The sequence below is a fragment of the Mobula birostris genome, chromosome 9, assembly GCF_030028105.1.
Source record: "Mobula birostris isolate sMobBir1 chromosome 9, sMobBir1.hap1, whole genome shotgun sequence".
Taxonomy (NCBI): domain Eukaryota; kingdom Metazoa; phylum Chordata; class Chondrichthyes; order Myliobatiformes; family Myliobatidae; genus Mobula; species Mobula birostris.
In genome coordinates, this window is record NC_092378.1 from 2,667,220 (window position 1) to 2,955,577 (window position 288,358).

General features: G+C 44.6%; 3 protein-coding genes across 3 annotated transcripts in view; 1 reads left to right on the forward strand and 2 right to left on the reverse strand.

Annotated features, from left to right (window-relative positions):
- Positions 1-32,353: 32,353 nt before the first annotated feature.
- On the forward strand, positions 32,354-36,520 carry LOC140203267 (thyrotropin subunit beta-like). Its single transcript, XM_072269282.1, has 2 exons — positions 32,354-32,521; positions 36,203-36,520. The coding sequence occupies exons 1-2, from the start codon at positions 32,354-32,356 to the stop codon at positions 36,518-36,520; spliced, it is 486 nt and encodes a 161-aa protein (XP_072125383.1).
- Positions 36,521-38,223: 1,703 nt separating this feature from the next.
- utp20 (UTP20 small subunit processome component) lies at positions 38,224-221,454 on the reverse strand. Its single transcript, XM_072267366.1, has 62 exons — positions 221,343-221,454; positions 214,628-214,708; positions 211,236-211,302; positions 206,171-206,303; positions 204,663-204,851; positions 201,219-201,300; positions 199,441-199,578; positions 194,626-194,781; positions 190,430-190,573; positions 187,411-187,545; positions 183,252-183,329; positions 182,646-182,833; positions 181,214-181,342; positions 177,912-178,003; positions 174,825-174,930; positions 172,541-172,691; positions 171,214-171,276; positions 168,538-168,693; positions 167,081-167,157; positions 163,580-163,659; positions 160,915-161,158; positions 155,380-155,565; positions 148,505-148,595; positions 148,291-148,376; positions 147,147-147,272; positions 145,461-145,627; positions 143,322-143,530; positions 140,976-141,119; positions 135,443-135,522; positions 131,383-131,609; positions 128,331-128,475; positions 126,855-126,942; positions 122,315-122,458; positions 120,431-120,484; positions 120,186-120,338; positions 117,786-117,941; positions 116,541-116,678; positions 114,205-114,342; positions 111,847-111,986; positions 106,168-106,256; positions 101,387-101,658; positions 99,750-99,889; positions 96,659-96,815; positions 94,931-95,029; positions 90,075-90,242; positions 85,941-86,107; positions 84,428-84,575; positions 83,053-83,169; positions 81,455-81,625; positions 76,577-76,708; positions 75,682-75,792; positions 70,623-70,702; positions 68,065-68,134; positions 62,354-62,536; positions 61,395-61,526; positions 59,929-60,061; positions 54,914-55,110; positions 51,472-51,543; positions 47,783-48,037; positions 46,313-46,439; positions 43,836-43,981; positions 38,224-39,948 (listed from the first exon to the last, which is right to left on the reverse strand). Exons 1-62 carry the CDS (start codon positions 221,397-221,399, stop codon positions 39,793-39,795), a joined length of 8,340 nt encoding a protein of 2,779 aa, XP_072123467.1. The 5' UTR covers positions 221,400-221,454; the 3' UTR covers positions 38,224-39,792.
- Positions 221,455-238,371: 16,917 nt separating this feature from the next.
- LOC140203298 (anoctamin-4-like) overlaps positions 238,372-288,358 on the reverse strand; it is a 138,073-nt gene continuing 88,086 nt past the window's right edge. The window contains exons 17-26 of the mRNA XM_072269312.1: positions 287,168-287,279; positions 285,054-285,111; positions 278,830-278,927; positions 270,976-271,118; positions 270,728-270,880; positions 261,671-261,818; positions 258,377-258,496; positions 256,371-256,476; positions 253,313-253,519; positions 238,372-238,983 (exon numbers count right to left, since the gene is read on the reverse strand). Coding sequence (XP_072125413.1) covers positions 253,328-253,519; positions 256,371-256,476; positions 258,377-258,496; positions 261,671-261,818; positions 270,728-270,880; positions 270,976-271,118; positions 278,830-278,927; positions 285,054-285,111; positions 287,168-287,279 — 1,130 coding nt within the window. The 3' untranslated portion in view covers positions 238,372-238,983; positions 253,313-253,327. The remainder of the gene's footprint in view (positions 238,984-253,312; positions 253,520-256,370; positions 256,477-258,376; positions 258,497-261,670; positions 261,819-270,727; positions 270,881-270,975; positions 271,119-278,829; positions 278,928-285,053; positions 285,112-287,167; positions 287,280-288,358) is intronic.

Here is a 288,358-nt window from a genome sequence, read left to right on the forward strand (position 1 = left end):
AGGATAGATGTATTCCAAAAAAGAAGAAATACTACAACTGCGTAATCAAAGCTAATTAAAAGCAAAAGAGAGGGCATACAACAAAGCTAAAATCAACAGGAGGATTGGGAAACGTTTAAAAACCTACTGAGAACAACTAAAAGAATCATTGGGGGAAAAGCTGAAATAAGAAAGCAAGCTAACAAATAATATCAAAGTGGATAGTAAAAGTTTTTTCAAGTTTGAAAAAAATAAGGCAGATAAGAGTGGATATAGGACTGCTAGAAAATGAGGCAGGAGAAATAATAATGGAGGACGAGGAGATAGCAGATGAAGTAAGTGAGTATTTTGCATCAGTCTTCACTGTGGAAGACACTAGCAATGTGCCGGTTGTTGAAGGGAACAAGGGAAGAGAAGTGGGTGCAGTTACTATTACAAGGGAGAAGGTGCTCAAAAACCTGAAAGGCCTAAGGATACATAAGTCACCAGGACCAGATGAACTGCATCCTAGGGTTCTGAAAGAGGTAGTGGTAGAGATTATGGAAACATTAGTAATGATCTTTCAAAAATCATTGGACTCTGGCATGGTACCAGAGGACTGGAAAATTGCAAATGTCACTTCACTTTTTAAGAAAGGAGGCAGGCAGCAGAAAGGAAATTATAGACCAGTTAGCCTGACCTCAGTGGTTAGGAAGATATGGGAGTCAATTGTCAAGGATAAGGTTATAGAGTATTTGGTGACACAGGACAAGGTAGGACAAAGTCAGCATGGTTTTCTTAAGGGAAAATGTTGCCTGATGAACCTGTTGGAATTTTTTGAGGAGATTACAAATAGGATAGATAAAGGGGATGCAATGGATGTTGTACAAACGTTTGTATAGGTGGACCTTCAGAAGGCCTTTGACAAGGTTCCACACATAAGGCTGCTTACCAAGTTAAGAGCCCATGGTATTACAAGAAGGTTACTGGCATGGTTAGAGCATTGGCTGATTGGTAGGAGGCAGCGAGTGGGAATAAAAGGATCTTTTTCTGGTTGGCTACCAGTGATTAATGGTGTTCCACAGGGGTCAGTGTTGGGGCCACTTTTTATACTGTATACTAATGATTTAGATGGTTTTGTTGCCAAGTTTACAGATGATATGAAGATTGGTGGAGGGGCAGGTAGTGTTGAGGAAACAAGGCAGCTGCAGAAGGACCTAGACAGATTAGGAGAATGGGCAAAAAAGAAGCAAATGAAATACAATGTTGGAAAATGCATGGTCTTGCACTTTGGTAGAAGAAATAAATGTGCAGGCTGTTTTCTAAATGGGGAGAAAATCCAAAAATCTGAGATGCAGAGGGACTTGGGAGTCCTTGTGCAGAACACCCTGAAGGTTAACTTGCAGGTTGAGTCGGTGGTGAGGACAGCAAATGCAATGTTTGCACTCCTTTCAAGAGGTCTAGAATACAAGAGCAGGGATGTGATGCTGAGGCTTTATAAGGCACTGGTGAGGCCTCACCTTGAGAATTGTGAACTGTTTTAGGCTCCGCAGCTAAGAAAAGATGTGCTGGCATTGGAGAGGGTCCAGAGGAGGTTCACAAGGATGATTCCAGGAATAAAAGGGTTATCATATGAAGAACATTTGACGGCTCTGGGTCTGTACTCATTGGAATTTAGAAGGATGAGGGGAGATTTCATTGAAACCTTTCAAATGTTGAAAGGCCTAGACAGAGTGGATGTGGAAAGGATGTTTCCCATGGTGAGAGAGTCTAGGACAAGAGGGAAGAGCCTCAGGATAGAGGAGCACCCTTTCAAAACAGAGATGCAGAGAAATTTCTTTAGCCAGAGGGTGGTGAACTTGTGGAATTTGTTGCCACAAGCAGCTGTGGAGGCCAGGTCATTGGGTGTATTTAAGGCAGAGATTGATAGGTTCTTGTTTGGACATGACATCAAGGGTTAATAGGGAGAAGGCCGGGGAGTGGGGCTGAGGAAGGGGGAAAAAAAGATCAGTCATGATTGAATGGCGGAGCAGACTTGATGGGCCAGATGGCCTAATTCTGCTGTTATGTCTTATGATCTAATGTGCCTACAATGCTCAGGAGAACAACACAGAGCTCAACAAAACAGAGCAAGTAACAAAAGGACAACTAGCCCCCTCTTCCCTCGCACCCACCTTCCCACTCTCACAGTCAGACCAGCTCAGACTCACAGACATCAAGTCACCAAACACCAGTACATGGACGGGACTCACAGATCCTTGATCTCTGGACACGCCAATCCACAGGCTTCGACCTTTGATCTTCAGGTCTTGCCGACTTCAGTCTTCAACCTCAGACTTCATGCCTATTTAAGGTTGACATGGGTGCTTTTCTCTCTCTCTCTCTCTCTCTCTCTCTCTCTCAAGGTCAAATCTTTCGGACTGTTTTCCTCAAAGTGTGAAAAGAGCAGTCTTTGATTATTGTGGGTGAAGAAGGGGTGAAGGGCTCCCCTTGATAGACATTTTATATATACGAGGGGTGATTGATAAGTTCGTAGCCTAAGGTAGAAGGAGTCAATTTTAGAAAACCTAGCACATTTATTTTTCAACATAGTCCCATAGAAACCATAGAAATTACAGCACAGAAACAGCTCTTTTGGCCCTTCTTGGTTGTGCTGAACCATTTTCTGCCTAGTCCCACTGACCTGCACACAGACCATATCCCTCCATACATCTCCCATCCATGTATCTGTCCAATTTATTCTTAAATGTTAAAAAAGAACCCGCATTTACCACCTCGTCTGGCAGCTCATTCCATACTCCCACCACTCTCTGTGTGAAGCCCCCCTTAATGTTCCCTTTAAACTTTTCCCCCCTCACCCTTAACCCATGTCCTCTGGGTTTTTTTCCTCCCCTTGCATCAGTGGAAAAAGCCTGCTTGCATTCACTCTATCTAGACCCATCATAATTTTATATACCTCTATCAAATCTCCCCTCATTCTTCTACGCTCCAGGGAATAAAGTCCTAACCTATTCAACCTTTCTCTGTAACAGAGTTTCTCAAGTCCCGGCAACATCCTTGTAAACCTTCTCTGCACTCTTTCAACCTTATTTATATCCTTCCTGTAATTTGGTGACCAAAACTGAACACAATACTCCAGATTCGGCCTCACCAATGCCTTATACAACCTCATCATAATATTCCAACTCTTATACTCAATACTTTGATTAATAAAGTCCAACGTACCAAAAGCTCTCTTTACGACCCTATCTACCTGTGATGCTACTTTTAGGGAATTTTGTACCTGTATTCCCATATCCCTCTGTTCCACTGCACTCCTCAGTGCCTTACCATTAACCCTGTATGTTCTACCTTGGTTTGTCCTTCCAATGTGCAATTCCTCACACTTGTCTGTATTAAACTCCATCTGCCATTTTTCAGCCCATTTTTCCAGCTGGTCCAAGTCCCTCTGCAGGCTCTGAAAACCTTCCTCACTGTCTACTACACCTCCAATCTTTGTATCATCAGCAGATTTGCTGATCCAATTTACCACATTATCATCCAGATCATTGATATAGATGACAAATAACAATGGACCCAGCACTGATCCCTGTGGCACACCACTAGTCACAGGCCTCCACTCAGAGAAGCAATTCTCTACCACCACTCTCTGGCTTATTCCATTGAGCCAATGTCTAATCCAATTTACCACCTCTCCATGTATACCTAGCGACTGAATTTTCCTAACTAACCTCCCATGTGGGACCTTGTCAAAGGCCTTACTGAAGTCCACGTAGACAATATCCACTGCCTTCCCTTCATCCACTTTCCTGGTAACCTCCTCGAAAAACTCCAATAGATTGGTCAAACATGACCTACCACGCACAAAGCCATGTTGACTCTCTCTAATAAGTCCCAGTCTATCCAAATGCTTGTAGATTCTGTCTCTTAGAACTCCCTCCAATAACTTACCTACTACTGACGTTAAATTTACCGGCCTGTAATTTCCCGGATTACTTTTCGATCCTTTTTCAAACAATGGAACAACATGAGCCACTCTCCAATCCTCCGGCACCTCACCTGTAGACAGCGACATTTTAAATATTTCTGCCAGGGCCCCTGCAATTTCAATAGTCTCCTTCAAGGTCCGAGGGAACACCCTGACAGGTCCCGGGGATTTATCCACTTTAATTTTCCTCAAGACAGCAAGAACTTCCTCCTTTTCGATCTGTACAGTTTCCATGATCTCACTACTTGTTTCCCTTAATTCCATAGACTTCATGCCAGTTTCCTTAGTAAATACAGATGCAAAAAAACCTATTTAAGATCTCCCCCATTTCCTTTGGTTCCGCACATAGGCGACTACTCTGATCTTCAAGGGGACCAATTTTATCCCTTACAATCCTTTTGCTCTTAATATACCTGTAAAAGCTCTTTGGATTATCCTTCACTTTGACTGCCAAGGCAACCTCATGTCCTCTTTTAGCCCTCCTGATTTCTTTCTTAAGTATTTTCTTGCACTTCTTATACTCCTCAAACACCTTATTTACTCCCTGCTTCCTATACATTCCCCTCCTACATTTACACACTTAGTCCAGCGGTTGTGGAGCATACAGATCCCTTCTCTGTAGAAGTCTGCATCTTGGACCTCCAGAAAGCGGTCCACAGCAGGGATGAGTGATAAGTTTGTGGCCTAAGGTAGAAGGAGATGAGTTAGACAGCTCTTGTTACATGCACGTGCAGTTCAACTCTTTGAGTGATTATGCAGAAAGTTTGAAGTTATTAACTCATCTCCTTCTACCTTAGGCCCGGAGTCATCAAACACTCCTCAATCCCAGAATCATTTCTGTGAACCTGCTTTGAATCTTTTCCAATGTCCCCATATCTTTTCTTAAATAAGGGGCCCAGAACTGCTCACAATGCTGAAAGTGAGGCCTCACCAGTTTACAAGTTTAACAAGTGCTGGCTGGTCATATCGAAAACCCTTCCCTCTGGTAAAGTGAGGGCCTCCGTCAGTCAGAGCCGACCATGGATATTGCATCAGAGCTGTCTAGATACGCAAGCCTGGGCAGTACAGCATGAAGAGCAAGCGGTTGCCCATGTAACAAGCTCCCCTCTCCATGATCTGATGAACCCAACGAAACAGCAGAGCCCTAGACAGTTTGGTACAGCAGCAGCACAAGAGTTGCCAGTCAGCACGGAACTCAATATCAGACTGCCTTAGGGACTCCAGCTCCAGATTTTTCCCCTTGGGTTTACTCCTGAAGCCTTCCTCATGAGTGGGTATAGCCACAAGACAGTGGAGTTTTGAGATCAGAGTTTTCCTTCTCCTAGATGAGCTGCCAACCACAGCTGACGAGCCCCATCCGCCTGAAGCGACTGGTTTTAAGACCCCAGTAATCCACCTTTGCCCCTTTTCCTGTCTGTAGAAACCGTTCCGCTGGTCTTAGTAGCTAAGCCACAAGCCTTCTCTCTGACCATCCACATAAAGACACCTGTCTCGCAAGTCTCGCGTTCCAGTCTCACTTTGTCACTTTATTTTCTGAGTGGCTTTTTCTGTTTTGGGGAAGTGGGGAATGGTATTCCAATGCTGGGACAAGGTGTGGAGAGGTTTTGTTCGATGTTAATAAAATAAAAATCAACTGCTGTTGTCTGGTATCCATGGAGTTGACGAGTAGTGTTCTTTAACTAAACGGACAGGTGACAGGGTGGTTAAGAAGGCCTCTGTTGTGTTGGCCTTCATTAGTCGAGGAACTGAGTTGCAGCTCTATAAAACACTGGTTAAACCACACTTGGAAAATTGTGTTCAGTTCTGGTCACCTCATTATAGAAAGGATGTGGAAGCTGTAGAGAGGGTGCAGTGGAAATTTACAAGGGTTATGCCTGGATTAGAGAGCATGTCCTATGAGGAGAGGCTGAGCGAGCCAGGGCTTTCCTCTTTGGAGAGAATAAGGTTGAGAGGCGAGTTGATAGAGGTGTACAAGATGATCAGAGGCACAGATAGAGAGGACAGCCAGAGACATTGTCCCAGGACAGAACTAGCTAATTCAAGGGGGCATCATTTTAGATTAGATTAGATTATGAGGACACTCGGTCCTTGTTTATTGTCATTTAGAAATACATGCATTAAGAAATAATACGATGTTCCTCCAGAATGATATCACAGAAACACAGGACAGACCAAGACTAAAACTGACAAAAACCACATAATTATAACATATAGTTACAACAGTGCAAAGCAATACCGTAATTTGATAAGAGCAGACCATGGGCACGGTAAAAAAAAAAAGCGAAGGAAAATATAGGGGGGGGGGGGATGTCAGAGATTTTTTTTTTTAATATACAGAGTGGTGGAAATGTGGAACACACTCCCGGGGGTGATGGTAGAGGCAGATACATTAGGGACATTTAAGAGACTCTTAGATAGGCACACGGATGACAGAAAAATGGAGAGCTATGTGGGAGGGAAGGGTTAGACTGATCTTGGACTGGGTTAAATGTTGGCACAACATCGTGGACCGAAGGGCCTGTACTGTACTGGTCTATGTTCTGCATGAACACAATGTCACTTCTCATTGTTTATGCTTTGGCTGCAATCCCTTCCCTCCAGATATTTTTACATCTTCCAACAACCATCACTTCACACGGGCTAATTAACCAAATTATCCACCGTAAAACTCATTGGCAAATTATTCAACTGTCAGTCAGCTCTTTCCTGGTGCTACAGACTTGCAGGGTCATGTCAAATAGTGATTCAGATTTATTTATCACATAGAGTCACAGAAACATAGAAAAGTACAGCACAGAAATAGGTCCTTTAGTCCATCTAGTCCATGCCAAGCTATTTAAACTGCCTACTCCCATCGTTCTGCACCCAGACCATGGCCCTCTATACCTCTACTATCCATGTATTTGTCCAAATTCCTTTTAAATGTTGAAATCGAGCTTGCAAGCACCACTTGGCTTGGCAGCTCATTCCACACCCTCATGACCCTCTAAGTGAAGGTTTCTCCTCACGTCCCCCTTGAACTTCTTACCTTTCGCCCTTAACCCATGACCTCTGGATATAGTCCCACCCAACCTGTTTGCATTTCCCTATAATTTTACTCTTCATAATTTTGTATACCTCCATCAAACCCCCTCTCAATCTTCTATGTTCTAAGGAATGAAGTCCTTACCTATTCAACCTTTCCTTATAACTCAGCTCCTCCAGACCTGGCAACATCGTTGTAAATTTTCTCTGTACCCTTTCAACCTTACTTACAGCTTTCCTGTAGGTAGGTGACCAAAACTGCACACAATACTCTAAATATGGCCTCACCAATGTTGTATACAACTTCAACAAAGCATCCCATCTCCTGTACTCAATACTTTGATTTATGAAGGCCTATGTGCCAAAAGCTTTCTTTACGGCCCTATCTACTGGCGATGTTACTTTATCCTCCCTTGGAGGGTCAGACACCCTGAGCCAACAGGCTGGTCCTGGACTTACTTCCTGGCATAATTTACATATTACTATTTAATTATTTATGGTGCAACTGTAACAAAAACCAATTTCCCTCGGGATCAATAAGGTGTGACTATGACTTTCAACGAATTATGGACCCGTATTCTCAGATCCTTTTGTTCAGCCACACTCCTCAGTGCCCTACCTTTCACTGTGTACATTAACAACCAGCACAACACAAGGCTGTGCCGGGGGCAGTCTGCAAGTGTTACCACACATTCCAACTCCAACAGAGCATGCCCACAATGCTCGGCAGAACAACCCTAGCAGCAACAATAACAAAACGAGAATGGCAAAATGGGCCCTTTCATACCTCCCTCTCTAAACATGCTCCTGGCTCTTGCTCTGGTCATCTACAGTCCTCCTGGGCTGTCATTGGAAAACAATCCTCTTTACAGACCCACACCCCTCACCCTGATTTGAATCACCTCAGCTCTTTACCTTCTACTGTCCCATGGAGAGGCTTCCATTTTCCCTGATGTTCCTGTAACTGAACCCTCCCCTCTCCCATGAGACACCCTGCACACTCTCCATGTGCAGATGTGCTCACAAGCCACCACTGACCTGTCTTATCTCTGGCTGACTGTCCTAGGCCAGCACTTGGGGGGTCTAATGGACATACCTGACCTGGTGTCTCTCCATGGCATAAAAATATAGAACATTACAGCACTCAATCCAAGTACAAGTTTAATTGTCATACTGTACAACCATACATGAATACAGCAAAACGAAACCATGTTCTTATGGGGCCAAGGTGCAAAACAGCGAACAGTCACACACAGCACATATAATTATGACAGCAGAAAATATCATTCTCAACTAATGAAGGACAACACAACATAAACCTTTTTAACAACCCTGTCAACTTGCATGGCAACTTTGAGGGATCTATGGACATAGACCCCAGGATCCCTCTGTTCCTCCACATGGCTAAGAATTGTACCATTGACCTTATATTCTGCCTTCAAATTTAACCTTCCAAAGTGAACAATTCACATTTTTCCGGGTTGAAGTCCATCTGCTATGTTTCCACCACTGAAGAAAGACTTACTGGTCCATAATTCACAGGCTTACATTTTATATTCCTTTCTGGAACAAACCAATAGCATTCCTTGCCCTCTAATCATCTGGTACAACTCCTGTGGCCAGTGAGGATGCAAAGATCATTACCAAAGAAACTTGGTGAAGGTTCTCAGTCATCCAGGTCATTGTGTATCAAGTAGTAGTAAATCAAAGCTACTGGACTTGCTGTTTTCTCTAGAAGACATTTTGTCACTCATCCAAGAGGCTTCTTTACATCTGATCCATGGTGGGTAGCTTTCTGGCTTATAAACTCTGTGAGTTGTTTAAAGGTATAGCAATCACATGAGGGTCGTTAAGAGTCGTAGAGGTAATGATAGGGTCATTAGTCTTGTCTTTGCATGAATGGAGGTGTGAGCTGTGTGGAGACACCAGGGTAGAGGTGTTAGGACTGCATTGTAAATAGCTGATAGATGGTGTCGTTCAGGGATGGGTTTTCCAGTTTGACAAAGATGGCTTCTGTAACCCCTCTTTCAAACCACCTGTCCTCCCTGTCCAAAATGTACACATTGTTATCATCAAAGGAGACTCCCTTGTCCTCTAGGTGTAGATGTACAACAAAGTCATTGATCAGGCCCTGTATTATCACCTCTATCCGGGAGAAGCCACCCCATCCTTATATGGACTTCCCAAGATTCACAAGCAAGGAGTCCTTCTCAGGCCTCACGCTATCAAGACAGTAAGAAAACGGCTATGTACCCTGGAGAACAGAACCACACTCAACTTGGATCAGGTATGTACTCTACTTGACCTTTGTCTCATCACCACCTATTTAAAATACAAAGATGTCTTCTCCAGGTAGAAACATGGTTGTGCCATGGGTCACCGGTGTCTCCTACTGTAGCCAACTTGTACATGGAAGAAGTAGAAAGGACAACCTTGACCACCTTCCATGGAACAGCAACCAGTCATTGGTTCAGGTATGTGGATGACACCTGGGTCAAGATCAGAATCCATGTGGTCAAGCCTTCACAGAACACATCAACTCAGTGGAAAATGTCATGAACCCCGTGACGGGAATAAAGAACCAGCAAAGATGGAAAACACTTTGGAGTCCAGTATTGCTATAAACTAATGGTATTTATTAGTAACTACGCAATACAGTAATATAAATGTAGATAAATCAAACATGTTAGCAATGATCATATATATAAGTAAGTATATCAGTAAGTGTGGAAATATATGTATGAAAAACCAAGCTTCTTTAAGTCTAGGGGTAAAAAGATACAGTCTTACGATGATGAGTAAAGTTCAGTTCAGTCAGTTCGTGGTATTGAGTTGAGTAGTGATGGAGAGAGAGAGGGAGAGATTTGAGTCTTCAGGTGAGCTGACGCCGTCGATCTTCTCGTTGTTCTTCGAAATCCTTAAAAGTCACCGACTGTGACTTTAACAAAGGGGACCAGTTTTCTGTGGTGGAGCTATCCCCCAGGTGAGGGTGGACACATGGACAACTCCCCACCAGTCAACCCTTTTCCTCTTTCCACTGCAAGAGCGATGGATCGATCCTCCAAAACCCACTCTTTCTGCGGGCACAACAATGCTCATTCGGTGTCCGAACGTGTGTCTGAGGTCTGTGTCATCTGACCTCCTATTTATCTCACCGTACTCGGTACCACCTGTCATTCAAATAATCCCTCCTTCCTCTCTCTCTGTGAAGAAATGCAAGCAGGCAAAAATCCTTGAAGAAAGTATCAACAACCTGCCGAAAATCATAACATCGAGTGTCCATTAAATAACACCGCCTTCGGTCACCATAGCAACTTACGAGCTGCTCGGTGCTGTCTCCAACTCCAACTCAGTAGAAATCCAAAGTTACTTCCAGTGCCTTAAAGTGACAGTCCAACTGTTGATCTTCATCTCTCTCTCTCTCTCTCTTTTTTACAAACAAGCTATCAATGTTAAATAACACTCTCTCTCTCTCTCTCTTTTCAAAAGCACAGTTCATAGGGGTATTTCAGGATCCCGTCACAATGATAACATCAAATTTACACGAGAGGACATCAAGAATAATAGACTGGCCTTTTTCGATTGTGCAGTACTTATGAGAGAAAATGGAAATCTTGATATTGAATTACAGGAAACCAATCCATACAGGTCGATACCTACAGTTTGACTCTCATCACTCATTTGAACATAAGTTGGGAGTTACCAGAGCACTACATCACCATGTTGAGAATGTGCCCACCAAGACAAGGACAACAAGTATTTGAGAGAAGCCTTGAAAGCTTGCAGCTTCCCTGAATGGGTCCTCATCTAGACAGCAACAAAAACCAAGAGAGACATCAGCTCAACAGTAAGGAGCAAAGCAGATGGACAAACATAGTCATTCCTTACATAGCTGGAATTTCAGAGGAACTCAGAAGGATTTTCAACGAACACCAAATCTCTCTGTTTTTCAAATTTACAAACCCACTCAAGACAGAAACTCATACATGCAAACATAAACAGAGGAATATTGTATTTGCTATCCAATGCAATGAGAACTGCACAGATCTATATATCGGTGAGACAAAACAACCACTTCACAAACGGATGGCCCAACATAGGAGGGCTAACACCTCAGGCCAAGATTCAGCTGTATATCTACACCTAGAGGACAAGGGGCACTCCTTTGATGATAACAATGTGTACATTTTGGACAGGGAGGACAGGTGGTTTGAAAGAGGGGTTGAAGAACCATCTTTGTCAAACTGGAAAACCCACCCCTGAACAGAGGGAGTGTGATATGACATTATCTATCAGCTACTTACAATGCAGTTCTACCATCTCTACCCTGGCACCTCCACAACAGTTCACACCTCCATTCATGGAAAGATAAGACTAATGACCCTCCCATTACCTCTACGACTCTTAACAACCCTCTTGTTATACCTTTAAACAACTCACAGAGTTTATAAGCTGGAAAACTACCCACCACGGATCAAAACTGAAGAAACCTCTCAGAAGAGTGATGAAACATTTTCTAGACAACACAACGGCTTGATACACCAAAGAAACAGCAATCCCTTCCGTCGTTTCCCTTTGGAACCTGGGGTATATCACGTCCTGCCCCGGGGACTTGCCCATCCTAATAGAATATGAAGTATTCTAAAGGCAGGATGAGGCAACCATGGGTGACAAGGGAAGTCAAAAACAAAATAAAAGCAACAGAAAGGACATACAATAGAGCAAATATTAGTGGGAAGTCAGAAGATTGGAGAAGCTTTTAAAAACCAACAGGAGGTAACTAAAAAAGCCATAAGGAGGGAAAAGATGGAATATGAAGGAAAGCTCACCAATAATATCAAAGAGGACACCAAATGTTTTTCAGATCTGTAAAGAATAGAAGAGGTGAGAGAGGATAAAGAGTACAGTATTTTCTAAATGGGTAGAAAATTCAAAAATCCAAAGTGCAAAGAGCTTAGGTATTCTCGTGCAGGATTCCCTAAAGGTTCATTTGCAGGTTGATTTGGTGGTGAGGAAGGCAAATGCAATGTTAGCATTCACTTTGAAAGGACTAGAATATAAAAGTAGGGATGTAATGTTGAGGCTTTATAAGGCACTGGTGAGGCTTCACTTGGAGGACTGTGAGCAGTTTTGGGCCCCTTACCTGAAAAAGGACGTGCTGACATTGGAGAGGTTTCAGAGGAGGTTCGCAACAATGATCCTGGAAATGAAAGGGTTATCATATGAGGAATGCTTGATGGTTCTGGGTCTGTACTCAATGGATTTTAGAAGGGGGGGGACCTCATTGAAACCTATCGAATGGTGAAAGGCCTCGATAGAGTGGATGTGGAGAGGATGTTCCCTGTGGTGGGAGAGTCTAAGACCAGAGGACACAGCCTCAGAATACAGTGTCCTTTTAGAACGGAGATGAGAAGGTATTTCTTGAGCCAAAGGTTGGAATTTGTTGCCAAGGTGGCAGTGGAGACCAGGTCATTGGGTATATTTAAAGCTGAGTTTGATAGGTTTTGATTAGTCAGGGTGTGAAAGGTTACGGGGAGAATGGGTTGGCAGGGATAATAAAGTAGCCACGATGGAACAGCAGAGCAGACTCGGTGGGCTGAATGGCCTATTTCTGCTCCGATGGCAGCCCGCTAGTGTCACCATGCTTCTGGCACCAACATGGCACGTCCACAATTCACTAACCCTGACCCATACATTGATGGAACGTAGGAGGAAACCAGGGCACCCACAGGAAACTCAGGTGGTCACCGAGAAAACGTACAACGTTTTTACAGACAGCAGGAATTGAACCCTGATCTTCTAATCTCTGGTGCTGTAAAGCGTGATCTACCATGATGAATTTTTCAATTATCGGGAGACTCAGAGTGATGGGGAACAGGCAATGGAGGGCAGCTGAGCCATGGTAACACCGAATGGTGGGGCAGGCTCGAAGACCTATAGACCTCCTCCTGCTCCCGTGCTCCTAGCCTCAGTAATGGACTTGCCCATGAGGCACTAGCCTAGCTAGTGTTGCTGATGGAGCAGATGGTCGGGACATGCACTGGTGATGATCTCTGTCACCCTTCAGCACTCAGTCCTGAAGCTGCAGGTGGAGGTCAGGGCTGGAGCAACTCAGTATGACCAAGTTTGCCAGCTCAGTCTCACGGGGGAAGGACACCTCAGTCTCGCGGGGGGGAGGGCCACCTCAGTCTCGTGGGAAGGAACAGCCCACACTGATGGAGACAAATCAACAAGACACTTGTGTTTGGTTTCTCAGAGATTTACTTGGGAACCTTTGAACCTTTTATGAACAGCGGGACAGAAACATGTGAACCCATCCAGCTCGTTGTCAAAACTGCAAGGCTCAACACTTCCCTCTGCACCCAACTCCTTGACCTCCTGACCAATAGCCTGCAATTAGTAAAATCGGTAAGAATAGGCAACAACACCTCCACAATTATTCTGAACACTGGTGCTCCACAAAGTTATGTCCTCAGGTCCCTGCTCTACTCCCTGTACACTCATGACTTCGTGGGCAGTTTCTGCTCTAATTCCATCAAGAAGTTTTCAGATTTTAACATCCAGTAGTGAGCTGTATCTTAAATTAACAATGAGTCAGAGGACAGGAAGGAAATAGAGAATCTAGTGACATGATGTCATGACAACAATATCAACAATGCAAAAGAGCTGATCATTAACCTCAGAAAAGGGGAATGGTGCACTTGCTCCTGTCTACATCAACAGTGCTGAGATCAAGAGGGTTGAGAATGCCAAGTTCCTAGGAGTGAACATTATCAATTGTCTTGGTCACCCAGCCAGGGAAATTCAGAAGCACTTCTACTTCTTCAGGAGGCTAAAGAAGTTTGGTATGTCCCCATGGGCCTTCACCAACTGTTATCAATGCATCACAGAGAGCATCCTATCCAGATGGCAACTGCTCTGCTCGTGACTGCAAGAAACTGCAAAGAGTTGTGGACACGGCTCAGTTCATCACGGAAACCAGCTTCCCCTCCATGGACGCTGTTTACACCTCTCACTGCCTTGGTGGAGTCCATCGAGAGCAAGCTGGTTTCCGTGATGTGCTGAGCCATGTCCACAACTTTCTGCAGTATCTTGTGGTCACGGGCAAAGCAGTTGCCATACCAACCGGCAACACAGGATGCTTTCCACGGTGCATAGATTACAAATTGGTGAGGATTGAGGGAGACATGTCACATTTCTGTCGGCTCCTGAGGAAGCAGATACTTTGGTGAGCTTTCTTGGCTGTGACATCTATGTGGTTGGTTCAGGACAGGCAGCTGGTGACAATTACATCTCAGAATGAAGCTCTCAACCCCCTTGACCTCAGCACCACTGATGTTGACAGGAACATGTACACCCCCCACCCCCCGAAGTTAATGACCAGCTCCTTTGGTTTGCTGATACTGAGGGGAAGATTGTATGCCTGGACTGATGAAAACCAGATTATCAAAAGCCTTCTTCACCACCCTGTCTACCTGTGACTGCACTTTGTGGGAAGCACATACTTGTACTCCCAGCTCTCTCTGTTCGCCAACACAACACAGGGGCCTACCACTAACAGTGGATATTCTGCCCTGGTGAGACTTCCAAAATGCAACTCTTCACACTTATCCAAATTAAAGTCCATTTGCCATTCCTTTGCCTACTTACCCAGCTGATCAAGAATAACCCTGTAAACTTTGACAGCTTCTTCACTGTCTACAGTACTCGCTATGATGCTATTGACATCTGCAAACTCACCGAGAGAGTTCAATCAGTGGGTGGGTGCCACAGTCTCTCATTTCCAGAACACATGGAGGAAAACAATATGGTCACAGGGAGAACATAGAAACTCCTTATAAACAGCAGCAGGAATTAAACCCCAATCTTACACCTGACGTTGCAAAGCAATGTGCTAACCACTACACTACCTTTCCTTGCCTCTCATGGCTTCAGGGCAGTTCTCAGTGAAGCCCTCACCATGCACAACAAAATCTGCCTACCTAAAATCCATGCCTCTAGCAATAAACGGCAGCACCCTGGAGACACAAGGGTCTAGAGTTGCAGGATTCTGGAGTAACAAATCTTGTTGCCTTATTATCTCTGTGCTCCCGTACAAAGTCAAGAGGTTTGAGAAGTTCAAGTTGCCAAGGATCATCAACTTGTCGTGGAGAGGCTCGTGAGTTCCTGAGATCCCGAAAGTGATGCCAAATGGAGGTTAGGACCTGATAGAGTCACCCATGGTGGTAAGGTCAAGGGGGAGATTCCAGACAAAGAGCGATCCAACCAAGACTTGTACGGTGGAGTTGGTGGACGATGATGTCACATCAGAATGGTAGTGAAGGGGGAAGAAGGCTGTAGCAGTGAAGGGTCCCCAGTCATCTTGTATTCTAGGCCACTGGACCCTGACCCCAGTCTGTCAAGGACAGTGTGGTGGCTGCCAAGCATCAGCCTCCCGACATTAGACAAAGTCACACACAGGTATTCTCCATTAAGGGAATAACTTCTAAGGAGAACATCACACTAGACTCAAGTACTCTTGTACAAGGGCACCTGAGCTGGCTGGTGGCGTAGAGGCATCAGTGCCAGACTTCGGAACAAAGGCTCCCAAGTTCAAATCCAGCCGGCTCCCCTGGCTTCCCTGGCACGCTTTCCATCCATGCTGGGTTGAGCGTCAAGCTAGCAACTCGACCTCGTAAAAAAGAAATTGCCTGCTACAGAAACACCAACAGCAAAAGGTCGTTGGCCTATGCTCTCTCGTGAGTTTAAAAGGCAATTTCCTTCCTTCCTTCCTACAAGGGCACCCAAGTATATAAATTCTGCTGAATCGTGTGTAAGTAACAGCCAGTGTAAAGAGCAGGTCATTGACTTCAGGAAGGGGGCAGTGCTGACGTTGAGAACTTCAGGTTCCTCAGAGTGAACATCAACAATACCGTAGCCCAACCACGTCAATGCCACAGCCTAGAAAACTCATGAACACCTCATCCTCCTCAGAAGGCTAAAGAAATTTGCCCCCTACCGATTTGTATCGATGCTCCATGGAAAGCATCTTATCCTGGATGCATCACGGCAACTGCTCTGCCCGTGACCACAAGAAACTACCACAATGTGTTACCGTATTCCTCGGACCCTTTGGGAGGGTAGTGCAGAAAGTGAAGGTAACCTAGCAGAGATATCTAAACTTCCTTAGCCACAGGCGAAGTGCTGGATCATTGGAGCATAGCTAATGCTTTCCCATTCCTTAAGAAAAGCTCTAAGAATAAGCCAGGAAATTAAAGACCATTGAGCCCGACATCAGTAGTGGGAAAGATACTGGATGAAATATATAAGTATTTGGACACACAGTGATCGACACACCTTGACTCTGTCTTATTCCATCCTCACCCCCAGTTCAGTCCCTTCCCACCTACATCCGTGACACCTCACACACTTCTGAACTTTTCAAGGATTTCAAGTTCCCTGGCCCCCATCATTTTATTTTTACTATGGATGTCCGGTCTCTATACACCTCCATTCCCCACCAGGAAGGCTTCAAAGCTCTGATTTTCTTTCTGGACACCAGACCCAACGAGTTCCCCACCACCACCACTCTCCTCTGCCTAGCGGAACTTGTCCTCACTCTAAATCATTTCTCCTCTGGGTCCTCCCACTTCCTTCAAACAATCCGGGTAGCCATGGGCACTCGTGTGGGTCCCAGCTATGCCTGCCTGTTCGTTGGCTATGTGGAACAGCCTATGCTGAAAGCCTACACTGGTGACCTTACCGCACTTTTCCTACGCTACATCGATGACTACATTGGTGCTGCTTCCTGCACCCATGCTGAACTCATCGATTTCATCCACTTTGCCTCCAACTTCCACCCTGCCCTCAAGTTCACCTGGTCCATTTCCGACACCTCCCTTCCCTTTCTCGATCTCACTGTCTCCATCTCTGGAGGCAACTTATCCACCAATGTCTATTATAAACCATCGAAGTCTCACAGCTACCTGGACTGTACCTCGTCCCACCCTGCTACTTGTAAAACTCCATCCCCTTCTCTCAATTCCTCCATCTCCGCCGCATCTGCTCTCAGGATGGGGCTTTTCATTCCCGAACAAAGATGTCCTCCTTTTTCAGAGAAAGGGGCCTTGCTTCCTCTACCATCAACACTGCCCTCAACCGCACCTCTTCCACTTCACGCATGTCTGCTCTTAACCCATCCTCCTGCCATGCTATCAGGGATAGGGTTCCTCTTGTCCTCACCTACCACCCCACCGGCCTCCATGTCCAGCACATAATCTCCGCCACCTCCAACTGGATCCCACCATCAAACACAGCTTTCCCTCCCCCTCCCACCACTTCCTGCTTTCCGCAGGGATCGCTCCCTACACAACCCCCTTGTCCACTCGTCCCTCCCCACTGATCTCCCTCCTGGCACTTGTCCTTACAAGTGGAACAAGTGCTACACTTGCCCCTACACCTCCTCCCTCAGTACCCTCCAGGGCCCCAAACAGTCCTTCCAGGTGAGGCGACACTTCACCTGTGAGTCTGTTGTGATCATATACTGTGTTCAGTGCTCCCGGTGTGGCCTCCTGTGTATCGGTGAGACATAGATTGGGAGACCGCTTCGCCGAGCATCTACGAGCATTGTCCACCAGGACAAGTGGGATCTCCCAGTGGTTATCCATTTTAATTCCACTTCCCATTCCCATTCCAATATGTCCATCCATGGCCTCCTCCACTGTCGAGATAAAGCCACACTTAGGATGGAGGAACAACACCTCATATTCCGTTTGGGTAGCCTCCAACCTGATGGCATGAACATCGTTTTCTCAAACTTCCAGTAATGCCTCCATGCACCCCCCCACCTTCACCATTTCCCATGTCCTTGTCCCTCTCTCATGCTATCTCCTTGCCCGCCCACCACCTCCCTTCGGTGCTCCTTCCTCCCCCCCAACTTTCTTCCATGGCCTTCTGTCTCTTTCACCAATCGATTTCCTAGCTGTTTGCTTCATCCCTCCTCCTCCAAGTTTCACCTGTCGCCTGGCGTTTCTCCCTCCCCTCCCCCACCTTTCAAATCTACTCCTTAGCATCTTTTCTCCAGTCCTGCCGAAGGGTTTCAGCCCAAAACGTTGACTGTACTTTTTTCCACAGATGTTGCCTGGCTGCTGAGTTCCTCCAGCATTTTGTGTGTGTTGCAGGGAGTGAATAGGGATAGTCAGCGTGGCTTTGTGCATGGTAGGTCATGTCTAACCAATCTTTTACAGTTTTTTGAGGAAGTTTCCAGGAAAGTTGATGAAGGCAAGGCGGAGGATGTTGTCTACATGGACTTTAGCAAGGCACTTGTCAAGGTTCCACATGGGAGGCTGGTCCAAAAGATTCAGCCGCTTGGCATTCAGGACGAGGCATCGGCTTTGGGGAAGAAGTCAGAGCGGTAGTAGAGGATTGCCTCTCTGACTGGAGGCCTGTGACTGGTGGAGTGCCACAGGGATCGGTGCCGGTCCATTGGTGTTTGTCATCTGTATCAATGATCTGGATGATACTGTGATTAAATGGATCAGCAAGTTTGTGGATGACACCAAGATTGTGGACGTAGTGGACACTGAGGAAGACTGTCCATGCTTGCAGGTGGGATCTGGACCAGCTGGAAAAATGGGCTTAAAAATGACAGATGAAATTTAATGCAGACAAGTGTTGCACTTTGAGACAACCAACCAGGGTGAGGCCTAATTTGGAGTATTGAGTGCAGTTTCGGGCACCTACCTACAGGAAAGATATAAATAAGATTGAATGAGTGCAGAAGTTACAAGTATGTTGCCGGGACTGTAGGACCTGAGTTATAAGGAAAGGTTGAATGGGTTAGGATTTTATTCCCTAGAACGTAGAAAATTGAGGGGAGAGTTGATAGAGTTATACAGAATTTTGAGGGGTAAATACAAGCAGTGTTTTTCCACTGAGTCTACAAGAAGTAGTCATGGGTTAAGGGTGAAAGATGAAATGTTTCAGGGGAGCATGAAGGTGACCTTCTTCATTCAGAGGGGGGTGAGAGTGTGGAACAAAATGCCAGTGCAAGTGGTGGATGCAGAATTGATTTCAACATTTAGGAGAAATTTGGATAGGTACATGGATGAAAGAGGTATGGAGGGCTATTATCCATCTGCAGATTGATGGGACTAGGCAGAATAATAGAACATAGAACATAGTACACACACAGTGCAGGCCCTTCGGCCCACAATGTTGTGCTGACCCTTAAACCCTGCCTCCCATATAAGCCCCCACCTTAAATTCCTCCATATACCTGTCTAGTAGTCTCTTAAACTTCACTAGTGTATCTGCCTCCACCACTGACTCAGGCAATGCATTCCACACACCAAACACTCTCTGAGTAAAAAACCTTCCTCTAATATCCCCCTTGAACTTCCCACCCCTTACCTTAAAGCCATGTCCTCTTGTATTTAGCAGTGGTGCCCTGGGGAAGAGGCGCTGGCTATCCACTCTATCTATTCCTCTTATTATCTTGTACACCTCTATCATGTCTCCTCTCATCCTCCTTCTCTCCAAAGAGTAAAGCCCTAGCTCCCTTAATCTCTGATCATAATGCACACTTTCTAAACCAGACAGCATCCTGGTAAATCTCCTCTGTACCCTTTCCAATGCTTCCACATCCTTCCTATAGTGAGGTGACCAGAACTGGACACAGTACTCCAAGTGTGGCCTAACCAGAGTTTTATAGAGCTGCATCATTACCTCGCGACTCTTAAACTCTATCCCTCGACTTATGAAAGCTAACACCCCATAAGCTTTCTTAACTACCCTATCCACCTGTAAGGCAACTTTCAGGGATCTGTGGACATGTACCCCCCGATCCCTCTGCTCCTCCACACTACCAAGTATCCTGCCATTTACTTTGTACTCTGCCTTGGAGTTTGTCCTTCCAAAGTGTACCACCTCACACTTCTCCGGGTTGAACTCCATCTGCCACTTCTCAGCCCACTTCTGCATCCTATCAATGTCCCTCTGCAATCTTCGACAATCCTCTACACTATATACAACACCACCAACCTTTGTGTCATCTGCAAACTTGCCAACCCACCCTTCTACCCCCACATCCAGGTCGTTAATAAAAATCACGAAAAGTAGAGGTCCCAGAACAGAGCCTTGTGGGGCACCACTAGTCAGAACCCTCCAATCCGAATGTACTCCCTCCACCACGACCCTCTGCCTTCTACAGGCAAGCCAATTCTGAATCCACCTGGCCAAACTTCCCTGGATCCCATGCCTTCTGACTTTCTGAATAAGCCTACTGTGTGGAACCTTGTCAAATGCCTTATTAAAATCCATGTAGACCACATGCACGGCACTACCCTCATCTATATGCCTGGTCACCTCCTCAAAGAACTCTATCAGGCTTGTTAGACATGATCTGCCCTTCACAAAGCCATGCTGACTGTCCCTGATCAGACCATGATTCTCTAAATGCCCATAGATCCTATCTCTAAGAATCTTTTCCAACAGCTTTCCCACCACAGATGTAAGGTTCACTGGTCTATAATTACCCGGACTATCCCTACTACCTTTTTTGAACAAGGGGACAACATTCACCTCCTTCCAATCTTCCGGTACCATTCCCGTGGACAACGAGGACATAAAGATCCTAGCCAGAGGCTCAGCAATCTCTTCTCTCACCTCGTGGAGCTGCCTGGGGAATATTCCGTCAGGCCCCGGGGACTTACCCGTCCTAATGTATTTTAACAACTCCAACACCTCCTCTCCCTTAATATCAACATGCTCCAGAACATCAACCTCACTCATATTGTCCTCACTGTCAAGTTCCTTCTCATTGGTGAATACCGAAGAGAAGTATTCATTGAGGACCTTGCTCACTTCCACAGCCTCCAGGCACATCTTCCCACCTTTATCTCTAATCGGTCCTACCTTCACTCCTGTCATCCTTTTTTTTCTTCACATAATTGAAGAATGCTTTGGGGTTTTCCTTTACCCTACTCGCCAAGGCCTTCTCATGCCCCGTTCTTGCTCTCCTCAGCCCCTTCTTAAGCTCCTTTCTTGCTACCCTATATTTCTCAATAAACCCATCTGATCCTTGCTTCCTAAACCTCATGTATGCTGTCTTCTTCCACCTGACTAGATTTTCCACCTCACTTGTCACCCATGGTTCCTTCACCCTACCATTCTTTATCTTCCTCACCGGGACAAATTTATCTCTAACATCCTGCAAGAGATCCCTAAACATCGACCACATGTCCATAGTACATTTCCCTGCAAAAACATCATCCTAATTCACACCCGCAAGTTATAGCCTTATAGCCTCATAATTTGCCCTTCCCCAATTAAAAATGTTCCTGTCCTCTCTGATTCTATTCTTTTCCATGATAATGCTAAAGGCCAGGGAGCGGTGGTCACTGTCCCCCAGATGCTCACCCATTGAGAGATCTGTGACCTGGCCTGGTTCGTTACCTAATACTAGATCTAGTATGGCATTTTCCCTAGTCGGCCTGTCAACATACTGTGACAGGAATCCGTCCTGGACACACTTAACAAACTCTGCCTCATCTAAACCATTGGAACTAATCAGGTGCCAATCAATATTAGGGAAGTTAAAGTCACCCATGATAACAACCCTGTTATTTTTGCACCTTTCCAAAATCTGCCTCCCAATCTGCTCCTCGGTATCTCTGCTGCTACCAGGGGGCCTATAGAATACTCCCATTAGAGTAACTGCTCCCTTGCTGTTCCTGACTTCCACCCTTTCACGCCTGTGGTGTCACGATTTCCGAAACTTTGCAGAGCATCAAAGCTTTTTCCAAGTCTAAGTCTTGTTCTCTCAGCAGTCTTTCTCTCAGACCATTATCCAGAATGCCACAAACAATTCATTCTTTAATGAGAAGTCTGTTAGTTCTGCAAACTCGCATGTTTTACTCCGGTGTCTCAACTCAGTAACATATTGATCAATAGTTCCACCAGCTGTCTGCGTTCATGTAAAAAATTTATATCGCTCATACATCAGATTATGCTTCGGTATACAAAATGCTTCAAGTTTGTCCATTATCTATTTTAACTTTAAATTATCTGCATTTTCAAACATAAATTGCGTCGTCACCTATTACGTGGAGTAAAAGCGCAGCTTTCATTTTTTCCAGTTTTCTATCTGCTTCGATTGCCGATAGATATATTTCAAAACATCGTTTAAATCTTCCCCAGTTCTCACCTATGTTCCCAGACAATTGAAATGTTGGTGGAGGCTGCAAACCTTCCATTTGTAAAACGGTTGGCAAACACCAAAACAGTTCCAAACTCTTTTTTATCTTCGATTCTCCCGTGTTAGGAAACGTATTATTCTTCCAGACCGACTTCTGACACCAGGTTGTGTTCTTTATATTAATACGTATTGTGGGTTAATGCTAGGGTTATTAATAAAGAACCATATTCTGGAAGAAATAGAACTTTTATTTCACAACAAGTACCACGATTTACAAAGCCATGTTCTCAATCATTCTATCATTCCTGCGCATGCTTAGAACTCTCTCCAATCACGTTCTTACACATCATATCAGCACAATCACAAACAAGAGAAAATCTGCAGATGTTGGAAATCCAAGCAACGCACACAAAATGCTGGAGGAGCTCAGCATTACTAATCTTCTCCATAGATGCTGCCTGGCCTGCTGAGTTCCTCCAGCATTTTGCGTGTATTGCTTGTTCTACCTCCTCTTGTTCTGGACCTTTCTACCTGTGAGGACATGTTTTGCCCCATTCTTTCTGGGAAGATAATGATGTCAAACACCTTTGCCCTGGGCAACAAGTAGCTTTCACATCAAAAATGTGCCAGACTACTGCCCTTCCCTTCATATTCATTGGCATTGTCATCAATGAGTTCACCACTGTCAGTCACCTGGGGGAGGGTTTAGGTAAAATATTTATGTACAATACAGAAACTGCTGTCACCTGCATGTATTGTGGTGATGCAAAAGTTGCTGGAGGATTTGCAAGTGGGAAGAAGTGGAGTGCTATTTGGAAATATGACTTTTTTGAGCATTATTGGGCAAGCAAATCACACATGGACGGTGTGCAAAAGCTCTGCTGAGCTTCATTACCCGCTACAGGCCTGCTACAGAGGTTGTGTGAGAGTGCAGATGAACTTGATCAAACCCAGAGGAGATCAAAGTTCTTATTGACAGTGATTTGCTAGCTGTTAAAATGAATACCTCTCCATATAAAATTGACTGTGCACATGTTGTCACTGGGTAAAAAAATGCACAGTACAAGTTTTCTGTGCACACTGGTCATTACAAATTAGAGGGGACATTGGTGGGAAGGTGGGGAGACCTCCAGTATCCCTGATGCCCTCACCTACAAGATGTGCATCCAGCTGCAGCTTGTAACCCTGCATTTTAAGGGGTTGGAACTTGAAATGGATGAATTGTGGATCATCCAGCAGTTGGAGGGGATGATAGATATGACATGAAGAGAGGTGAGTTACACCCAAGGTGTGGGACACAGGAAACTGGGTGAGAGTCGGGAAGGGGAATGAGGTTAAATAGCCATCACAGAGTACTCTTGTTGCTATCCCACACAACAACGGGTGGACCACTTTAGAAACTGTTGTGGGGGGGATTACCTGGCAGAGGAAAGCAAAGGGGTGATAGGGGATTCGTTAGTTAGGGGAACAGAACAAGAGGGGACTAATAATCCTAGTGGTAAGGCTTGTTAGTGCCAGTGTGGGGGGAGAGGGTGATATGGTTAAATTAAGTTGGCAGGGGAAGTGGGAGCCAGAATGACAGAACAGATAGTGGAGAGGGTGAATTCAATTGAATTGAACTGACTTTATTACATACATCCTTCATATACATGAGGAGTAGAATTGTATGTATCTAATACAATTGTATCAGTGTGACTTAATCAGTCTTATGGCCTGATAGAAGATGATGTCCCAGAGCCTGTTGGTCCTTTTGCTGTGGTACACCTTCCTGGATGGTAGCAGCAGCAACAGTTTGTGGTTGTGGTGAATTGGGTCCCCAACATCATTTGGGCCCTTTTTTCACACCTGTCTCTGTACCTCTCTATATAAATTTTTTTTGTTCCTCTAAATTGTACAAGTATGTGAAGAGTAAGAGGATAAGACATGAAAGAATAGGACCTATCAAGTGTGACAGTGGGAAAATGTGTATGGACCCGGAGGAAATAGCAGAGGTACTTAATGAATACTTTACTTCAGTATTCATTATGGAAAAGGACCTTGGTGATTGTAGTGATGACTTGCAGCAGACTGAAAAGCTTGAGCATGTAAATACTAAGAAAAAGGATGTGCTGGAAGCTTTTGGAAAGCAGCAAGTTGGATAAGTCATCGGGATCGGACGAGATGTATCCCAGCCTACTGTTGGAGGAGAGGGAGGAGATTGCTGAGCCTCTGGCGATGATCTTTGCATCATCAATGGAGACAGGAGAGGTTCCAGAGGATTGGAGGGTTGTGAATGTTCCCTTGTTCAAGGAAGGGAGTAGAGATATCCCAGGAAATTATAGATCAGTGAGTCTTACTTCAGTGGTTGGTAAGCTGATGGAGAAGATCCTGAGAGGCTGGATTTATGAACATTTGGAGAGGTATAATATGATTAGGAATAGTCAGCATGGCTTTGTCAAGGGCAGGTCGTGCCTTACAAGTCTGATTGAATCTTTTGAGGATGTGACTAAACACATTGATGAAGGAAGAGCAGTAGATGTAGTGTATATGGATTTCAGCAAGGCATTTGATAAGGTACCCCATGCAAGGCTTATTGAGAAAGTAAGGAGGCATGGGATCCAAGGGGACATTGCTTTGTGGATCCAGAACTGGCTTGCCCACAGAAGGTTAAGAGTGGTTGTAGATGGGTCATATTCTGCATGGAGGTCGGTCACCAGTGGAGTGCCTCAGGGATCTGTTCTGGGACCCTTACTCTTCGTGATTTTTAGAAATGACCTGGATGAGGAGGTGGAGGGATGGGTTAGTAAGTTTGCTGATGACACAAAGGTTGGAGGTGCTGTGGATAGTTTGGAGGACTGTCAGGGGTTACAGCCGGACATTCATAAGATGCAAAGCTGGGCTGAGAAGTGGCAGATGGAGTTCAACCTTGAAAAGTGTGCAGTGGTTCATTTTGGTAGGTTAAATATGATGGCAGAATATAGTTTTAATGGTAAATCTCTTGGCAGTGTGGAGGATCAGAGGGATCTTGGGGTCCAATTCCATAGGACGCTCAAAGCAGCTGCGCAGGTTGACTCTGTGGTTAAGAAAGCGTAGGGTGTATTGGCCTTCATCAGTCATGGAATTGAATTTAGGAGCCAAGAGGTAATGTTGCAGCTATATAGGGCCCTGGTCAGACCCAACTTGGAGTACTGTGCTCAGTTCTGGTCATCTCACTACAGAAAGGATGTGGAAACCATAGAAAGGGTGCAGAGGAGATTTACAAGGATGTTGTCTGGATTGGGGAGCATGCCTTATGAGAATAGGTTGAGTGAACTCGGCCTTTTCTCCTTGGAGCAACGGAGGATGAGAAATGACCTGATAGAGGTGTATAAGATGATGAGAGGCATTGATCGTGTGGATAGTCAGAGGCTTTTTCCCAGGGCTGAAATGGTTGCCATAAGAGGACACAGGTTTAAGGTGCTGGGGAATAGGTACAGAGGAGATGTCAGGGGTAACTTTTTTTACTCAGAGTGGTGAGTGCGTGGAATGGGCTGCTGGCAATGGTGGTGGAGGTGGATACAATAGGGTCATTTAAGAGACTTTTGGATAGGTAAATGGACCTTAGAGAAATGGAGGTCTATGGGTAAGCCTAGTAATTTCTAAGGGAGGGAGATGTTCGGCACAACTTTGTGGGCTGAAGGGCCTGTATTGTGCTGTAGGTTTTCTATGTTTCTGTAGCTGTAATTTTATCCCTGACCAGTAATGCCACCCCTCCTCCCCTTCCCCACCTCTCTATTCCTTTTAAAGCACTGAAATCCAGGAATATTGAGAATCCATTCCTGCCCTGCTGCCAAGTCTCTGTAATGGCCACTAGATCATAATTCCACATATGTATCCAAGCTCTCAGTTCATCACCTTGTTCATCACCTTTGTTCCTGTTGCTTCTTGCATTAAAGTACATGCACCTTAGCCCTTCTACCTTACTGTCTTTACACCATTTATTCTGCTTCTCTTTCCTCAAAGCCTCTCTGTATGTTAGATCTGGCTTTACTCCATGCACTTCTTTCACTGCTCTATTGCTCCGGGTCCCATCTCCCTTGCAAGTTAGTTTAAACCCTCCCAAACCATGCTAGCAAACCTACCTGCAAGGATATTGCTTCCCCTCAAGTTCAGATGCAACCCATCCAATCTGTACAGGTCCCACCTTCCCCAGAAGAGATCCCAATGATCTAAAAATCTAAAACCCTGCTCCCTGCACCAACTCCTCAGCCACACATTCAACTGCCATCTCCTCCAATTCTTACCATCACTGTCACGTAGCACTGGCAGCAATCCTGAGAACGCTACCCTTGAGGTCCTGTTCTTCAGCCTTCCGCCTAGTTCCCGAAACTCACACTTCAGGACCTCATCCCTCTTCCTGCCTATATCGTTGGTCCCAACATATATCACGACTCCTGGTTGCTTTCCCTCTCGTACCAGGATGCCGTGCACCCGGTCAGAGACATCCCGGACCCTGGCACCCAGGAGGCAACAAACCATGCAGTTCAGCACATAATGGTTCAGCACAGTCTAGATGGGCCAAATGGACTGTTTCTGTGCTGTAATGTTCTATGACTCTAAACTATGGAGATTTATAGAGACAGCCCGGCACATCATGGAAACCACCTTCCCCTCCATGGACAGTCTGTATTTCTTACTGCCTTCGTAAAGAAGCCAGCATAATCAAAGACCCCACCAACCCTGGGCATTCTCCCTTCTCCCCTCTCTATCTGGCAGAAGATACAAACGCCTGAAAGCATGTACCACCAGGCTTAAGAACAGCTTCTGCCCGACTTGTAAGACTCTTGAAACATTCCCTAGCATGATAAGATGGACACTTGATCTCATGGTCTACCTGGTTATGGCCTTGCACTTTATTGTCTGCCTGCACTACCCGTTCTCTGTAGCCTTTACACCTCATTCTGCATTTGGTTATTGTTTTACCTTGTTCTACCCCAACGCACTGAGTAATGATCTGATCTGTATGAACTGTGTACAAAACAGGACTTTTTCTGCATCTCAGTACATGCGACAATGACAAATGGATTTATCTTGACCACTCCTCATACCTGCACGTCCCAGTGAACCTCTCACCCCCACATTAATGAAAAATTCATCCATCCTGCCTTAACAATATTCACAGACTCCACATCCATTGGGCGGAAGAGTTGTTAACACTCCTCATCCATTGAGAGAAAGAATTTCACCTCGTCTCTCCCACAAATGTGCAACTTCTTATTTTCAGAGCAGTGGATGAAGTGCATATGGATTTCAGTAAGGCATTTGATAAGTTTCCTGATGTCAGGCTCATTCAGAAAGTAAGGAGGCATGGGATCCAAGGAGACCCTGCTTTGTGGATCCAGAAATGGCTTGCCCACAGAAGGCAAAGTGTGGTTGTAGATGGTTCATATTCTGCATGGAGGTCAGTGACCAGTGGTGTTCCACAGGGATCTGTTCTGGGACCCCTCCTCTATGTGATTTTTATAAATGACCTGGATGAGGAAGTAGAAAGGTGGTTTAGTAAGTTTGCTGATGACATAAAGGTTGAGGGTGTTGTGGATAGTGTGGAGGGCTGTCAGAGGTTACAGCTGGAAATCAATAGGATGCAGAACTGGGCTGAGAAGTGGTAGATGGAGTTCAACCCCGATAAGTGTGAATTGGTTCATTTCAGTAGCTCAGATTTGAAGGCAGAATATAATATTAATGGTAAGACTCTTGGCAGTGTGGAGGATCAGTGAGATCTTGAGGTCCGAGTCCATAGGACACTCAAAGCTGCTGTGCACGTTGACAGTGTTGTTAAGAAGGTATATGCTGTGTTGGCCTTCATCAACCGTGGGATTGAGCTCAAGAGCCGGGAGGTAATGTTACAGCTATATAAGACCTTAGTGACCCCACTTGGAGTACTGTGTTCAGTTCTGGTCACCACACTACAGGAAGGATGTGCATACTACAGAGAGAATGCAGAGGGGATTTATAAGGATGTTGCGTGGATTGGAGAGCAGGCCTTATGAGAATAGTTTGAGTGAATTCGGCCTTTTCTCCTTGGAGTGATGGAGGATGAGAGGTGACCTGATTGAGGTGTATAAGATGGTGTAAAGAAATTAACAATCTTATTGAATAGAATATACAGCAGTGGCAAAGTACCAGAAGATCTTTTAAAGACAGTATTCATTGCACTGCCAAAGAAACCAGGTGCAACAGAGTGTGGACAACACAGAACAATTAGCTTAATGAGCCACCTCACAAAAATTCTACTTAGAATCCTCATGCTCAGAATAAGAAACAACATTAAACCAGAGATCAGTGAAGAACAGTGCGGCTTTGTCGAAGGCAAGGGAACATCAAACGCCACATTACTGAAAGGTCAACAGAAGTGCAACAAGGCCTATACTTCTGTTTCATTGACTACACAAAAGCCTTTGACACAGTGAAACACCAACTCATCATGAAAAAGATTAAAGATATTATATCGACAGAAAAGATCTAAGAATAATCAGGAATCTCTACTGGCAACAAAGTGCAGCCATACGGATAGACAACGAGATTGGTGAATATCAGCTAATAAAGCGAGGAGTCGGACAGGGTTGTGTTCTATCACCAGACCCGTTCTCCTTGTACAGTGAAAACAACCTGAGAACCATACAAGACCTACCTGGAATAAGTATAGGAGGATACAATATCAACAACCTCCTCTATGCGGATGATACAGTACTAATAGCAAACAGTGAAGTAAATTTACAGAATCTAGTATCTACCATCAACACAGAGAGCGAAAGACTTGGCCTAACCTTAAACAAAAAGAAAACTGAAGTAATGGTAATATCAAAGAAACCTGACATCCCAAACTGTAGGATCGTATTGGGAAATGAAATCCTGAAACAAGTTCACAACTTCAAGTACCTTGGATCATGGGTAATATCTGATGGCAAATGCGAAAGAGACATAAAAGCAAGAATAGCAGTGGCAAGAACAGCATTTACAGAAATGAGAAACATCCTAACGAACAAGAAAATAGCAATTGACATCCGCCTTAGAACTGTCAGCTGGTACATTCTTCCTATATTGATGTATGGCTGCGAGTCATGGACCATCACAAATGCAATGGGAAAAAGAATCAATACAGCAGAGATGTTCCTCAGAAGAATGCTATGCATATCATATACGGACAGGATAACCAACAAAGTTCTACAGAGAACGAAAACAAAATGTACATTACTTTAAAAAATCAGAAAACAGCAATCAAAATTCTTTGGACACACCATGCGAAGAGAGACATTAGAACATTTAGTTACAACTGGAAAGCTGGAAGGAAAAAGAAGCAGAGGCAGACAGAGAATGAAAATGACAGATGGAATAACATCACGGATAGAAACGGGGAGGCAACAACTACAATTCGGAGGGTCAGGGACCGCGATGGATGGAAAGACATGATCGCCCACGCAGAGCGGCAAGGCACCTGAATGAATGAAGATGATGAGAGGCATTGATCGTGTGGATAGCTAGAGGCTTGTTCCCAGGGCTGAAATGGCTAACACGAGGGACATAGACAATAGACAATAGATGCAGGAGTAGGCCATTCAGCCCTTCGAGCCAGCACTGCCATTCACTGTGATCATGGCTGATCATCCACAATCAGTATCCAGTTCCTGCCTTATCCCCATAACCTTTGATTCCACTATCTTTAAGAGCTCTATCCATCTCTTTCTTGAAAGCATCCAGAGACTTGGCCTCCACAGCCTTCTGGGGCAGAGCATTCCATATATCCACCACTCTCTGGGTGAAAAAGGTTTTCCTCAACTCCGTTCTAAATGGCCTACCCCTTATTCTTAAACTGTGGCCTCTGGTTGTGGACTCACCCATCAGCGGGAACATGCTTCCTGCCTCCAGCTTGTCCAATCCCTTAATAATCTTACATGTTTCAATAAGATCCCCTCTCAACCTTCTAAATTCCAGAGAATACAAGCCCAGTCACTCCAATCTTTCGACATATGACAGTCCTGCCATCCTGGGAATTAACCCAGTGAACCTACACTGCACTCCCTCAATAGCAAGAATGTCCTTCCTCAAATCTGGAGACCAAAACTGCACACGGTACTCCAGGTGTGGTCTCACCAGGGCCCTGTACAGCTGCAGAAGGACCTCTTTGCTCTTATACTCAATTCCCCTTGTTATGAAGGCCAGCATGCCATTAGCTTTCTTCACTGCCTGCTGTACTTGCATGCTTGCTTTCAATGACTGATGCACAAGAACACCTAGATCTCGTTGTGCTTCCCCTTTTCCTAACTTGACTCCGTTTAGATAATAATCTGCCTTCCTGTTCTTACCACCAAAGTGGATAACCTCACATTTATCCACATTAAACTGTATCTGCCATGCATCTGCCCACTCACCCAGCCTGTCCAAGTCACCCTGCATTCTCATAACATCCTCCTTACATTTCACACTGCCACCCAGCTTTGTGTCATCGGCAAACTTGCTAATGTTACTTTCAATTCCCTCATCTAAATCATTAATATATATTAATGTTTTATGGTGCTTGGAAATAGGTACAAGGGGATGTCAGAGGTAAGTTTTTCCACACAGAGATTGGTGGGTGCGTGGAATGCCCTGCCAGTGACGGTGGTGGAAGTGGATACAATAGAGTCTTTTAAGAGAGTCTTAGACAGGTACATGATGTTTAGAAAAATAGAGGGCTATGCGCTAGGGAAATTCTAGACAGTTTCTAGAGTAGGTTACATGGTCGGCACAACATTGTGGGCTGAAGGGCCTGTAATGTGCTGTAGATTATGTCCTATCTTCTAATCAAAGCCCTGGATCTCCCACCACATCTCATGAGGAAAGGTTGAGTGAGCACAGCTTTTCTCATAGGAGCAAAAGAGAAGGAGAGAGGTGTATAAGGTGATAAGAGCTGTGGATAGAGGGGATAGTCAGAGACTGAGGGGGGTGCTTTTTGTCAGGACACCGATAGCTAATACTGGGGACATAATTTTAAGGTAACACTCACAACACGCTGGAGGAACTCAGCAGGTCGGGCAGCATCTGTGGAAAAGATCGGTCGACGTTTCGGCCGGAACCCTTCAAACGTCGACCGACCTTTTCCACGGATGCTGCCCGACCTGCTGAGTTCCTCCAGCGTGTTGTGAGTGTTGCTTTGACCCCAGCATCTGTAGATTATTTTGTGTTTGTGATAATTTTAAGGTAATTGGAGGAAATTATGGGGAGGGGGGAATGTCAGAGATAGGTTTTTTTTACACAGAGAGAGTGGTAGGTGCATGTTTAGGGTGCGCTGCCAAGGGTGTTTGGTAGAAGCAGATTCTTTCGAGGCATTTTAGAAACTTTATCATGGATGATAGAAAAATGGAGGGCTTTGTGGGAGGGAATGGTTAGGTTGGTCTTGAAGGAGGTTAAAAGGTCGGCACAACATTGCGGGCCGAAGGGCCTGTCTTGCTCTATGTTTTGTGTTCTCTGAAACTCCGGGACCAGATGTACACACGCCACCATCTCATCCCTCTTAATTAGTTTGCATTTGCATTGGGTTAGAGTGCGCTCCGGCTAATCTCCGTTTCAATCCCTGGCAGATCCTATTATTAATCTTGTACCTCCAGATAATTACAAATAGTTTAAAGCCCGAGATTAGAGCGGTATGCGGGGCGTTTACCTGCGAACATCCGGAGATTAGTTATGGACCGGTATAAACCGTCAGGAGCATGGACTCGGGACCAGAGCCGGCTGACTTCACTTGCATCACCAGCCGCTAGGTCATCTCGCATCTCTACCTCGCCTGTAAACATCGTTCCGTCTGTGTCCCGGTGAGTGAGTCGGATCCTGGGAATGCATATTTCTGCCTTCCTGCTGGAAACCTCTGTGAGCAAGGAGACGCAGATCTCCCGGGGGTGGGGTGGTCTTTGGACCGACGGCTTGAAACTGGGGAGGTTTTTTCAGCCGATGGTCTAGGAGGGGGAGACATTGCGAGCCCGTGTTTGCTCGGCACTGGGTTGTCCAAAGCCTCCTGCCTTAGTTTGCTGGTAATTACTCAGTTCGGGCAGTCTGGAACTCCACAGCAGCAAACGGAGGCTTCGCGACGCGCAGGTAAAGCGCCGAATGTAGCCTACGCGCTGCGCCCGTAGAGCTTCCACCATGCACTAAGCGGGTCACCTGTTCCAAACAGGGTGCCCCCCAAGTCGGCGACGTGAGGGCTGGTGTCGGCAGCGATGTGTTACAGCGCGCACACTCTACGTTTGCTGTGCCTCCTCCCGTGTCTGGCCCAGGTGGGTGCCCAGTGCTCCCTGACGCGGCATGTGCTGTACGTGGAAAAGGAAGGGTGCGACTTCTGCGTGGCCATCAACACTACCATCTGCGCCGGGTTCTGCATGTCACAGGTAGGATGCGGGACCATGCGCTGGTGTGGGACGGTGAAAGACTCCCGGTCTCTGACACACCCAAACCCCCGCCCCATCTTTAATTAACGTGGCAATAAATAGACTCATACAAGAGAGAACCAGACTCTTCGGCCCTTCACCAGCATTCTGACCAACAACCAACCATCCACAATTATGGTTCTTGAGCTATGGAGAAGTGAAGTATTGGGAGTAGTTTTGGGTCTCATTTCTGAGAAAGGATGTGCTGGCGCAGGCGAGGAAATATTGGAGGATCTCAGGCATTATAGGGTTAATGTATGAGGAGCTCTGGGATTTCAGAAGATTCACGGGAAGTCATTTAAACGTGTAGAACATTGAAAGGCCTAAACAGAGTGGAGGCGGAGACGATGTTTCCTACAGTGGGTGAGTCCGGGACCAGAAAGCACAGCCTCAGAATAGAAAGACGTCCATTTAGAACAGAGATGGGGAGGAATTTCTTTAGCTAGAGGGTGGGGAATCTGTGAAATTCATTGCCACAGACGGTAGTGGAGACCAAGTCATTGGGTATATTTAAAGCGGAGGTTGATAGGTTCTTGATTAGTCAGGGGGTCAAAGGTTACAGAGAGAAGGCAGGAAAATGGGGTTGAGAGGGATAATAAGTTAGCCATGATGGAATGGCAGAGAAGACAATGTAGCTGTAGCCTAATTTGGCTCCTATGATTTATGGTTTTATGGAAGGATTAGATTGAGCATGGAGTAGGTTTATGCAGGTCAGCACAATGTTGTGGGCTGAAGGGCCTGTACTGTTCTGAGTTGGTAATTTCTATCTGTACACTAATCCCTTTTGTCAGCAGATGATTCGTAGCTTTCCCTGTCTTGGAAATTAGGCTGGAGAGGTTGTAGAAAAGATTCACCAAGATGGTATCAGGACTAGGCAGACTGGGACTGTCACAGTCTTTAGCCCAAGGTCTACAACCAAAGGGTAGAGGTTCATGGCCAGAGGGATCTGAGGGGCAAGTTTTCACACAGGGTGGTGAGTGGAATGAGCTGCCAGACGAAGTCATAGTTATAGAAATGTACAGCGTAGAAACTGGCTCTTCGGCCCATCTAGTTTGTGCCGAGCCATTGAAACTGCTGACTCCCATCGACCTGCACCGGGACCATTGTCCTCCATACCTCTTCCATCCATGTATCTAGCTAAACTTCTCTTAAATATCAAAGTGGTAAATTACAATTACCATACTGAAAAAGTCACGGATGGGTACATGGTTCGGAAAGGCTTACAGCAGGCGTACTCAAACTTTTTTTACCATTAACTGAGAGGTCTGTGTACCCCTGGGTTTAGAGGAATATGGGCTAAACAGTCAAAGGAGACAAGCTCAGGGAGGCATCTGGTTGGAAGGGCCTGTTTCTGAGTGTGACTTTTAAGAGCTCATCAAGTTCAGGTTTAAATGTCTTCAGTCATACACACGAATACAGCTGAACAAAACAATGCTTCCTTCGGGGCAAAGGTGCATAACACAATATTGACGGTCATACACAGCACAAGGCACATATAATTATGACAGTCACAAATGTAGCTCAAGTCCCTGAGTGTCATGGCCTGTCGACTGATGGTGCACGGATCTTGTCTAAGAGCCATGTTCCTGCATGAACAAGCATGCAGTAGTTCCTCATCACACATAGTAAGGAAACAAGATTGAAAGAGTTTAGAGAAAATTTACAAGCATGTTGCCAAGATAGGAGGACTGGAGTTAGAGAGAAAGGTTGAACAGGTTTGGACTTTATTCATTGGAGCACAGGAAAATGAGAGATTTGATAGAGGAATACAAAATTATGAGGGGTATTGACAGGGTAAATTCAAGCAGGCAATTTTTCCACTGAGGTTGGGTGAAGGTAGAAGTTGAGGTCATGGGTCAAGGGTGAAAGGTGAAATGTTTAAGGGGAACCTGAGGGGGAACTTCTTCACTCGGTGGTGAGAGTGTGGAACGAGCTGCCAGTGGAAGTGGTGGGTGTGGGATCAATTTCAACACTTAAGATAAGTTTGAGCAGGTATGTAGGTATGTGGATGGGAGAATGGAGGGTTGTGGTCCAGGTGTGGGTTGATGGGTGGTAAGTTTGGCATGGACTAGATGGGCTGAACGGCCTGTTTCTGTGCAGCAGTACTCTATGACTATGAGAGAGCATCAGTTATTGTTTCAGCTTAACAACCTGTTGTTAGAGAGAAAATGCATTAGTGTAAAGTTTCAGGACAAGAGAACTAAATTCTAGAAACATCCAAAATGCTTTTGGTCAAGATGTGCTTTAAGGAGAGCGGGGAAGATTTAAAAAGACTTTAAATATCTTTTCCCAAGGATTGAACTGTTTAGTACCAGAGGACATGCATCTAAGGTGTGAGGGGGTAATTTCAAAGGAGATGTGAGGGGAAAGTTTTTTTTACAGAGTGGTGGGAGTCTGGAGTGTACTGTCCTGGGGAAGTGGTAGGGGCAATTACATTAGGAACTTTTAAGCGACATTTAAATAGGCAAATGATTGTGAGGAAATGGAAGGATATGGACATTGTGTAGACAGAAAGGATTAGTTTAGTTGGCCACACACATCAAATTTGCTGGTGAATGCAGCAGGCCAGGCAGCATCTCTAGGAAGAAGGTACAGTCGTCGACTGTACCTCTTCCTAGAGATGCTGCCTGGCCTGCTGCGTTCACCAGCAAATTTGATGTGTGTTGCTTGAATTTCCAGCATCTGCAGAATTCCTCGTGTTTACGTAGTTTAGTTGGCCATTTGGTTAGTAATTGGTTTGGCACAACACTGTGAGCCGAAGGGCCTGTTCCTGTTCTGTGACTGAGTGGGGCAATTATTTTACACAGAGTGGTAGAGCGTGGAACTCCCTGCTGGGGTTGGTGGTGCAAACAGGGACATTCAGGAGGCTGTTAGATTGGCACATGGACAAATAGTGGTTGGAGGCAGAAGAGATTTAGTTTAATTTGGCATCGTGTTCAGCACGGACATCAGGGTCTGAAGGCCCTGTTCCTGCTCTGTGCTGTTGTACATTCCATGTGATAGTCGTCCGGAACACACTGCAGAAGACATGCCAGAGCTGGGCACAATTACTACACTTAAAAAAAACACTTGAGTAGAAAAGGCTTAGAGGTATACAGACAAATGAGATTCTGCAGGTGGACACCTCAGTTCCTCAGCCTGGGACCCCCTTTAACTCAAGGGTTTTGACAAGGGTTGTTGACTGTCCATCTCCCTCCATAAATGCGCCCTGACCTGTTGAATTCTCCAGCATTTTGTCTGTTGCTTTAATTTCAAGATACAGCATGGTTCCAGCCCAGTGAGAGCCCACATCACCCAATAGCACTCATGTGACTAATTACCTACTAACCTGTACATCTGTGAACTGGGGGAGGAAACTGGAACTGGGAGGAATCCACACGGCCACAGGGAGAAGGTACAAATTCCTTACGGACGGTGGTGGGAATTGGACTCCAGTTGCTGGCACTGCATGACAATGAGCTAACTATTACATTACTGCGCCACACCATGCTGAGATGAGAATCCTGGTCCGCAGGGAGCAGTTGTGCCAAAGGGCCAGTTTCTTTGCTGTGTGACTCTGACTCCACCTAGCTGCATGTTAATGCCGTGTATGGACATGAGAAACCACTTTTCAGCTGTTAAACGAATGGTGTTGTGTTCCAGGATGTCAACATCAAAACCCTTCTGCCAAAGATGGCCCTGACGCAGAGAGTCTGCACCTACCGGGAGATCGAGTACATTTCCATCAGGCTGCCGGGATGTCCAGCCAACGTTGACCCCGTTTTCAGGTTTCCAGTGGTCCTGAGCTGTGTGTGCAGCCAGTGCCTGACTGATACCACAGACTGCACCAGTGGTATCGAAGCACCCCTCTACTGCACCAAACCTCAATGGAACATCCCCTCCTCTCGCTCTCCCATCCTCTCCCTCTCGGGTAACACACAGCAGCGGGAAAGTCTTCCTGTTCTTCCTCCCTTCTATTAGATCTTCATTGATCCTCACATACCTCTTCCTCACAATCAGATTCACTTATCACACGAAATACATCATTCGCGCTCACAACCAAAGTATCATACAGGGGTGCTGGGGGCATCCCACAAGCATCGTCATACATTCTAGCACCAACACAGCATGCCCACCATGTTCAGCAAACCACACAAACAATAGCAGCGAAACAAGCCCCTTTTCCACTGACAAGGACAGTCATCCAACCCCAGGCCTCCAGCGGGCTCACAGACTTGCAGACGCAGGGCTTCAGCCATCGGACCTGGACTTCTGGTCGACCCTAGGATTCACCGGGATCCTATACTCTGCTGACGTGCTTACCTCGGGGCCTCCTGCCTGCAAGGACCTCCAACCTGGGGGTCCACTAGCCATTGTACTTGCTGGGCTTTGCCTAGAAAGCTTAAGGGCCCAAAATGTCCAACAAAGCCCTTTGATGCACATCCTCATCTGTCCCTAAATGTTAAGCTTACACTCTGTCCCTTCCCTGCGCTGTAATCCTTTGTTCAACAGAAATCCATCACAGTCATTCTCTGCTGATTGAATGCATACATGACCCCAGCATCTTTTTTTTAAAAAGAGCTCAAGAATTTAGCCGCCAACCACTTTGTGTAAAAGTGCTTCCAAACACAAGTCTGACTCAGTAATTGGTGTAAAGCTGCAGCTGCAGACAGTGGCCAGCAGCTGGCAGTGTAGGTCTACTTTTCCCCATCGCTCCATAACCTATTGAGGTACACTGGCAAAGATTTATTGGCATGTTGTAAAAGTACAAATCATTGGTGCATAAAATTAAAGAGATGAACAATTATTGTATTTAAATCAAGTCCAACTTTAAAGACACTTTATAGATGTTTAATTAATCTTTGGCATTTAATTTGTTAAGCACCAGATTCACCCTGCAAGATCGGTTAGGTTCCATGAGGACTGAATTGTTTGCCTGCCCAATCTTCCTTTAATGATCCTCTGTTGCAACCTTTGTCTCCTGGACTTGAATCCCAAGTGCTGTCTGAGATATTTCAAAATTCCAAAGTCCTGGTTACACATGCAAGGTTTTCAGAATCTTCCAATAAACGTTTTCAAAAAGCAAACGTTACTGTTACGGTGGGACCCTGATCACAGCCAATGTCATCATGTGCTGATTAATCTTTGCAATATTTAGCCCCTAAAGTAATGGTGCTGGTTTTAGATTTGGGTTAAAAGCCATTCTTTATTATGGAGGACCCACGATGTTCAGCTGGAGATGCAACATTATTTAGCCATTTGCACTGTTTACAGGATGACACTGAGTCAAATTCACCGTCTTCATACGGAGTGTAGCTGCTTCTCAGTCGTCAGGTGTGAGATACATTGAACATTATTGCACAGCACAGGCCTATCGTCTACCATGTTAGACCATAAGAAACAGGAGTAGAATGAGGTCCTTTGGCCCATCGAGTCTGCTCCGTCATTTCATCATGGCTGATTCATTTCCATCTCAGCCCCAATCTCCTGCCTTCTCCCTGCATCCCTTCATGCCCTGACTAGTCTAAAATCTATCAACTGCTGCCTTAAATATACCCAGTGACTCGGCCTGCGGCAACAAATTCCACAGATTCACCACTCTCTGGCTGAAGTAATGTTGTGCTGACCTCTCAACCTATTCCAAGATCAATCTAACACTCCCCCCCCCCCCCCCCACAGCTCTTGCTTGCTGAATCTTTCCTCACAGTACACGGTGTGTTAGCCTTCATTAGTCAGGAAAATGAGCCCAAGAGCCTCGAGGTAATGTTGCAGCTCTGTAGACCACCCTTGGAGTATTGTGTTCAGTTCTGGTTGCGTCATTATAGGAAGGATGTGGAATCTTTAGAAAGGGTTCAGAGGAGATTTACCATGAAACTGCCTGGCTCAGAGACAGGACAGATTGAGGGAGCAGGGCTTTTCTCTTTGGAACAAGATGAGATGAGGGGAGACTTTAGAGAGGGATACAAGATGATAAGAGGCATAGATCAAGTCAACAGCTGGACACTTTTTCATAGGCTGGAAATGGCTAATATGAGGGGATGTAATTTTAAGCTGATTGGAGGAACGTACAGGAGGGATATCAAGAGGCAAGATTTTTCTTTACACACAGATAGAGGTAGGGACATTAAAACACTTGTAGGTAGGCATGTGAAAGAAAGAATAATGGAAAGGAAATTGAGGGCGACATAGGAAGGAAGTGTTACATTGATCTTGGAGTAGATTAAAAGGTTGGTACAAAATTGGGCTAAAGGGCCTGAACTGTGCTGAAATGGTCTATGTGCTATGAATGTAGTGAACATTCAGGAGAAACAAGGTGAATGACATCATACACTAGAGATCCAACAACATGGAGGTACTTCTGTGGTTATTCATTTTTAATAGTGAACGTTCCTTAATTGGTTAAATATTTTGCAAGAGAGGTGATTCTTCGATAATGAATCTTTCTGATGAAGAATTAAGAGGCATCTCATCCCAGGAAAAGGCTCATTGTTGTCCGTGATGTATTCAGGGGGGAAATTCCAAATTGAGGAGCAAGTGTTTTTTACACGGAGAGTGGTGGGTACCTGGAATGCACTGCTTGGGGTGGTGGTAGAGGCAGATGTATTAGGGACTTTTAACAGCTGTTTATATAGATACGTGAATGTGAGGAAAATGCAAGGATATGGACATTGTGTAGGCAGAAGAGATTAGTTGGCCATTTGATTACATAACCCTGTGGGCAGAGGGCCTGTTCCCGTACTGTACTGGTCTATTTTCTATAACAGAAGCTCATGTCATGCATCTTATCTATGAGCGATATCGGACACTGGGTCCAAAACAGACACAATGCAGAGGTAAGATCACTGCCTTGTACTGGTACAGGTTCCCAGGTGGACTGATCTTTGCAACACACACAAAATGCTGGAGGAACTCAGCAGGTCAGGCAGCATCTGTGGAGGGGAATAAACAGTCCATATTTTGTTTTTCGATTCGGTAAACAAATACTTTCTATGCCACTCTATTACTGCATCCTTAACTCAGGAAAAATAGCCCATCCATCTGTATCAACTAGATTTTTCTGTAAAACACCTTTATTGATAGACTTTACTGGATAAACTGTACATTAAACTGTACCTCTTGTTAAATACTCCTGGAGCCCAGTTACAAATACACCATGGAAGGTGACAGAGTAAATTAGAAACCACATTTCAGTTTCTATCACAAAGTCTTGGTCTGGAAATGATTTGCAAAAACCCAGTTTCCCTCCGTCCACTTTACTCCACCATCGCCAAGTCCTTCAAGCTGCCACTCCTGGCTTTCTTTGCCTTGAAATTGGGTCGAAGGAGTTCAATCTTTCTCTTTCTTGCCTGAATTTTGTTTTTGTGCCTTTTCAGTTTCTTCCTCGCGGCGATATCTGGGTTTGCGACAGTCTGCTCGAATCAAAACAGAAAGGGGTTAATACACATCACTCTAACACATACACAGGTTACACTGCGGCAGACTCTACAACGGGTCGTCAAAACTGTCTAACGCATCACTACCACCAGGTTACCCTCCATGAAGTGCAAATATAGAGAAAGGGGACAGAAAAGGGGCCAGTAACATCAGGAAGGATCCCACCCACCCTGCTCATGGACTGTTGGTCCCACTCCCATCAAGGAGAAGGCTATATTGCATCTATGCCAGGACCATCAGACTCAAAAATAGTTACTGTCCCAAAGCAGCACGGCTGATCAACACCTCCAGCCACTAACCCACCCCACCACACCCCCATCCACCACTACTTTATCAATTTCCTGTCAGTCATTTCATGTACAGACACACTGTGCCTAGTGTCACTTTCTGGATATACAATCAATATATATATAAACTATCTTATGTATTTATATTTATTGTGTGCTTTATTATTAGTGTGTCTTTATCTTACTGTGTCTTTGGAGCTGCATCAGATCTGGAGTAACAATTATTTGGTTCTCTTTTACTCTTGCCCACTGGTCATGCCCTCCAGGGGGATCACAACCTTGTCCTGCTTTGCAGGCTTACGTGCCTCAGTGACACAGGGAGCTGTGTTGGCTGGAGTCAGGGCTTGATGCTTTGTCCCTTGGTAGGGTCACCCATGCCAAGAGGTCAAAGGGTAGAGGTCAGACTAAGAGTGGTCCACTGGCCCTCCAGATTCAGCTCAGGGCTAACAACCCTGACTGGTCAAACAAAACTGTTACAAAATGGCAATGAGGAATCCTTCTACATCTGAGTGCGACGGTATTCCTGAGTATCCACCTGGGGCTTGCAGCACGACCGACAGTATGAAAACCAAGAGGCAACTACTGATGTGGAGGACCTTCATCGCTGCCCTTAACCAAGCTGTGTAAAGGGCCGGAAACACAGAACTGACATTAAACAATCTTTACTCTTACCAAGGCCACAACAGAAACCAAACCCAGAGGGACAAGTGTAAGGAAAGAGTTAAATTTGACTCCCCCTTGGTTTATGCCAAAATAAAATGGAAGTTTGTGAGGCAAAATAGCTAAAAGTGGGAATGTTTTGAGAAAGTAAAAGTTGTCAAGTCTACAGCCTCAAGATTAGATCATAATGAATCCATATTTGTCTCGGAAACGTGAGATCATGGGAAAGTTCTAGTGTAAGGGGTTAGGAAAAGTATACAAAGGGGCAATTTCTTTGTGAAAATTGGGAATCTTCTCTGGGTCAGACTTGAGGTAAGAGTTGGAGATGGAGAAAAGGAGAGAGAGATATAAAGGGAGACGGAGGGAGGTGGAGACTGCGTGGAAGTTTGTTGGATTTGCATTCTGTAGATCAGCTCATTAAGCAGATGATGGTATTACTTTATTTTCTGTACTATAATCTCATCAATCATTTCTTTCTATACCATGTGATTTATACAACTCTTAAAAAAAAAGTGATTTCCTGTCGCCTTTAACACATGTGCAGTTCCTCCTTTGTTTGCAAATACCTCATCCTGCTGAATCAGAAAGAACACGGAATGAACTTAAATATGTTCGTAACAATGGGGAAGTTGTGCTAAATGTGGACCCGAAAGAAGGCGGGCCTTTTTGTACTTTCTCTCTTTCGGGCAACATGTGGAGTCTGCGTTTCCAGTTTCATCCTACATCCCAAAAACATGCTAGCTGAGGGGTTAACTGGCCACCGTAAATTGCTGCGTGTGTGTGTGTGTGTGTGGGGGGGGGGGGAGATGGAGGACTGAGGTTTAGTGTGAAGGCAATAAGACATTGGAGCAGAATGAGGCCATTCGGCCCATCGAGTCTGCTCTATCATTTCATCATGGCTGCCCCAATTTACTGCCAGCCCCAAACTCCTGCCTTCTTCTGGTATCCCTTCATGCCCCGACCAATCAAGAATTTATCAACCTCTGCCTTAAATATACATAAAGACTTGACCTTCACAGCTGCCGGTGGCAAAGTATTACACAGGTTCATCACTTTCTGCCTAAAGAAATTTCTCCACAACTCTGTTCTAAAAGGACACCCCTCTATTCTGCAGCCCTGTCCTCTGGTCTTAGACTCTCCCACCATAGGATTGAAGGGCCCCCATTCAGAACAGAGATGTGAAGAAATTTTTTTAGTCAGAGGGTGGTGAATCTATGGAACTTGTTGCCACGGGCGGCAGTGGAGGCCAAGTCATTGGGTGTATTTAAGGCAGAGATTGATAGGTATCTGAGTAGCCAGGGCATCAAAGGTTATGGTGAGAAGGCGGGGGAGTGGGACTAAATGGGAGAATGGATTAGCTCATGATAAAATGGCGGAGCAGACTCGATGGGCCGAATAGCCGACTTCTGCTCATTTGTCTTATGGTTTTATGGTCTTAGGAAAAAATCCTCTCCACATACACTCTATCAAGGCCTTTCACCATTCAATGTCGTTACCCCTCATTCTTCTGAATTCCAGTGAATATAGCCCCAGAGCCATCAAATGTTCTTCAACTACTGCACAGAGTCTTGTCATCTTCAGAAGTTTTCAGATGACTCTGCCATAGTTGGATGCATCAGCAAGGGAGATGAAGCTGAGTACAGGGCTACGGTAGGAAACTTTGTCACATGGTGTGAGCAGAATTATCTGTAGCTTAATGTGAAAAAGACTAAGGAGCTAGTGGTAGACCTGAGGAGAGCTAAGGTACCGGTGACCCCTGTTTCCATCCAGGGGATCAGTGTGGACATGGTGAAGGATTACAAATACCTGGGGGTACGAATTGACAATAAACTGGACTGGTCAAAGAACACTGAGGCTGTCTACCAGACGGGTCAGAGCCATCTCTATTTCCTGAGGAGACTGAGGTCCTTTAACATCTGCCGGACAATGCTGAGGATGTTCTACAAGTCTGTGGTGGCTAGTGCGATCATGTTTGCTGTTGTGTGCTGGGGCAGCAGGCTGAGGGTAGCAGACGCCAACAGAATCAACAAACTCATTCGTAAGGCCAGTGATGTTGTGGGAATGGAACTGGACTCTCTGACGGTGGTGTCTGAAAAGAGGATGCTGTCCAAGTTGCATGCCATCCTGGACAATGTCTCCCATCCACTACATAATGTACTGGTTGGGCACAGGAGTACATTCAGCCAGAGACTCATTCCACCGAGATGCAACACAGAGCGTCATGGGAAGTCATTCCTGCCTGTGGCCATCAAACTTTACAGCTCCTCCCTTGGAGGGTCAGACACCCTGAGCCAATAGGCTGGTCATGGACCTATTTCCTGGCATAATTTACATATTACTATTTAACTATTTATGGTGCAACTGTAACGAAAACCAATTTCCGCCGGGATCAATAAAGAATGACTATGACAAGCTATTCAATCCTGGAATCATTTTTGTGAACTTCCCATGAACCCTCTCCAGTGTCAGCATATCTTTTCTAAGTTAATGGGCCCAAACCTTTTCACAATACTCCAACTGATGCCTCAGCAGTGCTTTACAAAGTTTCAACATTACATCTTTGCTTTTATATTCTAGTCCTCTTGAAGTGAACGTTAACATTGCATTTGCCTTCCTCACCACAGACTCAACCTGAAAATTAGCCTTTTGGGAATCCTAAAATCTCCTTGTGCCTCAGTATTTTGTATTTTCTCTCCATTTAAAAAATACTCAACCCTTTCATTTCTTCTACCAAAGTGCATGACCATACACTTCCTGACACTGTATTCCATCTGCCATTTCTTTGCCCATTCTCTTAATCTGTCTAAGTCCTTCTTGTACCTGCCCCTTCACCTATCTTCATTTCGCCTGCAAACTTTGCAACAAAGCCATCAATTGCATCATCCAAATCAGTAAAGGGGGAGGGATCTCCTCACCTGCACAGCTCTCTGCTGTTTCCTCAGAGCTCGTTTCTGACTGCTCTGTCTCTGCACAGCAGCAAAATTCATGGAGAAGGTTTCCAGACCAACCAGTCTCTTCAGCATCTCAATGATCTCCTGGGAGAGGTTCCTCAGTGTTGGGTCTGAAAGGAAACATACACTCAGTGCCCAGTTTATTAGGTATCCCTGTACACCTGCACATTTAATTGTCATTCAACCATACGTGAACACCCATGAATACAGCCAAGTGAAACAGAGCTCCTCTCGGGACAAGGCACTAACCACGGTACCAACAGTCCACACACAGGCAGCGCAAGGACATCCAGTTGCACAAAAAAAACTAACACAACTTAGTAATCAGCAAACTTAGATATACTACACTCGGCCCCCTCTTCCAGACCGTTAACATATATCGTGTAATACAACATTCACACAAGGACCACCAAAACAGACTCAAAAACAGTTACTTTCCCCCAGCAGTAAGTCTGATCAACACCTCCACCACAATTTTATTATTTCCCATCAGTCACCCTATGTACAGATATTCCCATCACTTTATGGACGTACAATCAATGTATATAAGCTATCTTACGTATTTATATTGTTACGTGTTTTTTATTATCGTTGTGTCTTTATCTTACTGTTTTTTTTGTGCTGCATTCGATCCAAAGAAACAATTATTTCATTCTCCTTCATACTTGTGTACAGGAAATAATATTAAACAATCTTGAATCTTAAACAATCTTCAATATTACGTTTCAGTATATTACGCTGAACTAATTGAATATATACACTCCCCAGGCATTAACGAACACCATAGATAACTTTATTATTATTACCACCATCTTAAAAATGCATTTAAAATGTCTGGAAGAATTTACATACAAGCTTTTGTTTACATCAGGTTAGCTGTAACCTGTGGAGCCCCTGTAGTTGAACACTGGCCAATTGGGTCCAAATCTGGGAGCTTGTTGTTCGGGCATATGGTAGCATAGTGCTTAGAGCAATCGCATTACAAAGCTGCCTCTAAGATTGTCAAGGCAAGTCAAGTCACTTTTTATTGACATCTCGACCATAACTGCTGGTACGGTACACAGTAAAAACGAGACATTTTTCAGGACCATGGTGCTACATGAAACAATACAAAAACTATGCTGAGCTACGTAAAACAACACAAAAACTACACTAGACTACAGACCTACCCAGGACTGCATAAAGTACATGGAACAGTGCAGGAATTACAATAAATAATAAACAAGACAATAGGCACAGCGGAGGGCAGTAGGTTGGTAGTCCGGTGGCCTGGGGGAAAAACTGTTACATAAATAAACAGCTGAATGGCAGCGTCTGGGATTCCGTCCGTTTCTGTACTCCCGCCGAGTATTTTGTTGGAGTCGGATGTAGTTTAATGTCCATTGGAGAGCAGAATGGACGGGAGAGCTGGCTGGCTAGGGCTTGCTTTTTCCCTGGTATGGACTCCTGCCCGCTCGCCTCGCTTCTGCTTCCTCATTCCAGGAATTGGGGTTCAATTCCTGCCACTGCCTGTAAGGATTTGTACATTCTCCACACTCATGACCACACAACGTCCCTCTGGGTGCTCTGGTTTTAACCACGAGTGAGATAGTGTTAGTGAGTTGTGGGCATGAGCATGCGGTTTTGGGTTTTGTAGCATAGTGCCACGTGTTGGCTGCCCAGCACAGTCCTTACTGATTTGAACAGACGTAAATGACACATTTCACTGTCTGCTCGATGTTTCAATGTACATATGACAAATAAAGTTAATCCCTATCCTTCATTAACTCTGCCATGGACAGTCCCGAGCACGGCTGTGGAAGGACGAGGGTTGGGCATGGGGCCAGCAACCCCATTCCATAAAAACCCAGAGATGTCTTCCCTGGGAGAGGAAGGATCTTCAGTCAGAAGCGAAAGACTGGCCCAGGACAGAGGACTCTGGCGCCTATGTCCCAGCAGGGGTAAGTTAGTTATCTTAAATTCTCAAAAAGGAATTAGATTGTAAGGCAGTCGGAGGGAGAGGAGAGATGAGACGGTTTCAGAGGCATCACACAGACAGGGCAGGTGAACATTCAGTGAGCATTTTCCGATTTGCAGGTATCACCAAGGTGATTCCATCTCTCCTCGTACCGACAAACAGGGCAGCAGGGAACTCTGCAAAGCACTGAGCAATCAGAACCAGAACTAGAATCAAGTTTAATATCACTGGTATATGTCGTGAAATTTGTTGTCTTGTGGCAGCGGTACATTGGAATACATAATAAAAATCTATAAATTACAATATGAAATAAATAAATAAACATTGAGTACCTTCAGGCTCCTCTACCCCTTCCCTGATGGTAGCAATGAGAAGAGGACATGTCCTTAAGGATGGATGTCGCCTTTTTGAGGTATCCATCATTTGCAACTGATGTCATTACAGAAAGAACAAAATTCAACTCATAATTAACTGACAAGATTACCTTGTTCTGCGTATGTACTGTTTAATTCCCTGTAAAGTGGTGTGATAATCATCGACAGGAAAGGCTTCACTCGTTCCACTCCTAGATCCATAGCGATCGCCCCAAGGAACTTAAAGATGCAGGTCCGCTGGAGAGAAAACATCGGAAAGAAGACAATTAGAAAGATACTTTAAAGGCAGAGCGTAGTGAGTACAGTCTCTGCCTCTCAGAGCCAGACAATGCGATGGTGCAGTGAGTACAGTCTCTGCCTCTCAGAGCCAGACAATACGATGGTGCAGTGAGTACAGTCTCTGTCTCTCAGAGCCAGACAATACGATGGTGTAGTGAGTACAGTCTCTGCCTCTCAGAGCCAGACAATACGATGGTGCAGTGAGTACAGTCTCTGCCTCTCAGAGCCAGACAATACGATGGTGTAGTGAGTACAGTCTCTGTCTCTCAGAGCCAGACAATACGATGGTGTAGTGAGTACAGTCTCTGCCTCTCAGAGCCAGACAATGCGATGGTGCAGTGAGTACAGTCTCTGCCTCTCAGAGCCAGACAATGCGATGGTGCAGTGAGTACAGTCTCTGCCTCTCAGAGCCAGACAATGCGATGGTGCAGTGAGTACAGTCTCTGCCTCTCAGAGCCAGACAATACGATGGTGTAGTGAGTACAGTCTCTGCCTCTCAGAGCCAGACAATGCGATGGTGCAGTGAGTACAGTCTCTGCCTCTCAGAGCCAGACAATACGATGGTGCAGTGAGTACAGTCTCTGCCTCTCAGAGCCAGACAATACGATGGTGTAGTGAGTACAGTCTCTGCCTCTCAGAGCCAGACAATACGATGGTGCAGTGAGTACAGTCTCTGCCTCTCAGAGCCAGACAATGCGATGGTGCAGTGAGTACAGTCTCTGCCTCTCAGAGCCAGACAATACGATGGTGCAGTGAGTACAGTCTCTGCCTCTCAGAGCCGGAGACCCAGGTTCGATTGTGACCTCAGGTGCTGCCCGTGTGGAATCGCTGAAACCGTGTGGTGTTCTGCCAGGTCCTCCTCTTACCTCCCACATAGCAAAGATGTGTGGGTGGGTAGATTAATTGGTCAACTGTAAATTTCCCTTGGTGTGTAGATGAGGGGTAAAATCTGGGGAGAGCTGATGGGAACAAGGGGAGGGCATTCTGCTGACACTTGAGTGCACGGTAGTGTAGCCGTTAGCATAGCGGTTTACAGAGCCAGTAATAGGGATTCAATTTCCACTGCCTGTAGAGAGTTAGCACATTCTTCCCGTGACCACATGGTTAACGTATCTAAGGGAGGAGTGGATGGATTTCTGATAAACAAGGGATGAAAGGTTAGTAGTAGTGGATATTACACAGATTGGCAGTGACATTATTATGCACCTACATGGTCCTGATGTGCTGCTGCAGTTTTGTGTGTTTAACCAAGGTTCAAGGTTCCTTTGAGAAGGTAAGCTGGTGCTCGTGAAGGAACATACCTTCAGAGGGTGCTTCGGGCTGTTGGCTGCTTCTCTCTTGGCGATGATGCAGAGTTTCCGTATCAGCCACGTCAGGTCTGCCTTCTTGTTTTCAGACATGCCAACACTGTCAACAGTTCCACGTTCAGCCCTCAGTTCCTCACTATCCTCTGCTCCAAGCTCTTTCTCACTTTCCTTCTCCTCATCCGCAGCATCCTGGCCAACTGGGCCCAACAGGTAGATGAGTTTTGTCACGAATAACAAATTCTTTACAACCTGTTTAACAGAAGAACACCCGATTTCATGAAATAAGATCATAAGACCTACAACGTAGGAGCACAATTAGGCCATTCGGCCCAGCGATTCTGCTCTGCCATTCCATCATGACTGATTTAGTATCCGTCTCAAACCCATTCTCCTGCATCTGCACCTGGAGAACTGCAGACAGCTCTGGTCGCCCATTACAGGAAAGATGTCAAAGCTTTGGAGAGCATGCAGAAGATATTTACCAGGATGCTGCCTGGATTAGAGGGCATGTACAATAATGAGAAATTGGACAAACTTGGGTTGTTTTCTCTGCAGTGGCAGGGGCTGAGGGGTTCGTTATATGCCATGTCATACGACATAGGTGATCATGGTCCCATGACCATCATTGCTCTTGGCAAATTTTTCTACAGAAGTGGTTTGCCATCACCTTCTTCTGGTCAGTGTCTTTACAAGACCAGTGACCCCAATCATTATCAATACTCTTCAGAGACTGTCTGCCTGGGGTTAGTGGTCACATAACCAGGACTTGTGATATGCATGAGCTGCTCATACAACCATCCACCACCTGCTCCCATGGCTTCATGTGACCCTGCTCGCAGGCAGAAGCAGGTGCTACACCTTGTCCAAGGGTGACCTGCAGGCTGGCAGCGGGAAGGAGCACTCAACACCTCCTTTTGTAGAGACATATCCCCACCCCGAAGATTATGAGAGACATAGATAGACAGACATACCTTTTTCCCAGGGTTGAAATGTCTAATACCAGAGGGCTTGCATTTAACTTGAGAGGGGGTAATTTCAAAGGAGATTTGAGGGACAAGTTTTCTACACAGAGAGTGGTGGATACGTGGACTGTGCTTTCTGAGGTGGTGGTAGAGGCCGATACATTAATACTTTAAGAGATGAATGTGAGGGAATGGAAGGATATGGACACCGTGTAGGCAGAGGGATTAGTTTAGTTGGCCGTTTGATTACTAATTAAACTGATTTGGTGCAACACTGTGGGCTGAAGGACCTATTCCTGCATTGTAGTGTTCCAGGCTCCTGCCTTCTCACCATAACCTCCGACACACTGACCAATCGAGAAAGCATCAACCTCCAGCACGAACTAATAGTACTTAATCCTTTATGGTGATTTGCAAGCAAGTTAATCCAACACAAACCAACATGTCTAAACTGCCAACACCGTCATCCCGCTGGTGTTCAGGTGGACTGAAGCACTCTCCAGGCACATCAACATCAATGCAGAGGCTTTTTCAAAACTAAAGCCTGGACCAACAGAACATGGGACATTACATCACAGCACAGGCCCATTGGACCACGATGTTGTGCCAACCCTTTAACCGACTCCAAGATCAATCTAACCCTGCCCTCCCCCCGTAGTCCTCCATTTTTCTTTTACCCATGTGCCTAAGATTCTCTTAAATATCCTGAATATACCATTCTGGCAGGGTGTTCCACGTATCCACCACTCTCTGTGTAAAAGTCCTACCTAGTCCCATCGACCTGCACCTGGGCCATAGCCCTCCAAACACCTCCCATCCATGTACTTATCCAAATTTCTCTCAAATGTTGAAATTCAACCCACGTCCAGCACTCCTGCTGGCAGCTCGTTCCACACTCTCACCACCCTCTGAGTGGAGAAGTTCCCCCTCAATATTTCACTTTTCACCCTTAACCAATAACAATACTACATGCTTGTGATGTTGCTGCAAGTTTTGTATGGCACCTGTATAGAATATTGTTGTGCATGTGACAATAAATTCCACTTTGACATGCCTGAGTTAAATTCCATTTTCCATTCCTTTGCCACCTCAAGTTCAAGTTTGTTGTCATCTTACTACACACACACACACACACACTCACACACACACACACACACAGACACACACAGACACACACTCACACACATACACACAGACACTCACACACACACAGACACACACTCACACACACATACACACACACAGACACACACACACACAGACACTCACACACACACTCACACACAGACACACAGACACACACACTCACACACACATACACACACACACTCACACATTCAGACACACACACACACACACACACACACAGACACACACACACACACAGACACACACACACTCACACACACAGACACACACACACTCACACACACACTCACACACACACAGACACACACACACACACACACAGACACACACACACACACACAAACATATATATAACCAAATGAAAAAATTCAAAATGCATGTGGTGCATAGCACAGTTAAACAGTAAACAGCTTGCTGTCCTTGGGATGAGACCTCGGTGGTGGCAGAGTATTCATTAGTCTCACAGCCTGAGGGAAGAAGCTGTTCCCCAGTCTGGCAGACCTAGTCCTGATGCTCTTCAAAGTTAATTTATTATCAAACTACATAAATGTCACCATATACTGTAAAAGCCTGAGATTTATTTTCTTGCGGGTATTCAGAGTAAATGCAGAAACACAATAGAATGAATGACCATACATGACAGAGGTGAACAATCAACCAATGTGCAAAAGACAACAAACTGTGAAAAATGCAAAAAAAGAAAAAAAAACAAAGTAATAATAATAAAAATACAAAATAATAAGTACCTGTACCTCCTTCCCGAAGGTAGTGGGTCAAGGAGATTGTGGGATGGGTGGTAGAGATCCTCAACAGTATTTCTCACCCTGTTTCCCTCTGGAGTGGTGACTACACTTTAGGTAGTAAAGTTTAAGACAAATAATGTTTGAAGATGACTCTGAGCTAATACAATAGGCTCATTTGTCAGTATCTCCTCTGGTGGTCACACAGAGGCCACGTACAGACTGATGGCAGCCGAGCCCCGCTGCTGCTCTGTGTGAGATCAACAACTCAGCTCCCTCTACCACGGGTAGTCAAAACTGCCCAATGCATCACTGGCACCAGCTTACCCACCATCACTGGCACCAGCCTACTCACCATCCAGTCCACACAGTAGATACAGACAGGTTCCGGAAAAGGGCCAGTAACATCATGAAGGATCCCACCCACCCTGCTCATGGACTGTTTGTCCCACTCTCATCAGGGGGGAGCTTACGTAGCATTCACACCAAGACCACCAGACTCAGGAAGAGTTACTTCCCCAAGCAGTAAAAATAATCAACACCTCCAGCCACTAACCCTCCTCTCCACACCCTCAATCACCACTACTTTTATCATTTTCTGTCAGTCACCTCACATATAGACACTCCTGTGCCTAGCGTCACTTTATGGACATACAGTCAATCTATGTATATAAGCTATCTTATGTATTTATATTTATTGTGTTTTTTAAATTATTGTGTTCTTTATCTTATTGTGTTTCTTTTTTGTACAGCATGAAATCTGGAGTAACAATTATTTTGACCCCTTTACACCTGTGTTTTGGAAAAGACATTAAACAAACTTGAATCCTACCTGATCACCCATCTCCTGATCGAGGAACTTCGATTGCAGCTGGTGACAGAAGGCCAAAGCCAAGTCCTTGACCTGCAACATATACGTACGAGGAATCAGAATCAGGTTTAATATCACCATCACATGTCGTGAAATTGGTTAACTTACTGGCAGCAGTACAGCGCAATACATGATAATGTAGAAAAAACGGTAAATCAATTATATTAAGTATTATAGTATGTATATTGAATAGATAAATTAAAATAATGCAAAAACAGAAATTGAAATAATATAAAAGAAAGTGAGGTAGTGTTCATGGGTTCAATGACCATTTAGGAATTGGATGCCAGAGACCATAAGACATAGCAACAGAATTAAGCCTTTCATCCCACTGAGTCTGCTTGCCAGTCTATCATGGCTGATCCCGGATCCCACTCAACCCCATACACCTGCCTTCTCACCATATCCTTTGATGCCCTGACAGATCAGGAAACGATCAACTTCTACCTTAAATATACCCACGGACTTGACCTCCACCGCAGTCTGTGGCAGAAAATTCCAGATTTACTACTCTGCGGCTAAAAAAATTCCTCTTCCTGCAATCGCTTTGCTTCCTCAGCACTACCTACCCCTTCACCTATCTTCGTATCATCTGTAAACTTTGCCACAAAGCCATCAATTCCATGATCTAAGTCCCTGACAAATAATATGAAAAGCAGCGGTCCCAATACTGACCCCTGAGGAACACCTCTAGTCACCGGCAGCCAACCAGAAAAGGCCCCTTTTATTCCATCTCCCTCCTCCTGCTTGTCAGCCATTCCGCTATTCATGCCACACACATCAAAGTTGCTGGTGAACGCAGCAGGCCAGGCAGCATCTCTAGGAAGAGGTACAGTTGACGTTTCAGGCCGAGACCCTTCGTCAGGACGAACTGAAGGAAGAGTTAGTAAGAGATTTGAAAGTAGGAGGGGGAGGGGGAGATCCGAAATGATAGGAAAAGACAGGAGGGGGAGGGATGGAGACAAGAGCTGGACAGGTGATTGGCAAAGGGGATACGAGAGGATCAAGGGACAGGAGGCCCAGAGAGAAAGAAAGGGGGGGAACCCAGAGGATGGGCAAGGGGTATAGTCAGAGGGACAGAGGGAGAAAAAGGAGAGAGAGAGAGAGAAAGAATGTGTGTATATAAATAAATAACAGATGGGGTAAGAGGGGGAGGTGGGGCATTAGCGGAAGTTTGATCCTCTCACATCCCTTTTGCCAATCAATTGTCCACCTCTTGGCTCCATCCCTCCCCCTTCTGTCTTCTCCTATCATTTTGGATCTCCCCCTCCTCCTCCCACTTTCAAATCTCTTACTCTCTCTTCTTTCAGTTAGTCCTGACAAATGTTCTCGGCCCGAAACGTCCACTGTACCTCTTCCTAGAGATGCTGCCTGGCCTGCTGCGTTCACCAGCAACCTTGATGTGTGTTGCTTGAATTTCCAGCATCTGCAGAATTCCTCGTGTTTCCGCTATCATGCCAGTGTCTTTCCTGTAACGCCACAGGATTTTACCCTGTTAAACAGCCTCATGTGTGGCACCTTATCAAATGCCTTCTGAAAATTTAAGTAAATGACATCCACTGCCTCTCCCTTGTCCACTCTGCTTGTTACTTCCTTCCTTGTTACTTCGCCGGCAGCCAACCAGAAAAGAATCCTTTTATTCCCGCTCCCTGCCAGGAATGACCTGTCAGCCATCCCTCCATCCATGCCAGTATCCTTCCAGTAACGCAGTAGCATTTTATTTTGTTGAGCAGCCTCATGTGGCATCTTATCAAACGCCTTCTGTAAATCCAAGTAAATGACATCCACTGCCTCTCCTTTGTCCACCCTGCTTGTTACTTCCTCAAAGAATTCTAACAGATTTGTCAAGCAAAGATTTCTCTTTACAGAAACCATGCTGACTTTGACTTATCTTATCATTAGTCTCCAAGTACCTCGAAACCTCATCCTTAATAATAGACTCCAACACTTTCCCAACTACTGAGGTTAGGTTAACTGGCCTATAATTTCCTTTCTTTTGCCTTCCTCCCTTCTGAAAGAGTGGATTGACATTTGCAATCTTCCAGCTCTCTGGGACCATGCCAGAATCAAGCGATTCTTGAAAGATCATGACCAATACATCAGTTATCTTTTCAGCAACCTCTCTCAGGACTCTGGAATGTAGTCCATCTGGCCCAGGTGAGTTATCCACCTGAAGATCTTTGAGTCTGCCAAGCATTTTTTTCATTTGCAATAACAATGGCACTCACTCCTGCTCTCTGACACTCAGGGACCTCTGGCACACTGAGTGTCTTCCACAGAGGGGGAGAAGCCGTTCCTGAATCACTGAGTGTGTGCCTTCAGGCTTCTGTATCTCCTACCTGACTGTAACAATGAGAAGAGGGCATATCCTGGGTGATGGGGGGGTCAATAATGATGGACACCACTTTTCTGAGGCACTGCTCCTTGAAGATGTCTTGGCTACTATGGAGGTTAGTACCCAAGATGGAGCTGACTAATTTTACAACTTTCCGTAGCTTCTTTTGGTCCTGTGCAGTAGCTCCCCCACCACCATACCGGACAGCGATGCAGCCTGTCAGAAAGCTTTCCACGGTACATCTGCAGAAGTTTGAGTGTTTTAGGTGACAAACCAAACCTCCTCAATCTCCTAATAAAATATAGCAGCTGTCCTTCCTTCTTTATAGCTGCATCGATATGTTGGGACCAGGTTACATCCTCAGAGATCTTTGACACCCAGAAACTTAAAATTGCTCACTCTCTCCACTTCTGATCCCTCTATGAGGATTGGTATGTGTTCCTTCGCCTTACCCTTCCTGAAGTCCACAATCAGCTCTTTCGTCTTACTGACGTTGAGTGTAAGGTTGTTGCTGTGATATCACTCAGCTAGCTGGTATATCTCGTACCTGTATGCCCTCTCATCTTCATCTGAGATTCTACCAACAATGGTTGTATCATCAGCAAATTTATAGATGGCTGAAGAGAATGGCAGAGAGGAGTGTGACAAATGGAGGGTTCAAATTTAAACTCAATCTGCATAGAACTGTGTGAACAACACCCCACACTGCTACATCTCTCTTCTAAAGGGTTGTCTTTCAATTCTGAAGCTGCGCCCTCTGGTCTTAGACTCTCCCACCACTAAAAAGTCCTCTCCGCATCCATTCGATCTATGTATTTCAATATTCAATAGGTTTCAATGGGATCCCCTGTCATTCAAAACCCTCCTCAATGTCCATTCATTCAATACACAAGTGCGATTTTAAGGACCTCTGTCTCACCCTCTCCTTTTCCAGCTCAAGTCACAGCCTGCTACTTTCCCCCTGCTAGTTATGCTGACACTGGTCGTAAAGCCCTCTCCTCTCTGTACAAAGAGCTGATACGTTACACCATTCTGCCAGGCATCAGGTCTTCCTCAGCATTTCATTACCTTGACCTTGAGCTCTTTCCACAAGAACTGTGCTGCTGGTGTCTGCAATATGTTCTTCCCAGTGACTAGGGATTTGCCGGTCTCCCACATGGCTACCAGGTCTTCAGGCTGGACAGCAGCGAAGAGCATTCCAAAGAGTTGGGTTGCAGTGAGCCAGACCCAGGAGTGTGCGTGCCACAGGTGAGCTTCAATGTGACCTGCGGACAGAGTATCAGAACCAGGTTCAAATTCAGTGACAGCTCCACCAATGACCCTTTTCCATCACACAGACAGGCCTCCTCTCTACTGACCCACTTTACTCACATCCTTCCAAAGATGCATATTTGAGGACATCCTAACACACTGCCTCTACTAACTAAATTTGCTGACAATACTACGCTGATTGGCCAAATCTCAAATAATAATGAGGCAGCCTACAGGGAAGAAGTCATTATCCTGACACAGTGCTGTCAAGAAAACAATCTCTCCCTCAATGTCGCAAAAACACAGGAGATGGATGCGGACTACAGGAGGAATGGAGATGGGCTAACCCCTATTGACATCAATGGATCCGGGTTTGAGATGGTGAACAGCTTAAAGTTCCTCGGCATACACAGCACCAAGGATCTCACGTGGTCTGTACGTACCGGCTGTGTGGTGAACAAGGCACAACAGCACCTCTTTCACCTCAGACAGTTGAAGAAGTTTGAAGAGTCCCCAGATCCTAAGGACTTTCTACAGGGGCACAATTGAGAGCATCCTGACTGGCTGCATCACTGCCTGGTATGGGAACTGTACCTCCCTCAATCGCAGGACTCTGCAGAGAGTGGTGCGGACAGCCCAGTGCATCTGTAGATGTGAACTTCCTATATTCAGGATATTTACAAAGACAGGTGTGTAAAAAGGGCCTGAAGGATCATTGGAGACCCCAGTCACCCTAACCACAATCTTTTCCAATTGCTACCATGTGGGAAACGGTCCTGTAGCATAAAAGCTAGGACCAACAGGCTCCGGGACAGCTTCTTCTACCAGGCCATCAGACTGATTCATTTATGCTGATACAATTGTATTTCTATGTTATGACTGTCCTGTTCTATGTACTATTTACTACAAATTACTATAAATTGCACATTGCACATTTAGACAGAGACGTAACATAAAGGTGAAGAGCAAGAGGATAAGACATGAGAGAATAGGACCAATCAAGTGTGACAGTGGAAAAGTGTGTATGGAACCGGAGGAGATAGCAGAGGTACTTAATGAGTACTTTGCTTCAGTATTCACTACGGAAAAGGATCTTGGTGGTTGTAGGGATGAATTACAATGGATTGAAAAGCGTGAGCATATAGACATTAAGAAAGGGGATGTGCTGGAGCTTTTGGAAAGCATCAAGCTGGATAAGTCACCAGGACTGGACAAGATGTACCCCAGGCCACTGTGGGAGGTGAAGGAGGAAATTGCTGAGCCTCTGGCGATGATCTTTGCATCATCAATGGGGAGAGGAGAGGTTCTGGAGGATTGGAAGGTTGTGGATGTTGTTCCCTTATTCAAGAAAGGGAGTAGAGATAGCCCAGGAGATGATAGACCAGTGAGTCTTACTTCAGTGGTTGGTAAGCTGATGGAGAAGATCCTGAGAGGCAGGGTTTATGAACATTTGGAGAGGCATAATATGGTTAGGAATACTCAGCATGGCTTTGACAAAGGCAGGTCGTGCCTTACGAGCCTGATTGAATTTTTTGAGGATGTGACTAAACACATTGATGGAGGTAGAGCAGTAGATGTAATAATAAAAGCATCCATTAGTTTTGCGAGACCATGGATCTGTGCCTGGAAAGTCTTCACTCTCCAGGACGCAGGCCTGGGCAAGGTTGTATGGAAGACCAGCAGATGCCCATGCTGCAAGTCTCCCCTCTCCACGATACTGATGTTTTCCAAGGGAAGGGCATTAGGACCCATACAGCTTGGCACCAATGTCGTCGCAGAGCACTGTGTGATTAAGTGCCTTGCTCAAAGACACAACATGCTACCTCGGCTGGGGCTCGAACTCACGACCTTCAGATCGTTAGTCGAATGTCTTAACCATTTGGGGACGTGCCCACACGTAGTAGATGTAGTGTATATGGATTTTAGCAAGGCACTTGATAAGGTACCCCATGTAAGACTTATTGAGAAAGTACGGAGGCATGGGATCCAAGGGGACATTGCTTTGTGGATCCAGAACTGGCTTGCCCACAGAAGGCAAAGAGTGTTGTAGACGGGTCATATTCTGCATGGAGGTCGGTCACCAGTGGTGTGCCTCAGGGATCTGTTCTGGGACCCCTACTCTTTGTGATTTTTATAAATGACCTGGATGAGGAACTGGAGGGATGGGTTAGTAAATTTGCTGATCACACAAAGGTTGGGGGTGTTGTGGATAGTGTGGAGGGCTGTCAGAGGTTACAGCGAGGCATTGATAGGATGCAAAACTGGGCTGAGAAGTGGCAGATGAAGTACAACCCAGGTAAGTGTGAGGTTGTTCATTTTAGTAGGTCAAGTATGATGGCAGAATATAGCATTAATGGTAACACTCTTGGCAGTGTGGAGGATCAGAGGGATCTTGGGGTCCGAGTCCATAGGACACTCAAAGCTGCTGAGCAGGTTGACTCTGCGGTTAAGAAGGCATACAGTGCATTGGCCTTCATCAATCGTGGGATTGAGTTTAAGAGCCGACAGGTAATGTTGCAGCTGTACAGGACCCTGGTCAGACCCCATTTGGAGTACTGTGCTCAGTTCTGGTTGCCTCACTACAGGAAGGATGTGGAAACCATAGAAAGGGTGCAGAGGAGATTTACAAGGATGTTGCCTGGATTGGGGAGCATGCCTTATGAGAATAGGTTGATGGAACTCGGCCTTTTCTCCTTGGAGTGACGGAGGATGAGAGGTGACCTGATAGAGGTGACCTGATAGAGGTGTATAAGATGATGAGAGGCATTGATCGTGTGGGTAGGCTTTTTCCCAGGGCTGAAATGGCTAGCACAAGAGGGCACAGTTTTAAGGTGCTTAGAGGGGATATCAGGGGTAAGTTTTTTTATGCAGATTGGTGAGTGCGTGGAATGGGCTGCCGGTGATGGTGGTGGAGGCGGATACGATAGGGTCTTTTGAGAGACTCCTAGATAATTATGTGTAGCTTAGAAAAATAGAGGGCTATGGGTAACCCTGGGTAATTTCTAAGTTAAGGACATGTTCGGCACAGCTTTGTGGGCTGAAGTGCCTGTATTGTGCTGTAGGTTTTCTATGTTTCTAAATATTTTTACTCCTTATGTACATGAGGATGTAAGTAATATAGTCAACTGAATTGAATTGAATTCAATTCAATGACTGGTATGGAAACTGCACTGTGGCAGACAGGAAGGCTCTTCAATGGGTAGTCAAAACTGTCAATGTATCACCAGCACTCACCTACCCGCCACCAAGTGCAAATATAGAAAGATGCTGGAAAAGGGCCAATAACATCATGAAGGATCTCACCCACCCTGCTCATGGACTGTTATTCCCACTCCCACCAGGGAGGAGGCTATGTATCATCCACTCCAGGACCACCAGACTCAAAGCAGTGAGGCTGATCAATACCTCCAGCCACTAACCCACCCACCACTACTTTATCATTTCCTGTCCGTCACCTTATGTACAGACACTCCTGTGCCTAGCGTCACTTTATGGACATACAGTCAATCTATATATATAAGCTATCTTATGTATTTATATTTATTGTGTTTTTATTATTATTGTGTTCTTTATCTTACTGAGTTTCTTTTTGTGCTGCATCAGATCCAGAGTAATAATTACTTCATTCTCCTTTACACTTGTGTACTGGAAATGTCATTAAACAATCTTGAAACTTAAATAAGATCACAGCCATGTGCTTACCTCAGGGTCACTTTCCCGTTCTAACACCGTATGCCATGGTATCGAAACATCTATTGCCCTCTGAGTCACAGAGTCGTATAGTACAGAAAAAGGCCATTCGGCCCGACATGTTCGGGAGCTAACCTTCCTCTCCATCGACACTGGTTTCATTTGCCCACATCCTTGCCTATTTAAGTGTCTATGTAAGTGTGTTTTAAACATAGTGGCTGTATCTGATTCCTGCATCTTCTCTGGCAGTAAGCTGCAGATCACAACCTCTCTCTGTAAAAAATGTACACCCCCCGCGCCCCCCCCCGATTTTTAAACTCTTTCCTGTCACATTAAACCTGTGCCCTAGTACAATAAGTTCAACTCTTCCACATCAAGTATATTCAGCCATTCACATGTACAGTTGAACAAAACAATGTTCCTCTGGGGCCATGATGCAAAACACAGCCTGTATAGATATGATCCAGCAAATAGTCTACCCTGTCTTCTACCTGCAAGCCAGTTCTGAATCCAAACAGTCAATTTGCTGTGGACCCCATGCATCCTAACCTTCTAGATTAGTCTCCCATGAGGGACTTTGTCAAATGCCTTACTAAAATCCATGCAGACAACACCCACTGTCCTACCCTCATCAGCCTCTCTCGTCACCTTGTCAAAAATCTCAATAAAGTTGGTAAGACACGACCTGCCCTGCACAACGTCATGCTGGCTCTCCCTAATTAGCTATTCCTAAGAATTTTCTTCAGCAATTTCCCCACGACTGACGTGAGACTCACCAGTCTATAGTTTCTATAGTTTCCAGTGTTTTCCTTTGTTCCCTTCTTAAACAGAGATACAACATTAGCCACTCGCCAGTCCTTAGTGACCTCGACTGTACCAAGAGAGGACACAAAGATACCGGTCAAGGCCCCAGAACTCTTGCCCGGCCCTGGAGATGTATCCATCTTAATACTCATTAGGAGACCCAACACTTCCTCCTCCTTAACTGCTAAACCCCCTAGCACTCAGCACTGATCTCCTGGTCCTCCATGTCTTTTTTCTATAATGAAATAAAGCTGCTGATGTGTGTTCTTGTAATTGCATCAGTATGTTGGCCCCAGGATAGATCCCAGAGATGCTGACACCCAGGAACTTGAACTTACCCCAGATGCTGATGAGCAATGTTCTTGGTTTCTGCAGCTGCACGAAGCTGCATTCCTTAACCATTTTGACCGCCAGCGTCAGGAGGCTAAAGAGCAAATGGTCAGTGGCCTTCTCTTCACTCTCCTCCTGGATCTGAACAGAAGAACAGTCAAAGGAAATCCAAAAGAAGCCACAGTAGTGCAGGACATAACCAGACTCAGGTTTATTATCACAGGGACAGACCCTTCAGCCCACAGTTATACTCTTCTGTCTGCACGACGTCCATATCCTTCTATTTCACACATTCATGTGCCCATCTAAACAACTCTATGTAAAAAAACTTGCTCCTCATATCTCCTTTGATATTACCCCCCTCCCACCTTAAATACATACCCCCTGGTATTGGACAGTTCAACTGTGGGAAAAAGATGCTGTCTGCCTACTCTATATATGTTCTTCGCTGCAGTGCAATAAAGCATTACAGCTTTCGACCAATTAACCTACTAACCTGTACGTATTTGGAATGTGGCAGGGAACCAGAGTACCTGGAGGGAAGCCACGCGATCACGGTGAGAGTGTACAAACTGCTTACAGATAGCGATGGCAATTAAATCCAGGTCACCCAAGGTTAACCTACCAGTCCACTAGTTTGTGGGTGTGAGGGGCAAACAGGGCGCTTAGGAAACATCTATACAGCTACAGGAATAAGGTGCAAACTCTACACAGACAGTGTCAAAGGACAGGATTGAATCCAAGCCACATTTACGTTGAGGCCACTGCTCTATCAGCCATACCACTCAGAGCAACCCTGCCGTAACACTGTCCACTGCAACCTCCAAACAACAGAAGCCCTCAGCCCTCTGGCCTCTCCTGCAATCGCCACCCCTCCGCACGTAGCCTCCGAAGCCTAGCAAGATGGTGCCAGAATGTGGCGACTCTGCGTGCAGCTTTGATGCGAATCATCAAATGTCCCTGTTTGGAACTACTATAGCTGAAATCCACAGTCATGGGAGCTTCAGTAAGCAACATTGTTTTAAGATGTTTAAAAAAATTTATCGATCCTGAAAATCAGCAGACTTCAGGCCACAGAGCACCCAGGTAGCAAATGCAGTCTGGACGTCACCTCAGAAAGGTGGCATCCATCATTAAGGACCCCCACCACCCGGGACATGCCCTCTTCTCACTGCTACCATCAGTGAGGAGGCACAGGAGCCTGAAGACCCACACTCAACATTTCAGTATTTTTCTTTTCTTTTTGCACTACTTCTATTTAATTTTTTAAATACTTCTTATTGTAATTTATAATATGTATAGCATAAAAAATATAGCACTGTACTGCTGCCACAAAGCAACAAATTTCTTGGCATCTCAGTGATATAAACTTGATTCAGAATCCTACCTGAGACTGCACAAAGACGTAACCACACAATCAGACACGGCAATGTCACATAGTGCAGAGAGTAATATAACAGCCCACTGGACTCACATTTTGGAATCTCTCAGGGTTTATCTCAGCTTCAAGAATTGGCAGAATCTTCGCAAAGCGTTTCTCAAAGAAAACCCCTTCTGTTTCGACGAAGAGGCCGCAGGTGTGGGCAGCCAGCCGGCGGTGGGAGACCTGCAGCAGGAACACAATCATCTTTTACTGTCTGTGGCTCACCACAGAGGTACGGAAAACTTTCATCGTTCCTCAACCCCACAGCCTTTCCCCTCCACCTTACTTGTGTCACTTCACCTGTCTGTGATGCTGCTGCAAGCTTTTCTTTTCTTCTGTGCATGTATGGCTTGTGCATCTGGTAATAAACTCACACTATTCTGGGTGGGGTTAATCATAGTCATAGAGCACTACAGCACAGGAACTGGCCCTTCAGCCCATCTAGCCATTGCTGAACTGATCTTTTGCCTAGTCTCATCAACCCTCCGTGGGACTACATCCAAAGTCAAATCGAAGTTCTAAGTGAACTTATTATCAACGTACAGAAATGTCCAAACCCTTCCCACCATGTACTTGTCCAAACTTCACTTGAATGTCACAATTGAACCCGCCTCCACCACTTCCGCTGGCAGCTCATTCCACACTCTCACCACCCTCTTGAGTGAAGAAGTTCACTATCAGATTCGCCTTAAATATTTCAACTTTCACCCCAAAACTATGACCTCCAGCTGTAGTCTCACCCAACCTCAGTGGAAACAGCCTGCTTGCGTTTACCCTATCTATACCCCTCATCATTTTGTATACCTCTATCAAGTCTCCCCTCATTCCCCTACGCCCCAGGGAGTAAAGTCTGAACCTGTTCAACCTTTCCCTCTACCCCAGATCCTCAGCTCCTGGCAACAACCTTGTAAATTTTCCAGAGGCCAAAGTACTCTTTACCCCAATGTCCCTGCAATGCCAGTGTTCACGACCACAGAAAGATACCAGTTGGTACAGGCACTGGGACCCACCTTTTTGCTCTTGAACCATGTCAGGACCAGGGAAAACATCGAGTCCTTGTGCTCGTTGTCCACCTTGCTCAACAGGGACTGGGTCGCCAGTGCTGCCATCTTCTTGCACTTTGGAGAGTCGTCGTTTACGATCATCAGCGTGATGGCGATGAAGAAGAGGGCGCAGTGCTGGTGTAGCAGGTCCTGCAGTGGCAACAGGAGAGGTTCAGAGGCAGGATACGTGCTAAGCATTCTCCCCTGTGAGCTGTGTGCTGCCGTACTGCACGCAGTGTGCTGTTTGCTGTTCGAAGTGTGCAGACAGTGAGAGCTGTGGTTTATACCCACAACAGGTACCCGCACCGGAGTGGAGATCAAGAGGTGATTTAACAAGGCTGAGAGAGAATGCAGAGCACTTATGTGTACAGGTTTACTAGAGCTGTTGGGACTGGTTTCAACTAATATGGCAGGGGAATGGGAACCAGTACGATAGAGCTGAGGATGAGCCAGCAGGTTTACAAGTAGATGATGGGTGTAACATGAATGTAAGGAAGGACAAGCCAATGATTAGTACAAATGCAGACAACACAAAGAGTTAAATTGTACCACAGAGGCAAAATTCAAAAGGGCAAAGACTGCAGGACTGAAGGTGTTGTACTTAAATGCACGTAGCATTCAGAATAAGGTGGGCAAACTTGTGGTACAATTAGAGATTGGTTGGTATGAAGTTGTGGGTATCACTGAGTTGTGGCTGAAAGAAAGCCATAATTGGGAGCTTAACTCAAAGGATATGCTTTGTATCAAGAGGACAGGCAGGAAGGCACAGGTGGTGGAGTGGCTCTGTTGGTAAGAGATGGAAATACATCTTTTAGAAAGTGGTGACACAGGGTCAGAGAATGTTGAATATTTGTGGGTAAAGAGCAAAAAAAAATTTGGGAATCATATATAGGCCTTCAAATAGTAGTGAAGAAGTAGGGTTGAGATTGCAAAGGGAGCTGGAAAAGGCATGTAATAAGGGTAATGGCACAATTGTAATGGGGGACTTCAATATGCAAGGGGATTGGGAAAATCAGGTTGGTGTTGCATCACAAGGGAGAAAATCTGTTGAATGCCTATGAGATGGCTTTTTAGAGCAACTTGTGCTTGAGCCTACTTGGGGAAAGGCTTTCTTAGACTGGGTGTTATGGCATAACCCAGATCTTATTAGGGAGCTTAATGTAGAGGAACCCTAAGGAGGCAGTAATCACAATTGGATTGAATTCATATTGCAATTTGAGAGGGTGAAGCATAAGTCACATGTGCCAGTATCATAATGGAATAAAGGGAATTGCAGAGGCTTGAGAGAGGAACTTGCCCAGGTGGATTGGAGGAGGATACTGGCAGGGAAGATCGCAGAGCAGAGATAGCTCAAGTTTCTGAGAATAGTTCACAAGGCGCAGGATAGATAGAAACATAGTAAATCTACAGCACAATACAGGCCCTTCGGCCCACAGAGCTGTGCCACACATGTCCCTACCTTAGAACTACCTAGGCTTTACCCATAGCCCTCTATTTTTCTAAGCTCCATGTAGCCATCCAGGAGTCTCTTAAAAGACCCTATCGCTTCCACCGCTGGCAGCCCATTTCACGTACTCACCACGCTCTGCATAAAAAACTTACCCGACATCTCCTCTGTACCTACTTCCAAGCACCTTAAAACTATGCCCTCTCGTGCTAGCCATTTCAGCCCTGAGGAAAAGCCTCTGACTATCCACACGATCAATGCCTCTCATTATCTTATACACCTCTCATTATCTTATACACCTCTATCAGGTCACCTCTCGCCTTCCGTTGCTCCAAGGAGAAAAGGCCGAGTTCACTCAACCTATTCTCACAAGGCATGCTTCCCAACCCAGGCAACATCCTCGTAAATCTCCTCTGCACCCTTTCTACTGTTTCCACGTCCTTCCTGTAGTGTAGTGTCCCACCGAAGAAATTGTTTTCAGATGGCAGGGGTAGACAACCGTGGCTGACAAAGGAAGTTAAGGACTGCACGAAAGCCAAGGAAAGGGCATATAAGGTAACAAAAGTGAGTGGGAAGCTGGATGATTGGGAAGATTTTAAAATCCAATAAAAGGCAACCAAAAAGCTATAAGAAGGGAAAAGATGAAATATGAGGGTAAACTAGCCAATAATACAAAGCTGCATACCGAAAGTTTTTTCAGTTATATAAAGTGTAAAAGGGAGGTGAGAGTTGATATTGGACCACTGGAAAATGATGCTGGTGAGGTAGTAATGGGGGACAAAGAAATGGCAGTTGAACTTAATGAGTATTTTGCATCTGCCTTCACTGTAGAAGACACTAGCAGTGTGCCAGGGGTCCGTGAGTGTTAGGGAACAGGACAGTGCCATTGCTAATACAAAGGAAAACGTGCTATGCAAACTCAAATGTCTTAAGGTGGATAAGTCATGTGGACCAGATGGGCTACATCCCAGAGTCCTGAGAGAGGTTGCTGAAGAGATAACGGATGATTTGGTCATGATCTTTCAAGAATCACTTGATTCTGGCATGGTCCTGGAGGACTGGAAGATTTCAAATGTCACTCCATTCTTTAAGAAGGCGGGGGGAGGCAAAAGAAAGGAAATTATAGGCAAGTTAGCCTAACCTCAGTGGTTGGGAAAGTATTGGAGTCTATTATTAAGGATGAGGTTTCGAGGTACTTGGAGACTAATGATAAAATAAGTCAAAGTCAGCATGGTTTCTGTAAAGAGAAATCTTTGCTTGACAAATCTGTTAGAATTCTTTGAGGAAGGAACAAGCAGGGTGGACAAAGGAGAGGCAGTGGATGTCATTTACTTGGATTTACAGAAAGCGTTTGATAAGATGCCACATGAGGCTGCTCAACAAAATAAAATGCTACTGCGTTACTGGAAGGATACTGGCATGGATGGAGGAATGGCTGACAGGTGATTCCTGGCAGGGAGCGGGAATAAAAGGATCCTTTTCTGGTTAACTGCCGGCAATTAGTGGTGTTCCTCAGGGGTCAGTATTGGGACTGCCGCTTTTCACATTGTTTGTCAATGATTTGGATAATTGAGTTGATGGCTTTGTGGCAAAGTTTGCGGATGATAAAAAGTTAGGTGGAGAGGTAGGTAGTGCTGAGGAAGCAAAACAATCGCAGCAGGACTTGGACAAATTGGAAGAACGGGCAAAAAAGTGGCAGATGGAATACATTGTTGGGAAATGTGTGATAACGCATTTTGGTAAAAGGAACAATAGTGTCAATTGTTATCTAAATGGGGAGAAGGTGCAAACATCAGAGGTGCAGAAGTCCTCGTGCAAGACTCCCAGAAGGTTAATTTACAGGTTGAGTCTGTGGTAAAGAAGGCAAATGCAACGTTGGCATTTATTTCAAGGGGAACAGATTATAAAAGCAGAGAGATAAAGCCGGGTCTTTATAAGACACCAGTCATGCTGCACATAACTTCATTGGGCATGTGATTAGGAAAGAGGAGTTAGAATGCATGGTAATTATGGGAAAGATTGAAGGGAAGAAAGCAAGAGGAAGACAAAGACAAATGATGATGGAGACAGCAGCCAGAGAACTGGAAATGAATACCAATGAATTGATCCACTTGACCCAAAACAGGAGTGTGTGGGCCATGGCAGTCAAAGCTCAAACTGGGCACGGCACCCGATGATGATGATGATGATGATGATGACGATGAGTCAGGCTGCACTTGGGAGGATTGTCAACAGTTTTGGGCGCCACATCTCAGAAAGGATGTGTTGTCATTGGACAGAGTCCAGAGGAGATTCATGAGGATGATTCCAGGAATGAAGGGGTGAACATATGAGGAACGTTTGGCAGCTTTGGGATTTAGAAGAATGCGTGGGGATCTCATTGAAACCTACCGAATATTGAAAGGACTAGATAGGGTGGATGTGGAGTGGATGTTTTCTATGGTGGGGGTATCCAGAACTAGAGGGCACAGCCTCAAAATTCAGGGGTGACCTTTTACAACAGAGGTAGGGAGGAATTTTCTTTTAGCCAGAGAGTAGTGAATCTGTGGAATGCTCTGCCACAGACTTCAGTGGAGGCCAAGTCCGTGATCGTTTCCTGGTGGTCAGGGCATCAAAGGATATGGGATCAGCCACAATGGAATGATAGGGCAGACTCAATGGGCTGAATAGCCTAATTCTGCTCATGTGTCTTATGGATTAATGAGGCTGACAGAGAACACAGAGCACAGTCACGAATCTCTGTGTTTCTGCTCCCCCCCCACCCTCCTGCACACTTAACTCCACCAGTATTCCTGGCACTGGGTAGCGGGGTGGTGACACGTCTGTACCAAAGGAGCTGTAAGGCGCTCTTTCCCTCTGCTCGCTTGCAGGTCACCCCCAGGCAAGTTGTAGAACCTGCTTAACCTCCCAATCAGGGTCACTTGAAGCCATGGGAGTAGGTTGTAGATGGTTGTATGAGTAGCTGGTGCATATCACAAGGCCTAGTTATGCGACCACTGACACCAGGCAGGGAGTCTCTGAAGAGTATTGATAATGGCTGGGGTCACCTGTCTTGTAAAGATACTGTCCAGAAGGCAATGTCAAACCACTTCTATCGAAAAATTTGCAATCGTGGTCATGGAAACATCATGATCACTCACATCATACAACATGATACATAATGACGCTGATGATGATCGCAGCAGCTGCCAGTCAGTGTTGAACTCAGTGCAGGACTGCCTTAGAGACTCTTGCTCTGGATTTTTCCTCGGGGTTTACTCCCGAAGCCCTCCCCATGAGTGGGTGTAGCCGCAAGGCAGCAGAGGTCTGAGATTAGTTTTCCTTGGATCACCAATGCTGATAACTCCTGGGGTTAGAAACCTGTCTGTGTGTGAGAGTGGGTGGGAAAGGGGCTTGTCTTGCTGTTGTAGTTTTGTTGTGGTGTTGCTGTTGTTCTGCTGAACATGGCGGGCATGCTAAGTTAGCGCCATAATGTGTGGTGACACAAATCCTTAGGTTATGCTGGGTGTTAACATGAACAATGTATTTCACTGTAGGTCGTGATGTATGTGTGAGAAATAAATGAACCTGAACTTTTCTGAGAGAGTCCAGAGAAGGTTCACAAGAATAATCCCAGGAAGACAAGGTTAATGGATGAGGAATGTTTGACGGCTGTGGGCCTATACTCGCTGGAGTTTAGAAGAATGGGGGGGAATCTCATTGAATCCTATCGGATACTGAAAGGTCTAGACAGAATGGATGTGGAGGGGATATTTCAAAGAGCGGAGGAGTCTAGGACCAGAGGGAACAGCCTCAAAATAGAGGGATGTCTATTTAGAACAGGATGAATTTCTTTAGCCAGAAGGTGGTGAATCTGTGGAATTCATTGCCAGGTGGCTGTAATGGCCAAGTTATTGGGTACATTTAAAGCAGAGGTTGATAGGGTCTTCATTAGACAGGAGGGTCAAAGGTTACGGGGTGAAGAAAGGAGAATGGGTTGAGAGGGACATGACAGAATGTTAAAGCAGACTCAATGGGTCGACCGGCCTAATTCTGCTCCTCTGTCTTATGGTCTTAGACAGCCTTTGGCAATGTACAAAATTGGTCTCAGCACAACAAGAAGCCCCTGAGCTTCTGGCCCTACATTCCAAGGACAGTCACCTTCTGCGTTAGACCACAGAAGGCTTGAGAGCAAGCCACGTCTGAGCAACTAGTCACACAGCAGCAGTTCACCAGACAGAAAGCTACATACCTGTGGAAAGGACTGGAATATATAAGCCAACATTTCCAGGGCAGAATCTCTTCCCACTTCATGTTCATACCTGGACATGGAAGGGAAAACAAAACAAGCATTTAGTTTAGGAATCGGTAAGAGTTCTGCCTGCTCTCACTCCACAGTGTCAAGGGGCTGCTCTGTAAAGAACAAAGTGGTGACCTCATGGTTTTCTGACATTTACAATGCTGACGCTGACTGTTTCCCTACAGGACATGTCTATCCGTGATGGTGCAATGCTGTGGTGCAGTGCTGGCGATTGTGTCCTGCAGACACAAGAGATTCTGCACATCTTGGAAATCCAGAGTCACCCACACAGAATGCTGGAGGAACTCAGCAGTTCAGGCAGCACCTATGTAGAGGAATAAACAGTCGACGTTTCAGGACTGTGTTCTGTGTCCATTTGATGAGAGCCACCACCCCAATGTAAAGAGCATGCACTCTCTACTGCAGCATTCACAAACAGAATTCGCACAACATGGAAACAGGTTAATCAGCCCAACTGGTCCATGCTGACAATCAGCTCATCTGAGCCAGTCTCATATCCCCCCCAAGCCTTTCTTATCCATGTATCTGTCCAAATGTCTTTTAAATACTGTCTCAACCACTTCCTCAGCTCATTCCATATACACACCACCCTGTGTGAAAAGCTGCCCCTCAGTTCCCGTTTAAGTCTCTCCCCTCTCACCCTAACCTCTATGATTTAGGTTACCTTTCCCTGGGAAATAGACCAAGTACATTCATCTATCTCTTCTCCTCACTGTCTTATATACCTCTATAAGTTCATCCCTCAGTCTCCTACACTCCTAGGAATAAGGTTCTAGAAAAGATCTCACCACCAAGCCACCTTTCCCTCCCCCCAACTTTCTGCTTGCCACAGGGAGTGCTCCCTATGCAACTGCCTTGTCCATTTGTTCCTCCCCATTGATCTCCCACGTGGCACCTGCACTTACCCTTGCAAGTGGGACAAGTGCCACACCTGCCCCTATACCTCCTCCCTCACTACCATTCAGGGCCCCAAAGAGTCCTTCCAGGTGAGGTGACACTTCACCTGTGAGACTGTTGGGGTCATTTATTGTGTCCAGTGCACCCAGTGTGGCCTCCCGTATATCGGTGAGACCTGCCATAGACTGGAAGACCACTTCGCCAAGCACCTATGCTCCACCCACCTGAAAAAATGAAATCTCCCAGTAGCCACCCATTTTAATTTCACTTCCCATTCCCATTTTTCTATCCATGGTCTCCTCTATTGTTGCGATGAGGCCACACTCAGGTTGGAGGAACAACACCTTACATTCCGTTTGGGTAGCCTCCAGCCTGATAGTATGAACATCCATTTCTCAGACTTCTGGTAATGCCCCCAACCCCCCTTCACCATTCCCCATCCCCTTTTCCCTCTCTCACCTCATCTCCTTGACCGCCCATCACCTCCTTCTGGTGCTCCTCACCACTCCCCCCCCCCACTTCTTCTTTTTTCCATGGCCTTCTGTCTCTTACCAATTCACTTTCCAGCTCGTTACTTCATCCCCTCCTCCTCCTCCTGGCTTCACCTATCAGCTGGCACTTCTCTCCCACCTTTTAAATCTACTCCTCAGCCTTTCTTTCCCCAGTCCTGCCGAAGGGTTTCGGCCTGAAACGTCAAATGTACTCTTTTCTTAGATGCTGCCTGGCGTGCTGAATTCCTCCAACGTTTTATGTGTGTTGCTCAGAAAAGAAGTTGTCTTTCTGCAATTAACAGAGCACTTTGCATTCATTTCAAACCTGTTAACGCTGAGGAAAGTTTCACAGTGCCTCATCAAAGAGAAAACGGTCTGAAAATAGGAACAGATTTAGATTGTGTTCCAAGACAAATCTCGTTCAAACAGATCTCTCTTCAGATTGTGGCCCCGAGGTCTAGTCTATCTGCCTTAGTGTTTTCAGAACCAGAATCTGGTTTATCATTGATATATGCCATGAAATTTGTTGTTTTGCAGCAGCATCACAGTGCAAAAACATAAAAAATGACTATAGGTTACACAGCTCAGGCCCTTCAGCACACAATGCTGTGCTAACCTTTCAATCTACTCTGAGATTAATCTAGCCCTTCCTTCCAATATATCCCTCCATTTTTCTATCACCCACGCGCCTATCTATGAGTCTCTTAAATAGCCCTAATGAATCTGCCTCTAGCCACCATCCCTGGCAGTGTTCCATGCACCCACCACTCGGTGTAAAAAACTTACCGACACAATAAGTAGGTTACAATAAATAAATAAATAATGCAGTAAGTTCTGTGTTAGATCTCTCGGATGAGGCTTGAACACACAATCCCAGCCCATCTAGCCGCGTCACGATTGGGAGTTGTGGAGCAGCCACAATTAAACGGCAGAATCATTATGTCACAGGACGAGGCAACTCGGCCCACAGATCTATGCCGACTGCCAGCAGTACAATCCAGTTGGGACCTCACCACCCGAGCAATATCCCAAAGGACTCAATTGCTTAAGAAAAAACAAGGATTGAAGTGAGGAACAGTCAGAAATCCAACCGAAACTTACGAAAGCTGTGCCACAATGAAATCGAGGTGAGTCTTCAATTCCTTCCCCAGGGGATAATCAAGAATAAACTTCATATAAACCTATGGTGAGGAAGAACCACAGTTAGAGCAGTTTGTTCTCCCTTGTACTACCTGAGTGTTCTGTTGTAATGAAACGCTCAATGTAGACGGCACGCAAAACAGGGATTATTACTGTACCTGCGATACTAACAAACTCAGGGGTAGGAATGGGGATGAGGAAGGCGAGGTGGGTGGGATTGGGGTGAGGATGGGGGCATGGGTGGGGTTGGGGAATTGGATGGAGTAGGGCTAAGACACTGGGTTCAAGCCTAACGATACTGTCCTCTGAAATCATCTCTCAAAGCCTCTCAGTCCGAGGACAAGGAACACTGATCTGTGCATGATTATTTTCAGAGATAGGAAATAGAAAGTGCAGAGCACACAGAGGGAGCAGGTGACCTGGACCTCTGGTCCCCAGAAATCCTAGCTGGAGGTTTCATTTGTAGGCATCACTGAATCATGGCTGAAAGAAAATTATAGCTGGGAGGTTAATGTCCAAGGATACACATTGCATTGAAAGGTCAGGTAGGGAGGCAGAGGAGGCAGCGTTGATCTATTGGTAAAAAATGAAATCAAACCATTAGAAAGAGGCGACATAGGGTCGGAAGGAGTTGAATCATTGTGGATAGAACTAAGGAACTACAAGGGTAAAAAGACCCTAATGGGAGTTGTATACAAGCAACACACATCAAAGTTGCTGGTGAACGCAGCAGGCCAAGCAGCATCTGTAGGAAGAGGTGCAGTCGACGTTTCAGGCCGAGACCCTTCATCAGGAGTTGTATACAGATCCCCAAACAGTGGTAAGGATGTGGCCTACAAATTACAATGGGAGATAGAAAAAGCATGCCCAAAAAGGCAATGTTACAATAGCCATGGAGGACTTCAGTACCCAGGTAGATTGGGAAAATCATGTTGGTGCTGGATTCCAGAAGGGGGAATTTCTAGTGTGCCTATGAGATGGCTTTTTTAAAAAGCTCGTTGTTGAGCCCACTAGGGGATCAGCTAGTCTGGATTGGGTGCTATGCAATGAACCAAAATTGATAAGAGAGCTTAAGGTAAACAAACTTTTAGGGGAAAGTGATCATAAAATGATTGAATTATTCACCTGAAATATGAGAAGGAGAAGCTGAAGTCAGATGTATCAGTGTTACAGTGGAGCAAAGGGAATCACAAAGGTTATCAGAGAGGAGTTGGCCAGAATTGATTGGAAAAGAACACTGGCAGGAATGACGGCAGAGCGGCAATGGCTGGAATTTCTGGGAGCAACTCGGAAGGCACAGGATATATACATCTCAAAGAGGAAGAAGTGTTCTACCGTGGCTAATTAAAAAAGTCAAAGCCAAAATAAAAGCCAAAGAGAAGGGCACATAATAGAACAAAAATTAGTAAGAAATTAGAGGATTGGGAAGCTTTTAAAAACCACCAGAAGGCAACTAAAAAAATCATTAAGGTAAAGATGAAATATGAAAGTAAACATAGAAACATAGAAAATAGGTGCAGGAGTAGGCCATTCAGCCCTTCGAGCCTGCACCGCCATTCAGTATGATCATGGCTGATCATCCAACTCAGAACCCTGTACCAGCCTTCCCTCCATACCCCCTGATCCCTCTAGCCACAAGGGCCATATCTAACTCCCTCTTAAATATAGCCAATGAACTGGCCTCAACTGTTTCCTGTGGCAGAGAATTCCACAGATTCACCACTCTGTGAAGAAGTTTTTCCTAATCTCGGTCCTAAAAGGCTTCCCCTTTATCCTCAAACTGTGACCCCTCGTTCTGGACTTCCCCAACATCGGGAACAATCTTCCTGCATCTAGCCTGTCCAATCCCTTTAGGATTTTATACGTTTCAATAAGACCTTCCCTCAATCTTCTTGTCAATATTATCAAAGAGGATACCAGAAGTTTCTTCAGATACATAAAGTGAAAGAGAGGTGACAGTGGATATCGGACCGCCGGAAAACAATGCTGGAGAGGTAGTAATGGGGAACAACGAAATGGTGGACCAACTGAATAAGTATTTTGCATCAGTCTTCACCGTGGAAGACACTAGCAGTGTGGTGGAAGTTCCAGGTATCAGGGGTCATGAAGTGTGTGAGGTCACCGAAACTAGAGAGAAGGTTCTTGGGAAACTGAAAGGTCTGAAGGTAGAGAAGTCACCTGCTGTACATGCCAGGGTTCTGAAAGAGATAGCTGAAGAGATTGTGGAGGCATGAATAATGAACTTTCAAGAATCATGACGTACTGGAATGGATCCAGAAGACTAGAAAATTGCAAATGTCACTCCGCTATTCAAGAAGGGAGAGAGGTAGAAGAAAGGAAATTATAGTCCAGTTAGTCTGACCTCAGTGGTTGGGAAGATGTTGGAGTTGATTATTAAGGATGAGGTCTTGGGGAACTTGGAGGCACATGATAAAATAGGACGTAGTCAGCATTATGTCCTCAAGGGAAAATCTTACCTGTCAAATCTGTTGGGAATTCTTTAAAGAAATAACAAGAAGGATAGACAAAAGAGAATTGGGCGATTTTGCGTACTTGGATTTTCAGAAGGCCTTTGACAAGGTGCCACACATGAGGCTGCTAAGCAAGCTATGAGCCCGTGGTATTAGGGTGGCCTACAGGGAAGAAGTCATCTCTCTGACACAGTGGTGTCAAGAAAACAACCTCTCCCTCAATGTCGCAAGAACAAAGGAGCTGTTTGTGGACTACAGGAGGAATGGAGACAGGCTCACCCCTAGTGACATCAATGGATTTGGGGGTGAGAGGGTAAATAGGTTTATAAGTTCCTCGGCATACACATCACCGAGCATCTCACGTGGTCTGTACACACCAGCTGTGTGGTGAAGAAGGCACAACAGCGCCTCTTTCACCTCAGATGGTTGAAGAAGTTTGGTATGGGCTCCCAGATCCTAAGAACTTTCTGTAGGAGTACAATTGAGAGCATCCTGATTGGCTGCATCACTGCCTGGTAAGGGAACTGTACTTTCCTCAATCGCAGGACTCTGCAGAGAGTAGTGCGGACAGCCCAGCACATCTGTAGTTGCGAACTTCCCATTATTCAGGACATTTACAAAGATAGGTGTGAAAAAAGGGCCCGAAGGATCATTGGGGACCCGAGTCACCCCAACCACAATCTATTCTAGCTGCTACCATCTGGGAAACGGTACCACAGCATAAAAGCCAGGACCAACAGGCTCCGGGACAGTTTCTTCCACCAGACCATCAGACTGATAAACTCACGCAGATTTGAGTGTATTTCTATGTTATATTGACTGTTCTATTTATTATAAATTATTATAAATTACTATGGGTTGCATATTGCACATTTAGATGGAGACATAACATAAAGATTTTTACTCATGTTTGTGAAGGATGTAAGAAATAAAGTCAATTCAATTCAATACAGGAAAGACTCTAGCATGGATAAAGCAGTGACTAATTATCAGGAGGCAGAGTGGGAATAAAGGGACCCTTTTCTGGTTGACTACTGGTGACTAGTGGTGTTCCACAGGGGTTGGTGTTGAATCAGATTCTTTTTAAGTTGGGTGATGGAATTGAGGCTTTGTTGCAAAGTTTGTGGATGATATGATAGTGGAAGGGTAGGTAGTTTTGAGGCAATAAAGAGGCTGTAGAAGGACTTAAGACAGATTAGGAGAAGGGGCAAAGATGTGGCAGATGGAATATTGTGTCAAAAAGTGCATAGTCATGCACTTTGGTAGAAGAAATGAAAGGGCTGACTATTTTCTAGATGGAAAGAAAATAAAGAAAAAAAAAACTGAGATGAAAAGGGACTTGGGTGACAGGATTCCCCGAGGGTTACTTTACAGGTTGAGTCTGTGGTGAGGAAGGGAAATGCAATATAAGCATTCATTTGAAGAGGACTAGAATATAAAAACAAAGATGTAATGTTGAAACTTTATAAAGCACTGGTGAGGCCTCACTGGAGTATTGTGAGCAGATCTGGGCACATTGTCTTAACAAGGAGGTGCTGAGCCTTGAATGGGTTCAAAGGAGGTTCACAAAAATGACTCCAGAATTGAATGACTTGTCATATCCAAGAAAGGATGTAGCACACACAAAATGCTGGAGGAACTCAGCAGGCCAGGCAGCATCTATGAAAAAAATACAGTTGACATTTTGAGCCCTGCCGAGGGGTCTCGGGCGGAAATGTCAACTGTACTTTTCTTCCATAGATGCTGCCTGGCCTGCTGGGTTCCTCCAACATTTTGTGTGTGTTGCTTGGATTTCCAACAACTGCAGATTTTCTCTTGTCAAAGAAAGGACATGCTGGCATTGCTGAGGAGGTTTACAAGAATGATCCGGGGAACGTAAGGGTCAGTGTATCAGGAGTGATTCATGGCTCTGGGCCTGTACATGCTGGAGTCTACAAGAATGATGGAGCGGTGGGGTGGACCTCACTGAAATGCACTGCATATTGAAAGACCTGGATAAAGTGGATGTTCCCTATAGGGAAGAGTCTAGAACCAGAAGGCACAACCTCAGAATAGAGAGACGTCCATTTAGAACAGAGATGAGGAGGAATTCCTTCAGCCAGAGCATGGTGAATCTGTGGAATTCATTGCCACAGACGGCTCTGGAGAACAGTCACTGGGTATATTTAAAGTGGAGGCTGATAGGTTCGTGATTAGTAAGGATGTCAATCGTTATAGGGAGAAGGCAGAATGGGGTTGAGAGGGTAAAAGAATGAAGTGGTGGAGCAGACTCGATGGGTTGAATGTCCTAATTCTGCTCCTGCATCTTTTGGTCTTATGGACGGGGACAGACGATGGGATTTCCCCACTGTTGCTGGACTACGAGACACTGAGTGCAATGGGAGGTAAAGCAGAAGATGAGCCGTTACACACACAGCAGCCTCCAAAGACACAGGTAATGAAGCCAACGCGTTACACGTACGCTTGGTTATATACCCACAGGGTGTGTAACACACTTAGCGGAGTTGCCAGAGCTGTGACAGGATGCTGGGCGTGGAGGTGGCACTGACCTGACGACACTGCACACGGACAGGCTCGCTCTGCCCAGTAACAGCCAGCTTGGCCACCTTCTGCATCACTTCACCCATCTCAGGAACCAGCAGCCTCCGGGACAGGATCGCCTGCGGAGATACAACAGGAGCAGTCAGTCATGGATCACTGGGGAACTGGAAGGCGGGGGAGGCAAGGAAAGTGCAAGGGAGGCGAGGTGAGCAAGGAATGGTAGGTGGGTGCAGAATGAGTGTGTGGGTGGGCTTTGGGGCAAGGGAACGGGTTGAGGAGTGGATAGTTGGATGGGATGGATGGGATGGGTGCGATGGTGGGAGTGCAGATGAGTGTATGGGTGGGGTTCAGAATGAGGGGGGGGAGGTGGATGGACGAGAGCTGGGTGGAGTAGGAGTGAGAGGCTGTGCTCAGGGCTAACTGCATCACCCTCTGACATCACCTCTCAAGCCCGTCTGTCTAAGGACAATGTCCCTGCAACACCCACAGTTTGATAAAAACATTTTGGAGATATTTAGATAGACCCGTAAACAGACAGGAAACTGAGGGACACAGGCCAAGTGGGATTAGTTTAGATTAACACCATGGTCAGTACAGATATGATGGGCCAAAGGGCCTATTCCTGTGTTGTACTGTTCTGAGTCTTTAACCTCATCCCAAATAAGAATAAAATCATCTTCATGGCGTAATCTTCACCATCACCCACCCACTAGCCCACCTCCAACCTCCACTTACTTTGCAGTCCAGTTCAATCCTGACAGTTTATCTGACCTGCTGAGTTCCTCCAGTACTTTGTGTGTGTTGCTCTGGATATCCAGCGTCTGCAGAATCTCGTGTTTCGCATTTCTACTGTCCACATTGGGGATGTTACAAGTGCTGCAAGCTGACAGCGACTTCACTCACCTTCAAAAGCCCAAATGCTGTTGCCTGCCGCGAAGAGTCATAGATGTCTTCCTCAGCGTATCCCAGCAGCACCTGCAGTTGCTTGTCTGTCAGTGTGTGCTGCGTCACGTTTTTCACCAGAACGGTTATCGTCTGTGGAGCAAAAAACAGGTCAAGAATCAACCCTGGTTGATCTTCCTGGGGATCTCCAGTAGCAGCTAAGTGTGCTGGTTACACTTCAACACCACGGGCAGTCAATGCAAAGCCACCATTATCTGCCTGAGGACCGCTCAGGTCTACACTCCATTCAACCTTGTGCAGAAGGTTGATTACAGACACACATCCAGCGCCTCACTTTGGGAGAGGAACAAAAAACAAAGTCTCTATTTAACTTACAACTTTTAGAGCAAAGAAAATAGCTGGAAAAATTACTGCTGACTCCACTCACTCTAGCAATCAACTCTTCACCAAATTGCCATCAGGGAGATGCTACAAGTCCGTCACCACCAGGACTACACGTCAGCTTCGAAATTTCTTTCCTGTAGATACCCAGCTTCTCAACAAAACTCACTCCAATGTAATACATAGAACATAGAACATAGAATAATACAGCACAATACAGGCCCTTCGGCCCACAATGTTGTGCCGACCCTCAAACCCTGCCTCCCATATAAGCCCCCACCTTAGATTCCTCCATATACCTGTCTAGTAGTCTCTTAAACTTCACTAGTGTGTCTGCCTCCACCACTGACTCAGGCAGTGCATTCCACGCACCACCACTCTCTGAGTAAAAAACCTTCCTCTAATATCCCCCTTGAACTTCCCACCCCTTACCTTAAAGCCATGTCCTCTTGTATTTAGCAGTGGTACCCTGGGGAAGAGGCACTGGCTATCCACTCTATCTATTCTTCTTATGATCTTGTACACCTCTATCATGTCTCCTCTCATCCTCCTTCTCTCCAAAGAGTAAAGCCCTAGCTCCCTTAATCTCTGATCATAATGCATACTCTCTAAACCAGGCAGCATCCTGGTGAATCTCCTCTGTACCCTTTCCAATGCTTCCACATCCTTACTATAGTGAGGCGACCAGAACTGGACACAATGCTCCAAGTGTGGCCTAACCAGAGTTTTATAGAGCTGCATCATTACATCGCGACTCTTAAACTCTATCCCTCGACTTATGAAAGCTAACACCCCATAAGCTTTTTTAACTACCCTATCCACCTGTAAGGCAACTTTCAGGGATCTGTGGACATGTACCCCGAGATCCCTCTGCTCCTCCACACTACCAAGTATCCTGCCATTTACTTTGTACTCTGCCTTGGAGTTTGTCCTTCCAAAGTGTACCACCTCACACTTCTCCGGGTTGAACTCCATCTGCCACTTCTCAGCCCACTTCTGCATCCTATCAATGTCTCTCTGCAATCTTTGACAATCCTCTACACTATCTATAACACCACCAACCTTTCTGTCATCTGCAAACTTGCCAACCCACCCTTCTACCCCACATCCAGCTCATTAATAAAAATCACGAAAAGTAGAGGTCCCAGAACAGATCCTTGTGGGACACCACCAGTCACAATCTTCCAATCTGAATGTATTCCCTCCACCACCACCCTCTGCCTTCTGCAGGCAAGCCAATTCTGAATCCACCTGGCCAAACTTCCCTGGATCCTATGCCTTCTAACTTTCTGAATAAGCCTACCGTGTGGAACCTTGTCAAATGCCTTACTACAATCCATATAGATCACATCAACTGCACTACCCTCATCTATATGTCTGGTCACCTCCTCAAAGAACTCTATCAGGCTTGTTAGACACGATCTGCCCTTCACAAAGCCATGCTGACTGTCCCTGATCAGACCATGATTCTCTAAATGCCCATAGATCCTATCTCTAAGAATCTTTTCCAACAGCTTTCTCACCACAGACGTAAGGCTCACTGGTCTATAATTACCCGGACTATCCCTACTACCTTTTTTGAACAAGGGAACAACATTCGCCTCCCTCCAATCCTCCGGTACCATTCCCGTGGACAACGAGGACATAAAGATCCTAGCCAGAGGCTCAGCAATCTCTTCTCTCGCCTCGTGGAGCTGCCTGGGGAATATTCCGTCAGGCCCCGGGGACTTATCTGTCCTAATGTATTTTAACAACTCCAACACCTCCTCTCCCTTAATGTCAGCATGCTCCAGAACATCAACCTCACTCATATTGTCCTCACCATCATCAAGTTCCCTCTCATTGGTGAATACCGAAGAGAAGTATTCATTGAGGACCTCGCTCACTTCCACAGCCTCCAGGCACATTTTCCCACCTTTATCTCTAATCGGTCCTACCTTCACTCCTGTCATCCTTTTTTTCTTCACATAATTGAAGAATGCCTTGGGGTTTTCCTTTACCCTACTCGCCAAGGCCTTCTCATGCCCCGTTCTTGCTCTTCTCAGCCCTTTCTTAAGCTCCTTTCTTGCTTCCCTATATTCCTCAATAGACCCATCTGATCCTTGCTTCCTAAACCTCATGTATGCTGCCTTCTTCCACCTGACTAGATTTTCCACCTCACTTGTCACCCATGGTTCCTTCACCCTACCATTCTTTATCTTCCTCACCGGGACAAATTTAACCCTTACATCCCGCAAGAGATCTCTAAACATTGACCACATGTCCATAGTACATTTCCCTGCAAAAACGTCATCCCAATTCACACCCGCAAGTTCTAGCCTTATAGCCTCATAATTTGCCTTTCCCCAATTAAAAATTTTCCTGTCCTCTTTGATTCTATCCTTTTCCATGATAATTATAAAGGCCAGGGAGCGGTGGTCACTGTCCCCCAGATGCTCACCGACAGAGATCTGTGACCTGACCCGGTTCATTACCTAGTACTAGATCTAGTATGGCGTTCCGCCTGGTCGGCCTGTCCACATACTGTGACAGGAATCCATCCTGGACACACTTAACAAATTCTGCCCCATCTAAACCCTTGGAACTAATCAGGTGCCAATCAATATTAGGGAAGTTAAAGTCACCCATGATAACAACACTGTTATTTTTGCACCTTTCCAAAATCTGCCTCCCAATCTGCTCCTCTGTATCTCTGCTGCTACCGGGGGGCCTATAGAATACCCCCAGTAGAGTAACTTCCTGTTCCTGACTTCCACCCATATTGACTCAAAAGAGGATCCTGCTACATTACCCACCATTTCTGTAGCTGTAATAGTATCCCTGACCAGTAATGCCACCCCTCCTCCCCATTTTCCACCCTCTCTACCCCTTTTAAAGCACTGAAATCCAGGAATATTGAGAATCCATTCCTGCCCTGGTGCCAGCCAAGTCTCTGTAATGGCCACTACATCATAATTCCATGTATGTATCCAAGCTCACAAGTATCCAAATGTTCACATTTATTTCAGTTTGATTATCGATGTTTGTGCTAATTGCTGATTGCTCATGGCTGTTTGCGCAGTTGTTGTGCAAATTGTTGGATGCTATTGTGTTGTCTGTTAAGGTATTGTCCTGTGTTTTATGCTTGGCACCAAACCACAATCAATTCTGATATGGTTCATATACGGGCAATAAAGTGATTCAGATTCTTATGTCCTGCACTGCACCGTGCCACAAAATTTCACGACATATGCATAGAATGGTACGGGCCACTTGGCCCACAATGTCTGCACTAGCTATCATACTAAATTAAACTAACCCACCTGTCTGCAAATGATCTATACCTTCTATTCCCTGTCTGCTCATGAGCCTGTCTAAATGCTTCTTAATGTTGTGATTGAGCCTCCTTTATACAGTGCATTTCAGGTACCTACCACCCTCCACACACAAACAAAATCTTAACTTTCCCACTCTCACCTTACATACAGTACAAGGGAGCAAAGGAAGTTGGGAATGGTGAGGGTGGAGTGCTGCGGGAGGGATGTGGGACACGCGGCAGAGAAGGAGTGCCAGGACGGGGGGGTAGGGGGGTGGTTTGGCACAGGTGCAGACACACCCAGCCCAGAGACACAAGGCAAGGTCATTACAAAATACAATTAAGTTAGTCAGTAAAACTATTGAAAATCTTTTCTTTGTACTTCTGTCAGTTAAATAAAGGTTCACGTGAATTAACATATCACAGATTTTTGTTTTTATTGCATTTTGGAAAATATCCCAACTTTTCTGGAAATGGGGTTTGTACAATCATCTTGAATGGTGCAATGAAAATTCAGATTTGGAGGATACAATATTCAAAAGCATTGTATGAATGTAGTCCATTATCTGCACTACTCACAACACGCTGGAGGAACTCAGCAGGTTGGGCAGCATCAGTGGAAAAGATTGGTCGATGTTTCAGGCCGGAACACGACGAAGGGTTCCGGCCCGAAACGTTGACCGATCTTTTCCACGGATGCTGCCCAACCTGCTGAGTCCCTCCAGCATGTTGTGAGTGTTGCTTTGACCCCAGCATCTGCAGATTATTTTGTGTTTACATTATCTGCACTAGATGTCTGCACTGATTTTGTTCATTTACAGTTAAGCAAAAGACCGACTGAATTCCTCTGTCAATAACTATTAGGAAATAATAGTTTTACAGTAGTGTAATAGTATTATTATTTGTTCTGTGTTTCTTTTATAAACATAAATTGTTACTCAGTTAAACAATAGTTTGCCTTTTTTTTAAATACATTTTTAACTATTTCCATGAAACTTCAGCTTACTGGGGCAACTGCTTAATTGGGCCAAAATGTACTGTATCCCAATTTACCAGAATCTATTGAGCATGCAAATTTTTAACTGTGATTTAAAGTTTTTTTTAAATGTATGGAACTGTATTGCTGCTGCAAAACACCAAATTTCATAACATACATCAGTGATATTAAACCAGATTCTGAAGGAATGGGTCTCAGCTCTTACCTTGAAGCAGTTTACAACCAGGTGGAAGTTCTCCCCTCTGCCAGCTCCAGCTTTGGCATAGTCCTTCAGCAATACAAAGAGGTCCTGGGTCAGCTGTCCAGCCAGATTCTCCATTGACATCACGGGGAATTTCAACACCCAAGTGAGACACTGCAAGGCAGTTGTGATCACCTGCAGGCACAAGGAAATGGCACCTCAGCAACTGTAGCCGCACAGGAGTAGCCAAGAGGCCAGAATACCCACAATCCATAAGTTATCAAATTTCATGACATACGCCGGTGATAGTGAATCTGATTCTGATCCCACAGCCAGCACGTTGGACCCAGCTTCCTCATCAGGAGACCACAGTCAATGCGATCAGCAATAGTATCTCCTCCTCCCTGACACTCAACACAGACACACCTCTAGGATGTATGCTTAGCTCACTGCTCCACTCTCTCTACATCCACGACTGTGTAGCTAGGCACAGCGCAAACGCCGGCTATAAATTTGCCAGTGAAACAACTGCAGACAGAATCTCTGATGGTGACAAGGAGGCACACAGGAGTGAGATCAGTTAGCTGCATCTCGACGTCAGTAAGACTAAAGAAGATGGTGGAGTTCCGGAAGGGGAAGTCGAGGGAACACATGGGTCCTCACTGAGGGGTCAGCAGTGGAAAGGATGAACAGCTTCAAGTTCCTGAGTGTCAACATCTCTGAGGATTTACCCTGGGCCCAGCACATTAATGCAATTACAAAGATGGCACACCAGTGACTAGAGTTTGAGGAGAATTGATATGTCACCGAACAGTTAAGCAAACTTCTAGAGGTGTACTGTTGAGAGCACTGTGACTGGTTGTATCATTATCTGATATGGAGGGGCCAGTACCCAGATCAGAAAAAGCTGAAGAAAGTTGCAAACTCAGCCAGCTCCCTCATGGGCACTTTTCTCCCCAGCATCGAGGGCATCTTCAACATGTAATGCTTCAAGACGTACCATCCATCATTAAGGATCCCCATCAGCCAGGGCATGCCATCTTCTCACTACTGCTATCAGGGAGAAGGTACAGGAGCCTGAAGACATATACTGAATGTTTTAGGAACAGTTTCTTCTCCACTATCATTTGATTTCTGAATGGACAATGAACCCATGAACACTACCTCACGATTCTGCTCTCTTTTTTGCATTATTTTTTAATAGATATATTTTTTGGAACTTATCGTAATATTTTATGTCTTGCACCGTACTGCTGCCACAAGAGAACAAAATTCATGGTGTACATCAATGATAGTAAATCTAATTCTGACTCTGGACCCCTGTTTCGTTGCTGGAACCTTATCCACTGGACCATTTACCCATTCCTGAGGGAACGACTGCCACTTGGCCCTTCATTCTGGGCTCCTGTATCTCCTCTGCATCATATTAACTTGTACGGGGAACTTAAGTTAAACCAACTGAAAGATTATTGTATGAGTTTCTAGATTAGAATCAAAATATTCAACAAAATTAAAAAAAAACCCAAATACTTAGGATCCAATCCACCAGAACAACATTCTACATAATGCAGTGGTTTGAGAGCAGCAGTGGGAATGAGGGGGTGACTGTGGGAGGTGCTCACCTTTACATGCATGGACTGAAGACAGTCCATTAACACCTGCACAAACGGATCGATCATTTCCAAAATGTGCTCTTCCGAAGAGTTCACCTTTGATCTCTTTAGGCTCAAATGTAGCAACTGTGGTAAGACAAAAGAACAATTTAACACACGAAGAATGGACATCTCCTGATCAACAAACACAGCACAAAAGCTAACTGCTGGAGGAGTTCAGTAGGTCAGGCAGCATCTGTGGAGGGAAATGGACAGCCACTGTTTTGGGTTGGCACCATTCATCTAGACTGGAAGAGTAGGGGCAGATACAGTCGTTCATAGAGCAAGCTGGGCAGCAGGCATGGCAAGACCTCAAAGTTCAAAGTAAATTTAGTGCCAAAGTTCACAAATGTCATCACATACAATCCTGAGATTCATTTTCTTGTGGGCATTCATAGTAAATGCAAAGCCACACAATACGATCAACCAAAGACTGCACATAACAAGACAGACAAGCAACCAATGTGCAACAGGTAACAAACTGTGCACATACAAAAAGAAGAAAAAACACAAGAAGAAATAATAATAACAAATAAACAAACAATAAATATCAAGAATATGAGATAAAGCATCTTTGAAAGTGAGTTCATAGGTTGTGAGAACAGTTCAGTGTTGGGGTGAGGCAAGTTGAATGAAGTTATTCCCACTGATTCAAGAGACCGATGGTTGAGGGGTAATAACTGTTCCTGAACCTGGCAGGTGACAAATGGACCCAGGTAACGTGGACTGATAGGCAAAGGAGTGTAAAGGGATTAACGTACAGTACTGCGCAGAAGTCTTCAGGCACATATACATAGCTAGAGTGCCTAAGACTTTTGCACAGTACTCCAGTATTATGCGAGTGATGATAAACCTGATTCTGATGTGGGTCTCCCACAGCACTCCACCATCACCATTCGCAACATCCTTTGATCCCGCCAGATTTACAAACTGGGTTTCTGCTCCATGTTGACAAATACAGTATTGTGTAAAAGTCTTGGGCACCCTAGCTATATATACATACCTAAGGTTGTATAAGAGGTGTGAAGGCTCTCCACACCCACTGGAGTTTGGAAAAATGACTGAAAGCCAGCTAGTACTGAAATGCTTAGATAGAATGGCCTAATTCTGCTCCTGTACATTGTGGGAGCACTGGCCTACATTTCTGCAGTCAAGAACCTACAGTGTGTTTTGAATGCTAACCCTCTGCTTAAGGTCCAAGGGCAGCAGATCATGTCAGCAATATTGAAAGAATAGAAATAATTTATGAAGGGGTTTTTAGTTTCAGCAGCTGAATCAATATTTTTCTAAGCAAACTGAACTCCAGAAATGTGATGAGCTGAACGGTGGGGAAGCTGGAACTTACCCTCAGACCAGTATCCACCAGGATGTGCATGTTGGTCTTGGCACTGACTGCCGGCTTCTCTCCCTGTCGTGAAGGCGTGGGGGGCAGCAACAGGCAGCTCTGGGGCTTCAGACTGCTGCGGGATTGGTCCGGCCTTGGCTTCTTATCCCTTTAAAAGGACAATTCATAAAAACATGGTGAAGAACGATACAAACTACCATCCAACCCAACGATTCAACACCAGCAACACGCACTAAATGCTGGAGGAACAGATCAGCAGCATTCGGATTGGAAAGGAAGGAGGCAGAAGCCAGAATGAGAAGGTGTGGGGAGAGAGAGGAACACAATCAGGTAAGTGATAGGTAAAACCAGGTGGGAGGGGGATAAAGTGAGAAGCGAGAAGCTCAGAGATGACAGCTGGAAGAGGTAAAGGGTTGGAGAAGAAGGAATCCGACAGGAGAGAATGGTGGACAATGGGAAAAAGGAAAGGAGGAGGGGAACCAGAAAGAGGTGACGTCAGGTGAAGAGAAGGGGTGAGACGGCTTGCATTCGTTCTTCAGATGGGATTCCTCTCAACTGCATCATCAACCATGTCAGGTTCATCTCACTGTCCACATATCCTTCTGTTTCACTCTCACCATCCAACTCTGTAATGGAGTTCATTTCCTTACCACTATGTCGCCACAATAGACAGGAAATTCTAGACACAGAAACAAGTCCTGACCAAGTTGCACATGTTTGACCTACAGTATATCATTCTTCGGGTTCTCTTGTTGTAGTAGGATGTGGAAGCTTTAGAGAGGGTGCAGAGGAGATTTACCAGGATGTCACCCGGTCTAGACAGCATGTCTCACGAGGATAGGTTCAGTGAGCTGGGACTTTTCTCTTGCAACAAAGGAGAATGAGAGGTGACTTGATAGAAGTGTGTAAGATGATCATAGATACAGTGAATAGCCAGAGTCTTTTGGTGGAAATAGTTAATACCAGATGGCATTAGGTGACTGGAGGAAAGTATGAGGGGGGTGGGTGTGAGGGGTAGGTGTTTTTGGAAGGGGTAGTGGTAGAGGCAGATACATTAGGGACATTTAAGAGACTCTTAGATAGGAACATGGATGATAGAAAAATGGAGGGAGGTACAGGAGCATGAAGACACACCCAAGGTTTTAGGTACAGCTTCTTTCCCTGCACCATAAGATTTCAGAATGGACAATGAACCCATGAACATTACCTCAGTATTTTTTGTGTTTTCTTTTTGCAATAATTACACAATTTAATTTTATACATCTATTTATTGTTATAATTCATAGTTTTCTAATTATGTACTACTGCTGCAAAGCAAGTTTCCTGCCAGATGCCACTGATATTAAACCTCATTCTGATTCTGCTAACTCATACTAGGTTTCTAACCAAGTTTATTCAGCTGGCTCACTGAAACAACAGCTCAGAGCTGTGTGTATTTCAGTAACCAAGCCACTGTACAACTCCACCAATAAACTCAATCATTTTAAACAGTCCCACTTAAAGGGTGGCTCACTTGATTTTCTTCACCATGAGTGGTAAGCTCTCAGTCACCAGACCGTGGCTCAGCAGGAGGATGGCATCTGCTGTCATGTTGGCATTCAGTAACAAACCAGACACAATCCGCCGGAAGATTTCGTGGACCTTGCGAGCTTGCTTAAGACTGGTGGTACTCTCCAATATCTGGAAACAGAAAACATACATTACCAGTCACAAATTCACCAGTCAGAACACACATCAGTCCTCATCGACAGATCATCAATGCAACGGTGAGCAGTTTCAAGTTCTGGAGTGTCAACATCACTGAAGATCTATTCTGGGTCCAACATATTGATGCAATTAACAAAGAAGGCACAACAGCAGCTATATTTCATTAGGAGCTCGAGGAGCCCAGATTGGAATCCTTAGTGTAGGGAAAGAAACTGTTCCTGAAACGTTAAGTGTGCCTGTTCAGGCTCCTGTACCTCCTCCTCGATGGAAGTGATGAGAAGAGGGCATGTCTGAGGTGATGGGGGGCCTTAATGATGGATGCCACCTTTTTAAGGCGCTGCCTTTTGAAGATGTCCTCTATACTGGGAAGCCAGTGCACATATGGAGTTGACTGAGTTTATAACTTCCTGCAGCATTTTCCAATCCTGTGCAGTGGCCCCTCCATGTCAGACAGCGATGCAACATATAGACCAAGTTTAACCACAACTGGGGCATCAGGCTCGACACAGGAAGGATGTGATAGTGCTGGAGAGGACTCCCCAGGATGGGGTGTTGCAGTTAGTGGGGAGACAGGGTGAGTTTACCCTGGAGCAGAGACAGTTGGACATTATGGAGCAGTCTCGTTGGGACAAATGACCTAATGCTGCTCCCATGTCTCATGGCCATTCACTTTTTCCACGTCAACAATAACAAAGTGATTTGCAGGTTCCAGCCAAAAGAAGAATCTGTGTAGTAAAGTTATAACACTTGTTACTTTCATCTCAGTGAAACACGATCTCTGACAATGTGACTGAAACTGGTGAACTAAACAAAAATTGTCAGCGAGTGGCAGTGTTCCTTATGGCTAGCTCCAACAGGTTACATCAAATATCTCTCCAGGCAGATACAACACGTTACATCAGAACTCTCTCCACACAGATACAACACGTTACATCACAACTCTCTCCACACAGATACAACACGTTACATCACAACTCTCTCCACACAGATACAACACGTTACATCAGAACTCTCTCCACACAGATACGACACGTTACATCAGAACTCTCTCCACACAGATACAACACGTTACATCACAACTCTCTCCAGGCAGATACAACACGTTACATCAGAACTCTCCCCTCACAGATACAACACGTTACATCACAACTCTCTCCTCAGATACAACACGATACAGCAGAACTCTCTCCTCACAGACACAACACGTTACATCAGAACTCTCTCCAGGCAGATACAACACGTTACATCAGAACTCTCTCCACACAGATACAACACGTTACATCAGAACTCTCTCCTCAGATACAACACGTTACATCAGAACTCTCTCCTCACAGACACAGCATGTTACATCAGAACTCTCTCCACACAGATACAACACGTTACATCAGAACTCTCTCCAGGCAGATACAACACGTTACATCAGAACTCTCTCCACACAGATATAACACGTTACATCACAACTCTCTCCAGGCAGATACAACACATTACATCACAACTCTCTCCTCACAGATACAACACGTTACATCAGAACTCTCTCCACACAGATACAACATGTTACATCACAACTCTCTCCAGGCAGATACAACACGTTACATCAGAACTCTCTCCACACATATACAACACGTTACATCAGAACTCTCTCCACACAGATACAACACGTTACATCAGAACTCTCTCCTCAGATACAACACGTTACATCAGAACTCTCTCCTCACAGACACAACACGTTACATCAGAACTCTCTCCTCACAGATACAACACGTTACATCAGAACTCTCTCCTCACAGATACAACACGTTACATCAGAACTCTCTCCTCAAAGATACAACACGTTACATCAGAACTCTCTCCTCACAGACACAACACGTTACATCAGAACTCTCTCCAGGCAGATACAACACGTTACATCAGAACTCTCTCCACACAGATACAACACGTTACATCAGAACTCTCTCCAGGCAGATACAACACGTTACATCAGAACTCTCTCCACACAGATACAACACGTTACATCAGAACTCTCTCCAGGCAGATACAACACATTACATCACAACTCTCTCCTCACAGATACAACACATTACATCAGAACTCTCTCCAGGCAGATGCCACACATTACATCACAACTCTCTCCTCACAGATACAACACATTACATCAAAACTCTCCACACAGATACAACACGTTACATCACAACTCTCTCCACACAGATACAACACATTACATCACAACTCTCTCCTCACAGATACAACACGTTACATCAGAACTCTCTCCACACAGATACAACACGTTACATCAGAACTCTCTCCACACAGATACAACACGTTACATCAGAACTCTCTCCACACAGATACAACACGTTACATCAGAACTCTCTCCACACAGATACAACACGTTACATCAGAACTCTCTCCTCACAGATACAACACGTTACATCAGAACTCTCTCCAGGCAGATACAACACGTTACATCAGAACTCTCTCCACACAGATATAACACGTTACATCACAACTCTCTCCAGGCAGATACAACACATTACATCACAACTCTCTCCTCACAGATACAACACGTTACATCAGAACTCTCTCCACACAGATACAACATGTTACATCACAACTCTCTCCAGGCAGATACAACACGTTACATCAGAACTCTCTCCACACAGATACAACACGTTACATCAGAACTCTCTCCACACAGATACAACACGTTACATCAGAACTCTCTCCTCACAGATACAACACGTTACATCAGAACTCTCTCCTCAGATACAACACGTTACATCAAAACTCTCTCCTCACAGATACCAACACGTTACATCAGAACTCTCTCCACACAGATACAACATGTTACATCACAGCTCTCTCCAGGCAGATAAAACACGTTACATCAGAACTCTCTCCTCACAGACACAACACGTTACATCAGAACTCTCTCCTCACAGACACAACACGTTACATCAGAACTCTCTCCTCACAGATACAACACGTTACATCAGAACTCTCTCCTCACAGATACAACACGTTACATCAGAACTCTCTCCTCACAGACACAACACGTTACATCAGAACTCTCTCCAGGCAGATACAACACGTTACATCAGAACTCTCTCCACACAGATACAACACGTTACATCAGAACTCTCTCCAGGCAGATACAACACGTTACATCAGAACTCTCTCCACACAGATACAACACGTTACATCAGAACTCTCTCCACACAGATACAACACATTACATCACAACTCTCTCCTCACAGATACAACACATTACATCAGAACTCTCTCCACACAGATACAACACGTTACATCAGAACTCTCTCCACACAGATACAACACATTACATCACAACTCTCTCCTCACAGATACAACACATTACATCAGAACTCTCTCCAGGCAGATGCCACACATTACATCACAACTCTCTCCTCACAGATACAACACATTACATCAAAACTCTCCACACAGATACAACACGTTACATCACAACTCTCTCCACACAGATACAACACATTACATCACAACTCTCTCCTCACAGATACAACACGTTACATCAGAACTCTCTCCACACAGATACAACACGTTACATCAGAACTCTCTCCACACAGATACAACACGTTACATCAGAACTCTCTCCACACAGATACAACACGTTACATCAGAACTCTCTCCACACAGATACAACACGTTACATCAGAACTCTCTCCTCAGATACAACACGTTACATCAGAACTCTCTCCACACAGATACAACACGTTACATCAGAACTCTCTCCACACAGATACAACACGTTACATCAGAACTCTCTCCACACAGATACAACACGTTACATCAGAACTCTCTCCACATAGATACAACACATTACATCTCAACTCTCTCCTCACAGATACAACATGTTACATCAGAACTCTCTCCAGGCAGATACAAAATGTTGTATCAGAAGTACCTCTTTCAGTGGAAGTATCAGCTTCGCCACCTGTCCTTTTCCGATAAACTGTGCCACAATCTCGTAGGAATCGTAACTTTTGCTCTTCCTGGCTTCCATTGCTTTGCTGACGATTCCTTTCACCTCCTTTTCTTCAGCGACGTCACCAAACAACTCCTGGTTAAAAATCTAGAGAGAGAAGGTAAGAGGATCATCCTGTGCTGATAAATACACTTACCAATAGCACCAATGACTTGATTGTGTTTTTTCCCTATTACTCACTTACTTTTTTTGCTCTTTTCGCTCTACTCATTTAATCTTTTAAAAATATATATTTTCTTATTGTAATTTATAGTTTTTTTATTATGTACTGCTGCCACTAAACAATAAATTTCACAACATACAGTATGTCTGAGATAATAAACCTGATTCTGATCAACCTGGACAGGCAGTATTAAGCTCTTAGAGGTGGATAAATACACAAATGCATTGGAGATACAAGAGACAGTTGATACAACACACGAAATACTGGAGAAACTTCGCAGGTCAGGCAGCATCTGTGGCAGGAAATGAACAGCCGGTATTTAACGTCGTAGTGTCAAAGGGGATTAAAGCACAGAAACAGACACTTCGGCCCACCTTGTCTATGCCGTACTATTCTGCCCGATTCCATCAACCTGATTCCAGCCCACAGCCCTCCACCCCCTCCCATCCATGGACTTATCCAATTTTCTTTTAAGTATTGAAATCAATCCTGCTTCCACCCCTTCTGCTGGCACCTCCTTCCACACTCGCAACACCCTCTGAGTGAAGGAGATCCCCCCTTATCCAGACTTGGCAAGGATGTTGAACAGGCAGCGTGAGTGGATAACAGTTACAAAGAGCGGAATATGCACAAGTTTTAAAAATGATGCAGAAGCAAAGGTGAGCACCTAACAAAGCCTAACACTACTAAGTAACATGACTTCCAAACAGTTATCTTCCATGCCAGAGCTAATGAAGACATCCCATAACCCCAGAGCCTCACAGTCCAGTTTATTGTTCTTGCAACCTTGCATTAATGTCAGTAAGACCAAGGGATTGATTGTGGGCTTCAGGAAGGGGTAGATGAGGGAATACACAACAGCCGTCAGCAATGGATCAGCAGTGGAAAGGGTGAGCAGTTTCAAATTCCTGGGTGTCAGCATCATTGAGCATCTATCCTGTGCCCAATGTACTGATGCAATTACAAAGAAGGCATGACAGTGGCTATACTTAGAACATAGAACATAGAATAGTACAGCACAGTACAGGCCTTTTGGCCCACAATGTTGTGCTGACCCTTAAACCCTGCCTCCCATATAACCCCCCACCTTAAATTCCTCCATATACCTGTCTAGTAGTCTCTTAAACTTCACTAGTGTATCTGCCTCCACCACTGACTCAGGCAGTGCATTCCACGCACCAACCACTCTCTGAGTAAAAAACCTTCCCCTAATATCCCCCTTGAACTTCCCACCCCTTACCTTAGAGCCAAGTCCTTTTGTATTGAGCAGTGGAGCCCTGGGGAAGAGGCGCTGGCTATCCACTCTATCTATTCCTCTTATAACCTTGTATACCTCTATCATGTCTCCTCTCATCCACCTTTTCTCCAAAGAGTAAAGCCCTAGCTCCCTTAATCTCTGATCATAATGCATACTCTCTAAACCAGGCAGCATCCTGGTAAATCTCCTCTGTACCCTTTCCAATGTGTCTACGTCCTTCCTATAGTGAGGCGACCAGAACTGGATACAGTACTCCAAGTGTGGACTAACCAGAGTTTTATAGAGCTGCATCATTACCTCGCGACTCTCAAACTCTATCCCTCGACTTATGAAAGCTAACACCCCATAAGCTTTCTTAACTACCCTATCCATCTGTAAGGCAACCTTCAGGGATCTGTGGACATCTACCCCCAGATCCCTCTGCTCCTCCACACTACCAAGTATCCTGCCATTTACTTTGTACTCTGCCTTTGAGTTTGTCCTTCCAAAGTGTACCACCTCACACTTCTCCGGGTTGAACTCCATCTGCCACTTCTCAGCCCACTTCTGCATCCTATCAATGTCTCTCTGCAATCTTTGACAATCCTCTACACTATCCACAACACCACCAACCTTTGTGTCATCTGCAAACTTGCCAACCCACCCTTCTACCCCCACATCCAGGTCATTAATAAAAATCACAGAAAGTAGAGGTCCCAGAACAGATCCTTGTGGGACACCACTAGTCACAGCCCTCCAATCCGAATGTACTCCCTCCACCACGACCCTCTGCTTTCTGCAGGCAAGCCAATTCTGAATCCACCTGGCCAAACTTCCCTGGATCCCATGCCTTCTGACTTTCTGAATAAGCCTACCATGTGGAACTTTGTTAAATGCCTTACAAAAATCCATGTAGATCACATCCACTGCACTACCCTCATCTATATGCCTGGTCACCTCCTCAAAGAACTCTAACAGGCTTGTTAGATATGATCTGCTCTTCACAAAGCCATGCTGACTGTCCCTGATCAGACCATGATTCTCTAAATGCCCATAGATCCTAAAAGAATCTTTTCCAACAGCTTTCCCACCACAGACGTAAGGCTCACTGGTCTATAATTACCCGGACTATCCCTACTACCTTTTTTGAACAAGGGGACAACATTCGCCTCCCTCCAATCTTCCGGTACTATTCCCGTGGACAACGAGGACATAAAGATCCTAGCCAGAGGCTCAGCAATCTCTTCCCTCGCCTCATGGAGCAGTCTGGGGAATATTCCGTCAGGCTCCGGGGACTTACCCGTCCTAACGTATTTTAACAACTCCAACACCTCCTCTCCCTTAATATCAACATGCTCCAGAACATCAACCTCACTCATATTGTCCTCACCATCATCAAGTTCCCTCTCATTGGTGAATACCGAAGAGAAGTATTCATTGAGGACCTCGCTCACTTCCACAGCCTCCAGGCACATCTTCCCACCTTTATCTCTAATCAGTCCTACCTTCACTCCTGTCATCCTTTTGTTCTTCACATAACTGAAGAACGCCTTGGGGTTTTCCTTCACCCTAATCGCCAAGGCCTTCTCATGCCCCCTTCTTGCTCTCCTCAGCCCCTTCTTAAGCTCCTTTCTTGCTACCCTATATTCCTCAATAGACCCATCTGATCCTTGCTTCCTAAACCTCATGTATGCTGCCTATTTCCACCTGACTAGATTTTCCACCTCACTTGTCACCCATGGTTCCTTCACCCTACCATTCTTTATCTTCCTCACTGGGACAAATTTATCCCTAACATCCTGCAAGAGATCTCTAAACATCGACCACATGTCCATAGTACATTTCCCTGCAAAAACATCATCCCAATTCACACCCGCAAGTTCTAGCCTTATAGCCTCATAATTTGCCCTTCCCCAATTAAAAATTTTCCTGTCCTCTCTGATTCTACCCTTTTCCATGATAATGCTAAAGGCCAGGGAGCAGTGGTCCCTGTTCCCCAGATGCTCACCCATTGAGAGATTTGTGACCTGACCCGGTTCGTTACCTAATACTAGATCTAGTATGGCATTCCCCCTGGTCGGCCTGTCCACATACTGTGACAGGAATCCGTCCTGGACACACTTAACAAACTCTGCCCCGTCTAAACCCTTGGAACTAATCAGGTGCCAATCAATATTAGGGAAGTTAAAGCCACCCATGATAACAACCCTGTTACTTTTGCACCTTTCCAAAATCTGCCTCCCAATCTGCTCCTCTGTATCTCTGCTGCTACCAGGGGGCCTATAGAATACTCCCAATAGAGTAACTGCTCCCTTGCTGTTCCTGACTTCCACCCATACTGACTCAAAAGAGGATCCTGCTACATTACCCACCCTTTCTGTAGCTGTAATAGTATCCCTGACCAGTAATGCCAGCCCTCCCCCCCTTTTCCCCTTTCTCTATCCCTTTTAAAGCAGTGAAATTCAGGAATATTGAGAATCCATTCCTGCCCGGGTGCCAGCCTAGTCTCTGTAATGGCCACTACATCATGATTCCATGTATGTATCCAAGCTCTCAGTTCATCACCTTTGTTCCTGATGCTTCTTGCATTGAAGTACATACACTTTAGCCCTTCTACCTTACTACCTTTACACCGTTTATTCTGCTTCTCTTTCCTCAAAGCCTCTCTGTATGTTAGATTGGGCTTTACTCCATGTACTTCTTCCACTGCTCTATCGCTCTGGGTCCCATCCCCCTCGCAAATTGGTTTAAACCCTCCCGAACCATGCTTGCAAACCTACCTGCAAGGATATTGCTCCCCCTCGAGTTCAGGTGCAACCCATCCAATCTGTACAGGTCCCACCTTCCCCAGAAGAGATCCCAATGATCTAAAAATCTAAAACCCTGCTCCCTGCACCAACTCCTCAGCCACGCATTCAACTGCCATCTCCTGCAATTCTTATCATCACTGTCACGTAGCACTGGCAGCAATCCTGAGAAAGCCACCCTTGAGGTCCTGTTCTTCAGCCTTCTGCCTAGTTCCCGAAACTCACACTTCAGGACCTCATCCCTCTTACTGCCTATGTCATTGGTTTTCTCATTGAGGAGACTCTGTATGTCACCAAAGCCACTCGCAGATTCCTACGTGGCCTGGATGGTGGGGATAGTTGAAGGCAGATGCTGACCTCCTGAGACAGCGCCTCCTGTAGATATTACCAGAGACAGTAGTATCAGAGCCCATTGCTCCACAGCAGGATTTACGGCCTTGTCACTGGCTTTCAGTGCATTGAGAACTTCCACCCTGTAGATGATCCCTATGATATGCCAACCTTCTTCCCTTCACAGCCACCGGTATTTGAAATTTTTTTTATAATAATTCACAGAATTAACACTTACTGCAATTAGGTTATCGATGCAAGGGTCCAAATCCCCACTGCTCAGTCTAGGCTCAAGACTCTTCAACACCATATACACTGTGTAGGTCAAAACATGAACCTAAAGAGACAGAAAAGATATTTTTCACATCCGCATAGAAACACACAGTTCTTCTGCCTCAATGCCCATCACAGTCTGAGGATTGTGCTGGGGGCAGACTGCAAGTATTACCATGCTTCCAATGCCAACACAGCATGCCCACAACTTATTAACACTAACCCATACATCTATGGAATGTGGGAGGAAACTGAAGCAATGTCAATATTAAACCAGTCTGCAGTGCAAAAAAAAGTTGGGGACCCCTGATCTAGTCCATCGACCTGCTTCCAGACCATAGCCCCCCAAACCATCCACTTACATTCAAACATCTCTTAAGTGTTGAAATTGAACCCATTTTCCACCAATTACACTGGCAGTTTGTCCCACACTCTCACCACCCTCTGAGTGAAGACATTCCCCCTCATGGTCCTCTTAAACATTTCACCTTTCACCTTTGACCCATGACCTCTAGTTTAGTCTCACCCAACATCAGTGGAAAAACTCTGCTTGCATTTGCCCTATCTATAACCCTCATAATTTTGTACATCTCTTATCAAATCTTCCCTCATTCTCTTGCGCTGCAGGGAATAAAGTCCGAACCTGTTCAAACTTTCCCTCTGAGGCTCTTCTCACTTCTCCCACTTCTGTTGGCCAGAAGGTACGAAAGCTTGAGAGCTCATATTACCGGTCTCAGACAGCCTCTACCCGCTGCTGAAAGGACCTTTGTACAATAAAGATGAACTCTTGACCTCACAGTCTAGCTCATCATGACCTTTGCATTGTATTGTCTGTCTGCACTGCACTTTACTGCAGCACTCTGAAATTTTTATTTATTTTTTATTTGAGTCAGAGATGCTGTACTCTAATGGGCTCTTCTGGGCCAACAAACTCATGCCGCCCAATTATTCCCATGTGACCAATTAGCCTACTCCCCATACATCTTTGGAATGTGGAAGAAATCCACGTGGTTGGGGGAAGAACGTATAAACCCTTGACAGACACTAGTGTAATTGAATCCGGGTTGCTGGCACTGTAATTATGTGGTGTTAGCTGCTACACCACCGTGCCCCACCCCAGTTTACTGCTTTTCGGCCCACAATGTTGTGCTGAAGCAGCTAAAAAATAAATTAAAGAAAAGTAAAAACTAACCCCTCCTACCTACACAATGTCCAGATCCCTCCATTTTCCTCACGTTCATGTGCCTATCTAAACGCCTCTTAAAAACCTCGCATGTATTTGCCTCTACCACAACCCCAGGCAGCACACTGTCCCACCTTGAGGTATTTATAGAATGATGGGAAGAAAACACAAGTGTTTCACCGTATCCTAGCACATGTGACAATAATAAACAATGTACTGATAATGAACACTAAGAAAAGCTTTCCAAAGTGTTGCTAACAGAAACAGAGGAGGTACATGGAAGGAGAAGGAGGACAGGACAGGCAGTAGATGGTCAGAACAGACGAAGAGAAGAAGTGCCAGTTTCTGTGGAGTGACTGGGTTGAACCAGCCTGTTTCTGGGCAACACACATCAAAGTTGCTGGTGAACGCAGCAGGCCAGGCAGCATCTCTAGGAAGAGGTGCAGTCGACGTTTCAGGCTGAGACCCTCTGGGCTGTAGTTTTAACGTTACAGTTCGATGAGACGTTACCTGAAAGCCCTTGGTTAGAGCTGACTGCAACTCCTTGAGGAGGTAGAGAAGGTACCTCGGACCCAGAGTCTCGATTATCTTGGTCAGGGTATTACGAGCGACGTCCCTGATCTCCTGGGCTCGGTTTTGTAACAGCATGCAGACTTTAATGAGGATGCTGGGTCAGAGGAAGGAAAGAAACACTGTTAAACAATTTCTGTCCCACCGCACCACCCCTCCAGGATCACACAGACACTCTGGATCAACAGGAAACACTGCATCCTTTGCTATTGGGTCCACAATGTCCAACCAAAACAGCTCAATGCAAATCAAAAGGTCCACCATCAAATGGGGATTTCGATCACACTGAACTCTGCTGTAAAAGCACAGGACAGACAATTGCCATGAATAATAACAAGTACAGAGCATCACTGAAACCGAAGAAGAATGGGGGGTGGAGAATCCCACTGAAACATATCAAATATTGAAAGGCCTTGGTCGAGAGGAAGTGTAGAGGGGTGTCCTTTAGGAACAGAGATGAGGAGGAATGTTCAGGGTGGTGAATCTGTGGAATTCATTGCGACAGATGGCTGTGGAGGACAAATCATTGGATATATTTAAAGTGGAGGTTAATAGGTTCTTCATTAGTTAGGGTATCAAAGGTTACAGGAAAAAGGGGTTGAGCGGGAGAATAAAACAGCCATGATGGAATAGCAGAGCAGACTCGATGGGCTGAATGGTCTGATTCTGCTCCAATATTTTATGGTCTTATAAAACAATGCCTCCACAGTTAGAAGACCCTCAGGACAAAAGGACAGTGGTGATCTACATAGTATAAAGAGGATCCGAGACACGTGCTGATGGGATTAGCTTGATGGCTACTTCACTTAGAGTGGCTTTTCCACATTTCTGTAATGATTTGGGTTTAATTCCCAGCTGCTATAGTGAGATTCAAATCATCCCTCAATCAAAGGCCAGAGCTCTGGCTGTTAATTCAGTGCAATCGCACTTCAGAGTGGAGCATAATTCCCTGGTTGGTGTAAACGGCCGTTTCAGGAGAGGGATTTAGGTGGGGTGGCAAGGCAGCGTGGTGGTTCGCTCGCACAACACTATTGTAGCCCCAGAAACCTGGGATCAATCCGCCACTGTCTGTAAGCAGTTTCTACATTCTACACGGAGAAGAAGGGGAGAGTGGACCATAGGAGAAAGGGAAGGAGGAGGGGACCCATGGGGAAGTAATAAGCAGGCGAGAAGAGATAAAGGTCAGAGTGGGGAAAAGGGGAAGCTGGGGGAGGCAGGGTGGAAGAAAATTTGCTTCCCAGAAGGAGAAATCAATATCAATGCCATCAGGTTGGGGGCTACCCAGTCAGAAGGTAGGGTGTTACTGACTATTAAATACACTACTGAGGTCTCTGACGTTGTGAAACTGTGGCACTAAGCACAACACCAGTTTATCAGGAAACGCGAAAGGTATCTTAGTTCCCCGTCGCATCTGAAAGACAGTTCACATACCAATTGGGTAGTGTTGGACTTGAAAATGTTACCACACAGACTTGTCGAAGCGAAACAGTAAATATGCATGACTCAGGCATTGTGTGAGTCTGATAAGGAGGGGCCACCAGCGCCTTTACTTCTTGAGAAAACTAAAGAAATTTGGCCTGTCCCCTAAAACCCTCACTAATTTTTATAGATGCACTGTAGAAAGCATTCTTCTAGGGTGCATCACAACCTGGTATGGAAGTTGTCCTGTCCAAGACCGAAAGAAGCTGCAGAAGATCGTGAACACGGCGCAGCACATCACACAAACCAATCTTCCGTCCGTGGACTCACTTTACACCGCACGCTGTCGGAGCAGTGCTGCCAGGATAATCAAGGCCACGACTCACCCAGCCAACAGACTTTTCATCCCTCTTCCCTCCGGGAGAAGGTTCAGGAGCTTGAAGACTCGTACGGCCAGATTTGGGAACAGCTTCTTTCTAACTGTGATAAGACTGCTGAATGGATCCTGACCCGGATCCAGGCCGTACCCTCCAAATATCCGGACCTGCCTCTCGGTTTTTTTGCACTACCTTACTTCTCATTTTTCTATTTATGATTTATAATTTAAATGTTTAATATTTACTAATTTTAACTATTTTTAATATCCTTAATATTTAATATTTGTAATCCAGGGAGTGTGAAGCGCAGAATTAAATATAGCTGTGATGATTGTACGTTCTAGTATCAATTGTTTGGCGACAATAAAGTATAAAGTACATTCTCCCCATGACCCTGTGGGTTTCCTCAGAATGCTCCGGTTTCTTTCCACATCCCAAAGCCATACGGGTCACCCATATAGGGTACATGGGTGTAACTGGGCAGTGCGGCCTCGCTGGGCCAGAAGGGCCTGTTATCATGCTGTATTTCTAAATAAGTTAAATATTAAATAGAACAAGGGATGAGGTGAGGTGTGGAGAGTATGAGGAAGTGTTGCTGCATGCCTTGTAGCATGTTGTATGCTTTCCTAAACTGTGTAAGAAACCTTTCCTCATACCGTGTTGAAAGGCCTCGATAGAGTGGACATGCAGAGTATGTTTCCTATGGTGGGGGAGTCTCGGACCAGAGGACATGCCTCAGAATAGAGAGGTGCCCACTTAGAATGGACACAAGGAGGAATTTCTCTTGCCAGAGTGGTGAATCTGTGGAATTCGATGCCACAGGCATCTGTGGAGGCCAGGTCATTGGGTATATTTAATACAGAGGGTGATAGGTTCTTGATTAGTCAGGGCAAGAAGGGATACAGGGCTGACAGGAATTGGGGCTGAGAGGGAAAATGGATCAGCCATGTTGAAATGGTGGAGTAGACCCGAAGGGCCAAATGGCCTAATTGTGCTCTGAAATCTTACGGTTTTATGCAGATATAAGACACTACAGTTGCTGGAATCTGAGGCAACAAACAAGATGGCTGGAGGAACTCCGTGAGTAAGGCAGAAGGAAATAGAAACATTGACTGTCCATTTCCCTCCACACATGCTGCCTGGCCCACTGAGAATCTCCAGCTTTGTTTGTTCAACACCAACCCTCGCCCATCCTTCACGTCTCACTGAATGTAATACAGACCCCACAGTTGTACCTGGGTAAATTATGCTCCATCACCTCCTTGGGAAGAGTCTGCATCAGCTTAATCATCGCAAAAGCTATGGGAATTCGCACCAATTCCTCATCATTCACCAGTTTTGACTTCACCAATTTATGCTGGTCGTCCCTGGCCACCTGTACAACAACAAACTTTACTAACAGAAAGAAATCAAGAGAAACACACACAAAATGCTGGAGGAACTCTGCAGGTCAGGCAGCATCTATGGAAAGAAATAAACAGTCAACGCTTAAAGCCGAGACCCTTCATCAGTACTGGAAAGAAAGGGGGAAGATGCCCTAATAAGGTAGTGAGGGGATCAGAAGGAAAACAAGCTAGAAGGTGAGGTGAAACTAGGTGGGTGAGGAAGGGCGGTGAAGTAAGAAACTGGCACATGGGTGGAAAAGGCAAAGGGCTGGAGAAGAAGGAATCTGATTGAAGAGAAGAGTGGAACATGGGAGAAAGGGAAGGGGGGACTGGGGGAGGTGATAGGCAGGTTACTGGAAGCTGGAGAAATCGATGTACATGCCATCGTTGGAGGCTGCCATAGATGGAATATGATGTGTTGCTCCACCACCCTGAGTGTGGTCCCAGCACAGCAGAAGAGGAGGCCACGGACAAACGTGTCAGAATAGAAATGGGGTTAGGGATTAAAATGGTTGGCCACCAGGAAATTCCACTTCTTGTGCGTAGACTGTAAGTGCTCAATAAATCAAAGTGGTGGAGAAATACGGTATTAAAAGTTGGGAGGGAAACAAGGAAGGAAAAGACACATGGAGGTAGATTCAGCCTTGTAGCAGTGCACCAGGAGAATGTCCTGACCTGCTGTATCACCATCTGGTACGGGAATTACAAGGCATCTGACTGCAAGACCCTGAAACAGACTGTAATGACTGCTGAAAGGATCATTGGAGTCTCTCTCTTCCCCCCCTTCCCCCATCCAGGACCCCCATACACCAGAAATGCTGTGTTGGCAGAGTCCTCAGCATATCAAGAACCCCTCCCATCCATCCCACAATCTCTTTGACCTCCTATCATCAGGCAGAAGGTACCGCAGTATATTAACAAAGACTTAGCTGGTTAACAGCTTCTTCCCCCAGGCTGCGAGACATCTGAACACCATGCTACCACCCACTGCACATTACTTATGACAGAGCCAGTAGCATTATACCATTGTATATTTAACTATATCATATATGCACCTCATGTCAATTTGTACATACACAGAATACTGGGTATATTTAGTGGAGGCTGTGAAGTTAATGTGTCAATGGTTACAGGGAGAAAGCAGGAGAACGGGATTGAGAGAGAAAATAAATCAGCCAATGACAGAATAGCAGAGCAGACTTGATGTGCTGAATGGCCTAATTCAGCTCCTATGTCTATTCTTTTTATTATCTGTTAATATTATTTTATGTGCTGTATGTGATTATATGAACTATGTTTTCGTACCCTGGTCCCAGAGGTACGACGTTTCGTTTAGCTTTATACCTGTGTACGGCTAAATGACAATGAACTTCAACTTGACCTTGTGTTAGGGTGAAGTGAGAGAGATTACAAAGTGGGTAGGGGGTGGGTGAAGGAGATCGAGGAGGCAGGAGAATCAAGGTTATTAGGGAACATTGCCCACAGACCTTTGCAATTAGGCATTTCTGCAGCCTGGGCAGAAAGTTCTCAGTGACAGTGTCTTGAATGTGCTTGATCAAATCTTCCAGCTCCTGGTTACTCCTGGGCTGAAAGGTGACTGGTTTCTTCACAGCCTGCGCTGGAGCACATTCTCCAGCAACCCCAGCACCAACTGCGATTTCTTCATCCAAACCCTCAGTGACCTCTTCCTTCTCTTCCTCAACGGCACCTTCCAGTTCCATGGATTCAGTCACGTTGTCCTCACCTTCTGCCACGACATCTACAGGATGGAAGGGGAGTCTCAGAAATAGTGGGGACAAATGGTACAGACAACAGGTCACTGAAATCGCTTGTAATGTCGCTCTAGCGCATGGGTCAGCCAGACTGGGGTAGGAAACATGAAACGTGTCTATGTTAGAGAGGCTATTCCACCCTACAGTGACACTTGGGACATGAAATCTTTATGGGGTGGCATGGTGGCATAGTGGTTAGCATAATACTTCACAGCATCAGTGATCACAGACAGAGATTTAATTCCTACTGCTGTCTGAAAGGAGCTTGTAACTCCCCGTGAGTACACGGCTGCTCCCATTCCAAAGACGTATGGGTTAGTAAGGGTTAGGGAGTTGTACATAAGCTATATTGACGTCAGAAACGTGGTGACTCTTGCCAGCTGTCCCCAACACAACTTTGGACCTTGTTGGTGTTGATACAAGTGTCTCATTTCATTGTATGTTCCAACATACATGTGACAAATAAAGCTAATCTCTCTAATCTCACCGAGGTTATGTTCCCAACAAGCTTCCTGAATCAGTTCCTCTGAGTCCTGACATGCCCATTAAAAGGCATTAACATTATTTTTCTGATTTACTTTAACCTATTCCACATTCTCACTAATCATTAGTGAATGTTTCTCCACAATTCCCCACTGGATTTAGGAGCAAATCCATTATGATTATGATAGTAGAATATGATATGATATCCTTAACATGGCCTTTTTTCCAGGGAGGGGTTGCCAAAAACAAGGGGGATAGGTTTAAGATCAGAAGAAAGAGATTTAAAATGGACATCAGGGGCAGCTTCCATTTACAGCCTGCCATGCCTCCAAGCTTTATGTTACCTGCAGCTGGATTTCACCTAGAAATTCACTGATTTAGCCCTTGCCTAATCACAGGACAATTTACAACAACCAATTAACCTACTAACTGCTGTGCCTTTGGACTGCAACAGCGCCCGGGGAAAACCCATGCTCACGTGGGAAGGAACGTACAAACTTGCAGAGGGCTGAACTCCGAACCCCAATGCACTGAGCTGTAATAGTGTCGCTCTAACCGTTATGTTACCATGCACCCCAGATGAGAGATTTGATAGAAAGACAAAGCCACCAGAATAACACTAAGCAGGTTCCCCACCACTCACACACAAGTAGTACCAAAGGTATACAGCATGCCTCAGAATTGTCTGAGAAAAGTGGGCAGAACATATCAAAATTGCACGTAAAATTTGCTGAAGAAGCAGTGAATTGCAGCCATAATGAATTTATGCCTAGCTTGGTGAGTTTTGTTTTAAAAAGAAGGATACACAAAATGAAATCTGGCCACGTTCCCTGTTTGGAATGATGAGCTTCCACTCAGCATAGTGAAAGGAGTTCCACTGTACGGTCACTGAAGCCTGACCTGGCTCTGTGCCTTCTGCCGTCACTGAATTACTTTAAACTGCATTTAAATTAGATTTTATTTAGTCAATCGATTTGTCCTGCTGTTATACATTAATGAGTTGAAGATGATTTATGTTCAACCAATTCCAATCTGGAAAAAGTAATGTCTCAGCACAAATCAATCTTACTCATTAGCACTCAAGCTTTCCGGTAGTGGACTTATGCAAATATATCTATGGGAAAACTGAGACATCACTTTACCTTGGGGAAAAAAACTTAACAGTGGTTAACTTATTGCAGATTGCTGGGGGAACTTAGCAACAGGCAGCACCTATAGGAATGAAGAAACAGTCGATGCTTTGGGCCGAGACTCTTCATCAGGACTAGACTTGATGACAAATTTTGATCTGTTCCCGTCCTGTTGAAGGGCCATTGACTGTTTATTCCCTTCCACAGATGCTGCCTGACCTGTCGAGTTCCTCCAGTATTTTATGTGTGTCACTCACTCTGGAATTTCAGCATCTGCAGAATCTCCTGTTTATGAGTGGCTAATTTATTCTGTCTCATAATCCAAGCAACTGCTCCAAGGAAGAGAACTGTGAGCAGCTCAGGGCACCTTATTTAAGAAAGGAAGTGCTTTCTTAATCAACAAACTCATTCGTAAGGCCAGTGATGTTGTGGGGATGGAACTGGACTCTCTGACGGTGGTGTCTGAAAGGAGGATGCTGTCTAAGTTGCATGCCATCTTGGACAATGTCTCCCATCCACTACATAATGTACTGGGTGGGCACAGGAGTACATTCAGCCAGAGACTCATTCCACCGAGATGCAACACTGGGCGTCATAGGAAGTCATTCCAGCCTGTGGCCATCAAACTTTACAACTCCTCCCTTGGAGGGTCAGACACCCTGAGCCAATAGGCTGGTCCTGGACTTATTTCCTGGCATAATTTACATATTACTATTTAAATATTTATGGTTTTATTACTATTTAATTATTTATGGTGCAACTGTAACGAAAACCAATTTCCCCTGGGATCAACAGAGTATGACTATGACTATGACTGGTATTGGAGAGGGTCCAGAGGAGGTTCACCAGACTGGTCCCGGGAATGAGTGAGTATAAGGAGTGTTTGAAAGGTTCTAGGTCTGTACACACTGGTGTGGTGTGGCCCTCCACTGGCTGAGGTTGACCATGGATGCTGAGTCCTCACTACCATCTGTGGCTGATGAGAGCAATGCTGGAGCGGCAGAGTCTGTTGCAAAGGTCGCACCTCTAAGTGGCCTCAGCTCTGATGGAGCTGCAGTGTTCCTTTCTACGGCTCTGGTCATCTTCTGCCATTTTCAGGAATTTTTCCTTGCCTGACTTAAGGAGCTGTTTCAGGGTGTTTGTTCGTCCGTGGTCAGCTACACATTTCTTCCAGGACTCAGTGCTGATGTCCAGCGCCTTTGTGTTCCATTTGCAGATATCCCTGTAGCACAGTTGTAGGGAGCTAGCACAGCCTATGCTGCTTGAGCAGGGTGGCCAGCATGTGAGCAAAACTCAGTATTGGATACACTGTCTCTCCCGGGGAGCCCAAGATGAGATGAGGGCACCTTAACTGGAAGGTGTTAAGCCTTCTTTCCTGCTTAGCATATTATGTCCAGGTCTCACTGTGTGCTGGTGAAACAAGCATTACATACTGCCATCTTTGTATTGACTGAGCTTGGAGTTATCCCAGGCTTGTACGGTGAGGCAGGCAAGCACTATTGCAGCCTTGCTGATGCACTTGTCGATATTTGTGTGCAGGGAGAGGTTGCCCCTGACGATCGACCCCAGGCATATGAACTGATGGGCAACGTCCAGTTTGTAATTATCAATGGTAATGACCAGTGGTGCCTCCACGACTTGCCCCAAGACATTTGTCTTTTTCAGGCTGTTAGTCAGATCAAACTCCTTGTAAGCTTGGGAGAAGCGATCCATCAAGCTCTGGAGGTGCTGTGGAGTGTGGGATATGGCTGCTGCATCATCAGCAAACAGCACGTTTTTGATTATAGTTTCGTGCATTTTAATTTTGGCTTTTAGGAGAGCGAGGTTAAAAACCCTGCCATCTGATCTAGTGTGGAGGTAGATCCCCTCTGTAGCAGTGCCAAATGCATGCCTCAGGAGAAGGGCAAAGGAGACCTTGAAGGGTGTTGAGGCGAGAACACAGGCCTGGTTAATGCTCCTGCCTGTGTCAAAGGGCTCTGAAGAGTTGCCGTTAAACTGCACAGCCCCCTTCATGTGGTCGTGGAAGGATTTCATCATGCTCTGTAGTCTTGATGGGCAGCCTACCTAAGAGAGGACCTAAAAGAACCGTCTCTATTGACCAAGTCAACTGTCACGTGAGATCAATAAACACAACATACAGGGACTTCACAAACAAGGGAAAATCTGCAGATGCTGGAAAACTGAGCAACACACACAAAATGCTGGAGAACTTAGCAGGCTAGACAGCATCTAAGGAAAAAACTACAGATGACGTTTTAGCCCGAGACCTGCCGAAGGGTCTCGGCCTGAAACGTCAACTGCACTTTTTTTCCTGAACTCTTGTTCTCTGAACTTCTGGAATTTGGTGAGAAAGAAAATCACATCCAGATTTGACGTCCCAGCATGGAAGCCGCTCCGTGACTCCAGACATTCAGCCAACTTTTGTAGGCGGACCAAGGAGACTTGGCAAACAACAACACTCAGGAAGGAGATGCCCCTCTTGAGTGCTCACTGGAATTTGGAAGAATGAGGGAAATCTTACTGAAACCTATCGAATATTGAAAAGCCTAGATAGAGTGGACTTGAAGAGGATGCTTCCTACAGTGAGGAAGTCTAGGACCAGAGAGTACAGCTTCAGAATAGAAGAACAATCATTTAGAACTAAGATGAGGAGGAATTTCTTTAGTCAGAGGATGGTGAATCTGTGGAATTCACTGTCACAGATGGTTGTCATTGGGTATATTTAAAGTGGAGGTTGATAGGTTCTTGATTAGTTAGGGAACCAAAGCTTACAGTGAGAAGGCAGGAGAACGGGGATGAGAGGGAAGATGGAATAGTGGAGCAGACTCAATGGGCCAACTGACCTATTTCTACTCCTATGTATTATGGTTTTAAAATACCTACTTTCATCCTCTGTGGTCTGAACTGCTTCAAAGTCCTTCCTCAGGCTCTCTGGGTCAAAGTGAAAGGCTTCAAGCACCGATAGCAGCAAACTGTTGGAGAGGACATCAGCACAAGGTCAGAAAACTGTTTACAGTCAGTGTTAATTTTAATATATGGAAGTATAAAATTAATTCATTTCCACCTCATTAGATATTGGTGACACTTACTACTGTGGGTCATTTTCAGAACATCCGATGAATAAATTAGGGGGTACACTTGATCTAAAATTTAATTCATAACATCAGGGCCAGAAAAAGTTCCAGCGTTAGTTCCTGTACTGAGAAATTTCCAATATGTTCATCCTCTACATCAGAACAGAGAGTATTAGAGAAGTACAGCACAGAAACAGGCCCTTCAGCCCATTTAGTCTTTACTGAAATGATTTAAACTGCCCAATCCCAACGACCTGCACTGCGACCATAGCCCTCCAAACTCCTACCATCCAAACTTCTTTTAAACATTGAAATTTTGCTCACATGGACCACTTGTGCTGGCAGCTCATTCCACTCTCTCATAACCCTTGGAGTGAAGAAGTTTCCCCTCATTCATCCTTAATTCATGACCTCTGGTTATAGTCCCACCCAAGCTCAACGGAAAAAGCCTGCTTGCATTTACCCTATCTATACCCTTCATAATTTTGTATACCTCTAGCTTATATCTTGTCAATCTTCTATGTTCTAAAGAAGACAGTTCTAACCTATTCAACCTTTCCCTATAGTTCAGATCCTCCAGACACGGCAACATCCTTATGAATTTTCTCTGTACTCTTTCAACCTTGTTTATATCCTTCCTGTAGGTAGGTGACCAAAACTGCACACAATACTCCAAATTAGGTCTCACCAACGCCTTCAACATAACATCCCATCTTGCGTACTCAATACACTAATTTATGAAAGCCAATGTTCCAAAAACTTTCTTTATAACCCTATCTACCTGTGACACCACTTTCAATGAATTATCGACCTGTATTCCCTGATCCCTTTGTTCTACCACACTCCTCAGTGCCCTACCATTCACTGTATAAAACCTACTTGGTTCTACCAAAGTGCAACACCTCACATTTGTCTGCATTAAATTCCATCTGCCATTTTCTTTTACAGCTCTTGCAAATCCCTCTCCAAACCTCACTGTCCACTACATCCCAATCTTGGTGTCATCTGCAAACCTGCTGATCCAATTAACCACACTATTATCCAGATCACTGATATCGATGACAAACAACAGTGGACCCAGTGTCACAGGCCTCCAACCAGAGAGGCAACCGTCTACTACCAATCTCTAATCCAATGTACCACCTTGTCCTGAATGCCGAATGACTGAGCCTTCTTAAACAGCCTCCCATGCGGCCTTGTCAACTGCCATACTAAGTTCCATGTAGACAACATCAACTGCCTTGCCTTCATCCACTTTCCTGTTAACTTCCTCAATCTCTATAAGATTGCTTAGACATGACCTACCATGCATGAAGCCATGCTGACTACTCTTAATCAGTCTATGTCTATCCAAATACAGATATGTCCAGTCTCTTCGAATACCTTCTAATAACTTACCCACAACTGATGCCAGACACACCAGCCTATAATTTCCTGGTTTCTGTTTAGAGCCTTTTTTAAACAGCAGAACAACACTGGCTATCCTCCAGTCCTCTGGTACCTCTCCTGCTGCTGAGGATGTTTTAAAAGTCTCTGCTCGGGCCCTGGAAATTTCTGCACTAGCCCCCACAGGGTCCAAGGGAACACCTTGTCAGGCCTTGGGGATTTATCCATCCTGATTTACCTCAGGATAGCAAACACCTCTTCCTCTGTAATCTGTACAGGGCCCATGAAGTTGATGCAGCTTTGTCTCACTTCTATAGACTCTGTATCTGTCTCCCAAATATATACAGATGCAAAGAATGCATTTAATATCTCCCCCATCTGTTTAGGCTCCACACATAGATTACCATTCTGGTCTTCCAGAGAACCAATTTTCTCCCCAGCAATCCTTTTGCTCTGAACGTACCTATAGAATCCTTTATGATTTTCCTTCATCTTGTCTGCTGGATCAACCTCATGTCTTCTTTTAGCCTTTCTGATTTCTTTCTTAAGTTTTCTCTTGCACTTCTTGTACTCTGTAAGTACCTCATGTGTTCCTATCTGTCTATACCTGCTACGCACCTCCCTCTTTTCCCTTAACCAGGGCCTCAATATCTCTTGTAAACCAAGGCTCCCTATACTTGATAACTTTACCTTTTATTCTGACAGGCACATACAAGATTTGTACTCTCAAAATTTCATTTTTGAAGGTCTCCCACTTTCCAAGTACACCTTTGTCAGAGAACAGCCTATCCCAATCCACGTTTCAAGATCATTTATGATATCATCAAAATTGGCCTTTCTCCAATTTAAAATCTTAACCTGCGGACGAGACCTATCTCTTGCATATTTACTTTGAAACTAATGCCATTGTGGTTACTGGACGTAAAGTGTTCCCCTACACAAACTTCTGTCACCTGCCCTGTCTCGTTCCCTTACAGCAGATACAGTATCGCATGCTCTCTAGTTGGGACTTCCACATTTGATAATCCCATCTAGTCCTTTTACACAAAACAGTACAGCTCAAGAACAAAGTTCAAAGTAAGTTTATTATCAATGTATGTGTCACCATTCATTTTCTTGCAGGCATTCACAGTAGAACAAAGAAATACAACGGAATCAATGAAAAACTACACAAAGATTGACAAACAACCAATGTGCAAAGATAAAAAACAAACAATAAATAATAATAATGAATAAATAGACAGATAAATAAATGGCTAGCGAGCTAATGAATTAATACAAGCCCTGTGGCCCGTAATATTGCACCAAACTAATAAAATTAGTAATCAAATGGCCAACGAAACAAATCCCTTCTACCTACATAATGCCCTTCCATTTCCTGCACATACTGAAAAGTCTCTTCAATTGTATTTGCCTCTGCCAACATCCTTGGTGGCGCATTCCACACACTCACAACGCTTGTGCAAAAATAAACTTGACCCATGCATCTCCTTTGAACTTACTCCTTCTCTCATCTTAAATGTGTGCTCTCTTGTTTTACACTTTAACCTTTGGGAAAGTGATACCAATTATCTCTCATAATCTTACAAACCTCTATCAGATTTCCCCTCAGCCTCCACCACCCCAGAGAAAACAACCCAAGTGTGTCCAGCCTCTCGTTATAACACATGCCCTCTAATCCAGGCAGCATCTGGTAAGCTTCTTCTGCACTCTCTTCAAAGACTTGATATCCTTACTATAACGGAGTGACCAGAACTGCATGCAATACTCCAGACATGGCCTAACTAGAGCTTTGTCAAACTCCAGCATAACCTCTTGACTTTTGAATTCAATACCTTGACTACTGAGGGCAAGCATGTTGCATGCCTTCTTAACCACCCTATCAACCTGTGCAGCCACTTTCAGTTAGCTATGAACTTGGACCCCAAGATCCCTCTATTCTTCAACACTATTAAAGATCTTACCGTTAAAGATCTGTCCTTTTATATTACCAGATTTTCTCTAGAGCACTGTAGGTTGAAGGGGTAATTGATAAAAGCTTCTCAGGTTATGAGAGGCACAGTATCCTTTCCTCCAGGATTCAAATACAGCACATGCATTTATGGTGAGGAAGTTAAGCTCAAAGGAGATGTGTGGGTTAGGCTTTTCTTACACAGTGAGTGGTGGCTGCCAGGAATGAACTGCCGGGGGTGGTGTTGGTAGCAGATATGATAGAAGCATTTAAAAGGTCGTTAGAGGGAGAAGTGAATATGCAGGGAATGGAGGGATATGGACCATGTGCAGGCAAAAGAGAACTCATTTCGTTCAACATCGTATTCAGCACAGACATGTGGGTCAAAGGACCTGTTTCTCTTTTAGTTACTTTTGTAACCTGTAGTAATTTTTGTGTCTTCCACTGTACTGCAAATTAACAAATTTCACCATTGGCTGAAGGGACTGAACTGCATTACAGTGGCATGCAAAAGTTTGGGCACCCCTGGTCAAAATTTCTGTTACTGTGGATAGCTAAGCAAGTAAAAGATGACCTGATTTCCAAATGGCATAAACTTAAAAATGACACATTTCTTTAATATTTTAAGCAAGATTACCTTTTTATTTCCATCTTTTACAGTTTCAAAATAACAAAAAAGGAAAAGGGCCCAAAGCAAAAGTTGGGGCACCCTGCATAGTCAGTACTTAGTAACACCCCCTTTGGCAAGTATCACAGCTTGTAAACGCTTTCTGCAGCCAGCTAAGAGTCTTTCAATTCTTGTTTGGGGGATTTTCGCCCATTCTTCCTTGCAAAAGGCTTCTAGTTCTGTGAGATTCTTGGGCCGTCTTGCATGCACTGTTCTTTTGAGATCTATCGACAGATTCTCGATGATGTTTAGGTCGGGGGACTGTGAGGGCCATGGCAAAACCTTCAGCTTGTGCCTCTTGAGGTGGTCCATTGTGGATTTTGAGGTGTGTTTAGGATCATTAGCCTGTTGCAGAAGCCATCCTCTTTTCATCTTCAGTTTTTTTTTTACAGACAGTGTGATGTTTGCTTCCAGAATTTGCTGGTATTTAATTGAATTCATTCTTCCCTCTACCAGTGAAATGTTCCCCGTGCCACTGGCTGCAACACAAGCCCAAAGCATGATCGATCCACCCCCATGCTTAACAGTTGGAGAGGGGTTCTTTTCATGAAATTCTGCACCCTCTTTTCTCCAAACATACCTTTGCTCATTGCGGCCAAAAAGTTCTATTTTAACTCTATCAGTCCACAGGACTTGTTTCCAAAATGCATCAGGCTTGTTTAGATGTTCCTTTGCAAACTCCTGACACTGAATTTTGTGGTGAGGACACAGGAAAGGTTTTTTTCTGATGACTCTTCCATGAAGGTCATATTTGCGCAGGTGTCGCTGCACAGTAGAACAGTGCACCACCACTCCAGAGTCTGCTAAATCTTCCTGAAAGTCTTTTGCAGTCAAACGGGGGTTTTGATTTGCCTTTCTAGCAATCCTACAAGCAGTTCTCTCGGAAAGTTTTCTTGGTCTTCCAGACCTCAACTTGACCTCCACCGTTCCTGTTAACTGCCATTTCTTAATTACATTACGAACTGAGGAAACTGCTACCTGAAAATGCTTTGCTATTTTCTTATAGCCTTCTCCTGCTTTGTTGCATCATTTATTTTAATTTTCAGAGTGCTAGGCATCTGCTTAGAGGATCCTATGGCTGCTGATTGTTGGGACAAGGATTGAAGGTATTTATAAAGCTTTGAAATTTGCATCATCTGGCCTTTCCTAACGATGACTGTGAACAAGCCATAGCCCTAAGAAGCTAATTAAGGTCTGAGACCTTGGTAAAAGTTATCTAAGAGTTCAAATCTCTTGGGGTGCCCAAACATTTGCATGGTGCTCTTTTCCTTTTTTTTCACTCTAAAATTGTATAAAACAAAAATAATACACTAATCTTGCTTAGAATGTTTCATCTTTAACTTTATGACTTTTGAAGATCAGTTCATCTTCTATTCACTTAACTATTCACAGTAACAGAAATTTTGACTAGGGTGCCCAAACTTTTGCATGCCACTGTATATTCACAACTTCTGTCAGTGATAATCAGATTCTGATATACACACCTCACTGCCAGTTTCTGATTGATCTCTCCGGTCTGTAGAACGTGAATGTAGCGCTTCAGGTGATAGGTGTATGAGGACCAGGACAAGTGCTTGCATGCAGCTCCCACCAGCTCCACAGAAGCTGACGTCATGTTCTCATACTGGAGTGTTGTAAATAGAAAAGATAAGCATAGAGTGAAATACTGCAGAATAAAGCCCACTTTACAATCTTGGTTTGGCTGTAATTTATGTTACTGCAATGTGACAAGTGGAGGCAGATGACTATTTGATTTGAGCCCACTATACAGTTTGATCACAGTTGGTCATCCAAATACAATGAAGGATCAAGTGTTGCCAAAAAAAGAACTACAATTTCCAAATCAGTGAACAGGAATGAGGCAAAGGTGGTGGAAAAAGACAGAACCAAAAGTATTTGTTTTTGCCATGTGGTGGTAGGAATGGAGGCAGCCATTTTGTGAGACTGTCCTTGTAGCTGCCATTTTGTGAACTGATTCTTGCTACAGGATAACTCAATCAGAGCAGCTGAAAGGTAGACACAAGGACTTTCTGCTAATGCTCTGCTAAACCCGAAACCATTCTCAGACAAGAAGCTGGTTAGTATGTAAAATGGCAGGTGTGCAGAAGGGGCAGTCTGTGATCTGGTCGTCTGAACCCAGTGTTTGGCTGACCTGCTTGAACTAGACTGAACTGAGCCATTCTGACTGAGTTACACAGAACAAAACACATTACCTAACTCACAAAGCGGAAGGGAGAGCTATCAAGAATTACTGCTTGTAGCCCTGTGCCACTTCCAATGAGAAACTGACATGGGTCAGTCAGATGACCTTGAGCCAACAAATTTGAAACATCTGATAAGAAAAAGAAAAAGAATAAGAATGGAGAAATTTGGCAGTAGCAGCAGCAGCAACAACTCTGGAAACCAGCCATCACATAAGCGGACAATCCTATGTTGGAGATGAGGAGACTACTGTACATCGGAATCAGAAAAAATGCCTGCCCAGCGGAGACTCGTTTCCTCAGGTTTTACCTTTTCTCTTCTCTGACTGCTCACAGAGGGTCAGAGAAACTTAACAACTGTGCACACAAGAATTCATTTGTGTAAAGCCATGTGCTTGTGAACTGAAACAGTAAAGGTACTTGTCAGTAAATACAGTTTCCCTCTGTGTCTAACTGATCATTATTATTGAGGGGTAATCCTTTAACACAAATCTAGGGTCTTTTTCACCTTATATATTTACATGTACTGTGAACTTGCTGTGGTGTGTTGGTGAGGGTGTGACATGCAACAAAAGCAACAATACCCAACAATTATAAAGAGTAAAGAATTGTATTATAACGTGAAGTTAGCGGTTAAGGTAAGACCAAGGAAAAAAACACGCACAAGTACATACATACCAGCGTGTAATTACAATGTAAACAGCAGTATAGAAAGCAGCTTACAGTATTCTCCCCATGTCCTCTAATCCCGAGAATAATATCCAGCTCCTAGTTAGAGCGACACAGCAATAAAACAGGCCCTTTGGACCAACTGGTTCCTACACCACGATTTATCCAACTGAGCCTGCGTTCGGCCAATATCCCTCTCCACCTTTCCTATCAACAAACTAGCCCAATTATCTTTTAAATGTTGTCACTGTACACACCTCTACCACTTGCTCTGGCAGCTCATTCTACACACACACACACATCAGCCTTTGTGTGACAAAGTTGCCCCCAGCTTGCTTTTAAACCTTTCCTCTCTCATCTTAAACCTATGTGCTCTTGTTATGGACTCCTTTACAGTGGGGAAAAGACCGTCACTGTTAAGTTTAATTATGACCCTCTGATTTTATAAACCTCTAAGGTCTATCTTGAATGTCGTTAATGTTTGGTTTTGACTACTTTCTGCGGTGGAGAGCTCCACAGAGCCAACACTCCGTAGAAGAAATTTCTCCTCATCTCAGCCTTTGATGACTTATCCTTCCACTGGGAATCCATTCTGGGACATCCCAGTCATATGAAACATCATCCTCCATTTTGGTAATCTGGTTCCCCTATCAGCTTTATCCGGTTTCACTCCTTTTTCTTTAACTTCCAGTTCAGATTGAAGAATACCCACCTGAACAGTGGAAGTTAATGGGTTCCTGATTAGTCAGGGTGTTGAAGGCTATGAGGAGAATGGAGTTGAAAGGGACAATAAATCAGTCATGATTGAATGAGTGTACTCAATGGGCAAACTGGCCTAATCCTGCTCCTATGTCTTATGGCTACGAGGAAAAGGCAGGGGAATGGGGTTGAGAGGACAAATAAATCAGCCATGGTTCGATGGCAGAGAAAACCCAATGGCCTTATGGTCTTTTACACTGATCCAACACTTACCTTCAGCATCTTTTCATTAAACAGTGTTGATATAGCATAAGGCATGATATAATTCATCAGCGATCTGGAAGATAGTGTGATCTTCCCCTCCTCCAAGTGCTTTGCAAGTTTTCTCAAGGCTCGAGCCCTTCTGTGGATCTAAACATCCGAGAGAAAACAGAATAATAAACCATACTGGAATCTCTACAGGTCAGAAATACCACCAGAGAGAACTCCAAACCAGTTGAGTAACAAAATCTGTTCCTGCATCACGGTCAAAGGCAGTGAGCATTCACAAAGAGTGCAGCTGGAATCACACTAATTCTGTCCCTTGTCCACCGTGGGGAAGAGCAGCCAGTTCCCTACAACCATCAAGCTCCTGAACCTGCGTGGATAACTTCACTCACCACCACTCTAAACTGATTCCATAAAGCGCACTCACTTTAAAAACCATCAAATATTGAAAGGTTTGGATAGAGTGAACGTGGAGAGAATGTTTCCGATAGTGAGGAGTCTAGGACCAGAGAGCATAGCCTCAGAACAGAGGGACATCCATTTAGAACAGAAATGAGGTGGAATTTCATTAGCCTGAGGGTGGTAAATATGCAAAATTCATTGCCACAGGCAGCTGTGGAGACCAGGTCTTTGAGTATATTTAAAGCGAAAGTTGACAAATTCTTGATTAGTCAGGGCATCAAAGGTTATGGGGAGAAGGCATGAGAATACGGTTGATAGGGTTAATAAATCAGCCATGATGGAATGGCGAAGCAGACTCACTGGGACAAATGGCCTAATTTTGCTCTTATGGACTCTTCAACTCATTCTCAGTTTTATTTTTTTTAATTTGCAGAATGTGTCTTCTTTTGGATAACAGCTGTTTGTTGGTCTTTATGTATAGCTTTTCTATTGTATTTCCTTATTTTTCTGTAAATACCTGCAAGAAATTGAATCTCAAAGTAGTAAATGGTGACATATACATACTTAAGAATAAATATTACTTTGTATATTACCATCTGTGGTTTTAAAGACAACCTAACTTCTGGAGTTACTGCACTACGTTGGACTCTGCGTTGCTACAATGTCCAGCAGTGCTGTTCTTCCTGGCATCCCAGCCAACTTTAACCAACATAGCTAAAAAGGTAAGGTACAAAATCACTTCGTGACTCATTGATGTTTTGCATTCTATGGGCCATGATATTGTGTGCTACCCTCTACACATACAGAAGTTTACACATTTGTCACATGTGCATGAAAGGTACAATAAAATCCTTTGTTTGTGTTAACAGCCAACACACGCAAGGATGTCTGCAAATGTCTCCACACATTCTGGTGCCAACACCTCATGCCCACAACTTTCTCACGAGTGCAACTGTGTGACTGGTGGACTTACCAGCACAAAAATTTCCCAACCATCCTTAAATAATGGTGTCATTAACAATGCACCATATTCCTCCTGTGCAGTCCCTGCTTACATTATGAACAGTATGACATAACTCCAACAAGAGACTGCAGGCATTGGAATTTGGGAAAACAAACTCTCTGCTGGAGAAACTCAATGATGTCAAGCAGTACCTGGTGGGTGGGGAGAAGGAACTGTCAACATTTCATGTCTCAGTCCTACATCGGAGTCACTGAAGATGGGACTTCTACCGACTTCCATTCTGACTGGTTGTACCAAGGGAACTTCAATAAACTAACGCAGGAGGCTACAGAGAATAATGGACTAAGCCAATTCTGTCACATGGACAGCTCGCCTCACCATTTTGGACATCTGTAAGAGATGATATCTCAGGAAGGTGACATCTATCATCAGGGACACCCACCATCTGTGCTATGTCCTCTTCTCATTGCTGCCACTAGGCAGGGGGTACAAGCACCTCAAGGTTCACCACTGCCATTCAGTTGTTAACTTATGGTTTGCTTGGCTTGTAACATACTGAGCATCTGCTGAAAAAAACTAACAACGTTGTGAAATGGAATAAGTTATAGTGTAATAACTTGAGAAATGGGCTTGATGGGAATGACCAGAGATCTGGTATACACAAGAGAACAGGAGGAAACTATAAGGTGGGAATATAATTCTTACTTTAACTAGGTCATAACCAATTTGAACGTAGCTTACAGATGAAAATTACAGCATCAGTTATTTTTGGACTTTCAGAACACCAAAAAAGTTCAACTGATAGGAAACTATGTTTAAACCAAGATCACACGACCCACTTTATTTCCTAATTCCAGTTGATGGTAGCTACTGACATTTTGGGTTGTGAAGTCACCTCATCTAATGCCCCAGAACAATTTAGCTATTGAACAGTTTTTGACATTTTTGATACAACAAAAGGTCTTTCTTTATGCACCTGTATGTGTTTCATATTCTCGAAGAAGTCCGTTTCTGGATCGCGGTCTGTTAGCTGAATCAGGTCCCGGAACTCGGAACGCTGGGGAAATGTACGGATTAAACAGCCAAGGAGCGTGGTGTAGTCTTGCTGAACACTCTGCAATAAATGAAAGCAAAATCACTGAAAAGGGAAGAAGCAATAGAATGAATTCAGTCACGGGGAGAAGTACAAATTCCTTACAGACAAGCAGTGGGCATTGAATCCCCATCTCACAGCATGCACTGTGATAGCATTACCCTAACAGCTATGCTACCGTGCAGTGATGATCATATAGCAGACGTTTAAGCAGGACTCTACAGGTTTAGTATCAGTCAGTGAAAATAAATGAGCCTGAGTCAAAAACCATGCCTGGTTACCATGGTTACGAGGCTAACAACCATTACATAAACTCCAGGACAAAACTTACCATTCTACATCAATGGAACAGCTCATAGCTTATGTAGCACATCACCGCTGGTGTTTGACTCGGAAACAGGCTTACCTCATGCCATGTTTAAATGGCGCATCCAGGGTAGATGGAGTTGGGCAGGGGGAGTAGATAAGAAATAGTGGAAGTCTAATAAAAACACTGGATTGGGGAGTATTCTTTCCGGGACAAGTGACTCTCCTGTTGACATCAGCTTGTAATAAAAAGAAAGTTGTTCTGAAGATAATAATAATGCCTTTATTTATAGAGCATTTTTCATACAGCCAATGCAGGTCAAAGTGTTTAACAATGGGAAGAAAGTGCAAACAAGAAAATAAAATCAAAAACTAAAAATAAAAGACAAAAAGATGTTGGTTAAAGGCAAGGTTAAATAAATAGGTTTTGAGCTGGTGTTTAATGGTGTTTGAGCTGAGTTCCACAGTTTAGGAGTGTAGTTCAAAAACACTGACCTGCCAATTACCTTTTGAAGGAGATTGTTTAAATTTAAGAGACCAGCGGAAGACCTGCGAGCTCAAGCAGGATTATAAAATGAAAGTGATACTGTGATGTACTCTGGTCCCGGAGCATTAAGAGCTTTAAAATCAATTCTGATCTCCAGACTCTAGATAAATTCTTTCCATCTACATGTGGTCAACAGAAACACAAAGGAAATCATGTCTTTCCATTCAGCTGTAGCATCTTGTGGAGCCTTCTTCACGCTGAACGCTGCACCGCCAGAACACAGTAGCCGCTGTGGACTCCCACCCCACCCTGATCAGCCCTTCCCAATACTTTACCTCGACCTTTGACTTTAGACAGTTCCTCAGGGTGTCGAGCAGCGTCCGCAAGATCACCTCCTTGTATTCTCCTTCTGAGCATTCAATGGATGCCACTTGCTGGACAATTGAACTCAGGCAGAGCGTGGCACAGTCACTGAGAGTCATCTCACCCAACTGCAGGAGTGTAGGAAAAAGCAAAATTATTTACATATCCGGTCAGAAACCATTGTCCACAATAACAAGGCCTAAGGTGCCATGGGTCTTAGTCTCTTCGAGGACAGAGAACAAGTACAGTAGTAGACTGCCAGTTTCAGCATTGCAACAGGACAGTCAGCAGCAGTTCATACACCTAGTACACATACCTGAACTCATCTACAGCTCTGTCCTCTGCAACTCCCACACAGTCCCAGGTAACCAACACACCCACTTTGAAATTCTAACTCTAGTTTTCAGAAGCCTCCATATCCAACCCACTCTTCACTTCCCCACCAGCCCACACATCACTGCACATTTCAGGGTTCCAGTTCAAAGTAAATTCATTATCAACGTATATTTAATATCAAAACTACATACATGTCACCATATATCACCTTGATTCATTTTCCTGTAGGCATTCACAGTAGAACAAAGAAGTACAATAGAATCAATGAAATATACAAAGACTGATAGACAATGTAAAACAAACTGCAAATACAAGAAAAAAAATAATAATAACAAATAAATAATACTGAGAACGTAAGTTCTAGAGTCCTTGAAAGTAAGTCCATAGGTTGTGTTCAGTGTTGAGGTGAATGAAGTCATCCATGCTGATTCAGTTTTTGACTGTCACAGAACCCACTGAAAGCTTTGGCAAGATCTTCAGCCCTGAACAGTCCCTGTCTAAACCTAACTCTAACTTTCATCTGTTTTAAATCCAGTACTAAAACCTAAATCTTCACCATGTTTTTAATCACCTCTCTCCGTACCCCCATATGTGATACTACAACTGTTAAGCACCCAGGAGCTGTTTGCTCTGTTAAAGTACCTCTCTAACTGGAGGTTGTAAAAACACAGAGCATTACAGATGGTACAGGCTCTTTGGAGCCGATTTTTCAACCTACTACAGATCAATCTCACCCTCCCCTCCCACATAACCCTCCATTTTTCTTCCATTCATGTCCTATCCAAGAGTCTCTTAAGTGTCCATAAATGGATTTGCCTCTACCAATATCCTCTGGTAGTGCATTCCACACATCCAACACTGTGAAAGAAAAAGCTGCGTCTAACATTACCTCCTCAAACCTTCTTACAATCACATTAAATTATGCCCTGGGAAAGGAGTCTCTGGCTGTCCACTCAGTCTATGCCTCTATCATCTTGTACGCTTCCTACAAGTCACCTTTCAGCCTCCTCCATTCCAAGAAGGAAAACGCTCATTCAATTAACAAGTCCTCAAAAAGCTGGCATCCATCATTGAAGGACCGCCAAACACCCAGGACATACCCTTCCCTCACTGCTACCATCGAGGAGGTGGTACACGAGCCTGAAGACACACATTCAACGTTTCAGGAACAGATTCTTCCTCTCTGCCATCAGATTTCTGAACGGACAATGAACTATACCTCAGATTTTTTTTCTCTTTTTTGCTTTCTTTTTGCACTATTGAATGTATATATACTTATTGTAATGTATAGTATTTTTTATTATTATGTATTGCAATGTACCGCTGCCACAAAACAACAAATTTCATGACATATGCCAGTGATATTAAACCTGATTCTGATTAAACATGAAGTAAGCAAGGTTTACCTGATCACTACAATACTCTTCTAGTGTAATGCATCACATTCTGATCCTCTACAACTCTGCTTAACTTATTGCATTAAAGCTAGAAACAGAAAGTTTCAGAGTCAATTAAGTACTGTCATACAGATTTCAAACTTTTACATGGTCAATGCAAAACAGTTGCATGTGAGAACCTAAATGACATGAAGCGGTTCTACATTTTTCAGATTATGTGAGGCAACAATTTTCACAAATTTTCCAACTGTTTGTAGTGTTGTAAAATTAAGGCCATGGTGACCATGTGTTTGGGGTGGATACAGTGGATAGGGCATATTGTTGTGAAATTAGGATCATGGTAACCATGTGTTTGGGGTGGATGGAGTGCATGGGGCATAGTGTTGGATAATTAAGGTCATGGTAACCAGGTGTTTGGGGTGGATAAAGTGGATAAGGGCATAGTGTTGGATAATTAAGGTCATGGTAACCATGTGTTTGTGGTAGATGGAGTGGATGGGGCATAGTGTTGGATAATTAAGATCATATTTACCATCTGCTTGGAATGGAAGGGGCGGATGGGATGTGATGTTGTGAAATTAAGATATTGGTAACCATGGGGTGGAAGGTGCAGCTGGGGCGTTGGCTCTGGACACTCACCTGAATGGAATAGAAACAGTTGTGCATGATTGGAATCAGGTAGACCATGTCCAACTTCTTCATCTCTCGGATCGCGCTGGTGGCCAGTTGGAACGCAGACAGACGCACGTCAAAGTCAATATCATCCAGGTGTCGTCGGTCAAAGGCATTCAACTAACACAAGAATAAAAGTAATCTGATTAAATCTGGAGTAGTCTTCAAATGAATTAACTCTGCACAACAGTCGTAGAAGCACTTCACCTTACCTTGGTGACTGTTTCTGTAACATAAGCTAGAGTCCCGTCCAGATCTGCCAGGCTCTGTATATAAGGGAAAGGATAATCAACCAAAAGTATTCAACATTTAGCCACTTTTAAATGTAAATCGGCAAATAAATGAGAACTATAAGAGCATAGGAGAGCATTCTACCCATTTAGCCAGAACAGAAAAATCAGTGATTTCACTCTTTTCAGATTCACTTATTGATCGAAGCACACAGTGAAATGTGTCATTCGCAGATGAAGTGCATTTAGGCACTCTAGTTCAGTAACTCTCAACAACTACGCTTCTCTCAGTCTTACACATCCACCTTCACACTATTTTAAGAATGTAAGAACCAGGAGCAGATGTCAGCCATTCGGCCCGTTGACCTGCTCTGCTATTCAATAAGATCACGGCTGAACTGGCCATGGACTCAACTCCAGCAACCTACCTTTTCCCCTTTCCTGTAAACACTCAATCAGTGATTGTCGTTGATGGGGATGGGGGGCAAGCGCAGCCGGCAGGGATGGGGGGCAAGCGCGGCCAGTGGGGATGGGGGGCGAGCGCAGCCAGCGGGGATGGGGGATGCTCCGGGTCGGCACCAACAGCCGCTCCAGGTCGGCACCAACACCACTTGGGTTTGACACCATAGGTTCAGCAGAAACACACGTGCAAGTCACACTTGAGAGAAAGTCTGCGTCCCCTCGCACAAGGACCACTTGCACAGTTATTAATAATCCAAAATTCTGGTTTGTCACCTAGTTGACACGATATAAAGCACCAGCTGGAGTTCACTGACCTGTCCACTGTGTTTAATCTATTCCATCACCACCACTAGACCAAACGGATTCACCAATATGCCACATTCCGTTTCCACGCTAATCTGAATGACGCAAAAAGGCTTCTGAAGGGGCTAGTGCTTACCACTGGAGAGTAAGACAATCCCAGTCCTGCAAAGGCACCTGTCTGATCAGAGCCAGCTGTAACTCACGGCTCAAGCCACAGGTTTTCCTTTAATCAAGGTGTTTAGACTCTGAGTGCAGTCTGCAGCATCTGCTGTGACAGGGCCCAGAGGAGGCCGGTGGGTGGGGGAGGAGGTGGAGACGAACAGTGTGCACACTGAGTGAGAGATGGAGGGAGGGAAGAGTCCATTTCAGCTCGTATCTTGTGATCTTGTGCATAGCAGGATCACGCAAAGCAGCAAGTTTATCATCAACACACATAAAAGTTGCTGGTGAACGCAGCAGGCCAGGCAGCATCTCTAGGAAGAGGTGCAGTCGACGTTTCAGGCCGAGACCCTTCGTCAGGACCGTAAGACATAGTTGCAGAAGTAGACCAGCTGGCTCATTGACTCTGCTCTGCCATTCCATTATGGCTGATTTATTTTACCTTTAAACCCTTCTCCTTGTTATCTCTGACACCCTAACTAATCAAGAATGTATCAACCTCCTCTTTAAATATACCCAATAACTTGACCTCCACAGCTATCTGTGGCAACAAATTCCAAAGATTCCCCACCCTCTGGTTACAGAAATTCTTCATCATCTCTGTTCTCAACTGACGTCTCTCATTTCTGAGACTGTGCCCTTTGATCATAGACCCACCTCCCCACAATTGGAAACATCTTCTCCACGTCATTCTATTGAGGCCTTTCAAGATTCAATAGGTTTCAATGAGATCCTCCCCCTCCATTCTTCAGAATTCCAACAAGAACAAGCCCAGAGCCATAAACGCTCCTTAGACGTTAACCCTTTAATTCCTGGAATCATTCTTGTGAACCTTCTCTGGACTCTGTCCAATGCCAGCACATCTTTTCTTCGATAAGAGCCCCAAAACTGTTGACAATACTCTGAGTGCAGCGCAGAGGTCTAGCAGTCAGAGTACGGTACCTGAAAGACTGAGCAGAGCATCTGACGGGACAGCTTGTTCTGAATGACGGAGAAGAGGGTACCCAAAGGCTTCAGGAAACTGGAAGGCTGTACGCAGTGTTGTAGGAGGTTCTGGATGGTTTGCAGAATGTCGATCTCCGTGTCCTGTGGGAATGAGAGACAATGATGACAAACAGCTGAGATGAGCAGTTTACCTCCAGAACTGCACAGAACACACCAATGCTAGATATGTTAAAGACAGCTCACAAATTTAAGAGAAAGATATTACAGGAGTCACACACGATGCAGGTGCAACTACCAAGAAAATTATTTGGGTATAATAGGAAACAAGCTTGTTTTTAAGAAATTCTACCTACCTTATTCAGTTATATCACAGAGAGATACAGCATATCAACCGGTCCCTCATTTTCCATTCCCACCTTCTACCACTCACCCACACATTCACTGCAGCTTAGTGTTCAACTACCCTACCAGATTTTTGGGAAATGCGAGGAAGCCGGAGTGTAGTGCGTGGGGAAATCCACACTGTCACAGGGCTAACATGTAAAACTATGCAGACAGCACTGAAGGTCACGATCAAACCAGGGTCACCCACCAATTTGTGGAAGCATCCAAGGCTTTATTGAATATTGAAAAGCCCAGGTAAAGTGGATGTGGAGAGGTTGTTTCCTACAGTGGGGGAGTCTAGGACCAGAGGGCGCAGCCTCAGAATAGAAGAATGTCCCATTAGAACTCAGATGAGGAAGATTTGTTTGGCCAGAAGGTTGTGTATCTGTAGAATCCATTGCCACTGACATACAATCAATATGTGTACACTATTTTATGTATTTATATTTATTAAATTTTTATTATTATTGAGCTCATTAACTTATTGTGTTTTTTTGTGCTGCATTGGATCTGGACGGGCAATGAATGCTGGCTTAGCTGGTGATGCCCACATCCCATAAATGAATAAAATACAAATTTAGATCTGGAGTAACAATTTTACACTTTACACTTGTGTACTGGTAATGATATTAGACAATCTTGAATGTTGAATCTGTGGAGACCAATTCATCGGGTATATTTAAAGTGGAGGTTGATGGGTTCCTGATTAATCAGTGCATCAAAGGATACAGGGAGAAGGCAGGAGAATCCATTGAAAGGGGAAATAAATCAGTCAAGAAGGAATAGCACAGACAATTCTGTTCCTAAATCCTACAGACCTTGAGCTGGGAGGGAGGAGGCCATTCAGCCCATTACAAGTGCTATAAAATCATCCTTACTGTCTACTGTTCTTCCACAGCCCTGTAAAAGGGTAGAGACTTGAAAAAAGTATGCAAAATGGCACCAGCATCCGACGCCACTAACAGCGCCATCCTACAGAGAGTTTACAATACTACTTCTTCTCATTCTTCTTTTAAATATACAGTACTTCTCCTACTAGTCTGCATGCAAATGAGGCCTGTAATTTATTTTTTGATTATGTGTTTTTGGGCCGACTGAGTGACCTGGTGCATTTGCTGTTGCTGAGGGAATTTAGTGTGGTTGAGAACGGATTGTGCAGCCTAACAGTGAAGCGCTAACCCGTGATTGGCTCCTTTACTCGCTGATATTGCCAATTAAAGTGCCGAGCAAGACTGAAATCGATGAGGGTGAGAGCGGAAGGTGAGGTGCTCAGCACCATCTGCCTCTTCCTCTCGCTCGCTGCTGCCGAAGGAAGGTGCAGGAGTCTTGTGTCTTGGGCACGGTTTGATCAATGCAGTTTGTGGAATGGACTCTAGTTGATGTTACATGTGTTTCTGGTTGCACGTTTTTTATTGCTGTTTTGCACAATTCAACGAGGCCCGACTCTGCAGCCTGCAGTCAACAAGCGACGCGGTGCTAAACTGAACTACACTCAACATCCCTAGACTGTTTGTACTCCCTGCCTAAAAACTCAGCCACATTCTTGGTGGAGCAACAAGCTGGACTACAACAACATCACACGCACCATCATTCCACAGGCCATGCCATTCAGGGACTTGGGCTACATTATTTCTTATTATTGTATTTTTTTGTGAATGTATGTTTTCTGCTATCATAACCATAGGTACTATGTGCTGTGTAATGTGCCCCCGAGGAACACTGCTTCATTTGGCTACATTCATATATCATTAAATGATAATTAAACTTTAACTTGAAAATTTTTGCCCCTCAAGTCACCTTTAAACTTTCCCTCACACCCCCTTCAAACTTAAAAGCATGTGCTCTGCTGTTTGACATTTCTACACTGGGGAAAAGAGTCTGGCTGTCTACTCTGTCTATGCCTCTCATAATTATAAACCCCTCTAACAGATCTCCCCTCATCTGCCACCACTCTGGGCAGAGCAACCCAAGTTTGTTCAAACTTTCCTTATATCTTTACATTAACAGACACTATGGCCGACTGACCTAGCAATGCATCTTGGGACGTGGGAGGAAACTGGAGCACCCAGGGAAACCCACGTGGTCACAGGAAGAACTTGGAAATAACACCAACACTAACAAAGGGTGGAATGAAAGACAGATCTCTTGATGAATGCTCTCCAGTGCACACACCAAGATTAGAAAAGGACAGTTTTCTTTGTCACATTATATCGAAACATACAGTGAAATGACAAACAAGCAAAAATCTGCAGATGCTGGAAATCCGAGCAACACACACAAAATGCCGGAGGAACTCAGCAGGCCAGGCAGCATCTATGGACAAAAGTACAGTCGACGTTTCAGACTGAAACTGCTTGGCCTGCTGAGGTCCTCCAGTATTTTGTGTGTGATACAGTGAAATGCATCATTTGTGCCAACTACTAACACAGTCCGAGGAGGTGCTGGGCCGCCCACAAGTGTTGCCACGCTTCCAGCACCAACACAGCGTCCTCACAACTCACTAACCCTAACCCGTACGTCACAACTCACTGACCCTAACCCGTACGTCACAACTCACTGACCCTAACCCGTACTCACAACTCACTGACCCTAACCCGTACGTCACAACTCACTGACCCTAACCCGTACTCACGACTCACTGACCCTAACCCGTACTCACGACTCACTGACCCTAACCCGTACGTCACAACTCACTGACCCTAACCCGTACTCACAACTCACTGACCCTAACCCGTACATCACAACTCACTGACCCTAACCCGTACTCACAACTCACTGACCCTAACCCGTACGTCACAACTCACTGACCCTAACCCGTACTCACAACTCACTGACCCTAAACCGTACTCACAACTCACTGACCCTAACCCGTACATCACAACTCACTGACCCTAAACCGTACTCACAACTCACTGACCCTAACCCGTACTCACGACTCACTGACCCTAACCCGTACTCACGACTCACTGACCCTAACCCGTACGTCACAACTCACTGACCCTAACCCGTACCTCACAACTCACTGACCCTAACCCCTACTCACAACTCACTGACCCTAACCCGTACGACACAACTCACTGACCCTAACCCGTACGTCACAACTCACTGACCCTAACCCGTACTCACAACTCACTGACCCTAACCCGTACGTCACAACTCACTGACCCTAACCCGTACTCACAACTCACTGACCCTAACCCGTACGTCACAACTCACTGACTCTAACCCGTACTCACAACTCACTGACCCTAACCCGTACGTCACAACTCACTGACCCTAACCCGTACTCACAACTCACTGACCTTAACCCGTACGTCACAACTCACTGACCCTAACCCATACTCACAACTCACTAACCCTAACCTGCACTCACAACTCACTAACCCTAACCCGTACATCACAACTTACTAACCCTAACCCGTACGTCTTTGGAATGTGGGAGGAAACCCACACAGTCATGAGGAGAATGTACAAACTCATTACAGGCAACAGCAGGAAATGAAACATCGTCACCAGCGCTGTAAAGTGTTATGCTATCCACTTGGCTACCGGGCTGCCCTTTTTCACAGGGTGATATAGACAAGTCTTACATTGAAACATAGAAAACCTACAGCACAATACAGGCCCTTCAGCTCACAAAGCTGTGCCGAACATGTCCCTACCATAGAACTACCTAGGCTTTACCCATAGCCCTCTATTTTTCTAAGCTCCATGTAGCCATCCAGGAGTCTCTTAAAAGACCCTATCGTTTCCACCTCCATCACCGTCGCCGGCAGCCCATTTCACGCACTCATCACTCTCTGCGTAAAAAACTTACCCCGACATCTCCTCTGTACCTGCTTCCAAGCACATTAAAACTGTGCCCTCTAGTGCTAGCCATTTCAGCCCTGGGAAATAGTCTCTGATTATCCACACAATTAATGCCTCTCATCATCTTATACACCTCTGTCAGGTCACCTCTCATCCTCCGTTGCTCCAAGGAGAAAAGGCCGAGTTCACTCAACCTATTCTCATAAGACATGCTCCCCAATCCCCAATCCAGGCAACATCCTTGTAAATCTTCTCTGCACCCTTTCTATGGTTTCCACGTGGACACAGAAATGTCTTCCTGTGAGGTGCTAGGTTTGAAGAGGGTGATGTAGAGAAGTCTTACCTGTGAGGTATTAGGTTTGAAGAGATACGGCAGCAGTAGGTTGATTAGAACAGAGCTCTGATCCTTGTCTTGTACAAATCTACTTATCCTGAAGAGGAATCAGACATTTAATACAAATTAATATTGTCAATTACATTTCTAATACAGTTCCAAACTGCAATGGGGTGCAAGAGATTCTACAAATGTTGCCAATCTGAAGCAACATACACAAAATGCAACAGGAATTTGGAAGGTCAGGCGGAGAGAAATGAACATTCGAAGTTTCGGACATTTCCTTCCACAGATGCTGCCTTGACCTGCCAAAGTCCTCCAGTGTTTTGTCCATACTGTAGAGATGTGAACTTCGCCATGGATGATCCAGATGAGAGGAGGATTGGGAATGGGGCTACCAACCCCATCCTATAAAAACCTAGTGCTACAGAAACACCAATAGAAGCTCCAAAGACCTCAACCCTAAGAGAGGATGGATACACCAAGGAGAAGGGCAACACATGAAGTCAATGTGAAAGACTGGCCAGGACAAAGGACTCTGGCGAGCCTATGCCCCAGTTAGGGTGATGGGCTTAAGTAAGCAGTGATGTGTTTTTGGGCGATTTTTACAAAAGGAATTTTGGAACAGTTAAAAAGACAAAGCCGTTTCAAGGGATTTACTGCTTGTCAGCTGAATAGTCCTCATTGCAAATGGAGGCCCGAGCTCGTTGGCCAAGTCGTGTCCCACTGTGGTGCCCAGTGTTTGACGTTGTGTTAATGCTCCTGGTATGGAGCTCTGGAAATGAAATGAATGCAGATTAGTGTTTCCTTCAGCTTGGAGTTCTGAGGGCAATCGTTCGATTAGTGCTGTGATAAAGAACTATGAAGGGTGAAGGGAGTAGGAAAGTCCAATTCCTAAGCATTCTTATGTTTATTTATTTCACACTATGCAGGTATTCGGGCAGTTGTTGCACAGCCCATTGTTGGCAGCTCATCTAGGAGAAGAAAACTCTGAACTCAAATCTTTGCTGCAGATTCTGGAAATCAATATAATGAATTATGTTGGAAAGGCAGTATACCCTCTCTTGTACAGAGATTAGACTGTGCACACTCTTCCAGATACAGCTTTAACAAGGCTCCAACCTTCTTGTGATGATGACCACTAACTATTTACCTTCTATATTTGGTGTTTATTTTCCAGACCAATTCAGATTCATTTATTTATGACATGTACATCAAAACACACAGTGAACTGTGTCTATGGCATTAAGAACCAGCACAGTTGCTGGGATGTGCTGGGAGCAGTCTGTAAGTATTGCCACACATTCCAGGGCCAATATGTCATGCCCACAATGTTCAGCAGAACACAACAAGCAACAAAACAGCAGCAGCAAAGACAAGCCCCTTTCCTCCCTTGCATGTACATACTCGTAGCAGACATGTATTTTAATGGTAATTGACAAAATTCCCTGAATTTGAGGGAGTCAAGGTGACAGGAAAGCATACCTTGACAAGATACTCAGGTCTTTGCTGACTTGTGCCTGGAACTGTTTCTTCTTCATGCGTTCCACATTCCTGACAGCCTTGTTGAGGTGTTGTAGTATCATGGAAATATGAGGCAAAATAAGAAGAGTCCCATTGCTTGGAGTGTCTTGAGAAATAAACAAGGAGAACGTCAACAAATATAGCTTGAAGTAAACTTTTCAAAATTCTCATCCAAATATATTGTATTGTGCAAAAGCCTTAGGCACATATAGTCATAGTCATACTTTATTGATCCCGGGGGAAATTGGTTTTCATTACAGTTGCACCATAAATAATTAAATAGTAATAAAACCATAAATAGTTTTAAATAGTAATATGTAAATTATGCCAGGAAATAAGTCCAGGACCAGCCTATTGGCTCAGGGTGTCTGACCCTCCAAGGGAGGAGTTGTAAAGTTTGATGGCCACAGGCAGGAATGACTTCCTATGACGCTCAGTGTTGCATCTCGGTGGAATGAGTCTCTGGCTGAATGTACTCCTGTGCCCACCCAGTACATTATGTAGTGGATGGGAGACATTGTCCAAGATGGCATGCAACTTGGACAGCATCCTCTTTTCAGACACCACCGTCAGAGAGTCCAGTTCCATCCCCACAACATCACTGGCCTGACGAATATACGTAGATAGCTTTTGCACAGTATTGTACATTCTGAAACTTCCCAACAAAACTCACACTCCAAAACTTCTCAACAAAATGCCCAAACGTTCAGAAATAAAGACTCACAAAAACAATGTGACCTGTTCAGAACTGGAGAAGGAAGTGATGATACTACATCAAAAATAGTTTTTCTTGCAGAAAGGTGGCTCCTGTTCATCACATGCACCATCAATTTTCAGGCCATGTCACTCAAGGACGTGTGCTAATATTATTTTGTGACTGTATGTGCTATCACATCTACGTGTGCTGTACGTGACTGTTGTACTGTTATTTTGCATCTTGGACTCAGAAGAGTGCTGTTTTGTTTAGTTGTATACATGCACATGGTTGTATGACAATTAAATGAACTTGATCTTAAAAAGAGGTGGGTTATAGTTTTGCCTCAGAAGTGTTAAATCAGAGGATTGGAGGGTTACCGAAAGCACCAATAAAAAAAATGAAAACCTGACAAAGCACACAAACCGCTGGAGGAACTCTGCAGGTCAGGCAGCATCTATAGAGAGGAATAGGATCTTGATGAAAGGTTTCAGCCCAAAACATCAACTCTTTTAATCCTCTGCGTAGATGCTGCTTGACTTGCTGTGTTCCTCCAGTATTTTGTGTGTGTTGTTCTGGATTTCCAGCATCTGCAGCATCTCCTATGTTTATGAAAACAGCATTCTATTAAATGGTTCAAAACTCGTAAACAACAGAGGTTTATAAAATGATGAGGGGCATAGATAAGGTGGAAGGCAATGGTCTTTCCAACACTACTCATTATATAGAATACTAGGAAGTGCAGGATGGCTACAGCAGTACAAATAGGAGGCTTGGCCTGTCTTGGCTAGAGTTTAGAAGATTGAGGGATCTTTCTGAGGCAGAGGCATCGAAGGTGTTTCTCCCTGGGCTGGAGAGCTCAGAACCAGGGGCAGAGGTACAGAGTGATGCACCGGCCATTTCGAAGGGAAGAGAGACATCAATGGGATTAAACACCTGAATTCTCCATCCCAGACAACTGTGGAAGCTCCTTCAATTAATTCATTAAAGGCTGGGAAGCAGAAATGTGGACATTTCAGGGTCTGGGCAGGGATGTGGACTTGGGGAAAAAGTTTCACCTATGGTTTGCAAGAAGCTGCAGAGGATTGTAGACTCCGTCAGCTCAACCCCATCAGGTGCACAAGCCTCCCAACTACTGAGGGCATCTTCAAACGGTAGTCCCTCAAGATTGCTTATTGTTATTCATCAACACACTAGTGCAAAGGAGAACAAAATGATTGTTACACTGGATCTGAAGCAGGGACAAAAAACACCATCTATATAAATACGTAAGTATAGCTTATATACATAGACTGATTGTATGTATATAGTGACACTCACAACTAAGGACCCTCCTCTCCCAGGATATACCCTCTTCTCATGGCTACCATCAGCGTGGAGGTACAGGATCCTGCATTTCCACACTCGATGATTCAGGAACAGCTTCTTTCCCTCTGCCATCAGATTTCATAAACCCATGAACTATTTCTTTTCAGCACCAATTATTTAGTAACTTTGCACTGTACTACTGCCACAAGACAAGCCTCAGAACACGTCAGTGTTAATAAACCTGATTCTGAGCAGGTTCCCTGTACCTGGACCCCAGTGGCAGAGTGGGAATGACAGCTGTGAGGATCTCTGTGTGAGATGACCACATTCACACGAGCACCTTCCCCCAAGGCACTGCCAAACCAGCCTTCACTGCAAAGTATACAGAACATAGAATAATACAGCATGGTACAGGCTCTTTTAACCGACTCCATGATCAATTCAACCCTTCCCTCCCACATAGCTCTCCATTTTTCTATCATTCTTGTGCCTATCTAAGAGTTTCCTAAATGTCCCTAATGTGTCTGCCTCTACCACCACCCCTGTCAACGCGATCCACACACCCACCACACAGTCTCCCTTATACTCTCCTCCAAGGACCTTAAAATTATGCTTCCCTCGTATTAGCCATTTCAGCCCTGAGAAAAAGCCTCTGACTATCCACACGATCAATGCCTCTCATCATCTTATACACCTCTATCAGGTCACCTCTCATCCTCCGTCACTCCATAGAGAAAAGTCCTAGCTCACTCAGCATATCCTCATAAGATGTATTCTCTAGTATAGGCAGCATCCTGGTAAATCTCCTCTGCATCCTTTCTAAAGCTTCCACATTCTTCCTATAATAAAGCAACCAGAACTAAATACAATATTCCAAGCTCTAACTCGCTTAGCCTTTCCCCATATGACCTGCTCATGGGCTGTACACCATGGTTGAAATCCTCAGACAACCTAGCTCACTCTGGTTGGAACAACCTGCATCACATACACACGTCATTGGGACTGCCGTACCTTCTGCTGTGGCAGAGTGCGCAGGTAAGGCCACATCTCTCGCAGTGAGGGCACTCTCGTCTGCTGTCGGTACGAAGTCGGGTGTGCTCAGGAGACTGTCAACAATGTCCATGACAAGTGAGGCTGTTGTCTCTGCCACAGTCTTCGCTGAGAGCAAGCTGAAGACATTGGTGAGAACACCACACTCTGGGTGATCAGGAAGCTGCTTGCCAAGGAGAGGGAAGTACCTGGAAAATAAGCACAACGAGACTGTTTGACCAACAATATTTAAGCAGAATAGCAAGTTGAACAACAGGAATTGAATTGAATTGAATTGATTTTATTTCTTACATCCTTCAAATACATGAGTAAAAATCTTTACGTTTTCATTTAAAAGTGCAATGTGCAATTTATAGTAATTTGTAATAAATAGTATGTACAACAGGACAGTCAATATAGCATCAAAATACAATTGTATCAGCGTGAATTAATCAGTCTGATGGCCTGGTGGAGGAAGCTGTCCTAGAGCCTGTTGGTTCTGGTTGTGGTACTGTTTCCTGGATGGTAGCAGCTGGAACAGATTGTGGTTGGGGTGACTCGGGTCCCCAATGATCCTTCAGGCCCTCTTTACATACCTGTCTTTGTAAATGTCCTGAATAGTGGGAAGTTCACATCTACAGATGCGCCAGGCTGTCCGCACCACTCTCTGCAGAGTCCTGCAATACAGTTCCCATCCCAGGCAGTGATGCAGCCAGTCAGGATGCTCTCAATTGTGCCCCTATAGAAAGTTCTTAGGATGTGGGGGACTCACACCAAACTTCTTCAACCATCTGAGGTGAAGGAGGCACTGTTGTGCTTTTTTCTCCACACAACCGTTACTATCAACTCTTTATTCACCTCCATGGATGCTGCCTGTCCTGTACAGTTCCTCCAGCATTTTGAGTGAGTGTACCAGTCATTTCATCTTGAGATTCCTACATCTATGCTACAAGGATGTCTGCAAGCAGGACATGAAGGTGCTGGACATCAACACTGGATTCTGGGAGGAATGCAGCCAAGCGCACCAGATGGACAAGCACATTGACGTCAGGCAAGGAAAAATTACTGAAAGCGGCAGAAGACAAACGGACCCACAGAAAGGAATGCTGCAGTTTTCAACAGAGCCGAGAGCACTTACAGATGCTACCTTTGCAACAGCGACTACCACTCTTGTGTTGGCCTCATCACCAACAACATAGACAGCTTAGACGCAACATCCATGGTCAACCTTGACCAACAGAGGGCCAACTTCAATTTGCACTACTCAGAATTCATTTCATAGGAAAGTAAAGAAATACAATGGAACACAAAAGACTTACAACCACCACCGTGGAGAAAAAGGAGCTATTCACAAAACGTGGATCTTTAGACTCCTGTACCTCCTCCCTGATTGTACCAGTGAGAAGGGGGCACCTCCTGGATGGTGAGGTTTCTTAATGACGAATGCCACTATTTTGAGCATCTCCTTTTGCAAACGTTTTTTTCTGATCGTTGACTGCTCGTCAGTCATTACCCCTCAACCATCAGGCTCTTGAACCAGAGGTGATAACACTCAAATTTGCTCACCCCATCACTGAACACTTCCCACAACCCAAGGACTCACTTCCAAGGATGCTTTATCTCACGTTGTCAATATTTGTTGCTTATTTATTTATCAGAATCAGAGCCAGAATCAGAATCATGTTTATTATCACCAGCATGTAATAAGAAATTTGTTAACTTAGCAGCAGCAGTTTAATGCAATACATAATCTAGCAGAGAGAGAAAAAAAATACTAATAATAAATAAAATAAAAATAATAATAATAAATAAACAAGTAAATCAATAACGTACATTGAATAGATTTTTTAAAATGTGCAAAAACAGAAATACTGTATATTTAAAAAAAGTGAGGTAGTGTCCAAAGCTTCAATGTCCATTTAGGTATCAGATGGCAGAGGGGAAGAAGCTGTTCCTGAATCGCTGAGTGTGTGCCTTCAGGCTTCTGTACCTCCTGCCTGATGGTAATAGTGAGAAAAGGGCATTCCCTGGGTGCTGGAGATCCTTAATAATGGACACTGCTTTTCTGAGACACTGCTCCCTAAAGATGTCCTGGGTACTTTGTAAGCTAGTGCCCAAGATGGAGCTGACTAGATTTACAACCTTCTGCAGCTTCTTTTGGTCCTGTGCAGTAGCCCCTCCATACCAGACAGTGATGCAGCCTGTCAGAATGCTCTCCACAGTACAACTATAGAGGTTTTTGAGTGTATTTGCTGGCATGCCAAATCTCTTCAAACTCCTAATAAAGTATATCTGCTGTCTTGCCTTCTTTATAACCACATCGGTATGTAGGGACCAGGTTAGATCCTCAGAGACCTTGACACCCAGGAACTTGAAGCTGCTCACTCTCTCCACTTCTGATCCCTCTATGAGGATTGGTATGTGTTCCTTCGTCTTACCCTTCCTGAAGTCCACAATCAGCTCTTTCGTCTTATTGACGTTGAGTGCCAGGTTGTTGCTGCAACACCACTCCACTAGTTGGCATATCTCACTCCTGTATGCCCTCTTGTCACCACCTGAGATTCTACCAACAATGGTTGTATCATCAGCAAATTTAGAGATGGTATTTGAGCTATGCCTAGCCACACAGTCATGTGTATATAGAGAGTAGAGCAGTGGGCTAAGCACACACCCCTGAGGTGCACCAGTGTTGATCGTCAGCAAGGAAGATATGTTATCACCAATCCACACAGATTGTGGTATTCCAGTTAGGAAGTTGAGGATCTAATTGCAGAGGGAGGTACAGAGGCCCAGGTTCTGCAACTTCTCAAACAGGATTGTGGGAATGCTGCTATTAAATGCTGAGCTATAGTCGATGAACTGCATCGTGACATATGTGTTTGTATTTCCAGGTGGTCAAAAGCCGTGTGGAGAGCCATTGAGATTGCATCTGCTGTTGACCGATTGTGGGTGATAGGCAAATTGCAGTGGGTCCAGGTCCTTGCTGAGGCAGGAGTTCAGTCAAGTCATGACCAACCTCTCAAAGCATTTCATTACTGTCGATGTGAGTGCTACTGGACGATAGTCATGAAGGCAACCCACATTATTCTTCTTAGGCACTGGTATAATTGTTGCCTTTTTGAAGCAAGTAGGAACTTCACCTGTAGCAGTGAGAAGTTGAAAATGTCCTTAAATACTCCCGCCAGTTGGTTAGCACAGGTTTTCAGAGCCTTAACAGGTAACTCCATCGGGACCTTCTGCCTTGCGAGAGTTCACTCTTTTTAAAGACAGCCTAACATCAGCCTCTGAGACAGAGATCTCAGGGTCATCAGGTGCAGCAGGGGTCTTCACAGCTGCAGTTGTGCTCCCCCTTTCAAAGTGTGCATAGAAAGCATTGAGTTCATCTGGTACTGAAGTATCACTGCCATTCCTGCTATTGGGTTTCACTTTGTAAGAAGTAATGTCTTGCAGATCCTGCCAGGGTTGCCGTGCATCTAATGTTGCTCCAACCTCATTTGAAGTTGTCTCTTCACCCCTGAAATAGCCCTCTGCAAATCATACGTGGTTTTCTGGTAGAGGCCTGGGTTGCCAGACTTGAATGTCACAGATCTAGCCTTCAGCAGACGACATAACTCCTGGTTCATCCACGGATTTTGGTTTGGGAATGTACAGTAAGTCTTTCTGGGCACACGCTCATCCACACAGGTTTTAATGAAGTCGGTAACAACTGCAGCATACTCATCCAGGTTTGAAGATGAATCCCTGAATACAGTCCAGTCCACCCATTCAAAGCAATCCTGTAGGCGCTCCTGTGTTTCCCTTGCCCAAACCTTCTTGGTCCTTACTGCTGGTACTGCAGTCTTCAGTCTCTACCTATACTCAGGGAGAAGTACAGCTAGGAATAAAGATCTACGAAGACCAACTTATCCCTAGAATTTGGACTCTCTATAGTATCCTTGTAAATCTATGATTGTCTCTATGAAGCTGTCTGAATCCACATAGAAATTGGAGAAATCCTTGCTAAATAAAGTGACAGGCTAAAACTGCTGACAACAATGCTCACCTAGAATTCTTACTCCAGATATGAATCAGTTTCAGGAGGGAAGTTGGTGCGTATTGTCCTTCTGAGGGAAGTCGGCTGATCTATAAACAGGACAAGTTAGATGTAAGAACAAGTTCAAATGTACATATATACAACTAATCGAAACAGCTTTCCTCCAGACCACAGTGCACCCACAAAACATTTATCAGATAAATCACATAAAACAAAATATTACCATAAATAAGTTTAATAAAATATAATTCAAAATGCATGTAGTGCATAGCACAGGTAAACAGCTCATTGTCCTAGTGACAAGACCTTGGTGGTGCCAGGGTATTCGTTAGTCTCCCAGCCTGGGGAAGAAGCTGTTACCCAGTCTGACAGTTCTAGTCCTGATGCTCCTGTATCTCCTTCCTGATGGCAGTGGGTCAGAGAGATTGTGGGATAGACGGTAGAGCTGCTCAACAATACTTTGGGCACTTGGTCTGCAATACTCCTGGTAAATGCCACATACGGGGGGAGGGAGACTCCGATGATGGTCTCAATGGTTTTTACGATCCTCGTGTGTTGTGATATAGCAACTGGACAGACCATACATTGAGACTAAAGCTGAGCTGGATTCTTAGATCACCAGACAGGAAATGGAACATCCACTGACTTCAGGGAAAACTTTAGCAATAATCTAGCAATCACTTATTCAATAATTTAAAGCGATTAGAGAGATTAGCTAATAACACAAAGGTTGGGGGTGTTGTGGATAGTGTGGAGGGCTGTCAGAGGTTACAGCGGGACATTGATAGGATGCAAAACTGGGCTGAGAAGTGGCAGATGGAGTTCAACCCAGATAAGTGTGAGGTGGTTCATTTTGGTAGGTCAAATATGATGGCAGAGTATAGTATAAATGGTAAGTCTCTTGGCAGCATGGAGGATCAGAGGGATCTTGTGGTCCGAGTTCATAGGACACTCAAAGCTGCTGTGCAGGTTGACTCTGTGGTTAAGAAAACATATGGTGCATTGACCCTTATCGATCATGGGACTGAGTTTAGGAGCCGAGAGGTTCAGCTATATAGGACCCTGCTCAGACCCCACTTGGAGTACTGTGCTCAGTTCTGGTCGCCTCACTATAGAAAGGATGAGGAAAACATAGAAAAGGTGCAGAGGAGATTTACAAGGATGTTGCCTGGTTTGGGGAGCATGCCTTATGAGAATATGTTGAGTGAACTTGGCTTTTATTCCTTGCAGCAACGGAGGATGAGAGGTGACCTGATAGGGGACTATAATATGATGAGAGGTATTGATCACGTGGATAGTCAGAGGCTTTTTCCCAGAGCTGAAATGGCTAGCACGAGAGGGCACAGTTTTAAGGTGCTTGGAGGTAGGTACAGAGGAGATGTCAAGGGTAAGTTTTTTTTACACAGAGTGGTGAGTGCGTGGAATGGGCTGCCAGCGATAGTGGTGGAGGCGGATACGATAGGGTCTTTTAAGAGACTCCTGGATAGGTACACGGAGCTTGGAAAAATAGAGGGCTATGGGTAACCCTAGGTAATTTTCTAAGGTAAGGACATGTTCGGCACAGCTTTGTGGGCCGAAGGGCCTGTACTGTACTGTAGGTTTTCTATGTTTCTATTCACTTTGTTTGTCACATATACATTGAAACATACAGTGAAACGTGTCACAAGATCTGACGATGTGCTGGGGGGTAGCCTGCAAAGTGTTGCCACATTTCCAGCGCCAATACAACATGCCCAGAACTTACAACTCTAACCCATTCGTTTTTCGATTGTGGGTAGAAACTGAGGCATTGGAGAAAAAACACAAGGTCAAAGGTCACGGGGAGAGCGTACAACTCTTTACAGACAGTGGTGGGAAATGAATCCTAACCATTGGCACAGTATAGCGTGGTGCTAACCACTGCACTGCTGTGCTTCTCCTTTTCTAGAACATTCTCGATTACCCTCAAAAATGCTGACAAGGGTATTAAATGTAACAGAACCTTATGGAAACAACAGGAATTCTGCAGATGCTGGAAATTCAAGCAACACACATCAAAGTTGCTGGTGAACACAGCAGGCCAGGCAGCATCTGTAGGAAGAGGTACAGTCGACGTTTCAGGCCGAGACCCTTCGTCAGGACTAACTGAAGGAAGAGTGAGTAAGGGATTTGAAAGTTGGAGGGGGAGGGGGAGATCCAAAATGACAGGAGAAGACAGGAGGGGGACGGATGGAGCCAAGAGCTGGACAGGTGATTGGCAAAAGGGGATACGAGAGGATCATGGGACAGGAGGCCCGGGAAGAAAGACAAGGGGGGGGGGGACCCAGAGGATGGGCAAGAGGTATATTCAGAGGGACAGAGGGAGAAAAAGGAGAGTGAGAGAAAGAATGTGTGCATAAAAATAAGTAACAGATGGGGTACGAGGGGGAGGTGGGGCCTTAGCGGAAGGTAGAGAAGTCGATGTTCATGCCATCAGGTTGGAGGCTACCCAGACGGAATATAAGGTGTTGTTCCTCCAACCTGAGTGTGGCTTCACCTTTACAGTAGAGGAGGCCGTGGATAGACATGTCAGAATGGGAATGGGATGTGGAATTAAAATGTGTGGCCACTGGGAGATCCTGCTTTCTCTGGCAGACAGAGCGTAGATGTTCAGCAAAGCGGTCTCCCAGTCTGCGTCGGGTCTCGCCAATATATAAAAGGCCACATCGGGAGCACCGGACGCAGTATATCACCCCAGTCGACACACAGGTGAAGTGTTGCCTCACCTGGAAGGACTGTTTGGGGCCCTGAATGGTGGTAAGGGAGGAAGTGTAAGGGCATGTGTAGCACTTGTTCCGCATACACGGATAAGTGCCAGGAGGGAGATCAGTGGGGAGGGATGGGGGGGACGAATGGACAAGGGAGTTGTGTAGGGAGCGATCCCTGCGGAATGCAGAGAGGGGGGGAGGGAAAGATGTGCTTAGTGGTGGGATCCCGTTGGAGGTGGCGGAAGTTACGGAGAATAATATGTTGGACCCGGAGGCTGGTGGGGTGGTAGGTGAGGACCAGGGGAACCCTATTCCTAGTGGGGTGGCGGGAGGATGGAGTGAGAGCAGATGTATGTGAAATGGGGGAGATGCGTTTAAGAGCAGAGTTGATAGTGGAGGAAGGGAAGCCCCTTTCTTTAAAAAAGGAAGACATCTCCCTCGTCCTAGAATGAAAAGCCTCATCCTGAGAGCTACCTTATGGAGTTGTAATACCAGATTCAAAAACAGGTATCAGCTGTGAGCTAATGTGAGTGGTGCAACGGGTATGAGGCTTCAATACCTGCCTCCTTCGTAAAGACCCTTCATCAGAAATTCAGGCTTTTTCCTGGAGGGACATAAGTTAGTGGAGAACAGAACCCAATACCCATCCATGTACGAAAGTCACCAGGAACTCAAATGAAAAATTCAGAGCAACTGCTTTACCCAAGGAAGTGAGAAGTAGTGACGTACTTCAGGAGAGGTTGAACAAGTGTATGAGCAAGTGTCTATCCATGCTGGTCCAAATAGGGAGGCACAGAACCATAGCGATTAGCTTAAACCTGAGCCTTGTCCTCAACCTGAGCCTGAGGCTCCGGAGGGTTCCTGTGCTGTGGAAGACGTCCTGCTTCGTCCCTGTGCTGAAGACGCCGCACCCCAGCGGCCTCAATGACTACAGACCGGAGGCATTGACCTCCCACATCATGAAGACCCGGGAGAGACTTGTTCTGGAGCTGCTCCGGCCTGTGGTCAGGCCACACTTAGATCCGCTCCAGTTCACCTACCAGCCCCGACTAGGAGTTGAGGATGCCATTGTCTACCTGCTGAACCGTGTCTATGCCCACCTGGACAAGCCAGCGAGCACTGTGAGGGTCATGTTTTTTGACTTCTCCAGTGCGTTCAACACTATCCGCCCTGCTCTGCTGGGGGAGAAGCTGACAGCGATGCAGGTGGATGCTTCCCTGGTGTCATGGATTCTTGATTACCTGACTGGCAGACCACAGTACATGTGCTTGCAACACTGTGTGTCCGACAGAGTGATCAGCAGCACTGGGGCTCCACAGCGGACTGTCTTGTCTCCCTTTCTCTTCACCATTTACAGCTCGGACTTCAACTGCTGCACAGAGTCTTGTCATCTTCAGAAGCTTTCTGATGACTCTGCCATAGTTGGACGCATCAGCAAGGGAGATGAGGCTGAGTACAGGGCTACGGTAGGAAACTTTGTCACATGGTGTGAGCAGAATTATCTGCAGCTTAATGTGAAAAAGACTAAGGAGCTGGTGGTAGACCTGAGGAGAGTTAAGGTACCGGTGACCCCTGTTTCCATCCAGGGGGTCAGTGTGGACATGATGGAGGATTACAAATACCTGGGGATACGAATTGACAATAAACTGGACTGGTCAAAGAACACTGAGGCTGTCTACAAGAAGGGTCAGAGCCGTCTCCATTTCCTGAGGAGACTGAGGTCCTTTAACATCTGCCAAACGATGCTGAGGATGTTCTACGAGTCTGTGGTGGCCAGTGCTATCATGTTTGCTGTTGTGTGCTGGGGCAGCAGGCTGAGGGTAGCAGACACCAACAGAATCAACAAGCTAATTCGTAAGGCCAGTGATGTTGTGAGGATGGAACCGGACTCTCTCACGGTGGTGTCTGAAAAGAGGATGCTGTCCAAGTTGCATGCCATCTTGGACAATGTCTCCCATCCACTACATAATGTACTGGTTGGGCACGGAAGTACATTCAGCCAGAGACTCATTCCACCGAGATGCAACACAGAGCGTCATAGGAAGTCATTCCTGCCTGTGGCCATCAAACTTTACAACTCCTCCCTTGGACAGTCAGTCATCCTGAGCCAATAGGCTGGTCCTGGACTTATTTCCTGGCATAATTTACATAATACTATTTAACTATTTATGGTTTTATTACTATTTATTATTTATGGTGCAACTGTAACGAAAACCAATTTCCGCCGGGATCAATAAAGTATGACTATGACTATGACTCATGTGCCAGTGACCCAGGTTCAGTTAGCCGCTGTCTGGAAGGAGTTTGTATGATCTCCTCATGATCATGTGGGTTCCCTCTAGGTGCTCCAATTTCCTCCCACATTTTAAAGACATATGGGTTAGTAGGTTAATTGGTCCCATGGGTATATTTGGGCAATGTTAAGCATTGGGCCTGGAAGGCACTGTTACTGTGCTTAATCTCTAAAGAAAATCTAAAGAGATAAAAATAAACTGTTTACATCACTTCCATTTCTTAGATCATATGGACATGACCTCTTGGATCATGTCCAAGCACTATTTTCAAATTCAGATATATTCATTTGCCACGCATACATCAAACTTACAGTGAAATGGGTTGATTTGCTAACCAACCCAACCCAAGCATGTTCCGGGGGAGGCCCGCAAGCGTCACCATATATTACGGTGCCAACACAGCATGTCCACGAAGTTCAGCAGAACAGCACAAGAACCACAACAGCATTCACGCCCTCCCACACACATACACAGACAGACAGGCTGCCTCCTACAGTTGAATACCAAGTAATCCGGTCTTACCTGTGGCCACACTGTGCCATGGAACACTGCATCAATCTCATCCGCTGTGAATGCATACGAGTCAAAGCTGGTAAAGAAGGCAGCAATCTGATCTATGCCCAGACGCCTCAGGTGTTTCAGCAGGGTGATGTACCTTGGCTTGATCTGTACAAAGAAAATGCAAAAGACAAGATAGTTATTTTTTATCTTGCAGCAGTTGTTCTTTGAAAATAAACAAAATGCCTTTTGAGCCACAGCGGGTTCAGCAGCATTTGTGGGCAGAAAGAATATAAGGCATAGGAGCAAAATTGGGCTATTCAGCCCATTGAGACAGCTCCCCCATTCCATTCCATCAAGGCTGATTTATTATCCCTCTCAACCCTATTCTCCTGCCTTCTCCCCAGAATCTTTGATATCCTGACTAATCAAGAATCTATCAACTTCCACTTTAAACATACCCAATGGTTTGCATAAGAGGCACAATCTCCTTACTTTTGTATTCAAATCCCCTAAGGCTATTGAATGGTCCTATTACCAACAGTGTGCAAGACAAGCTCTTCACTGTACCTCAGTGCATGTGTTAATACTTAACCAATAATTCCAAAGGCAGAACAATTAGGAAGAGCCCAAGAAAAGGAAACAATCGCAAACAACATACTTGTTACCTTTTGCAGGCAACAAATGTTGTAAGTGGTTTAAAGTGTTTACTGTCCCAGTCAAGTTTATTGTCATTTAGCTATATACATGTATAGCGAAAAACAAGACATTTCTCCAAACCAGGGTGTAAAGCTCAACACACAATAACTTACGAAAGTAAAGGTAATACCTACAGAGGAATTATGCATAAATAACAAACTGAAGTGCATAAATTTAAATACTGTAAGGTACGAAACAGATTCACCAATGACACTGAGAAGGAGACGCAGCAGAGTTCAGAAGCCTAATGGCCTGAGCTGTTTCCCATCCTGACTGCTCTTGTCCCTGGCTGATGGAAGGAGGTCAAAGAGGACGCTGGATGGAGGGTGGGATCCCTCATAATACTAAAGGCCCTGCGTATGCAGCACTCCTGACAAATGGCCTCGATGGATGGTAGGGAGACCCCTGTCATCCTCTCAGCCGTTCTAACTGTCCTTTGTAGGGACTTCTGGTTTGATGCTGTGCACTGATGGGAGTACTAGACAGAGAAGGTTGTGGGGGCTAACTAGAATGATTGATCACAGTAACAGCCTGCAGGAAGAAACTTTTAAGATGGTGTGAAGCCCTATGGCACTTTCCAGAAGGGAGCTTTTGGAAAAGGCATTTGCTGGGTGGGTCATGTCTACAGTGATTTTCCTGCGCACTTATTTGTCCAGGACACATACAAGTCCTACAGGGATGGTAGAGTGCAGCCAACTGCCCAACGCATCACAAGCACCCGTCTACCCACCATCAAGGTCAAATATACAGAAAGATGCTGGAAAAGGGACAGTAACATCATGAAGGATCCCACCCACCCTGCTCATGAACTGTTTGTCCCACTCTCATCAGAGAGGAGGCTATGTAACATCCATGCCAGGACCACCAGACTCAAAAACAGTTACTTTCCCCAAACAGTAAAGCTGATCCACACCTCCAACTACTAACCCACCCCTCCACACCCTCAATCACCACTACTTTATCATTTCCTGTCAGTCACCTTATGTACAAACACTCCTGTACCTAGCGTCATTTTATGGACATACAATCAATGTTTCGCTGAGGAGTAACAATTATTTTGTTCTCCTTTACACTTAAGTACTGGAAATGACATTTAACAATCAAATCTTCTGTTGACCTGACAGTTTACTGTAGTTTTCGTATTTGTGAGATTAGTGTCGATAGGGATCAGAGATAGCATGAATAAGGCAGGCTGAAAAGCCTGTTTTACAGTTCTGTGAACGTATACACAACAATGAGAACCAGATCTGGTGCAGTGAATGTCACCTCGAAGTTACCATACTCCCTGGGAATGTCAGTTACCTAATGCCCAGGTCTCCACTGGCCTTCTGCCTGCGTTGTGGGGTTATGTATGTATGTATGTATGTATATATGTACTTATTTGGAGGCATGGCCTGCAACAGGCTTTTCCAGCCATTTGAGCTGTGTCACCCAGCAACCACCAATTTAACACTAGCCGAATTACAGGACAATTTACAATGACAATTACCCGCCTAACTGGTACATCTTTGGACTGTGGGAGGAAGCCAGAGCACCTGGAGGAAACCCACGTGCACACAGGAAGGAGCACACAAACTTGTTTACAGAGGACACTGGAACTGAACTTCGATCTCCAACGCCCCGAGCTGTAACAGCGTCACGCTAACCATTACCATGTCTCTCAATACTCACCTGGTCCCTCAGTTGAAGCATCTGAGACACAGATGCAGTTATACACAGCAGGATCTGAAGCAGTTCTGGCAGGTAGTCGTTGATGAGGTGGCCTAGCTTTTTCATCAGCACCTCAATGTTGTTCAGCAGGCCGTGCTGACGCCCTAAGGGCAGAACACTGGATAGATCCACAGACTTGGCTGACCGTAGCACCGCTGACAGGCAGGACCCTGAAACAAAGAGAAAGGCCCCGAAGCCACACTGTTTTTATATAGTCACCTCAATGCGTAAGGGCTTCTTTTAGGCAGAAATTTCAATGTCCGTTGAATGAATCTTGTAATGCATCTCGTATGCTTCTATCAACACTTCAGTCAGGCTGTGGATTCAAGACCTAGAGACTGGAGCACAAAAACCCAGCCAACGTTGCAGTGCTAAGGGAGTTAAAGACACTGACTACTGTATGAGGCAAACTAAGATCATCTCCTCTCTCAAGTGAGGATGCCATCTTGACATTTCCATAAGACACAGGAACAGAATTAGGCCATTTGGGCCCATTGAGTCTGTCCTGCCACTCAATCATGGTTGATCCTTTCCCTCTTCCTCAATTCCACACCCCAGCCTTCTCCCCGTAACCTTTGTTGCTGTGTCCAATCAAGAACCTATCAAGTTCTGACTTAAAAACACCCAATGACCTGGCCTCCAGCGCTGTCTGTGGTAATAAATTCCACAAATTCACCACCCTCTGACTAAACAAATTTCTCCGTATCTCTGTTTTAAATGGACGCTCCTCTATTCTGAGGGTGGTTATGCCTGGTAACTCGGACGTACTTATGGCACATTAAAATAAGATCAGGTCACTCTCACACTTTTTGCCAATGTCATTAAGACCAAGACATTGATTGTGGACTTCAGGAAAGGGAAGTTGAAGGGACACACAACAGCCCTCATCGAGGGATCAGCAGTAAAAAGAGTGAGCAGTTTCAAGATCCTGGGTGTCAACATTTCTGAGATCTATCCTGGGCACAACATACAGGTGCGGTTACAAAGAAGGCATGCCACCAAAGACACTAGCAAATTTCTACAGATGTACCATGTGTAACATTCTAACTGGCTGCATCACCATCTGGTGTGGAGGGACCACTACACAGGATTGGAAATACCTGCAAGAAATTGTAAACTCAGCCAGCTCCATCATGGCACTAGCTTCCCCAGTATCAAGGACATCTTTCCGGGAATGAGAGGGTTAACATGTGAGGAACGTTTGTCCGCTCTTGGACTGTATTCCTTTAGAAGAATGAGGGGAGACCTCATAGAAACATTTCGAATGTTAAAAGGTATGGACAGAGTGGATGTGGCAAAGTTGTTTCCCATGATTGGGGAGTCTAGTACGAGAGGGCATGACTTAAGGATTGAAGGGCACCCTTTCAGAACAGAAATGCCAAGAAATTTTTTTAGTCAGAGGGTTGTGAATCTATGGAATTTGTTGCCACGGACGGCAGTGGAGGCCAAGTCACTGGGTGTATTTAAGGCAGAGATTGATAGGTATCTGAGTAGCCAGGGCATCAAAGGTTATGGTGAGAAGGCGGGGGAGTGGGACTAAATAGGAGAATGGATCAGCTCATGATAAAATGGCGGAGCAGACTCGATGGGCCGAATGGCCGACTTCTGCTCCTTTGTCTTATGGTCTTATGATCTTCAAAAGGCGATGCCTCAAGAAAACCGCATCGGTCATCAAGGACCCCCCTCACCAGGACATGCCCTCTTCTCATTGCTACCATCAAGGAGGTGGTACAGAAGCCTGAAGACACACAATCAAGTGTTTCAGGGACATCTTCTCCATCGGATTTCTGAATGGACAATTAACTATTTTTTCTCTCTTTCTGCACTATTTAACTTTTATACGTACATTTCTTATTGTAATTTATATTGCACTGTACTGCTGCCACAAAATGACAAATTTCCCAACATACATCAGTGATAATAAATCTGATTCTGATGCTGTGAAAGACTGAATGGTGACGCAGGCACAAAAGACAAATGGACAATTCCTGTCTCTGTTTAGGTAACTAACTGGAACTGGAAAAGGTTTTAATTAAGTGCAGAGATCAGAAAAGGGAGCAGGATCAGTAACACATTAACGTAATGAACTACAGCACCTACCCTCGGTTAGGTGCTTCACCGGCTCGAGAAACAGGTCCAGGAAGACGCGCAGCTCCTGCGGCAGTGAGCCAGCCAGGAAGTGGAGGACGATGGTCACACGGGCTGACGCGCCGGAACGCCCCTGCGTTTTGCTCCCAGTTTTGCTCCTCATCCGCCCATATAGAATCCTGGATTCCCAAAAATTAAAAGAGGATTTTTAGCATTTTGCTTGGATTTGTGGTACTACCCATTAGAAGTCAACTGTTTGTTCTGGAATGTTGGAAGCTGAGGGGAGACCTGATAAAATTATGAGGATCACAGATAGGGTGAATTAGTCAGAATCGAACTGTCAAATATGAGAGGGTTGAAGGGGAAGGGGATGTACAGGGAAAGTTTGATCTCAAACACACTGCCAAAGATAGTGGTGGAAGCAGAAAGGCATCCGTAGTCTCATGAGACCATGGATTTGCGCCTTGGAAGGTTTCCAGGGTGCAGGCTTGGGCAAAGTTGTATGGAAGACCGGCAGTTGCCCATGCTGCAAGTCTCCCCTCTCCACAACAACGATGTTGTCCAAGGAAAGGGCATTAGGGGACCCATACAGCTTGGCACCGGTGTCGTCGCAGAGCAATGTGTGGTTAAGTGCCTTGCTCAAGGACGCAACACGCTGCCTCAGTCAAGGCTCGAACTAGCGACCTTCAAATCACTAAACGAACGCCTTAACCACTTGGCCACACGTACTGTAGGTGTAGAAGTCAACAGGAATGGCAGCGCATATTAAGTAATTAAAACTCTGCTGGACTTCACAAGAAAAATCAGGATCCAAGAACAAGGAAATCATGCCAAACCTGTATACAATAGCTGGAGAATCATGTCCAGTTCCATAAGTCACAGGAGCAGAATTAGTGCCATCAGCTCTGCTCTACCATTCCAATACCATCCATCCCTTTCTAGCCCATTCTCCTGCCTTCTTCCCTGTAACCTTTGATACCCTGACTAATCAAGAACCTATTAATCTCTACTGTAAATACTTGGCCTCCTCAGCCATCTGCGGCAATTCCCCAAATTCACCACCCTTTGGCTAAAGAAATTCCTCCTCATCTCTGTTCGAGGATGGTACAGTAGCACAGCAGTTAGCATAATGCTATTACAGCACCAGCTGTGAGATTGGCATTCGACTCTTGTCGCTATCTGTAAGGAATCTGTACCTTCTCCCCATAAGCATTTGCGTTTCCTCTAGCTGCTCCTGGTTCGTCCCGCATTCCAAAGATGTACAGGTTAAGGTTACTGAGTTGTAGGCATGGCGACACTTACGAGCTACCCAGCACAGTCCTTGCAGATTTGATACAATGCAAACAACACATTTCACTGTATGTGTGACAAATAAAGCTAATCTAATTGGATATCTGTCTGCATTTGGTCTGTATCTCTTTAGACCTTTCCCATCCATTAAGTGTCTAAATATCTTCAACATTGTAATTGTAGTCACCTCTACTAACTCCTCTGGCAGCTCGTTCCATATACCCACCTCCCTGTGTCTCTTTAATCTTGCCACCTTCATCTTAAACCTCTGCCTTTTGACTCCCCAAACCTGGGAAAAAGACTGTGACCATTCACCTTATCCATGCTCATCGTGAACTTGTATATCTCTAATAAGACACCGGTTCTCCACCAGTCTAATACCCATCATTTGAAGTTGAGAGCGCCCACCTCATTATGACAGGAATGAGCTCAGTTCTGTGAGCGGCTGCGACAATGGTGGACTCCTCGGCAATGCTGAAGTGAACTATTTCTTCTTTGAAGCTCTTGTCTTCCAGAAGCCGCTGAAGATTTTCTCTTTAACAAGAAAACAATTGGATTGAAACTTCATTTTATTCTCTCTCTCAACCCTATTCTCCTCCCTGTAACCTTTGGCATGCTTAAATATACCCAGTGACTTGGTCGCGAGTCACCTGTGGCGATAAATTCCAAATTCACCACCCTCTGGTAAAGAAATTCTTCATCTCTGTTCTGAAGGAATGTTCTTCAATTCTGAGGCTGTGCCCTCTGGTCTTAGACTCCCCCACTGTTGGAAACATCCTCTCCACATCCACTCTACCTAGGCCTTTCAATGCTTGGTATGTTTCAGTGAGATTCACCCTACTCATTCTTCTAAACTCCAGCAAGTACAGGCCCAGAGTCATCAAAAGCTCTTCATACATTAACCCTTTAATTCCTAGATCATTCTCGTAAGCCTCCCCGGACCTTCCTCAATGCCAGCACATCTTTTGTTAGATATGGGGCCCAAAACTGCTCCCAATACCCCAAAATTGTAATAAACCTTTTCTACTTTCAATGCATTAATGTCCATCCTTAAATGAGGCAAATATTGTATACAATACACAAGACTATTTGTAGTCAATGATCTGCATAACTAGGCACAGCCTCCTTATTTTTATATCTAATAGACTACTAAATGGTCCCCCAATATGATAGAATAGACTCTTGAATTCACAGTCTACCTCGGTATGGCCCTGCATCTTATTGTCTGCTCACACAGCACTTTCTCTGTAGCTGTTACACTTTATTCTGCCTTCTGTTATTGTTTTACCTGGTTCTACCTCAATCCACTGTGTAATGATCTGATCTGAATGAACAGTGTGTAAGGCAGGATTTTCACTGTATCTCACTACACGTGGCAATACTAACACCAATTGCAATGCCAGAAGAATCAGAAAGGGCTCAGCAAACGGAAACTATCTCAAACCAGAAATCCGTTAATTCTTGCTGGCAAGCAACATTGTATGAGATTAACGTGTTAAACACTTACTACGTTTAATGGGGTTAATTTTGAAGGTGTACAGTTGAACACTACCTGTAAGGTAACACATGTGGGTGCTTGTAAGTGAGCAGACAATCCAATGCCATCTTCTGCACGTCCTGGAAATGGTGGCACAGGAGCTAAAGGGGGGACGTGACAGGTAAGGGTGAGATAAAGGAGGAATGGTTAAAAGCGTGCAACGGAAGGCCATCATAGGGTGCTGATTAAGATAGATGAACAAGAAAACTATCGTTAATAGTACAGTTACCTGGGTGTACAGCTCCTTTAGCTTGCCTTCCATGTACAGCGACCTTGGGTTGGTAAACTTCGAGAAAACTTTCAGGTGAGCAATCAGTTGTCTGCAAAAATATAAAGAGATTTGGAGTTTGAAGCAAATGAAGAAAGTTAAGCGTTATTTGTATTAAAAGTGTGCATAGAATATAGGCTTGGATCACCTCAGACATTTCCTAGCAAAAATCACAAGGGTGATGGGTGTATCCAGTCTTACCAGTAAATCATTTGAAGGAAGTCCACAAAGGTTGTTAGAGTTGTGGATAGTGTAAAGGGTTGTCATGTGCTGCAACAGGGTATTGACAGAATGCAGAGCTGGGCTGAGAAGTGGCAGATAGGATTCAATATGGAAAAGCATGAAGTGATTCACTTTGGAAGGTCAAATTTGAAGGCAGAATACAGGGTTAATTTTAGGATTCTTGGAAGTGTGTAGGAACAGAGGGATCTTGGGATCCATGTTTGTAGATCTCTCGAAGTTTCCACACAAGTTGATAGAGTTGTTAAGGTGTATTTAACGTTGGTCTTCAATAATTGAGGTATTGAGTTCAAGAGCCTCGAGGTAATATTACATATCTATAAAAATCTGGCTGACCACACTTGGAAAATTGTGTTCAGTTCTGGTCGCCTCAGGATATGGAAGCTGTAAAGAAGGTGCAGAGGAGATTTACCAGGATGCTGTCTGGATGAAGCTAGGGTTTTTCTCTCTGGAGCGAGGGAGGATGAGATAGAGGTGTACAAGATGATAAGACGCATAGATCAAGTGGGCAGCCAGAGACATTTTTCCAAGGCAGAAATGGCTAACACCAGGGGGAAATCTTTGCAGCTTGATAATAACATCTCCACCTCACTGACAATCAACACTGGTGCACCACAGCGATGTGTAATTAGCCCACTGCTCTTTTCTCTCTACACCCAAACTCAAATTTCATCTATAAATTTGCTGATGATGCACGATGATGGCTCTCCACATGGCTTTAGACCACCTGGACAACAAACACTTATGTCAGAATGCAGTTCATCGACTATAGCTCAGCATTTAATAGCATCATTCCCACAATCCTGTTTGAGAAGTTGCAGAACCTGGGCCTCTGTATCTCTCTCTGCAATTAGATCCTCGACTTCTTAACCGGAAGACCACAATCTGTGTGGATTGGTGATAACATATCTTCCTCACTGACAATCAACACTGGTGCACCTCAGAGGTGTGTGCTTAGCCCACTGCTCTACTCTCTCTATACCCATGACTGTGTGGCTAGGCATAGCTCAAATACCATCTACAAATTTGCTGATGATACAACCATTGTTGGTAGAATCTCAGGTGGTGATGAGAGGGCGTACAGGGGTGAGATATGCCAACTAGTGGAATGGTGCCACAGCAACAACCTGGCACTCAACATCAGTAAGACAAAAGAGCTGATTGTGGACTTCAGGAAGGGTAAGACGAAGGAACACATATCAATCCTAATAGAAGGATCAGAAGTGGAGAGAGTGAGCAGCTTCAAGTTCCTGGTTGTCAACATCTCTGAGGATCTAACCTGGTCCCAACACACCGACGTAGTTATAAAGAAGGCAGGACAGTGGCTATACTTTATTAGGAGTTTGAAGAGATTTGGCATGTCGACAAATACACTCAAAAACTTCTATAGTTGTACCGTGGAGAGCATTCTGACAGGCTGCATCACTGTCTGGTATGGAGGGGCTACTGCACAGGACCAAAAGAAGCTGCAGAAGGTTGTAACTCTAGTCAGCTCTATCTTGGGCACTAGTCTACAAAGTACCCAGGACATCTTTAGGGAGCGGTTTCTCAGAAAGGCAGTGTTCATTATTAAGACCTGCAGCACCCAAGGCATGCCCTTTTCTCACTGTTACCATCAGGTAGGAGATACAGAAGCCTGAAGGCACACACTCAGTGATTCAGGAACAGCTTCTTCCCCTCTGCCATCCAATTCCTGAATGGACTTTGAAGTTTTGGACACTACCTCACTTTTTAAAAAATATACAGTATTTCTGTTTTTGTAAATTTTTAAATAATCTATTCAATATACATAATTGATTTACTTGTTTATTTATTATGTTTTATTTAATTTATTTTTTTTCTCTCTCTGCTAGATTATATATTGCATTGAACTGCTGCTGCTAATTTAACAAATTTCACATCACATGCCGGCGATAATAAACCTGATTCTGATTCTGACCATTGCTGGCAGAATTTCAGACGTTGACCAAAGGGCATACAGGAGCAAGTTGTACAGGTTAGCTCAGTGATGTCGCAGCAACAACCTTGCATTCAACCTCAGCAAAATCAAAGAGCTGATTGTGGACTTCAGAAAGGGAAAGACAAAGGACAGAAACCACTCCTCATAGAGGGATTGGAAGTGAAGAGAGTGAGCAATTTCAAGTTGCCTGGTGTCAATATCTCTGAGGTTCTAACCTGGACGCAGCATATTGATGCAGCTATAAAGAAGGCAAGACAGCGGTTATATTTCATTAGAGTTTGAGGAGATTTGGTTTGTTAACTAAAACACTCAGAAACTTCTACAAAAGTACCAAGAAGACCATTCTGACTAGCTGCATCTCTTCCTGGTACGAGTGGGCGGGGGGGAGTGGGGGCTACTGCACAAGATTGAAGCAAGTTGCAGAGACTTGTAAAATTAGTCAGCTCCATCTTGGGTACGAACTTCTGTAGTATCCAAGACATCTTCAAGGAACGATGCCTTAGGAAGGTGGTGTCCATCATTAGGGACAGAAGCCTGAAGGCACACACTCAATGATTCAGGAACAGCTTCTTCCCCACTGCCATCCGACTTCTGAATGGACATTGAACCCATGAACACTACCTCACTACTTTTTTAATTCTGTTTTTTTTTAATATTGATTTTAACTAAACTATTTAATGGACATGTATATTCCTACCGTAATTCAGGGTTTTTTTTTCTGTATATTTATTTATCACATATTTCATTGTATTGCTGTTGTAAAGTTAACAAATTAGGAGAAGATGGCAGCGCGATGCAGCGCGTGCCGCCGTTCCCAATGATATCGATATGTGTTAACTAGGGGGCCGTGCACAATCCCGATTTGATGGAGACAGCTGTGAGAAGCACAGAGGAACACCTGGAGAAACTCCTGAAATGCCTGCTTCGCTGCCACTGCTACTGTGCGATCGAGAATCTCCGGAGGGGAAGGCCCCAAATCCTCGGCTTTGCCTATTGCCGGGGCCGGGGTCAAAGCGCTCGGCAGGGATGGTGCTCGGTGCTCGGTGTCGGAGAGCTGGTCGGAGGCTCAGAGTTCTCGGACAGACTCGGAGTCGGACTGTGGTCGGATGCTGCATCGGCAAGTTTGCGGCATTGGTGGTTCACCGTCTGCATGAGATGATGGGACTTTCAAGAGACTTTGAGACTTTTACCGTGCCCATGGTCTGTTCTTATCAAATTACAGTATTGCTTTGCACTGTTGTAACTATATGTTATAATTATGTTGTTTTTGTCAGTTTTTAAATTGGTTTGTCATGTGCTTCTGTGATATCGTTCTGGAAAAATATTGGATCATTTCTTAATGCATGCATTACTAAATGACAATAAAAGAGGACTGCATGTCCTCATAATCTAATCTAATATGCCAGTAAAATTAAACCTGATTCTGATTATTTTATGGTGATTGGAGGGAAGTATAGGAGCATGTCAGAGGTTAGTTTTTGTTAAACCAAAAGTGGTGGGTGCATGAAACGGGTGGTGGTAGAGGCAGATATATTAGGAGCATTTAAGTAGCTCTTAGAAAGGAACATGGATGACAGAAAAATGAGGACTACATGGGAGGGAAAGGTTAGACTGATCTTGGAATAGGTTAAAAGTTGGCACTGCATCCAAGGCCAAGGTTGGGGAGGGGTGCGGCGAAGGGTCTGCATTGTTCTACATTCTATGAACAAAACTACACGTGACTTTATTAGAAGCGTGCATAGAAAGTTGGCTTGGATTATTTCAAACTATTCCTCGCTAAAACTACAAGGATGATGAGTGTCTCCAGAGTTACCAGTAACCCATTTGAAGGAATTTATAAGAATCTGCCTACAATAGGTGTAGGGTTTAAAACCAGCATCACTTCATATAAATTCAACAAGACACTCACAGTGATTGGCATGGCCCTGGGCAATATATAGATCAGGGGAACTTTGAAGTACAAGTAGATAACTCACTGATGGACAGGGTGGTGAAGAAGGCATATGACATGCTGGCCTTCACGGTCAGGGCACTCAGTATAAAAGTTGTAGTTATATAGGGCACTGGTGAGGCTGCACCTAAGAGTATTGCATTCATTTTTGATTGTCTGCTATCAGAAGGATGTCATTAAATTGGAAAGGGTGTACCCTCCCACAGAGCCCTCCACTTTTCTTTAATCCATGTGCCTATCTAAGAGTCTCATAAATGGCGTGAACGTATCTGCCTGTCTGCCACCCCTACAAGATTGTTATGTTTGCATTGCACTGCTGCTGTAAAACAAAGTTCACATCATACATCAGTGATTTGATTCTGACATGCAAGTCTTCGGCAGCATCCCAATTGGCAAAACCTCATGTGTTTGAAGTGCAGGAAGACAGCGCCAAAGTTCAGTCAAGGGAATAAATTTAAAACAGATATAAAGCACTTCTGGAAAAAGTGCTTTTCATTGACAAGGAATTTTAACTCTGTTTCTAGCCCCGAACAGGATTAATATAGCAGGCTGCCCACAGAGATGAGGGGCGCCACGGTAGAGTAGTGCTTAGTATGACATCCCGGGGCATCGGAGTTTAGAGTACAATACTGACACCATCTCCTACAGTTGGACATCCACCTCATGAAGCTGTGGGTTTCCACTGGGTGTTCAGTCCAAAGACGGACCAGTTAGTAAGTTAATTTGTCATTGTAAATTGTCCTGTAATTAGGCTAGGGTTCAATGGGTGGGTTGCTGGGTGTTGTGACTCACTGGGCTGGAAGGACTTGATCCATGCCATATCTCCAGATAAAAAAACAAATAAGTCATCCTCGGACTGGGTCAGTCACTGATTCAAACAACGCATTTCACTGCATGCTTTGATGTACATGTGACAAATAAAACCAATCTTTACTTGGTCAGCATGGGCACAGAGGGATAAATGGCTTGGTACAGACACTGCACTGTGGTGAACACGAAGGCTCTGTAACAAGTAGTCAAAACTGTCCAACACATCACCAGCACCAGTAATGTCATGAAGGATCCCAGAACTCTGTTCATGGACTGTTTGTCCTTCCCCCATCAGGGAGGAAGCTATGTAGCATCCATGCCAGGACTACCAGACTAGGAACAGTTACTTTCCCCAAGCAGCGAGTCTGATCAACACCTCCACCCACTAACGCACCCCTCCACACCCCCAACCACCACTACTTTATCATTTTCTGTCAGTCAGTCACCTTATGTACAAACATTCCTGTGTGCAGTGTCACTTTATGAACACAAAATCAATTTGGGTATATAAGCTTTCTTGCGTATCTATATTTATTGTATTTTTTTATTATTGTTTCTTTACCTTATTGTTTTTTTGTGACGGAGTAACAATTATTTCATTCTCCTTTACACTTGTGTATAGGAAATCATATTAAACAATCTTGAAGCTCATTTCACTCTCTTTGAATGCTAATTTGCTGCTCTGCTAGTCCATGAAATAGCAATTCAAAAATAATTTATTTGGGCTTTGGAACGTGCTGAGGCCATCAAAATGGTGACAAAAGTGCAGTTGCATCAGAAATGCAAAGAGCTGCTCACAGAAACACAATTAAATACAACAACCTGCACTTGTGTATGATGCCCCGAGACATTTCACAAGGAGATTAACATCAACAAGATAAAGGACACTAAACCTCTCGATATCGAAGAACTCCTTAAAGTGGAGATGGAGGCAGAGAAGAACAGCACAGTCCAGGCCCTTCAGCCCACAATGTGATGCCAAACTTTTAACCTACTCTGAGATCAATCTAACCCTACTTTCCCACTTAGCCCTCCATTTTTCTTCCATTCAAGTGTCTATTTAAGAGTCTTTTAAATGTCCCTAATGTGTCTGCCTCTACCAGCATTCCTGGCAACGTATTCCACACACCCACCACTCCCTGTGTAAAAAGCCTACCTCTGGCATCCTCCCAATACTTTCCTCCAATCACTTTAAAACTATGCCCCTCGTATTAGCCATTCCTGAGAAAAGTCTCTGGTTGTCAACTTGCTCTATGCCTCTTATCATCTTGTTCACCTCTAATCCTCCTTCACTCCAAAGAGAAAAGCCCTAGCTTGCTTAACCTATCCTCTTAAGACATGCTCTCTAATCCAGGCAGCATCCTGGTAAATCTCCCCTGCACCCTCTCTAAAGCTTCCACATCCTTCCTATAATGAGGTGATCACAATACACCAAATGTGGTCTGACCAGAGTTCTATAGAGCTGCAACATTATCTCACGGCTCTCAGACTGAATCCTCCAACTAATGAAGGCCAGCACTCCATACGTCCTCTCAACAACCCTATCGGCTTGCAGAGATGGGATAAGTTTAATTTAGTATTGTGGTTAGCACAGGCAAGGTGCGCTGAAAGGCTTGTTCCTATGCTGTACTGTCCCATGTTCCATGATTGGGAGGCCAGAACCGAAGTTGAAGACTACAACCACAGCTAAGAGCAAGGACATGAAGAGGTGTGAAAATACACTTTTTAAAATGGTGAAGCTCTTCTCCTGGGATTGATGAGAGCAGCTGTGAGATGTCAGTGACAATAAACTCGATTCGGATTCTGAAAAACACAAGAATATGATGGGCAGCAGAGTTGGTGTCAGAGGACGGGAGTCCCACTGAATGTACTTACTTTACAGCCGCTCTCCTGGGCTTTTTCTCCACGGCAATCCTGTGGTCTGCAGGTATCGTTATCTCCTTGCCATCATCAAAGACCCCGTCTTCGGACTCAATAACTGGTCTCTTGTCATCAGTGCATTTCTTCTTTCTGATGTCCTCAGTGGGAGCTACCATTAAATCCGCTGGATAATATTCGTTGCTAAATGAGAGAGGACAGGTTATTTACTGGTGTCTGACATCAATGCCTTTCCAACTCAAATTTAAGTTCACCATCTGGTATGAAGGGATCAGAAAAAGCTGCAGCGGGTTGAAAACTCAGCCAGCTCCATCATGGGCACCAGCCTCCCCAGCATCCAGGACTCTTTCGAAAGGGGATGCCTCAGAAAGGTGGTATCCATCATTAAGGACCCCATCACCCAGCCCATGCCCTCTTCTCATTGCTACCACCAAGGAGGAGGCCAGCTGGAGGAACTCGTCCCGATGGAGAGCCTGAACAACCATACAACACACTTCAGAAACAGCTTCTTCCTCTCCACCATCAAATTTCTGAATGGACAATAAACCCCAAACACTACCTCACTGCCTTTTCCTCTCTTTTTGTACTACTTAAGTATATATATTTCTTGTTATATAGGTTTCTTTTATTATGACACTTGCCAGTGATATTAAACCTGATTCTGAAGTTTATTGTCTTAGATCGATGGGCCGAATGGCCTAATTCCATTCCTATGTTGATGCCCTGTGAGTTAATCATTACCCGCATGTGACTACCTAAAAAATCCAGATGTAGTCAGTTGCATTTCTGGTAATTAAAGAAAATTAGCAAAAATATTCATGAGGTTCTACAGATGTTGGAAATCTGGAGGAACACACACAAAATGCTGGAGGAACTCAGCAGGTCAGGCAGCATCTCTGGAGCGGAATAAAAAGTTAACATTTAGGGCCAAGTCCAGTCCTGATGAAGGGTCTCGGCCCAAAATGTCGACTGTTTATTCATTTCTATAGATACTGCCTAAACCACCGAGTTCCTCCAGCATTTTGTGTGTGTTACTTAGCACAAGTACCATTGCTGCTGATATCACTACCAAAACACCTTGTGTGTGCACATGAATTTCACAGAATTCACAGACTGGAGACCAGTCTGCCCATCAAGTCCAGGCCAACAATATGCAACAGTGATCCCTTTCCACTGGCCTCTCTCCATACACCTGATTTATGCTTTCTAATTAGTTGACTAAAGCTGCTAGTGTTTCATGTCCAACATGATTGCAACACTGTAGAGAAGCTTTGATAGGTAGAGGTATGGGAGGGATGAGGAGGGCCAGGTCCCAGGTGCGGTCCGATGGGAATAACAGTTTGGCAAGGACTATATGGGCTAAAGGGCCTGTTTCTGTGCTGTAATGCACTACAACTCTGTGACCTTTTAACCTACTCTAACCTTTCCTTCTCCCATAGCCTTCCATTTTACTTTAATCCACGTGCCTATCTAAGAGTCTCTTAAATGTCCCTAATGTATCTGCCTCTACCACCAACCCTGGCAGGGCAATCCATGCATCCACAACTCTTCATGTAAAAAACTTACCTCAGGCCTCTCCCCCTATACTTTCCTCCAATCAAATTAAAATTATGCCCCCTCGTATTTGCCACTTCCACCCTGGGAAATGCCCAATTTATGGTCAGCAATTCAACTCTGCACTTCAATTTATCATTAGACGTACTCTTGACCTCACAATCTACCTCGTTATGACCTTTCACCTTGTCATCTACCTGAACTACACTTTCTCTGCAACTGTAATACTATATTCTGCATTCTCAAACACAAGAGAGTCTGCAGATGTTGGAGATCCAGAGCAACACACAGAAAATGCTGGAGAAATTCAGCAGGTCAGGAAATGAATAAACAGTTACTGTCTTAGGCAGAAACACTTCTTCAGCATGTGATGATGGATCTCAGCCTGAAACGTCAACAGTTTCTGCATTCTTATTGTTTTCCCTTGTACTACCTCAATGCAATGTTTTACAAAGTGATCTATATGGGTGTTATGGCAGCATAGCAGATAGCTCAATGCTATTACAGTTCAGGGTGGCAGAGCCTGGAGTTCAATTCCAATGTCCTCTGTAAGGAGCCGGTACGTTCTCTCTGTGAACCACATGGGTTTCCTCTGGGTGCTCCAGTTTCCTCCCACAGTCCAGAGACATAGCTGTTAGTAAGTTAATTGGTCATTGTAATTTATCCTGCGATTAGGCTAGGGTTAAATTGGGGGGTTGCTGGGCAGCACAGCTCAAAAGGCCAAAAGGGCCTGCTCCACAATGTACCTCAATATCTAAGTAAACATGGACAAGTTTTTCACAGTCTCTCAATATGTGTGACATGATAAACCAATTCCAATAAGTGACACAGTGTGCAATGTTGCTGACATGAAATGCCAGCCATGCTGTGGTGGGCACTCTCACTGTAACACAGCTGCTAAGCTGAGTGCTCGTTTAAACTTGGGCACCAGTCCCAAGATGGCAGTCCATCAGAGGGACAGGGGCAAAGAAGCTCCTTTTACACAAAACATCAAATGGCGGTGCCTTTAGGTGAAGTTGACCTGGGGTATTCTCCCTGTTGTTCTGTCAGGGAGTCAAGGCCAGGGACAGGGTGACAGAACTGGTGGTAGTGGGGGGGGGGGGGAGGATGAGCTCCCACTACCTATTAAATGCTCCCAATAGCGTGCGTCTTAAACAGCCTCTGACAACCAACTCCAGCTCCTGCACTTCACAAGTGGCTAAACTACTGAACCCAGCGGAACCGTATCTACTTACAGAAGGGGCAAAGGCTGGCAGCTGGCTCCTTACAGCCGGTTGCTTCAGGCAGATGGGGCTCCTCAGCCGTGGATGGCAGCTCACTGAGAAGAAAAGCTCTGATCTCAAACCTCCACTGTCTTGCAGCTCTACTCACTCAAGGGAAAGGCTTTGGGAGTAAATCCTGTGGAAAAATCTGGAACTGGAGTCCCTAAGGGAGTCTTACATTGAGTTGAAATCTGACTGAACAACTCCTGCGACGCTGCTGGTGACAAACTGTATCGATCTCTGATGTTTATTTGGATTCATCAGCTGCGTGGTGAGGGGGAGGAAGAGCCAGCTGCACGGCCAACAGCTTGCTCTCCAGATCATCCTGCCCTGGCTTGCATATCGACACGTAGGCAGCTAGGATGCAACATCCACGGCTGACCCCGACCCACGGAGGAACTCAGTCTGCTCATTACTTATTCCTCAGTGCAGTAAGCAGTGGGACTACACTCAGTGTCCACTGTTACACCTGTCACACCTGCGCATCAATGAAAATATCTAATCAGCCGATCTCGTGGCAGCAACTCAATGCAGAAAAGCATGCAAACATGGTCAAGAGGTTCAGTTGTTGTTCAGACGAAACATCAGAACGGGGGAAAATGTCATCTAAGTGACTTTGGCCATGGAGTGATGGTTGGTATCAGACGGGGTGGTTTGAGTGTCTCAGAAACTGCTGATCTCCTGGGATTTTCACTCACAATAGTATCTTAGAATTTACAGAGAATGGTGTGAGAAGCAAACATCCAGAGCAGCAGTTCTGTGGGTGAAAATGCCTCGTTAATGAGAGAGGTCAGAGGAGAATGGCCAGACTGGTTCAAGCTGACAGGAAGGAGACAATAACTCAGATAACCACACGTTACAACAGTGGTGTGCAGAAGAGCATCTCTGAATGTACAACATGTCGAATCTTGAAGTGGATGGGCTACAGCAGCAGAAGACCACAACAGTGACCACTAAGTGTAGTTTGATAAGATGGACTCTTGATCCATAATTACCTCATCATGATCTTGCCCTTTACTGTCTGCACTTTCTGTGTAGCTGTTACACTTTATTCTGCATTCTGTTATTGTTTCACATTGTTCTACCTGAATGCACTGTGTAATGATCTGACCCATATGAAGAGTATGCAAGACAAAACACAAGAGATTCTGCAGATGCTGTACATTTTTACTAACTCACAAAATGCTGGAGGAGCTCAGCAGGTCAGGCAGCATCTATGGAGGGAGACAAACAGTCAACATTTCAGGCCGAGACCCTTCTTCAGGAATGGAAAGGAAAGGGGCTTCCAATATGCCTTGGTACATGTGATAATAATAAACCAATTCAATCAGCATCACTGAAACTGATAGGGGTCACAGCCACCTTCCTGCTCGTAGGAGGTGGTTGAGTGCAAATTGCCTACCACTCTCCTTGTCCTGGAGGAAGGCAATTATGCTGGAGAAATGTAGGTTTTACTATTCCCCAGCCCACCTGGCTTCACCTAACCCTTTCTTGCTTGTCCTCCTTCCGCTCACTTCACCTTTTTATTCCTTCCTTTCCAGTCCTGGTGAATGGTCTCAGCCCAAAATGTCCACTGTTTATTCCTCTCCATGGACGCTGCTTGACCTGCTGAGTTCCTCCAGCATTATGTGCATGTTACTCTGGATTTGCAGCATCTGCAGAATCTCTTTTAAGTTTTACATTGTCCCTTTTACAATAGGCAAATTATATATGATTATTATTCATTACACATCAATCAGCGTGAAGCTGAAATTACAAGCAGCGATGCCTCGAAAAGGAGGCATCCATCATTAGCGGCTCCCATCACTCAGGACATGCCCTCTTCTTATTGTCACCATGAGGAAGGAGCCTGAAGACACACACTCAGCGATTCAGGAACAGCTTCTTCTCCTCTGCCATCTGATTTCTGAATGGACATTGAACCCTTGAACACTACCTCACTACTATTTTTGTGTTATTTATTTAATATCTATATCTATCTATATATTTCCTGTAATTCATGTTTTTTTTCTCTATTATTATCTATTGCATTGTACTGCAATAGATTTCACGACATATGCTGTTGACAATAAACCTGATTCTGATTTTAAGATGTGGTGACAGACACAGAGTACCTTCCCTGTAGGAGAGGAACCGGGGTTGTACAACAACGTGACAACCTCAGTTTCAGGGCCTGCCATGCATGACTGACTTTTCAACCCCTGGATAAACTACTCCAGTGACCACTAACAGTCCAACGTACTCTATCTTCACACCGTCACCACCACTAAACAATCGGAAAGCTTTCTCACTGCTGCCATCAGGAGCCTCAAGTCCCACACCACCAGGGTATAACCATCAGGCTCTTCAACCAGAGGTGACAATTTCAGTCACCTCAGCACTGAAATGTTCCCAGAGCCTTTGGAGTCACCTTCAAGAACTCTCCATCTCATGTTCTTGATGTTATTTATTATTCTGTATTTTTTTCCTTTTTGTACTGTATTTGCACAGTTTGTTGTCTTCTACAAATTTGTTGTCTGTCTTGTTGGGTGCGGTCTTTCATTCATTCTATTGTGTTTCTTTGTATTTACTGTGAGTGCTCACAGAAAATGAATCAGAGGGTTGTATGTGGTGACATATTTTTACTTTGATAATCAATTTACTTTGAACTAAAGGATAACCCAACCAGCACAAAGGCAGCATGTTTACCAAACCTTTCACCCTTAAGCTGACTTACTTAATGAATCTGAAGAGTAAAGGCGAGAGCTCCTTTGACCGAGGTTCCACCCTATCGGCAAAGCTGCACATGGCTTTCCACAGCAAGAACCGGAAGTTGGTGTGATCCGTTCGCTCACTGGGTTTGGTTGCCAAGTGGAGTTGACTCTGGTATAATCCTCTCACACGACTAGTCGCAATGCTCGCCGAGTTTAGGGTGACACTTGCCTTCCGCTCATCTTCCAATTCACGTTTTAATTCTTTCTCTTTAAAGAAAGAGAAGCAACATGCTTATGTTAAATGAAAGCAAATAAGTTACATTCAGAACATGAAACACGGTATAGGCCCTATGACCCACAATATTGTGCCGACATTTAACCTACCCTAAGATCAATCTAATCCTTCCCTCCTACATCGCTCTCCATTTTTCTATCATCCATGTGCCTATCTAAGAGTGTTTTACATGTACCTAATGTATCTGCCTCTCCCACCACCCCTGGCAGTGCATTCCATGCACCCACTATTCTGAGTAAAAACCTACCTCTGACATCCTTCTACACTCCCCCCCACCAACACTCTAAAGTTAATTCCTCTCATATTAACCATTTGTGCCCTGGGAAAAGACTGGCTCTCCACTTGATCCATGTCTCTTATTGCTTTAGCCAGAGGGTAGTGAATCTGTGGAATTCATTGGCACAGTTGGCCATTGGGTATATTTGAAGTGGAGGTCGTCAAAGGTTATGGAGAGAAGGCAGGAGAATGGGGTTGAGAGGATAATAAATTAGCCATGATGATAAATTAGGCTATGTCTTATGATGTTATCATCTTGTACATCTCGATCAAGTCAACTCTCATTCTCCTTCATTAAAGAGAGAAAATCCCTAGCTCACTCAACCTATCCTCATAAGACCTGCTCTCTAATCCAGGCAGCATCCTGCTAAATCTCTTCAGCACCCTCTCTAAAGCTTCCACATTCTTCCTGTAATGAGGTGACCAGTACTGGGGTCCAACCAACACTTTATGGAGCTACATTTTCTTGCGGCTCTTGAACTCACCTAAAGAATGAAAATACATAAAAATTCAACCAATATTTAGAAGAACGTATGTGAAATTAAAAATTCAAATCCATGCCCTCCTATATTAGACGCCTTAGCCTCCTTTGTTCCAGGACAATATACCCAGCCTAACCAGCCTCTCCTCATAACTGAAATGTACCACCCTGGCATATCTCCCCTGCAGCCTGTCCAGTGAAACACACCACCCTGGCATATCTCCTCTGCACTGTGTCCAGTGATATGCACCACCCTGGCATATCTCCTCTGCACTGTGTCCAGTGATATGCACCACCCTGGCATATCTCCTCTGCACTGTGTCCAGTAAAACATATCACCCTGGTATATCTCCTCTGCACTGTGTCCAGTGAAACGCACCACCCTGGCATATCTCCTCTGCACTGTGTCCAGTGATATGCACCACCCTGGCATATCTCCTCTGCACCATCCAGTGAAACACACCACCCTGGCATATCTCCTCTGCACTGTGTCCAGTGAAACACACCACCCTAGCATATCTCCCCTGCAGCCTGTCCAGTGAAACACACCACCCTGGCATATCTCCTCTGCACTGTGTCCAGTGAAACACACCACCCTGGTATATCTCCTCTGCACTGTGTCCAGTGAAACGCACCACCCTGTCAAACTCCTCTGCATCCTGTCCAGTATTATCATATCCTTGCTGTACTGGGGTCCACACAGTACTCTAGCTGTGATCTAACCAATGCTTTATAAATTGTGTACCCTTATATTTGCTTTTACATTCTACGTATGGCTCACAAAGGCAGGTATCCCCATTGCCAATATAATTGTCCTCGGACGAGGTGGGGTGAACAACTCAATATCACACACAGATGGCAATGTCGTGGCTAGCGTTATGCCTTAGAACACCAGTGATCACTGATCAGGGTTCAATTCCCGCAGCTGTAGGGAGTCTGTATGTTCTCCATGTGGATTTCCTCTGGGTATTCCAGTTTCCGCCCACATTCCAAAAACGTATGGTTAGAGTTGTGGGCATGCTATGTTGGTGCTGGAAGCGTGGCAATATTTGTGGACTACCCCCAGCACAATCCTTGGAGTGTTGCTCGTTGACAAAAGCGACACATTTCACTGTATCTTTCCATATTTCAATGTGTATGCACCACTGCTCAATACAAGAGGACATGGCTTTAAGGTAAGGGGTGGGAAGTTCAAGGGGGATATTAGAGGAAGGTTTTTTACTCAGTGGTTGGTGCGTGGAATGCACTGCCTGAGTCAGTGATGGAGGCAGATACACTAGTGAAGTTTAAGAGACTACTAGACAGATATATGGAGGAATTTAAGGTGGGGGGTTATATGAGAGGCAGGGTTTGAGGGTTGGCACAACATTGTGGGCTGAAGGGCCTGTACTGTGCTGTACTATTCTATGTTCTATGTTCTATAAAATAAAGCCAATCTCTAAATCTCTAATCTCTAGACTTCAAAGATGCAAGATACAAAGGGATTTCCCCTAAATTTTAAAGGTATTTCAAAGGAAGAGCAATATAAGAAGTGTTGTGGCCTTGCGAAACTCCATCAACCCCTGTTGCCTGAGCCAATCTTGTGCAAAATTCCAAATGTCACAAACAACTGAAAAATCTGGAACATTTTGCTTACCGGCAAGAGCAGCTGCCCGATCCAGATGTTCACAGTAAATACGCCAGAAGGTCTTATTTTCCATTCCGTATGCATGAGAACTGCAAGGAAATGGCACAAAATATCTAAACATTTACAGTGATTTACATTATCATCACAATGTAAACATAACCAAACACTCAGTGTCTCTACCTGAACCATTTGTTCCTTGGTGATTCCTTCTTCCTCAGCCCTTTACCTCTCCTACCTATCCCCTCACAGCTTCTTACTCCGTCCCTCCTCCCCCACACACTTCCCCCTCAGCTGGTCTCACCTATCAACGTACTCTTCCCCCTCGCCCCAACACCTTACTCTGTCTTCCTCCCCCTTTTTTTCCAGTCCTGATGAAGGGTCTCAGCTTGAAACGTTGACTCTTTATTCCTCTCCATGCTGCCTGGCCTGCTGAGATCCTCCAGCGTTTTGTGTGTTACTCTGGATTTCCAGCATCTACAGAATCTCTTTGTATTTAAACTCTTTCATCACTTGCTAAATCTTTCTTCTTTGACCATGTTTCAGGTCACAACCACCCAACTCCTACTCCAAAATTAACAGGCCTCCTAACCTTTCCCTCTGCTCTGATTTCAAATCTTTGTTCACCTTTCAATGCAACACAGTGGGATCTTCTGCTGTGCGAAACAAGCTGCATAAATGTAAGTTATTGACGTTCTCAACATCTTTCTCTCCTTGGTATTTTGAAGCTTCTAACATAGAAAACCATTGTCCCAAAGTCTCCAATCACCCCATATTGTAGTTCTCACTTCCAAAACAGTAGTTTGCTCTGCTGTGATAAACATGCTGCATAAATGCAAGTTCCTGGTGTTATTTTCAATTATGACACTAAAGCAGTTGCTAAACATTCACGAAACAGACTCAGATACACCACAGACACAGGCCCTTCTGTTCACCATCCACACTGACCAGCAAGCACCCATTTTCACACCAGTCTTCCCTAACCCAGTTCATTCTCCCCACATTCCCTGCAATTTCCCTCCAACTCAACCTGTCATCTAGAAACTAAGGATAACCTTCAGTGGATAACTAACCTACCAGCCTGCAAGGACACCTGGTGTGTTGGCCTTCACTAGTTGGAGGACTGAGTACAAGAGCCGCGAAGTAATGTTACAACTCTATAAAACTCTGGTTAGACCACACTTGAAGTATTGTGTTCATTCTGGATGCCTCACTAAAGGAAGATGCGGAAGCTTTGAAGAGCAGGGGAGATTTACCAGGATGCTGTCTAGATTAGAGAACATGTCTTAAGAGGAGAGGTTGAGTGAGCTAGGGCTTTTCTCTTTGAAGAGAAGAAGGATGAGAGGTGACTTGATAGAGGTGTACAAGATGATAAGAGACATAGAGAGTGAGCAGCCTGAGATTCTCTTTCCAACGAGGGAAGTGGCTAAGTCGAAGGGGCATAATGTGAAGGTGATTGGAGGAAAGTATAAGGGAGGATTTCAGAGGTAGGGTTTTTGACAGAGCCAAGTCAAGTTTCAGCAGGTCGGGCAGCATCCAATGAAAAGATCGGTCGATGCTTCGGGCCGGAACCCTTCGTTAGGACTCTTCGTCAGGTTCCGGCCCGAAACGTCGACTGACCTTTTCCACGGATGCTGCCCGACCTGCTGAGTTCCTCCAGCATGTTGTGGGTGTTGCTTTGACCCCAGCATCTGCAGATTATATTGTGTTTTCAAGTCAAGTTTATTGTTATGTATCAAGTTTATTATCATTTAACTATATACATGTGTACAAAGTATATAACCACATAATGTACTGTATATTGAAACGAGACAACGTTTCTCCAAACCCGGGTATAAAGCACATAACACATGATAACTTATGAAGATAAGAGTAACATCTACAGATGAATCACACTTCAATAACAAAGTGCCTCAATATTAAATATTGTAAGGTAAGGAACAGACTAACTAGTGACACTTCGAATACAATGCGACAGGGAGTTCTGAAGAATAGCCTGGGGGAAGAACCTGTTTTTCATCCTGACTATTCTTGTTTTTAAGCACTGTAGTCTCCTGCTTGATGTTAGAAAGTTAAAGAGGACGCTGGATGGATGGGTGGGATCTTTAATAATACTAAGGGCCCTGCCTATGCAGCATTCCTGATAAATGTCCCCAATGGATGGTAGGGAGTGTAAAAAGACCTACATCTGACATACCCACACAAGTACCATCACAAAGAAGACACAGCAGTGCCTCTATGATCTTAGAAGTTTGTCCTAGTAGTGGATACAGCCCAGTCTATCAGAGGTAGAGCACTCCCCATCACTGAGCACATCTACAAGGAGTGCCGTCACAGGAAAGCAGCAACCATCATCAAGGACCTCCACCAACCAGTCATGGTCTCTCCTCGCTGTTGCCATCAAGAAGGAAGTACAGGAGCTTTAGGTGCAACATCACCAAATTCAGGAATAGGTACCCTTCAACCATTTGGCTGCTCAACTAGTGTAGATAACTTCACTCACCCCAACACTGAACTCAATCTACAACCTATAGACTCACTTTCTAGGACTATAAAACCAATGTCCTTGATATTATTTCTTTATTTATTGTTTTGTTTTTATTTTTCTATTTGCATAAGTTGTTGTCTTTTACACTTTGGTTGTTTGACTGTCTTTGTGTGTAGTTTTTCATTGATCCTAACATGCTTTTTTGTATTTACTGTGAATACCCACAGGAAAATGAATCTCAGGGTGACATTAATGTACTTTGATAATAAATTTATTTTCAATTTGAGTGGTGGATGTGTGGAACACCCTGCCAGGGGTGGTGGTAGAGGCAGATACATTAGGGATATGTAAGACTCTTAGACAGGCACATGGATGATAGAAAAATGGAGGGTTACGTGGGAGGGAAGGTATAGATTGATCTTACAGTAGTTAAAAGGTTGGCACAACTTTGTGGGCTGAAGGGACTGTACTGTGCTGTAAGGTTCTAATTTTTTTGGGATGTGGAGGAAAACCAGAGCAAACGAGTGTGATTCACAGACAGGACATGCAAAGTTCACACAGACAGCACAGGCGATCAGGACTGAACCCGGGTCATTGTAACTGAGAGGCAACAGCTCCCCTAACTGCATCACTGTGATTGGCTAAAACAGAACGGCAACAAAAATACACCAACTTTCAAAGCAATTTCACTCTATTTTTAACTGAAAAATATTATTTTCTCCGAATTCTATGTACTTGTGCAGCCCACAACACGTATTATTGAATTATATTTTATTAACTTCTTTATGGTAATATTTTGGTTTATGTGCTGTGTATGACGTGTTTTGCGGTCCGGAGGAATATTGGTTCTTTTGGTTGTATATACGTATAGTTAGATGACAGTAAACTTGACTTTTATCTTATTGTTCTGATTGGACATAATTATTGACTTTACTAAACATGTAACTCTTGATGTTGACTTCTGTTCTGCTTTATTCTACTGATTAACCTCCAGCTCCACACATCCTAGCTGATGCCACACTTACGTAATGAGCTCCAACACAGGATCCCACAGTGGGCTGAAGTTTAAATACAGCATTCCGATCAGGTACTGTAGAGGAACCTGGGGAAAGTGGACAGAGCAGTCTGTAATCAATCAGCCATTAACACTGTATACCGCACAACATCAAATCAATCCCACGATCAACAAAAGTGATAAACTATCTGTAAATCAGAAAGCTGAAGATGCTGGAAGTTCGACCTTACTTCGAGCTCAGCTTCCTAGCTAGCCTTCTGCTATCGACAACCAGGGAGGTAATTAAATATAATTTCCTCATCAAGATCATTAACATACAATGAATAAGAAGGGTCTTGGCCCAAAATGATTCCCCTCCGAAGATGCTGCCTGATGTGCCAAGTTCCTCCAGCATTTTGTAAGTGTTGGTCAAGATTGTCTACTCTTTAGTTGGTTACTGGCACAGGAAAACCATCTTGCATATACATCCTCCTTGTCATTGTTTGTAATTCAGTTAACTGGATCTGTGCAGCCCTACATTGGTCGGGTCAATAATGGACACTCTGTCCGAGCTGCCCATGTATGTGCAAGCCATGGCAGCACAACATGGAGAGCAAGCTGTTGCCCATGCAGCAGGCTCCCCTTCTCCATGCAGCAGGCTCCCCTTCCCCATGCAGCAGGCTCCCCTTCCCCATGCAGCAGGCTTCCCTTCCCCATGCAGCAGGCTCCCCTTCCCCATGCAGGCTCCCCTTCCCCATGCAGCAAATGAATTCAAAGCAACAGCAGAGACCAATACAGGCTTGCAACAGCAGTGTCATGGGAGTTGCCAGTCAGGGTTGAACTCAGCATAGGATTGCCTTAGGGACTCCAGTTCTGGATTTTCCCCTGGGGTTTACTCCCAAAGCCTTCCCTATGAGCGGGTATAACTGCAAGGCAGTGGAGTTTTGAGATCAGAGTTAGCGGTAGTTTGAGATCAGTTTTCCTTCTCCGAGATGAGCTAACGAGCCCCATCTGCTCAAAATTCAATCTATGTGCAGCTTAAAGTCAGTATGATTATCACACGTCTCTAATTGGAACCATCATTCAGTAACCAAGGGAGAAAACTATATTAAAGTTCAAAGTAAATTCATTCCCAAATTACATATATATTACTATGTCACTCATTTGATCATAAATTTACTATGAACTTTTAAAATAATATCAGCTTACAAGACAGGCAGCATCTATGGAGGGGAATAAACAGTCAACGTTTTGGACCAAGATCCTTCATCAGGGTCTGAAGGATTTCAGTTCAAAACATCAACTGCTTATTCTCTCACATAGATGCTGCCTGACTTGCTGAGTTCCTCCAGCATTGTGCGTGTTGCTCAAGATATCCAGCATCTTGTGATTACTAGCCCGTTACCGCTGGTAACTTTCTGCTTAGCTGACCACCCCTTTCTCTCGCGTACCAATTCGGGATCACACGGGAACCAGCCCACCGCCTACCTCGTGATACGGCCCATCAGGTATAAGGAGCTGGACCAGATCGTGCCGCAGCTTAGTCAAGTGCAACAACTTCTCTCTGTAATCGTGAACAGTTGCAGGGACCAGTTCGGCTTGGAGTAGGGTGGAGAAAACAGGCTGGCGATCTCCACCATCATCCTGAACAAATAGAAGCACAGACATTTCACTCCAATGGAGTTACTCACAAATAAAACGTGCCAAAATACAGCATGGAGTTCTGGTCAGTGATCACGCTGCAGGAAGGGCAGAGGATTCACCATGATTTATGGGGGAGGCTGGATAAGGCCAGGCGTGCTTTCCCTGAAGTGAAGAAGGACAAAGGATGACCAGATGAAGATTAAGAGATGCATGGATAGAATAAATACTATTAGGTGAGAGGAAGGGAGTTTTAAAGGCAATCTGAGTGTCTTCTTCCACACACCTCCCCCAGTATACATACGTCCACGTGTATACACACACACACACACACACACAGATATTGAACCCACTGAACAGGAGATGCAATCACTATATTTAAGAGGCTGTGATGTGGTCTTAGTGTGAGTAAATAGGATTAGTGTGGACCAGCATAAAGGTGGGAATAGATCTGGTGGTCTATAGAGGCCCATTCTGTGCTGTGTGACTATCAGCTGTTCTCCTTTGTACATTTCCGATCAGGAACAACTTTAGTGTAAACAATTTTTATTAATATTTTATTTAGAGATGCAGCACAGTAACAGGCCTTAAAACCCACGCCACCCAATTACACTCACGTGACCAACTACTTCCTAACCCGTACGTCTTTGGGAAGAGGAGGAACCCGGAGCACTCGGAGGAAAGCCACGTGGTCACAGGGGGAACGTACAAGCTCTTTAAAAACGGCGGTGGGAATCGAAGCCAGGTCACTGGCGCTGCAATAGCACCATGCTACCGTGCCAAGCCACAAGTCCCGCTGCTCTTGCAGCGTTTCACGGTAGTGTGATCTCAGATGCGTTCAGACAGGACTCAGAGGATCGGATCTGCCCCTCACAGTTGCACTGATCTCCACACCTGCAGAAGCCCAGCTCCTTAACACTTTTCTGAGTTCTGCTTCATGTCCCTTCTCCAACCTTGGCACCCACAGGTATACTTACGTAATGTCTGCAGCAGTTCATTCACACAGCTCAGTGGCGAGTCAGCAGCTTTAAATTTATATCACAACCACACTCAAAGACAGTTACTGTCCCCAAGCAGTGAGGCTGATCGACACCTCCACCCACAAACCCACCCCTCCACACCCCCAACCACCACTTCTTTCCCATTTCCAGTCACTCACCTTAGGTACAGACACTCCTGTACCTAGTGTCACTTTATGAGTATATAATCTAGTCATAGCCATAGTCATACTTTATTGATCCCAGGGGAAATTGGTTAAAATCTACGTATGTATATAAGCTATCTTATCTTTATTTATTTTTCATTTATTGTGTTCTTTATCTTATTGTGTTTTTTGTGCTGCATCAGATCAAGAGTAGAAATAATTTTGTACTGGAAATGACATTAAGCAATCCTGAATCGGATGACCTGCCCTGGGGTCACGCACCTAGTTATAATCTCAAGGAAAACACACCAACATCTCTACCTTAGGAGTTTCAGCTTGTCACCAAACACTCTTCACAGATGGATCGTTGAAAGTATCCTTACTGGTTGCATCGTGGTCTGGTATGGAAATTTGAATGTGCAGGAACACAAGCAGCTCAGTAATGGAATCTGCCCGTTCCTCCCCACTTTAGCTGGTATCTACAGAAGGTGCTGCCTCAGGGAGGCAATATCTCTCATTAAAGATCCCCACCATCTGGCTGTGCCATCTTCTCACAGCTCCCATCAGGCAGGAGGTACAGAAGCCTGAAGTCCCACACCACCGCGTTCAGGAACAGCTACCATTCAGCTCTTGAACCAACCGGCACAGGCCTGATCACTAGAGCTTAGCAACACTACGATCACTTTGCACTAAAATGGACCTTGTTCTTTCTAACTGCATTCCCTATTGTAAGAGTTGTTGATTTTTTTGTGAACATTGCTCATCTGATGCAATATGGCAGTGATGCTGCTACAAGTAGGTATCCTTCACACCTGGCACACTATTTGTGCAAATGACAATATACTGAGTTTGACAATCCCCTGGTTTTATAGTTAAGAATACCATCCTTCTTTTCAAGTTCAAGTTTACTGTCATTCAACCGTACACATGTACACCACCAAACAAGACAACATTCCTCCAGACCAAGGTACAAACACAGTACATATAACTCACACACAACAGACAGTGTAATATTACCACATTTACAACACAGGTTAAAAAGTAAACATTGTAATGCTACTGACGCTTCATACGTGATGAGACCTGGGTGGTGTCAGGGAGTTCAGTAGCCTCACAGCCTGGGGGAAGGGGCTGTTTCCCATCCTAACAGTTCTTGTCCTAATGCTACGGTACCTCCCGCCTGATAGCAGGGGGTGAAAGAGATTGTGGACGGATGGGAAGGATCACTGACAATGCCAAGGGCTCTGCTTTACCAGATTTACTTAATAAATCCCACAAGTGTGATCTCAGAATACACAGGCAGCGAGTTAGCACTGTTTCACCACATCACTTGTAACTCTCATTGGAATAACAGGAACAAAATCCAGTGAATCACTTACCTCTATCCTACTGGGCAGTTTCACTTCAAAATGATTCAGAATCCTCAGCGTCAGGAGCCGGACCTACACAGAGTCAAAGGTAAGACATCTGGAATGACAGCAGGCACATGGTGGGACACATGCTATATGCGCCTAAGTGGGCAGGAATGCCCAGTAGGATTTGAAAAATTTGTTCCAATACAAATCAAAAAGATTCTTGTAGGTGGTCCAAGAACTTGAACTGTTTAGTGCAAGTTATCAGAGTTTACAGCAATACTTTATTGAATAAAACATTAGAACAGCATAGTATGAGTTGTTTAAGGAAAGGAATTTTTAAAAAAACCTGCAGATACTGAAAATCTGAAACAAAAACAGAAAATTTGATAAAACTCAGGTCAGGCAGCATCTATGGAGAGAGAAATATTACCTGTCCCTCTCTCTCCACAGATGCCTGAACTGCTGAGACTTTTTTCAGATTTTGTTTTTGTCTTAGATTTTCAGCGTCTGCAGGGTTTATATTTTTCCACTTCCTTAGACAGCCCATACCGTCTGTACTGTCCATGTTCTGTATTTTATTCAAAAATGTATCAACGTCAGTCTCGAACAAATAGACAGAACAGTGCTGGAAAAGGGCTAGTAACATCGTGAAGGATGCCTCCCACCCTGCTCACGGACTGTTGTGAGGAGGCTATGTAGCAACCACACCAGGACCACCAGACACTCCTGTGCTTAGCGTCACTTCATGGATGCACAATAAAAGGTATACAAGTATTGGAATTGGTTGTTTTTATACTTTTAATAAGGTATTAGTTAAATTAGTTGGTTTTCAGCAAGACTGAAAAAGTAGTTTTACAAACAGATAATATGTATTTTTAACTTGTATTTTTCACAATACGTGGTGTTAGACTCCATCTACTGGTGGTAAAGCAATATAACAGTTCCTTAACAGGTTTATCACCTTTCATTTTTCATTGGGCACACACTGCCTGTGTGTCTTTTCATAGGCCCTTAGCTTATCTCAGGAATTTACCTATCAGTATAAAAGTGTCTGTTCCAGCAAAAATTTCCATCTTGTCTTTGTTCTTACTTTCTTGCATTTGTCTTTTCCTTACATTCTTTCCTTTAGTTTCCTGTGTTCTGTTCCTGTATTTTTGTTTTCAACTTTAAATAAACGATTGTAAAACAACAAGTCTTCAACTCATTCCTGGACTCCTAGTAAGAACCTGGTGATTGTAATATCACCAGATCTGACACTACTCACTGGGCACAATATTTCTACCGAGAAGCACTCCAGTGAATCAACAAAGCACAGAAATATTGAAACTCCAGGGTAAAAGTTTTAAGTTACCTTGGAAATGCTGGATGAAAGATTTGGCTGTAGTCCCTTGTACAGATTGAGCATCGTGTCCTGTGAAACCAAATCTTTACGGCCACACAGCGTTAACCGAGTGTAGTACAGGTCACCCAGCAAGAGGACAGAGACGTCTGCCGGTGAGTTTCTAAATTACCAAAAGCACAAAGCAAAATGGTGAACACACGGGTTCTGCAGGTGCTGGAAACCCAGAGCACACACACAAAATGCTGGAAGAGCTCAGCAGGTCAGGCAGCACCGATGGAAATGAGTAAAGAGTTGGCGTTTCGGGTTGAAGGGAAGGGGGAAGATGCCAGAGTAAGAAGGTGGGGGAGAGAAAGGACTACAAGCTGTCAGGTGACAGGTGAAACCAGGTGGGTGGAGGAGGGGGGGATGAAGTGAGAAGCTGTCAGGTGACAGGTGAAACCAGGTGGGGGGGAATGAAGTGAGAAGCTATCAGGTGACAGGTGGGAGGAGGGGGGGATGAAGTGGGAAGCTGTCAGGTGACAGGTGGGAGGAGGGGGGGATGAAGTGAGAAGCTGTCAGGTGACAGGTGAAACCAGGTGGGTGGAGGCGGGGGGGGGGAAGAAGTGAGAAGCTGGAAGGTGATAGGTGGAAAATGAAAAGGCCTGATAGGAGAGAAGAACGGACCATGGGAGAAAGGGAAGGAGGAGGGGTATCAGGTGGAGGTGACCCCAGAGGATGGAGAATAGAGAGATCTGTCCAGTCCATCAGGCAACTAAACAGATCCTTAAAACATTTTTGCCAAAAACCTCAGCAGAATCAGATTCACAATTTCTTATTAAGATATGGAGTTCAGTCTTACTTCGATTAAGCCCCTGATTACTGGCAGTTCCGCAGTGTCCAGTATTTTGCTTGTATTTAATGGATAAATTTAAATTCTACAAATACTTCATTGATTTTGGGACAGCAGACATTGAACATGGAAACACAGATTACCAAACAAACTCATTGATAACTTCACGAGACTGCTCCATAATCCCCAATTCTTGGAGATACAGAAAATCAAGGGAAAACACACCAGACCTATCAAGGGCTCAGCACGGAAATAATAAGCAGTTTCAAGTTCCCAGGTGTCAACAGTTCCGAGGATCTATCCTGGGCACAACATATTGATGCAATTACAAAGAAGGCACAACAGCAGCCATATTTCATTAGGAGTTTGAGGAGGTTTGATATTGTCACCAAAGACACTTGTAAACTTCTACAGATGTACCATGGGGAGCATCCTAACAAGTTGCATCATCATCTGGAATGGGGGGGGGGCATTGAAGAAAGCTGCAGGAAGTTGTAGATTCTGCCAACTCCATCATGGGACTGGCCTCCCCAGCATCCAGGACACCTTCAAAAGGCCACGCCTCAAAAAGATAACATCCACTATTATGGACTCCAACCATATAGGACATGCCCCCATCTCACTGGTACCATCAACAAGGTGGTACAGGAGCCCAAATACTCACATTCAACTTCTTTGGAACAGTTTCTTCCCCACCACCATCAGATTTCTGAATGGACATTAAACCCATGTAAACTACCTCACTATTTACTTTTGCTCTCTTTCAGCACTACTTGTTTAATTTTACACATACAGTGAGAGAGTGTGTGTGTGTGTGTGTGTGTGTGTGTGTGTGTGTGTGTGTGTGAGACAGTGTGAGCGTGAGTGAGTGAATGAGTGAGTGAGTGAGTGTGTGTGTGTGTGCGCGTGTGTGTGTGTGAGTGAGAGTGAGAGTGAATGTGGGTGTGTGTGGAGATATGTCTCTACCAAAGGAGGTGTAAGGTGCTCCTTCTCTCCACTATCCTGCGGTCACCCTTAGACAAGGTGTAGTACCTGCTTAACCCCCGATCAGGGTAACATAAAGCCATGGGAGCAGGTGGTGGATGGTCGTATGAGCAGCTGGTGCATATCACAAGTTATACGACCACGGACCCCAGGCAGACAATTTCTGATGAGTATTGATAATGGCTGGGTTTACCCATCTTGTAAAGACACCACCCAGAAGAAGGTAATAGCAAACCACTTCTGTAGAAAAATTTACCAAGAACAATCATGGTCATGGAAAGACCACGATCACCTACGTCATATGACACAGCACATAACAAGCGAATGATATATATTTCTTATTGTTTATTTTATTATGTATTTTAATGTACTGCTGCTGCAACATAACAAAATTTCACAACCTATGCCAGCGATATTAAGCCTGATTCTGAAGTACAGCTCGAGTTTTCAAGCACTAACAGAAGCTATGAAAATACTTACTTTATCAAGTTGCTTACTCGTTCTACAGATAAGAAGTTGAGAATCTCCAAGGACTCGGTGAGACTGAGAAGAGTGCTGACTGCTTGACAGCAAACGTACATCCACCCTGGAGAAAGAAGTATGGTAATGTCACCGGGATGAACCCAGATAAATGCAAGTAATGTCATGGAACAAAGAGTCTTAGCAGTTGAATGGCAAGTCCAGGAGGCAAGGCCCATTGGCTGGTCCCCAAGCCTGTGAAAACGTGAGACTCCACTGGGGTAGTCGAAGTCCCAATCGTGTCTGCTTGTCCTTGCCTGAACCTGAGTCTGCTGGAGGGTGGAGGCTGAATACGGATAGTCTTGGGGTTAAGGGATTGTGTATGTGAGGGGGTGGGAAGGAGGAACGGTGCTTTGTTTTTGCCGTTGTTGTGTTCTGTGCTGTTCTGTTCTGCCAAGCATTGATGGGCATGCTACGTGTGATGACATTTGCAGGCTGTGCCCAGTGCATCATTAAGTTGTCACACAAATGACAGATTTCACTTTTGTTTCCGTCTGCACATGATAAACTAACTTAAGTAATAGTCCACAGTTCACTGAAAGCAGCACCTCAGGCAGTATAGGTTGAAAATAGTTTAATGACATTTCCTGTACCAAGTGTAAAGGTGAACAAAATAATTGTTACTCCGGATCCAATGAAGCACAAAAAAAACCACAATAAAAATTTAAAAAACACAACAAATATACATAGTTTATCTGCATTGAATGTCCATAAAGTGACGCTGGGCACAGGAGCGTCTGTACATCAGGTGACGGACAGGAAATGATAAAGTCATGGCGGTGGGGTGTGTGGCTGTTGATCAACCTCGGGGAAAGTAACTCTTTTTGAGTCTGGTGGTCCTGGTGTGGATGCTGACTGATGGGAGTTGGACAGACAGTCCATGAGCAGGGTGGGTGAGATTGTTCACGATGTTACTGGCACCTTTCTGTATGTACAGGGTGGTGAGGGTGGTGTTTGCCCTGCTGGCCTTCACTGGACAGGGCACTGAAAATAGGAGTGGGAACTTATGTTGCAGTTCTACAAGGTATCAATGAGACTATATTTGGATCTAAGTACACAGTTGTGCTCACTCTGTTATAAGAAAAAAGACCATCAGGAATAGGAGGAGAATTAGGCCATTCTGCCCATCCTGTCTGCTCTGCCATTTCACCATGACTGATTTATTATCCGTCTCAACCCCATTATCCTGCCTTCTCTCCGTAACCTTTGACGCCCTTTACTAATGAAGAACCTATAACCCCTCTACTTCAAATACAATCAATAACTCGGCCTCTAGTGTTGTCTGTGACAATAAATTCCACAGATTCACCAACCTCTAGCTAAAGAAACTCCTCCTCATCTCTGTTCTAGGGGGGTGTCCCCTTATTTACGTTGCAGCTTATCACCTTACGTATCTCGCAGCCCTGCACCTACATACTATCAGTTTATGGATATATGCTAATCTTATGCATTTACAATCACACTCAGTTACTCGTGCATTGAGTTCTACAGAGTTGCTTTTATATTTATATTGACTGTGTTATTTTATGCTGCATCAGATCCACAGTAACAATCACTTTGTTCTCCTTTACACACTTGTGTACTGCAGAACGACAATAGGCAACCTTGAAAGCCGTAATACAACTGGAAAGAGTGCAGAAAAGATTTACCAGGGCATGGCTGGTCTAGAGCTGGAGGTCTGGGTTACAGGAACAGTTGCAAAGACTAGGACACAACTCTCTGGAGTGGAGGAGGATGGAGGGATGACCTGATGGAGGTATACAAGATCACAGAGGACATAGACAGAGTGAGAGTACACAGGCCTTTCCCCTGGGGGGGGAGGGGAATGAGGGATTTTAAAAAAACAAGACAATGGAGATCAGAGGTGAGAGATTTAAAAGGGACATGAATGAGCTGCCAGACATCTGCCTTCCTCACATGAATAAACCAACCAGATATGTTTGTCTTTAGGAGAGGTTTAGGGAGGCGTATGGGGTGTCCAGGAAGGGGTTGTACCTCTGGACAAGGAGCTTGTCATGTCCCTCTAGGGCAAGTCATCCACCTCTGATCTCCACCGGACACCCAGCTCTCACTGGTGGCTCCAAGTAGCTGTTTGCACGCGACAGCAGCCACACCCCGCTACACTGCCTGGAAAGATGGACCAAACCAGGTAAGGGTAGCCAGTTAGCTTCATACTCCAGTAAGACAGGGACATTCCTATCCTAGAACGCAAAGTCAGCACGAGATCAACATCGAGATCCAACAACCAGGAAGGCGATTCTGCAATGCTCCGTGGAGAGTGAAGGGCATGACAAGGCACAGAAAACATCAGGGTGATGAACTGCAGTTGTGATGATCTCTCGTACCATTGGAATTGGGCTTTTGAGGTCAAGAGAGTGGAATGGCTTTTCCGCACAGTTTCCAAGCATCACTGTCGTAACTGACGGATAACCAGAGGGCTATGGGCAAAATGTGGGCAGATGGGACTAGAACAGCATCCCTTTAAACAGAGCCCAGGAGCAATTTCTTTACCCACAGAAATATTAAACCTGTCTGATTCTGAACCTGTAGAATTCATTGCCACGGATGACTATGGAAGCCAAGATATTTATCCAAGTCATTGGGTATATTTAAAGTGGAGATTGATAAGTTATAGATTGGTAAAGACATCAAAGGTATGGGGGAAAGGCAGGAGAATAGGGCTGAGAGGGAAAATTCCAGTTCAATATTGAGGAGAAGTTTGAAGTTTGGATAAGTACTTTGATGGAGGGCTATGGTCCAGGTGCAGGTCGACTGGACTAGGCAGAATCGTTTGACAGACAAGATGACCTGAAGGGTTTGTTTCTGTGCCACAGTATTCTATAACTCTATGAAAATAAATTAGCCACCACTGAATGGCAGAACAAACTTAATAGGCTCCTACTGTGTGTCTTACGGTCTTACAGAATGAGCAAAGAGGGAGGTAATTTGCAGTTATATGGCAGCTTTCACAACCTCACGATGGGCTCCGAATGAAATACATGGAGCCTATTTCACCCTTACACTGGCTTATCAGAAGAGCACACTGACCTTCATTAACGGAATCGCTTTGTTCACAGGCAGTCAGAAGGCGATCAAGAAGCAAGTGAACTGGTGACAAGACGTTTTCCACTTCTAATGGTCTGTATGAACAATCAGAATGATGTTAGAGAAATAAGATTAGAGATGTGATACCAAACAGAAAGCAGCATGCAGGTTGCACACAAAACTCCTCAACTGTAACTCTACAATTGGCACTATTGAGCAAATCTACAAGCTCTGCCAGAGGAAAGCCACATCCATTTTCAGGGACTGCCACTATCCAGGCCATGCTCCCTTCTTGCTGCTGCAATCAGGAAGGAGATACAGCAGCCTTAGGACCCATACCACCAAGTACAGGAGCAGTTATTACCCCTCAACCACCAAGCTCCTGAACTGACGTGGACAACTTCACACACCTCAACAGTTAATTGACCCCACGAACTACAAACTCATTTTCAAGAACCTTGCAACTCATGTTCTTAGTATTATTTATTTGCTTGTTATTTACACAATGTGTCTTTTGCACTTTAGTTGTTTGTCAGTCTTCATGCATAGTTTTCCATAAATTCCAAGGTATTACTTTATCTTCCTACAAACACCCACAAGAACCAACTCCGGTCAAGATGGTGGCTGCATACAACACTCCTTTGGTCAACATCTTCTGGATAGATCATGGAACGATCGTTTTCACTTCTTTTATGTTTTTTACATTTGTTTCTCGTCTTGGATGTGATTCTCAACTGTTGGAGACTGTGTTTTTCTGTTTGGAGATTGCTTAGGTGCTTTAGCACTTTGTAGTCTCAAAGATTCCAGGTGACAGAGGTGGCATGAGTGAACCTTGTGGCAAGAAGCCTGCACGGTGGTGTTTGACCCCATTTCGTCGATTATAGCTTTGATTGTTTGTCGATTAAAGCGACGAGGGCAATCCTTTCAGCACAACTTTTCTAAGATAAGGGGCCTAAAACTGCTCACGATATGCCAAGTGAGGCCTCACCAGTGCTTTATAAATTCTCAATATTGCATCCTGGCTTTTTTTTCCTCTGCTAGATTATGTATTGCATTGAACTGCTACTGCTAAGTTAACAAACGTCACATCACACGCCGGTGATAATAAACCTGATTCTGATACTCTAGTCCTCTTGAAACGAATACTAACAATTACATTTGCCTTCCTCACCACAGACTCAACCAAGTTAAACTTTACGGAATCCTGCACAATTCCATGATCCACACCTTTGACATATAATGTATGAAGAATTGGACCAACACAGTCCCCTGTGGAGCCTCACTCGTCACCGGCAGCCAACTAGAAAAGGCTCCCTTTATTCCCACTCTTTGCCTCTTGCCAATCAGCCACTGCTTTATCCATGCTAGAATATTTCCTGTAACACCATGGGCTTGTAGCTTATTAAGCAGCCACATGTGTAGCACCTTGTCAAAGGCCTTCTGAAAATCCAAGTACACAGCATCAACCGATTCTCCTTTGTCTATCCTGTTTGCTATTTCTTCAAAGCATTCCAACAGATTTGTCAGGCAAGGTTTGAGGTCTATTTTATCATGTACTTCCAAGTTCCCTGAGACCGCATCCTTAATAATCGACTCCAACATCTTCCCAACCACTGAGTCAGACTAATTGGCCTATAATTTCTTTTCTTCTGCCTCTCTTCCTTCTTGAAGAGTGGAGCGACAATTGCAATTTTCCCATCTTCTGGAACCATTCTAGAATCTAGTAATTCTTGAAAGAACGTTACTAATGCCTCCACAATCTCTTTAGCCACCTCTTTCAGAACCCTGGGTGTACACCATCTGGTCCAGATGACTTATCTACCTTCAGACCTTTCAGATTCCCAAGAACCTTCGTTCTAGTTATGGTACCTTCACACACTGCATGACCTGACACCTGGAACTTCCACCATACTACTAGTGTCTTCCACAGTGAAGAGTGAACATGGACATATCATAATATGTAACATATGTCATCTTCTAGCTAGCCCCCCCGCCCCCAGCCCTCCTCCCACCTTTTTATTCTGGCTTTTCAGAATATCTAGTTCCCCTTCCTTTCCAGTTCTAATGATGGGTCTCTAATTCATTACACTAGGTGCTGTCTGACCTGCCGAGTTCCTTCAGCATTTTTTATGTGTTGCTGTGGATTTCCAGCATCTGCAGAATTTCTTGTGTTTGTATACGTACTTTGATACTAAATTTACTTTGAACATTACTAGCTTGGTCTGTTTAACTATTTTATATGACATCTGGCTTCCATGCTGACTGGGCCTTCCCCTTGTGCTATCATCCTACTCATGGCCACAAGGCAACGAGCAACAGTCCAAAGCTGCAAATACTCAAACTGTTTCTCTCCACAGATGCTGACTGATCCATTGGGAATTTCCATCAGTCCCTGCTTTTATCCCAAGGACAATTTCCAGTTGGCTGATGATTCAAAATGCAAAAATGCTATTGGAAGTACCCTTCAGGTAAAAGTAGCCCCAACACCACTTTCGCATTGTGGTTCAGCCCTCATTGCCCTTGAGAATGTGGTGATGATAAACAACGTGGAACAGACCCTTCCGGCCCAATGAGCCTCACCACTCAGCAACCCACCGATTTAACCTTAGCCTAATCGGAGGAGAATTTACAACGGCCAATTAACTTGTTAACCTGTACCATTTTGGAGTGTGGGAGGAAACCAGAGCACCCGGAGGAAACCCACATGTAGATGAGAAGGAACGCACAGATTTGTGTACAGAGGACACTATAATTGAATTCCAATACCCATAACCGAATACCTTTAATACCTCAGTGCACTGTGTAATGATCTGATCTGTATGAACAGACAAGCTTCTCGCTGTACCTCGGTACATGTGACAATAATAAACCAATTCCAAAGTCAGAAATGTGTCAGACTTGGTGAGGAATGTATAAAGAAACAAAATATTGTTCCTCTCAGCCAAGGTGCAAAACACAGCAGTCACACACAGCACATATTGTCACAATCCAGTTCACACAGTCACACACAGCACATGTCATTACAATCTAGAATATACAGTCACATGCAGCACATTGAGTCACACACAGTCACAAAATAATATTAGCACAGGCCCTGAGTATCGTGGCCTGAAGATTGATGGTGCATGGGATGTTGTGTCCTGGAGCCATGTTTCTGCAAGAACAAGCTCACAGCAGATGAAACTAACCAGCTGAAATGATCAGACCAATGGAAGAGGAAACAGGTTATCCAGGATTTCACCCACGTGAGCTCCAGTTCACGAAGCTACATTAGGCTACAGACTAAGATCACAAGACGTTCTCACCTGAGGTGAGGAAGTATAATGAGAGCGCCCCAGCAACGTTCCAGGTCAGACTTCCCATCATCTTCAAGGAGCCGCAGCAGAGACAGGATATAATCCAAGGCTCCTCCGCTTCCCGTCCTCGCACCTGAGCTGAAAGAGGTTTACAACAGATTCAGATGCATGGGAGTGGAGTGAAGTAGAATGGCACGGTACTCACTTTCAGGGAGCTGTGGACTTGGAACCCAGGATCCCTCTGTAGATCAACGCTGCTCACATTCTTTAAATTTACATTCGACCTCCTAAAGGCAAACAGCTCTCATTTAGTCAGATTAAACCCCACCTTCATCTATCATTTCTCCACCCATTTCTCCAAATGATCTATAGCCAGTTGTATAGATCACTGCCAACTCCACATGGATGATCCCAAGCCTGGCTGCAAAAGGATGAGGGTTGGGAATGGGGCTACCAACCCCATCCCATAAAAAAAACAGTGCTACAGGAATGCCAACAGAAGCTCCAAAGACCTCATCCTTGGGACAGGAAGAATCCACCAGGAAGATGGAAGTGGTGTCACAGGTAGATGGGGTCATAAAGAAAGCCTTTGGCACACTGGCCTTTATAAATCAAAGCACTGAGTAAAGCAGATGGGGTGTTATGCTGAAGTTCTATAAGACATTGGTGAGGGCTAATCTGGAGGACTGTGTGTAACTTTGGTCACCTACCTACAGGAAAGATGTAAAAAAGTACAGGGACAATTTACAAGGACGCTGCCAGGTCTGGAGGATGTGAGTAATAAGGAAAGATTGAATAGGTTAGGACTTTATTCCTTGGAACATAGAACGCTGAGAGGAGATTTGATGGCGGTATACAAAATTATGAGGGTATAGATAGGGTAAACACAAGCAGGCTTTTCTCCACTGAGGTTGGGTGGGCCTACAACTGGAGGTCATGGGTTAAGGGTGAAAGGTGAATGTTTAAGGGGAACATGAGGAGAAACTTCTTCACTGAGAGGATCGTGAGGCTGTGGAACGAGCTATCAGCACAAGTGGTGAAAGACATTTAAAAGAAGTTTAGATAGGTACATGGATGGTAGGGTTCTGGAAGGCTATAGTCCTGGTGCAGGTTGGTGTGAGTAGGCAGCTTAAATAGTTTGGCACAGACTAGATGGGTTGAAGGACCTGATTCTGTGCTGTATTTTTCTATGACTCTTTGGGCCACATCTGGAGACAAAGTGAAAGACTGGCCCAGGACAGAAAACTCTGACGAGCTGCTGTCACTGGCCTCTTAAGAAGATTACTGCCATTCCTTCTCAAAACTCTAGGAAAAAGACAACGAGCAGGAGCAACTGGGAACCCTTTCAGAACATCACAGGTACAGTGGCTGAAAGGTTGCCTCTGGTGAATCATCAAGCAGGAAGGAAAGCCAAGTTCTGATGACAGGGGCCACCACGTACCGTGTGGACAGGCATGTCTGTCCCGTGAAGAGGAGGGGGTACTTTTCATAGGCCATTGATCCATCCGTAGGGGGTTCGGCTTTGGTCAGAATGAGCTTCACCAGAAATCCCAGCATCTCCTCCTTGGCCACGAGGTCACCAGCTGCAAAACTCTCTTCCACGTACTGCATCAGGCTTGGCAGGAGGAGCTAGGAAGCAATCAGCAAACAAGTGAGCAAGCATGCTTTTTCTCTTTGGAGCGAAGGAGGATGAGAGGTGACTTGATAGAGATGTTGAAGATGATAAGAAACTAAGATAAGTGAAAAGGCAGTGCTTTATTCCCGGGGCGGAAGTGGCTAATATGAGGGGGCGTAACGGGGGGATGTCAGGGGTAAGTTCTTTACACCGAGAGCAGTCAATGTATGGCTCGCCCTGCCAAGGGTGGTGGTGGAGCAGATACAGTAGGGGCACTTAAGAAACTCTTAGGCATATGGATGATAGAAAAATGGAGGGTTATGTGGGATACATGGGGTTAAGTTGATCTTAGGGGAGATTAAAAGGTTGGCACAACATCGTGGGCCAAAGGGCCTGTACTGTGTTGTACTGTTCCTGAAAGCAAAAATTTACCTGTTCAAAGTCACTCATATCCAACAGCTCCTCGAGGAACTCCAGAATTAAGGATCTTTCAAGCCCACTTCCCAAAACCTAGAGCAGAAAATGAAGATGATGGAAGTTGAGGTGAGTGAAGAGCAATGTTGGTAGGTAAAGGTTTTCTGTCAGTGCTTAACACCAGTGGGAATCTGTAAACTCAACACTCACGAAGTTCCAAGTACAGGATATAGTATAAAAGCTTGAGATTTGTCTTCTCGCAGGCAGCCACGAAACATAGTACAACCCATTTAAATAAAAACCCCACACAGCAAAGACCATCAAACTACCCATGTGTGAAAAAAAGAAACTTGCAAACAATAAAAAGTTAAAAAAAACAAAAACTGAAATGTCCCCAACAGTGAGTTCTGTTAGATCCAGGCCACAGCCACAGAAGTCAGTTGAGCACTGAGGTGTGTGCTGATGGCTGCAGGCTACAGCTGCCGAGTCAGTTGAGCATGGGGGTGAGTACTCATCGATCCAGGCCACAGCCACAGTAGTCAGTCGAGCACGGAGGTGAGTGCTGATAGATCCAGGCCACAGCTGCAGAGTCAGTTCAGCACTGATGATCCTTGATCAAATCATGCAAATAGTAAAAATTAAATGTACACAAAAAGCACATGGAACATGAACTGCAGAGTCCCCGAAAGTGAGTTCACAGCTGTGGAGTCCGTTCAGCACTGAGGCGAGTGAAGCCTGTCCAGTAGCTCAATGGGTGCAGGGCAACAAATGCTCCCAAACCTGTCGGCGTGACCTCCCGCCTTACAGCAGCGAGAAGAGGAGACAGGTCAAACGCAGGCAGACTATGCTGAATACCTATTAGATTTCCACTCTCATCATCAACTATCTTATCTTGCTCAAAGCTTTATTTGTTGCAGAGTATTGGAGATGACTAAGGGTTCATGTTGCACTACTAGGTATTGACACAGCCAACACCAGCGATGGCCATGCCCACACTCTCTGCTCTCATCCTCACCAAATCCCCCAGGAGATCACAAAGGTGCCAGATCGCTTAGTCGACTCAAAAATACATCCTTAAAAGGGAAGTTACAGGCTGCAGTCAATTGCAGTTCAGAAGAAGTCTATTTAGAAGAAGAGAAGTATCAAACAGTTTTGTGAGCTGTCTGCAGGACGTCACCATTGGTCACTGGCACCATCTTGCCTCATTCTCAACCCAAGGAAGAGGTGCCAGGGAAATGGTGGCCAGCACAGAACCTGCAGAATCACAGCAAGATGCATAGTTGTGGGGCTTTGAGGATGATAAGAAGCAATTTAGTAGCAAAAATAGTTCCCAGTTCTTCTGGAAACTATACTGCACATTTGGAAGGATGCCAAAGTCTTGGAGGGGTGGCAGGGGGGATTTACTGTAAGAGCCATAGGAGTGAACTATTGCGTGCTGTTCTGGTTACCTACCAAAGATATCAAAAAGATTGAAAGAGTGCAGAGAAAATTTATAAGGATGTTGCCAGTACTTGAGGGCCTGAGTAATTAAAAAAAGATGGAATAGGTTCAAACTTCATTTCTTGGAACATGGAAGATTGGGATAGAGGCATACAAAATTATGAGGGTATAGATAAGGTAAGTGCAAGCAGGCTTTCTCCACTGAGGTTGGGTAGGACTACAACTAGAGGTCATGAGTTAAGGGTAAAGGGTGAAAGTTTAAGGAGAACATGAGGGAAAACTTCTTCATTCACAGGGTGGTGAGAGTGTGGAACGAGCTGCTAGCACAAGTGGTGGAAGCAGGTTCAATCTCAACATTCGAGGGAGGTTTGATAGGTACATGGATAGAAGGAGTTTGGAGGGCTATTGTTCAGGTGCAAGTAATGGGACTAGACAGATCAATAATTCAGCATGGCCGACATGGGCCAAAGGGCCTGTTTCTGTGCTGTATTAGGCTTGGGTTATGACTCTCTGAGAAATTTCAGCAACAAAGACAGAGAGGGGAAATGTGGGCCCAGTAAACAGAAAAAGTTAAGAGGAAATTTGAGGGAGGTTCTCAGAAACACAAAGTACTGACTGTAAGAAGCAGGAGGGCGAGTAAACAGCTGGTGCTGACACAGGACAATGAGGAAAAGCAGAGGGAAGATGAAGCAAAGATATTGACATAGCGATGTGGAACGCACTGCTTGGAAGGATGGTGGTAACGGATTCAACATGAATCTTTATTTTGATCTGGAGAAATATTTAAGGGGGAACAGTACAAGGTTTCACAAGGAACTGTACTGATGGATCTATCAAAGAGCTATGTTAATGGACTGAATGGCCACCTCCTACGCTATGCTGTTCTGTATGAAAGATGGCGAGCCAGGCAGTGATGGTTGAAAGGATCTCCTCTAATGTCATGATGAAAATGGCAGCTAGGTCAGTCGGGCTTCCCTGGCAGCTCCTCCCAACCATCTCACCCACCCAGCAGGGCGTGGGCTACAGCCGCAGGGAACACTGCTTGCTGCCAACTCCCCTCCAAGTCACACACCATCCTGGCTGGGAGCCTAGAAGGCTTCCACTGGTCAGGGTCAAGTGATATGGAAAGCAAACTGTTGCCCATGTAACCAGCCTCCCCCTCTCTATGCAGCTGACGAACCTAAAGGAACGGCAGAGACCGATACAGTTTAGCACCAGCAGCATCGCAGGGAGAGTGAGTCAGCATTGAACTCAACATAGGACTGCCTTAGAGGTGCCAGCTCTGGACTTTCCCCTCGAGAATTACCCCTAAATCTTTGCCCATGAGTGAGTATAACCACAAGGAAGCAGAGGTTTAAGATCAGAGTTTTCCTTCTCCTAGAGCAGCTGCCAACCATGACTGACGAGCCTCATCTGCCCGAGGTGACTGGTTTTAGGCACGGACAACCGGCCGTTGCCCCTTCTCCTGTCGGAAGAAACGGTTCCACCAGGCTCAGTCGCTAAGCCGTACACAAAACTTCAGTCTTTCCTTGTCACTGGGTCTAATCTCTGGAACTCTCTCCCCAACATCACTGTAAGGCATCAAAGGTCACAGGTAGAAAGCAGGAGAATGGGACTGAGAGGGAAAATAAATCAGCCATGATGAAATGGTGGAGCACAGTCTTTGTCAGAGGGATCACAGTGATTTAAGATAACTCGCCCCATCATTCTCAAAGGCAATTATTTATATTATTATTTATTTGGAGATACAGCATGGTAAAAGGCCTTCCAGCACAACAAACCTGCACCACCCAATTACACCCTTGTGACCAATTAACCTACTAACCAGAATGTGGGAAGAAACCGGAGCACCCGGCTGATGAGCCTCTTGGACCTCCAGATGGTCCACAGCAGGGGTGATTGATAAGTTCGTGGCCTATTGTAGAAGGAGATGAGTTATACAGCTCGCGTTACATGCACATGCAGTTCAACTCTTTGAGTGAAGATGCAGAAGGTTTAAAGTTAATAACTCATCTCCTTCTACCTTAGGCCACAAACTTATCAATCACTCCTGCTGTGGACCACTTTTGCAGGTCCAAGACACCGACTTCTACAAAGAAGGGATCCGGATGCTCCACGGCTGCTGGACTAAGTGTGTAAATGTAGGAAAAATAAATGTGCTAGATTTTCTAAAGTTGACTCCTTCTACCTTAGGCCACGAACTTATCAATCACCCCTCGTATATTTATAGATTCAAAAAACAATTGTGTGCCCCAAACTGACTGACTGATCAAAATCTCCAGCAGCCCAGGTTTCATAAGCCATATTGCTACCTAACAGAGCTCCGATTGCCGAGAATCATTTTATCCCCTTATGTACAGAGAATCACTTTATATACATAAAGTCAGTCTATGTATATGAACTAATCTTTTGTATATTCAGCCACCCTCACCCTGTGCATAGTGCTTTATAGGATTGCTTTTATATTTATATTTATTGTGTTTTTTATTCTGCCTCAGATCCAGAGTAACAATCAGCTCGTTCCCCATTATACTTGTATACTGAAGAATGACAATAAACAATCTTGAGTACAGAATGCGGAAATGAAACACTGCAGTGTTTAACAATGACAGTGAGTGTTTCTTTGCAGTAACTGACTGAATACATCAAAGGGCAACAACCTCAGTCCCTGAACCTCGAACCAATCCCACTCAGAGCACACTGTGGTACTTGCCGATTGGAAACAAGTATTAAATACCTTTCTAGCAGTTTCCTCAGTCAGCACTTTCGGGAGAGAGATGTTCTGAGCTGTCAGCAGAGTGGAGACACCCTTCAGCAGAGTCCTACGGCAAGGCAAGTCCATCTGCGAGCTCTGCAGCATCTGCACCAGGGTCTGCAAGGTGAAGCCAGAAGACGCGAGTACGAAGTGAGTGAACAGTACGCACGGAGGCTTCATTCTTATTTATTTAGAGTTACGGCACAGAAACAAGCCTTCCAGATTGAGCCCAATTACGCCCACGTGACCAATTAACCAACTATCTCATATTCTTTGGAATACGGGAGGACCAGAACACCAAGAGGAAGCCCACACAGTCACAGGGAGAACAAATTCCTTACAGAATGCAGCAGGAGTTGAACCTGTGTTGCTGGTGCTGTAATGACGTTACACTAACCACTATTAAAGGAAAGGCAGCCCCTTGCTATTGCTCTTAGAGATTCCAATACTGTTCAGAGTATTAAGAGAGGGGACAAAGTACACAAGGTTTTGTTGTATGCAAATAACCTGTTAGTTTATATTTCAGATCCTAGGACATCTGTTCCTATGTTACCTATATTTTCTGAATTCAGTAGTTTTTTCCTGGATATAAATTAAATTTACATAAAAGTGAGTTACTTCCCATTAATAATTACTTAGATCAATATCATCAACTACCCTTTAGTATTGCTAAAAATTACTTTACTCATCTTGGTATTAAAATTACTAAAAATTTTAAGGACCTGTATAAATATAATTTTCTCCCATTAATTGATTACAAATGCTTTCTAAATGGTCACCTATGACATTATCATTAATAAATCAAATTAATGCTATTAAAATGATAGTTCTTATATATATTATATATATAAGATAGAATTTATGTAAGGTAGTTCTTATATAAATTCTTATATATATTTCAGGCAGTTCTTTCCTTTGTTCCTAAAACGTTCTTTGACAGAATAGACTCTATAATCTTATTTTATATTTGGAATAATAAAAATCCTAGATTGAGTAAACCCTTATTGCAGAAATTAAAAAAGGACAGTGGTATGGCTTTGCCAAATTTTAGAATGTATTATTGGGCAATTAATATTTGATATATTACTTTTTGGATTCACTATTCAGACATACATGAATGTCCTTCATGGTTGGATTTGGAGGAAAACTCGGCGAAGGGGTTCTCTTTGGTCTCTTTACTGGGAGCTCCTCTTCCCTTTTTGTTTTCTAGGATTAGTAGACAAGAGTTTAATCCCGTTATTAAACATACATTAAGAATTTGGTTACAGTTTCATGAATTTTTTTGAGTTAATTTTGTTCTTTCTAGTAATATCCATTTCAATTATTTTTTTAAACCATCGATTTTGGATAAGGCCTTTTTAATTTGGAAAACCAAAGGAAAAACAACTTTTTCAGATTTGTTTTTAGGAGATTGTTTGATGTCTTTTTCTTAGTTCGTGGATAAATATGATTTATCTAATGTACACTTTTTTAGATATTTACAAATTAGAAATTTTTTACGTGGTTTGCTGCCAAATTACCCTTCTGCTTATCTGCCTAATATGACAGATGCTCTCTTTCAGTTTAAACCATTTCAAAAAGGGTTGATAGCTATAATTTATAAACGGTTATTGAATTTACGAATGATATCTAACGATAAAATTAAACGTGCTTGGGAATTGGAATTTCAAGAGTCTTTTTCAGATAATCAATGGAGTAAAATTTTTTATTCGGTTAACAACTCATCTATTTGTGCCCGACATTCCTTGATACAGTTCAAGGTAGTGCACTGGCCCATGTGTCAAAGGATAAACTAGCACGTATTTTTTCCAATATCAATCGTATTTGTGACAGATGTAATATTGAGGTGGCCACTTTAACTCATATGTTTTGGTCTTGCATAAAGCTAGATAATTTTTGGAGAGATGTTTTTAAAACACTATCAAAAGTCTTGGATCTGGACCTACAACCTAATTTACTTACGGCAATCTTTGGGATTATCCCATCGGAAGCAGGAAATACTCCTGTTTCCACTCAACATATGATAGCCTTTTCAACTTTATTGGCTAGGAGAGCCATTTTATTGAAGTGGAAGCATTCTAATCCACCTGCAGTCTTTTATTGGCTCTCCTCCATTATGTCCTGTTTAAGTTTAGAGAAATTAAGAAGTCCAACATTTGATACATCCTTTAAATTTGAACAAATCTGGCAACCTTTTATTCAATATTTTCATTTGATTTGATTTATTAGTCTTCCAATTTTTTTTTTTCAAAGTTTTAGACTTGATCAGAAAGTCTGTCCTTTTTTTTGGGACATTTTCTCAGAATGGACTGCCCAGTCCTTTTTTTCCATACAGTGTAGTGAAGTTTTTTTTCCCTTATTTTAAAAATTTGAAGTTTTTTTTCCTCTCTTTATGAATTGATAAGAGGAGAATTAGTTGTCTTCTTTTTTATTATATACTACATATTAGCTTAATACTATGTATGATTTTGATAACGTCTCTTTCACTTTCTATTTGCATTGTTATTGTTATATATATTTGAGATAATTCTCCTCTTGTTTGTATATATGCTCTTTTTAAATCAATAAAAAGATTAATAAAGAAAGAAAGAAAGATAGGAAAGGCAGAGATCAATACAATTCGGCACCAGCTGCATCACAGAAGTTGCCAGACAGTGTTGAACTCAACACAGAACTGCCTTAGGGACTCCAGCTCCAGGTTTTTCTGCAGGAGTTACTGCCGAAGCTTTCTGAGGTCAGACTTATCCTTCTGCACTGGGGGTAGCAGGTTGTAGAGAAAGGTGAAGGGGTGACAGATTATTTGTTTGCAGAGGCTTGCACACACTCAGAACACATCAGACCATCAGATGGCTGCAGGCTGCACTGAGTGTTAAAGGCAATGGGGAAGGGGCAGATGGGTGGGTGGTGAGGAAGGTCGGCCCAGCAGTGCTAAAGCTTCAGCACTTTGAAGGCTAGCTGACGGGCCTGCAGAGAGCCGCCAGTCTCTGGTTACATGACTCACCTCACAGACATTGCTGGGTTGAGTAACCTTTGAGCCTTGTTTATGCTCCAGCAGCACCAGGTATATCTGCAGCAAGCGGTGGATTTGATCTGAGACTTGTTGTTCCTCAGCGTCGACTCTGTCTTTCAGTCCCAGGACACAGCTCTGCCAATGACACAAAATGTTCACAGCTCAGATTACAATTACAGAAAATACTCCTCCACAGTGTAACTTATCGTTCATTGCTGTGCTCTGAACAACATTAATCTAATGTGTTCAAAGCACAAAGAACAGTGTAATTTTCAATTGTCTGCCTAAGACTTTTGCACAGAACTGTATTTGCATCACAGGTATACCTAACAAGTTGCCACTGAGTCCTGGTGATGTTCTTTTATTGTAAAGAAGTGTGTATAATGTACAGTACTGTGCAGAAGTGTTGGGCATATAGCTAGGGTACCCAAGGCTTTTGCACAGTACTGTAAACAAATTACTTAAAAATATTGTATTAACCTCTGTGGTCAATGCTCTTAGGTGATACAGAGCAAATTCTTACACAAGGATTTAAAGAAAGCCAATGAAGCAAGGATAAATTTAAACTCAGCTTTCATAACCCCAGTGTATCCTGAAATGCTTTATACACATTTAGTATTGGTTTATTATTGTCACACATACTGAGGTACAGTGAAAAACTTGTCTTGTGTACCGCTTAGTGCATCAGAGGAACCAGCGTCCCCTCCATGGCCTGTGTCTACACTTTCACTGTAAATTTACTTGAACTTTGAACTCAGTAAAGCAGCCAGCATAATCAAAGACCCCTCCCACCCCAGACATTTTTGTTCTCCCCTCTTCCATCACACAGATAATACAAAACCCTGAAAGACAGTGAGAGTGTATACAGAGTCCATGGAGGGGAGGCTGGTTCCTCTGACGCACTGAGCTGTGTCCAACACTCTGCAGATTCTTGTGGTCACAGGCAGAGAAGTTACCATACGTTACTGTGAAGCATCCAGGCAGAATGCTTTCTATGGTGCATGGTAAAGGTTGTCAGGGACATGCCAAATATCAAAGATATTGGTGAGTTATCTTGGCCATGGTGTCTATGTGGTTTGACTAGGACAGACTGTTAGTGATGGTCACACCTGGGAACTTGAAGCTTTGACGTAGAAAGGGTCATGTGCACCACCCCTCTTCCTGAGGTCATGACCAGCTCTATCATTTTGTTGACACTGAAGGAATGGTTGTCAAGACAAAGCTTGTTGCATGGCTAGTACAGCGCAACATCTTCCAAACAATACCCAAACAGTATTTTGGCAAGCCCTCTGGCGATGCTTGCAAAGGGACAAACTTGGCCACAACATTAGGGAGGGCGCTGCAGCTCTTTAGCAGAATTCTGCAAAATTATCCCTTAAATCCAGCGGACAGCAGAGACACTGGCACCACAGCATTCCCTCAGCCCTGCATAGTCCATAGTCTCAGAGCACTACCGCACTGAAGCAGACCCTTCATCTCATCACGTCTCTGCCCAACTATTATTCTACCTAATCCCATCAACCTGCAGCCAGACCACAGACCTCCACGTACCTATCCAAATTTCTCTTAAATGTTGAAATCAAAGCTGCATCCAAAACTTCTACTGGCAGCTTATTCCACACTCCCACCACCCTCTGAGTGAAGATATTAGTCTTCATGTTCCCTTTAGCATTTCACCTTTCACCATTACTCAATGACCTCCAGCTCTAATCTAATCAGGTGGAAAAAGCCTGCTTACATTTCCCTTATCTATACTCCTCATAACACTCAACTTCTGTACTCAATACTTGATTTATGAAGGTCAATGTGCCAAAAGCTTTCTTTAAAACCCTATCTACCCATGATGCCACTTTCAAGGAATTAAGGATCTGTATTCCTAGATCCCTCTTGAAAGTGGGGAATATGGGAGGGTGGGATGAGAGGAGAGTGGGAAATGGTAGGAGGAGGGGAGAGATGGTGGAGAGGAGAGATGGTGGAGAGGGGAGAGGGGTGAGGGGGATGGTAGAGCAGAGTGGGAAGGGATGGTCCCTATAACTCAGACCTGGCAACAACCTTGCAGTGGAGAGAATATCGGACTGTTCCATTCCAGAGATTTATGAAATAGGACAATGACATCAGCAGCTGGTATAACTGCAACACCCTCATCAGTGGTCAAACCCACAAAATAACAAATTAAAATCAGCACCATGTCACCGATTTGGGGGCCCAGCCATGGATTAAGAGAAAAGGATTTTAAAAACCAAATCTGGGAAGTGGCAGAGCTTGAGATGCAGGGAGAAAAGCAAATGGAAGAGTAGAATGAATTCAAGATAGGTGGAGGAAGGATAGGTGGTTATGAGGAAGTAGAGAGTCTGCAGAAAACTTGGACAGATTGGAAGAACGGTCAAAGAAGTGGCAGATATAGTGTAGGGAAGTGTATGATCATGCACTTCCTAGAAGATATAAAGGTGTAGACTATTTTCCAGACAGGGAGAAAATTGAAAAATCAGAGGTGAAGAGACTCAGAAGTCCTTGAGCGGGATTCCCTAAAGTTTAAGTTACAGGTTGAGTTGGTGAGGAAGGCAAATGCAATGTTATACTTCATTTCAAGAGGAGGAAGAAGAAGAAAGCCCTTAACTCCAACTGGAGTCATCGGGATGCCATCATGATGGCATTTTTTTTTAGCAGGCTTTCTTATTTTTACGAGGCCGAGTTGCTAGCTCGATGCTCAACCCAGCACGGATGGAAAACGAAGGGTCTCGGCCTGAAACGTCGACTGCACCTCTTCCTAGAGATGCTGTCTGGCCTGCTGCGTTCACCAGCAACTTTTATGTGTGTTGCTTGAAATTCCAGCATCTGCAGATTTCCTCGTGCTTGAGTTTATAATTCGCGTGAACCTCCTTGGGACCCTCCAATGCTAGCACATCCTTTCTTAGATAAGTGGTCTAAAACGCTGCACAATACTGCAAATGCAGTCTGACCAATACCTTATGAAGCCTCATCATTACTTTTATATCCTTGTTTTTATATTCTAGTCCTCTTGAAATGAAGCCGGCTGGTGGCGTAGGCGTTCACCAGCAACTTTTATGTGTGTTGCTTGAATTTCCAGCATCTGCAGAATTCCTGTTGTGTGCAAGGGAGCCGGCTGGATTCAAACTCTGGAGCCTTCGCTCCGAAGTCCAGCGCTGGTGCCAGTACACCACCAGCTGGCTTCATTTCAAGAGGACTAGAATATAAAAACAAGGATATAAAAGTAATGATGAGGCTTCATAAGGTATTGGTCAGACTGCATTTGCAGTATTGTGCAGCGTTTTAGACCATTTATCTAAGAAAGGGTGTGCTAGCATTGGAGGGTCCCAAGGAGGCTCACGCGAATTATAAACGCAAACACGAGGAAATCTGCAGATGCTGGAATTTCAAGCAACACACATAAAAGTTGCTGGTGAACGCAGCAGGCCAGGCAGCAACTATTATGTGTGTTGTTTCATGTGAATTATCCTGGGAATGACAAAGTTAATGTGAGAGGAGTATTTGATGGCTCTGGGCCTGTACTCGCTGAAATTCAGAAGGATGAGGAGTGGGGAGGGGTTCTCATTAAAAGGCCTAGATAGAGTTGGTGTGGAGAGGATGTTTCCAATAGTGGAAAAGTCTAGGACCAGAGGACGCAGTCTCAGAAGAGAGGGACATCCTTTTAGTACAGACACTGGGAGTGATTTCTTCAGCCAGATGGCAGCAAATCTAGGATTCGTTGCCATAGATGGCTGTTGAGGCCAAGTCATTGGACATATATAAAGCAGAGGCTGATAGGTTCTTGATCAGTCAGGATGTCAAAGATTCCAGGAGAAGGGAGGAGAATGGGGCAGAGAAGGATAATAAATCAGCCAGGATTAATGACGGACCAGACATGATGGGCTAAATGGCCTAATTCGGCTTCTATAGCTCATGGCTAAAATGAGTAAACTCCACAGCTTTGAACAATAACGGGTTTGAAATAATGTAGTAACTGAATAAACTGCTAAATAAACTCCACAGCCAGAGGAAAAAATCCCTCCTGTTGTTTCCTTGGATCAATTTAATGACCTCAAAGGGATCGTTCTTTAATTTGGAAAATGCTGGTCTGGTACATGAGGGCACTCAACAGAAGAGAAATCCTAATGACAGTGGTGACCACCTTATTTGCAAATCTTGTTTTACCTGTAAACACTTACTTTTAAACAGTTCCAGAGAATGTCAAAGTGCTCTTTGTGGATGTAGGTGACACACGACTTGGCCATGTGACCAACTGCTTCCCGAACTGCATCCCACGGGAGTGCAACACTGGTCTCTGTAATGGGCCCCAGCTTTTGGAAGATAATGGGGAGAATCTACAGAGAAGGAAATGTCAACAAGGTTTAGAGATTCAGACACAAACTAGTATTTATTTACTTATTATTTTAAATTGTAGTTGTCTTCTTTTGTATATTGATGGCTTGTCAGTCTTTCATTAATTCAATTATATTTCTTTGTTCTACTGCGAATGCCTGCAAGAAAATGCATTGTATTTTTTTAATTTAGAGAGACAGCACTGAACAGGCTGTTTGGCCCTTTGAGACACTGACTTAACCCTATTCTAAGCATGAGACAATTTATGATAACCAACTAACCCACTAACCGGTAGTTTTTTGGACTGTAGGAGGAAACCAGAACACCCGGAGGAAATCCACGCACACACACAAAGGAACGTACAAACTTGCTTAAGAGGGCACCAGAGATGAACTCTGAACTCTGATTCCCCGAGTTGTGATAGTGTCATGCTAACCACTGCGTTGGCGTGCGTCCCATATGGCTTATGTGGTGATGTATATGTACTTCAATAATAGACTACTTTAATAACAATCAATTAAAAGAAATAATACCAAATATATCTGAAGAAAATCTGTTCAATTACATCTCAAATATCGCTGGTATTTTTTGCAGTATATAAGTACTATTCTAATGTAGAAACTACGGCAGCCAATTTGCACACAGCAAAGTGCCAGAGTTGAATGAGATAACGTCATCATTAATTTTAATGATCCTGAGAAAAGGATGATATTGAACAGGGAAACTACTCTGGTTAGAAACCGAGCACAGGGTTACTGTCCCTCTGCACCTCTGACACAGCAGCAGGCTGAAGCAAGAGCAAAAGATTGTGTGATCTGATGTCTGGATGCAACTTTGGAATCTGAGCAGCAGGTTTTGTGTTCATTGTCATAGGCATGCATACACACACTGTAAAGACAGCAATTGAACCACAGAACACTAAAGCACAGAAAAGGACCCTTCAGCCCATCTAGTCCAAACTATTATTATGCCTAATCCCATCAACCCGCATCCAGACCATAGTCCTCCATTCCCCTCGCATCCTCGTACCTATCCAAACTTCCCATCTATATTGCAATTGGACCCACATCCACCACTCCCACTGGCAGCTCGTTCCACGCTCACTCCACCCTCTGAATTAAGAAGTTCCTCCTCATGTTCCCTTTAAACATTCCACCTTTCACCTTTAACCCATAACCTCTAGTTGCAGTTCCACCCAACCTCAGTGGAAAAAGTCTGATTACATTTAACCTATCGATACCCTTCATAATTTTGTATACCTCTATCAAATTGTCCCTTATTCTCCTACACTCCGGGGAACAAACTCCTAACATATTCAAACCTTCCCTTAACTCAGGTCCTCAAGTCCCAGCAACATCCTTGTAAATTTTTCCTGTACTCTTTCAATCTTACTGATATTTTTCCTGTAGGTTGGACACAATACTCCAAATTAAGCCTCACCAAAAATCTTATGCAATTTCAACATAACATCCCAACTCCAAACTGTATTCAATACTCTGATTTATGAAGCTCTGTGAATGAAAAATGACTTGCTGCAGAAAGTAAAAACATGACTAAGCTAAATTAACATATATCACTATCCAGAGGAAAGTTAATCAGCCACTCGCAGCCTCTCCTGACAGAATTGAGCCACATTCAGAAACAGCCGCAGTGTTTCCGATGAAGGTGCTCCCACAGTGTCATGGGGGGGAGTTCCAAGGTTTACACTCAACGTGATGTGTTATCATTCCAAAGTGAGACGATGTGTGACGGGAATGAATGTTTGTGGTGATGATGCAGCACTAGTCACTCGGACTTTTTTCTGTGCTGGATCCTGCCGACCTTCTTTGGCATGAGCTAGTCTCCAGGGAAGTGGGAAGTCCAAGTGGGCCCCATGGAAGCGTAGCGGTTAGCGCGATGCTATTACAGCTCAGTGCGTCAGAGTTCGGTGTTCAATCCTGGTATCTTCCGTAAGGAGTCTGTACATCGTCCCCGTGGAATGTGTGGATTTTACCCGGGTGCTTCAGATTCTTCCACAGACGTACCGGTTAGGTAAATTGTTCATTGTGAAATTGTGAAACTGGACAGCGTTCAAAGGAGGTTAACAAAAATGATTCCAGGATTAAACGACTTGTCATCCGAAGACCATTTGATGGCTCTGGGCCTGTATTCACTGGAATTCCTATATCTTATGGTCTTACTAGGCTAGGGCTGCTCAGAGGCCCAGAAAGGCCCACACTGCCGTGTATCTCTAAATAACTGTTTCACATTCAAATTTAATTATCATGAATTATACACATGAATACAACCAAACAAAATAGCGTACCTCTGGGGCCAAGGTGCAAAACACAGCACCGACAGTCAATCACAGCACATATAGCAGCCAAAGTAGAAAATCATACAGTCACCAAGTATTATATATGTAGCCCAGGTGCCTGAGTATTATGGCCTGTGGACTGATGGTACAGCAGTTCATCATGCAGCCACAGACGAACACAATCCAACTCGTCTTCCACCGAGCAAGCACTAGAGGGCAGAATCAATGGGAGGGGCCAGCCCCAAACACAGCACAGACTTGAGCTCTCTCCTACAATGTCCCTGGCATCTCTTTCCCTGGGCAGCTACACTAGTATGATGGGGACGGTGCATTCCAGCTGGGAAGAGGGAATTGAATTACTCACTACAAGATACCCAGCCACAAAACTGCTCTTGCTCTCACTGGTTAGGCTTGGTGATTTGTGGGCCCGAAGTGTGGCAATGCTTGTGGCTGTCCTCACAACTTCTTCAGGTGTGTGGGTGATAAGACATAGGAGCGGAATTAGGTCATTCAGCTCGCTCCACCATTTCATCATTGCTTTGCTGTCCAGATGTTCCAGGGTTTCTACATGAAACGTTGCTGTAGAGAAGAAGCATCCATCAAAGATCTCACCACCCAGGCCATACTCTTTTCTCGCTGCTGTCATCAGGGAGAAGGTATAGGAGCCTCAGGATTGACACCACCAAGTTCAAGAACAGTTACTACCCCTCAACCGTCAGGCTCTTGAACAAAAGGAGATAGCTACACTCATTCTTCTTCTGGTATTCCCACAACTGATGGTCTCACTTTAAGGACTCTTTATCCTGTAATTTATTGCTATTTATTTATATTTGTATTTGCACTGTTTGTTGTTCATTGACCCTGTTTACAGTTACTGTTCTAAGTATGCCTGCAGTAAAAGAATCTCAGGATTGTATGTGGTGACACGTATGTACTGACGCTAAATTTGAACTTTTGATTTATAATCCCTCTCAACCCCATTTTCCTGCCTTCTCCTTGTAACTTTGACACCCTGACTAATCAAGAACCTATCAACCTCCATTTTAAGTATGCTCAATGACTTGGCCTCTACAGCCCTGTGTAACAATTAATTTCCTCTGGCTAAAGAATATCTGTTCAAAAGGGACGTGCTTCTATTTAAGGCAGTGCCCTCTGGTCCTACACTCACCCACTTTCAAAGGGTGTTGCACCCTGAGGTCCACAACTCCTTGCTTCATGGTATTGGTCCATGGCATAGAAAAGGCTTGGAACCCCTGCACTGTAGGAAACATCCTCTCCACATACACTCTAACGAGGCCTTTCACTACTCAATAGGTTTCAATGAGACTGTCCCCCCCCCAATTCTTCTAAACCCCAATGAATACAGGCTCAGAGGCAGCAAATGCTCCTCATACATTCCCGTTTCCTTTTACATTCCTGGGATCGTTCTCATGAACCTCCTCTGGACCCTCTCCAATGCCAGCGCATCTTTTCTTAGATTAGGGGCACAAAACTACTCAAGTACCCAAGTGTTAAGGATAAATAAAGGCCTAGGGGTGGCACAGTGAGCAGCAGTTTGTGCCGTTACACAACTCCAGTGACCCCGATTCGATCCTGACCTTGGGCACTTGCAAGCTTTCTCTGTGACGATGTGGATTTCCCCCAGGTGCTTCTGTTTCGTCCCACAGGCCAAGGATCCATGGCCTGGTAGATTAATTGGATGCTGTAACGTATATTGGACATACAGGTGGGAGTCACGAGGGCCGGTGACCACCCCTCCTGGTCATCAGGTCGGAGGTCAAGGCCAGAAGGTCAAACCTTTGATCTGCAAGTCTTGGGGTTGACACCCAGAGGTTGAAGTTCACACAGTAAAACCAAACTGTCAAAAGTCCAAAAGTTGGCAGGTCCGAGTCAAAGACCAAAGTTGGTGAGTCTGGAGGTAGAGGCCCGAAAGTCAAAGCTCCAGATCAGCTTGTCCAGAGGTCAGGAGTCTGATGTCTGTGAGTCTAGACCAGGGACTAGCCCATTGTCTGTGAGTCTGAGAGTCCAGGCCCAAGGACTAGAGGCCCAGAGGTGGACTCTCCTGGAGTTGGAGGCCTGTCTCTATGAGAGAGGGTAGGTGGGTGGGTGTGGAAGACACTTGCTTCGCAGTTGCTGCTTGTGTTGCTCTGCTGAATGTGGTGGCACCAGAATTTGTGACAACACGCGGGCTGCCCCAACACATCCTTAGGCAGCATTGGTTCATGCAAGTGATGCATTTCACTGTATGTTTCCATGTACAAACTGCATAATAAATAAATCTGAAACTAATGGAATGGAGATGTACTTGACGTGTATTTTGTAGGAAAATAAGACGTACGTAGAACAACACAAGTTAATACATTACCCTGGCTGCACATGAGTGGAAGGTATTTTGGACACCTTTGCACATTTCAAAGAGCAGTTGTCCCACTCCCCCAGCCTTCGCTCTATGCTCTTCCAGATCAGCAAACACCACGTTGAAAAGACCACTGTGATCAGGAACCTGCAAATATACAACACACAGGTCCACAGTTGGGAGATACATGTTACGAAAAATTCCTATTGAACTCTCTCTTCAGTACAGCACAACAATTTGCAATCAGAGGGAAAAGCAAACAGCTGGTGCCAGAATTGACCTTGCTTAAACCCCAGTCAGTAACATCCTGCTTCTCTTGCCCTACAGACTCACCTTCAAAGGACACTACAACTCAAGTTTTCCATATTATTTACAAACATAAGAGATTCTGCAGGTGGATTCTGGAGCTAACACATACAAAATACTGCATGAACTCAACAAGTTAAGCAGCATTTCTGGAGGGGAATAAACAGTCAGCACTTCAAGCTCTGACCCCTCATCAGGTCTAGAAGGGGGAAAAGGCCAGAATGAGAAGGTAGAGGGGAGGGGAGGAGCACAAGCTGGCGGGTGATAGGTGAGATGGTAAGAGGAGGTGGATGGATGGGGAAAGAGGAGATGAACTAAGAAGCTGGGAGGTGATAGGCAGAAGGAGTAAAGGGCTGAAGATGCAATCTCCTTCAGAACATTCTTATCGAGCACCATTGTTCCATCCACAATGGGCAGGCCCAGTGGCCAGCCACTTAAATTCCAATCCCTATTCCCAATCCAACAGGTCAGTCAATGGCTTCCTTTACGACTATGATAAGGTCACCGTTGGCTTGGAAAAGCAACACCTCATATTCTGGCAACACACATCAAAGTTGCTGGTGAACGCAGCAGGCCAGGCAGCATCTGTAGGAAGAGGTGCAGTCGACATTTCAGGCCGAGACCTTTCGTCAGGACTAACTCAAATACCTCATATTCTGCCTAGGTAACCTCCAATCTGATTAACACAACCATAGATTTTTCTAATTTACAGTATTTTCTCCATTCCCCCCTTTCTTTTTCCATTCCCCATTTTGGCTCCCCTCTTACCCCTTCAGTTCACTTGCCTATCACCTCCCTCTGGTTCCCCTCCTTCCAAGCTCCACTCTCCTCTATCAGATTTCTTCTTCCCCTTCCCACACCACCTTATTCTGACTTCCACCCTCTTTTTTCCCTGTCCTGATGAAGGATTTCGGCCCAAAACATCGACCGTTTATTCCTCTCTATAGTTCCTCCAGCATTTTGCACATATTTTGATTTATTTTTATTATTTGCACAATTTGTCTTCCTTTTGCATATTGATTAGTTGTCAATCTTTATGTATAAGTTCTCCATAAATTTGTTGTATTTCTTTATTTGCCTGTAAATACCTGTAAGAAAATGAATCTAAAGGTGGTTTACGCTGACAAGGTAATATACTTCGTTAATAAGTTGGCTTTGATTTTGAGGTTGTGTACAACTGTAGTATTACGTCACAGCAGCTGACTAAACAGATAGGAAATTGAGCAGATTATCATTTAGGACTGCCCCTAGTGCGTTCATGGACTGTGTTGGCCATTGACACAAAATAACACATTTCATTGTATGTTTTGGTGCACCTGTACGTGACAAATAAAGCTAATCTTTAATCTTTAATTTAGGGTACAGTGAAATCCGAGGTTCATGGGATTGGGGAAACTGGCATGCCAGCCTTGCTGTCACAGGATTAGGGGAACACTGGAATTCCAGCCTTGGCATCAACAACATTGTCAAGATAAACTCACCTTTCTCATTAAGAAAGCAAAGCTTTCAGCCGCAAAACGCCGGATGTGTTCCTTACTGTGGCACAACAGCGAACTATACAGACTGGGGGAAAGAAAGCAATGGTGAACTAACAGCGAGAATCAGACATTGTGTTTTAGAGTGAGGAGCAGCACCTGCTCTTTAATGCATCACAAACACCTTGCCTCACACCACACGCCACAGGTTATCCTTTACCTCACACCTCGCCCCACAGGTTATCCTTTACCTCACACCTCGCCCCACAGTTTACACTTTACCTCACACCTTGCCCCACAGGTTATCCTTTACCTCACACAAACCCCACAGGTTACACTTTACCTCACACCTCGTTCCACAGGTTATCCTTTACCTCACACAAACCCCACAGGTTACACTTTACCTCACACCTCGCCCCACAGGTTATCCTTTACCTCACACAAACCCCACAGGTTACACTTTACCTCACACCTCGCCCCACAGGTTATCCTTTACCTCACACAAACCCCACAGGTTACACTTTACCTCACACCTTGCCCCACAGGTTATCTTTTACCTCACACAAACCCCACAGGTTATCCTTTACCTCACACCTCGCCCCACAGTTTACACTTTACCTCACACCTTGCCCCACAGGTTATCCTTTACCTCACACAAACCCCACAGGTTACACTTTACCTCACACCTTGCCCCACAGGTTATCTTTTACCTCACACAAACCCCACAGGTTATACTTTACCTCACACCTCACCTCACAGGTTATCCTTTACCTCACACAAACCCCACAGGTTATACTTTACCTCACAACTCACCCCACAGGTTATCCTTTACCTCACACAAACCCCACAGGTTATACCTCACACCTCGCCCCACAGGTTATCCTTTACCTCACACAAACCCCACAGGCTACACTTTACCTCACACCTCGCCCCACAGGTTATCCTTTACCTCACACAAACCCCACAGGTTACACTTTACCTCACACCTTGCCCCACAGGTTATCTTTTACCTCACACAAACCCCACAGGTTATACTTTACCTCACACCTCACCTCACAGGTTATCCTTTACCTCACACAAACCCCACAGGTTATACTTTACCTCACAACTCGCCCCACAGGTTATCCTTTACCTCACACAAACCCCACAGGTTATACCTCACACCTCGCCCCACAGGTTATCCTTTACCTCACACAAACCCCACAGGTTACACTTTACCTCACACCTCGTTCCACAGGTTATCCTTTACCTCACACCACGTCCCACAGGTTACACTTTACCTCACACCACGCCCCACAGTTTATAATTTGCCTCACACCATGCCCCACAGTTTATACTTTGCCTCACACCTCGCCCCACAGATGATTATCTGCATTACTGTAGAGCTACTGTTTGTGGGAGCCTATATCAGGCTACATTCCCCAGATTACTACAGTGACAACTCTTCAAAGGCACTTTCAAGGGGGAATCACTAGCATAGTGGCTGTATTACTGGATTAGAGACAAGTACATTTAAATCCCAGCATTTATATTTCGTCAAAAGCTCATCTTGCTAAAAGTGACCGAACTACCAAATTGCCATTGAAGGTCGTATGCTTCCTAATGTCATTCAGAAAAAGAGATTGACCATCCTTATCTGTCTGGCTAACCTGTGACTTAAGATCAGATCTGAACCCTATTACTACTGAAAGGTCTGGATCAGGGGTTCCCAACCTGGGATCCATGGACCCCTTGGTTAATGGTAGGGCACCGTGGCTTGAAAAAGGGTTGGGAATACCTGGCCCAGTGAAAGTAAACGTGGAGAGGTTGTTTCCTGCAGTGGAGGAGAGTCTAGGGCCAGAGGGCATAGCCTCAGAATACAGGGACATCCATTTAGAACAGAGATGAGGAGGAACTTTCTAGCCAGAGGGTGATGAATCTGTGGAATTCACTGGCACAGACAGCAGTAGAGGCCAAGCCATTGGGTATACTTAAAGTAGAGGCCGATAGGTTCATGGTTAGTCATGGTGGCAAAGGTTAATGGGAGAAGGCAGGAGAATGGGGTTGAATAAGCAAAAAATAATATTGATGTTAGAAGTTGAAAAGTAAAAAAAATACTGGAAATACTTGACAGGTCAGGTAGCATCTGTGGAGAACAGGTAAACAATTCAGATCGACACTTGAAAGATTCACACTTTATGTACTTTTTCCTTTGGGTATCAACTTGAAATGCATCGCCATCCACAGATTTTGATGCCTGAGGCTGAATAGTTCCAGGCACAAATCTCCAATGGGGACAAAATCAGAAGCCAGAAAGTGGCAGGACATGTTGATTATTATTAATATTTATTATTTGTTAATCTATTTCTGGTGATATCATTTTATGTGTTATGTGACTAATATGTACTGTGTTGTGCATCTTGGTCTGGAGGAATGTTGTTTTATTTATTGGAATACATGTGCACAGTTGAATGACAATAAACTGAACTTGAACTTGTTAACTATGCAACCCGAAAAAGAAATATTTAATGGCTGACTTTATGAAGAGCGACAGAACAGTAGAGCACAGAGTGAAGAGTATAAGTGGGAAAGCAACCAGAGGATGGGCAAAGCTGTGTAGCTGGGTGAGATTTACAATGAAACTTCAATTTACATTTCTATATCACTACAGCTTAGTGCTGCCTGTATCAATCAGAGAAAATGCACACTGCTCTCCTTCAAGATTGTTTAATGTCAAATCCTGTATGCAAATGTAAAGGAAAATGAAATCATTGTTACTCCTGATCGGATACAATGCCAAACAAAACACAAAAGATAAAGAACACACTAATAATAAAAACACAATAAATATAAATATATAAGATAGCATATATACATAGATAGATTCTATCTCCATAAAGTGACAAGGAGTGTCTGTACATAAGGTGAGTGACAGGAAATGATAAAGTAGTGGTGGTTGGGGGTGTGGAGGGGTGGGTTATTGGGTGGAGGTGTTGATCAGATTACTGCTTGGGATAGTAACTGTTATTGAGGCTGGTGGTCTTTGTGTGGATGCTACAAAGCCTCCTCCCTGATGGGAGTGGGACAAACAGTCCATGTGTAGGGTGGGTTACAGGCCCTTTTCCAGCACCTTTCTGAATAAATCTCACAAAAATAATTTCTTGGAGGTAGAAAATATTTACTTTCATCCACTATTCTTTCAGAGAAAACTTTATATTTTTAACCTCTTGCCCAAGTAAAACATAAATTTCAAAAAAAAGTGGAAAAACTGCATGTCAAAGCTTAAACAGAACAAGAGTAACAGCTGGACGATAAGAAACACACGAGATTCTGCAGCTGCAGGAAATCCAGAGCAACACACACAAAATGCTGGAGGAACTCAGCAGGTCAGACGGCACCAATAGAGAGGAATGAAGAGGCAATGTTTCATGCCAAGACCCTTCATCAGAAAAGTGCAATTAAAACAAATACCTGTAAATGTCCATTATATCTTTCACCATCAGCCTCCAGAGGTACTTGTACAAATAGGAGAGGCAGGTGAAAGCCCATTCCAGCAGCTCTGTGTCCTGGGTGTTTAGCAGAGATGTGATTATCACAAAGAATTCTCTGAAGTGAGGATAGAAGTCAGTTTGTAGGTCTCTAGCCAGCTGTGCCACCAGGCTGTAATACAGAAACAAATCCCAATTAGCACAAAAACACAAGAGATTCTGCAGATGCTGAATTCCAGAGCAGCACACACAAAATGCTGAGGGAACTCAGCAGGTCAGGTAGCATCAATGGAGAGGAATGTTAAAAGGCCTGAACAGATTAGATATGGCAAAGTTATTTCCCATGGTAGGGGAATCTAGGACAAGAGGGCACGACTTCAGGATTGAAAGACGTCCATTTAGAACTGAGATGCAGAGGATAGCAAATCCGTGGAATTTGTTGCCACCAGTGGCTGTGGAGGCCAAGTCATTGGGTGCATTTAAGGCAGAGATTGATAGGTTCTTGATTAGCCAGGGCATCAAAGGGTATGGGGAGAAGGCAGGGGAGTGGGGATGACTGGAAGAATTGGATCAGCCTATGATTGAATGGTGGGACAGACACGATGGGCCGAATGGCCTACTTCTGCCCCCATATCTTATGGTCTAAAGGAATAAACAGTTGACGATTCCGGCCAAAACCCTTCATCAGAACTGAAAAGAAAGGGGGCAGAAGCCAGAACCAGAAGGTGGGGAATAGGAAACATGTACAAGCTGGTAGATGATACGTGAGACCAGTTGAGGGGGAAAGTGAGCAGGTGGGGGAGGAGGTGATGAAGTCAGAAGCTGGGAGGTGATAGGTGGAAAAGCTAAAGGCTGAAGAAGGAAGAATCTGATAGGGAAGGAGAGTGGACCATGAGAGAAAGGGGAGGAGGAGGGGGAACCAAAGGGAGGTGATGGGCAGGTGAGAAGAAAAGGGGTAAGAGGGGAGCCAGAATGAGAAATGGAAACAGAAGAGGGGGAAGGGGAGAAATTACTGGAAAGTAGAGAAATCAATGTTGCTGCTGTAGGGTTGGAGGCTACCCAGATGGAATAGGAGCTGCTTCCAGTAGAGGAGGCCGTGGACCTACATGTCAGAATGGGAATGGGCAGTGGAATTTAAATGGTTAGCCAGCAACCAATATATTATAAAAGGCGCACAAGAGACTGCAGATGCTGTAATCCAGAGCAAAACATAAACTGCTTGAGAAACTCAGGTCAGCCAGCGTCTATGGATACAGAGGGAATGCTTGTTCTTCTGGCTCCAGGCCCTTTCTCAGGACTGAATGCAAAGGGGAGATGAGAGGATGGGGCGAGGTTGGAATTGGCAAGTGAGGATGGAGGGATGGGGTTAGTGAGGGGCTGGGAGTTGACAGGCGGAAATATATAAAACACAAATATAACATGTTAAATGTTGGGTATTCCAAAGAACTGTACCGGGAGAAAGGAGCTAATGCTGTACATTAAGAGCCTTACTCAAGTAACGGTTGATAGGCCATGCTGTTCTTGATTTGAAGATGGTTCTTCAAGCTTTCAACCACTGCATTCTGGTGATAGACCAGCTGATTGAAAGACTGGGATATTCCCAAAACTTCCTTGTGAAATTTAACTGTTTAAAAAAAATGAAAGAGAAGCGTTAACCTGCTTGGAATTTTCCCCTCTATTAGTACATCTAACAACATTAACTGTCCACAAGAATAAATATATCAGAATCTGAAACAACAGAAATTCTGAAATAACAACACATGCCTGAAATATTCAGCAGGGAATGCAGCTTCTGAGGAGACAGAACTCAAGTTAAAATATTACATGCGAAGTATGCGAGACAGGTTTCACTCTACCTCAGTACATGTGACAATAGTAAAATGACTTACTGTAACTGAACTCAAAAATCTGAAACAATGCTAGAAACACCTGGCAGGTCTGTAGTAAACCGAAACTCTAATGGTGATTGGGTTGGGTTCCTAACCAGGTTGAAGTTCAAGTTGAAGCTTATTGTCATCTGACTGTAAATATATAGTATGTACCACCAAACAAAACAGTGTTCCTCTGGACCACAGTACAACCCACAAAACATGTATCACAAACAGCACACAAGCCAAAATATTACCATAAAATGTTAATAAAATATAATTCAAAAATGCCTGTAGTGCACAGCACAGGTAAACAGTAAAGAGCTTGCTGTCCTGATGAGATCTTAGTGGATGGCAGGGTATTCGTTAGTCTCACAGCCTGAGGGAAGAAGCTGTTACCCAGTCTGGCAGTCCTAGTCCTGATGCTCCTGTACCTCCTTCCTGATGGTAGTGGGCCAAAGAGATTGTGAGATGGATGGTAAAGGTCCTCAACAATGCTTTGGGCCCTTCATCTACAATGCTCCTGGTAAATGTTACAAATTGGAGGAAAAGTGACCCTGGTGATCCTCTCTGTGGTTTGTACTATCCCCTGTAGGGTCTTGCGATCCAATGCCTTGCAGCTTCCGTACTATATTGATTAATCAGTCTTCCTCCATGGCTGCTGCCCTTGCTGAGGGACAATGGAACATGACAGTACTTCAGCCGCAAAGCTGCATCAACCTTTTAATCTACTATAAGATCAATCTACCCCTTCCCTCATTCATTTTTCTTTCTTCCATGTCTCTATCTAAGAATCTCTTAAATGTCCCTAATATATCTGCCTCTACCCCCATTTGGTGTGTTCTATGTACCCACCACACTCTGTGTAAACAAACCTACTCCGACATCCACCTATGCTGCATTTCCTCTGTATCTACTTCCAAGCACCTTAAAACTGTGTCCTCTCGTGACAGCCATTTCAACCCTGGGAAAAAGCCTCTTGACTATCCACAAGATCATTGCCTCTCATCATCTTATACACCTCTATCAGGTCATCTCTCATCCTCCACTGTCTCCCCAGAAGCTGCCTTCCCTGCTGAATATTTCAGGCATGTTGTTCCCTTATTCAAGAAAGGGAGTAGAGATAGCCCAGGAAATCAGAGACCAGTGAGCCTTACTTCAGTGGTTGGTAAGTTGATGGAAAAGATCCTGAGAGGGAGGATTTATGAACATGTGGAGAGGTATAATATGATTAGGAATACTCAGCATGGCTTTGTCAAAGGCAGGTCGTGCCTTACGAGCCTGATTGAATTTTTTGAGGATGTGACTAAACACACTGATAAAGGTAGAGCAGTAGCTGTAGTGTATATGGATTTCAGCAAGGCATTTGATAAGATACACCATGCAAGGCTTATTGAGAAAGTAAGGAGGCATGAGATCCAAGGGGACATTGCTTTGTGGATCCAGAATTGGCTTGCTCACAGAAGGCAGAGAGTGGTTGTGGACGGGTCATATTCTGCATGGAGGTCAGTGACTAGTGGTGTGTCTCAGGGATCTATTCTGGGGCTCATTCTCTTTGTGATTTTTATAAATGACCTGGGTGAGGAAGTGGAGGGATGGGTGAGTAAATTTGCTGATGACACAAACGTTGGAGGTGTTGTGGAAAGTGTGGGAGGCTGTCAGAAGTTACAGTGGGACATCGATAAGATGCAAAACAGGGCTGAGAAGTGGCAGATGGTGTTCAAACCAGATAAGTGTAAGGTGGTTTGTTTTGGTAGGTCAATTATGATGGCAGAATATATTATTAATGGTAAGACTTTTGGCAGTGTGGAGGATCAGAGGGATCTTGGGGTCCGAGTCCATAGGACACTCAAAGCTGCTGCGCAGGTTGACTCTGTGGTTAAGAAGGCATACAGAACATTGGCCTTCATCAACTGTGGGATTGAGTTTAAGAGCCAAGAGGTAATGTTACAGCTATATAAGACCCTGGTCAGACCCCACTTGGAGTACTGTGCTCAGTTCTGGTCACCCCACTACAAGAAGGATGTGGAAACTATAGAAAAGGTGCAGAGGAGATTTACAAGGATTGGGAAGAATACCTTATAAGAATAGGTTGTTTGAACTCGGCCTTTTCTCCTTGGAGCGGCGGATGATAAGATGTGACCTGATAAGATGATGAGAGGCATTGATCGTGTGGATAGTCAGAGGCTTTTTGCCTGAGCTGAAATGGCTAACACAACAGGGCACAGTTTTAAGGTGCTTGGAAGTAGGTACAGAGGAGATGTCAGGGGCAATTTTTTTTTTTTGCAGAGAGTGGTGAGTGTGTGGAATGGGCTGCCGGCAATGGTGGTGGAGGCAGACACGATAGGATCTTTTAAGAGACTCCTGGATAGGTACATGGAGCTTAGAAAAATAGAGGGCTATGGGTAACCCTAGGTAATTTCTAAAGTACGTGCATGCTCGGCACAGCATTGTGGGCCGAAGGACCCGTATTTTGGGTTTTCTATGTTTTCTCTGTTATACTTTGCTCCAAGACATGCTCTCTAGTCCAGGCAGCATTATGAATTTTAATCTCTTGCTCATCTCTTGGGAATGTAGAATACTGCAAACTCGATTCACTGGTTCATTCGCAAGACCAATGGCGAAGAAGCTGCATGGCAACTGGATTCGTCGCTTGTTGTCGCCAGAGGGAAGGAGACGTCAGAGGTGTTTTTGTGCAGCTGGATTTGTCGCTTGTTGTAGTCACCAGGGAAGGAGACGTCAGAGATGTTTTTGTGCAGCTGGATTCCACCCTGGGCTGCCCCTCCAGTGAGTGCTCTCAGGAAGACTAGCCGGATTCCGTTCATCTGAGGCTGCACATGCAGAAATGTGGCTCCAGGACAACTATGCACTATCCCATCAATCTACAGACCATGCCACTCAGAGACTTGGGCTAGATTACTATTTTTTTTATATATTATTGCAACTATGTTTTTCTCTACGTTATGTGTGACCGGTGGTACTGCGTTTTGCACCTTGGCCCTGTTTCGTTGGCTGTATTCATGTGTACGGTTGAATGACAATTAAACTTCAACTTTCCACACCCTAATTTTAACCCTCCTCACTTGTTTCAGAAGCAACTCTGAATTCTCCTGTCTCTCGATATCAATCAAGTCCCTCATCCCTGTAATCATTCTGATAAACCATTTCATCACCCATCACCCTCTCGAAAGCCTCCACATCCTTTCTAAAGTGTCACACCCATAACCCTCCAGTTAGAAGGCCCAGGATTCTGTATGCTTTCTCAGCCTAGCCTGCACTTCCAAAGCCCCACAGACATAGCCCCAGAGATTCCAGTTTCTGCACGCCGTTTAGAATTCTGCACCATAGCTGATGTTGCTTGTTATCATTCTTTATCACACAGTCACCTCCTATGGCCATTGTCTCATTCAAGGGTTCCCAGCCTGGGGTTTATACAAGACATAGCCCAGAATTTGCCAAAACTGCCTTGGATTGAGCTTTCTGGACCAATGTCTCAAACTCATCAGACTGAGATTGAACTGATTGGCCTGTACTTAGAGTGCATTCCTACACTTTGACTTCAACAGTACAGCACGGGGACAGGCCCCTCCATTGATTTTAGAATTGTGCCTACCAGTTCATACCGTCTATACATAGTCTTCAAACTAAAACATGACACAATATTTCGAATTGGTATTAGTAATTACAGAATTGCTATGTCACCAAAGACACTCATAAATTTCTTCAGACGTACTGTGGAGAGCATTCTAACTGGTTGCATCACCATCTGGTATGGGGAAGTTCTGCACAGGATCAGAAAAAGCTGCAAATTCAGTCAGCTCCATCATGGGCACTAGCCTCCTCAGCATCCAGGACATGTTCAAAAGGCGATGCTTCAAAAAGGAGATAGTCTGGCATACACTCCCTCTGGCACAGGTACATACACGTAGACCCATCACCTGGGATAGTCTGACATACACTCCCTCTGGCACAGGTACATACACGTAGACCCATCACCTGGGATAGTCTGATATACACTCCCTCTGGCACAGGTACATACACATAGTCTCATCACCTGGGATAGTCTGACATACACTCCCTCTGGCACAGGTACATACACGTAGACCCATCACCTGGGATAGTCTGACATACACTCCCTCTGGCACAGGTACATACACAGACTCATCACCTGGGATAGTCTGACATACACTCCCTCTGGCACAGGTACATACACGTAGACCCATCACCTGGGATAGTCTGACATACACTCCCTCTGGCACAGGTACATACACAGACTCATCACCTGGGATAGTCCGACTCACACTCCCTCTGGCACAGGTACATACGCATAGACTCATTACCTGAGATAGTCTGATGTAAACTCCTTCTGGCACAGGTACATGCAGATAACATCACTACCTCATACCAGCGCCTGGGATAGTCTGATGTACACTCTCTCTGGCACAGGTACATATACATAGACTCATCCCCTTGGATAGTCTGACATACACTCTCTCTGGCAACACCCATAAATTTACAGATGATTAGGAGACTTGACCAAAGTTTCTGCAAATTCTTCTCTTGCTTCCCTAGCATTCACCCCATCTGAACCAGCAAAATGCAAAGCTCAAAGACAGCGTAGGAAGTAGGAAGCCCAGTTTAGCAGCGTAAATGTTGATAACAGAAGGCGTGAGCAAATTAATCCATACCAAAATGTTCTGTGCAGTTCAGGTCTCGCCACTTCTCCAGGCCTTCATGAAAATAGGTTTCAACCACCTGTGGAAGTAAGTGTAGAGCTTACTTTCAATTTTCTAATGAGAAACGTGATGAACAAGTTCAGGTCATGATCCCAGCAACCTCCTAGCACCCTGGAGAAGTGAACCCAGAATATAGACTATCTATACATCAACATCACGAACGGTTCATCCTTTCTCCTCTCCTATCAGATTGATTCTTCTTCAGCCCTTTGCCTCTTCCAGCTATCACCTCCCAGTTCTCACTGCATCACCTCCTCCCCACCCACCTATCACCTTCTAGCTTGCCCTCCTTCCCCTGTGCCCACCTTCTTATTCTGGCTTCTCCCCCCCCCCACCCCCCACTTCCTTGCAAGTCCTGAAGAAGAGTCTCAACCCAAAATAATGATTATTTATTCCTCTCGACAGACGCTGCCTGACCTGCTGAGTTTGAATCAGATGGTTCCTCAGATTTTGGAAGGGTTATTACATTAGCACATCAGAGCTTTGACAATTTCATATCCAGGAATGAATGACAATCCACACATCTACAAACCAACTTGACACAAAGTCCTTTGTTCATTCAGAAGGCTTTTGACAAGGTGATGCACATGAGGCTTCTCAATAAGAGCCCATGATATCACAGAAAAATACTAGCATGGATAGAATATTGGCTTACTGGCAGGAGGCAAGGAGTGGGAATAAAGGGGCCTTTTCAGATTGGCTGTCAGTAACTAGTTGTGTTCCACAGGGGTCTACGTTAGGATAGCTTTGCTTCACATTATATGTCAATGATCTGGTGACAGAATTGATAGCTTTGTTGCCAAATTTGCAGACGATACGATGATAGATGGAGGGGCAGGTAATGTTGAGGAAGAACAGAAAGGCTTAGACAAATGGGCAAAGAAGTGGCAAATGGAATACAGTGTTGGGAAGTGAATGGTCATGCACTTTGGTAGAAGGAATAAAAGTGTTGACTATTTTGTAAACATGGAGAAAAATCAAAAATCAGAGGTGCAAAGGGCCTTGGGAGTCCTCCTACAGGATTCTCTAAAGGTTAACTTGCAGGTTGAGTTAGTGGTAAGGAAGGCAAATGCAATGTCAAGAGGTCTAGACTATAAAAGCAAGTATGCAATGGTGAGGATTTATAATGTATTGGTCAGACTGCACTTGTAGTTTGGGACTCCTTATCTATGTTCTGTCTTTGGGAAGGGTCCAGAAGTGGTTCACGAGAGTGATTCTGGGAATGGAAAGGTATGAGGAGCGTTTAGACCACAAGACATAGGAGCAAATTAGGCCATCTGGCCCACTGAATCTGTTCCGTCACTCAATCATGGCTGATCCCTCCCCACCCCGCCTTCCACTTCCTGGTCCTCCTCTCCATAACTTTTGATGCCATGACCAATCAAGAACCTATCAATCTCCACCTTAAATACACCCAAACACCTGGCCTACACAGCTGCCTGTGGTAACAAATTCCACAAACTCACCATCCTCTGGCACAGAAATATCTCCGGATCTCTGCTTTAGATAGATGCCCCTCTATCCTGAGGCTCCCTTGTCCTAGACTCCCCCACCATGGGAAACATCCTTTGATGGCTCTGGACCTTGAAAGGCCGAGATAGAGTGGGTGTAGAGAGGGTGTTTCCTACAGTGGGGGAGTCTAGGACCAGAGGGCACAGCCTCAGACTAGAGGGATGTCATTTAGAACGAAGATGAGGAGGTATTTCTTTAGCCAGAAAATGGTGAATCTGTGCAATTAATTACCACAGATGGCTGTGGAGGACAAATCATTGGGTATATTTAAAACAAAGGTTGCTATGTCCTTTATTAGTCAGGGTGTCAAAATTTATCGGGTGAAGACAGGGGAATGGGGTTGAAAGGGAAAATAAATCATCATAATGGAATGACAGAGCAGACTCAATGGCCTAATTGTGCTCTTGTGTCTTATGGTTTTGTTGCTGTTTAAGCAAGGTGATTAGAAATGAAATCAACAGAAAGGTTTAGCGTTAACAGACTGGAGCTACAACTGAGGGCAAGTTCACAATATCAACATGATCCTGCCCTGGCAACCTGTGTAGACCTCAGGCCCTTCAACCCACAATGTCATCCTGACCTTTGATCCTACTCTAAGATCAATACCACCCAGACAGCCTTCTACTTTTCTATCATCCATTTATCTCAGTAAGTCTCTAAAATACCTCTAATTTATCTGCCTCTACCACCACACCTGGCAGTGCATTCCAGCAACCACCATCCTGTTAAAAAATCTACCTCTGACATCCACCCCACTTCCCCGCACCCTCTCTAAAGCTTCCACATCCTTCCTATAATGAACTGAATACATTATTAAAAAGCTGCAACAACTTCTCAGCCATGCTCAATACAGAAATGACACCACTCCAGTCACTTGAGCACATAATGCAGACTATACTGTTGAGGATGAGAACCATGGGACCCCTGTGATAATCGAAGGACAGCATTGAGAGAGAATAATCATCTTAATGTGTGCCAACAAGGAACACTTTGCTACTGTACAGTTTCATAAGTTACCTGGCTCTACAATTATAGAGCCAGTGATCTTGACAAAACCACAGCTCAGGGAAATGTCACTGCAATGATAATTAAGCTGAAAGTGAAACTTCCAGACGAATGCAAAACTCAAGTTCAGATGTATTGTTGTATGACTGTACATATTTACAGCCAAACTGAGAATCTCTCTCCTCTCACACTCGGACATGACAGTCCTCCTGCTTCCTGGCCAGTACTTTTCTCTCACCACAGTGTAGTCACAAAAATGAAAATTACAGTCCTGACGAAGGGTCTCGGTCCGAAACGTCGACTGTACCTTTACCTAGAGATGCTGCCTGGCCTGCTGCGTTCACCAGTAACCTTTATGTGTGTTGTTTGAAATTCCAGCATCTGCAGGTTTCCTGGTGACTACAGTGAACTGTCAGCTCAGCAGGAAAGGTCACTGGCTGCAGTCTGCCATCACTGTGGGACTTGTACGTGTCAGGACAAAGAAGCAGGCAGGAAAAATCACTGTGGACCCTCCTCACCCTGAGAAATGCCTTTTCCAAAAGCTCTCTTCTGGAAAGTGCTAAGGCTATTAAAACAAAAACCTTGCCATTTTAGAAGTTTCTTCCTCCAGACAGTTAATCTGATCAACCATTCTAGTTAACCACCCCACCCTGCTCTATCTATTACCCCCTTCACTGCACTGCACTGAAAGCACGTTAAACGATGTTTTATAATGCTGTTTACATTGTAAATACATGGTAATATTCATGCACATCTTATTTCATAACCGATAAAGGATCTCAGGCCAAAGCATCAACCCTTTATTATCAGCCAGGATATTGCCTTACCTCATCATGGCTGTCAGTCCTGTCAATCCGGTGGATTATGTCAATATTCACGTTTGCCAATCGTTCCGAAAAGGTGAGAAACTGTCAACAGAGAAAAATAAAACAATCACAAATGTGACGTGATCACCCAGAATTCCTGCACGTGCAACAGGCCTTTTGGCCCACAATGCCTGTGCGAAACAAAATGTCAACTTAAACTAATCCCCTCAGCCTGCACCTGATCCTTATTCCTCCATTCCCTGCATATTCACATCCAGGTCATGCTCTCTTCTCACTGCTGCCATCAGGAAGGAGGTACAGTACCAGAGCCACAGGACCCACACCACCAGATTCAGGGATAATTAATATCCTACCAACCATCAGGCTCCTGAATCAGTGTGGATAACTTCACTCACCTCAACAATGAACTAATTCCACAACCTACGGAGAAGAGTTGAGAAAAGATAAACCACAGATGTGGAAGACCCTTTGTCAGAATTGGGTGGGGACCATGTTAAGCTACGAGAGATAGTTAGGATGCAGGATGGAGGTTGTCTCTGTTGCCACACCATGGTCACCACATGGTCAGAGACAACTCACCCTCACCCCACCCTGCCACTTCTTATATCTCCATTCCATCTCTCTTTACACTGGCGGCACAGCAGTTTCAAACTCCTAGGAGTGCCCATCTCGCACAACCTCTCATGGTCCCAGAACACATCTTCTAGTCTAGAAATGCCTCTATTTTATCAGAAGGCTGAAGAGAGCTGGACTGTGCACACCAATACTCACAACCTTCAACGGATGCACAGTAGAGAGCATCCGAACAAGCTGCATCACTGCTTGGTACAGACATTGTACTGCAGTGGACAAGGAGGCTCTACAACAGGCAGTCAAAACTGCCCAATGCATCACTGGCACCAATCTACCCACCATCAAGGACATGCATACAAAGGTGCCAGAAAATGGCCAGTAACATCATGAAGGATCTCACCCACCCTGCTACACAGCATCCACACCAGAACCACCAGACACAAAAACAGTTACTTTCCCCAAGCAGTAAGGCTGATCAACACCTCCACTAACTAACCCACTCCTCCACACCCCAACCACCACTACTTTATCATTTCCTGTCAGAGTCATCTTATGTACAGACACTCCTGCGCCTAGTGTCACTTTATGGACATACATTCAATAAGCTAGTTATGTATTTATATTTATTGTGTTGTTATTATTATTGTGTTCCTTATTTTATTGTTTTTTTGTGTAGCATTGGATCCAGAGTAGCAATTACTTATTCTGTATACAATTATGCACTGAAAATTTAATTAAACAATCCTGAGTTTTGAATCTACCATCTATGCCAACCTGTTTGTCTGCATCTGGTCTACATTCCTTTAAACTGTTTATCATTCATACAACTACAGTACCAAAGTGTCTTTAAAGTGTTTTTATTGTAACTGCCTTAACTACTTGCTTTGGCAGCTTATTCCACACACAGACTAACTCCGTGTTATAAACTTGGATCATCTCTAGATCTTTCCACGATCACCTTCAAGCCGTGCCTCTAGTTTTGGAAACTTGTATGCAGTCTCCTCCCAGAATCATTCTCTATCATTCCCTCCCTCTTTCTCTCGCTCTTTCTACAGAGTTCAAAGTTCAACGTACATTTATAATCAAAGTATGCATACATCATACAGCCTTGAGATGTGACTCCTAACAGGCAGCTACAGAACAAAGAAACCCAAAAGAACTATTGAAAAAGACTAAACAACAGTATGCAGAGAGAAAAAACAACTCATCATGCCCATAAAAAAGAAGCCATATAAAATGAAGGAGACCATCGAACACCTGATGTGTTCTTTTTCTTCTCACATGCTACAAACACTAACCGCAAACAAATAGTGTTCTGAACTGAAATCCCCAGAGCCCCATCGTTCAGAGCCGAGCTGAGTCGTGAAACAGCGTGCCTATCCCTCGCCTTGGGCCCTGACATCAAAATCGACATCCAAACATCAGGTTCTGTAGCTTCAATACACTCTGGGGCCAGGACCCCAGGGCCTGGATTCGGCTTGCACCCGTCCTTTCCGATTCCGCCCTGTACTTAAACCTCCGCCCTGATCCGCTCTGGTGCCTTGATTTGGTCTGTGACCGACATATCCGATTCGGCACAGCGCCTACAGTAAATCTCCGTTCAATCACTGAGTTCAGTGGAATTGGTATGCTTTGGTGCCCGGACCTCAATTCGGCCTCAACCCCACTTTCAGATTTTGCATGGCACTGAAATCGATCGAACCTCAGGCCATCCCCGCTCTCAGCAATGAGCCCATCACCTCGCCATGCCTTGACTTTGCCATGTTGAATCGCCTCCAAGTCCAAAGGGAAAATACGGGCTATTACTGGCAATGATCATTTGCCAGAAAAAGTGTGATTAATAAAGTACAAGGGGTGATCGATAAGTTTGTGGTCTAAGGCAGGAGGAGTCAATTTTAGAAAACCTAGCACATTTATTTTTCAACATAGTCCCCTCCTACATTTACACACGCAGTCCAGCAGTCGTGGAGCATACAGATTTTGGTCCTGCAGAAAGTGTCCACAGCAGGGGTGATTTATAAGTTCGTGGCCTAAGGTAGAAGGAGACGAGTTATACAGCTGTCGTTACATGCACATGCAGTTCAACTCTTTGAGTGATTATGCAGAAAGTTTGAAGTTAATAGCTCATCTCCTTCTACCTTAGGCCACAAACTTATACATCACCCCTGATGAGTTATTAACCAAATTTTCTGCATAATCACTCAAAGAGTTGAACTGCATGTGCATGTAACAATCAGCATGTAAAGTAGCAAAGTAGAAAAGGCCAAGTTCACACAACTTATTCTCGTAAGGCATGCTCTCCAATCCAGGCAACATCGTTGTAAATCTCCTCTGCACTCTCTCTATAGTATCCAAATCCTTCCTGTAGTGAGTGATGATTTATATATCTCTGTTTGGGCCCTGGCAATTTCTGTATTTGCTTCCTGTAGGGTCCAAGGGAACACTTTGTCAACCTTAATTTGCCTCAAGACAGCTAACACCTGAAGGCACAACTGCTTTGAATCACTTCTATATTCTCTGTGTCCTTCTCCTTGAGTAAATATAGATGCAAAATGTCTGTTTAAGATCTCCCCCGTCTCATTTGGCTCCGCGCATATTTTATCATTCTGGTTTTCCAGAGACCAAATTTGTAAATTTGCCCTTTGCAATCCTTTTGCTCTTAACCTAACTGTAGAATCTGCCAGGATTCTCCTTCACCTTGTCTACTAGGGCAACATTATGCCTTCTTTTAGCCCTCCTGAGTTCTTTCTTGAGCATCCTCTCACATTTTTATACTCCATATGCACCTAATTTGTTCCTACTTGCCTGTACCTGCTACACACTTCCTTTATCTTATCCGTGGCCTCAACATCTCTTCAAAACCAAGGTTTCCCAAACTTGTTATCTTTACCTTCTAATCTTTTCATTCTGACAGGAACATATAAGCTTTGTACTCTCAAAATTTCACATGTGAAGGCCTCCCACTTATCAAATACACCTTTGCCAGAAAACAGCCTGTCCAACTCAATCTTCAGACACCATCAAAATTGGCCCTTCTCCAATTTAGAATCTAAACCCGCAGACCAGACCTATCTTTATCCATATTTAATTTGAAATTAATGGCATTCTGATCACTGAATGCAAAGTGTTCCCCTATACAAACTTCTGTCACTGCATTGTCTCATTCCCTCACAGCAGATCCAACATTGCACTACTTTATTGGAACTTCTATGTACATATTAAGGAGACTTTCCTGAACAGATCTAACAAGCTCTATGCCTCTAGTCCATTTACTGTATGGGAGTCCCAGTCAACCTGTGGAAAGTTAAAATCACTTACTATAGCAATCTTATGTTTCATGCAGCGGTCTGCAATCTCTGCAGATTTATTCCTCTAAATCCCTCAGTTTGTTGGGTGTTCTGTAATATAGTCCCCATTAACATTGTCACTTCTTATTTCTCAGTTCCACACACAATGCCTCACTAGATGAGTTCTCCAGTCTGCCATGACTGAACACTGCCGCGATGTTTTCCCTGACTAATATTGCCACCCTTCCTCCTTTAATCCCTCCCACTCTGTCAGGTTTAAAACAACGGAAACCCAGAATATTGAGCTGCTGGTCTTGCCCCTCCTGCAAACAAGCTACAACATCATAAGTTCAAAGTTAATTTTATTAACAGAGTACATACATATAACCACATACAACCCCAAGATAAATTTTCCTGCAGGCATACTCAGTAAATCCATAGAATAATAACTATAACAGCATCAATGAAAGGTCAGCCAGAGTACAGAAGACAACAACAAACTGTGCAAATGCAAATATAAAAAAAGCAATAAATAATGAGATTATGAAATAACAAGATAATGAGTCCTTAAAATGAGATCATTGGTTGTGGAAGCAACTAAATGGATGGGCAAGTGAGTGTAGTTATCCCCTTTTGTTCAAGAGCCTGATGGTCGTGGGGTAGTAACTGTTCTTGAACCTGGGGGTGAGAGTCCTGAGTCTCTTGCGCCTTATACCTGATGGCAACAGCAAGAGAAGAGCGTGGCCTGGGTGGTGAGGCTCTCTGATGATGGATATTGCTGTCCTATGACAGCGTTTCAAGTCGATGTGCTCAATAGTTGAGAGGGCTTTACCCGTGATGTACTGGGTCGAATCCACTATTTTTTGCAGAGTTTTCCATTCAAAGGCATTGGTGTTTCCATACCAGACTATGATGCAGCCAGTCAACACACTCGCAACGAGATACCCATAGAAACTTGTCAAAGTTTCTGATGCTTTCTTTGCAATTGAATTTAAAATTTGTTTAAATCTTACATCCATCCCACAACGTGAAGGAGTAAAAATCTTTGTGTTATGACTCCATCGCAATGTACAGACATGTGAATTTAAAAGCCTAATGGCTTGTAGAAAGAAGCGGTCCCATAGCCTGTTGGTCCTGGCTTTAATGCCGTGGTACCAGTTGCCAGACGGAAGCAGCTGAACAGTTTATGGTGGGGATGACTGGTGTCCCCGATGATCTTCCAGGACTTCTTTACGTACCTGCTGCTGTAACTGTCCTCAATGGAGGGAAGTTCACATCCACAGATGCACTGGGCTGTCCATACCACTCTCTGCAGTGCCCAGCGAACAAGGATGGTGCAGTTCCCATACCAGACAGTGATACAGTCAGTCATGATGTACTTAATGCTGCCCCTGTAGAAGGTCCTGAGGATTTGGGGGCCCATGCCAAACTTCTTCAGTCGCCTGAGGTGGAAGAGACGCTGTTGTGCTTTTTTTTGCCACAAAGCCGGTGTGTACAGTCCAGGTGAGATCATCAGTGATGTGTATACTGAGGAACTTGAAACTACTCACCCTCTCAACTGTAGACTCATTGATGTTGATCGGGCCAAGCCTGTCTCCGTTCCTCCTGTAATCCACTATCAGTTCTTTTGATTTTTGAACATTGAGGGAGAGATTGTTATCCTGGCACCACTGTGTCAGGGTGTCAACCTCTTCTCTGTAGGCTGTCTCATCACCACTAGAAATAAGGTCAATCAAAGTCATGCCGTCTGCAAATTTGATCAGCAGTTTGGAGCTGTGTGTGACAGTACAGTCATGGGTGTAAAGGGAGTAGAGAAAAGGACTCAGAACACAACCCTTGGGGTATCTGTGTTGAGGGTCAGTGGTGAGGGAACCCATCCTTGCCACCTGTCAGCAATCTGATAGGAAGTCTATCAGATTGTAAATTGTAAATTGCATTTACATGCCGGGTCTAGGACAAGTCCCCTGAAATAGTAACAACAGGAACTTAAAGTTGCTTACCCTGTCCACCTCTGGTCCTCTGATGACTACTGGTTCATGGAAGTCTGGTTTCCCTCTCCTGAAGTCTACAATCAGTTATTTGGTCTTGCTGACACTGACCGACAGGTTGTTGTTGTGGCACCACTCAGCTAAATTCCATTTGTTGATCCATGCCCTGAGCTCATCTACCTTTCCTATAAAACTTCCTGCATTGAAATATACACAGCTCAGGACACTAGTCGCACCATGCTTAACCATTTGATTCCTAACTTTGTCTGAGGTCTCACCGACGTCTGCCTCCACTAACTCTTCTGACACTCTGGTTCCTATCTCCCTGCAACTATAGATTAAACCCCACCGCACAGCATTAACAAACATTCACATTAGGATATTAGACCCCTCCAGTTCAGGTGAAAATCATCCCTTCGGTACAGGTCCCACCTTCTCTCGAAGAGAGCCCAATGATTCAAAAATCTTATGCCTTCCCTCTTACACCAAGCCACGTATTAAACTGTATAATCTTCCTAGGTCTGGCCTCGGTAGCACGTGTAGCAATCCCAAGATCACAACCCTAGTAGTCCTGCCCTTTAACTTTAGCACCTAACTCCCTGCACTGCCTTTGCAGAACCTCATCACTCCTCCTACCCAACTACATGGACCACGACTTCTGTCTGTTCACTCTTCCACTTAAGAATGCTGAGGACTCAATAACATTTCTTATTGTACTGATGTATTACAACGTACAACTGCCACAAAACAACAAATTCCATAACATATACCAATGATATTAAACCTGATTCCGATCTGTTGTGGGGCAGGATTCTCAGAACTGTAGGACCCCGCCTAATCTCGCCACAGCAGCCTCCCCGCACTCACCCGGAACGTGTTGGCGGCCCGGTGCCGGCCAGGACCCGATCCCACTCTGTCCTCCATGCCTCCGACCTCTCACGCCGTCACAGTCTAGGCGCCGCCATCTTCCCGCAGCAACACGTGGTACAGCCGGCGCTGTCAAGTGGGGGCGGTACTAACGTCGCCGCCAACGCAACCCTCAGATCTCCAATCAGAAAGCACGCACTCCGAACGTCGGATGACGTCACTGGCTGGAGTTTGACTTGGTCGAGTGGTTCGGCCAGTAGGAGGGTTGGATGGGGGTTCGGAGTTACTGGTTTACAGAGCAGCACTCCAACCCACTCCAGAAACTGTCTTCAACCTATCGAAAAGGCTCTTAAAACACCCTGTTGTATCCGCCCAGTCACCCCTGACAGCCCCTCTGTACCTACTCCCCAGCAACTTAAACCTGTGTCCTCTCGTGTTAGCCATTTCAGCCCTGGGAAAAAGCCTCTGACTATCCACACGATCAATGCCTCTCATCATCTTATACACCTCTATCAGGTCACCTCTCATCCTCCATCACTCCAAGGAGAAAAGGTCGAGTTCACTCAACCTATTCTCACAAGGCATGCTTCCCAATCCAGGCAACATCCTTGTAAACAACAGGAATTCTGCAGATGCTGGAAATTCAAGCAACACACATCAAAGTTGCTGGTGAACGCAGCAGGCCAAGCAGCATCTGTAGGAAGAGGTGCAGTCGACGTTTCAGGCCGAGACCCTTCGTCAGGACTAACTGAAGGAAGAGGTCATCCTTGTAAATCTCCTCTGCACTCTTTCTATAGTTCCAACATCCTTCCTGTAAAGAGGTGACCAGAACTGAGCACAGTACTCCAAGTGAGGTCTCACTAAAGTCTTATAGAGCTGTAATATTATCTCATGGCTCTTGGAAATCAATCCCACGGTTGATGAAGGCCAACACACCATACGCCTTCTTAACAACACTGTCAACCTATGCAGCAGCTTTGAGTGTGTGATGTTCACAGACCCCAAGATCTCGCTGATCCTCCACACTTCCAAAGGTCTTACCATTAATACTATATTCTGTCTTCAAATTGGTTGGACCAAATTGAACCATTGCACACTTATCTAGGTTGAACTCCATCTGCCACTTCTCAGCCCAGTTCTGCATCCTATCAATGTCCCACTGTAACTTCTGACAATCCTCCAGCCTATCCACAACACCCCCAACCTTTGTGTTATCAGCAAGCTTACTAACCCACCCTTCTATTTCTTCATATCCAGGTCATTTATAAAAATCAACAAGAGGAAGGGTTCCAGAACAGATCCCCGCTTAACAACACTGGGCACCGACCTCCATGCAGAAAGCGAACCATTTATAGCCTCCCTCTGGCTTCCATGGGCAAGCCAATTCTGCATCCACAAAGCAAGGTCTCCTTGGATCCCATGCCTCCTTACTTTCTGAATGAGCCTTGTATGGGGAACCTTATCAAATGACTTACTGAAATCCATACATTATATCCACTGCTCTACCTTCATCAATATGTTTTGTTAAATCCTCAAAGAATTCAATCAGGTCGTATGGTATGCCCTGCCCTTGACAAAATCATGCTGACTATTCCTAATCAGATTATGTCTCTTCAAATGCTCATAAATCCTGCCTCTCAGGATCTTCTCCAACAACTTGGCCACTACTGAAGTAAGACTTACTGGTCTATAATTTCCTGGGTTATCTCTACTCCCTTTCTTGAAAAAAGGAACAACATTTGCAATCCTCCAGTCCTCCGGTACTTCTCCCATCCCTATTGTTGATGCAAAGATCATCGCCAGAGGCTCAGCAAACTCTTCCCTCACTTCCCTTAGAAGCTGGGGTATATCTCATCCGGTCCTGGTGACTTATCTAACTTAATGCTTTTCAAAAGCTCCAGCACATTCTTTTTCCTAATGTCTATATGCTCAAGTGTTTCAGCCCGCTGTAAGTCATCCCCACTATTGCCAAGGTCCTTTTCCCTGGAATATACTGAAGTATTCATTAAGTACCCCCGCTATCTCCTTCAAATCCATGCACATGTTTCCACTACTGCACCTGATTGGTCCTATTCTCATATGGCTCATCCTCTTGCTCTTCATATACTGGTAGGATACCTTGGGGTTTTCTCATGGCCCCTTCTAGCTCTCCTAATTTCATTTTTAAGCTCCTTCTTGGCAAAATTGTAATTTTCTAGAACTCTAACAGTACCTAGTTTCTTGAACCTTTCGTAAGCTTTTCTTTTCTTCTTAACTAGATTTTCTACATTTTTTCTACACCATAGACCTTTTACCCTACCATCCTTTTCCTGCCTCAATAGTACATTACCTATGCAGAACACTATGCAAATGTACCCTGAATTTTGCCACATTTCTGCCATGCATTTCCTTGAGAACATCTGTTCCCAATTTCCTGCCTGATAGCTTCACATTTCCCCTTACTCCAATTAAACGCTTTCCTAACTTGTCTGCTCCTATCCCTCTCCAATGCTATTGTAAAGGAGATAGAATTGTGATCACTATCTCCGAAATGGTCTCCCACTGAGAGACCTGACATCTGACCAGGTTCATTTCCCAATACCAGATCAAGTACAGCCTCTCCTCTAGTTGGCTTATCTACATATTGTGTCAAGAAACCGTCCTGAACACATCTAACAAACTCCACCCCATCTAAGCCCCTTGTGCTAAGGAGATGCCAGTCATTATTAGGAAAGTTAAAATCTCCCATCACAACAACCCCACTATTATTGCACCATTCCAGAATCTGCCTCCCTAACAGCTTCTCAATATCCCTGTTACTGTTGAGGGGGAGTTCTATAAAAAACACCCAGTAGAGTAATTTCCCCCCTCATGTTTCTGATTTCCACCCACACTTACTCAATAGACATTCCTTCCATGACTTCCTCCTTTTCTGCAACCATGACACTATCCCTAATTAGCAATGCCTCGTCTCCACCTCTTTTGTCTCCCTCCCTGTCCTTTTTGAAACATCTAAAGCCCAGCACACTCAGCAGCCATTCCTGCCCCTGAGACATCCAAGTCCCTGTAATGGCCACAACGTCATAGTTCCACATATTGATCCGCACTCCAAGTTCATCCGCCTTGTTTATGATACTCCTTGTATTAAAAGAGACACATCTCAAACCATCAGACTGAGTGCATCTTTGCTCTAACATCTGCCTATCCTTTGTTATAAACTCCCCACAAGCTGTCTCTACTTGTGTGCCAACAGCCCCATCCTCTGCCTCTTCACTTTGGTTCCCACCCCCCTGCAAATGTAATTTAAACCCTCCCCTATAGTATTAGCAAACCTCCCCCCCAGGATATTGGTCCCACTCGGATTCAAGTGCAACCTGTGCTTTTGTACAAGTCACCCGTTCCCCAGAAAAGGTTCCAGAAATCTGAATCCCTGCCCCCTGCTCCAATCCCTCAGCCATGCATTTATCCTCCACCTCATTCTATTCCTATTCTCACTGTCACGTGGCATAGGCAGTAATCCCAAGATTACTACCCTTGAGGTCCTGCTTCTCAACTTCCTTCCTAACTCTCTGTATTCAGCTTTCAGGACCTCCTCCCCTTTTCTACCCATGTCGTTGGTACCAATATGTACCAGGACCTCTGGCTGCTCACCCTCCCATTTTAGGATATTGGGGACGCGATCAGAAACTTCATGAACCCTAGCACCTGGGAGGCAAACTTTTTCACATCCACAGAATCACCTGTCTGACCCCCTAACTATAGAGTCCCCTATCACTGCTGCCTTCCTCTTCAGTTCCCTACCCTTCTGAGCCATAGGGTCAGACTCTGTGCCAGAGGCACAGCCACTGTTGCTTCCCCCAGGTAGGTTTCTCCCAAAAGCACTGAAAATAGAGTACTTATTGTTAGGGGGAATGGCCACAGGGGTGCTCTCCACCACCTGAGGGTCTCCCTTCCTTCTCTTGACAGTCACCTACCTATCTGTCTCCTGTGACCCCATTCTGACTACCTACCTGTAGCTCCTATCGATCACCTCCTCACTCTCCCTAACAAGATGAGGGTCACTGAGCTGCAGCTCCAGTTCCCGAACCCGGTCTCTGAGAAGCCCCAGCTGGATGTACATGGCGCAGCTGTGGCCAACAGGGAGGCTGGAAGTCTCCCAGATGTCCCACATCTGAGATCCAGAGCAGAAAACTGGCCTTGCAGACAAACCCACTATTCTTAAGTTTGAGGAAAAAGAGATATAAAAGCAGACATCTCACCTCTCCCAGAAGTTCCGGGAGTCTCCCGCATATTAGTAGTGGCTCCCTGATGCCCGCAAATTATATACAGTGTCCCGCAAATCAATTTTTTTGACAGCAAGTGAGCGAGAGCGAGAGAGAGAGCAAGAGAGAGCGCGAGAGTGACCATGAAAGAGAGAGAGAGAGCGCGCGCACGCGCCCTGGCAGAGTGTTACAAAAAAAGAAGATATAAAACGTACGTCACCCCAGACTACACTAAAGTGTACCCCTGCCTAATAGGGGTCAAAAATAATGACAGTGTTGCTCGCTGCACTGTTTGCAACAGTGACTTTTCTACTGCCCATGGTGGGTTAAGACTGTGAAAGACATGTTGAGGTGAGTTTAACAGGCGTCATTTGTTCATTAGCATAGCTAACGTTATTTAAACTAGCTGGCTGGCTGCTAAGGAGCTACTCTATTGCAGACATCCCACCTCCCCTGGAAGTTCCGGGAGTCTCCTGCAAATTGATGGTGCTACCTCCCTGAAATGAGTTTTTGCAGGGTGGGATGTCTGTAAAAGTAACTTACCTCCTTACCTTGCCTAGGCCTGTCTTCGCCAAAGTCCTATTACTCTGACTGGCACTACTCTGACAACCGCTCCTTTGACGACCACTCTGCTAGAGAGCGCCTCCCTTTTACAGTATACCTGAACCTTCTCAGAGGCCTTGCTCGATGACAAGCTACTGCATCTGTGCACTTCTCCCAAACAAATCTCCCACCGAAAGAAACTCCTCGTTTTTTATATATTCCTAGTGCAATTGATTAACTTATTTTCTCCCTTCTGTATTATCATGTATTGCACTGAACTAGTGCTGTTAAGTTTAGAAATGGCGGTGATAGTGAAGGTGATTCTGATTCTCACACAATGTCACCAAGACCAAGGGGCTGATTATTAACCTCAGGAGGAGGTCCATGAGTCAGTGCTCAACAGGCAGAGAGAATCAACAACTTTAAATTGCTTGCTTTTATTATTTCAGAGGATCTAACCCAGGCCCAGCAAATAATTGCCATCATGAAGAAAGCACAGAAATGCCTCTACTTCCGTCGAAGCCTGCGGACATTCAGCATGACATCTAAATCTTTGACAAACTTTAACAGGTGTTTGATATATTGTGATACATCACAAGATTTTGTTATCTCTAGCTTTTATAGATATGTGTGATATTGAGAATATATTGACTGATTGCATCACAGTGTGGTATAGAAACGCCAATGCCCTTGAACAGTGACTGAGAGCTTTGACCAGCGGACAATCTGCACATCACAAGTTGGAGAGGAGGGGACTTCAATCAGGTCTCCCGCCCAAGGATAAAAAGCAGGAGTGGTTTGTGGCAGCGTAATAGAACTTTGACCAGCGGCCGATCAGCATTTGGGATTAATTAGTAAGAGCAAATTAAAGGAAAACAGGGAGCCGCCATCATCTGAGTGGACAGGGTCAGAGTGGTGATCTCAAGGCTTTAGTTCTTTGAGGCTTCACTGAGAAACGTTGTCTCATTTTTACTATGTTCTGTACCAGCAGTTACGGTCGAAATGACAATAAAAAGTGACTTGACTTGACTTGAGAGAAAGCAAAGGAAAGAAAAGCTCAGGTTTTTTTTTGTTCCCTTCTTTATATCTGCTCAGCTAGGACAGTAGAGATTAGATTAGATTAGATTATGAAGACACTCAGTCCTCATTTATTGTCATTTAGAAATGCATGCATTAAAAATGATACAATGTTCCTCCAGAATGATATCACAAGAAAACAGGACAAATCAAGACTAAAACTGACAAAACCACATAATTATAACATATAGTTACAACAGTGCAAAGCAATACCATAATTGATAAAGAGCAGACCATGGGCACAGTAAAAAAAAGTCTCAAAGTCCCGATAGATTCGTCATCTCACGCAGGCAGCAGAAGGGAGAAACTCTCCCTGCCACAAACCTCCAAGCGCCACCAACTTGCCGATGCAGCACCACTGGAATCACCCGACCGCAGCGGACTCTGAGTCCATCTGAAAATTTTGAACCTCCAACCAGCCCCTCCGACACAGCCTCTCCGAGCACCATCCTCTGCTGAACGCTTCGACCCCGCCCCGGCCGCCAAGCAGCAGGCAAAGCCGAGGACTCTGGGCCTTCCCCTCTGGAGTTTCTGGACCACAAAGTAGCAGCAGCAGCGAAGCAGGCATTTCAGAAGTTTCACCAGATGTTCCTCCGTCCTCTCACGTCCGTCTCCATCAAATCAGGATTGTGCACAGCACCCTACTTGACAAGTAACAGGCAGATGACAGATGATAGGCAGGATAGTGAAATTCTCTTCTTGCGGGATATGTGAAGGCAGGGAGACCTCCGGTGTCCCTGATGACTACAACTGTGAGAAGTGCATCCAACTGCAGCTTTTAAAAAAATGCATTAAGGAGCTGGAACTGGATGAACTCCAGATCATTCAGGAGGCTGAGGGGGTGATAGATAGGACATAGAGAGAGGTAGTTACACCCAAGGTGCAGGACACAGGAAACTGGGTGACAGGGAGGGGAAAGGGGTTAAGGAGCCAATGCAGAGTACCCCTGTGGCCATCCCCCTCAACAATAAGTGTATCACTCGGGATACTGTCTGGGGGGGGGGGGGCGGATGGCCTAACAGAGGAGAGTCACTGAGTCTCTGGCACTGAGTCTGCCTCTGTGACTCAGAAGGAAAGGGGGAAGAGGAAGCACACTGTGGTGATAAGGGATTCATTAGAGGAACAGACAGGAGGTTCTGTGGGTGAGAACAAGATTCCCTGAAAGTATGTTGCCTCCCAGGTGTTTGGGTCTGGGATATCTCGGATCGAGTTCTCAGCATTCTTAAATAGGAGGGTGAACAGCCAGAAGTCGTGGTCTATGTAGGTACCAATGATGTGGGTAGGACGAGTGACAAGGTTTTGTAGAGGGAGTTCAGGGAGTAAGGTGCTAAGTTAAAGGGCATGATCTCCCGGATTCTGACCTCAGGATTGCTACCTGTGCCACGAGCCACTGAGGCCAGAACAAGGAAGATTATACAGTTTAATATGTGGCTAAGGAGTTGGTGTAGGAGGGAGGGCATAAGGTTTTTGGATCATTGGGCTCTTTTCCAGGGAAGGTAGGATCTGTAGAGAAAGGAAGGTTTGCATCTGAACTGGAGGGGGACTAATGTCCTAGTGAGAAGGTTTGTTAATGCTGCACGGTGGGGTTTAAACTAGAGTTGTAGGGGGATGGTAATCAGAATGCCAGACCAATTAGTGGAGAGCTTGTGGAGGCAGATGTTGGTGAGACCACAGACAGAGTTAGGAATCAAAAGATTGAGCATGGTGCAACAAAATCGAAAAAGGGTGAATACAGGTCTGAAGGTGTTGTATCTGACTGCGCGCAGTATACGGAATAAGGTAGATGAACTTGCAGCACAGTTGCAGATTGACAGGTGTCATGTTGTAGGCATCACTGAATCATGGCTGTAAAATTATAGCTGGGAGCTTAATGTCCAAGTATACACATTGTATCGAAAGGATAGGCAGGAAGGCAGAGGGTCAGCATTGCTCAGTTGGTGAAAAATCAAATCAAATCATGAGAAAGAGGTTGCATAGGGTCGGAAGATGTTGAATCATTTTCTGGATAGAGTAAAGGAACTGCAAGGGAAAAGAGACCTTGATGGGAGTTGTATACAGACCCCCAAACATTAGTAAGGATGTGGCCTACAAATTACAACGAGTGATAGAAAATGCATGCCAAAAGGGCAATGTGACAATAGTCATGGGGGACTTCAATATGCAGGTAGATTGGGAAAATCAGATTGTTACTAGATTCCAGTAGGGGGAACTTCTAGAGTGTCTACGAGATGGCTTTTTAAAGCGGCTTATGGTTGAGCCCACTAGAAGATGAGCTTTCCTGGACTGGGTTTTGTGTAATAAACCAGAATTGATTAGAGAACTTGAGGTAAAAGAACTCTTAGGAGCAAGTGATCATAATATAATCAAATTTACCCTGAAATTTAAGAAGAAGAAGCTAAAGTCAGATGTATCAGTATTACAGTGGAGGCAAGAGAATTACAGAGGCATGAGAGAGTAGTTGGCCAGAATTGATTGGAAAAGAACACTGGCAGGGATGACGGCAGGGAAGCAATGGCTGGAATTTCTGGAAGCAATTCAGAAAGCACAGCATATATACATCCCAAAGAAGAAGTATTCCAAAGGAAAGATGACCAACCATGGCTAACAAAGAAAGTCAAAGCCATCATACAAGTCAAAGAGAGTGCATATAATAGAGCAAAGATTAGTGGGAAGTTAGAGGATTGGAAAGCTTTTAAAAACCAACAGAAAACAACTAAAAAGTCATTAAGAAAGTAAAGATGGAATACAAAAATAAGCTAGCCAATGATATTAAAGAGGATACCAAAAGTTTCTTTAGATACATAAAGTGTACAAGAGAGGAGAGAATAGATATCGGACTGCTGGAAAACGATGCTGGAGAGGTAGTAAATGGGAATAAGGAAATAGCGGACAAACTAGGTAAGTATTTTGTGTCAGTCTTCACTGTGGAAGACACTAGCAGTATGGTGGAAGTTCCATGTGTTAGGGGTCATGAAGTGCATGAAATTACCTTAACGAGAGAGAAGGGTCTTGGGGAGACTGAAAGGTCCAAAGGTAGATAAGTCACTTGGATCAGATGGTGTACACCCAGAATTCAAAAAGAGGTGGCTGAAGAGATCATGGAGGTATTAGTAATGATTTTTCAAGTATCACTAGATTCTGAAATGGTTCTGGAAGATTGGAAAATTGCAAATGTCTCTCCATTCTTCAAGAACTGAGAGAGGCAGAAGGAAGGAAGCTATTGGCCAGTTAGTTTGATCTTAGTGGTTGAGAAGATGTTGGAGTTGATTATGAAGGTTGAGGACTCGAGATACTTGGAAACACATGATAAAATAGGCTGTAGTCAGCGTGGTTTCCTCAAGGGAAAATCTTGCCTGACAAATATGTTGGAATTCTTTGAAGAAATAACATAGAACATAGAGAACATAAAATAGTACAGCACAGTACAGGCCCTTCGGCCCACAATGTTGTGCCGACCCTCAAACCCTGCCTCCCATATAAGCAGGATAGACAAAGGAGAATTGGCTGATGTGTACTTGGGTTTTCAAAAGCCCTTTGACAAGATGCCACACATGAGGCTGCTGAACAAGCTACGAGCCCATGATATTACAGGAAAGATTCTAGCATGGATAAACCAGTGGCTGATAGGCAGGAGGCAAAGAGTGGGAATAAAGGGAGCCTTTTCTGACTGGATGCCGTTGACTAGTGGTGTTCCACAGGAGTCTGTGTTGGGACAGTTTCTTTTTAAGTTATATGTCAATGATTTGGATGATGGAATTGATGGCTTTGTTGCAAAGTTTGCAGATGATATGAAGATAAGTGGAGAGCAGGTAGTTTTGAGGAAGTCAGAGGCTACAGAAGGACTTAGACAGATTAGGAGAATGGGCAAAAAATGTCAGATGGAATACAGTCTTGAGAAGTTTATGGTCGTGCACTTTGGCAGAAGAAATGAAAGGGTTGACTATTTTCTAAATGGAGAGAAAATACAAAAATAACTGAGGCACAACTGTAATGAAAACCAATTTCCCCTGGGATCAATAAAGTGTGACTATGACTATGACTATGACTATGATTTAGGAGTCATTGTGCAGGACTCCCTAAAGGTTAATTTGCAGGTTGAGTCTGTGGTGAGGAAGGCCTCACTTGGAGTATTGTGAGCAGATTTGGGCCGCTTAGAAAGGATGTGTTGAAACTGGAGAGGGTTCAAAGGAGGTTCACAAAAATGATTCCAGGATTAAATGGCTTATCATATGAAGAGTGTTTGATGGCTCTGGGCCTGTTTTCACTGGAATTCAGAAGAATGAGGGGTGACCTCATTGAAACCTATCATATGGTTAAAGGCCTTGATAGTGTGGATGTAGAGAGAATACTTCCTATGGTGGGGGAATATAAAACCGAAGGACAAAGCCTTAGAATAGAAGGGTGTCCTCTTAGAATGGTGATGAGGAGGAATTTCCTTAGCCAGAGAGTGGTGAATCTGTGGAATTGATTGCCATAGGCAGCTGTGGAGGCAAAGTCTTTATGTAAGGCAGAAGTTGACAGATTCTTGATTGGTCAGGGCATGAAAGGATATGGGAAGAAGGCTAGAGGAAAATTGGATCAGCCATGATGAAACAGCAGAGAAGAATTGATGGGCCAAATGGCCTAATTCTGCTCCTATATCTTATGGTCTTACGGAAATGAATTCTATGCATCTGTATTTACTCAAGAGATACTGCACACAATACTCCAAATTAGGCCTCACCAACATCTTATACAACTTCAACATAACTTCCCATCTCTTGCACTCAATAACACACTCTAAATTCCAGAAGAGCTCAGCAGGCCAAATGGCTTTTCATCAGTACTTTGATTTATTAAGGCCAATGTACCAAAAGCTTTCTTTATGACCTTATCTACCTGTGACACTACTTTCAATGAATTATGGACATGCATTCCCAGATCCCTTTATTCTAGCACACTCCTCAGAGCCCTACCATTCACTGTGTAATACCTTATTCTGGTTAGTCCTTCCAAAGAACAAGACCTTGCACTTGTCTGCATTAAATTCATTCCGTCATTTTTCAGCCCATTTTTCCAGCTGGTGCAGATCCCTTTGCAAGCCACGATAGCCTTCCTTGCTGTCCACTACACGCCATATCTGGGTGTCATCTGCAAATTTGCTGATCCAGTTACCACATTGTCATCCAGATCATTGATATAAATAACAAACAACAATGGACCCAGCACTAATCCCTGTGGCACACCGCTAGTCACAGGTCTCCAATCAAAGAGGCAACCCTCTACTACCACTCTCTGGTTTTTCCCATGAAGTAAATGTCTCATCCAATTTACTACCTCATCCTGAATGCTGAGCGACTGAACCTCGTCAGGCCCTATTGATTTGTCTCAGGGTAGCAAACACCTCTTCCTCCGTAATTTGTAGAGGGTCCTTGAAGTTGATGCCGCTTTGCCTCACTTCTGTAAAGTCTGTATCTCCTGAGTAAACACAGATGCATAGAATTCATTTAAGTTCTCCCCCATCTGTTTTGATCCACACATGGATTACCATTTTGGTCTTCCAGAGGACCAATTTTGTCCCTTGCAATCCTTTCGCTCTTAACATATCTGTAGAATCCCTTAGGATTCACCTTCACCTTGTCTGTGAGAGCAAGCAGTGACCATCCCTTCTCCAGGATCCCAGTAATCCTTTTCTGCACCGTCTTCAAAGCCTCTACATCCTTCCTATAACGGGGCAAGAAGAATTGCACTCAATACTCTGTGTGGCTTAACCAAAGTTCTGAGACACAGCTACACCACAACTTCCTGACTCTCACTCAATGCCAGATCCCCCTGCATGCCCTCTGCTATTTCATCTGCCTAGTTCTCTTGCTGTTTTATAAGTTTCAGTGAAAACTGATTTCCTGTTTGTATGCGTGATTGTACATTGGATTATTATTGTTGCACACGTATACTGAAGTACAGTGAAAAACTTCTTGCATACTATTCATACAATCAATTCTTCACAACTGTGCATTGAGGTAGCACAAGATAAAACAATAACAGAGGACAGAATAAAGTGTTATAGGTGCTTTGAAAATGCAGTGCAGGTAGGCAATCAGATGCAAGATCATACCGAACACAAGGAATTCTGCAGATGCTGGAAATTCAAGCAACACACATCAAAGTCGCTGGTGAACGCAGCAGGCCAGGCAGCATCTCTAGGAAGAGGTACAGTTGACGTTTTGGGCCGAGATCCTTCATCAGGACTAACTGAAGGAAGAGCTAGTAAGAGATTTGAAAGTGGGAGGGGGAGGAGGAGATCCAAAATGATAGGAGAAGACAGGAGGGGGAGGGATGGAGCCAAGAGTGATTGGCAAAAGGGATATGAGAGGATCATGGGACAGGGAGAAGGTGAGGCGACACTTCACCTGTGAGTCAGCTGGGGTGATATACTGCGTCCGGTGCTCCCAATGTGGCCGTCTATATATTGACAAGACCCGACGCAGCCTGGGATACCGTTTTGCTGAACACCTACGCTCTGTCCGCCAGAGAAAGCAGGATCTCCCAGTGGCCACACATTTTAATTCCACATCCCATTCCCATTCTGACATGTCTATCCACGGCCTCCTCTACTGTAAAGATGAAGCCATACTCAGGTTGGAGGAACAACACCTTATATTCCGTCTGGGTAGCCTCCAACCTGATGGCATGAACATCGACTTCTCTAACTTCCGCTAATGCCCCACCTCCCCCCGTACCCCATCCGTTATTTATTTATATACACACATTCTTTCCTTCTCTCTCCTTTTTCTCCCTCTGTTCCTCTGACTATACCCCGTGCCCATCCTCTGGGTTTTTCCCCCCCTCCCCCTTTTCCTTCTCCCTGGACCTCCTGTCCCATGATCCTCTCATATCCCTTTTGCCTATCACCTGTCCAGCTCTTGGCTCCATCCCTCCCCCTCCTGTCTTCTCCTATCATTTTGGATCTCCCCCTCCCCCTCCCCCTCCAACTTTCAAATTGCTTACTCACTCTTCCTTCAGTTAGTCCTGACGAAGGGTCCCAGCCCGAAACGTCGACTGTACCTCTTCCTAGAGATGCTGCCTGGCCTGCTGCGTTCACCAGCAACCTTGATGTGTGTTGCAAGATCATACTGAAGTAGATTGCGACCCATTCAATAGTATTATAATGGCAAGATAGAAGGCGTCGAGCCCAGTGGTATGTGCTTTCATGCTTTTGTGTCTTTACCCAGCTGGAGTGTGGGAGAAGAGAGAATGTCCGGGTGGGTGAGGTGTTTGATTATGCCAAGGCAGTGAGAACTGCAGACAAGTTCCAAGGAGCAGCAGTTGCTTTTTGTGATGTGCTGAGCTGTGACCACAACTCTCTGCAGTTTCTTGTGGGCCTTGGCAAAGCAGCTGCTGTACCATCCAGACAGGCTGCTTCCTAAACCCAATCCACCAACCCTCAGCATAGGTCAGTGCTCTATTCCAGGAGCGGATCTAGTAAACACTAAACGCACCTCCTCTATCCCTGAGGAGACCAACAAGGCATCCAGTCTCCCTGCAGTGCAGGACAACACACCATTCCACACACCCCCCCCCCCAACCTAAGTGCTTGCTCAGAATCAGATCTATTATCTTGGAAAAATGATGTGAAATGTGTTGTTTTAGTACAGAGACGTGAAAATTACAAAACAGAATTACATAATTTCTATAGTAAAAGTATTTGATTATTTCAGTTGACTTATAATTTCATAATAACAATTTTTAAAATTACATAAATTATAAAACTAAATAGGGAAGTAGAAGGAATATTCTTTGAAGAGGTCATGGACCCTTCATAAATGTGGCAGCAGAGTGGAAGAAGCTGTTGCTGAACAGTTGAGTGTGGCTCTTCTGTACCCGTTCCCATGTGGTAATGATCAGAGGGCATGTCCTGGGTGCTGTGGGTCCTTAACGATGGACAGTGCCTTCCTGAGGCACCCCCTCACCAATGAACACTTGCTTGGCACTTTCAGTGCCTGGTGTACAGGGCCTTGTCAGATCTTCAGTCTTCCCAACCTGTCATCTTTCAGATAATGATCTGCCCTTCTGTTCATAGAAACCAAAATGGATCTCATCCACATTTTGCTCTCCCTGCCTGTTGCGTACTTACTATCTGTGTAATCTTGCATATATATTGTTTGATTAAGCATTCTTGTTCATTTAAAAAAATTAATTACATGTTATATATAAAAATATGTTAATTGCTTATATCATCATGTTAGCAGGTGGTACGTGCACGCTTTGCTTAAAGTAAACTCAACGTTAAACCTACACTCCCGGACTTCTGGGTCTTCCCTCCAATTAGTTTAATGTCTTGACATTACAAAACATGACTTTACCCACCCACACAACTTGTCTAAACCACACTGGATCCTCTCCACTCCATCCTATTTCAAACATTTCAAAATGAAGTATTCAAATCATTTTAAGGTTCAAAGCACATTTATTATCAAAATATGTATACTGTATATACAACCTTGAGATATGTCTCCTTACAGGCAGTCACAAAACAAAGAAACTCAATAGAACCACTGAAATAAAAGACCATAAGCACCTAATGTGCAGAAAATAGAACAAACCGTGCAATCAAAAGTAGGCAAATAACATTCAGAATGAAAGTTCACAAGAGTGAGTCCGCAGGCACTAAGCCAGTCCGGGAGACCATTAGTTCCAGGCTGCAGCTGGGATGAGTAAAGCTCTCGGGACAGAGAGCTGAACACTGTCCCATCCTTTGCCTCCAACCCCAACACCCTGACCTTTTCAACCTGGCCTGCTGCTTAAATTGGCCAAACCTCTGCTCGTTCCTCATTCTCGGGCCCATACCCAATCTTTCCAATCTGGCTCAACACTTAGCTCTGTCAGATACCAGATTGTTCTTTGCTCTCGGGGCTGGGCACTGACGCCTCTACTCTGCCTTGCCTTGGATCTGCCACTGCGAATCAGTTCCAGGCCTGCTCCAGCAATGGCTAAACATTGGCTCGCTGCTTGGTCTGAGGCTCAGGCCTTGCCGCCTCGATTCAGCACGTACACACCATGCCACAACCATCCTGACCTCAGTTCACACCACAAAAATGCAGGCAGTTCTACCCTCAACTCCAAAAGGAAGTTATCGATTGCAGAGATCCTTTCCATAAATACTGTGATTAAGTTAGTAGTTTCGTTTACTGTCAGTAAGTTGTCACTGTGTCTGACCAGTGCCCTGTTAAACCAAAAGTTTAAGATAGCACTAGTAAGACACATAAATAATACTTTCAAGCACATTTAATAATCAGAGATGTGAAATATTTGGTATTAACATTAAAGTATTTTGTGGACATGCTATGTTGCTGCCAGAATATGCAACAACACTTGCGGGGTGCCCCCAACATTTACACACATACATCCTCCCTCCCCTCCCCCTCCCTCATTCTCTCTTTCTCTCCTCCCCTCTATTTATTCAAGATACAACACAGAACAGGGCCTTCTTGCCCAACACTACCCACAACCCATCCACTTAACCCTCGCCTAATCACAGGGCAATTTACAATGGTCAATTATCTTAGCAGCTGGTGCATCTTTGGACTGTGGGAGGAAACTGGAGCACCCAGTGGAAACCCGTGCAGTTACAGGGAGGATTACAAACTCCCTACAACCACGTCAGAATTGAGCTCCGAACTGCAGTGCCCTGAGCTGTAATCATGTTGCGCTTACCGCTGCAACGCTGTGGTTGTTAACGCAAATGATGTGTGATAAATATGAATCTGAGAAATCAGAAAGGAGGAAGAAACACACAACACTTACCTTTTGCATCCGCACCTGACGAGCAGCTCAGACCAGATATGAATATATCCGGTCTCTGTATCTCGACCACAGTGACAGGTGAAGTGATGGAATGGGGTCGGGGGGGCGGGGGTGGTGGTTCTGGCACCTCCAGCTCTTTCCTGACCTGAGAGCTTGTGGAAGTCAGGAGTGAGCATAAAGAGAGTGCTTCTTACACTGGTCTTACACTAGGATGAGAGAGCACAGCCTCAGAATTGAGGAACAGAGATGAGGAGGAATTTATTTAGCCCGAGGGTAGTGAATCTGTGGAATTTATTACCACAAATGGCTGTGGAGGCCAAGTTATTAGGTGTATTTAAAGCGGAGGTTGATAGTTTCTTGACTAGTAACGACTTCACAAGGTTACGGGGGGAAGGCAGGAAAATGGAATTGAGAGGGTAATAATTCAATCATGATGGAATGGCAGAGCATATTCAATGGGCCAAATGACTTCATTCTTCTATGTCATAAGGAGTGTTGACAAGGGAACCCGTTACTGGCAGCTCCTTACCAAACTGCAAGCTGAAGAGGCATAGATTGAAGATATAGTCAAAGACCTTTTCCCAATGTAAGCCTAGACGACACAGGTTTAAGGTGTGAGGCGATTTAAAGGGTATCTAAGGTGCAGACTCTTTACTCAGAGGGTGGTCGGTATGTGGAACGAGATGCCAGAAGAAACGACAGAACATTTTAGAGTCATAGACAAGTACAGCACAGAAACAGGCCCTTCAGCCCATCTAATCCATGCTGAGCTGTTGAAACGGCCTCCTCCCACCGACCTGCACCAGGACTGTGCCCTTCATATCCCTACCATCCATGTACCTATCCAAACTTCTCTTAAACACTGAAAAAGAGCTTGCATACCGCACTTGTGCTGGCAGCTCATTCCACGCTCTCACGACCCTCTGAGTGAAGAAGTTTCTCCTCAAGTTCCCCTTAAACCTTTCACCTTTATCCCATGACCTCTAGTTGTGGTCCCACCCAACCTCAGTGGAAAAAGCCTGCTTGCATTTACACTATCTATACCCTTCATAACATTGTATACCCCTATCAAATCTGCCTTCAATCTTCTACATTGCAAGGAACAATGTCCTAACCTATTCAATCTTTCCTTATAACTCAGGTCCTCCAGACCCAAGAACATCCTTGTAAATTTTCTCTGTACTCTTTCAGTCTTGTTTACATCTTTACTGTAGGTAGGTGACCAAAACTGCACACAATACTCCAAATTAGGCCTCACCAATGTCTTATACAACTTCAACATTACATCCCATTTTGGGCTATTAGCTTTGCAAATAGGTATTTGTTTACAAAAATGGAAACCATCTTCAAAGTCTATATGCCTGTTTATTTGAATATCTGCATCACATCATACAAGCATTAAATATGGCTTATGTTTATGAACTCATTTTTAATCATGACAATTCATCATTTTACTTTGAGTTATTTACAAGTAGTTTGCATTATACATCCAACCCATTAACTAGTCAAAAGCAGCAAATTCAGGAAGTTTAAAAAAAAGATCGGTAAACAAGGTTGTTATTCTAATTGCTAGTTTGGAGACGTGGGATGGAGAAATTACGCAAAATAGTTCTCAGAAATTCTTATTTACATTTTGAACGGGACACTGTGTAAAAGTCTGGCATCATCAATGAGAGAGAGAGAGGTGTTGAACTGAGATATGTAGCAAACCTGTGTAAAACAGTTACCCCTTTTAAGTTAAAAACCGGCACACAGAATTGCATTAAATTATGAATAACATGGTCGACATGCTGACTAGAGTCCTAAGTACTGAGGGGATGTCATGTCTTCACAGTTCCTCCTTCAGCAGGCGGGCGATTCATTCCCTGGCATGCATTGGGGCTGCAGTTACTCAGTCTGCGGATGGCTGCTTGCAGGAGCTGCAGGGAACGGCTGCACAATATGCAGAGGAGGCCTTAACTCGAGTGGCAACGAGAGGGGAAAGGGATTCTTTTCACCTTTGAGAAGGAAGGGAAAAAAGAGATAATTAGAATATAGATTAGCAAATTAAAGGTGACAGCAGCCATTTTGCTAGCTGGCTACGTCTTACAAATCAAATCCATTGCATGGAAACCCAGCTTATCATTGTCACACACACAAAATGCTGGAGGAACTCAGCAGGTCAGTCTGTAACCATGGAGAGGAATAAAGAGTCACCATTTTGGGTTGAGACTCTCTATCAGAATATCTTCCTTCATTGCCTCTCCCTCAACCACCCTCCTTCCTCTCATCTATCACCTGCCAGCTTGTACTCCTCTCCCCAACCTCCTTATTCTGGCCTCGTCCTCCTTCCTTTCCAGTCTTTCCAGGCCCGAAACGTCGACTGTTTATTCATTTCCATAAATGCTACCTGACTTGCTGAGTTCCTCCAGGATTTTGTGTGTGTTACTCTGGATTTCCAGCACCTGCAGAATCTTTTGTATTTGTGATTTCCAACATTTTAACTGTTAGTTAGCTAAAACAGCATATTAGCTGCTGTTACCTGCTGGTTTCACTCTTCCTGCTCTACCCCACAGCACTGCAGATATTATCCCCTTCAAATATTCATCCAACTTCAAATTTTTATCCAATATTTTACATCATATAGTTATCCTCTACAAGTTATCATGGTTATCCTCTACAAGCTCCTCTTTGAAAATTATTGTCACGTCTCCTCCCACTGTCCCCCCGAGCAGTACAATCCCCAGTACAGTGACTGTCATGGTCTGACCTCCCGAGCAGTACAATCCCCAGCACGGTGACTGTCTGCGGCATGGACTGACTTGGCCAGCTGACACCTCCTTCCCATCATCTCGTTGTCTGGCAGGAACCAAGGGAGAATGAAGCCATCTCAATAAGGCCTAACAAGAATGCTGCCAGAACTTGACATTCTGTGTTATAGGGAGAGGATTGTGATGAGGGTTTCAGTCCGAAACATCAACTGTTTATCCCCCTCCATAAATGCTACCTGACCAGCTGAGTTTCTCCAACACTCCATGTATTTCCAGCATCAGCCGAATTGCTTGTGTTATAGGGAGAGGTTGGACAGGCTAGGGTCTGATTCCTTCGAGCACAGGAGAATGGAGAAAGTGATCTACAGAGGTGTTTCAAATCATGAGGACCAGTCTTTTTCCCAGGGTTGGAAAATCCAGAACTGTAGGGCAGAGATTTAAGGTAAAGGGGAAAGATTTAATAAGAACTTGATGGACATCTTTTTTAACATTGAGGTTGGTAGCAAGGTAAAATGAGCTGCCAGAGTAAGTAACAGGAATTCTGCAAATGCTGGAAATTCAAGCAACACACATCAAAGTTGCTGGTGAACGCAGCAGGCCAGGCAGCATCTCTAGGAAGAGGTACAGTAGATATTTCAGGCCGAGACCCTTCGTCAGGACTGGCGAAGTCCTGAGAAAGGGTCTCGGCCTGAAACGTCGACTGTATCTCTTCCTAGAGATGCTGCCTGGCCTGCTGCGTTCACCAGCAACTTTGACGTGTGTTGCCAGAGTAAGCGATTGAATTGGGTACAATAATGGCATTTTAAAGACACTTGGACAGGAAGGGTTTAAATTGTTATGGGCCAAGTGCTGCAAAATGGGACCAGCTTGGATGGACCCCGTGTTTAAGACAGACCGGTCGGGCAGCAGGACCTGTTTAACACGGACCGGTCGGGCAGAAGGACCTGCTTAACATGGACCGGTCGGGCAGAAGGACCTGTTTCCATGCTATGACTCTGGTGATAGCTCCACTCAGCCAAGTGAGAAGTAATGCATCTTAGAGTCGTAGAGTTGTACACACAGAGAAAGACCTTTCGGCCCATACACGTCCAGGCCGGCAAGGATGCATATTCCATCCAATCCCATTTCTTGGCCCATATCCTGCTAACCTCTTGCAATTCATGTACCCATCTATATATCCTGCCTGACAATCCTGTTGGAATTCTTTGAGGAGATTACAAGTAGGAGAGATAAAGGGGATGCAGTGGATGTTGTATATTTGGACTTTCGGAAGGCCTTTGACAAGGTGCCACACATGAGGCTGCTTACCAAGTTAAGAGCCCATGGTTTTAGAGGAAAGTTACTAACATGGTTAGAGCATTGGCTGATTGGAAGAAGGCAGCAGCGAGTGGGAATAAAAGGATCCTTTTCTGGTTGGCTGCCAGTGACTAGTGGTGTTCTGCAGAGGTCAGTGTTGGGACCGCTTCTTTTTATACTGTATATCAATAATTCAGATGATAGAACAGATGGCTTTGTTGCCAAGTTTACAGATAATATGAAGATTGGTGGAGGGGCAGGTAGTGTTGAGGAAACAGGTAGGATGCAGAAGGAATTAGACAGGTTAGGAGAACGGGCAAGAAAGTGACAAATGAAATACAATGTTGGAAAATGCGTGGTCATGCACTTTGTAGAAGAAATAAACATGTGGAGTATCTTCTAAACGGGGAGAAAATCCAAAAATCTGAGATGCAAAGGGACTTGGGAGTCCTTGTGCAGAACATGCTGAAGGTTGACTTACAGGTTAAGCTGGTGGTGAGGAAGGCAAATGCCATGTTAGTATTCATTTCAAGAGGTCCAGAATACAAGAGCAGGGATGTGATGCTGAGGCTTTATGAGGCACCGGTGAGGCCTCACCCTGAGTATTGTGAACAGTTTTGTGCCCCTCATCTTAGAAGAGATGTGCTGGCATTGGAGAGGGTCCAGAGGCAGTTCACAAGGATGATTCCAGGAATGAAAGGGTTATCATAGATGTGGTAAGGATGTTTCCCATGGTGGGAGAGAGTAGGACAAGAGGGCACAGTCTCAGGATAGAGGGGTGCCCTTTCAAAACAGAGATGCAGAGAAATTTCTTTAGCCAAAGGCTGGTGAATTTGTTGCCACAGGCAGCTGTGGAGACCAGGTCATTGGGTATATTGAAGGCAGAAATTTATACGTTATTGAGTGGACATGGCATCAAAGGTTATGTGGAGAAGGCCGGGAAATGGGTTGAGGAGGAGAGAGAAAAAAAGGATCAGCCATGATTGAATGGCGGAGCAGACTCAATGGGCCAGATGGCCTAATTCTGCTCCTATGTCTTATGGTCTTATGGTCTTGAATTTCTTTAACTAACCTTAGCCTCTAACATTAAAATTACGTCCTCTAGTTCCGATTCTGCAACCCTGGATAAAAGACCATGCGCTTATCTATGCCCTTTGTGATTTCATACACGAGAGGATCATCCCATATTCTCCTATGATTTAAGGAGTTAAGGCCCAATATGTCTAACCTCTCCATATAACTTACTCCCTCAACTCCTGGCAACCTCCTTTATGGGAATTTTGGGAAGTTACAGGAGGGCAGGAGATACACAGTGAATGGTAGCACCCTGGGTGTTGAAGAGAAACCCAGGGGAACATAGTTAGTGAAAGTGACAATGTAAGTGGACAGGGTGGTGAAGAAGGTGTCTGACATGCTTGTTGGCTGTGGCACTGAGTACAACAGCTGGAGAACTGGTTGGTGAGACTACATAAGGAATTCTGGGTGCCATAGGAAGGATGTAATGAAGTTGGAAAGAATCTCAAGGCTTTTGCTGGGATTGGAGGGCATGAGTTATAACAGGAGACTGGATAAGCTGGGACAGTTTTCCCTAGAGTGACGGAGGCTGAGGGACCATAACGCCATCAGACATAGGAACAGAATTAGGCCATTTGGCCCATTGAGTCTGCTCCACCATCATGGCTGATTTACTATCCCTCTCAAACCCATTCTGCTGCTTTCTCCCTGTCACCTTTGATGCCCTTACTCGTCAAAAATCTATCAGTCTTTGGCCTCCACAGCCGTCTGCGGCAATGATTTCCATAGAATCACCACCAGCTGGCTGAAGAAATTCCTCTTCATCCCTGTTCTAAATGAACACCCTTCTATTCTAAGGCTGTGCCCTCTGATCCTAAACTCTCCCACTATAAGAAAAATCCTCTCCATGTCCATACTACCTAGGCCTTTCAATATTCGACAGGTTCAATGAGGTCCCCATTCATTCTTCTAAACTCCATTGAATAGTGATGAATTTTTAAGCATCACTAGATTCTGGAATGGTTCCAGAAGACTGGAAAATTGCAAATGTCACTCCACTCTTCAAGAAAGGAGAGAGGCAGAAGAAAGGAAACTGTAGGCCAGTTAGTCTGACCTCAGTTGCCAATTTTTAAGGATGAGGTCTCAGGGTATTTGGAAGCACATGATAAAACAGGTCATAGTCAGCATGGGAAAATCTTGTCTGACAGATCTGTTGGAATTCTTTGAAGAAATAACAAGCAGCACAGACAATGGAAAATCAGTTGATGACGTGTACGTGGATTTTCAGAAGGCCTTTGTCAAGGTGCCACACATGAGGCTGCTTAACAAGCTATGAGCCCATGGTTTCAAAGGAAAAATTCTAGCATGGATAAAGCAATGGCTGATTGGCAGGAAGCAAAGAGTGGGAATAAAGGGAGCCTCTTCTGGCCGGCTGCCATTACTAGTGGCATTCCACAGAGCTCTGTGTTGGGACCAATTCTTTTTACATTATCTCAATGATTTGGATGATGGAATTGATGGCTTTGTTGAAGATAGGTGGAGGGGAAAGTAGTTTTGAGGAATTAGAGAGACGACAGAAGGACTTAGATAGATTAGGAGAATGGGCAAAGAAATGTCAAATGGAAGACAGTGTCAGGAAGTGTATGGTCATGCACTTTGGTAGAAGAAATTAAAGGGTTGACTTTTTTAAATGGAAAGAAAGTACAAAAAAACTGAGGTGCAAAGAGACTTAGGAGTCCTTCTGCAGGAATCCCGAAAGGTTAATTTCCAGGTTGATTCTGTAATGAGGAAAGCAAAAGCAATGTTAGCATTCATTTCAAGGTGACTAGAATATAAAAGCAAGTTTGTAATGTTGAGACTTTATAAAGCACTGGTGAGGCCTTCCTTTGAATGGAATCAAGCTGGCTGAGGACACTCTGTGAGACATCCATCTACAATAAGCAGGCATTCTCCATGATACTTCGTACCTGAGCTTTGTAAACCGCGGCTCTGCCCTCTTTGTCCAGTTTGGATGCTACTTTCTGCAGAGCTCCAAGCCTTTGTCCAGCCTTGTTTGAAATTGTGGAAAGGTGTTTATCCCACACCAACTTGCTGCCAATATTAACACCAAGGATTACTAGCTCCTTCTTTAAATCCAGCTTGCAGTTCCCAAAATACAGGTCGAGGTTAGATGGATTCCTCTTCCTAGACATCACCATTGCCTTGCACTTAGTAGGCTCAAAGGTGACATTCCAGTCGTCTGCCCAGGCTTTCATCCTGTCAAGATCCCTATTCAGGCCTGCTGCCACTGTATGACTCTCTCCTGCTTGTGTACTGGTGTTATTGACGCTATTTTCCACTGTTCTGGGAATGCACCACTCAAGAAGCATAACTGGAAGAGGCGGCGGAGAGAACTTGCAAGTTCTGCACTGCATTCCTTTAAGACCCTAGTTGGAATCTGGTCAGGGCCAGATGCTTTATCAGGCTGAAGCTGTTGCATAATTTTCCTGATGTCTTTAGGTTTGAAGATGATTTTGTTCAACGAGGTGGTAGTAAACTGCTTGCCATCTGGTGGCTGGTCATTAGCATTTGTGAGCCGACATTTATCTGCAAAAGCACGACAGAAAACATTGGCCTTATTCTTTGCTGATGTATGTACAGACCCATTGTGCTCAATGACAGGGATGTCAGAGTGGCCTGTTCTCCCAGAGAGGGAGTTCACAGCATTCCACCACTTCTTGCTGCTAAGGTTACCACTGGTTAAGTCATTTTTGAGTTTGATGTTATGATTTCTTCAGGCCTGTCTCTCTGCTCGATTGTATGACTGCCTAGCCTGTGCAAACTTCTCCTTATTAGCAAGGGTGTTGCACTTCTTTAGATGGCAGTAGAGACGATGTTTCTTCTTTGCTGCTTGTCTGCACCTGTCATCAAACCATACTTTATCGCCAGGCTTCTTAGGAACAATTTTGCTGGGAATGTGAATGTCCATGGCTTATCGCCAGGCTTCTTAGTAACAATTTTGCTGGGAATGTGAATGTCCATAACTTCTGTAAGCTTGGAGCAAGCCTTCTCAAGGTCCTTGTCTTTGAGAATGCGAGACCAGTCAGTTGATGAAAGATGACCACGCATATCCCAAAAGTTGGCTTTGTTGTAACACCAAACTTTCCTCTTGAATGGCTGGTCACGGTAAACTGGAACACCCAACTTCACTAGCACGGGGTCATGGTCTGAAGAACCCACTGGAGCCATAGTTGTTGCCTTAGCGGGTAGGTCCGTCATAACAAGATCAAGGGTATACTCCCCCCTTGTTGGGTCAGACACAATGTGCTGCAGACCAAGACTATCAGCTGATTGTAGTGTGCACCGGCCAGCACTGTCAGTTGTTCGGCTGCCCAGCCAGTCCTGGTGTTGGACATTGAAGTCCCCTATAAGCGTCACAGACTGTGCACTGAACTCTGTCAACTTGGGGAAGGTGTTACTGTCCAGGTATTCGAGGACGTCATTGGTGGCACTAGGAGGTCGGTAGCCGGCACCAGTTAGTAGCTTCTGTGACTGATGAGCCACGGTGAACCACATGAGTTCCAGGTCTTTCGGATCTCTCCCAGGGTTATGGTGTATTGCAATACCCTCCAAACAGTAAACAGCAATGCCACCTCCTGATGTTCCCTCCCGATCTCTGCAGCAACACATTGAGTAGCCAGGGATGGTAGTGTAGTCCGTTGCACCTGGGACTGATGAGTTGAGGAATGTTTCAACAACAATAAAGAATGAAGGTTTCCCTTCAGTGCAGAGGTTGGCATTTGATGGCTCTGGGTCTGTATTCACTAGTGTTCAGAAGAATGAGTGGTGATCTCATTGAAACCTATCAAATGGTGAAAGACTTTGATAGAGTAGATGTGGAGAGATTGTTTCCTGAAATGGGAGAGTCTAAGATCAGAGGACACAGCTTCAGAATAAAGAGGTGTCCTTTTATAATGGAGATGAGGAGGAATTTCTTTAGCCAGAGAGTGGTGAATCTGTGGAATTCTTTTCACTGGCATCTGCGGAGGCCAAGTTTTTATGGATAGTTAAGGCAGAGTTTGGTAGATTCAGGGCATGAAGGGATATGGGGAGAAGGCAGGAGACTGGGGCTGAGAGGAAATTTGAATTGGTCATGATGAAATAGCGGAGAAGACTCGATGGGCCAAATGCTCTAAATCTGCTCCCATATCTTATGATTTTGTGTTCTTATGGAGTACAGGCCCAGAGCCATCAAACACTCCTCATATGTTAAACCTTTCATTCCAGGAATCATTCTTGTGAACCTCCCCGGGACCAGCTGCATTGGCAGCACATCTTTTCCTAGATAAGCCACCCAAAACTGCTCACAGTACTCCAAATGTGGTCTGAGCAATGCATTATAAAGCCCCAGCATCACATCCTTGTTTTTATATTCTGGTCCTAGGGACATAGATGGAACGTGGGATATAGCATATGGATAGATTATAGATTGGAGAGGTAGTCAAAATCTTTTTCCCTGTGTAGGGGAGTCTAAACCTGAAGGCACAGGATTAAGACAAGAGTGGAAAGATTTAAAAGATACCCGAGGGCCAATTTACACAGCCTGTGGTGGGTATGCGGAGCGAGCTGCCAAGGGAAGTGGGAGAGGTGGGAACAATTACGACATTTAGAAGAAACAGTCAAGGTTTCAGGCTGAGACCTTTCATCAAGACTCATCATAATGCCCTGAAGGGTCTCGGCCTAAAACAACAACTATATATTCAAATTTATAGATGCTGCCTGACCTGCTGAGTTCCTCCAGCATTTTGTGTGTGTTACTCTGGATTTCCAGCGTCTGTAGAACCTCTTGTGTTTATAATTTTAAGGATGGGTGGATGGATAGGAAAGGTTTAGAGGGATATGGGGCCAAATGCAGGCAGGCAACTTGGTCAGATTGTATGATTTGGTCAGTGGGGCCCTGTCTCTGCAGCTCCCTGGGGACCTTTTATAGGGAACTGTTAGCTGCACTTGTGAATATCCTTGGTTGAAGTTCAGGAAGGGGACATAGTTACAAGATAAAGGGCGGTCAGTTAAACTGAGGTGTGTGGGAAATCTTTTCTCATAGAAGTGATAAACCTGTGAAATTCTCTGCCCCACAGCATAGTAGATGTGAAGCCATCAGAAATATTTTAAGAGAGTTGAAGACTGGAGCCTGAGGGAGGTAGACCGGAAGTCAAAGCCTGATGGCTGAAGCCTAGGGGACTACAGTCCTGTCCTGGTTTGTAGGACTGGAGGGGGGTGTGTGTCTGAGTGTGAGTGTGTGTGAGTGAGTGAGTGTGTGTGTGTGAGTGAGTGAGTGTGTGTGTGTGTGAGAGTGTGAGTGTGTGTGTGTGCGTGTGAGAGAGTGTGTGTGTGTGTGTGTGTGTGTGAGTGTGAGTGTGTGTGTGTGTGAGTGTGTGAGAGTGTGTGTGTGAGAGTGTGAGTGTCAGTGTGAGAATGTGAGTGTCAGTGTGAGAGTGTGTGTGCGTGTGAGTGTGTGTGTGTGTGAGTGTCAGTGTGTGTGTGTGTGTGAGAGTGTGTGTGTGTGTGTGTGTGTATCAGTGTGTGTGTGTGTGAGTGTGAGAGTGAGTGTCAGTGTGAGTGTGAGTGTGAGTGTGTGTGTGTGTGTGAGTGTGTGTGTGTGAGTGTGAGTGTCAGTGTGAGTGTGTGTGTGTGAGTGTGTGTGTGTGTGTGTGAGAGTGTGTGTGTGAGTGTGAGTGTCAGTGTGAGAGTGTGAGTGTGTGTGTGAGTGTGAGAGTGTGTGTGTGTGTGAGTGTGAGAGAGTGTGTGTGAGTGTGAGTGTGTGAGTGTGTGTGTGTGTGTCAGTGTGTGTGTGAGTGTCAGTGTGTGTGTGTGTGTGAGTGTGAGAGTGTGTGTGTGTGTGAGTATCAGTGTGTGTGTGTGTGTGTGTGTGAGTGTGAGTGTGTGAGAGTGAGTGTCAGTGTGAGTGTGTGTGTGTGTGTGTGTGTGTGTGTGTGTGAGAGAGAGAGAGTGTGAGTGTCAGTGTGAGTGTGTGTGTGAGTGTGTGTGTGTGTGTTGTTGCTGTGTGCGTGTGGTGCTCTGTGTTGCTCTGCCAAGCATTGCGGGCATGCTTGGTTGGCGCCAGAATGTGTGGAGACATTTGTGGGCTGCCCCCAGCGTATCCATACATTGCTTGGTTGTTAATATAAACGACACATGAAACATAAATCAATGTGAATGTGAATCTGAGGAAGTTGATAAATGTCGGGGAACTGGAGGCCATGTGGATCTGCCAGAGAAGAGGAGCTGAGACCAGCAAAATTAGGCATGATCATATTGAATGATGGGATAGGTTTGAGGGGCAGAGTAGCCTCCTTCTACCATTCTTATTTTCTACTATTCACAAGACGAGCTGAGAGCGTGGATTGACACGTGGAATTAAAACATTATAGCAATTAGTGAAACTTGGCTGCAGGAAGGGCAGGACTACCAGCTTAATGTTCCAGGGTTCCAATGTTTCAGACGTGATAGAGGCAGAGGAATGAAGGGTGGGGAGGGGGTGGCATTGCTAGTCAGGGAAAATGTTACAGCAGTGCTCAGGCAGGACAGATTAGAGGGCTTGTCTACCGAGACCATATGGGTGGAGCTGAGAAACAGGAAAGGTATGAGCACGTTAATAGGGTTGTATTATAGACCACCCAATAGTCAGCGAGAATTGGAGGAGCAAATCTGCAGAGAGATAGCAGACAACTGCAGGAAACATAAAGTTGTGATAGTAGGGGATTTTAATTTTCCACATATTGATTGGGACTCCCATACTGTTAAAGGTCTAGACGGGTTAGAGTTTGTAATGTGTGTTCAGGAAAGTTTTCTAAATCAATATATAGAGGTACTAACTAGAGAGGATGCAATATTAGATCTCCTATTAGGAAACGAGTTAGGACAGGTGACGGAAGTCTGTGTAGGGGAACACTTTGGTTCCAGTGATCATAACATCATTAGTTTCAACTTGAACATAGATAAAGATAGATCTGATCCTCGGGTTGAGGTTCTAAACTGGAAAAAGGCCAAATTTGAAGAAATCAGAAAGGATCTAAAAAGCGTGGATTGGGACAGGTTGTTCTCTGGCAAGGATGTGATCGGTAGGTGGGAAGCCTTCAAAGGGGAAATTTTGACAGTGCAGAGTTTGTATGTTCCTGTCAGGATTAAAGGCAAAGTGGATAAGAATAAGGAAAACTTGGTTCTCAAGGGATATTGGAACTCTGATAAAGAAGAAGAGAGAGATTTATGACATGTATAGGAAACAGGGAGTAAAGTAAGGTGCTTGAGGAGTATAAAGAGTGCAAAAAAATATTTAAGAAAGAAATCAGGAGAGCTAAAAGAATACATGATGTTGCTTTGGCAGTCAAGGTGAAGGATAATCCAAAGAGTTTCTACAGGTATATTAAGAGCAAAGGATAAAACTGATCCTCTTGAAGATCAGAGTGGTTGGCTATGTATAGAACCAAAAGAAATGGGGGAGATCTTAAATGGTTTTTTTGAGTCTGTATTTACCAAGGAAACTGGCATGGAGTCAATGGAAATAAGGCAAACAAGTAGTGAGGTCATGGAACCTATACAGATTGAGGAGGAGGAGGTGCTTGCTGTCTTGAGGCAAATCAGAGTAGATAAATCCCCAGGGCCTGACAGGGTATTCCCTCAGACCTTGAAGGAGACTGGTGTTGAAATTGCGGGGGCCCTGGCAGATATATTTAAAACGTCGGTGTCTACGGGTGAGATGCCAGAGGATTGGAGAATGGTTCATGTTGTTCCATTGTTTAAAAAAGGATCGAAAAATTATAGGCCGGATAGTTTGACGTCGGTAGTGGGTAAGTTATTGGAGCGAGTACTAAGAGACAGAATCTACAAGCATTTGGATAGACAGGGACTTATTAGGGAGAGTCAACATGGCTTTGTGCATGGTAGGTCATGTTTGACCAATCTATTGGAGTTTTTCGAGGAGGTTACCAGGAAAGTGGATGAAGGGAAGGCAGTGGATATTGTCTACATGGACTTCAGTAAGGCCTTTGACAAGGTCCCGCATGGGAGGTTAGTTAGGAAGATTCAGTCGTTAGGTATACATGGAGAAGTAGTAAATTGGATTAGACATTGGCTCAATGGAAGAAGCTAGAGAGTGGTAGTGGAGGATTGCTTCTCTGAGTGGAGGCCTGTGACTAGTGGTGTGCCACAGGGATCGGTGCTGTGTCCATTGTTATTTGTCATCTATATCAATGATCTGGATGATAATGTGGTAAGCTGGATCAGCAAATTTGCTGATGATACAAAGATTGGAGGTGTAGTGGACAGTGAGGAAGGTTTTCAAAGCTTGCGGAGGGATTTGGACCAGCTGGAAAAATGGGCTGAAAAATGGCAGATGGAGATTAATACAGACAAGTGTGAGGTATTGCACTTTGGAAGGACAAACCAACGTAGAACATACAGGGTTAATGGTAGGGCATTGAGGAGTGCAGTAGAACAGAGGGATCTGGGAATATAGATACAAAATTCCCTTAAAGTGGTGTCACAGGTAGATAGGGTCATAAAGAGAGCTTTTGATACATTGGCCTTTATAAATCAAAGTATTGAGTATAAGAGCTGGAATGTAATGGTGAGGTTGTATAAGGCATTGGTGAGGCCGAATTTGGAATATTGTGTACAGTTTTGGTCACCAAATTACAGGAAGGATATAAATAAGGCTGAAAGAGTGCAGAGAAGGTTTACAAGGATGTTGCCCGGACTTGAGAAACTCAGTTACAGAGAAAGGTTGAATAGGTTAGGACTTTATTCCCTGGAGCGTAGAAGAATGAGGGGAGATTTGATAGAGGTATATAAAATTATGATGGGTATAGATAGAGTGAATGCAAGCAGGCTTTTTCCACTGAGGCAAGGGGAGAAAAAACCCAGAGGACATGGGTTAAGGGTGAGGGGGAATAGTGTAAAGGGAACATGGGGGGGGCTTCTTCACACAGAGAGTGGTGGGAGTGTGGAATGAGCTGCCAGATGAAGTGGTAAATACGGGCACACTTTTACTGTTTAAGAAAAACTTGGACAGGTACATGGATGAGAGGTGGATGGAAGGATATGGTCCAGGTGCAGGTCAGTGGAACTAGGCAGGAAAAAGGTATGACACAACCAAGAAGGGCCAAAATGCCTTTTTCTGTGCTGTAATGTCCTATGGTTCTATTACAGCACAATACAGGCCCTTCAGCCTGCCTGTTGTGCCGACATTTTAAACTATTCTATGATAAAGCTAACCCCTCCCTCCCATACAACCCTCCATTTTCCTTCTATCCATGTGCCTGCCTGAGAGTCTCCCTAATGGATCTGTGTCTACCACCGTCACTGGCAGGGTGTTCATCACCCCCACCACCCTCCCCACCTCTGACATCCCCTACACTTTCCTCCAATCACCTTAAAAGTATTCCCCTTGTATTAGCCATTTCCACTGAGGGTAAAAGTCTCTGTCTGTCCACTCAATCGATGCCTCTTATCATCTTGTACACCTCGACCAAGTCACCTCTCATCCTCCTTCACCCCAAAGAGAAAAACCCCAGATCACTTAACCTATCCCTCTAAGACATGCTCCCTAATCCAGGCAGCATCCTGGTAAGTCTCCTCTGTAACCTCTCTAAATTTCAGGTGGATTGGAGGAGGATACTGGCAGGGATGACAGCAGAGCAGATTTGGCTGAAGTTTCTGGCAATAGTTCACAAGCTGCTGGATAGATATGTCCCACAGAAGAAGTAGTTCTCAAACAGCAGGGGTACACAACTGACAAGGGAAGTTAAGGACTGCATAAAAGCCAAGGAAAGGGCATACAAGGTAGCAAAAGTGAGTGGGAAATTGGATGATTGGGAAGTTTTAAAATCTAACAAAAGGCAACTAAAATAACTATAAGAAGGGAAAAGATGAAATATGAGGACAAACTAGCCAGTAATATAAAGCAGGAAACTAAAAGTTTTTTTCAGTTATATAAAGAGTAAAAGGGAGGTGAGAGTTGATACTGGACCACTAGAAAATGGTGCTGGTGAGATAGTAATGGGGACAAAAGAAATGGTAGATTAATTTAATGGGTACTTTGCATCTGAATGGAAGAATGGGCAAAAAAGTGGCAGATGGAATACAGTGTTGGGAAATGTATGTTAATGCATTTTGTTAAAAGGAACAATAGTGCAGATTATTATCTAAAGTGGGGAGAAGGTTCAAACATCAGAGGTGCACAGTCCTCGTGTAAGACTGTGGTAAAGAAGGCAAATGCAATGTTGGCACTTATTTCAAGGAGAATAGAATTCAGGTGGAATTATGAAGCTTTAAAGACACTAGTCAACAGTCAACAGTTTTGGGCCCCATATCTTAGAAAGGGTGTGTTGTCATTGGAGAGAGTCTAGTGGAGGTTCATGAGGATGATTCTGGGAATGAAGGGGTTAACATATGAGGAGTGTTTGGCAGTTTTGGGCCTGTACTCACTGGGATTTAGAAGAATGCCGGGGAGGAGAATCTCATTGAAACCTACCGAATGTTGAAGGACTAAATAGCGTGGATGTGGAGAGGATGTTTCCTATGGTGGAGGTATCCAGAACTAGAGGGCGATCCTTTAGAACAGAGGCAGTGAAGATTGTTTTTAACCAGAGAGTAGTGAATCTGTGGAATGCTCTGCCACAGACTGCGGTAGAGGCCAAGTCCGTGGGTATATTTAGGGCAGAAGTTGATCATTTCCTGATCCGTCAGGGCGTCAAATGAAATGGTGGGAAGGCAGGTGTATGGAGTTGAGTGGGATCAGGGGTTAGCCATGATGGAATGGCGGAGGAGACTTGACGGTCTGAATGGCCTAATTCTACTCCTATGTCTTATGGTCTTATGGGTCACAAAGCCCTCAGTGACTGAGACAGAGAGACCAAGCAAGCACACTAGCTCTGGAAGCTTCGCCTGGTCTTGCGTTATTTGCACAGGGGCTGTCTGATTGGTTAACTCTTATCTGTGAATTTGAATGGAATGTTTCTAATCTATGGAGTATAAAAAGAGTTGACTACGACATTTTGCTTTCACTCACCAGTCTCTGCTCCTGTTACTGTCTGTTTGAGATTTTCTATGTTCTATTAATGCTGAATAAAACAATCATGAAGCAACAAGTTTTGTGCCTCTTCCCTGACTTCTGAAAGGACTTAGATTAAACACTTTTGAATCCAACAGGAGCTTCGGACTGCAAACTGCTCCTTGCTAAAGGAAAAGCTGTATTGAGACCCTGGACGCTTGTCGGGTAAGGGAATACCTCTGTGGATCACGCTCATGGCCATTCGTTGTGAGAGCCCATCCCACTTTTCCGTCTGTCGCTGCGTTCCTTCTGCAGCCTCTCCAGCTCCGCCTCATACATCATTTCCTGAATGAGATACTTCTCGCGGCGCATCCTGTCCCGTAGGTTCTTCGGTAGGTCCGGAATCATGTAGGCAATCAACGTCTTAATGGAGAAAACCAAATGCTGAAAGGAATAAGACAAGAACAACCTGATTGTGGAGCGATGATGGCAGGGTCTTGTCATGTTCCCCTCAGACAGCTCACTTCCATTTGGCCCCCACCAGACACTCAGCTCTCACTTGTTGGCTTCAAGTATAAAGTACATTTATTATCAAAGTATGTTTATATTATCCAACTTTGAGATTGTCTCCTAACAGGCAGCCACAAAACAAAGAAATCCCAAAACAAACTCCTTAAACTTGAAAAAACTGTCTAATGCCCAATGTGCAGAGACTGAAAACACACATCATGTCCGTAAGAAAATGAAAGAATAAAATAATCCATAAAAAAGACCATCGAACACCCAAAGTGCAATGAAAAATAATCATGCAAACAGTAATCACGATCAAATAGTATTTCTAAACTGAAGTGCGTAAGAGAATGTGAGGCCCAAAGATCAGCGCAGAGCCAAGTAAGCGCTGTGGAGCAGCGATCTTAATTGGCCCATGCCTCACTTCGGGCCCCGATACCCTGACCTTTTCAATCTGGTCCAGCGCTCAACTCTCCAACCGAATATTAGATTCTGCAGCTTTGAGCAGCGGTCTGAACCAGCTCGTTCCTCCAAGTAGCTGTTCACATGCGACAGTGGTCACGCCCCAGTACACCGCCACAGGCAGGCTGAACCAGGTGAGGGTAGCCAGCGGGCCTCAGACCCCGGTGAGATAGGGACTCGCCTGTGAAGTCAGCTCTGGTGGACTGGGTGAACGAGATCAACAGTGAGATCCAAAGCCATGGCGAGTGAAGGGCATGACAAGGCCCAGAAGAAGTCACAGTTACCCACGGCAACCAGGGAAGTCCCTGTCCGTGAACATTACTTGTACTGCTAGACCTGGACTTCTGAGGGTGTGAGAATGGAAATGTCCAAGTGCAACGGCTTTTCCACTTTAAAAACTCTCCTGCACGGGTCTCCCATCATCGCTGGACACGACGGACAACCACCACCAACTACGCTAAGCCCCAAGCGTTAAAAACATTATGCTGAACGTTTGTGGAACAAGGAAACCAGGCTGCCCCTTGTATCTGTACTCCCATCCAGTGAGATTTCACCTGATCTGTGATCCAACCTTTCACTTCGATCCTTAAAAATGATCACCTCACTACAGGAAGGATGTGGAAGCCATAGAAAGGGTGCAGAGGAGATTTACAAGGATGTTGCCTGGATTGGGGAGCATGTTTTCTGAGAATAAGTTGAGTGAACTTGGCCTTTTCTCCTTGGAGTGACGGAGGATGAGAGATGACCTGATAGAGGTGTATAAGATGATGAGAGGCATTGATCGTGTGGATAGTCAGAGGTTTTTTCCCAGGGCTGAACTAGTTAACAAGAGAGGACACAGTTTTAAGGTGCTTGGAAATAGGTACCGAGGGGATGTCAGGAGTAAGTTTTTCGTACAGAGTGGTGGGTGTGTGGAATGCACTGCCAGTGGCACTGATGGAAGCAGATACAATAGCGTCTTTTAAGAGTCTCTTGGATAAGTACATGGAGCTTAGCAAAATAGAAACTCTAGGCAGTTCCTAGAGTAGGTTACATGGTCGGCACAATATTGTGGGCCAAAGGGTCTGTAATGTGCAATAGAGTTCTATGTTCTAAAAATGATTACCTCTATTTGTCATAGAGAAGTACAGCACAGAAACAGGCTCTTTGGCCCATACAGTCCATGCCAAAGCCATTTAATCTGCCTACTCCCATCGACCTGCACTGGGACCATAGCTCACCATACCCCTACCATCCATGTACCTGTTCAAACTTCTCTTAAACTTTGAAATCGAGATTGTATGCATCGGCAGCTTCATTCCACACTCTCGACCCTCTGAGTGAAGAAGTATCCCCTCATGGTCCCCTTTGACCCTTAACCCATAACCTCTGGCTGTATTCCCACCCACCCTCAGTGGAAAAAGCCTGCTTGCGTTTACCCTGTCTATACCCTCATAGGTTCCCAAGGTTGTCACAGCTGGGGGTGGTGGTGGGGATAAGCTCCCACTACCTATAAAGTGCTCCAAATGGCGTGCGACTCTGACAACCAGGTCCAACGCTTGGCTTTCACGTGTGGCTTAACTACTAGGCCTAGTGGAATTGTTTCTACTGACAAGAGAACGGGCAAAGGCAGACCTCTGGCGCCTCAAAACCAGTTGCTTTGGGCAGGTGGGGCTCGTCAGCCTTGGACGGCAGCCTACCCAGGAGAAGGAAAACTCTGATTATAAACCCCTGCTGCCTTGCGGCCATACCCACCCATGGGAAAGGCCTCGGGAGTAAACCCCAAAGAAGAAAAAATCATGAGCTGGGGTCCCTAAGGCAGATGGATGTTGTTTACAACTTCACTCTGGCAACCTCTGCGACAACACTGGTGCCAAGCTGCCTCGGCACTTGCCCTTCCCTTGGACTACATCAGTGACGTGGAGAGGAGAAACCTGCTGCATGGGCAACAGCCGGTTCTTCAAATCTTCCTGCCCAGGCTTACATCCTTCTCACGGTCCAAAGACGCACTGGTTACGGTTATTAAGTTGAGGGCATGCTATGTTTGTGCTGGAAGAATGGTGACACTTGCCCCCAACACCGCCTCCGACTGTGTTGGTCGTTTACGCAAATGACGCGTTTCACTGTATGTTTCGAAATACACGTGGCAAATAAAGTTTATCTTTAATCTCTTTAACTCTTTACCTTTTGTCTTTAATTTCTTCCTCCTCAGAAGCTGCCTGATCTGTCCAGAATTCCTATCATCAGAACTGATCCCAGCATTTTCTCTCAAGTTGTCCCATCTTAACTATTGCCTGCCCTGCATCAGTGGACTGATGTCGGACAAACGACAGAGGACGCTTACCTCAAATACGATAATGAACGCTAGGCGTGCCGCTAGCACGTGCCAGAACTGTATCGTGTATGCGTAAGGCTGTTTCGAGTTGGGAGGCTCCCTGTAGTCACGGTACCTTGTATATGGTTAAAAATAATTTTGCAGTTATGGTTTGACCAAAACAGTTCTAAATTGGTACAAAGAATCCCTGTCAGTCATCGTGCAGTGATACAGTCACAGCAAACTGTTCATGCAACACTACAATCATACTGCAAACCCGCGCAATGATACAGTCACAACACACTGCCCATTCAACAGTACAATCATACCACAACACCCAGGAAAAGGTACAATCACAACACACCACCTGGGTAACTGTACTGTCAAAATTCATCACCTAGGCAACATTACAGTCGCTGCACACCCAGGGCAATAGTACAGTTGCCCAGCGCCTCCTGGGCAGGGAATACAGTCGCTCTACACGGGACTTGGTTTAGAATGCACTCAGCGGAGGCAGAGGGCTGAGTTCTGGTTACACCTCAGAGTCTAAAGCAAAGTCTGACACTTGGGATCGATGTCGCGGGAGGGACAGCTGCATAGTCAGAGCTACTGTCAAACCACTGAGCTCTCCTCCAAACCACAAACCAGAGGAATGGCCGGAAACACAGCAAGATCCCAAACGCAGGAACAAAATAAATGACCAGGTGGTCCTCTTGTACAGCTTGGCTGGAGTCCCTCTTGGCCCACAGCCTACAACGGAAATGCTTACATTGCCTGAAAGTCAGCCTGTCCAGATGGACAGCAGTCTCACAAAGTCACACCTCAACACCAACACACCGACTACTGATGCAGAGATCCACCAGTACATATTACCCCAACCCTCTCTCCCACACACGGTCCTGCTGAGCTGGGACCTGTTCACAGGGCACGTGCAGTGGCTGGGATAACAACAAAAATAATGGAAAAGTGGAGGGCCATGTGGGAGGGAAGGGTTAGATTGATCTCAGAGTAGGTTAAGAGGTTGGCACAATGTCGGCCAAAGGTCCTGTACTGTTCTGTGATCTAACATGCAGTGGCTTTGAGGGATGAGGGCCTTTTGAGAACCTCTGGAAATGATGACTGTACTTTCACCCTCCCCTCCCCTCTCTTCACCCCTCCCTTTTGTTTGTGTCTGCCCTCATCCATCATCTCCTGGCCACTGTCTCTCTATTCCACCCCTCACCCCTCCTCTCTGCCCAACTGGCTCAACCTGTCCATCTACCCTCTCCCTTCCTCAGTCCACCCATCACCTCAGGCTCCTGTCTCACTCCTTGTCCTCTATACTGACCATCTTCCCTCTCCATGCTCAGTCCTGATACAGCATTTCGACCTGTCTTATTGTGACAGTAGAAGAGGTCATGGACTAAATTCCAGTATTTTCTCCTCCCTTCCCTCTAATTCAATTCCCTATTCTGGCTCCCCTCTCACTGCCCCCCCCCCCTCCTCACTGGCCCATCAGCTCCCTCTGGTTCCCTTCCTCCTTTCGTTTCTGCTCTCTCCTTTCCTATCAGGTTTATTTTCAGCCCCTACCATTTCCACATATCACTACCCAGCTTCTCACACCATCTACCCTCCCCCACTCACCCACCTTGCCCCTCACCTATCAGTTTGTACTCCTCCCTCTCCCCTCTCCTCATGCTGGCTTCTGCCCCCTTCCTTTCCAGTCTTGATGAAGGGTTTCAACCTAAAACATCAACTGTTTTTTGCTCTCCACAGACGCTGCCTGACCTACTGAGAAATGCATCTACTACTTCCACACGTTCACTATCATTTGAGTGAAGAAATTTTCCCTCAGATTTCCCTTAAATATTTCACCTTCTATACTAAATCTATGACCTCTCGTTCTAGTCTCCAACATAAGAGGAAAAAGCCCATCAATACCCCTTATATACTCTATCTCTATGTAAAATGTTGGGGCTCTGTCCCCTAGTTCTTGTCTGAGTCGAGGAATGTACAGAGTAATGTTGGGAGGCAGTGCCAGGTCTCCAAGCCCCTACCTGCAGTATTTCACTTCAGTCCCAAAGTTGTCAGTGCCATTCGACAATGGTTCAGAGCGTGGTTCAAAATCCATCACCAGGAACACAGAGAGGCTGGCGTTGACGTAACCCACCATGCACCTGAGAAGGAGCCACAGACACACGTCACTTCATATCACACCCAATGACACAGATGATCAGGATCCATAGGGAACACACAGGAAGCTCAGACTTCCTGTTCCTGCTACCAGGAGAAGATGGAAGCTGACAGGACTGGACGGATATGCAATGTACAGACTCCACAACTCATTTGTTGGATCCGACTGTTTAGTTTTTAGATTAAACTGTTTAATTGATACTTTCTTTGCAGTTAAACAATTAATTATCTGCTTGTATTTTATATACAAGTAACTGACTAGTGTGCTTCCTAGTGGTAATAGTATGCAGATAATAGTTTAATATGCTATGGCGGTTATATAAAATATAATCTTGTGAAGCTCTGGAAACTCCTTTCTACTGCATTATTTGAATAAGTGCTATCTGATTGGTTGACTCTTATATACAAATTTGAATGGAATGTTCCTCATCTCTGTACTATAGAAATAGCTGACCATAAGGTAGCGTCATCTTTTCTTCACTTTCTCTCTCTCTTTGGCTGGTCGACTTCAATCACCATCTGTTCAACTTTCCTTTTTTTTAATCAAAATAAAACAATCATGAAGCAGCAAGTTTTGTGTCTTGTTCCTGACTTCTATAAGAAACTTAGATTAAAAATATCAGAATCCAAAATGTTCTCAGTATTATTTATTTTTTTATTTTCACAATTTTTTTTACACATAGGTTTGTCAATCTTTTACTCTGCTGCCAAATCTCAGGCCTCCATCTGGAACTTATCCAGTGTAGAGAAAGGGCACAGTGTCTGTGGGATTGGAGAGAAAGATGAAGAGATGAATGGGTCTGAGCACACTCTCACTGAGGTATCTCACCCTTGACTGAGACCCATGGAGAACAGAGCCCTACTCTCTGGCTAAACCCCGCCACCATCCCTGACCTAATCTATAAGCAGAACCACATTATTGAGTCTACTTCTCTCTGGTGTGGGGGGCATCGAGGATGAACTCACCAACATCCCCACAAATCCTGCCTGGATTAAAGACCATGATTTATGAAGATAGATTAAGCGAGCTAGGGTTTTTCTTTTGGAGCAATGGAAGGTCAAAGACAACTTAATGGAAGTGTATAAGATAAGAGGCATAGATCAAGTATACAGTGGGAGATTTTTTCCCAGGTGACAACAGCTAATATGAGGAGGCATAATTTTAAGATGATTGGAAGCATTTTAAGATTATAGGGGATCTTAGAGGTAATCGTGTGGCAGCAGCTCAATGCATCAAAGCATGCAGACATGGTCAAGAGGCTCAGTTGCTGTTCAGACCAAACATCAGAATGGGGAAGAAATATGATCTAAGTGACTCTGATCGTGGAATGATTGTTGGTGCTAGAGGGGGTGATTTGAATATTTTTTGAATATTTCAGAAATGCTGATCTCCTGGGATTTTCACAGACAACAGTCTCTAGAGTTTACAGAGAATGGTGTGAAAAACAAAAAAAAATTCCAGTGAGTGGCAGTTCTGTGGGTGAAAATGCTTTGTTAATGAGAGAGGTCAGAGGAGAATGACCAGACGGTTCAAGCTGACAGGAAGGCGATCATAACTCAATTAAGCACGTGGTATAACAGTGGTGTGCAGAAGAGCATCTCTGAACGCACAACACGTTGAACCTTGGAGAGGATGGGCTACAGCAGCAGAAGACCACGATCATACCCTCAGTGGTCACTTCAAAGGGTACAGGAGGAACCTAAAGCAGAGGTGGTGTTAGATGCCACAGGATGCATAATAGCTGATAAATCCCCAGGGTCAGGGTCAGGGACACCTACTGCTGTTCACTACAAGAATTGAGAGAGGAGATAACTGGGGCTCCAGTGGAGAATCTAAGGGACACCTACTGCTATTTACTACGCGATGAAGGAAGGAGATAACTGGGGCTCCAGTGAATAATTTTACATCATCGTCACCCCAGGTGAGGTGTAGAAGATGGAGGGGGGTGGGGTGGGGGGAAGGAGCTTATATTTCTTTATCTGAGCAAAAGGTGTCAGCAAGGTAACTACTGTCAGTGAACTTTATGTCAGTGGAAAGGAAATCAATCCCACGGAACCATTATACTGACAGAAGGGGCAAAGGCAGGTTATTAGCTCCTGAAAACCAGTTGCTTTGGGCAGATGGACTTGTCAGCCGTGCTTGGCAGCTCATCCAGGAGAAGGAAAACTCTGATATCAAACCTCCACTGCCCTGGGGAAGGCTTTGGGACTAAACATTGCAAGAAAATCCAGAGCTAGGGTACCTAAAGCAGTCCTATATTGAGCTCAATGCTGACTGCCAACTCTTGCAACATTGTAAGTGTCAAACTGTATCAGTCTCTGCCATTCCTTTGGATTCCTCAACTGTGTGGAGAGGGGGAGCCTGCTGTATGGGCAACAGCTCGCTCTCCATATCGTACTGCCCTGGCTTGGCACTGGTCTGCGTATACGTAGACAGCTAGGACACAACATCCATCGTCAACCATGACCAACGGGAGCCACATAGGGAATTATTGGAGAAAATCCACAGTGATAGGATTTATGTACATTTGTAACTGGGGGGTTTTATCAGGGATAGTCAGTATGGTCTTTATACAAGTAAGTCCAGTGTCACATAGTTGATTTGAAACTTTTAAGGTGGTAACTAATTGGTAATTGTTTTATTACTGAGGTACAGTGAAAAACTTGTTACCATGCCCCCGGACAGATTGTTCCGCACTAAAGTACACAGAGATAGTACAACTAAGATGACAGATGACGGCAGGATGGTAGATTTTGCAAGTAAGACATTTGCAAGCTCCTGCCTGAGTAGCCTGGTTTAGAATCTGAAGGCTCATCTCCACCTCCTCAACTGTCTTTACTAATGTGCAGTAAATACTGGCCTTCCCCTCCCCCACCTTCTATCCTGGTTCCTTCCCCCTTCCTTTCCAGTCCTGATGGAGGGTCTCAGCCTAAAACATCAACTGTTTATTCTTCTCCATAGTTGCTGCCTGACCCGCTGAGGTCCTCCAACATTTTGTGTGTGTTGTTCTGGATTTCCAGAATCTGGAGACTCTCTTGTGTTTATCAACAGAAACATACAACCCTCAGGATTCCTGGTCCACTAACAGAAACACCACATGATTTCCCCATGGGTTCCCATTTTGAGAGTGTAGCATGCAGTAAAAATTTAGACTTACTTTTCTCCTGCCTTTCCTTGTCCAGCACAAGGTCCGTATTGATAGGCATACACCAAGCGAGGGATGAAGTCTGAGGTCACAGCAATGACAAAGGCGTTGGTAATGACTGACAGCACTCCAATGCTTTCCAGAATTCCATACCAGATCCCTGAGACAAGCAATGCAGGCACAGTTCAGAGACCTTGCTACCTGGACACATGTCAATCTTATCCCCCACTCCATCCTCCCACCCGACTAGTATGCAGTACACTATGATACCCATAGCCTGTCACTCTTTTCACCCTGGTGTTGCAGTATATACAGGAAGCAGCGATTCAAGAAGGCAAAATCTGTCATCAAAGATCCCCACCATCTGGGCCATGCTACCTTCTCACAGCTCCCATTGGTCAGGAGGTACAAAAACCTGAAGCCCACACCACCAGGTTCAGGAACACCTGAAATTGAGAGCGTCCTGACAAGTTGCATCTCCATCTGGTATGGGAGCAGCTGAGCATTGGACCAGGAGTCCCTACAAAGGACTGTGAGAACAGCTGAGAGGATCATAGGGGTCTCCCTACCATCCATCGGGGACATTTATCAGGAGCGCTGTGTACACAGGGCCCTAGGTATTATTAAGAATCCCAACCATCCATGCAGCATCCTCTTTGACTATCCACTATCAGGCAGGAGACTCCGATGCAGAAAAACAAGATGGGAAACTGTTTCTCCCCTCAGGCCATTAGGCTTCTGAATTGTCTGCCACTTTGTGTTTGAAGTGTCACCAGATAATTTGTACTATACCCTACAATATTTCATTTATGTACTTTACTTTGTTTATCTATGCACAATTCATTTGTAGACTTAATTTTTATTTTGCCAAGTTATTGTGTGTTATATATATGTTATGTGTACTACTGTGCCTTATACCCTGGTCTGGAGAAATGGTGTCTCATTTTTGATGATATACGTGTATACAGTTAAATGACAATACATTACTTCCCTTCAACCATTCGGTTTTTGAACCAACCTCAAAGTCCTAATCAGCACCACATAGCAACTCAGAGTAACACTATTAACCACTTTGATCCCTAAAATGGGCTTTGCTATTTTTAATTCTAATTGTGTTCCTTCATGTAAAGTGATGTTAAATTCATGTTTTTCTTGGGAATGCTGTTTACCTGACGCTATGCACCTGTGATGCTGCTGCACCACAATCCCTCTCATTTAAATCACAGCAGCACAGACCAACCACTGCTCTGAGCAGGAACTTTTTACACAGCCTGAAAACTGAGTGGCACCTTAACAAACAATAGATAAAAGAGAATTCCACGTGCACAAAGTTATGTACACGGGAACATTTCAGTTACTGTGTTGCCGCACAGCTGTGCAGTTCAGAAGCTACAGTACTGTAGAAACAGTACACGTATCTGTGCACATGACAGTCTGGCCATTAGTGGCACGTGGAAGGGAAGCCCAGACTTTCAGGAGGTCACTTGGCCCATTGAGAACACATTAAGTGTGTTAGAGTAATCCAGTCTGCTCCATCCCCTGCCCTGCTCTTTCCCAATAATTAGTTGTCAAAGTTAGAGTTGAAGTTGGGAACGGATTCCTAGATAGTTTTAGGAAAGACCTGAGGCGTGGTCTTTAAGGAATTAGGGGTTTGGCAGTCAGATGTATTACTGTAAGTGTAAAAAGACCCTATGGCATCACATTCCTACAGCCACACTGCTCTTATACATAAAACAGACCATCCAGTTAAATTGAATGAAATAGATCATTGGCAACCAATAACAAGGGGGTTGATTATCTTGAGAACATTCACAAGATATTGGCCAAAAGGTTAATTAGTCAGCTCCCCTTTGAAAGTCACAGTTGGATTTGCCTCCACACTTCCGCCTGACAGCCCATTCCAGACCCAGTCACCAATGTTGCCCTCACATCACTTGTGACAATCTCTTTAATCCACGTCTCTGGGTTCTTGATTGCTTACCAACGGGAACAAATCCTGATAAATCCTTTCCTGAGACTCACTCACCCCAACACTGAACTGTTCCTACAACCTATGGACTCACTTTTAAGGACAATACAACTTTTGTTCTCGATTTTTATTTATTTATTTATTTATTTATTATCCTTTTCTTTTCTCTTTGTATTTGCACAGTTTGTTGTATTTTGCACACTGGTTGTTTGTCTATCTCTGTTGTGTGTGTTTTTTTTGTTGATTGTATTGTTTGTTCCTATTTATTATGAATGCCCGCATTAAAATGAATGGAAGGTGACATATATATATAACTTTGACAATATACTTACTTTGAGCAGCGTGTGCTCTAAATCCAAAATAAAAACAGAAAATGCTGAAAACACTCAGCAGGTCAGGCGGTGGCTATGGAGAGAGAAACAGGACCTGAAACATGAGCTCCGTTTCTCTTTACACAGATTCTGCTTCAGTTGCTGGCTGCCATGAGCTTTTGAATACAGGCTGAACACCCCTTATCAAAATACCTGGGGCCAGGAGTGTTTCCAATTTTTGATTTTGGATTTTGGAATAGTTGCATCTATATAAGAAGATGCTCCCTCTTTTCCTTTTCACTACTATCCCTAAGGGTAACTGCAGGCCTTTTTGACAGTTTCAACAATATATTCTCAGCACAGAGCAGAGAATAAGCACGAACTGCAAGGTCATCATGGTAAGTAATGCACGAAGGTCTGTCTATGATGACTGCTGAGCTGGGCCCCCATCAGGGTCATGTTCCAGAATGGTCTATGGTGCGTGGAGACCGGCGCATCATCTGGGATCTGTGAACCTTTAGAATTTTCTATTTGTGGTATCGTGTCAGTGCTGAAAAATATTTTGGAGTGTGGATTTTTGGCTAAGAGATGCCCAGCCTGTACCATGTTTATTTAATCACTCCAACTCCTGAACACCTAAAGGGGGATCTATATCCAGGGAAAACAGCTTGGCAATCTTACTATTATACACTCGGATACTGGAATGATTCTCAGCATTATTATTTGAGAATCAGAATCAGATTTAATATCACTGGTATATGTCGGGAAATCTGTTAACTTTGCAGCAGCAGTACAATGCAATACATATTAATAGAAAAACTGTGAATTGCAGTAAACATATACATATATTAAAGAGTTGAATTAAATAAGTAGTGCAAAAATAAAAATAAAAAGTAGTGAGGTAGTGTTCATGGGTTCAATGTCCATTCAGAACTCGGATGGTCGTGGGGAAGATGCTGCTCCCGAATTTCCCGAATCATTCAGTGCGTCTTCAGGCTCCTGTACCTCCTCCCTGACGGCAGCAATGAGAAGAGAGCCTGTCCTGTGTGGTGCTGCCTTTTGAGGCATTGCTTCTTGACGATGTCCTGGATGCTGGGGAGTCTGGTGCCCATGATGGAGCTGACTGAGTTGACAACTTCCTGCAGCTTTTTCCGATCCTGTGCAGTGGCCCCTCCGCCCACACCAGACGGTGACGCACCCAGTCAGAATGCTCTCCACTGTACATCTGTACAAACTTGCCAGTGTCTTTGGTGACATGTTAATTCTCCTCAAACGCCTCATGAAATACAGCCGCTGTTGTGCTATATTTACAAATTTACTTATTTATTATTTGTATTCACACAGATTGTCTTCTTTTGCACATTGGCTGTTTGTCAGACTTTGTGTGTAGTTTTTCATTTTCTGATGTGTTTGTTCTACTGTGAATGCCTGCAAGAAAATGAACCTCAGGGTTGTATATAGTGACATGTACGCACTTCGTTAACAAAATTACTTCGAACTTTGATCATGTTCTTCCCGAAAGATGAATACATTATTGTTTTTAAAACAAACCTTATTGGACAGGCTTGGGGTCATTTATCATGAGAACATATTTTGTTTACTGCTCTCTCTTTAAAAACAACTCTAATTCTCATGTTGTCAACCCGGCACTGTATTTAGTTTCTTCGGTTAGATACAAGACAGTCTTTCGTTTCAATAGCACCATTCCTATCCCTTGCAGTATGCTCCAAAGTGGTCACAGCCAATGAAAATCCATTCTGTAGTGCTAGTGCACTCATAATACAGTATCGGTAACGGGGAAGTCAGTTTTAAAGGCTTGCTTCTACAAATAGCCATCCCATGATAATCAGATCAAAGTTCAAAGTAAATTTTATTATCAAAGTACACATATGTCATCAACCCTGAGATTCATTTTCTTGTGAGCATACTCAACAAATCTATAAAAGTGTAACTATAACAGGATCAATGAAAGATTAACCAGAGTGCAGAAGTCAACACACTGTACAAATACACATATAAATAAATAGCAATAAATAATGAGAACATGAGATAACAAGATAAAGTCTTTAAGGTGAGATCTTTGATTGTGGGAGCACGTCAATGCATCAGCAAGTGAGTGCCGTTATCCCCTTTTGTTCAAGATCATTTGTTTTAATGAGCTTGTTCAGATGGAAAGGGGAGTCAACCTTCAAGTCCTGTGCAAAATCCAGTGAATAGCTCGTCCAAACCCAAACCCAGGAGAGCTGCTAATCTAACCAAACTGCAGGTGGTTGGAATTTAGAAAGACTTATTCAAATCTATTTATTATCAAAGTACTTAGACACTCATTAGCTACTTTACGAGATACCTCCTGTACCTAATAAAATGGCCACTGTGTGTATGTTTGTGCTCTTGTAACCACTTGCTCCCCCCAAACTGGCCAAAAGGGACAGGTTGCACCTGAACCTAAGGAGAAAGAATATTCTTGTAGGCAGGTTTGTTAGAGCTGTTGGGGAGGGTTTAAACAAATTTGGCAGGTGGATGGGAACCTGAGAGAAGGAACTCAGGATAGTACAAAATAAAGATAGCGTGCAGTCAGACTGTCAGGAAGGGCAGGTAGATGTTAGGACAAAATTGCAGCCAGCTCGGTGAGTATCAGTTCATTAGGGATGCAGGATCAAAATGGGTAGCAAATACAGTACCCCAGGTGTTGTATGTCAATGCACGGAGTATACGAAATAAGGTGGACAATCTGGTTGCACTTTCACAGGTTGTCAGGTACGACGTTGTGGCCATCACTGAATCGCGGCTGAAGGCTGTTCGTAGTTGGGAGCTGAATCTCCAAGGTATCAAAGGGATAGGGAGGTAGGCAGAGGGGGTGGTGTGGCTCAGCTGGTAAAGAATGGCATCACATCATTAGAAAGATGTCACATAGAATCAGAAAATGTTGATTCCTTGTGGATCGAGTTAAGAAACTGCAAGGGTAAAAGGACCCTGATTGGCAGTTATATACAGGTCTCCAAACAGTTGCTGGGATGTGGACCACAGGTTACAACAGCAAATAGAAAAGGTGTGTCTAAAGGGCAAAGTTATGATAGTCATGGGAGATTTCAACATGCAGTTCCATTGGGAAAATTAGGTTGGTAATGGATCTCAGGAGAGTGAATTTGTTGAATGGATTTTCGGGCAGTTTGTCATTGAGCCTACTAGGGGATCAGCTAGACTGGATTGGGTGTTACGTAATGAAACGGAAGTGATTAGGGAACTTAAGGCAAAAGAACTCTGAGGAGACAGTGATCACAATATGATTGAGTTCAAATTGAAATATGACGGGGAGAAAGTAAAGTCTGATGTAGCAGTATTTCTGCGGAGTAAAGGAATGAGAGAGGAGTTGGCCAAAGTAAATTGGAAGGAGATGCTGGCAGAAATGACAGTAGAGAAGCAATGGCGTGCGTTTCTGGGAAAAATGAGGAAGGTGCAGGACAGATGTATTGCAAAAACAAAGAAATACTCAAATGGCAAAATAATACAACTGTGGCTGACAAGGAAATTCAAAGCTAATGCAAAAGCAAAAGAGAGGGCATACAACATAGCGAAAATTAGCGGGAAGATACAGGATTGGGAAGCTTTTAAAAACCTACAGAAAGCAACTGAAAGAATCATTAGGAGGGAGAAGATGAAATATGAAAGCAAGCTAGCAAACAATATCAAGATAGATAGAAAAAGCCTTTTCAAGTATATAAAAATGAAAGAGAGATGAGAGTGGATAGAGGACCGCTAGAAAATGAGGCCGGAGAAAGTATAACAGGGGACAAGGAGACGGTAAATGAGTATTTTGCATCAGTCTTCACTGTGGAAGACACTAGCAGTGTTCCAGGTGTTGAAGGGTGTGAGGGAAGAGAAGTGGGTGCAGTTACAACTACAAGAGAGAAGGTGCCCAAAGAGCTGAAAGACCTAAAGTACATAAGTCCCCTGGACTAGGTGAACTGCATCCTACGGTTCTGCAAGAGGTAGCGGTAGAAATTGTGGAGGCCTTAGTAATGATCCTTCAAGAATCATTGGACACTGGCATGGTTCTGGCATGAGGACTGGAAAATTGCAAATGTCACTCCACTCTTTAAGAAAGGAGGGAGGCAGCAAAAAGGAAATTATAGACCAGTTAGCTTAACTTCAGTGGTTGGGAATATGTTGGAGTCAATTGCTAAGGATGAGGTTATGGAGTACTTGGTGATAAAGAACAAGATAGTACAAAGTCAGCATGGTTTCCTTAAGGGAAAATCTGCCTGAAGAACCTGTTAGAATTCTTTGAGGAGATTACAAGTAACATAGATAAAAGGGATGCAGTGGATGTTGTATATTTGGACTTTCAGAAGGCCTTTGACAAGGTACATGAGACTGCTTACCAAGTTAAAAGCCCATGATATTACAGGAAAGTTACTAACATGGTTAGAGCATTGGCTGATTGGTAGGAGGTAGCGAATGGGAATAACAGGATCCTTTACTGGTTTGCTGCCAGTGATGAGTGGTATTCCACAGGGGTCAGTGTTAGGACCACTTCTTTTTATGCTGTATATAAATAACTTAGACGATGGAATAGATGGCCAAGTTTGTAGATGATAGGAAGACTGGCTGAGGGGGAGGTAGTGTTGAGGAAACAGGTAGGCTGTAGAAAGACTTAGACAGGTTAGGGGAATAGGCAAAGAAATGGCAAATGAAATACAATGTTGGAAAATGCATGGTCATGCACTTTGGTGGAAGAAATAAATCTGCAGGCTACTTTCTAAATGGGGAGAAAATCCAAAAATCTGAGATGCAAGGGACTTGGGAGTCCTTGTGCAGAACAAACTAAAGGTTAACTTGCAGGTTGAGTCAGTGGAGAGGAAGGTAAATGCAATGTTAGCATTCATTTCAAGAGGTCCAGAATATAGATAGATACTTTATTGATCAAAGGGAAATTACGGTGTTACAGCAGCATTACAAGTGCAAAGATGTACAAACATACAAATATTAGAAGAGAAGCAGAAAGAATAAAAAATAAGTGACCTCAAACAGTCTAGCAGGAGGGGTCATCACTTCCCCGGCTATAGATTGACTCTTTATAGACTCTAATGGCCAGGAATAATAATGACCTCATATCATGCTCTTTGGAGCAGCACAGTTGTCTTAGTCTATTACTAAAAGTGCTCCTCTGTTCCACCAAGGTGGCGTGCAGAGGGTGAGAAACATTGTCCAGATTAGCCAGGATTTTCCAAAGGTTCCTTTGTTCTATCAGAGCCTCCAGTGTGTCCATTTTGACTCCTATAACAGAGCCAGCCTTTCTAACCAGTTTATTGAACCTGTTAGCATCACCCATGTTGATTCCATTGCCCCAGCACAACACCACATAGAAGATTGTACTGGCGACAACAGACTGGTAGAACATATGAAGGAGAGGCCTGCGTACTCCAAAGGACCTCAGTCTCCTCAGGAAGTAGAGGCAACTCTGGCTTTTCTTGTAAACAGTCTCTGTGTGGGTGCTCCACTCACGTCTGTCATCCAGGTCCATCCGAGCTACTTGTAGGTCCTCACCACATCCATGTCCTCACCATCAATAGTAACAGGGAGCAGTACAGGCTGAGCCTTCCTAAAGTCCGTCACCATTTAACAGCAGGGATGTGATGCTGAGGCTCTATAAGGCACTGGTGAGGCCTCACCTTGAGTATTGTGAACAGTTTTGGGTTCTTCATCTAAGAAAAGAAGTGCTGGCATTGGAGAGGGTCCAGAGGAGGTTCACAAGGATGATCTTGGGAATTAAAGGGTTATCATATGAGGTTATCATACGTTTGATGGCTTTGGGTCTGTACTCGCTAAATTTAGAAGGATGAGGGTTGATCTCACTGTAACCTTTCGAATGTTAAAAGGCTGAGACAGAGTAGATGTGGAAAGGATGTTTCACATGGTGGGAGGGTCTAGGACAAGAGAGCACAGCATCAGGATAGAGAGGCATCCATTCAAAACAAATGCGGAGAAATTTCTTTAGCCAGCTGTGGAGGCCAGGTCGTTGGGTGTATTTAAGGCAGAGGTTGATAGGTTATTGGTTGACCATGGCATCAAAGGTCACGGGGAGAAGGCCCGGGAGTGGGGCTGAAAAGGGGAAAAAAGAACCATGGCTTATGGTCTTCTGCTGCTGTAGCCTATCCACTTCAAGGTGCGATATGCCTATTCAGAGATGCTTTTCTGCTCGACATGCTGTAACATGGTGTTATTTAACAAGGCTTTTCTGCCAACAGAACCATCGCTCACTGGATGCTTTTTGTTGCAGCATTCTCTGTAAACTCTCAAGTCTGTTGTGTGTGAAAATCCCAAGAGATCAGCAGTTTCTGAGATACTCAAACCACCCCATCTAGCACCAGCAATCTTTCCACAGATAAAGTCACTTAGATCACATTTCTTCCCCATTCTGATGTTTGGTCTGAACAACAGCTGAGTCTCTTGACCATGTCTGCATGCTTTGATGCATTAATTTGCTGCCACAAGATTGGCTCATTAGATATTTGCATTAATGAGTAGGTGTACAGGTGTACCTAAAAAGTTTATGTCACTACATACTATACTGACAATGAATCTCAGGGTTGTATGTAGTAACATGTATGTGCTTTGATAATAAATTTACATTGAAGGACTGAAGTATTCATCCCAAATATTGAACGAGCTTTCCCAAAAGCAAAGGAGGCAGAGAGATCAGACTTAGTTCAGCATAAACCCCTGGTGTCTCTGGCTGTGAACCCAGCACTTGGGATACAAACCATCGCATATTCACCCAAACCTCACCTATGTCTTTGGCTCTGGAAGCCAGAGGCCTCCTCCACTGTGTGACAAACTTGTACGCGTCCAGCCGGATTTCGATGATGTTGTTGAGAAGGGCGAGGAGTGGGGCCAATGGAAAAGCTGCCACAAAAATTGTGATAAATCCAAACTGAAGAACTGGAAGGAAGGAGAGAATGTGTCAACCATACATGTCCCATGTCAGAACATCACGCACTGTGCCACAAAACTTGGAACATCTGAACTCTGCTTACTCATCTCCAAATATTCATCAAATAGTCCATAGGCATTCATGGGCTGCAGGTTGTAATCCTTCTCCCACTGAGGAAAGGTTGGCTTGCTTGGGTCATGATGGTCTTGTCTCAGCTTTCTTCTCGCTAACCAATTCTGAATAAGCCTTTGACAAGAGGAAAACAAGCTTCATTGTGATGGCTTTCTGATGGGTGAAATTCCCAGATCCTACCGTCTCTCAGTCCTTTCCTTGCTGCACTCCCTGATTTAAAGCCAGCACCATTCCATCAGGTTCAGAGCTTGGTCAAAGGGACAGGCTTTAAGCAGCACCTCAAAGGGAGAATGGGGCAGGCAGTGAGGCTTAGACATGGGATTGGAGACAGAAAGTATGGTTGTTGCTTGAGAGACAGTCCCCAGGGGTGAACGTAGATAGGGTGCCACGATAAGGAAGCAGTTAACCTGATGCTATTTCCACTCGGGGCGTTAGAGTTCAAAGTTCAATCCCAGCATCCTTTGTAAGGAGATTATACATCCTCCAGGTGCTCCAGTTTCTTCCCACAACCCAAAGGTGTATTGTTTAGTAAGTTAACTGGTAAATTGTCCCATGATTAGGCTAGGGTTAAATCGAGGTTGCTGGATGGCGTGGCTCATTGTGCCACAAGGGCCTGTTTCATGCTTTATTTCAATAAATAAGTAACCCACAGCAGTAGCATGTGTTGCTCCTGTCGTCCTGCCATGGACCACCGACTCTCGTCCACAGCAAGGAAGAAGAAATGACAACTGCTTCCTCCAACACCCTGGGCTACCATGCATTCTCCAGTGGAGTTCAATTCTGGTGCCATCTGTAAGGAGTCTCTACCACATGGGTCTGGGTGCTCTCGTTTCCTCCCGCGGTCAAAAGCTGTACCGGTTTTTCCTTCTTTCTTTATTTAGATATACAGCGTGTAACAGGCCCTTCTGCCCCTTTGAGTCATGCCACCAGCAGCCCACCCATTTAATCCGAGGCTAATCATGAGACAATTTACAATGACAATTAACCACTAACTGGTACATATCAGAAACCAGAGCACCCGGAGAGACCCACACATTCCATGGGAAGGACATACAAACTCCTTACAGAACACACTGGGATTCAACTCTGAACTCTGATTCCCTGAGCTGTAATATTGTCAAGCTAACCCCTATGCTACCATGGTGGTCAGTAGGAAGTGGTCATCTGATTAGGCCAGTGTTAAACCGCTGGACTGCTGGGCCATGCAGCTCGTTGGCCTGGAAGAGCCTGTTCTCTACTGTATCTCTAAATAAAACTGTAATTAAAATCAAATAAACTCCTATAGTCTCTCCATCATCTCCTCCTTCTCTTCACTCTTGCACCAAACCATTTCCTCTTCTGCTCTTCCAGTTACTGCCCAATCTGTCCCCCTCATGACTAATTCACCAGGCAGGGGATCGGTCACTAATTCACCAGACAGGGTATTGGTCACTAATTCACCAGACAGGGTATTGGTCACTAATTCACCAGATAGGTGATAGGTCACTAATTCACCAGACAGGAATCAATCACTAAGATCTCACCAACATTAATGCTAAACTCACCAGTAAAAAGTAACTACACACCACGTCCCTCTACTGCACCTACAGCAGATACTGTTACACCCATTTACAACCTACACTGAGGTCTGGCTTTCCAGTCAATGCCAGCACCTTGACACAACTGTCCTGAGACTACCCTTGCAATTCTAGGGTTGGATTCTGCCATCAAGGACATTTATTCTGAAAGGTGCCGTAAAAGGCCAGTGACATGATGAAGGATCTCACTCACACTGCGCGTGGACTGTTTGACCCACTCCCATCAGGGAGGAGGCTACTTAGCATGCATGCCAGGACCATCAGACTCAAAAATATCTCCTGTCCCCAGGCAGTAAGGCTGATCAACATCTCCACCCACTAACCCTCCCATCCACACACCCAACCACCACAACTTTATCATTTCCTATCAGTCACCTTACATACAGACACTCCTGTGCCTAGCATCACACTATGGACATACAATCAATCTATGTATCGAAGCTCTTTTATGTATTTATTTATTTTGTTTTATATTGTGTTCTTTATCGTATTGTGTATTGATTGATTGATTGAGATACTGTGGCTTTTCGCCTCTTCGAGTCATGCTATCCAGCAATCCCCTGATTTAATCCCAGCCTAATCACAGTACAATTTACAATGACCAATTAACCGACCAATCGGCATGTCTTTGGACGGTGGGAGGAAAACGAAGCACCCAGAGGAAAACTGTTAACAAACTCCTTGCAGGCAGCAGCGGGAATTGAACCCATGTCACCTGTACTGTAAAGTGTTCTGCTGACCACTACGCTACCACGCCACTGTTCTGTGCTGCATCGGATCCAGAGGAATGATTATTTCATTCTCCTTTGCACTTGTGAACTGGAAATGACATCAAACAATCTTGAATTTTGAATAAACTCAATGGGTGAAGCTGTGCTGAGCTTTGAGAACTTACAGGTAGGTGCAAAGAAATTTCTCATCAATCTTTGTAGAAATGCTCTCTTATGTGTTTATATTTATTGTGTTTTTTATTATTGTGTTCTTTATCTTATTGTATTTTTGTGTTGCATTGGATCTGGAGTATGTAACAATTTTTCTTTACACCTGTGTGCAGGAAATGATATTAAACAATCTTGAATCTTGAATTCCCCAAATGGGCAAGTCACCCAGACTGATATTTAATGGAGCTTGTGGGATCTTTCTGTGCACAGCAGGCTTGACCAAACTTCTAAAGTTACACCCAAACCAGAAGACCCTATTGAGATGCATAGAGGGCATAAAACCAGTGAGGTCTGTCACACAGATTTGAAAATTAGCAGAGAGCCAATGTTCATTAACCCATCATGACACAGTATCCATCCCCAAAGCTGCCCTCATCAGTGGAAATTGGGCAATACCATGGCATGGGTCTTGCCTGTGTTGTGGCACAGTAACGTGGCAGTTACCATAACATTTTACAGTGCCAGCTGTAATACTGGACTTCAATTCCTGCCACCGTCTGAAAGGAGTTTGTATGCTCTCCCCATGACTGTGTGGGTTTCCCCTGGGTGCTCTGGTTTCCTCCCACAGTCCAATGATGTACGAGTTAGGGTTAGCAAATTGCAGACGTGCTGGAAGCATGGAGACACTTGCGGGCTGCCCGCAGTACAATGCTCGGACTCGTTGATCGTTGACACAAACGACACATTTCACTGTATGCTTTCATGTACACGTGACAAATAAAGCTTGTCTTTGTGATTATGTACCCGTGTTGGAGAAAACAGCAGATATAAAGCTAGTCATTTAATAATAAATCTCTTTGTGGAGTACATCTTTCTGAAGCCTCTTGCTATGATTGGTCTAATGTTGTAGCAGGTAGACCCCATCTACTTGTCACTGCTTTGCCCTGTAGACACGGTAAACCAATGCTGTTTATATTTAGAGATACAATGCAGAACAGTCCCTTCTGGTCCAACGAGCTGCACCATCCTCAATTTAACCCTAGATTCATCAATGACCTATTAACCTACTAACCGGTACGTCTTTGTACTGTGGGAGGAAACCAGAGCACTCGGAGGAAACCCACGCATTCCATGGGGAGGCTGTACAAACTCCTTACAGAGGACACTGGGATTCAACTCTGAACTCTGGTGCCCAAGCTGTAATCGTGTCATGCTAACCACTACGCCACCATGTAAATTTACATTGCAAATATATGCATTATGTATCTATGCATTTTATTCCATATCTGTATTTTAACCTCTAACTTTAGTAGCTTTTACATTCATGTATAACTTTTTTTATATAATTCTTTATAATTGTTGAATGTTGTTTTTGTTGCATGTCGCACCCTGTCCAACACACCACAGCAAGCTCCCAATCCATGTAAATGTATATGGTGAATAAAGTTGATCTTTGACATTGCAGATCTCCCAAGGTTAAGGTGCTCAGCAGTGAAGTGTAACCCAGTCTAAACCTGTCTACAGCAATGTGTAACCTGAGCTGAACCACTCTACAGCAGAGTGTTCACCGGGATAATCTGTCTAACCAACCATTCCCCACAAGTGTCAGCAACTCGCCAAAATATGAAATTAGTTCAAAGGCAGCAGGAGATTAAGGAAGGAGGTTGGGAAAAGATGGCAGAGGCACTAACCGGATTTTTCCAAAAACCTTTTTGAGAGCCCGCTGGAACCTGGCAGCAACAGAGAAAAGAGAGAGAAAGAGAGTTGTTTGAGAGATACACTGGAAGTGGCACACTATGATGACAGGATGGATTGTTCATGGATATAATGAATTTGAGAGCATTGGAGACTCGCAACAGTCAGTGTGAAGTTTCCCTCTCATCTGCGGACCAGGAACCAAACGAACACTGTGGGAAGGCAGGTAGGATTTGAGCAGGGTGCTCCCTCTGATGGGCTGATTGGTCTCTACGTCCTCACAGGCTGCTGTGCCTTTTGGAATTTCTTCCATGCACCTCTCTGGTCCCATCTCTCCACCCCCCCCACACACATAAACTTCCTCAAAACCCAGCTCTTTGACCAAGCCTTAGTTATCTCACCTATTACCAGAAGCTCTTCTTTGATGAACATTCATAAAGAATGCACAGCTGAAACACCTGAGGACGTGTCAGTTACTAAGTAAATGCAAGACTATTTCCAATGAGGTTTTTCTGCTGAGGATGGGTGAGCCTAGAACCACAGATATCATGGCTTAAGGGTGAAAAGTGTAATGTTTAAGGGGAACATCAGAGAGAACTTCTGTCTGATGGTGGTGAGAGTGTGGAATGAGATGCCAGTGGAAGTGATGGATGCAGGTTCAATTTAAGAGAAATTCTATAGCTACATGGATGGGAAGGGATGGAGGGCTACGGTCCAGGTGCAGGTTGTTGGGACTAGGCAGATTAATAACTCAGCATGGATTAGATGGGTCAAGGGCCTGTTTCTGTACTGTAGTTTTCTATGTGGGTGGCAGGATGGAGTTACGTCTCTACTAAAGGAGGTGTAAGGTGCTCCTTCCCTCCGCTAGCCTGCAGGTCACCCTTGGGCAAGGTGTAGCACCTGCTTAGCACCTACCCCCCGCCCCCAGTCAGTCACGTGAACCCATGGGAGCAGGTGGTGGTTGGTCGTAAGCAGCTGGTGCAGATCACAAGTCCCGGTTATGCAACCACTGACGCCAGACAGACAATCTCTGAAGAGAATTGATAATGGCTGGGGTCACCTTTGTAAAGAAAGTCACCGCCCAGAAGGAAGCAATGGCAAACCACTTCTGCAGAAAAATCTGCAAGAACAATGATGGTCATGGGAAGACCATGATCACCCACATGCACACAATGATGATGATGATGAGTTTTCTATGACTCTATAACTCTTAACCTCCCAATATGCCTCGTTGTGGCCCTTGCATCTTATTGCTTACCTGCACTGCACTTTCTCTGTCCCTGTGACACTTTATTCTGCATTCTGTTACTGCTCTACCTCAATGCACTGCACAATGGTCTGATCTATATGGACAGTTTGCAAGACAAGCTTTTCACTGTATCTCAGTACATGTGACAATAATAAACCAATTCTAGTTCCTGACTTGTCGTTAGTTTTTATTTCCAGGGATCATCAATGGGCCATTTCCACACAGCCTGTTTAACCCTGTCCTTTGAGCTGAGGATGTTGGCGACACTCCCTGGACAATGGACCATTTCCACACAGCCTGTTTAACCCTGTCCTTTGAGCTGAGGATGTTGGCTACACGCCCTGGGCAATGGATGCTCCTCCTGAGCCCCAGTCTCACTGTCATCCGGAGTTAAGAATCCGGAGAGGGGAAGACCAGTGTCAGCAAGCAGAGCATTACAACACAGTCAAGGCCCTTTGGCCCACAATGTTGTGCCACCTTTTTAACCCTACCCTTCCTTCCTACATAACCCTTCAATTTTCTATTATCCATATGCTTATCTAAGAGTTTCTTAAATGTCCCTAACATGTCTGCCAATACCAACACCACCGGCAGGGCGCTCCACACACCCGCCACTCTGTAAAAAAAACCTACCTCTAACATCCTCTTATTCTTTCCTCCAATCACCTTAAAATTCTGCCCCTTGTATTAGCCATTTCCACCCTGGGACAAAGTCTTTGGCTGTCCACTTAATCTAAGCCTCTTATTCACGTCTTCATTGCTATGTGTACACCTGCTGCCTGTATCAGGTGTTGCCATGGTGATAATCCATGATGAGCGAACAGGTTACAAACCAGGGTAGCCCCAAGTTCACCCTGGGCCCTTCAGGTAACTTAATGACCAACACTTCCTCATACTTCCTTAAGTCATTGTGTCCCAGTCTGACCCGTCAAGTATCTCCGCCCATTTTGGTATTCCACAGATTCCCTCCCAGCTTCATCCACCTCATTCAATAAACCCTTCTTCTCGTCATAGCTTCCAAAGTCTGGAAAGTGAGGAATTCCCCTCTGACGAGGGCCAGCAGTGTTTGGAAAACACACCACACCTCACAGTGTACTCCTCGTTCAATCCGCATTGGGGATTTCACATAGAGTAACCAGGGCACAGGTGTGAAAACCAACTAAATGCAAAACAGGGAAATGATAGAGGGGTGTTAGCCTCAGTGCGTGATCACGTTATCCAGTCTTGCTTTGGTACGGTAACCGAGTAACACAGTGGTTAGTGTAGTGTTTTACATCCCGCATGGTCAGGGTCCAATTCCCACTGCTGTCCGTAAGGAGTTTGTACATTTTCCCCATGAACGGATAGGCTTCCTCCGGGTGCTCTGATTTCCTCCCACATTCCAAAGACGTACGGGTTCGTGATTTGTGGCCATGCTGGACACTTGCGGGATGGCCCAGCGCACCCTCGGACCACGTCGGTCATTGATGCAAATGATGCATCCACTGTTTGTATTGCTGTATGTGTGACAAGTAAAGCTAATCTTTAGTTTCTCAGAAATGTGTGTCAACCCAGAACTTTAACACTGTGGGACTGACACATGCCCACAAGCGCCTCACAGCCTGCTCGTTCCCTTGGGCTACTGCTGGAGAAGGCAGGTGTTGAGATGTTATCTCTTCAGGTTGTGGACCCTGGAAGCAGAGGGGTCAGAAATTTGGACAGTGTACCTCTCCCAGAAGGATCTTGGCACTCAATCCTTGCACGTATTCACAGAAGATGGCTGAGAGATGTGTAGGGGTTGACCTTGAAGATAGAACAAGGCCAAAGATAGCTGTTATTGAAGGGCAGGTCAGGAGCAAGAGATGTGGGGACTTCCTCTGGTGCCACACTTTGAAACCTTGTGTTGGAAGTGAAGAGAGAACCGTACAAGCAGTATTGTGAGCAAGTCTGGGTCCCTTATCTGAGAAAAGATATACAGTACTGGCATTGGAGAGGGTTCAGAGGAGGGTCACGAGAATGATCCCAGGAATGAAAAGGTTAATGTATGAGAATCGTTTGATGCCTCTGGCCCTGTATTCGCTGGAGCTTAGAAGAACAAGAGTGGATCTCATTGAAATCTATTGAATATTAAAAGACTTAGGCAGAGTGGATGTGGAGATGATGTTTGCTGTAGTGGGGGAGTCTAGGACTAGACGGGTCAGCCTTGGAATAGAGGGAAGTCTATTTAGAAAGGAGATGAGGAGGAATATCTCTGGCCTGAATCTGTGCAATTCTTCACCACAAATGGCTGTGAAGGCCAAGTCATTGGGTGTTGATAACTGAGATTGATAGGTGCTTGATTAGTAAAGGTGTCCAAGAATGCAGGAGCAGGTAGGGGAATGGGGGTGAGAGGGATAATAAATCAGCTGGGATGGAATGGCAGAGCCACCAATGCCTGTACTCACGGGTAGCCGAGCTCCATGAAGTTATTCCAGGTCTGTTTTAGCACCATGATGATTCCCATCTGCAAGCAGAGGTCGATCAGGCAGCCGCTTGGGTGACACTACAGGGCAGACAAAGAGCAGAAGGTGAAGAGGGGTGGGAACAGCTCTGCTACACAACAGTCACACCCACAGAGTGACTTAGCGGGCAGAGCCAACTTAGAAAGCAGGAACAACAACAGGCAATTTGGCCCCTCCTGAGCCCTATGGATCGGCCAAAGACCCCGTTTCAGAATTAGAATTGGAATCAAAATCGAGTTTAATATCACTGGCATTTGTCACGAAATTCATTGTTTTGTGGCAGCAGTACACTGCGTATGTTAGAATGCTGTTCCTGGACTACAGTTCAGCATCCAACACCATAATTCCCTCCAGACTTGACAAGAAGCTCAGAGACATTGGCCTTGTGCAGCCAGATCCTAGACTTCCTATCGGATCACAGACAGGTGCTAAGGATGGGCTCCCTCACCTCTGCCCCTCTGACCCTCAACACAGGTGCCCCTCAGGGTTGTGTTGTGAGTCCCCTGCTCTACTCACTTTACACCCACAACTGTACTGTCACACACAGCTCCTATCTGCTGATCAGATTTGTAGATGACATGACTTTGATTGGCCTTATTTCCAGTGGTGACAAGACAGTCAACGGAGGAGAGGTTGACACCCTGACACAAGATAACAACCTCTCCCTCAATGTCCAAAAAACAAAAGAGCTGATTGTAGATTACAGGAGGAAGAGAGACAGGTTTGCCCCCATCAACATCAATGGGTGAACAGTTTCAAGTTCCCTGGTGTACACATCACCAATGATCTCACCTGGACCGTGCACACCAGCTTTGTGGCAAAAAAAGTACAACAGCATCTCTTCCACCTCAGGTGACTGAAGTTGTTTGGCAGGAGCTGCATAAATCCTCAAGACCTTCTACAGGGGCACCATTGAGAGCATTCTGACTGGCTGTATTTCCTCCTGGTGCGGGAACTGCACCATCCTTGATCTGCAGAGAGTGGTACGGACAGCTCTGCGCATCTGTGGATGTGAACTGCCCTCCATTGAGGACAGTTACAGCAGCAGGTTCGTAAAGAAGGCCTGGAAGATCACTGGGGACACCAGTCACCCCCACCATAAACTGTTCAGCTGCTTCCGTCTGGCAAACGCTACCGCAGCATTAAAACCAGGATCAACAGGTTATGGGACCACTTCTTTCTACAAGCCATTCGACTTATAAATTCACATGTCTGTACACTGTGACAGAGTCATAACGCAAAGATTTTTACTCCCTCACGTGGAATAGATGTAATATTTAAATAAATAAACTATAAATTACAGTAATAAATATATTTTGTACTTCTCAAAAAATTAAATTAAATAGTGCAAACAGAGAGTGAAAAAATAGTGAGGTGGAGTTCATGGGTTCATTGTCCATTCAGAAACGTGATGGCGGAGGGGAAGAAGCTGTTCCTGAAACATTGAGTGTGTGTCTTCAATTTCCTGTACCTCCTCCCTGATGGTAGCCCTGAGAAAGGGGCATGTCCTGGGTGGAGGGGGTCCCTAATGCTGGACGCCGCCTTCTTGAGGGCCTCACACTTTGAAGGTGTCATGGGTGCCCATGATGGAGCTGACTGAGTTTGCAACTTTCTGCAGCTTTTTCTGATCCTGTGCAGTGGCCCCTCCAAACCAGATGGTGATGCAACTAGTTAGATTACTCTCCAGCACACATCTGCAGAAATTTGTGGGAGTCTTTGGTGACATACCAACTCTCAAACTCCTAATGAACTACAGCCACAAACAAGAAAAAATCTGCAGATGCCGGAAATCCAAGCAACACACAAAATCCTGGAGGAACTCAGCAGGCCAGACAGCATGTATGGAAAAAAGTACAGTTGACATTTTGGGCCGAGACCCTTCAGCAGGACTGGAGAAAAAACAATGGGCGTAGATTTAAAAGGTGGGGGGAAGGGAGGGAGAAAGACAAGGTGATTGGTGAAACCGGGAGGGGTGAAGTAAAGAGCTGGGAATTTGATTGGTGAAAGAAATACAGGGCTGGAGAAGGGGGAATCTAACAGGAGAGGACAGAAGGCCATGGAAGAAAGATAAGTGAGGTGATGGGCAAGCAAAGAGATAAGGTGAGAGAGGAAAAGGGGATAGGGAATGGTGAAGGGGGGGTGGGGGGCCATTACCAAAAGTTTGAGAAATCGATGTTCATGCCATCAGGTTGGAGGCTACCCAGACGCAATACAAGGTGTTGTTCCTCCAACCTGCATGTGGCCTCTTCATGACAGAAGAGGAGGCCGTGGACTGACATGTTGGAATAGGAATGGGATGTGGAATTAAGACGGAGTGTAGGTGCTCAGTGAAGCTGTCTCCCAATCTACATGGGGTCTCACCGATACATTGGGAGCACCAGACATGGTATATAACACCAACAGACTCCCAAGCCTCACCTGTAAGAACTGTTTGGGGCCCTGAACGGTCGTGATGGAAGAGGTAGACAGGCAGGTGTAGCACTTGTTTCTCCATTGAAACACAGCCATTGTCATGCCTTCTTTGTAATTACATCAATATGTTGGAGCCAGGTTAGATCTTCAGAGGTGTTGACACCCAGCCTGTACTGTAATGTTCAGTCACTATCACAACATGTTTCTCCAGCATTTTGTATGTGTTGCTCTAGTTTCCGACATCTGCAGAATCTCTTGTCTTTGTGATATTTTGTTACGCAGCCTGCCTCAGGAGTATTGAGACTGAAACACTCCATATCCCACTGAACTCTATATAACTGGAATTGTTTCTCAATTCTCAGCCTTTGGTTGTCATTTGGACCACTCACTCTGAACATTTTCTCTGTGCGGAGAAAGCAGTGCGATCTGGCTCTATTTGGCATCAATCATACAAAAAAAGACCCAGCAGGACCCTAACGTTGTGAAAAAAAATTACAATGGTATAGCTCACAGCAAAACCTGTGCTTTCAAGATTCAAGATTGTTTAACGTCATTTCCAGTGCATAGATGTAAAGGAGAACAAAATAACTTACTTCGGATTCGATGCAGCACAAAAGAACACAGTAGGATAAAGAATGCAATAATAATAAGAAAACCATAATAAATATAAATACATAAAATAGCTTCTATACAGTAATTGATTGTATGTCCATAAAGTGACACTAGGCACAGGAGTGTCTGTATGTAAGGTGACTGACAGGAGATGATAAAGTAGTGGTAGTTGGGGGTGTGGAGGGGTGGGTTAGTGGGTGGAGATGTTGATCAGCCTTACAGCTTGGGGAAAGTAACTGTTTTTGAGTCTGGTAGTCCTGGTGTGGAAGCTATGTTGCCTCCTCCATGATGGGAGTGGGACAAGCAGTCCATGAGCAGGATGGGTGGGACAGAGACAAAGATACCAAACTACAGGCACAAACTCTACACTATCACACATTGGGAGATGTGCTGAAAACAAACTAATTCATCTTCAACCTGTAAAACTGGGGTTGTGGGAACTAGGGAAACCTCCAAGGCCCTTCCCCAGTTATAATAAACATAAGATATAGGAGCAGGAGTAGGCGATCTGGCCCGTCGAGCCTGCTCCCCCATTCAATAAGATCATGGCTGATCTGGCCATGGACTCATCTCCACCTACCTGCCTTTTCCCCATAACCCTTAATTCCCCTACTATGCAAAAATCTATCCAACCTTGTTTTTACCGTGCCCATGGTCTACTCTTATCAAATTACGGTATTGCTTTGCACTGTTGTAACTATATGTTATAACTATGTGGTTTTTGTCAGTTTTTCAGTCTTGGTTTGTCATGTGTTTCTGTGATATCATTCTGGAAAAAACATTGTATCATTTCTTAATGCATGCATTACTAAATGACAATAAAAGAGGACTGCGTGCCCTCATAATCTAATCTAATCTAATATATTTACTGAGGTAGCCTCCACTGCTTCATTGGGAAGAGAATTCCACAGATTCACCACTCTGGGAAAAGTAGTTCCTCCTCATCTCCATCCTAAATCTAATCCACAAATCTTGAGGCTATGTCCCCTAGTTCTTGTCTCTCCTACCAGTGGAAACAACTTTCCTGCCTCTATCTTATCTATCCCTTTCATAATTTTATATGTTTCTATAATATCTCCTCTCATTCTTCCGAATTCCAGGGAGTACAGTCCCAGGCAACTCTTTCTCTTCATATTCTAACCCCCTCAACCTGGTGAACCTCCTCTGCACTGCCTCCACAGCCAGTATATCCTTCCTCAAGTATGGAGACCAGAACTGCACGCAGTACTCCAGGTGCGGCCTCACCAGTACCCTGTGCAGTTGCAGCATAACCTCCCTGCTCTTGAATTCAGTCCCTCTAGCAAAGATGGCCCACATTCCATTTACCTTCTTGATAGCCTGCTGCACCTGCAAACCAACCATTTGTGATTCATGCACAAGCACTCCCAAGTCCCTCTGCACAGCAGCATACTGCAATCTTTTACCATTTAAATAATAATCTGCTCTTTCATTTTCCTTCCAAAGTGGATGACCTCGCATTTACCAACATTGTACTCCATCTGCCTGGCCCTTGCCCTCTCACTTAACCTATCTATATCTCTCTGCAGACTCTCCGTATCTTCTGCACAATTTGCTTTTCCACTCAATTTAGTGTCATCAGCAAACTTAGATAAACTACTCTCGGTCCCCTCTTCCAGATCGTTAATGTATATCGTGAACAGTTGCAGGCCCAGCACTGACCCCTGTGACACACCGCTCACCACTGATTGCCAACCAGAGTAACACCCATGTATCACCACTCTCTGCTTTCTATTGGTTAACCAATCTGTATCCATGCTAATACATCACCCCCAACTCAATGCATCCTTATCTTATGGATAAGTCTTTCATGTGGCACCTTATCGAATACCTGGAAATCCAAGTAAATTACGTCCATATGTTCCCCTCTATCCACTGCACTCATTATATCCTCAAAGAACTCCAGTAAGTTTGTCAAACAGGACCTGCCTTTGCTGAATCCATGCTGTGTCCGCCTGATGGACCTATTTCTTTCCAGATGCCTCGTTATTTCTTTAATGATAGCTTCAAGCATTTTCCCAATCACAGATGTTAAACTAACTGGCCTATAGTTACCTGCACTTTGCCTACATCCTTTTTTGAACAGTGGCATGACATTCGCTGTCTTCTAATCTGTTGGGACCTGCCCAGAGTCCAGAAAATTTTGGTAAATCATCACCAAAGCCTCTACTATAACTTCTGCTATTTCTTTCAGTACCATGGGAAGCATTCTATGAGGACCAGGGGACTTGTCTATCTTCAGGCCCACAAGTTTGCTCAGCACCATCTCTTTAGTGATAGATATGGTATCGAGGTCCTCACCTCCCATCACATCCACAACATCTCCCTTTGGCATGTTAGACGTGTCCTCCACCATGAAGACTGACATAAAATAGTCATTCAAGGGACCCACAATCAATTTAGCCACCCTTTTCCACTTTATATAATTTTAAAAACTTCTACTATCCTTTTTTATATTTTGCGCTACTTTATTTTCATAATCTAGCTCCCCTCTCCGTATGTTTTGTGGGTGCATTGAGGTCTGGAAGAATGCCGTTTCATTTGGTTGTACAGTCAGATGACAATAAACTTGAAGGTTTTTCACACACAGAGAGTGTTGGGTATATGGAATGAGCTGCCAGAGAAAATGGTAGATGCATGTACAATTACAACATTTGAAAGACACTTGGACAGGTACATGGATAGGAAAGGTTTAGAGGGACACGGGTCAATTTCAAGCAAATGAGACCAGCTCAGGAAGGTAAACTGGACAAGATGAGCTGAATGGTCTGTTACTGAGCTGTGTGACTCCAGTGCCTCTGGAAAAGTGGAGGAGTGATTGGGGATTTGCAGTCCACTAGTTGGTGGGTTGCTGGGCGAGATGGGTTAGGGAGTCACTGGGTAAGGAAGGTGGTAAGGGTTTGGGTCTGAGTGATGGCACCCTGTCAGTGCAGCCAAGGAGATAGTTGATCCAGGAGAGGGGTGGAGGGAGGGGTCTGTGCTAGAGACACCACCTTCCCTGGGTTGTACTCCAACTGCAGGTGACTTACCTGCAATTCACTGGGAGGGTGGAGGGTGCTGGAGACACCACCCTCCCTGGGTTGTACTCCAACTACAGGTGATTTACCTGCCCAGGTGCGACTCACCTCTTCCAACCTCCACCTGTTCAGCACTCTCAGGTACGCTCCAGGACGTCCCGTCAACCTGAGGGCAGATTGGAAACAAAGGTGAGAGCAGGATATCACAGATTCAGATTTAGTTATCACATGTACATTGAAACATACAGTGAAATGCATCGTTAGCATTAGTAATCAACACAACCTAAGGGTCTGCTGGGGCAGCCCACAAGTGTCACCATATATTCCACTGCGATATAGCAGGCCCACAATGCCTGGCAGAACAACACAAGCCCCTTTCCCATCGTCCCACCAACATAGTCAGGCCTCCAACCCCAGGACGGGCTGCCCCTGGGCCTCCAGTCCTCGGCCAGGCAGCAAGTACAGTACAGAAATGGCATTAACTTTCTCCAGGAGCACCATTGAGAGTGTCCTGTCTAGCTGCATCGTATGTAGGTGACCAAAACTGGACATAATACTTCAAATTAGCCCTCCGCAATGTTTTACACAAGTTCAACATAACATCCCATCTCCTGTACTCAGTGCTTGATTTATGAAGGCCAGTGTGCCAGAAGCTTTCTTTGTGACCCTAAGAAGTACTGTGTGCAGTTCTGGTCACCTACCTGCAGGAATGATGTAACTAAGATTGAAAAAGTACAGAGGAGATTTACAGGGATGTTCCTGAGTTATAAGGAAAGATTGACTAGGTTTGAATTTTACTCCTCAACATCAACCGATTATCATCTGTCTATCCTGCACATTATTTTTTCAAAGAATTCCATCAGATTTGTCAGGCAAGATTTTCCCTTGAGGAAACCGTGCTGACTATGGCTTATTTCCAACATCCTCCTTCTTCTTAACTAGAGCCTCAATATCTCTTGAAAACCAACCTGCCATAAACCTGTCATCCCTGCCTTTTATTCTGACAGAAGCATACAAACTCTGTACTCTCAAAATATCACTTTTGAAGGCCTCCCATTTACCAAGTATACTTTTTTCCAGAAAACAAGCTGTCCCAATCCACACTTGCCAGATCCTCTCATACCATCAAAATTGGCCTTTCTCTAATTTAGAATCTCAAACCAAGGACCAGACCTATCCTTTTCCATAATTAGCTTGAAATCAATGACATTATGATCACTAGATGCAGTGTTCCCCTACACAAATTTCTGTCACCTGCCCGAATAGATCTAGTATCACACTCTCTCTAGTTGGGATTTCTATGTACTGATGAACAAAACTTTCTTGAAAACTCTATCCCATCTAGCCCTTTTACAGTATGGGAGCCCAAGTCAATACGTGAAAAGTTAAAATCTCCTACTATCACAACTTTTGTTTCTTGCAACAGTCTGCGATCTCTCTACAAATTTGTTGCTTTAAATCCCTGTTTACTGTTTACCTGTGCTGTGCATTTCACATGCATTTTATTAACTTATTTGTGGTAAAGGCTCACATCTTCCTTACATACAAGAAATTCTGCAGATGCTGGAAATCTTGAGCAACACCCACAAAAGGCAACACGGTAGTGTAGTGGTTAGCATCTGTTATTATGGGGCAACCTGGGTTCATTTCCTGCCATTGTCTGTAAAGAGTTTGTACGTTCTGCCTGCGACCGCATGGGTTTCTTCCGGGTGCTCTGGTTTCCACCCACAGTCCGAAGATATTGGTCAAATGGGTGTCAATGGGTATCCTGGGTTTGTGGTCCAGAAAATCCTGTTACTCTGCCGTATCTCTAAACAAAATACTGGAGGAACTCAGCAGGTCAGGCAGCATCTCTGGAAGGGAATAAACAGTCAATTTTTGGGCAGAGACCCTTCATCAGGACCCTGCTACATTAGCCCTGATGAAGGGTCTCAGCCTGAAACTTTGACTTTATTCCTCTCCATAGATACTGCCTGACCTGTTGTGTTTCTCCAGCATTTTGTGTGTTACTACTTTTTCCAGCTTTCGCGTTGGCTTTTCCCAATTCCTCTCTCCGCTGCATTTTAAGAGAAACCTCATAAATGTCAACAGCTCTTTCCCCCCTCCTAGCTACTCCTCAAATGACCCTTGCCCAATACCCCCCTGAGTTCCTCTGGCAGATTGTCTGTGGCTGAACTCAAATCATGTCATACGGTTCTGCAGGTGGAGTGACGGCGGCTTACCTCCCCAAGAAGAATGCAATGTAAAACGTGGAGCTGTTCAAATTCACAAACTGGAACAGAAACATCTTCAACACGAAGCTGTTCTCCCACTCTGACTCTGTCCGAGGCTGTTCTGTAAGACAGCAAGAGAAAGTGAGGCAACACTTCAGCATTCCTTCCTGGACTGGATCACACCCCAGACCAACTCTCCCTGACCTGAACCACGTTCGATCATTTTACAACTGTGGTTTTCAAATATCCTTCATGGTACGGTATTGAAGTGGTTAGCAGATCACCGATTGGGGTTCGATTCCAGCCGCTGTCTCCATGGAGTCTATACACTCTCCCTGTAACTGTGTGGGTCTCCCCTGGGTGCTTTGCATCTCCGGTTTCCCCCCCACACTCTAAGGAGTTGCTGACATGCTATGTTGGCAGCAGAAGTGGGGTGACAATTGTGGGCTGCCCAGTGCAAATCCCACTGATTTGATTTAATGCAGAATGATACATTTCACTGCACGCTTTGAGGTAACTGTGTCAAATAAAGCATATCTCCATCATTCTCCTTACCCATGTGCTGACTAGCTAACCACAAATTTGGTTGTGAGTGTGCTCAGACCACACTGATTAATATCCACAATAATATAATATTTATTAATACTTTATCATTGCATGTCAGAGCACCTTATGCACAGCCAGCATCACTTAATGGACATACAATCAATCCATGTATATAAGCTACCTTATATATTTATATTTATTATGTTTTTTTAAAACTTTTATTGTGTTCTTCATCTTATTGCATTTTTTGTGCTGCATCAGATCCAGATTTTAACAATTTTGTTCTCTTATACAGGAAATGACATTAAACAATCCTTAATATTTCATGTATAGATCGCACTGCCAGTACAGTAACGAGATATGCTGTGTATTGTCCAGTCACCCTGTTTACATGGATCTCTCTCAACACAAGCATTGACTTTATTCACCGTATGAACATGATTTTGGAATTTGCTGTGGTGTGTTGGCATGACATGCAACAAGAAACACCATTCAGCAATTATAAAGTATAAATAAAGATAAAAATATGGGTATGCAATAAAATGTGCATAAATACATAAATACCAGCATACATTTACAATGTAAACGGTGTTATCAAAAATGGTTTAAAGTGTTTACAGTGCAGTGATGGGGTAATAGATAGAGACGGATAGG

Coding starts and splice junctions, on each gene's coding strand:
- LOC140203267 (XM_072269282.1), top strand. CDS start 32,354: ATGTGTTACAGCGCGCACACTCTACGTTTGCTGTGCCTCCTCCCGTGT. Junction 32,522..36,202: donor CCGGGTTCTGCATGTCACAG/GTAGGATGCGGG, acceptor GTTGTGTTCCAG/GATGTCAACATCAAAACCCT.
- utp20 (XM_072267366.1), bottom strand. CDS start 221,399: ATGGAGGACAGAGTGGGATCGGGTCCTGGCCGGCACCGGGCCGCCAAC. Junction 148,596..155,379: donor CCCAGGAGAGCGGCTGTAAA/GTAAGTACATTC, acceptor ATATTTTTGCAG/ACAACTGATTGCTCACCTGA. Junction 70,703..75,681: donor TCCGTGTGCAGTGTCGTCAG/GTCAGTGCCACC, acceptor TCCTCACCATAG/GTTTATATGAAGTTTATTCT.